At 38.3% G+C, this 273,320-nt stretch overlaps 2 protein-coding genes and 1 long non-coding RNA gene across 10 annotated transcripts; 2 read left to right on the top strand and 1 right to left on the bottom strand.

Moving 5' to 3' along the window:
* Positions 1 to 26,162: 26,162 nt before the first annotated feature.
* Positions 26,163 to 41,015, top strand: SPINK1 (serine peptidase inhibitor Kazal type 1). Of its 2 annotated transcripts, none has more exons than XM_032158280.2 (5): positions 26,163 to 26,223; positions 33,819 to 34,064; positions 35,956 to 35,987; positions 37,456 to 37,562; positions 40,891 to 41,015. In XM_032158280.2, the coding sequence occupies exons 2-5, from the start codon at positions 34,010 to 34,012 to the stop codon at positions 40,934 to 40,936; spliced, it is 240 nt and encodes a 79-aa protein (XP_032014171.1). In that variant the 5' UTR covers positions 26,163 to 26,223; positions 33,819 to 34,009; the 3' UTR covers positions 40,937 to 41,015. The 2 variants fall into 2 exon arrangements, with proteins under 2 accessions (XP_032014171.1, XP_032014170.1); XM_032158279.2 differs by having other exon boundaries at positions 33,786 to 34,064.
* Positions 41,016 to 83,000: 41,985 nt separating this feature from the next.
* On the top strand, positions 83,001 to 272,822 carry JAKMIP2 (janus kinase and microtubule interacting protein 2). 7 transcript variants are annotated; one of them, XR_009213846.1, is made up of 23 exons: positions 83,001 to 83,318; positions 185,893 to 186,169; positions 196,410 to 196,907; positions 207,324 to 207,533; positions 209,405 to 209,503; positions 212,890 to 213,036; positions 213,689 to 213,829; positions 216,124 to 216,180; positions 217,095 to 217,214; positions 218,167 to 218,295; positions 220,876 to 220,959; positions 221,638 to 221,700; positions 225,177 to 225,275; positions 226,443 to 226,541; positions 228,199 to 228,252; positions 229,114 to 229,179; positions 234,231 to 234,299; positions 237,184 to 237,261; positions 239,879 to 240,082; positions 245,583 to 245,648; positions 256,467 to 256,537; positions 266,613 to 267,486; positions 269,342 to 272,811. XR_009213846.1 is itself a non-coding variant. In XM_032158276.2 (22 exons), exons 2-21 carry the CDS (start codon positions 186,041 to 186,043, stop codon positions 256,515 to 256,517), a joined length of 2,463 nt encoding a protein of 820 aa, XP_032014167.1. In that variant the 5' UTR covers positions 83,001 to 83,318; positions 185,893 to 186,040; the 3' UTR covers positions 256,518 to 256,537; positions 266,613 to 272,811. The 7 variants fall into 7 exon arrangements, 4 of the variants coding, with proteins under 4 accessions (XP_032014167.1, XP_032014168.1, XP_032014169.1 ...); XR_004248846.2 differs by having other exon boundaries at positions 266,613 to 267,702; XR_009213845.1 differs by having other exon boundaries at positions 266,613 to 269,421; positions 272,034 to 272,811.
* Positions 256,461 to 265,961, bottom strand: LOC131383664 (uncharacterized). Its single transcript, XR_009213847.1, has 3 exons — positions 265,827 to 265,961; positions 262,740 to 262,855; positions 256,461 to 256,569 (listed from the first exon to the last, which is right to left on the bottom strand). It is a non-coding gene; the product is annotated as an uncharacterized LOC131383664 (long non-coding RNA).
* Positions 272,823 to 273,320: the final 498 nt, after the last annotated feature.

Raw genomic sequence — 273,320 nt, 5'->3', positions numbered from 1 at the left:
ATATATGAACACTAGTATGTATGTTGTGTGTACATGCAAATAATATTATACATACACACATAACCATCAAGCGCTATTGTTTTCACTCATTTGTTCAACAAATGTTTATTGAGTATCCATTGTGTGCTAGGCACTGTGTCAGCAATTAGGACTAGTGCAGAAAACCAGACAAGCAAATTCCTTGCCTTCCTGGAGCTGACAATGTAGTGAGATACACAGGCAAGAAACAGGTAAACAAACAGAAAACACTAGTGGTTAGTGCTGTGAAGAAGCAAATAGAAAGCTATGATAGACAACAAGTGGATTGGGGATATGCTCAGAATTGAAAACAGACTTGGACTTGTTCACTTCTGTGCTTCCTATGTTTTGAGCCATTGTATTAATCGTGTCTTTTAATTCTGTATTTTTGATGTATTGACCCCTTGGGGCCTTGCTGACCTTGAAAGGACTGCCCTTCCCAGGACTAGCTAATTCCTAGAGATATCACCAGGAGCATGCCTTTCATATGCAAATTAACCAATCCAGAGCCCAAAGCCCCAACGACCTCTACTGGGCTTGTGCACTGTGGGCCATTATTCCCATGCCTTAATCATCCCATGACCAACTAGGGACAGCCCCAAGACCCCAGAGCCCACCAAAATTATTCAAACTAGCCCATTTAAAACCTGCTTACCCCATCTCTCCTGTCTTCCTTCAGAAACCACAATAAAGACTCCTGCTCACATTTTCCTCCACTCCATCTGTCTCTTGAATAACCCTGGTGCTTCCCGTGTGCCTCCAGCCCCATGGTGTGTCATGGCCCCTTGTATTGGGATCTGAGCACACTAAAATCTCTTTTCAACGGCAGTCAACTCCTGATCTGTTCACAAGAAGAAGAATAGAACCTACATTTTAAACCAGCCATGTAGCCTTTTCTTATGCCTTTGTTATGGTATTGTTACTGTAACCACTCAACAGATTCACCTTGCCTGCTGCCTAGACAGAGCCAATGTATGAAGACGGGGGAATTGCAATAGAGAAAGAGTTATTCACTTAGAGCTGGCTGTGGAGGAGACTGGAGTTTTAGTATTACTGAAATCAGTCTCCTCAGGCATTCAAGGATCAGAGTTTTTAAGGATAACATGGTGGGTGAGGGGCCAGTGAGTCAGGAGTGCTGATTGGTTAGGTTGGAGATGAAACCACAGAGAGGTGAAGCTGCCCTGTTGCACTGAATCAACTCCTGGGTGGGGCTACAAGATCAGATGAGCCAGTTTATCCATCTGGGTGGTGCCAACTGATCCATCAAGTGCAGGGTCTGCAAAATATCTCAAGCACTGATCCTGCAGAGCCGTCTCTTGTGGAAAAAATACACATTCTGTAGAGAATCCTTTTCTCTTTCCAGGTCTTTTTCCTGATCCAGGAGAGAAGTCTGATAAGAAACATTTACAGTGTATTCTCTCTGAAGCCTCCTACCTGGAGACTTCATCTGCATAATAAGAACCTTGGTCTCCACAACCTATTATCTTAACCCAGACACTCCCTTCTATTGATTCCAAGTATTTAGATAAACTCTCAACCAATTGCCAGAGAAAATATTTGAATCTAAGACCTGGAAGCTCACCTCTCCCTAACCCTTGTGTTGTCCCACCTTTCCGGATCAAACCAACATATGTTTTACATGTATTCATGAATGTCTTATATCTGCTTAAATTGTATAAAACCATACCATAGACAGACCACCTTGGGCATATGTTCTTAGAATCTCCTGGGGCTGTGTCATGAGCTGTGGTCACACATATTTGGCTCAGAATAAATCTTTTTAAATATTTTACAGAATTTGATTCTTTTTATCAATGCTGCTTTCCATATTGATTGAATCCTGTTTAGTGGAAATCAGTATCATCTAATGATACTGGTTAACATTTAGCCGCTTTCTAGTTGTTGCAGGGAAATTCAAATGGAATGTAAGCCTGGGAGGATGAAACACAGAATGACAAATAAATCAAGAGAGAAACAAAGCAAAATCTAGAGAGCACTCGAAGGGGAGATAAACTATCAATGTGGGCTGGATTTTTCACTGAAGGCCTCGTGAATTCAAATGGTTCTTGAATTCAAATATTTGATAGGCAGAGAGATGAGCAATAACACTAGAATTCACAAAGGCTTATTTTAGAAAACAAACAAAGACAATAAAGTATGCCAAGAAAGCTGCATGGGACAATGTCTTTCACTTTTCTATGCCCACCACTCTTCATGCATATCATCTGCCCATGACGGTTATCAAACAATGTTTAGTTTACAATCAGACAAGCCAAGAGTGCATAAGATGAGTTAGATGGGAGGGTGTGGCTCCAAAACTCTAAACTCTGATTGACTGATGAGCTTTGTCCTTGATCTGGAATGACTTGATCACTGGGAAGAAATATGGATTCTCAGGCAGGAGTATCTGCTCATGGGGATTATAAAGCAGATTAGTGTAAGACAAGACAGGAAGATTTTTCAGTGTCTGGGAAGTCTCTGGCCCCACCCATTACTGATTCAAAACCTTTTAGCTGCAGTCTACCATTCGCTCCTCAGCAGCAGCAGTTCCCAGTGCAGTTATTGGGCCCTTTTGTTTGGGTGTGGTCTTTTCTGATGTGTGGAATATGAATGACAGGGGTTTGGCACTTTTGGTTGACTCTTTTGATATCTATCTAAGTAATAAACTGGCTAAATCTAAAGATGTCTTCTTGCATCTTTACCAGTGTAATCAGTCAGGCCTTGACCTTCGCCCTAATATCTTGTATATGTGAGCTCCACACCCGTCCAAAAAAATGCCAGACTACACATCCATCATGTGGGTGCAACTCAAAGAAGAACAAAAGTTCATGTTGTACTTTGCCAAGTTATAGGTCCAGGATTAGTGTCTTGGCTACAAATCATTTCCCCATTGCTAAATATCTACATTGTTAAAAGAAAACTTGAGACAAATTAAATTCAAAAGAGTTTAACTGAGCAAGGAAAAAAAGATTAATGAATTGGACAGCCTCCAGAATCACAGCAGATGCAGAATGACTCCAGGGATACCTCGTGATCAGAGCAAATTTATAGATTAAAAAAAAGGAAAGTGGCATAGAGAAAAAAGAAGTGAGGTTCAGAAACAGCTGGCTTGTTACAGCTTAGTGTCTGCCTTATTTGAACACAGTTTGAACAGTCAGCAGCATACGAGTGGTTGAAGTATGGCTGATGGGATGGGCTGAGACTCAGCTGTTGCTATAGAAGCATATTCCTAAGTTAGGTTTTCAATCTTATCTACCCACTAAGGTAGGATACAGTTCATCCACCAGGACTCAATTATGGAGTTACAGAGGCTTTCTCAGGCCATATTTAGTTTGATTTAACAATTCCCCATTTTTGGTCGGCCTCTCCATTTAGAGAGATTGACCAAACTTTAGGAATTGACACCATTCTCTATCACCATCATGAAAGACTTCTTCAGTCTCATTACAGAATTCACAAGTCTTCTTTAATGTCAGTATGAAATTTACAAGTCGCAGTTTTGTACCAGCTGAATGTTTCTTTATGTTGTTGCTGACACAGTTGGAGTGAGACCATTTAACTCTCAATGGATAGCCACATACAAGACATTTAGGACTTGAGAGAATACAGTGCACCAGGGGGACAATTATTAGGACTATGAAGAGGATTATACCAAAATACCAAGCCCTACTTCTTAACAGGAATTCTTGTGAAAATGAACTGAACCAAATTAATCAAGTGAAGGTTCAGACAATATAAGCAGTTCAACAGTCTTAGGGTCAAATTGGTCATAGTCCTTGTTCAGAGAGTGAGAGCGGTTAAGGATCACAGTGCTCCGTAAAGTGGCCTGATTTAAAGAGGATCTCATTTTTACTGTTACCCTGGTAATACAAGCCATAATAACTTGGAAAGCCTCTAGAAAAAATATAAAGATTAAAACCTTTGGCCTCTGATTATAAGTACTATCGTGAGAATTTTCAGGAGAAGCTATTTGAAAGGAGCAAGGAAAATTGCTTGTGCGCTTTTAGTTTTGAAAGTAAATCTCACCCTAGCCAATTTACTGGAGCAGTATTACACAGTAAAAAGTGTGTTATTATGAAAAGGCCCCAAAGTTAATTGGATGGGTTCAGATAAGAGATCCTCTTGTACTTGATTTGAAACCCCCACCACAGGAATGACCTTTTTACTCCAAGGGATTTGTTGGCTTATTGAAGTGGAGTTTATGGTAGATAGGATAGCTCTGGTATCCACCATGACTGTACATGACTCTCCATTTATTTTAACATTTGTTTCTCCATGTTTATTTAAAGGTATTATAGGGAGAAATTTACCAGAGAATTCCTTGGAGCCTCATCAATGTTGATTTTTGTCAGAAAGGCTGAGGTCTCTAGGGTTCTTTTTAGGGTGGAAGCAGTCGGCCTAAAGGGAGGCTTATTGGCATACTGAAATAAAAGCAGACAATCTCTTTTCAAGTGTCCTGATTGTCCGCAATGAAGGCAGACATCTTGGGGTAAAGAACTTCTTGTTCTAGGTCCTTTTGGCTGTGATTTAAAATAAGAATGAGAAGGTCCCTTTGGTACCTTTGCTCCCAGCCCCTGTAACTATTGTAGTTGAAGGGTCATAAGTTTGTTAGCCTTTTGAGTTTCTTCTTGCTCTAGAGTCATCTCCAAATGTTCAGTTAAGACCACCAATTCAGTCATTCCTGTAACTTCCTATTCCAGTTTATGTGTTCTAATCAAACTGTTAAGTTCAGGATGGAGTCCATGTATGAACAGAGCAGTTAACACCATTTCAGTCCCTGCAGGAAATACTCCTTGCTATTCTTTGAGCCCTACATGTTTCACAGCGTTTCTAAGTGAGTTCTGTAATCTGAAACTGGTTCATCCTTTTTTTGTTTACAAGATTGTATGATGGGCCAATCAGTTTTTTTGTGGACAAATTTTAGGAATTAAATTTAAAGGGTATTTACCAATTTTTATAGCTACTTTTTGTCCTTCTCATGAAGAACTTTTGGAGGGGTCTTTAATATCCACCTCAGGTTTGTCGCAGTCTGCTGCTGCCATCCATTCCCAAGCTTCACCAGGCCCCAACATCATGTGAATAAATTGATAAAAGTCAGGAAGTCCTGGATTGTAAGCTCCTATGAGGATTATAAATTCCTCAGTAAAGTTTTGAGGATTTTCCCTTGGATCAAGGAAGTCCTTCACAATGGCTCTAAGCTTAGTTTTGGACCATGGAGTGAAAATAGTTACAGCAGTCAGGCCCGGCTGGTCAGAAGGTCTCACTTTGTAGGGCATTTGTCTGATTTCTTTTTTTCATCATGTTCAGGGTGAAATGGTAATTTACCAAAAAAGGTTAGTGGACTCAGACTATGTAGGTAGAGATGCATAAAGAGAAGGAATCGTTGAGGTTAGTTCTGTCAGAGTACAGTCCTCTTTCATCACATTCTTGGTCTGTTGCTTAAGCTTTTCATTTGTTTTTTGCAAAGAATCTTTTAAGGAAGCAATTTTTGATTCATGTCGTCTTTTAGAGGCCTCTGCATACCAATGAAAGAATATGTCCCACTGTTTTCGTGGGGCTTTTGATCCCCCTTTTTCTAATGTGCCTCACAAATAATTTTATCAAAACTAAAACTTCCCCATTGTGGCCATTTTAATTCTAAGTTTTCTCTAGCGCGGTTAACCCATTTTTCTAAAAATGCACATGTTCTGGGTCCATAATTTTTATACATGAAATTTACACGGGGTCCCGGAAGGTGGAGTCCCAGACTCTTTGGATTCAAATGATCCCATTTTAAAAATAAGGTACCTTCCTGAGGCCTGAGACCTCTAATTGAATCCAATTCCGTTAATTATCAAATCCAGTTCAATCCTGGACTCAGTCCAACCTAACTATTGCTCAAATAAACACATAGAGCTCAAACACAAGTTGGTGGAGCTCGGAATCTGAGAGCAAACTCACCCATGACCTCCAGCTACAATCAAGAGAGCAGTGAGCACAATAGGCTCCTCAGGTACCTCGCCTGGTCACCTGGTGTTCCTGGGGGTTGCTGGAGTTTTACTTTTAATCCCACTCTGACACCAGATCTGTTAAAAGAAAACTTTAGACAAATTAAATTTAACAGAGTTTAATTGAGCAAGGGAAAAAAAAGATTAAAAAATTGGGCAGCCTCCAGAATCAAAGCAGATTCATAGTGACTCCAGGGATGCCTCATGGTCAGAACAATAAAAGGAAAGTGATATATAAAAAAACAGAGGTTAGGTACAGAAACAGATGGATTGGTTACAGCTTGGTGCATGCCTTATTTGAGCATAGTTTGAACAGTCAGCAGCGTATGAGTGGTTAAGTATAGCTTCTGGGATTGGCTGAGACTCAGCTATTGTTACAGAAGCATACTTCAATCTTGTCTACCTACTAAGGTGGTTATAGTTCATCCACAAGGACTCAAATATGGAAGTATGGAGGCTTTCTCAGGCCATATTTAGTTTGTTTTAACAACACTCACTATGATTCTTTTGGCAGTACAGGGTGGAGGAGGCCTTTTTACTGAGGTGTGTGGGCTCCTGACAAGTTTGATGTTTGCTAAACACTGTCTCCAGCTTCTCCACATCTTTCTAGGGTTGAGGCTGCTCTTTTGTGCTTTGAGTGCCCTTGTTCTTCGTTCAGTGACAAAGAGCACAGGTCCTGAAGCCAGCCTGTCTGTATTCATGGCGCAGCTTTTCCAATGGGGAAGTTATTTACCTTGCTGGGCTTCAGTTTTATCAACTATTTTATAGTTGGGCTAACAAACTTCCTTCCTTCTAAGGGTGCTATAACTAATAAGTTAACATATGCAAAATGCTTACAAAAATTAGTACCTGGGAATGAACACTCAAGACACGTTAGACTATTATTATTATTATCCCCTCTCTATCTTTACTTTTAGCTCTCCAGCTTCATAATTATAACCTCAGTCACAGCAGCCACCATCACCAAGCTCATGAACACTACTTCTCAACACTTTAATTTTGAGTGATGTTTGGGGAGTTTAATTTATAATTTCTCTGTAAAGAATTTTACCTTTCTTTAGCTTGTACACAGAATAGAAGCGGGAGAATGGATAATCACTGCATCCAGTGAACAAATTATAAGATTTTTTTTGGTATAAGATTTTAAATTTGAGGCAATTTCAAACTTACAGAAAAGATTTGAATACAGTACATAGAACTCTTTTTTTCAGAACCATTGGAGAGTAAATTGCTAGCCAATGTCCTATCACTCACAAATACTTCAGTGTGTGTTAAAGGGTTATTAATGCTGCCATATATGTTTGTGTGGATTAATTGAGATGATGTATGTGCAAACCCTTGGTTTACAGTTAAGTATTATATTAATGAAATCATGTTTGTCATTCCATCAAGTCTAGAAAAATTCAGGATTTATTTTTTGGCTGTCAGAAAAAACTGAGGAACTGGGGAAAAAGTCACAGGCTCTATTTCAATGGTCTTTCTTTTTGAGTCAACATAAGCAACAACAGCTCTGGTCTCAGAAATCATTTCAAATATCACAGGTTATGAAAACATGGCTTAAAAAATCTGTTACTATGAAAATGTGCCATCAAAATCAAATAAGAAAAAAATCTATTTTACAGGTTATTAGTCACAGTCAACACATTCTATTTAGATCTGAACTCAACCCAGTGAGATCATTTGCAACCTGGACCTCTCAGTTGTCTAATGCTATATAACAAAATACTCCAAAATTCAGTGGCTGAAAACAAGCACAGTGTACTTTTTTCATGGTTCTTTAAAAATACCATATGGTTGCTTCATCTGTTTCATTGATTGATGTTTACTGGGGCACTGGGATGGCTGGAGAGCCAGAATACTGGCATTTGTGATTGGCTTTGGCTATGAGCTCAGTGGGGGCAGTTTGCAAAGCATCTTGGTAATTCATGAGTTCCAGGAAAATGCATTCCAAGATATGAAAATTAAAACCCTAGATGTCCTAATGTTTAGCCTCAAAAGACACATGGCATCTCTTCAGCCACATTCCATTATTCAAATGAAGCCATAGGACCTGCCCAGTGCCAAGAGGAGAGAAAATAAACTCTACTTCTTGGTGGGAGGAATTGCAAAGAATGTGTGGTCATATTTAATTCACAACAAACCCATAATAAGATTATCCAGGCTTTTGAAGGATCATATGAGAGACAGTTAATAAACTTGGTGACATCAGCCTTGAGAGAAGATAAACCAAGAACCCCTTAAGAGATTGTTCAGATATTTGGAGGGCTATCATCATGAAGCAAGAATAGATTTGAATTTAGGATTGAATTTGAGAGGTGTTTGAAATGTGACTAGAAATTACAAGAAAATAAAGTTTAATGGCTCCGTATTGAATCCTACGAATAAAGGTTAGCTAATACCAAATTTACTGTGGAAAAGGCTCTTGTAATAGATAAGGATGGATGAGATTATCTTCATTATGCTTTCCAAGTCTATTAGGTTAGTGCAAAGGTAATTAATTTTGCACCATAATATCATCATATGACTCCAACAGCCTCTTTAACCTAAGATTTAATTCAAGAAGAAGATACTTAAAACTGCAACAAACAAAGCACTTTAAACCTGATTAAGCTTCTCACATATAATTTCTGGGACCCTATCACAAAAAGTATCAAATTCAATAAATGTTGATGCACACATTATTTTCGCCCATGGGTCTCAATATTTTAAGGTTTTGACTGTCAAATCTATAATAATCTAAGTCAAAAGTACAGCTACTTAAGCCTCAACACTAATTACAATATTTAAAACATTTCTTTTTTTGAAATATTTAAAATAATTCACAATGCTTCAACATTTTAAAGAGTTATGCTATCACAGGTCCTGAGATCTGGAATCTTTGGAATGACAATATGGATTAGATTATGTCTGATATGACTTCAGCTTCATTTTCTTTCTTTCAGGGTGGAATTATTAAAGTTCAAACCATGGGAAACTATGAATGTTTGTGGAATGTGATGTTGAACAAGAGTAACTTTCAAAGTGGTGCACAAATGCCCTCTTGTGGCCATTTCAGGGATTGTGCTACGGTTTACAAAACAAAAGCAACCTAACAGGCAATGTTAGTGATGGCCATCTTTGTGCCACATCCTGTGCTAGAAGAAAATAATGAATTGAAAAAGGAAAAAAATATCTATGTTTAAAGAGGAGGAAGAAATATTGTTTTTAGTTTTTGTTTTACTTCTCAGATGATAAGCCAGCTAAAAGAAATACTACCTCAAATGCTGCAGAAGGCTTAGAACGTTTTGTATTGAATTTGGGGTTATGGGGAAACTCAGAGGCTTAGAAACTTTTATATTGGATTTGGGAATATGGAGAATTTAAGAGTAAAGACAAAGCGCTGAAATTGGCTGATGTACCTTGAAGACCTGGAGGCCTCTAATCTTAGGAGATTTCATAGCATCCCCTAAATATTTAGCAGTATGGGGGGGACCTTCAGGATCCTTCTGTCATACTAGGATTTTGATAAATCAACAGACATTTTGGTCGACACAGGCTGCTATTCAGCCCTCCCTGCATTCCTTAGTCCATGAGTGCCAACTCCAGAAATTCCAACATATTATCATCAACAATTGTGGAAAGCATTTAGAAAGGACAGAACTAAGTTTATGTCCTGGACATTGTATATTTCTGAAATTTTTCATGTAATATTTCTGAACTCTAGTTGACCATGGGTAACTGAAACCGAGAAAAGCAAACTGGGGATCAAAAAGGCTACTGTACACTAGAGATTGTTCCGAGCTATTGTTAACAGGAATGTGCCAGATTTATGTAAATATATTCCATTTACTATTTAAATTCAGATTTATGTTCATATATTTGTATTCAACATTTACCTCCAACACTCTCCTTTCCCCTGTCTTCCAATTTTAAAACTTCACTCACTTTTTGGTCCTCCCACAAAGTTGCCCCTCTCGTCATTGAGGAAGTATCCATTTCTGACTTTCTGCACATGAGGGAGATCCCTCACTATTACCACCATGCCATAAACAGACAGGAGCTCTCTGAGCATCAGTTTTCTCATCTACCACAGTGTCCCATGTGGATGGCCTTTCCAAATACTATTTAATAATATTGCATCCTAATAATGTCCAACTATTTTAAACCAAATCATAAATCACACGTTTGTATTATGCTTTCTGGTTGTCCAATTACATTTATTTACTGGGTTTATTTAAGCTTCAGAAGAATATATACTGATTTTATAGCTAAAGCTGAATTAGATTAAGCTCATTTTACAGACTGGTCTCACAGTTTAGACTCAAAACTAAGCCTACAAAGTTCAATCATCTCATTGCCATCTGTGATTAAGCAACCACCCTTTCCATTTCCACAGCGGATTCTCTGACGTGGTTTTTACAAAATCCTATCATCACACCCTTCTGATTCCAAAGTACAGAATAGTGAAGGGATTAAACCGGCTCTATAATAAGCACTCCATAAATATTTAGCTGTTACTGTTGTAATTAACGTCAAGCTTTACTATGCTCATGCACTTTTAAATTGTCTTTATATTTGTTTCAAAATCTTAGACATAAATTTCATCAAAGATGAGGTCACATTTCCTAAAGTCTTAATTATCTGGACCAGTGATCACTGAACTTCAGGGCCCTGATGAATAAAAATTGTTTTTATCCAAACTCCCACCCTAAAAGAATTCTAGGCGTTTAGACAAACCTCAACATGTGCCCCCAAGTTCCTCCTTTCGATTGTATTACTTAGGTCCTCAGCACAGAGACTTCAACAGTCTGATAACTGACACAGATGCCTTCAGAGTCCTTTGGCCCCATAGATTCAAAAGCCTCCAAAATGAATTTGGCTGCTATAAAATCCCAGCAGGGAAGCAGAGCTGCAAGTTGGGCAAGGTGAGTGTATGGGGTTCCACTACTGAGAGAGGCATAGGCAGGTTTTCACAGTTGTCTGGGGGTGGCCATTTGGGGGCAGATGAAGGGTGAAAATTTGGGAAGAGATTGTGCAAGAAGAAGAAAACTTCACTTAAATAAGTAAGCATCTAAGACAAGGGAAATAACTGGTTCCTTCTGGAAAAAGGATTCTGCTTTATATAACTCTTTTGATTCTGTAATTTATACTCACAGGTATCATCTCATAGAATCTTTATCCTTTATCAGCACTATAATAAGTAAAGAAATGTTTATGGAATGTTAATATAAATCAAATGTGGTGCATGAAATAGTAATTAGGATAGTAATGATGGCATCAATAAAAAGAATGATAACCAACATGTTGGGTGTTTTTGACGTATCAGATATATTTCTAAATATTTCACCGAAAGATTTCCTTAGATTACCACAACCCTCTGGGTATGTATTAATATTATATATTGCTTTTAAAAATTAAGACTCTAAAGCTCAGAGAGGGTAAATGTCTTGCCTAAGGTATTTAGTGGTAGAAGCTGTGACTCCTGAGATAGATATCAAAGCAACCATTTCTAATATGCAGGCAAGACTGCTAGAATTAAACGGACATCTGGTGCTATGAACAACCAGAGAAAGAAGCAAGTAAGTCTACTAGGATGTGTGGGTGCAAGATTTCACCAACAGAAAATGGCGGAGGGGAAGGCGTTCTAGGTAGCGAGAATGGCACAAACAAAAGCAGGCATTAAGTAGAATGGAAGACTGGCCCCACACATTGAGGAACTTAAAAATTGAAACAGGAAAATAGGACAGAAACAGATAGCAACGCCAACAATGTGCAGCAGGCATTTCCCACAAGGAAATGAGAAAACAGTAATTCATATGGGTTAGACCATAATTCATATGGCCCCTAAATGCAGCTGATGTGACCATCTTCCCTTAAGAGAGTTTGGAGAGTCAGTTGCCAGGAGAGAGCCCACCTCCTCCAGGATGGACACCCACCTCCTGGTGTTCTTTACCCATAAAAAAGAGCATTGTAATGAGGTGAGGAAAAGATAAGATTTGGCTTCAGGAGGTTTTGATTCAAGACCCAGGTCTGTTGGTTCATAGTGCAGTGAGCTACAGCTCAAAGAAAACAGCCTTTTTGAGTCTTTGCTTTCATATATGTCAAAAATCACCTCAATATAAAACATTTGTCTTACGTAGCTAACGTGGCATTTTGGAAATTATTAAATAGTGTGAAGCACAGGAAAGCCCCTTTGTAAACTAAATTAAAAATACAAATATGAGCCCCCCTTCAGCCCATTGAAGGAGGAATATACAGTAAAAAGAAAAAAATCAGGTAAAGTATATGAATTTTTAATTAAGCAGAACTAAAGTCAAAATTCATTTCTGCTTTTTTACTGCTGAATGTTTGATTTTCAGTAATTTAGTAACCTCCCTTAACCTTGGTTTTCTCATTTGTAATAATTCCTTTCCATATGACAGATTTGTTATGGGGAATAAATTAAATGCAATATATGAACAGAACACTGGACTCCTAGTAGCTGCTTAATTCATGATATGCAATATATGGAACATAGCTAGCGTAGTGGCTGGCATAGAATAAGTGGTGAAAACTGTGGTTAATATGGATAAGAAAAGAAGAAGAAGAGGAGGAAGAGGAGCAAGAGCAGATGGGGGAGGAGGAGGAATACCACCAATGGAGAATGGCACATCCTAAAGCAGGGACATGAAAGCTATCTGCAGTCATCATAAGAAAGGAAGTGGTGATAATTTAAGCAGTTTATGTAGTTTGAAAGTTTGAGCCTAACTAAACCTTGGCTATTTTTAGGTAGCATGGAGAATATGTCTGCATTGTCACTGCTGACTGTGGAGAGTCCCACGTCCATGCTTGACTATTGTGATGACTCTTTGAAGAGGGTCAAGTCTGCTCTTGACATCTTTTCCATGATCATCTACACAGTGACTGTCTTCCTAGGCTTGGCTGGCAATGGCCTTGTCATTTCAGTAGCTGGATTCCACATGTCCTGCACGGTCAACACAGTGTGGTACCTCAACCTGCCGGTGGCTGACTTCATCATCATCATCCCACTGCCTCTCCAGCTGGTTATGGTAGCTCTACAATACCACTGGCCCTTTGGCCAGCTGCTCTGTAAGCTCAATAGCACTATGTCTATTTTTAACTTTCTGGCCAGTGTCGTCCTTCTGACCCTCATCTCCACGGACCACTGTCTTGTGATCCTGTGGCCAATCTGGTCCCGGAACAATTTGCACACCAGCAAAGGCAACTCTGGGGCCCTTGAGGGCCTGGCTTTTGGCAATTTGTTTCTGTGTTCCCTACTTGATCTTCAAGGAAACTCGTGGTGGAAAGTGTCACCTCTTGGTACAACCAGTATGACCTGCGGAATGAAACTCAAGGAAGTCACCAACTTTGGAAAGAGATTATCATTCCATGGCACCAAATGCTGGTCACAACAGCCTGCTTTTTCTTTGGCTTCTTTCTCCCTCTGGCTATCATCACTGGCTGCTACATCCTTGTAGCCTTGAAGTTAAGAGAAAGGCAGCTGGTTAGGTTCAGCTGACCCTTCCAGGTCCTTGCGACTGTAGTAATCGCCTTCTTCCTCTGCTGGTTGCCCTTGCAGGTGTCCCTGTGGCTGGACTTCACATCCTCCCAGGAGGACAGAGAGGGCCTGAACAAGGTGGCCTTACTCATAAGCCCCCTGGCCTCATCTATGGCCTTTATCAACAGCTGTCTCAATCCAGTTCTCTATGTCTTCATTGGGCATGATTTCTGGGAGCACTTGCTCCACTCCCTGCTAGCTGCCTTAGAACAGGCTCTCAGTGAGGAGCCAGACAGCGCCTGAATCCCAGCTCCCAGGCAGATGACTCCTTTATAACATGACCCAATTTCCTACTCCATTTTTCCACCACTCAATCCTCTTCCCAAACAGCTCTACTGTAATCCAACATCCAACAGAATTTAAGAGAATAAACCACAAGTTTTAAGCGAGCTCTATGTGCTGGGCCATGTTTTAGAATACAACCTTAAGTGCCTGGAAGATGGAAGCAAGAAACAAACAAGGTCTCATTCTTTAGAGGAAGACAGTTCACCAAGACTCAAACAGAAAAAAAAGATAGGTATCTTGGGACAGAACAAGTCAGAAAATAGGGTCAGGACCTGCAGCAATGACTTTATGCTAGAATCCAGAGCACTAGCAGGAAACTGCTTAAATTTTACTTAATGAAAGTCAAGTTTGGACATATGCATCAGGTAAAACCTAGCAGAGATGAGCTACCTTGATTTTAAAACTTCAAGGGATAGCTCAATGTCATCAAGATCCTTTTGATGACTTGAGGGTGATAGGGTGTTTTTGAACCAAGGAACTTGAAAAATGGGCCAACACTCTGCTTCTGTGTATGTTACATGCTAAGCACTTGGTGAATGTGTAATGAGGAAAAGGAGTGGGGGAAAAATTAGGAAGAAACCTCAGTCGTGCCCAACATCAAAATGAACCTTTATCAATGGGTATCGATGGGTACAAAGTTACAGTTAGGAGAGATAATTCTCATGCTCAGTTGTGAAGCAGTAACTGTACTCAACAATAACGTATTATAAGTTAAAATAGCTAGAATAGAGGAGTGTTGAGGTGATGGATATGGTATTTACTCTGATCTTATTGTCATTATATATATATATATACACACACACATATACATATATATAAACATCACACTGCACCCCATAAATATGTACAATGATTATGAGCTAATTAAAAACAAAATAAAACTTGTTTTTTTCAAAAAAGAACCTCTCATTGTAGTCCATGGGCATGTTTCAAAATCTCAATGCATGTTCTTGCACACACACACACACATGCACACAATTTTTAACAATCTTTATAAATATAAGGATTGTAAATCTATTCCTCCTTTTTCTGTAATAGGAGTAATTCTTTGCATTCTGGAAATGGTCCTGTTTCGAAGCCCAGAGTTACTAAGGAGGTACTCCGCAAAAGATAAATGGTAATGATGCATTTTCCTTCTAAACTCAAGGCTCCTTGACAGTTTTAACTCCCCACCTCCCAGACTTACTTGGGACACTAATGTATATTATGAAAGTGGCTGCCATCTGGCTGCCTGAAGTAGACTCAGAAGCTGGAGTCACCACCGCTTCCATCTTATAGCAGGTAGAAGAGGAGTCAGCTCCCATTCTTGTGCCAAACCCATCAATAAAGGGACAGTGATAGACTTCCCCTTCTATAGGAACCACAAAGCTGTTCATAATAGAAAAACTGGGAGTCACTAGAACAAGGATTTATAAATCAATATAGGACCAGGGTACCAGGCTCTGATCATTTTTTTGCTATTCACCAGAGTTCTGATATATTAAGTGACGGGTTTGGGGAGGGCACGAAGAGGGAAGCTTAATGAACACCAAATCTGCCAAGGCCTAAAGAAATGGGAGCCCTTCGTATACCTAATATCACAAATTCCCTTTGGGCTAGAAGTAATACATCTCCTGTGGAAGTGATAATGATTCAGCTTTTTATTTTAGCTTTTGTTAAATCAATAAAGAGAAAAAACCTAGAAGGGAGAAAATAGATCGAATACTAAAATGAAGACCTAACTCCTTAATGGATAGGAAGGAGGTAAGACAGCAGGCATTTGCCATTTCAAAGAGAGCACTGTCTTATCAAGAATGATATACGTGGGTAAGCAGCAATCTCAAGATTAGGGCCTATGCCAGGATAGATAAAACCTAAAAGGATAAACATGTGAAATACATAATTTTAGAAACTAAGGAGAAGAGTTCCTGGGCCAAATTTAATGAACTAACCAGTCATGATAGTTGTTCCTCAATTCAGACTTATTGCTAAGAAAACACTTGAAAATCTGTAAGTCAAAGTTTCAGAGACAGAACTAAATACAAAAGAAATAGAAGCTGGAAGGAGAGCACAGCCATGGTTCTGGCAAAACAATTGTGAGTGCTGGGATGGGAAGTGGGATAAGTGGCCCCAAGAGTAGGTAGATGAAGGATGCAGGCTAAGCCTGAGAAAGCCCTCAGGGAGAGTAGGAATTTTGCCCAGGCCTGGAGGGATAAGCAGAACCTAGGAATGTCTAAGTGAAGAAGCAAGAAAGGCAAAAGGAATTCCAGCTACACATTGTCTCTGTAGCTTCCATGGAAATGTTGTCAAAAGCACAACTACCAGTTGGATCTCATATTCATTTAAATTTGTACCAGAAACACCCAAGCAACTAAGATAATGGTATTTGGTAATCAGAACAACAGCAGGGCAGATACTAGGGTGAAGCAGCTAGCAAGACACCTGCCTCGGGTGCAAAATCTAAAAGGACACCCAAATCTCAAGCAACCAGGTTAAATAAAACTTCAATGTAGTCAGAATTAATACGAACATATCATGATAAACAAAATGTGACATTTTAAATAAAGACAGGATTCAACGCTGTGCTTGAACAACTCCATCTCACTTACCCCACCCTCATACCAGTTCCTAGTAATTAGCTAGTGTTTCATCCTCAAAGGAAGAGAAAAGGAAACTCATTCCATTCTATACAGTAACTTGGAACAAAGACGAATGCATTTTTTTAAGATATGTTCTCAACAAGGGTTACAGCTAAAAATATTATATGAAATAACCAACATTGAAGGCCACTTTCAATGAATGTTAGAAAACATTGTTTATGGTGACAAATAAATGCTGAGTAATAAATATTTTTTGCAAAAGAATTTTCGGTTAAAGCCAGTGCTGTGAACCAAGGAAACAAATGGATGCTTTACCTGTACTTTGGGTCAGCAGTGTCCCAGGTGCTGGAAATCAGATCTTTTGTCTTCAGTGACTCATTTTTCTGTATATGAGTGTTCAACTTCTGGAACTAACGGGGAGAGTAATAATGGGAAAGGAGCAAAAAGCTAAGAAACCAAGGAAGGTAGGACTAAATTCCATCTGGGTAGGCAAGAAAAGCTTCACAGAGCGGATGTGTCTAAGCAAGACATGAAAAATTAAATAGGAAATTGATAGGTAAAAGTGAGAGAGAGCATTGGTGTGAAAGTTAGCTTCATGAGATACTTGGGATTATGAGAGACTGAAAATTCTAAAGCTGTAGGAGTTCCAGGTTTTTGTAGGGAATGGTGAGAGAGAAAGAGGGCTAGGCAAGGTCAGATTTTATTCTGTTTTTGCAAAATTACCACATTCATTTACATGGTTTGAATAATACAAAAAAAAACTTTCTTAGCCTTTTTTATTTATCCTTGGATCATTTCTATATGTAAATAAAAGTAAATAAAAATAAATTGTTTTATTCCTCCTCTTTCATACACAAATGGTGGCATACTATATAAACATCCCAGCACCTTACTTTTTCCCGCACTTAACAATATGATCTGGAGCTCTTTCCGATTAATACACAGGGAACTTCTTCATTATCCCTGTTTCAGTTGTATATTTTTCCAGTGTACAGATACATTGCAGTTTCATTACTAAGGACACGATTTTGGATTTTAATGTCTTAATCAGAAGAACACACGTGTTCCCTAAAGGCACTAAGGAGCCATGAGAAGTTTTTGGGTGTTAAGTGGTGAGATGAGAACCATGTTCCGGGAAGCTTATTCTAGCAACTATGTGAACTACAGGGAAGCAGGGCAGGGATGAATAGTGGTGGTGGGTAGGGAAGGAGTAAGAAGAGACAAACAATAAGAAAAACATCTATAATTTCTATCTTGGTTCTTCTTTGAAAAGGAATTGAATTATGTGTTGTCAAACCATGAAGCAGCCTGCTGTTGTGGAAAGAATTTAGGACACAGGGCCATTTGTTTTTAATCCCTGTTCCGCTTAAGAGTAGCTGACTAACCTCAGGCAAAACATTTTTTCTGGGCAGGGGTTTTCAAATGAAGGGTCCCATGTTCGATAAATCATAAGCTTCCTTCTGGCTGTAACATTCTAGACATCTATAGATCCCTGACTCCCCTGACTCAACACTCAATCTTCTAAGCTTTTCCTTTGGGATCAAAAAAACTGGAGGTCTCAAAAAAAAAAAAAAAAAGTAACTGGTGTCTGACAAAGAATGTGGAGAACCACAGATGCCCTGAGACTGACAGCTGCCAATTTCTAAGCTCTTGTCAGTTTTCTTCTAGCAAATTCCCCTGATCCAAAAAATCTTCCCCAATGGGACTTGCTATTTCGTGAGCCCCAAGACAAAACTCTTGGCACATGGCTGGCATGCACACAACATTTCTAGGATAAGTTATTCTGTACTGGGCAAAAGCAGCCAGACTGTTTCCTTAGATTCTCCTAACTATCCCAAATTTACCAACTCTCAAATTTTCTTTTGGTAGCACACACACATAACATACAAGTGGCCATCTTAATCATGTTTAAGTGTACAGGTCAATGGCGTTAAGTACATTTACATTGCTATGAAACCATCATCATCATCCATTACCTGAATATTTTCATCCTGCCAAAGTAAAACTCCTGTCCAGTAAACAATAATTCCCGATTTCCCCCACCCCTTAGTAATCGACATTCTACTTTCTGTCTCTATAAATTTGACAATTCTAGTTAGCTCATATAATTGAAATAATAAAATACTTGTCTTTTGTGACTGGCTTTTTTCACTTAACATAATGTCTTCTAGATTCCTCCATATTTAGCACGTGTCAGAATTTTCTTCTTTTTTAAGGCTGGATAATATTCCATTGCATGTATGTACAATATTCCATTTATCATTTCTTCTTTTGATGGGCATTTGGGTGTTTCTACATTTGTTTATTGTGAATAATGCTACTGTGAATATGAATGTAAAAACTCTGAGTTCCTGCTTTCAATTCTTTGGGTATAGACCCAGAAGTGAAATTGCTGGGTCATATGGTAATTCTGTGTTTAATTTTTTTTGAAGAACCATCGTACTATTATTCATAGTAGCTGTCCATTTTAGATTCCAACTAGCAATGCATAAGGGTTCCATTCCTTTCCAATACTTGTTACTTTCTGATTTGTGGTAATGGCTATCCTAACATCTGAATTTCCTTTATGATCTCTAACTTTTTTCTGACATCCCTGTTTGCAGAGCGGAATGGGAATGCTCAAAGAGCAACATTATTATTCCATTATCATAACCATTATTAGGATTTAAGTTTTATACTTTACAAAGTTTATATATATATATATATTATTTAATGCAATATTCACAAAAATACATGAATGTGGTCAGCATAAATATATCCATTATGCAGACAAAGAAACAAGTTTGGTGTTTATTTGAAGTGGTCTCAATATCATACAGTGAGTTAGTAGTTGGGATTAGAATCCAGATCACTGGGATCTCAATTTATAGTTCTTCCCAATACCCATGAGACCAAACTCATCATCAGGCTATTTCCCAGTAACCTATGACCATCCTCAAATCTAAGTGACCTATACTGGTCTAGGTAATTGATTAGATCGATCACATTAAAATGCTATTTAGGGAAGCCCCTATGTCCCTGATCCAGCCTTGTAAATGACTGGGTCTATATTCTCTTCCAGGAAAAACAAAAGGTCATGAAGTCCCAAATAACAAGGAGCAACTGAAACAGAATTATATCTGCCTGTCACCTGGTTCCAGCTTACTCAGCTGCTAAAAACATTTGCATCTTACAACTGCTTATCAGTGAGAGCCTCAGATGAAGCCACTTATGTCGAACAGTGGTTCTCAGCGCATGGTCCTCAGACCAACATCAAGGTCCTCTCCTGGAAGTTTGTCAACAAATTCTTTCGCTCTCTCATAGACAAACTAAATCAGAAATTCTGGGGGTGGAGCTTAGCAATCTGTGGTTTAATAAGCCCTCCAAGTTAGTCTGATACATGCCTAATTTTGAGAAACTCTGATAGAGAAGAAATAACCCTTGTCTTAAGATGAAACAGACCGTAATTCTAGACAACTCTTGTTAACAGGGTGGCTTTGGATCAGATACTTCATATTAGTTGCTCTCTCTTTTAAAACTAAAAAGAGTAGCTACCTTACAGTGTTGGTGAGTATTAGATAAGTCATGTGTATTCAAAAGCATTTTGTACATAGAAAGCTTTCAAGATATGTGTTCTCATCACACACAAACAAAATAAGTATGTGAAGTAATGCTTATGTTAATTGGATCTATTTAGCCATTCCACAATGTATATATATTTCAAAACAAAATTTTATATGTGATAAATATATACAATTTTTATTTGTGAATTAAAATAAAAAAATTTTTAAAGGCTTTAAGCCAGTGTAAGGGATTATTGTACTGGACAGGCTGAGTCTCAGGACGCCTGAGGGAAGCTGCCCACCACCCCAACAGCCCCTATTACCAGAAGACCATGAGGCACACCACAAAACCCCACTCCAATGGCTCCAGAGCAGATGAGCTACAGACAGCCTTAGGACTGTGGCATAACCTGATATACACATGCACATGCATGCACACACAATGAGCTAGGTCAGAGTTTGTATTTTAGGACTGTGAAAGTGCTAATACAAGAAAACAAAGCAGCAGGTGGTTGAAGCTAAAAATAAAAGTCTGCCTTGAGCCAAGAGGGGACATGGCAAGGTGAAATCATAAGAAAGTAGAAACTTTAAGAAAAATAAGAGAAATCATATAGAGAGGCTGATATCTGGAAAGAAAGAGCAGAGGAGGGATAAAGCAGAGTTACCTTAAAAGACCGGCAAACTAGTGGCAGAGAAGGAAGAGGAGCTGATCCCAGAAGCAATCCCAGCTTCTGATGACTTTCCAGCACCAACTTGAAGCCCTCCTATTGAATGACTCTTTCTTATAAGTCTCTGTTTCTTTAAAGCCAAAAGTCTCAATTCAACACATTTTTATTATTATCATGTTTAGACTGCAGAAGAGAAGACTTATACTGGCAAGGACATAGGAGGATGGGTCATTGCCTGCAGTTACATGATGAGCTATCATAAAAGATAGAGAATGGGCTTTTTCCATATATCTCCAGAAGCCTAGTCCAGGAGAAAGAGATAAAGGTTATAATCCATGAGGGCTTACACAAGGAAGGCTTTCTAACAACTAAATGTAATCAACGATGATATTTGCCTCATAATACAGTGATTTCTCTGGCAATGGCAATGTTAAATTTGTTAGAAGGAAACTGTATTATAAATGCCTAAGGTCTCCTCCTAGAGTAAGATTTGATATTCTGGTGAGGAAGGGCAAAATTGGGCCCTGAAAGAATCAACAATATGGGTTTGGGTATATCTGAGAATGGCAGCAAAGAGAGTATCCATCCTCCATAATATACTGCAACTCACTAAAGATAATAATAAGATGGGGCAACTGGGGTTGAGATGGAGATAATGTGGCTAAACTGGATAAAACTGAGAGGATGGAAAAAATTGCAGAGGTCACCTGTTCATCATAACAGCCAAGAATGGAAGCAATTAGGGGACTGACTTCTTGGATTTAGGCAGCAGTTTTTTGTTATTTTGGTCTTGATTGTGAATTTGATGAATTCCTCAACATTCTACCTACAGCTTTATTCTACAGCTCCTTTTACCTCAAGTAGGAAGCAAGTGTTCTTGCTTCTTACTTGATTTCGGCTTTAGCATCCTCATCTGAAAGGTGACAGGATCAACTGGAGGACTTCTACAGTATTTTAGAGCAGCCTTAATATTGGATAAATCATTATATGACTTAATTGCTTTCTCCCACTCTTATCAAGGTTCTGGCACTGTACTAAACTCAATTCTAATTCCTCTCTCTTGAGACAGAGGTCTCCAGGCTGAGTTCACTGTTTCTGATACCTCCTATTAGCTTGTTCCCTCTCACTTTATAAGGGCTTAATTAGCCATTATAGGAGACTCTTTCCAAAGGCAGGCTTTGCAAAATGTTTAGTGCCGTGTGCCATACTTCATAAATAAAATTGCATTTAGGATAATTTTCTCATTTTTTAAAATGTTACTTTCATAATAAAAATAATATAGGAAAACATTCTTATTGCTTAAAAAAAAATCCAAACCATACTATACAGTGAAATTACTGCTTGACTCTGACCCAATTATATTCAAGTCTTCTTTAAATAACCATTTGCAATGTTTTATACATAAATGGGATCACCCTGTAACTTATTTATTTCACAATACAACATGGGGCTCTTTAACGTCAGCAGGTAAAGATCTAACTGAGAATAAGGTAATAATTTTTAAACACAATTTTACTTGGTTCAGTCTTTCACTTTTTAAGCACCTACCATGTGTTTGGCACATTATTTACTTTTTAAAGACCTATGATCTACTAGGTACTGGGAAAAGGAAGCTGTAGACTCTGCATTCCAGAGACCTCCTGGTTCACATGAAAAGCTATAATGGAAGGTATTCAGCGGTACTGGGAACACAAAGGAGAACCTGATTGATTAGGTCTCAAAGTGTCCAAGAGTTTCCAAAAATAGAACTGAGGACCCTAGAACGAATGCAGCTTATTGGGCAAACACTCTTGTTTGGGAATGATAAAGTCTTTCTCGCTGTCTAAAATCTATCTCTTCCGTAAAAGACATTTGACAAACCCTACACATTGCATTTTTCCTAGAACAGAATTTGCCCATTTTTAACCATAAGTGAACATACTATTCATTCAATAAAAATAAGCCTTTTTAAAGTACTTTGTGATAAGTACTGTGCTAGCTTCTATAGCAGCCATAAAGATATATAAAACCAAATTGCTGCCCTCAAGAAGCATTATATTTATTAGGGGGATATAAACTCGTAAACAAATACACAACTCAAAAAAAAAACAAAATCTTTGCATGCTAGGGCCTACAAAGTAGCTCCACTGCTCCACAAGGAAATACCATATAGATGTATCCTAAAACCCTTCCACTGTGAACTTTGATGGAACTTTGAAAAAGACTCAGATGTTCAGCAGATCTAATTTAAAGGGCTATATGAAAATATGTCTGGAAAAAAATTAAAGTTAACGAGGACCTCTGGCTCCTTATCAAATATAAAAGGAGACAACTGGGTGGCATATAGCCTCCAAATCATTGATCCTTAGTCGGCTTCAGAGATTCTGAGCTCTGACCACTCTATTTTCTAATTTACTTTGAAATACCCTGAAATGCCCCACTCTATCCTCCCAGTTCAGGCTCCCAATAGTTATCATCCAATTATTTCCCACCTACCAATGTTCCCTCCCAACTGTAATCCATTCAAATCCCCACCAAAACAATATCCCTAAAATATAGCTTTGACCAGGTAACTCGTAACTCTCCTGCTTAAATATCTTCACTATGTGTCCTTTACACGTTAAGTGAAGCCCAAATTTTGTTGCCTGGTATTCAAACAAGACCCTTTCCAATCTGGTTTCTAAAATGTGGTTTTCCTCCTTATTCTCTGACTGCATATGCTTCATTTAAGCAACAAAACTTGGGGAAAGGCCATATCTCATTCACTTTCACATTCTTCTCATACTCAGTAAAAACTTAAGGGATGTTAGACATATAAAAAGGTTTTCTATAAGCTTGAGGTCTTCTTTACTGCTTGTATCCACTCCTGCATGCATTCAATGTTAAGTCCACTGTTCACAACAGTAAAAGAAATAGCAAGTTTCCCTGTGTAACAGAAGCCCAAGTTGCTCACGATGTAATCAGAACAATGATGTACCCTTTTTTCTCCTTTTCCTGACTTACAATTGGTTTCCTACTCCTGCTTGCTGCCAAGTAAACTATTTGTCTTAAGCTTTGCATTGGAGAGGTGTAAGGGAGAGTTGATTCAAATTAATGTAATTTGTTTCCTTCCTCATCCCGATTTTCTAACATAATTTATACCTGTGAATTGATAATTCACATATCATTTTCAAAAACTTATTTCATTGCATCCAAACTATTAATGTCTAAAAAGCCATCACATTTGTTTCACAAATGAAGACACTGTGGTTAATTGCCATCGAGAAGATCACAATATTACTCATTCAATACAGTTTATTCAGAGTCTGCTACCATGTGGTCAGTACACTAAGGAAATACATAGAAAGGTTTCTAAACCCATGTTTTAATGGGAAGGGGCAGTTGATCAAAGAAGTCTCCTCAGAATAGCTGAAATTTAAACTGAGATGCAGATGAATTTGTTCATAAGCAAGGAGTAAATCACAAAGGACCTCTTATGCAATGCTAGGGATTTGCGTTGTATCGTAATTGCAAAAAGGAATTTTAAGTAAGGGATTTGCAGGATTAAACTGGGAATAGGGAGGCCAAAGGGTACAAAGTTATAGAGATGAAAAAGTATACATATCGGCCAGGTGCGGTGGCTCATGCCTGTAATTCCAGTACTTTGGGAGGCCGAGGCAGGTGGATCACAAGGTCAGGAGTTTAAGACCGGTCTGGCCAACATGGTGAAGCCCCATCTCTACTAAAAATACAAAAATTAGCCGGGCATTGTGGCGGGCACCTGTAATCCCAGCTACTCGGGAGGCTCAGGCAGGAGAATCTCATGAACCCGAGAGGCAGACATTGCAGCAAGCCAAGGTTGCACCACTGCACTCCAGACTGGGCGACAGAGCAAAACTCCGTCTCCAAAAAAAAAAGTCTGGATATCTAATGTACAGCATGAGGACTATAATTAATAATATTTCATTGTATACCAGAAATTTTCTAAGAGAGTAGACAGATGTTAAGCATTCTTATCATTGTTTTAAAAAAGGTAACTATGTGAGATGATGAATGTGTTAATTGGCTTGACTGTAGTAGTCATTTAACTATGTATATCAAAACATTATGTTGTACACCTTAAAATATATAACAATTTTTACATGTTTTCTTAAAACATACATATATATATATATATAGAGAGAGAGAGAGAGAGAGAGAGAGTTGAGCATCTTGTAGTGCCCAAAAATAAAATTCTCAACAAACAAAATAAACATAAAATAAAAGTATGTCAAGTGCTATAGGAGCCAGTCTGAAAGCTCACCCAATGGAATGGCCAAACCTGGAACAATTTGACCACCAAAATAAACAGTGTATTATTGAATTATAACCAAAATATTAAATACATATTCACGAGACTTTGTACTTATCTGTCTCAGTATTTATACTGATGTAAATCTTTTACTAAGTACATGAATGTATCAATAAAGAGGAAGAGACATATGTTCCTTACAGAGGAATTTGAAATGGTTTATGGAGATACTCTGTTCTCAAAGAGTTGAAGCTTAACTCATCATTCCCCAATGTGGGCTGCACTTACTGGCCTTCTTCCAAATAATGGGCTATGAAAAGGGGTCAAAACTAGTCTTATAGTTGAGAAACACCACCTGGGCCAGATGATAAAGTTTAGCATCATGGGTGATGTCATATTAATAGAATGTATCCATAATATCTGATGAGAAAGGTATATCTCTTTAATTTGGAGGTTCTTTCCCCAAATCCCTAACTCCAGTCTACTCATGAGAAAAACATTTTTAAAAAATTGAGGGATATTTGAAAAAATACCTGACTACTCCTCAAAACTTGTCCAGGTAATGAAAAACAAGGAATAACTGATTTTCCTTAATCTTTTTTAATCTGTGACAGAAGAGACTAAGGACAATAATTTATTTTTTCCCACATTTAATGGTTGTGTTTTCTTAGTCTGTTCTGTCACAGATCAGAAGAGACTAAGGAAACACAATCACTAAATGTGATGTTATATCCTAGATGAGATCCTGGAACAGGAAAAGAATACTAGTGGAAAAACTACTGAAATCACAATGAAGTATGGTGTTTAATTAATGGTAATATGCCAGTGTTTGTTTTGTAGTTTTGAAAAATGTACCCAGGTAATGTAAAATGTTAAGAATAGGCAAAACTGGGTTAGGTATATCCATACATTTTCTGTACAAACTTTACAATTTTTTGACAAATCTAAAACTATCCTAAAATACATTTATATTTTTTAAAATAGCAGGACGCAATGAACAGTTAGGCAACTTCGACAAGTTGATAATCATCTGAACGGAGGAAGAATCAGCAAAACAAATATGGAGATAGAGACAAGTAGGTTTAACCTGGTTTGATGACTGATATGATTTGGCTGTGTCCCTACCTAAGTCTCATCTTGAATTGTAGTTCCCATAATCCCTATGTGTCATGGGAGGGACCCGGTGGGGAGGTAACTGAATCATGGGTGTGGTTACCCTCATGCTGTTCTTGTGATAGTGAGTAAGTTCTCACAAGGTCTGATGGTTTTATAAAGGACTTTTCTCCCTTTTGCTCAGTACTTCTCCTTGCTGCTGCCATGTGAAGAAGGATGTGTTTGTTTCTCCTTCTGCCATGATTGTAAGTTTCCTGAGGCCTCCCCAGCCACGTGGAACTGTGAGTCAATTAAACCTCTTTCCTTTATAAAATATGCAGTCTTGGGTATGTCTTTATTAGCAGCATGAGAGCAGACTAATACAGTGACAATGTTAGGGGAAATAGGAGGCTGGTGAGGGAAAGGGGACAGGGATCACAGTGTTGGTGAGAGGCAGATCAAGTCACCAGTCCAGGTCCTCTCCCTCTTCAAGACCATGAGATGGATAGCCTATAGCAAGTAGGAGAGACCATGGGGAACCATGGGGGAATACTCTAGGCCTAGAATGATGGAAGATGAATAGAAAGATGAACGTAGATGAAAGATGAATTAGGAAAGTTGATGACGGATTAGATCAAGAGCCATGGAAAAGCAAAGAACAAGACCCAAGGAGACTCTAAACCTAAGATTTGAAATAGTGGCTATGCTCTCAAGAGAACTGGAGAAATTTGGGAAAGGAGAATTGTTAAAAAATAAAGTAATCAGATATGTTTTGATTGATATCAGGGCATTATGTGGAAGTGTTTCACAGTACAGTGAAGCCAACTGGAGTCTGGAGATATATACAATACATCTAGAAAAGTGAGAAAAAGTAAAAAAGGTCATATGAATTGACAAGAATAAATTCATTAATAAAACATAAGAGGTTTGGTTAAGAGTACGGGACCAGAAGCCAGAATCTACTGAAATTGTTTTTATGATCTTCATACACTCTCCCTCTTGCTATAGTTGTTCCACAGCCATTCTATATTTCCTTATCTGAAATGTGGTTATTCATTAATTGACCTTTTGTCCCCAGATATACGCTACTACCTTTAGCTACAGAATTCTTCTTTGATTTTCACATGTTACAAGAAACAATTGTTTTTTCTTCCAGTAAACACGTTTCTCAACTGGATGCTTCCTTGTCTTATGTTTGAACATTTAGTTAATGATTGCTATAGGGCATCAGTGCCAGATTGAGAGAAGAGCAAAGCTTCTGGAAAACGAGACTTAGAGGTCTATTAGCGAAAAGCGCTGATGGGAGGCATTCATAAAACTCTTGTGGGTCCAAGACAGGTGGCCTCCAACATGGATGGCTTGTCCCTGTAAGAAAAGTTAATGTGGCTGGGCACAGTGGCTCATGCCTGTAATCCCAGCACTTTGTGAGGCCGAGGCGGGTGGATCACCTGAGGTCAGGAGTTCGAGACCAGCCTAGCCAACATGGTAAAACCCCCTCTCCACTAAAAACACAAAAAGTAGCCAAGTGCCATGGTGCTTGCCTGTAGTCCCAGCTACTCAGGAGGCTGAGGCAGGAGAATTGCTTGAACCCGGAAGACAGAGGTTGCAGTAAGCCGAGATCATGCCACTGCACTCCAGCCCAGGCGACAGAGTGAGACTCCATCTCAAAAAAGAAAGAAAGAAAGAAAGAAAGAAAGAAAGAAAGAAAGAAAGAAAGAAAGAAAGAAAGAAAGAAAGAGAGAGAAAGGAAGGAAGAAAAGAAAGAAAGAAAGAAAAGAAAAGAGAAAAGAAAGAAAAATGTTAATGTAAGAGCAGTTTCAGAAGTTTCCTATAAATTGAACATACAATAAGGAAAGATTACACCAATATAAGGAAAGAGAAAGTGCAGGTAGTTGATCCCAGATTTGACATGAGCCACCATATGGCAGCAATAGTAGCAGTAGGCACAGGCACTTATTAACCCCTTTCGTCCTGGTCTGAGCTATGAGCCTTACGTAAAGACATTATCCTCTTTATTCCTCATAACAACTTTGTGAAGCATCTACAGGTCCACAGTCCCTAATTCATCATTTCAAACCCCACAGAGGGGTTTGTTTTGTTTTCGTTTTGTTTCAGAAGTTTTTCTTTTGTTTCATTTTGTAACTCATTTGACAGCAAAATCTGTCAAGAGATGATTTAAGGATAATTATTTTCTCTACATGATATGTTTTGCCAAAGAATTATTGGTGTATTTGATTAAAGCGTGCTGTGCCAGGCACCACTGGGCTTTCTGAACTGCATCATATAATTTTTTAAAATTTACAAAAAAAAATTGAATTTTAAAACCCATCCAGCTTGAGGGTATTTGGAGGAAAAATTGTGAAAATTGAGGGTCATAAATGTGAAGTTTAGCTTAAAGTTACACATAGGTTTGAACTGAGGTCTGTCATTCTGCAAAGATTAGACTTTCAATCATTAAATGACATGCTGGAAATGTTACTATCTTTACAGCTGGCACCAGAATTTATTTTAGGGAAAGAAGTGTCTTTTTTGGGAAAATATCCTGAAAAGAACTTGTTAGATATGGTATCTCCAGAGCCAAGGTGTCATCTGTTTCTGTTCTAGACAAGGAAAGAAACTGGTTGTTTCATTCCTGGCTGGAGAGGGTAGAAAAGAGAATGAAGAAGGAGTAACAAACATTTGTAAGTTTGGCTACTGCTTGGTGGGAAATGACCAAGAAAGACTTCCAGTTAAGAGTAGTTATAAAGTCTGACATGTTTTTAAAATATTTTGTTGCCTAGTGTGTGATGCAATTCTTTGCAATCTTATTAAAGTCTACTATGCCCACAAATGCTTATAAGGCATGGATTTCGCACATGTTATCAGGTGCCACTGGATCTAACAGTGTACTTGACTCTGTAGATAAAAGGTCATGACATCCAGGAGTTTAGTAAAGGAGACAAATAAGAAAAATGAAAAATTAGAATTTCCAGTTTAATGTGCTATAACAGAGACACGCTAAATTGCAGGGTTTACATAGATGAGGGGGCAACCGTTTTGGTGTGGCAGTATTAAATTAAGAATCCTGGCTTCTTGGAGTTTAATCCAATGTTCTAACCATGACATTAAGATTAAGTTTGTACACACACACACATACACACACACACAAATCAGTAAATACCATATCTGTTCATCTGTTACCAGGAACAAGAAACTGAAATCTCTGTGCTTCAGTTTCCTTTCTTATAAAGGAGAGATAACAATGCCATCAGGATTAAAATGATGAAAATAAAATACTACAGTGACTGATGAATAGAAGCTTTTGAAAAATATTAGTAGTGACTATAGTGATAATGATGAGGATGAGGATGTAATCAACGTAATTATTAAGTGATGGCTTTACAAACTGCTATGAGAGGCAAAGGAAAGTGAGTAAATCATTCCTAATTGCATCAAGCACCACAGACATTTTACCCAAGCTGTAGAGGATGGGTACAGCAAATAGGTACACATGCGACCTATTTGGAGAACAAGCAGTGGAACAAAAACAAGAGGTCATTTATGAAAAGCCATGAAATTCCCTAAATAATGAAAAATAAAAGTTGAAGAGTTAAGTTGCAGCTATGTCAAGGAGGTCTCCAAGTGTCAGGCTAAGTATAATAAGCTGTATATCTCTAGTTTCTGTCATTTTTTTCTTACCAGTTAAACTTTGGGCACAGAATGTGAAAATCAACAGCTGCCAGCCCAGCATCTCCATTCCAGCACGTATTATCAACATCCATTAGAGCAGTTCTCTTGAGTTTTGTCATCACTCTTTACTCAGGTGAATAATTAGTCCTTGAATCAGAGGGGAATAGGTCATAATATGTTTGCTTGAGTTCCCAAAGATAGACATGCATAAATATGTACTCAGAGCAGTAAAGAAGAAAAGGAAAAGAATGTACACAAGGTTGAGCAATGTAAACACGTTCAATATGACTAATAGTCTAGCACGGTATCAGGATTTCTCTGGTTAATGCACTCCTCATCTCCAGGGGCAAACAATATTTATTCTGTCAAGAATTGATCGTATGAGGCCTCAATATATTTTCTATTGTTCTAATTCACAGAAGGAGCGTGATATTATTACTAGCTAGCAATTATAATTCCTGGAGATGTGAGGAATAATATTTTTGCACAATATTTACTTATGGTTTCTCGGTTTATTCTCACACCACATGAACACTGTATGATGTGTCTTTTTGTAGTTGAGAAAATTATTTTACCCAGTCATGTCACAGTTGAAATGGCAGATTTATAATTGGAGACAGGCCCCTCTCTCCATGGGTTTTGTTTATCCTCTTTAACTTGTTGTCTGCAAAGGGCCATTCTCTATCACAAATTTGGGGCCCGTTTTTAACTAGAATTCATCTTAGTATTGTAGTGATTTAAAAAACAAGATTGTCTGGGGTCCATAGGACATGTTTGTGTAGCAAAATATTTTTCTAATTACAGATTAGGATTGGTGAACTGAGATGGAATAGAATACAAAAAATCTATCAAGAGTCCTCACCTATAATAAGACTATGTTTTGTTTTTTAACAACTGTGTTCGTCTGCTCCCATGTCTACATGTAATACATATACTAGGCCATAACCCAAAATTTTTACTTTAGGTTCACAGTCAAAATGTTTAAAAAGCACTGTGTGGTGAAAAGAGCCCAGGCTTTGGCATCAGGCAGGCCTACATTTAAAGTTATTACTGCTGCTATTATTATCTAATGAGTTTCTGTGACCAAATCCCAGCCAATTCCCTTCTCCCCATACTGCTTGTGAAACCCAAGAAAAAATCCTTTTCTCATATATGAACCCTCCTTAACAGTGGTTATTGGAAGTTTCTTACTGGTCACAAAACTATTTAAATGATGATTTGAGATGAAAAGAACCAATGTATTTTCATCTCAAATCAAATCAAATATGATCCAACCAATATCTATCAATGCTAAGACTAAACTCCGTGAGGGCAGACATCATATTAATTTCCCTAGCACTCAGCCAAAAATTTTTATATAGTAAGGACTTGATGAATATTTGAATATGTTAATGGTTGCCTGAATAAAAGGCCGAATGATGAACCAATGAATGGCTACTCAACCGGAGGCACTGGAGACACAGAAGTGAACAAGGCATAAACCTTGGTCTTCAGAAATATATACATTTATCACTTAATTTATGTTTTTAGCAAATATTTATTTAGTATTAACTATTTTCCAGACAATTTGTTAGGTGCTACAATAAATAAAGCAACTGTATTTGCTCCCTAAAAATAAAGAGATATTACATAATAATCATACAAATAGCTATAGAGTTGGAATTATTTTAAGTGCAATGAAGGGTTTTATGAAATCATACAATAGGAGAGATTAATCTAGATGCAGAAAGAAGTAAAGGAAGACCCAGAAAGAATGGCTTCTTGAGAAAATACCGCTTAACCTTTTAACCTTAGAAGGTGAAATCTGTTTTGTATTATTTTGTTTCGCTGGTCCTAGTAAAGGGTAACAGAGAAATGACCAATGTAGCAAGGAAATGACCAGATTCAGCAAGGAAGAATCTCTTGGGGAATAAAGACAGAAAGGAGCCAAGTCATGCAGAACCTAAATTCTTCCTGAGCATTCTGAACAATGAGAAACTGGACAGAGACATGATCAAATTTGCAGTCCACAAAGATCCCTTGACCGTTCTATGGGCAGCAGCTTTAAGGAAGAAATAACAACAAATATTGAGAAACTCTTTGCAGGAAATACAGAAACCCAGGGGGGAAATGATGGCTTTATCTTAGATATGACAGTGGAAGCTAATGAGAAGTGTCTGGGATTGAGGTTATTTTGAACACGAATCCAAGAACAGAACTTGGTAGCAAATTAAGTGTGGAAGATGATGCATAGAAAGGGGAAAGGGAAATGTCAGGGAGAACAACGAGGTTTGGGCTTGAGCGATCTACTGGAAAGAAAAGAAGCTGTAGGGAGAATAGAGACAAAAATACTGTGGTGAAAGATCAAATTAGTAGTATGGAACATATTAGATTTGAGGTAGCTGTAAAACATCAAAATAGTGATGTCAAGAACTAAACACTTCCAAAGCTTCCCTTTGATAAAAACCAAAGTCCTTACTCTAGCCTGCACTAGATCTAGACCCTCACTGCTTCCTTTATTTCATCTCCCGTTTTGCCCTCTATCCCTTTACAAAAGATTTCGGGTTTTTAAAAGCTTGGCCTTGCTTTCCTTTAACACACTGTAATTTCTCTGCAAGTGTCACTTGATGCGCCTTACACTGGCCTGTGGAAATTGGGGCTTGGGAAACCAGAACAAATTCCAACACTCTGGCTGTTGCTGTGGAATAATTAAGTCCCTTATCTCTGAGCCAGGAGTCTGTGCCTGCTGCCAGAAACCATTATAATGTGGATGTTTCTCAAACATGTCAAACCAGCGTCAGCCTCAGAGCCTTTGCACTTACTAGTCTGTCTGTCTAGAATGCACATCCTTGGAATAATTGCATAGTTCAAATCCTCATTTCCTTCATGTCTCTGTTAGATATCACCTGAAAAGCAAGACCTTCTCTGATCACGCTATGATATATATCTCCTTAACCCTCCAGCACCCTTATCCTTCCTATCCTTTTCTCCATAATATTTATCTGATATATTTTACAATCATTTATTATTTTTTGTCGCCTGCCTCCCTCAACAAAAATGCAATGGAAGCTCCATGAAGACAGAGATTGCTATTTTTATTTACTGATCTGTCTCAAGAGATAAATACAGTTCTTGTCATGACTTGGGAAGGGTTTGAGATTTTATCCTACTTAGAAGCTAAGAAGTTAGCCTGCCACATTATAATGGTTTCTGGCAGCAGGCACAGACTCCTGGCTCAGAGATAAGGGACTTAATTATTCCACAGCAACAGCCAGAGTGTTGGAATTTGTTCTGGTTTCCCAAGCCCCAATTTCCACAGGCCAGTGTAAGGCGCATCAAGTGACACTTGCAGAGAAAGTACAGTGTGTTAAAGGAAAGCAAGGCCAAGCTTTTAAAAACCCGAAATCTTTTGTAAAGGGCAATTAACATGGTCTTTGCCCTAGAAGGAGATATTAACTTTATTACACTAAACAGTAAACAAACCTGCCTTTTGATGCAGATGGAGACATTACATATTTTCTAAGGTCGTTTGTTATATAAACACCCTTAAAAAGATAGTCTGAAACAAAGGTTATCAGCACCTCTACTCATAAGACACACCGAAACGTGAGAGAGGATGGAGAATTCTCTTCTAATAACACATGGTAGATATCCGGCACATATTCTCTTTTACCCAGCACATATTCTCAAATGAAAGAGTAACCCTTTGAGTTAGGTGTTATTATTATTTTAATTTCCAGATAAATACACAGAAGCACAGCAAAAGTGGCTCCAACAAGCACCCTGTAGCTCCAGAATACACGTTTTAGGGAACTGAGTCCTCTCTCTCTCATGCGCTCTCTTTCCCTCTCATCTGCCACTCCATCAGCTACTTTAGGCTTTGTGAATGGGTGATGGAAAAATACAGAAAAGAGAAAGAAGAATAAGAAAGGAAGAGTGGAGGAAAGGAAGAAAGAGTGGAGAGGTTTTACCCTACTTGGAATAAAATTCTTTCTAGTAGCTATCCATACCTGCTCATCTATCCAGAACTACAGAGTAGAAGGGATCTCTGAGTTCACCTTACAGGTGAGAAAACAGGCTTGAGAAGGGAATGACTTTCCCACAATCATAGAGGGAATTAGGGATCAAACTAACCACCAGAACTGTTTTCCTGACAGAATCTTTGCCTTGCATGTTTCAGGCCCACCTGGCTCCTTTCACCTTTCTTACACAGGTGACATTCCGAGAACCTGAAGGCCAGGCTACGACACCGAATCAATCAATAACCAGGGAGATCTGTGATATAGCCCAGTAGGTGGGGCCTTGCTGCCATCTGCCATATGACCCTTCCAGTCCCAGGCTTCTGAAGAGATGTGGTAAGTGCAGTGCAGTTTTCAACTGACCTCTGGACGCAGAACTTCAGCCATGAAGGTAACAGGCATCTTTCTTCTCAGTGCCTTGGCCCTGTTGAGTCTATCTGGTAAGTGCTTTCGCATATTTTTCAAATTTAAATAATACCGTTTTGATCTGTTGCTTTGTGAAGCACATTATCTTCTAGACTTTTGATGTAGTCTAGTCTTCGAGAGATCTTTTGGACCTAAAGAGATGAAATAAGATCAACAGGTAAGAATTATGTTGTCAGAGGGATTTTTAACCTACTATAAGGAAAACAATTCCACTAGTAAGAACTTCCCAGAAATAAAAAAGTTTTCCTCTATTGATGTGGCTGACCCTTTGTTGGGATATGGTAGAGAAAAGGGGTAAAAATATTTTAACTTTAAGTATACTTCTAATTCTGTAAATGTGTAAGGCCAAATTACAAATTTTAAATTCTCATGGGATTGCATAAAATAGATAAAATAGCTTCCAGTTATTCAGTATAAAAGGCACAATTTGACTGATTAAAAATTTTTTTTTATTGTATAGGTTTCAGTGTACTGGAATCATGTATAGTTTGTCAGATTTATCCCTGAATAGCTAATATATGTGATAAAAGGGAATTTTTTATTTTCAATTTCTAGTATTTCTTATTAGTATCTGGAAATACAAAAATTACGTTTTGTGTATTTACATTACACATTTTGAACGTTTTGAAAGAAAGTATTCTGCTCGAAAAGATGGTGCACATATACCCCCAACTGCGTCTTGACAATGGTGACAGACAACTGTGAACCCGCAGAGCCAAGATCAGTTTCCTTTTTATCACTGGAAATGGTTAACATTTTCAACTTCACCTCTCATGTAGCAAAGGATCCTGTGGAGAGCCAAATCAGCACTTTGCTAAGAAGAGGAAGAATATTGTTTGTTGTATTTGCTGAATATTTATGGCAGCAGTCAGTGTTCCCTTTCCCCCTCCTCATGCATGTTAATTAATACAAATAGATGCCTGTGATGAGCACCTGCTCTTCAGTTTTTAGACTCAACTAGATTCTAAAAGCCAGTGGGCCCCCAACAATATCAAGTTCTGACTATCCCGGGGGAAATTCTCCAAGCTCATAGATGCCTCACTAATTTTCATTACATTTAGATACAAAGAACTACCTCTTTGCTCAGATCACCTCAAAGATTGATGATATTAAATTAATTTTCATGAATGTTTCCTTATTTGATTGCTATCATATTAGTTCCCTTTCCCTTCCATGAACTTATCCACAGTTATCATTTCCTATATGTTGTCTGCAAAACCTCTGCTATTTTCTGGGGGAATAGAGATTAGCTACTTTGACTATCTGTAAATTCAACAAATGTGAGTTGGACCCATAGTCCATATGATGCAATTGTTGGAAATAGCTCTTTGGGACCTGATAGTGATTTGGCAAAAGAACTCTATTTTTTCAACATTACTTACAAAAGGATATTTAAATATAATTGAAAAAGCTAACTTTGCACCAGAAGACCTGGTTACTGCTTATGATAACTGTTTCACAGCTAGTTATAAAAACTCTCCATACTTTCATCTGTAAACTGAGATAAAAATTATACTTCACTAATTGTGAGATTAAAGATCTAGTAACTGGTTTTGAGAATGTTTGTGAGGGTTCAAAAGATAATTTGCTCAGTGCCTGATTCATTTCCAGCAGTAAGTGCATAATTTCTATTTTCAAGGAAATAGATCAACTTCCTAAAACATCAAATCGAGATACTTTGATCATAATCAAAGTTTGACTTAATCTTTTTAAGATTTCGCCAAGGAAGGGGTACAGGAAAATCAGTCAGATACTTTTGGAAGATTATAGAAATCAGAAAGGGTGGGGAATGAAAGAGCCTAGTAAAGAAGTCACAGTCTGCAATGAAAGCAGAGAATTCTGATGAAGAATGGATCTGACTTCTCTCATTTAGGACCCAACTTACCATATCTGATTTATTTCTAGGTAACACTGGAGCTGACTCCCTGGGAAGAGAGGTAAAGAGATATTTGTAATTTCTTATTTCTCAGACTGGAACAGTTTGATCCAACAAAAATGCAGCCTTGCTGTCACCTTTCAGTTTAGCCTGAAGTTAAGAGGAGTATGAATGCTAGGGAGGGTTAATGTGAGAAATGCAAACGGTAATAGTAGTTCCAACCCACAGGCATATATTGAAGGACAATTTCACTGATGTATAAGCAAGTTCCATATAGTCCTATAGTGCTTGCTGTGAAGGGGTTTTTATATAGACTAGTGATAGCTGTAGACAAGTATTTGGGGTGGAAGCCTTCTCAAGTTCACTCCAAGTAGCCCTTCCTCCTTACAGCCAGTTTGACCATGTTGGCATGCAGCTCTCCCAATCACCAAGGTGCGGCTCTAATTTATAATGAACGACAGAAAATAATAAACTAGGTTCTCCTTCTAGAAAAATATTCTAACTCTAACCTTTTCGTATTTTTTTGTTTAATAGGTAATTTCAGTAAATTTGGAGACCAGAGGAAGAAGTGTCCCTGTTCTCAGTACATTTATATCTAGTCGGAGACAGCTGATAGACCAAAAGTTCATGAATGAATATATTATTACATTGGTGATAAGTGTTATAAAAAAGTTCTGCTGCCATTAAGAACTTGACCTAGTTAGAGAGATCAGGGAGGGTGCTCCGAAGTAAGTGAGGCATTATTTTGAGCCAAAAAAAAAATGAGTGTTAGTAAAACAAAACTGGTGCGGAGATGTAGTAGAATAAAGTAGTTAAGAGCTAAAGCTCAGGAACTCTGACTAGGTTTGAATTCAATTTAGGAATTCCTTAGCTGGGTGGCCTTGGCTAATTTTATTGCTTTGTGCCTCATTATCTTCACCTGAAGAAGAATATAATACTTAGTTCACAGGATAGTTAGGAGGTTTAAACAAAATAATATATAAAAAGCACTAGGACAATGTCTAGGACAATGACAATCATTTGATTATTATAAACTCTTACTAGAGTAGAATGCAAAGACTTCCAACACTGGACGATGCCTAGTGCCTTTAAGTGCCTAGTAGAAGACCACTGTGTGTGTGGACTACAGTGTACAAGGTAGAACATGCCCCAAGATGTGGCCAACCTGAGAGATGCTGGCACCCGCAGTAATTGCAAACTTGAACATTATTTCACCCATCCGTGTAAACCTCACAACAACATTATGAGATAGGTGGGAAATGGTAATATCATCACCGTTTTCAGATGAACTGATTGAGTTTCAGAAGGGCCATAGGACTTACTAATGTCACACAGCTTAGAAATAGCAGAGGCATGACTTAAAACAAGGTTTTCTGTCTCCAGATCTTAGGTTATTTCTCTTACAACACACAGTATCATTCTCCCAATCACAGTTATGCCCCAGAGAAATTAAAACCATTTCAGAGATTTTGCTATGAACTCAAGAATGGAGAACAATGGGAAATAATTCTGTTTAATTCCATTTTTAGGCCAAATGTTACAATGAACTTAATGGATGCACCAAGATATATGACCCTGTCTGCGGGACTGATGGAAATACTTATCCCAATGAATGTGTGCTATGTTTTGAAAATCAGTGAGTACAAACTTGAATTTCTTTTAAACTATATATTTTAAGTTAGTTATCTTCAAGTGTACTGATAATATGAATCTCACCCTGAGAAAAGCAAACTATTTACTTTTTCCAAAAACAGTTATCTCTTTCTTATTCTCCATTTTATATATTTAGCATTAAATATTATTTTTTAAAAGTCACTTGTATGATCAAAGCCTACATTTTTTACAGCAAAATAGTAGATAGCTTGGATTTTTATAAATCTTATACACACAAAATACCTTTAATTAAAAAAAATTATTAGTGGTTGCAATGATTGTGTTTTTTAAAGCCCTCAGTTACGCAAATATAAATTGCATAGCTTATATAACCAAAAATGTATTTTTACTCATGGCTATGAAAGCCAGTTTCAGTAAAGCTTCATTTTCTCAGTGTCCATAAGTAGGTGATGGGATACAGAGAAATAGATTCGACACAGATTTCCAATCTCACTCAGCAACTGAAATCTTAGCATGTGTCAAGCATTATTCTAATATTCCCTGTCTTACTTGTGCTTATGACTAAGAAAACATCATGAACACATATAGGCTGGCTTCTTATAACTTGCGGCAAATGCCAGAAGATGAGGTGTAAATAAAGTGCAACAGGAGTGAAACAGAGATACATATTTTTTATTAAAAGGGGCCAAGAAAGGATCCACGAAAAGAATAGAATGCCGGCCGGGTGCAGTGGCTCACTCCTGTAATCCCAGCACTTTGGGAGGCTGATGCTGGTGGATCACCTGAGGTCAGGAGTTCGAGACCAGCCTGGCCAACATGGTGAAACCCCGTGGTGGCGGGCGCCTGTAATCCCAGCTACTCAGAAGGCTGAGGCAGGAGAATCACTTGAACCTGGCAGGCAGAGGTTGCAGTGAGCTGAGATTGTGCCACTGCACTCCAACCTGGGTGACAAGAGTGAGACTCCATCTAAAAAAAAAAGGAAAAAAAAAAAAAGAATAGAATGACATTTAAATAGAGCTCTGAATTTTGGCAATATCAAAAGAGCATGCCAGGTTAAATAAAGGTGTGGAATGAACAAAGCAAATAAAAGGGATTCCACAAGTGACTTTAGTTTTTCTGAGATTGACTTGATATTAAAGACTTTGACTCAGGCTCAAATGACTGTGTAAATTTCCATTATATTCTACTGCATAAATTCCCTTTTCTCTAATGCAAACCTTCTTCTTGGGCTGTTTTAAACCATTTTGGAAAATTCTCAGAATTTAGCAAGTATTGTGGAAATAGGCCCCCTGGATGAGAGGTCTAATATCCTGAAGTTTTAGACCCAAAACACTAGGTATTCTACTTTGTAATGAATCCGTTTCCATAATTAAGACTTGTAAAAGGAATTTGAAGCCACCTGTTAGTTTTCTCATGACCCATGTTCTTGACATTAAGCTCAAACATCATATTTCCATCCAATGGGAGGAGAAAGCAAGAGAACAACAGCTTTGAGACTTGGGAAATTTCCAAGTGCCACTCAATATTTACAGTGAAACATTAGAAAAATATTAGTAGAGGGCTGGAACACCCTATCTGCTTAGTCTCTGAAACCTCCGAGTTTCTGCTTATTCTTTCTATTTGTTCAAAAATATGTAAATATGGGAGGCACATTTGTGTGCTAGAAAACATGACCTCTCTTCCTATATTTCTCAGATAAGAAAATTTAGGTCTAGAGACAAAATGTTGCTTCCTCAAATACAATATATTTCCTAATGTATGACATTGCCTTTTTTACTGTTGATTAAAAGTCCCAAACTTATTACCTAGTAACTAAAGCCAGACGCTGACCCTAGTTTGAGACAAGTAGATAATACCAAACAAGGGCTTGCAAATCAGTCTTTTTGGTGATCATGTGCTTGGCAAATATATTCAATAAACACTTTTTCTATTCCTTCTACGTCTTCACAGGGAATCTGTACCGGCAAATTCTTTTCCGTAAACCTGCATTTCCAATAGAACCTTCTATAATGATGGAAATGTTCTATGTTTATTTTGTCTAATACATAGCCACTAGCCACAAAACAGTAGCCTTAATGTGGCTAACACTAACTTAAATGTGGCTAGTATAACTGATAAGCTGAATATTTAATATTATCTAAACTAACTTAAATTTACATAGCTATATGTCGATGGTGAATATATGAAACTAGAGTGAACAGCATAGCAATTCTTGTTTATTCTGTTTAGGTGTGTGTGCTTATGTATGCTAACTGATTTGGAAATCAGTATTAATGAGCAGTTAATGATTGTGGGACAAGAAAGCATTAAAAAGTCTTAAAGAGTTTGGCTGGGCATGGTGGCTCATGCCTGTAATCCCAGCACTTTGGAAGACCCAGGCAGGCGGATCACTTGACGTTAGGAGTTTGAGACCAGCCTAGCCAACACGGTAAAACCCCGTCTCTACTAAAAATACAAATATTAGCCAGGCATGGTGGCATGCACCTGTAATCCCAGCTACTTGGGAGGCTGAGGCAGGAGAATCACTTGAACCTGGGAGGTGGAGGCTGCAGTGAGCCAAGATCACACCACTGCACTCCAGCCTGGGCAACAGAGTGAGACTCTGTCTTAAAAAAAAAAAAAAAGAAAAGAAAAGAAAAGAAAAAAAAAAGTATATGGAAGTCAGATGTCCTCCAGCAATAGAGAAGTAGAAGAATTTTTGTAAGCCCGTACACTCAAAGAAAAAATGGTTAGAAAAATTAAAGACCTGGAAACAGTCTTCTAGGGAACAATTACAAAATTTAGAGATATTTAGTTTAGGGAAGAGAAAACTGGTTTGGTAATGGTAGTGTGGGGCGAACAGAGAGGTTTTATCTGGAGGGGAGGATGTTTAGAACTGGCAGGAATCATGTGGAATAAATATATGATTTACTTTGTGAGATCTCACAGATATGAATCCCCAGAGCTCTAAGATGAAAGGTCAATCAATTAGAAGGTCCAACAATAGCTCAGGCATCAGCTCAGATGGAAACCTGGTGGCGAAGGCAGAGGCATCAGGAGCAAAAGATGCAACAACGGTTTTGAGTTTAATTTCGGGGGTTCACTGTAACACCCTGCGAGATCTGTAAAAACTGTAAGGACAGATATTTTTCCTTTCTGTTGTATCCTTAGTGTATTCAACAGTAAGCAATAAATATTTGATGAATTAATGACTAAGTGAATGTATAAATGAATGAAAGACAGAGAAAAGATTATAAATCTCAAACCTCTCCAACTTTAAATGTAGCTGTTATTTTTCCCCGTTTTTCTCCCATAGTCACTTTTTGATCAGTAAAGTTTAAGCTGATTTTTTGTTTTAATCTCTACTGCAGGAAGCGCCAGACTTCTATCCTCATTCAGAAATCTGGGCCTTGCTGAGAACCAAGGTTTTGAAATCCCATCAGGTCACCGTGAGGCCTGGCTGGCCTGATTGTTGAATAAATGTATCTGAATATCCCCTGTTGTTTCCATTTGCTTTTTCCTCGAAGGTATGTTTGATTATACCAGGGTCAGGGGACTTTGGCAAGACTCAGAATAGACCAAGTTTTAAAAACACCAGGAATTCTGTAATTTCAGAGAGAGTTTCCCTCACAATTCCTTTTCTTTCCTCATCTTTCTCACATCCTGAGGTCACTGCCTTAGAAAATGTGATTGCAGATAATAAATGGCAGAGCACAGATGATCATGAATACAAGTAATTCTTTGAGGACTGGACTACTATTTTAAGGAACAATTGGAAAATACCCAGTCCAGAAACATGTTACCCATCATAGTCTGCTGATTGGAATAACATCTTTAGGTTTCCTTGGGATTTGATTGAGCATCTATTGTGGCTGGCACAGGTCTACGTGCGTGGGCATAGAGATGCCTATCTGTTGGAATAGAGTTTAGTCTTTGAGATTTTCCACTTATCTCAGAATGTAGATTTTGGGTCAGACGTAATCGTCTCAAAAAGATCTGAATCATTGAGAAAACAAACAAACAAAAAAAGTACATTTTCTTAACAAGGCTGTGGAGCAGCTTCTGGACTTAGCCTTAGTTCTTCCCCAGCAGGGCCAGTTCCCCATTAGTTACTAAGGTGAATGGTGGTAAAGTAGAGCCTGTGGTTGTCCCTGATAACCCGGGGCTTGGATGGAGGACTTCCTCTTGTGCTTCCCTGGGAGATCTGCTTCACCGGGCCTGATAGGTTTGTGCTGTGCTAAACTGAGGCGGGTAGGTGGGGAGGCCTGATTCTGGATTAACTTTGGGAACGGTCTCTTCTACTATCAAACCATTCCCAAAAGATAATCTGACAAGGAAAAAAGTGACTATAGACGGGATGAACTGATCAAGAGACCTTTGTGCAGTGCACTTGAGTTTATGTGTGAGCCAGAACAACCCTATAAGATTATCCTTATCTTATGAGTAAACTTAGAACTAAGTGAAATCACCTGCCTAATATTGCAAGCAAACAAAGCGAGAGGCTTAGGTTTTTATCATAATACAGGACTGACTTCAAGTCTAATGCTTCTTCCATTAAGCCACAATCACCTCACGTGAGTTATTCATTATTGCCTATTTTTTCTATAGAAACTTTAGATAACACCTTCCTACTGAAAAGGACTATGTGTTTATATTCAGGGAAGCAAATCAGATAAAACTAAAGAAGCTCCCCAAAAGAAAAAAAAAAAGTATGTACAGCTATTAAAAGAAGGAGGAGGAGGAGGAAGAGGAGTTAGAGGAGGAGGAAGAGGAGTTAGAGGAGGAGGAGGAGAAGGAGAAGGAAAAGGAGGAGGAGGAGCAAAGAAGAAAGAAGAGGAGGAGGAGGGGGAAAGGAGAAGGAGTGGCAGGGGGAGGAGAAAGAGGGGAGTGGGAGGAAGAAGATGAAAAAGCAGCTTGAATTCCCAAACTCAAGAAGAACTAGCCTAGAATGGAAAACTGGGTAGAGAGCTAACAAAGCCTGAGATGCAGCAGGTTTTCTAATATACAGCAGGAAATAGATCACCCATTGAACCAGAAATAACCAGTCAAAAGCTATTCCACACTTGCCAAACACAGTTGCCTGACACTCTAAGGTTTAGGTTAATTTCTTGTGATATTCAGAATATACACGTCTTGAGGCTTAAATCTGACCACTAGAGGATGCTGTAGTCTGCCAAGTGCCTCAGCCAAACCCCTGTCTAACAGCTCTCATTAAATATCACGCTAACAGCAGTTATGGATGCAAGATGGCTTCCAACACCGTGTCTGTGATGCTAGAGGACACTCGAAGGACATCCCTAAAATTAAGGACCTTTGCCATGATAAACAGAATTTTTTTTTTTTTTATTATACTTTAGGGTTTTAGGGTACATGTGCACAATGTGCAGGTTTGTTACATATGTATCCATGTGCCATGTTGATTTCCTGCACCCATTAACTCGTCATTTAGCATTAGGTGTATCTCCTAATGCTGTCCCTCCCCCCTCCCCCCACCCCACAACAGTCCCCGGAGTGTGATGTTCCCCTTCAGATTTAAATAATTGAATGCTACAGATTTTCATGTCCAACTGAACCAGTCTACAAGTCTGGAGAGACAAGGCTTAGAGATTATAAGCAGAAGCAACCCATTAACCCAAATTGTCTGTCTTTAATGGTTGTGTTCTCTCTCTGACCCATCAGAAAGCATGTGGATTGCTATGTTCATGTATGGTAGTTTATTAGGCCATTCTCCCATTGCTCTGAAGAAATACCTGTGGCCAGGCATGGTGACTCATGCCCGTAATCCCAGCACTTGGAGGCCAAGGCGGGTGGATCACCTGAGCTCAGGAGTTCAAAACTAGCCTGGCCAACATGGTGAAAACCCATCTTTACTAAAAATACCAAAATTACCCAGGCATGGTGGTGGGCACCTGTAATCCCAGCTACTTGGGAGGCTGAGACAGGATAATCGCTTGAACCCAGGATGTGGAGAATGCAGTGGGCAAAGACTGCACCATTGCACTCCTGCCCGGGTGACAAGAGTGAAACTCCAACTCAAAAAAAAAAAAAAAAAAAAGAGATACCTGAGACTGGGTAGTTTATAAAGAAAAGAGGTTTAATTGGCTCATGCTTCCACAGGCTATACAGGAAGCATGATGATGCAGGCATCTGCTCAGCTTCTGGGAAGGCCTATAATCATGGTGGAAGGTGAAGGGGGAGCAATCAGGTCACACAGGCCAAACAAGAGCAAGAGAGAGGGGAGGTGCTACACACTTTCAAACAATCAGATCTCAGGAGGACTCACTCACTATTGAGACAGCCAAGTAAAAAGGGCTCCCTGGAGAACCTCCGACCAGCCTGAACTGGGAGAATGACGTGGAGCCACAGAAGTTCATGCCCTTTGCAGAGGGGAGGAGCCCGACCTCTTGAGTTCCTGTGTGGTGGGGCAGAAGCCGGATAACAGGCTTCCTTCTCGCTCTACTGAAAGTTTGAAAGTTTTTCTCTTTTTCCTTTTTTGCCCAATAAATTCCGTTTTTCTCACCCTTCTATGTGTCCACAAGCCTAATCTTTCCTGGTTGTGTGACAAGAACGCAGTTTTTAGAACTGAGGAGAAAGTCCTGTAACACTATCACAAGAACAGCACCAAAGGGATGGTGCTAAATGATTCATGAGAAATCCACCCCATGATCCAAATTACCTCCCACCAGGGCCCACTTCCAAAGCTGGGAATTTTGACATGAGATTTGGGTGAGGACACAGAGCCAAACCATATTAGGTAGTTGTGTTTTAAAAGAGATGATTTACAAACCAGAATATGTTTAGAGGAAGGAAACTACCAATATTGATAAGAATTTGAAATTTTGCTCCGTGATGAGTGGTTGGAAGAAGTAGGAAAATTTGGGCTAAGGAAAGGAAAACCCTTAGAACTTGGTGGGTCTTTTCAAAAGATTTAAGGGATTAAAATGTTAACACCATGAAAGCAGAAATTTTATCCTTTTTTTCACTGCTGTATTACAGGCTCAAAGACAATATCAAACACCTAGGAGGTACTTAATTAATATTCTTTTTGGTACATAAATGAATGGGGAAGAGGAATGAACATGATCTGGTTGGCCCCAAAGGGTAGAATTTAGACTAATTAGGTAGAGATTAAAGAGATACTAATTTTCATTCAGTGGGAAAATGTACACTATAATGCTTAAGGTCAGAGGCTCTGATTTAGAGAGGCTGAGTTTGAATCTGGCTCTGCCTCCATCAAGCCCTGTGTCCTGGGAGAAGTTGGAGAATTTCTCAAAGTCTCAGTTTCCTCATCTCCAATAGGGGTTAATAATAACAATTCCCTCATACAGCAAATAGCACAATGCCTGCCATATAGTATGTGCTCAAGAATAATTAGTTATTGTTATTATTTATCTTATAATCCTTTGGGCTCACTAAAATAGTGACCAACTGTCTCCCAGTATATAAGCATTTCTATGACAGAAACTTTACTTCCTCAGGTAATAATTTGCTGCATTATTTATTTCTTCAGGTAATAATTTGTTGCCTTATTTACTTCTTCAGGTAATAATTTGTTGCATAATTTTGTAGAAAACATTCCTCAATGGGTACAAGATTGGACTAAAATCTCTCTGCTTTTAATTGTAAAAAATTCCAGAATTATAAACTATGCCTCCAAAATAGAAATTCAAGAGTAATTGCTGAAGATGAATTTTGTGGACTAAGAAGGGTTTTGTAGCCCTGCGAGGGAATAGGGTAATAATCCCAGCTCACACTATTAGATTCCCCATCCCTGGATGAAAAAAGAACTATAATCCTCATTAAATACAGGACCACAGAACTGCAAGTAAACTCCAAGAGGGCATAGTCAAGGGGCCAATAAATTTCTGTACAGTTTCCTCTATTGGTTTCAGAACATTTGAAATATGAAGCTATCTGGTGGGAACAGTGTATCGAAAACAAACAAAAAAAATTGTCCCATTGGAGAAGAAAATGTGTTTGAAACTAAACATCTTAAAATATAATTTATACTAAGCCTCCTGAAAAATAAGAACTTGAAAAATATTGTCCTTTTATTTCCATTTCTCTGACCCAATTTATCCCTTAAAAACCTTAGTTTATTCCACCTATGTACAAATACAATTTAGTTGCATAACAAGGGAAGCTATTAAATTAAAAAACATGCAAAGCTTTTACTTTCCCAAGCCCTAGCACTACCAACAATTTTGCTTTTTTTTACTCTCACAATCCAGTGCAGAGAGATCCTTTGTTTTCTTTCATTGTTTAAACAAAAGCTAAATTTTAGCTAAAAATATGGAATATGTATATAACAAAATGAAGTTCACAAAAACGGAATAATGCAGATCTTTTCCTTTTAAACAAATCAAAAGTCACTAAAAAGCCAAGAAATAGTGAAAACAAACAAAATAGACTGACTGGAGGTCAAGTCAAAACCTTGTTACTTGGTTGGGATGCTATTTGTGGCTAGGTGCCTTTTAGATGTGTTCAAAATAAATAAATAAAAATGGAGGCTACAATTTAGATTACCCCATGGTCAACTGCTCACAGCCATGTAACCAAAATTTTAATCATCCTGATTTCCCTGAAATCTTAACCTTGAACATAAACAAAGCATAGACATTAGCATTTTGTCCTTTTCAGCATGGTTCAATGAAATTAAACCAGTAGCTACAGATAAATCAGCTTAAACAGGCTCTGTTACCTTAAAAACAAATATATGACAGCTAATCATGAAAAAGGCCAAAATACTTCCTCCTTCAGGCCCTATAAATTGTGCTGGAACTGCTGTTAAATGGAGATTTCATGCATTCTTCAGCTTGAGGCTTCCCAGTTCATGAACTATTCTTTTGTACTCACAATAAACTCTTAAAATTCTATGTGATTTCATGTTCTCATTCCTATGTAGGAGCTAAAAAGGTGGATCTCATGAAGATACAGAGTAGACTGGTAGTCATCAGAGGCCAAGAAGGGCAGGGGGAAATGAAGAGAGGTTGATTAATGGGTACAAATATACAGTTTGATAAAAGAAACAAGACCTAGTGTTTGATAGGTCAGTAGAATGCCTATAGTTTACAATAATTTACTGTGTATTTCAAAAACACTAGAATAATTCAAATGTTTCTACCATAAAGACAAATATTTAATGTGACCAATATCCCAGTTACACAGATTTGCTCCTTATAATGACATGAATGTATTAAATCACATGGACCCTCAAAATATGTACATCACTATGTATCAATCAAAAATTAAAATAAAAAACCCTAAAACTGAAAAAAAAAAATTCTATGTGATTTAACTTTGTTTTTGACAGATAATGGATAGCTCATTCAACTCATTTAATTTGTATTCATGAATAAAAGGTGTAATACAAAATAAGTAATAATTTTTTGGCTTCATATTAGTCCGTGTTAAAAGAAGAGAAGAAGAAATAAGAGAAAATTAGGAATTAGAAGTCACCAGAGGAAAAGTTGTGTTAGAAATAAAAAAAAAACTTTAAATGTGTAACTGTGGAAATTAGAGGGAAAAAGGCAGAAAGAGCCATGCATATTATTAAATTAAGCAAAATGTAGACATAAACACCTGAATAGACAACGAGAAGTAGAGAGAAAGACCGTGAAATTTTGGTAAGATTTATAGTAAATATGGTTGTGGAAGCACAGATGCACAGTAAGTTATATTTTGAATGTTTGTGCTAAATTTCAGGGTTTTTTTTAAAAAACCACTTTTTTTTACTGAAAGAATTCTATGTGCTTTTCTTGAAAGCTTACATCTACATTTTTAAAATTTTTTTATATTCTAGGGACCTTTAAAATACTTAAAAGAATGACTTAATAAAGATTAACTTTCAAATCTTAAAGATGCAAATTAGTACAAGGTGAAAGTTAATAAAGGATAATAAAAATTACAGGAGCTAACCTCCAGGTAAAATTCTATGTGCCAGACCCTGTATTAAATATTTCCCACACATCCTCACAAGGAGTCCTGGGGTGCTCATTTTAGGAATGAGAAAACTGAGGTTTTAACTCCCTCAAGGGTTGAACTACTCAAACTGCAGAGCTCCTTGGCCCTTCCATGATGTTACACTGTTTGTCAATCTCATTTACTGCTGCTGTTGCCTCTGCTTTCTGTGACAGTTTGCACTGATGACCTCGCTTTCTTTGAAAAATAATTGCTCCAAGTTCCCTGAACATGTCATGCTCTCTGGCCTCTGTCCTACTTCTCTGATTGAATCATCCTTTTTGTTTTACTTCCCCACAATACAAACACACACAGGGAAACACACGCATTCCCCCACACATACACAAGATCCATCTGTCTAACTTTTTCTTGGCTAGCAGAACACAGATATCACCTCCTCTGGGGACCCTTTATTAATTCTCTACATCTGAATCAAGTGCTTTCCACTTTTTACTCCATCTGTGTGCTTGCCAATTTCTGAGATGTCTTTTTAAGATCTCTGCTACTGCAGAAGCCCTGGACTCCCCACATTTTTCTAACTTTTTCCCTTCTCTTAGCTTTTTAAGTATCCTAAGGGTGGTATTGGGATGGCGTCAATAAATCTGCTTCTTAGCCAAATACTATAATCCCTTTCCCCACTCCATGCTCACCAGAAAATCAACCGGTATCTAGCAGATAAAAATCAAGCACCAACAAAATTTTCCATGGAAACTGGACAAGGGACTCGATTTCTAAAACACATTGTCTTTCCAATCCGATCTCTTTTCTTCATCCTCTTTAAGCCCAGTATTACTTCTGACATGGTTTAATGTAACAGACCAGGGGTTCTACCTGCCCGAGTTTACTCAGCCCATCTTCCCTCCAATACATCCTCCTACATGCCCCACTGAACAATGCCAATTCATCTCGAACCAGAGAATACTTCTAAATTACAAAATAATTACAGTAGTGCTCTGATGAAAAACCTGTCACGGCTACACACTGTCTACTAAAGAAAGTCCTAATCTCTTCTGGTGATATAGGCCCTCAATAATACTAAACCTCAAGTGTTCCAGTCTTTAGGCATTTTTCCTGCTAAATTATCTTTCTGCACTCCTTTTTCACCTATCAAAATTTTACCTACTTAATAAGTATCACATGCACAAGTGCTGTCACTTACAGTAGTGGCCCTCAAACTTCAGAATGCATAAGAATCTCCCGAAGAGCCTCTTTAAAATTTGGGTGAATAGGCTACAACCTCCAGATACTCTGGATCAGTTGACTTGAGGTGAGGCTCACTGATTTGTCACCTAACTCAGCTGTGGGGTCCTCCATGAATTTTTCTTACTTTCTCAAACTAATCTCTTCCATATTCGCATAATAATTTGATGCTTCTTCTCTAATAGTAATTGCAGTCAACCTGAAATACAAGAAAGTGTGTGCATATTTGTTTGTTTATTTTAGTTTCCCAAATAATTATCTTTGTACCCCGCATTATACAATCACAGCACATTATCAGTATACTGCCTCAATAAATAAAGTTAATTCTGAATCAAGAATACTGAAGCATTGAACATTTTTTAAGAGTTAAGTTTTACCTTTCATATTAGCTGAAAATTCCTGTTTGAAAATTGATCAGAGCAAATGTTTAAAGAATTTAACAAGATGTTTTCATTTAATGAGGTTGTAATGAAATTTTGAACAGTAGAACCCTGAAAAGGAATCAGGCCAGGCGCGGTGGCTCACGCCTGTAATCCCAGCACTTTGGGAGGCCGAGGTGGGCGGATCACGAGGTCAGGAGATCGAGACCACAGTGAAACCCCGTCTCTACTAAAAATACAAAAAATTAGCCGGGCGTAGTGGCGGGCGCCTGTAGTCCCAGCTACTCGGGAGGCTGAGGCAGGAGAATGGCGTGAACCTGGGAGGCGGAGCTTGCAGTGAGCCTAGATTGCGCCACTGTGCTCCAGCCTGGGCGACAGAGTGAGACTCTGTCTCAAAAAAAAAAAAAAAAAGGAATCAGAAGATGTTCCTGAGGGAAAAAAAGTCTTTACTAATTCAGTGTTGATTTTTTATTTTTTACTTCACTGAGTATTATGTATCTGTACTTTTATGATCTTCAAAAGCCAAATTAGATTTCTTAAAATTTCATAAATAATATCCAACATAGATTTCACCTTGCAACTACAGTTTTACTGTGCTACAATAATTAACTAACTTTGTTTTTGTTCATGTTAAATAATATTCTCTCTAGTGTCCCAAATATCAGGCATCAGAAATCTTTCTTCTTTACCTATTAGAAAAAACAAAAAGAAAAAGGAATCGGCTATATTTCATTTAGAAGGCTTTTAAAATGCTAATTAGAAGCTACTGATAGTAAGGAATATCACATCTATTCAAGATGATGAGTGCTTTGGAATTAATTCTTTTAGGTCCCAGTGCAGATAACCCAAATGTCTATAAGCCCCACTCTGCTTATGTTACCTGCTGAATTCCATGTCTGAAAACTCAAGAGACTCTAAACTAAAGGCCAGGAGAGGACTACTGTTTAGATTTATGAAGATATATCACACCCCTCTTTAAAAACAGGGTGTATAATCTGTAATGAAAACAACTTAAATTTTATTGAGGATCTGAATGGTAAGTTATAGAAATTTTCATAATGATGATAATGCAATCACCTTTTCAGCTGGAAAATATCACCATAATACATTCTTAGGAAATAATCTTTATATAAATGTTGTATACTTCTACAGTTCAGTGAGTTTTTCAAAGATATATGCTTATGAAATCTCACTGTAATTTGAAAAAATGAAATCTATCACCCCAAAAATCTCCCTTTGCTCCTTTGTAGTCAACACTGCTCCTTCCAACTCCAGACAACCACCAATCTGCTTTCTATCACTACACATTGTTTGCCTTTTCTAGAATGCTACATAGATGGGGTAAACATTATGTATTCTTTTGTGTTCACTTTCTTTTATGTATCATTTTTTGGAATTATCTGCATTGTTGTATATATCAATAGTTTCTTCTTATTTTCTTCCTCAGTAGTATTCTATTTTTGAAGATAGCACAAGTTGTTTATCCATTCATCTCTTGTTGGGTAACTGGGTTGTTTCCAACTTTTTATTTTAACATTTTTCAACTATTATGATTAAAGTTGCTATGATTATTCACATACAAATGTTTGTGTGGGCATATATTTCTATTAATCTTAGGTAAGTACATAAAAGTACAATTGCTGGAGCATAACTGTATTTTTAACTTAATAAAAAAATTCTGCCAACTGTTTTCCAAAGTGGTAGTATTATTTTGTATTCCCATAGCAATGTATGGGAGTTCTAGTTACTCCACATCCCAACCAACACTTCATGTTGTCAATCTTTTAAACTTTAGCTATTTTAGCAAGTATGTATAGTGATATTTCATTGTAGTTTTAATTTTTATTTCTCTAATGACTAATGATGTTGAGAATCATTTTGTGCATTTCTTCAGTAAAGTATTAAAATCTTTTGCCCATTTTTAAATTGGCTTATTTGTCATATAATTAAGTTGTGAGTGTTCTTTATTTTCTCCAAGTATGTCATTTTGTTTGTTATTGTGCTAGTGGTGTTTTTCAGAGAGCAAAAAATTTTAATAAAAATGAAGTTCATTTTATCAGTTGTAGTTATGTTTCATACATTTTTCCTTGTAACAAATCTGCACATGTACCCCTGAATCTAAGTTAAAAATGGAAATTTAAAAAATTGCCTACTCCAAGGTCACACAGATTTTGGTCTTTGTTTCTTATTATAACTTTATATTTTTTTTTTAATTTTTTTTTTTTTTTTTACAGAGTCTCACTCTGTCACCAGGCTGGAGTTCAGTGGCGCAATCTTGGCCCACTGCAACTTCCACCTCCTGGGTTCAATCAGTTCTGCTTCAGCCTCCTGAGTAACTGGGACTACAGGCACACGCCACCACACCCGGCTAGTTTTTGTATTATTAGTAGAGACAGGGTTTCACCATGTTGGCCAGGATGGTCTCAATCTCTCGACCTTGTGATCTGCCCACCTCAGCCTCCCAAAGTGCTGGGATTACAGGCGTGAGCACTGTGCCTGGCCTATAGTTTTATCTTTAGGTCTATGAACTGTTTTGAGTTCATTTCTATATATATAGTATACTATTCTACAATATTTGAGATCCATTTTTTCCCATGTCATCACATTTTTGTTTTCTGGCACTATTTGCTAATATCTCCATTTTAAGGTGAAAGAATAAAAGAAAAAAAATAGTGTACTTTTAATGTTCTTAGATAAAGAGGATATGGTATCAATTGCATAAGGAAGTAAGAAAAGAAAAATGAGGAACAGAAAGAGGTAGAGAAGGATAGCAGGAGAAAGGAAAGAAAAATTTTTAAAAAACGGGAAAAGCAAGGAAGAAAAAATCCAAGCATTTCTCTGAATCAATAGCCACATTTTTATGCTTTCTATTCTAATAGTTTTTAAAGTCAAGCTCTGTTTCCACGACTACAAATACAAAGAAGTTACTACCTATTGGTTCAAGAAAAATCTCCAAATAGGTAATATCTCAATCCAAAACAGATCAAGACAAAACTATAAACTATTTAGTTGAAAAAGGCTCTCAATATTTTGTGCTGAATTTTACAGATGCCATAGGATTAAAGGAGTCTGTAGCTGCAAACAGTCCATTCAAAGCAAGTGTCTATGTTGCAAGGATATACACCTCGTAGGGGAGGAAAAGATTGTTTTCTTTACCCGTTGCAAGGTTCTTCGCTGTGGCACCTATAACAAAAGACAGACTAACAGAAAAAAGCATACGAGTTTATTTAATGTAAGTTTTTGTGACAGGGGAAGTTTCATAAAGAAATGAAAACCCCGAAGAAACAGGTAAACTCGTGTTTTTTAATCTTAGGTTTGAGGAAAATGTGGTCAGTCAGTGAGAAGTATGATTGGATAATGAAGGTCTGATTTAACGGCAATAAGCTGAGGGGAATTTAGCAAGGCCTGTTTATTCAGATTCTTATCTGTGTCTGTGATTTCAGATATAAGAATGTTTGCTTTCTCTGGGTATGTAGAGGGCATCTCTCCAATGAGGGTTTAATGACCTTCTTCAGGGGAGAAGAGAGAGAGGAAGGTAAGAGAGACCTTCCTTTTTCCGTGATTTTCTCAAATGTCAATGTGCCATATTTTCTGGTAGCACGTCCTGAACTCAAATCTATACTTTAATTTGCCAGGGATAATCTGGTCATAGAGTTACTCCTTAGACATTTACAGAAGAGAAGATCAACTGGAAACTTTTTTTGGATACTTGCATGTGGAAAAGGATGTTAATTATTATAATGTCCTCATTAGGCACCAACATAATATTTTCCCCAGTTCGTTTCCTTAAATTGAATGTGGCTCAAGAAATCTAGTACTCTCCTTTCAACACCTCTCACTTGCATTAGTCTGTGATGAATAACTCACGTGTCTTTGCCTCAGCTGTTGATAGAGAAAAGAGAAGAGAGAAAAAAGACAAGAGGGTAGTATATAGAAGAAGAGATTATAGTAGTTGGTAGAATAACTCGACTTAACCTCCATAACTGTTGGTAGATGTTGATTAGAGAATGGAACTTCAAATTGAACCCATTTATTTGCCTCTTACAATGACATGAGACTTGTAATACCAATAAACCTATGAATATTTTCTATGTTCTAATTTGTTTTTTATTGAACATTTGATGTAGACTAATAAATTAGGCACTGTTTTTACATTGTCTCTCTTCCCTCATCCTTCCACTTCTGGAACTTAGAAAATAGTCCCCTCTCTTCTCATATCTCTCTTCTCATTATGCCAGAACTTGTAAGTAGGTGAAGTAGGTTTGTCTCCAGTAATGACTGGGTACCCACTGTCCTCATACTACCAACTAACTTTTTCCTGTCTCTCCATTGAACTCTCATCATCCAGGCCATTCATTCTGCATTCTCTTTCTGTGTGTGTGTGTGTGTGTATGTGTGTGTGTGTGTGAGTGTATGTATGTGTGTGTGTGCCTGCCTGCCTCTGTGTGTGTGTCTCTCTCTCTCTCTTTCTCTTTATTAGTGACTCAACCATTCACCTAGTCACCCAAACTATAACCTGAAATTTACACTTAGCTCCTTGCTTCTGATATCCCTCTTGCTCTCTATCACAAGATCATTTATATTTACTTCCTTAAAAATACATGTAAGAAAGTCTTTATTCTCATTTTGCAGATAAGGACACTGAACCTCAACAGGTTTAGTAATTGTCTACTACTGAAGACTAAGTAAACGGAAAGGCAGGATGGGAATGCCTAACTATGTGATTCTCATTGTGCCATGCTGCTTCCTCTACGTCTTAAGCAGTATCTCTGGGTGTGAATTATAATACAAGAGCTCAGTTAACCTCTACATGAACTATGCATTGTTTGTGGACAAAGGAAACTACTCCTATAAATAGGTAACAAAACTGTTCAAATATATTTGAGGGTTTGATTCATAAAAAAAATTTAAAGGCAATATTAATTTGTTCATTTAAAAAAATACTAAAGTTTTTGTCTTTGTGCACTTTCTTAACTAATGGATTATAAACATTTTAATTTTTGGCATTAGGGAGTTCCTCATATGCAAAGAAGTTGGAAACCAGTGGCCTTCAGGATGTAATGCAAACTTTTTTTTTTTTTTTTTTTTTTTTTGGAGACAGAGTCTTGCTCTGTCGCCCAGGCTGGAGTACAGTGGCATGATCTGGGCTCACTGCAACCTCTACTTCCCGAGTTTAAGTGATTCTCCTGCCTCAGCCTCCCGAATAGCTGGGACCATAGGTGTGTGCCACCATGCCCAGCTAATTTTTGTATTTTCAGTGGAGACTTGGTTTAACCATGTTGGCCAGGCTGGTCTCAAACTCCTGACAGGTGATCCACCCGCCTCGGCCTCCCAAAGTGCTAGGATTATAGGCATGAGCCACTGCGCCTGACAAAAATGTGAGCTCTTTTATAGGACATAGCTGCTGGAATTCAGCTTTTGCATAGGTGCTAATTTAAACTCCAGTTATCCCTGCTCTTTCTCTGTCACATGTTAGACTTACTACTAATTGCTTGGAACACACTGCTTTTGCTCATTTACTACATTTCTTTCCTTCTCTGTCACCATCTTCCAGCACTGATGGATGAGGTGGGCCATACACTTCCCATGGCCTTGCTGGCCCTGTGTGCACACCACTACCACAGCATGCCTCATGTTTTCATTATCCACTTGTGTAATCTTTATCCCTCATTATAATAAAATTCCTTAAATGTAGAAGATATTTCTAATCCATGCCTTTGTCTTCAGGAAGCTCAATAAGTGCCTATTGACCTACATTTTCCTGAATAACTTTGAGTTTACTACTATACTGTCCCCCAAATATATTACTATTATCCATCCACACTACTACTGTCCCCCAAAACTACAAATCCATAAATTAAAATGAAATTTTATTTTTCTGACTAATTTAAAACAAATTCCAGTTAGATGCAAAGGAGAGATAGATTCTATTATTTCCAGATATAGTGTAGTGATAAAATAGAAATTTAAAAATAATCTTAATTGAAAAAATATTTTGATATATTTTCTTTTTCTTGGTGCTGTCTTAAAATGATGTGGGGCTATTCCTAGTTGACCTTTTTCAGCTTTACATAGGACCTTCCACAGAAAGCAGGCTACAATGGGGCTTCATATGATGAGTTAATTCTCAATTATTGGAAGATAGTAAGATAATGCATAGCAAGGGCTGTCTGTGATTAATTATTCAGAATTTGAACAAGAAAATAAAGCAGCATTTTAATTTTGTTCTAAAACCTACTCAGAACACAAACAGGCCACTAAATCCTGTTCATCATTCACAGGACTTCTCACCTTTTATCTTCAGTCAGCCTGTCCATTCAGCTCCCAGAGAGTATTCAAGAGAAATAATTCCAAATCACTGTAAGTACTAGTCTTCTGTTGAACCAGGTATTCTGAATTCACGAATTCATTCATACATTAATTCACTCGACCATCATACCTTGACCATTTATCATATGCTAAGTAAGGACTGTTTGCTGCTCTAATCCCTGGAGCTTCAATACTATCCAAGTTAGAAAAGATGCCTCTTGTCATACAGCTCACACTGAAATGGAAGGAGTAGGACTCGTTACCAAAAGAAAACAAATACACAAACAAGATAACTTTAGATAATGTTAAGAACTATGAAATAAAGAAATATGAAATGGAAGGAGAAGGACTCATTATCAAAAGAAAACAAATACATAAACAAGATAACTTTAGATAATGTTAAGAACTCTGAAATAAATAAATAAGAAGATATGATAAAGACTGATGGGAAGACACAGGAAAGGAGGCAGGATAGATTCGAAATCACCAAAAATTATATGCAGCAATGCTTATCAGGATGTAGAGTCTATTTCTCACTCATTAATCTTGGCTAGCCTCATGATATACTTTGGCCAATACACTGTGGCCAAGGTGATATGGTGCAACTTTCAAGCAGTCTCAAGAGGCCTTTTAGTTTATGCTCTCATTCTCTGGAAGCCCAGGTGTTTTGTAAGAAAGGCCAAACTAGCCTGCTGGAGAGGCCATGTGGAGAAAAATCAAGGCCCTCCAGCTGATAGATTCCATCAACTTCCAGTCAGGTGAATGAGGATGTTTGAGAGCCAGCTCCAGGGCTCCTTCCAACTGACCACAAATGCATGGGTGAACCCAGATAACAGAATGTGGAGCAAAGGCAAACTATCCCAGCAGAACCCTGACCAAATAGCTGGCCCTTGAGTCATGACTAAATAAATAGTTGTTTTAAATTACAATGCTTTTGGTGAATTGTTACATGGCAATAGATAACTGAAGCTGAAACCAAGGTGGTAAAGCTACTTTAGATGGGATGGTGAGGGAGAACATGGATGAGGGGGTAGTATTTGAGCAGAAGTTTAAATAGGAAGAAGCCAGGCCTGCAGAGGTTCATGAGATATGATTCCAGGTAGAGGCAAATGCAAGTGCAAGGGACCTAAGGCAGAAAGATATGCAAGAGAAACCAAAAGAAGAACATGTGGCTGGAGTGTGATAAACAATGGGGAAAGTAGCACTGTAATAGGAGATGAGGGAACAGAGGTAAAGGAGGCCTTATCAGGTAGAGCCTTGTAGACTCTGGAACCAGGTTTTGATTTTATTCTAGACGAAATGGGAAGTTATAGCAGGTTTTCAAAAGAAAACTGGTATGACCTTTCTACATGTTTACATATTATCCTGGATACTTTGTGAAGAATGGATAATAGAAGGGTGGAACAGGAAGACCATTTGAAAGGTTGTTGAGTTAGTTTAACTGATAGATCATGGCTTTGACTAGGGTAATGACTGTGAAGATAGAGTGGATAGAATAGGTTAGAAATGTGTGTTGAACATAAAAATGATAGGACTGTTGATTTGGATGTAGTGGGTAGTTAAGAGGAAGGCAAGAATGGAGAATTATTGCTAGGTTTTTGGCTAGATCATACCAATTGAGAAATAAATTGAGTGTAGAAGAGAGGCAATGAATATTTAATTTTTATTAAAGTGTGTTATTTTGAGTGGTGATGTATAGCAGTTAATAGTAGTTAATTGGCTTTTTGCTTGAGACTCAGGGGAGAGAACACAACTAGAGATATACATTTAGGAATCTTTAGCATATAGATGGTATTTAAAGCCATGGAAGAAAATGATCTCTGCAGTGAGTTTAGGTAAAGACAAGAGCCTCAGTCCCATAGACAAGCAAAAGACATTGTACTGATGTAAAAAGAGTCACCAGTTTAATGTGAGGAAAATAAAGAGAATATGAAATTGTGAAATACTATATATATATATATATTTTTTTTTTTTTTTAAAGAGTGGGTGGTCAGTTGGGTCAACTGCTACTTAGAAGTTCAAGAATGAAATAGACATAGACCTGAGGGATGTTTCAACAAGTAAAGTATTAATGACAGAGACAAGAGCAATTTTGGAGAAATCAAACCAAAAAGCTAGAATGGCATGAGCTGAAGAGTGAATGGAAGGTGAAGGGGTAGAGACAGTGAGTAAAGATAACTATTTCAAGAAATCTACCATGATAGGGAGTGGAGAAATGGATCTGCATCTCCAGGGAAATGCGGAGTCAATGGAGGACTTTGGAACCTTCCAAAGCATGTTTTTGAACTCATGTTGGGCAAAGATGGAGAAATTGATGATGCAAGAAGGTAGGGGATAATTGTAGATGTAGTATGACCAGGTTTGATGACTGGAAAGTTTAATCTCCCTAGAAAAGGTTTCACATAATTTTTTGTTGTTGTTCATTTTTTGTTTTTTGTTTTTGTTTTTTTAAGACAGTCTCAATCTGTTGTGCAGGCTGGAGTGCAATGGCGCGATCATGGCTCAGTGTAACCTCCACCTCCCAGGTTCAAGAGATTCTCCTGCCTCGGCCTCCTGAGTAGCTGAGATTACAGGCCCTCACCACCACATCCAGCCAATTTTTGTTTTTTAGTAGAGACAGGGTTTCACCATGTTGGCCAGGCTGGTCTCAAATTCCTGACCTCAGGTGATCCACCCGCCTTGGCCTCCCAAAGTGCTGGGATTATAGGCATGAGCCACCGTGCCCAGCCTCATGTTATTTTTCTTTTTTAAGCTTTTGGAAATGATACTGTGAGCATGCGCTGAAGCAGTGGATGGTACCTGAGCGGGTGGCTGAGACTCCAACAGCACCTACTCTTGTTGCTTTGATGCTCCTCCCTCAAGCATACACCTGTAGCCTCAACTTGAAATTCTTTAATTTCAGTTGACAAAGAAAAAAATAAATGGGTTGTGATTACAAATGGCTTTGCATATTGTGCTGGCATAAGGCTAGAAATGCACAATGCAAAATTACAGCCCTGTTAAAAGCTTTTTTGTTATAAAACGAAGAAAGGAGAGCCTCCCCTTTAGAATATCTTCTAGAAGTATGCTTGTTTTTTCTAATTTTTTCTGGGTAGAGTTGGCTCAAGTTACTAATATATACTACTTCATGGGCTAGCTAGATCATCAGACACTTGGAAAGAACACAACTGAAGATTTAGTAACAAGGACATCTGGGGAGAAAGTATATCAACTTTCTCAGAATGAATATAGGATATAAGGATATTTGTGTTCCATGTGAATACTCACTCAAGAGTACCCATTGAAGAGGATGTTCTCAGTAATCACATGGAAAATGCTATGCTCTGCAGATGTCAGCCCCAAGCACTCTAGCAGTCACTCAATTTGATGAGGTTAAAAATGTTCATGGCAGTAGGGATGAAAGCTATGCATTGGCTCAACAACATGGATTTCACCAGGGCTCACCTGGCTACCACCACTGCTGAATATCCACCTGACCATAGCTGATGCTGAGTCCTTCTATTAATAGTAGCATCATTTCTCAGGGGACTAGGCAGCTACTTGGTGTTAGATTGATTTTACTAGACCCCTTTCCTAATGGTAGGATAAATAACTTATCATCACTAAAATACATAGTTATTTTGAAAATGGATTTCCCCTTTCCTGCACACAGTGCCTTCATAGATACTCTTGCAAAGGACTTATTTGGAATCTTCATATTCCACAGAACATTGATGCTTTATTAGTTTCCTATTGTTGCTACAAAAAATTACCACATGTTTAAGGGCATTAAACAATACTATTTTATTCAGTTACAGTTCTGGAGGTCAGAAGTCTAAAATTATTTCATTGAACTAAAGTCAATGTCAGCAGTACTGGTTTCTACTGGAGCTGAGGGGAGAATCTGTCACCTTGCCTATTTCAGTTTCTAGTGGCCCACCTGTCTTCTTTGGCTTGCTACCCCTGTTTCCATCTTCAAGTTCATCATTCCAGCCTCTACTTCTGTCATCATGTCACCTTCTCCTCTCCTGTAGTGGTACCTCCCTCTGACCCCCTCTTATAAGAACACTTGTGACCAGGCCCGGTGGCTCACGCCTGTAATCCCAGCACTTTGGGAGGCTAAAGCAGGCAGATTGTGTGAGCCCAGGAGTTCAAGATCAGCCTGGGCTACATGGTGAAACCCTATCTCTATGAAAAATATGAAAATTAGCCAGGCGTGGCGGCATGTGCCTGTAGTCTCAGCTACTCGGGAGACTAAGATGGGAGGATCGCTGGAGCCTAGAAGGTGGAGGCTGCAGTGAGTTGAGATAGTGCCACTGCACTCCAGCCTGGGTGACAGAGCAAGACCCTGTCTCAAAAAAATAAAAATAATAAAAATAAGAACACTTGTATCATTGGGACCACACAGACAATTTAGTATATTCTCCTCATCTCAAGATTCTTAACTGAATTGCATATGCAAAATCTCTTTTGCTATATAATATAATAGATTTACAGGTTTCAGGGATTACTAGGTAGACATATTAGGGAATCATTGTTCAGCCTACCACAGCTAGTGACCAATGAATGTATTCCATAGAAAACAAAGTGGGTCAATGGGCTAACACTCATTAAATTTACTGATCTTGCCATGTGCTCCATTATCCAGAAACACTAGGCTCTGCGGAGCATTAGAATGGCCTACTGAAGATGTAGTCATACTACTTTCTGACTGAAAACACCCCGCAACCAGCCTGGAAAACATAGTGGGGCCCCTGTCTCTACAAAAATAAAAAAACATAGTCAGGCATGGTGGTGCATGCTTGTAGCCCCAGCTACTTGGGAGGCTGGGCGAGAGGATCACTTTAACCCAGGAGGTTGAGGCTACAGTGAGCCATGTGTGTTCCACTGCACTCCAGCCTGGGTGACAGGCAAGACCCTATCTCAAAACAAACAAACAAATAAACAAATAAAAACATCCTTCAAAGATGTGATGCTGTCCCAAAGAATGTGGTATATTCTTTGAACCAGTAGTCAAAATATGATGCTATTTTTTTTAATAATTGCCAGATTTCACAGTTACGGGAATCAGAGGATAGAAGTATACTCAATGACCAGCTTGAAAAATTTCAATTTCCTGGCCCTATAAATTTAAACTCTGCTTCTTTTAAGGTCTTAAATCCAAAAGGAGAACACTTCTACCACATGACATGATGGTTTCATCGATCTAAAAGATAAGACCATCACCTGGCCTTTTGAGGAATCCTCATGTCACTGAAGCAACAGGCAAGGTGAGGTGACTGATCTCTATTAAGGGAAAATACAATGTTCTCCACAATGGGACATGGTTGACAACATATAGAACCCAAGAGATTCTCTGAAACGCCTCCAGTAATAAAAGTTAATGGGAAACTATAGCAACTTAACCAAGAGGACTACTAGGGGCTCAGACTCTTCAAGAACTCAAGTTTGAATTATACCACCAAGTAAAGAGTATCAACCTGACAAGGACCTGCTTGAGGTTAAAGGAAACATGAGGCTGGGTGCGTTGACTCATGCCTGTAATCCCAGACATTGGGAGGCCAAGGCAGGAAGATGGCTTGAACACATGAGCTCAAGACAAGCCTGGGCAACATGGCAAGACCCCTGTCTCTATAGAAATTAAAAAAAATAGCCAGGCATCACGCCTGTAATGCCAGCACTTTGGGAGGCCGAGGCAGGCGGATCACAAGGTCAGGAGATCGAGATCATCCTGGCTAACACGGTGAAACCCCGTCTCTACTAAAAATACAAAAAAATTAGCTGGACGTGGTGGTGTGTACCTGTAGTCCCAGCTGCTGGGGAGGCTGAGGCAGGAGAATGGCATGAACCTGGGAGGTGGAGGTTGCAGAGAGCCAAGATCGCGCCACTGCATTCCAGCCTGGGCGACAGAGTGAGACTCCATCTCAAAAAAAAAAAATAATAATAGCCAGGCATGGTGGTGCATGCTTGTGGTGTCAGCTACTTGGGAGACTGACGGGGGGAGGATCACTTGAACCAGTAGGTTGAGGTTACAGTGAGCTGTGTTGTTCACACCACTGCACTCTAGCCTGGGCAACAGAGTGAGACCCTATCTCAAAAAAAAAAAAAAAAAAAAAGGAAACATAGAATGAGCAGAAGACGGAATTGCAACTATCACCAGCAGCTGATGATCCGTTAACAACCAATCATAGAAATGATGAATGCAGTTACACGTGATTTATTCCTTGACTGTTATACAATATTTGTGTATGTTAATCAGCTGTTTCCTTTTTCATCTCTCCCTTTCTTATCCTATTTTATATATAAAGTGGGATGATGGCTATTGTGCAATTTAGTATTTAAATTAGAGAATATCCAGAGTGACAGCTTTTCTGTTTGTATGCAAAATCATTAATTATGTTAGGTAAAAGCACCATATTGTTGTGATTTTTGTTGAATGAAATTTAAGTAACGGTACAAGGGAGGCAAATGGACATTGTATAAGCAAGAGGTGAACTATGTTGACTATTTGTCTATTAATTGCCAGCTCTACCCCTACTCTGTGGTGCTCTTTTCTGAGTAACTGGCAGAAATGGGAGCCTGAAAACCATTTTTTCCAGGTTTCATTGACAGTGGAGGCTGAGAGAATATAGTATGAAAGAAGAGGAAAGCCATTTTATTTTCTGCTATTAATGGTGCATCAAGATGTGGCAGCAACATCAGTAGAAGCGTGATCTCCTGACTTTCTGCTCAGCTGCAGTGGTACGAATCCAACTAAAGAACTAGCAGCAATGCATTCAGCAACAGCAGCAGCAGCAGGATTATAAACTCCTGCATTTCCTGATCAGCTGCAGTGGTGGAGATTTAACTGAAGAAGTAGCAGCAATGCATTCAGCAGCAGCAGCAGGATTATAAACTCCTGCATTTCCTGCTCAGCTGCAGTGGTGTGGATCCAGCTGTAGAAGCAGCAGTCATGCATTCAGCCGCAGAAGCAGGAAGATAAACTCCTAACTTTCCTGCTCAGCTGCCTGGATGCAGTTTCAGCATCAATGGCAGCACCTCCAGCAGATAGAGGGCAAGGGTAGCTAGGCTTCAGTCCAGGTTCAATCGCAGCTTCCCATGCCTGTATAACACTCTTCTTTTTTTGTGTTCTTTCAGTGTTTCTAAGAGCACTGTAACCAATTGTCTGCATTAAATCCCTCTTTGCTTGAAATATTTAGAATGACCTCTGATTTCTGGGCTTGGCACTAACTGACATAGACATGAATCTCTCATTTATATAATGTGTAATAAAACTATTTTCCAAGGTTGTTTGCTCTTTTTAGTCACCATTTTCCACCCTAGACTGGAATATTGTTTGGGAAACTGGGTTGACCATCTCACCTAGAGAAACATTGATTCATAATGAAAAAGCAGTCATGCAATCTTAGGCAAGTTAAAATTACCCTTCAGGGTAAGTGTCCTTAAAAGTGAAATAATGAATATAAGCTTGCCCAAAGAATTAAAATAATTATGTAAACTGAAGTATGCAAATTATTTGCTTATGAAATTAAATGGTTTAAGAAAAACAGATAGAATCAATAGAAGTGAGGCTATCTGACTGCTATAAGGGATTGGATGTTTCTATCTATTCTCTTCTTTTGTCCCTCTTCTCTAACACCTCTCTCTCTCTCTCATTCACTTTCTCATTCTCCCTCCCCCACTCTCTAATGAGACCTCTATTATTCTAGAGTATTTTGCACCCTTTTTTCTACTCATTCTCCCTCCCTGTATTATGGCTCCGTTCCCAGAGAGACATAGTTCTCCCTCCCATGGTCAAGGTCACTGACAATGTAGTCCCATTATCCCAACATCTGCATCTACAACTAAAAACTTAGTTTACCAGACATTATAAGCATGATCTGTATTAGTCTGTTTTCACACTGCTGACAAAGGCATACAGAAGACTGGGAAAGAAAAAGATGTTTAATTGGATTTACAGTTCCACATGGCTGGGGAGGCCTCAGAATCGTGGCAGGAGGTGAAAGGCACTTATTACGTGGCAGTGGCAAGAGAAAATGAGGAAGAAGAAAAGTGGAAACCTCTGATAAACCCATCAGATCTTGTGAGACTTATTCACTATCATGAGAATAGCACAGGAAAGACCAGCCCCCATGATTCAATTACCTCCCCCTGAGTCCCTCCCACAACATGTGGGAATTCTGTCAGATACAATTCAATTTGGTTTTGGTGGAGACAGAGCCAAATCATATCATTATCTGTGCACATTCCCCTGCCATGGAAAGAATAGAACTTCCCAAGTCTATAGAACTGCAATTCAAATGTAATTCAATTAACTTGGAATTATCACATATCTTTTAATTATCTGGAAATTTAAGTACCAGGGATAGGTACTTAAATACAAATCTGGGAAGCTCTGAAGGGGATGGTTAGGCAAGTTATTGGTCCAAGCTGAGGGTGAGGAGTCAGAATCCTATCTGAAGATGAAGATACAGTGTTGACGGATCCTAGAAAAGGAGTACCACTCCCCTTCTTTGCTCTGCTGAATCAGAATCCTCTTAAGAAAGAAAAAAAAGGTTGAAAAAATTAAAGAATGTGGTGGAACTGTGAGATAGTACAGAGGGGATGCTAAGTCTGGAGAAGGAAGAAGAATGCCAATGATGCCTTCTCCTCATCCAGAGACTCCCTACCCCTGACTGTTACTGCTAATGGGTGGTCCTTTGTGACTTCAAAGGCATAGAGTGCCCAGATACTCAACCCTGCAGCAGCCTCCTCTATGGGACTACTGCTGATCATAAGCATAACTCAGCAAAATGTCCTGATCATAGGGAATCCCTGGATGAACTGCTCCTTATGTTCAACAGATAAAATTCTAGACACAGTAGAATGGGAGAAAGGGCCACTGCCCATTAAAAATGAAAGCACAGCCATCAACAGAGGCAAGGATATTGTACTGGGAACTGATGCCTATTGGCACCTCCTGCTTACACCATAGAATGTTGATATAACAGAGCTTCTCAAGGGCCAGAGTAGAGGAACACGTAAGGAATGGGGAAGCAAGCATAAGCATCGGGGCAAGTCATCTTTAAGGAAGATATTGTCACTGTTCTCAAAGATATCATTCATGTGGTACAGTTATCACTCGTTTCACACCTCTATTCCCAACACACTTCCAAAGCCTGCCCCAGTGTAACGTATGCAGTTACTTCTCTGCATAAGTCCTGCTTTTCCCTATCGAGTCTTACCACATAAAGCTACAGTTCTATTGCAAGAGAGGGAAGAACATCTCTACAGATTGTGTCTTTAAGAACTAACATGAGTATTTCACCCATCTGACTAGGAAGGAGGAGGCTTATCAAGTGATAGTTTAAGAAATCTAGATAGAATTTTTCTCTCAAACATTCAGAGTCAAAGGCCAGAAGTTACTTACCTGATGTAAAGTACTTTCAATTAAACATACTGGAGAGAGACTTGTATCAACGACGTTAAGTTATGAATGACAAAAGAGAAACAATTCAACCTCTTCTAAGGACATGTGTGAAATACTCCCTTGGAGCGTCACCAAGCCAGGCTAGGACAGAGAGCGAGGCCTCCAAACCCCTGGGCAGCACTTGCTTTCTTGAGATAGCATTATCTGGGGATCAGTTTCAGGTGGTAGGCAAGAAGTTAAGGAAGAGTTTGCCGCTATGGTAGAATTAGTTTAGCAGTGGGAAGGTCTATGTTGGTCTCAAGAGAGGAAATTGTGAATTTACCTAGAAAGGGTGAAGTTTTACCCAGCAGATAACTCTGCCCTTTCCTGTAAATTTACCTAGAAAGGGTGAAGTTTACCCAGCAGATAACACTGCCCTTTCCACTATGACCCATGTAACCTGGACAGCCCTGTATTGCCCAACACAAAGTTACTCTTAGAACATAGAAGACCTAGGCAGGAAGACCTGGTGGTGTTTATGATGCCCACTGTGGCCTTGACACCACCTAACCAGAATAAGAGAATTTTAGGGACCACTCCTTTTTCTTTCTTTGAAAAGGAAAACAGAAAATTGGGCATCAATAGAAACATCAGCTTTTGTCCTTCCTTACTTCTGATGTCTACCCTTTGACATCCATGAAATCCCAAGCTGTCTAATTCTCCTTGGAAATGAAAAAGTAGAGAGGGGTGTGCACTTAAGTTTCTCTGGCATGATGCCTCCACCTTATAGGAACCGGTTAAACATCCCCAGGACAATCATCAGCAATTGCCTTTGGATACATAAGGATTCCTAGGATCAATTGCTCCCCCGAACTTGGAGAGATCACTTTATGTGTAAGAGAATGAAAAGCACATATATAGGGCCATCGAGGACAACACTGGCCAGAAAATGTAAGGTAAGGGCCGCAGCAAAACAAAGAAGCATTCAAGTAGGATTTCCCGGGCTCACATCATACTCACACCAAGGTCAAGGCTATTTTTAGTGTTCCCTTCCCTTCATCTCAGCTAAGGTCTGTAATTCTCACTGCCAAGTCCCAGGTTCATTTAGGCATGCACTTGATGCCACTTCTAAATCCTTATCTTTACCTGTTTACCTTGCTGTTTTCTCAGTAGTTGTGGCTGGATGTATCTGCTGTCCCAGGCAGACCAAGTTTAACATATGTACATTGGTCTCCCAGATCAACTTAATTTAAATGGGTATGTCGTCCTGCTACACACAACAGGATTTTGAATTGATAATCCAGGAAAACTGGAGTCACTTCTCCTAGGATAGAACTCTGCATTTATTTGCTCAAAGCAACTGGTAAAGAATGATGGATGAGCCAACGTTTTCATTTCACCATATGGAATCAAAGAAGTTTGCATTCCTTGTTGCTATGTCTCTCAGTCTGTAGTCAACGGAAAATATATTTCATTAGAACAAGAGGGAGCTATTTAAGTTACCTCTTTTATGTTACTATTTATGTTAGATCATAAATCAATCTAGTCTTTGATATAAAATCTAGTATTTCTAAAGCCATTACGTAAATACAAAATTACCAATTTTCAGTGCTTAAACCAGGGATGATGCATCTATACTAAAGCATATGAGAATTTTCTTTTTATCAGAAATACTGGTTCTCAGGCCTTTGAGATTACTATAAATATCAATGGGAGACTGACTAGAAGGCTTCTTTTTAAAGATTTGCATAATATTGTCTGGATGGTATTGCAGAACCTGGATCCTGCAATCTGCCCCTACCTTTAACTTGTTCCCATCGTGTTTGCTTGCCTTGACCTACTGGTTAGTCCTGCTTTCCCTGCCATTTTCACTGGGATCTTTCTTCATATGTGCTTATTTGTAGGAAATTCTTCTCCATTTCAGACAACATATTCTAAATGCTCTTTACTGTACTATACTTGAAGAATGCTCCTTTTAGCATGGACTGGTCTAAAAATTATATCAGTGCCAATGCAGTAAGATTTATAAGAGGATGGAAAATGCAGAGCTTGGCTGTTTTTAAACTCTTTTACGTAAGTAGGCTCTACAAAACATTTGAACTATACTTTATTAATATATTGCATCAAAATTTGGTCAACAATGCAAATTGTTGCTGGACCAGGTCCAGTGCTAAGATGATACCCTAGGCATTCAAAAACGCAGCTGAGCACTCCTGTCACATATGAACCATGAAGCAGGACCTGCAGAGTCAAAGGGAGAAAACATTCATCTCATCTCCTATCTCTTCTAGTGCCTGCTTTACTTATTTACTCTTAACTGTGTGCATTTTCTTTATTCAGTCATTTATCTGTTGGCTTTATCTTCTTGGGGAAGTTAACTAATTACACAAACAAAACTCTTATCTGATTAGAATCAGATTATGCATTTTGGTAGAAATACCTCAGAAGTGATGCTGTGTCCTTTTCAGTGCATGACGTTAAGGAGACACAGGTCCGGGCATAGTGGCTCAGGCCTGTAATCCCAGCACTTTGGGAGGCTGAGGCAGGTGGAGCACCTGAGGTTGGGAGTTCAAGACGAGCCTGGCCAACATGGGGAAACCCCATCTTTACTAAAAATACAAAAATTAGCCTGGTGTGGTGGCGTGCACCTGTAGTCCCAGCTACTCAGGAGGCTAAGGCAGAAAAATCACTTATCACTTGAATCCAGGAGGCAGAGATTGCAGAGAGCCAAGTTCATGCCACTGCACTCCAGCCTGGGCGGCAGAGTTAGATTCTGTCAAAAAACAAACAAACAAACAAAAAACAAAGAGAGAGAGAGAGACAGACATAGGATGTCTGTTCATTCCACTCTTGGTGATGTTAACTTTGATCACTTGATTAGAGAGATATAGTAGCCCCCTCTATCCCCTAATCTGGGGGATGTGTTCCAACGCCCTCAGTGGATGCCTAATACTGCAGAAAGTACTGAACCCTATATATAGGCATACTTCAGAGATGTTACAGGTGTGGTCCAGACCACAATAAAGTGAGTATCAAAATAAAGCAAGTCACATGAATTTTTTTTGTTTCCCAGTGCGTATAAAAGTCATGTTTACATTATACTGCAGTCTATTAAGTGTGCAATAGCATTATGCCTTAAAAAGAACAATGTGCATACCTTAATTTAAAATATTTTGTTGCTAAAAAATGCTAATGATCATCTGAGCATTCAGGAAGTCATAATTGTTTGCTTGCCTCGATACTGATGCTGCTGACTGACCAGGGTGGGAGTTGTTGAAGGCTGAAGTGGCGTGGCAATTTTTTAAAGTAAGACAACAGTCGAGTTTGCCACAACAATTGACTCTTCCTTTTATGAAAGATTTCTTTATAGCTACCAAAGTTGTTTGAAAGCATTTTACTCACAGTGGAACTTCTTTCAAAATTGTAGCCAATCCTCTCAAACCCTGCCACTGCTTTATCAACTAAATTGATGTAATACTATAAATGCCTTGCTGCTATTTCAACAAGGTTCACAGCATCTTCACCAGGGGTAGTTTTCATTTCAAGAAACCACTTTTCTTTGGTCGTCGATAAGATGCAACTCCTCATCTGTGAAAGTTGTATCATGAGACAGCAGGAATACAGGCACATCTTCAGAGTCTACTTCTAATTCCAGTGCTCTTGCTATTTCCACCATAACTGCAGTTATTTCCTCCACTGAAGTCTTGAACCATCAAAATCATTCATAAGGGTAGAGTCAAGTTCTTCAAAACTCCGATTAATGTTGATCTTTTGACTTCCTTCCATGAACCTCGAATGATCTTCATGGCATCCAGAATAATGAATCCTTTCCAGGAGACTTTCACTTTACACAGATCCTTCCCAAGAATCACTACCTATGACAGCTATAGCCTTATGAAATGAATTAAATAATAAGACTTGAAAGTCAAAATGACTCCCTGAATCATGGGTTGAAAATGGACATTATGTTAGCAAGCATGAAAACAACATTAATCTCCTTGTACATCTTCATCAGAGCTCTTGGGTAACTAGGTACCTTATTAGTGAGTAGAAATATTTTGAAAGGGATCACTTTTTTGAGCAGTAATTCTCAATATTGGGCTTAAAATATTCAATAAACCATGCTGTAAACAGATGTGCTGTCATTCAGGCTTTGTTGTTTCATTTACAGAGCATAGGCAGAATAGATCTAGCATCATTCTTTAAGGGCTCTAGCATTTTCAGAGTGGTAAATGAACCCTGGCTTCAATTTCAGGTCACAGCTGCTGTCCCCTAACAAGAAAGTCAGTTTGTCCTCTGAAGCTCTGAAGCCAGGCACTGACTTTTCCTCCTTAGGATGTTCTAGATGGTATCTTCTTCTAATAGCAGGCTCTTTTGTCTGCAATGGAAATCTGTAGTATAATATAGCCACCTTCATCAATGATCTTAGCTAGCTAGATCTTCTGAGTGGTTTCTTGCAGCTTCTACATAAGCCCTTGCTGTTTCACTTTGCACTTTTCTGTTATGGAGATGGCTTCTTTCCTTAAACCTCATGAACTAACTTCTGCTAGGTTCCAACTTTTCTTCTGTAGCTTTCTTACCTCTTTTAGCCTTGTAGAATTGAAGACAGTTAGGGCCTTACTCTAGATTAGGCTTTGACTTAAGGGAATATTGTGCCTGGTTTTATCTTCTATCCAGATCACTCAAACTTTCTTCATAATAACATAACAGTAATAAGCCTATTTCACTTTCTTATCATTTGAATTTTCCTCAAGCACTTTTCCTTTGAATTCACAACTTGGCTAACTGTTTGACATAAGATAACTAGCTTTAAGTCTATCTTGGCTTTTGACATGCCTTGCTCACTAAGTTTAATCGCTTCAGTAGAATAAGAGTTACTTGAACACAAAGACTACAATACCGTCACAGTTGATCTAATAATTGAGAGAGCTACTAAGTTACTAGCAGGCAGGTAGTGTATACAGCGTGAACATGCTGGACAAAGGGATGATTCATGTCTCAGGTGGAACAGAGTAGGACCATGAGAGTTTTCATCATCCTACTCAGAATGGTGCATAATTTAAAACTTAGGAATTATTTATTTCTGTAATTTCTCAATTGATATTTTCAAACTGCAATTGATTGCAAGTAATAGAAACTGTGTAAAGCAAAACTAAGGATAAGGGGGAACTCCGGTACCAACTAGGTTTCTTCACTGTAAAGTTATTACTTTGCCCTTGTAAAGAATGGGAGGGGGACCTTGTAGACATATAGTCTGACACTCCATAAATATCCTCTTCCTTATCAAACATTCACCCATTAGTTTTAGCATTGATGATTCATCCTTAGAATATTACTATGATGTTTGCTAAATGCTGATTTCCCAAATGATGGATCATTCCTTTTATAGTTATTAGTTGGCATTCTGCTGTAAGAAAAAGCTTTCCTCCCTGTTTATTTCATTTTATTTATTTATAAAAGAATAGAATCATGGATTCTAATTTTATTATATGAATTACATTCCATTACTATTATTATTCTTTCTGATGCCCAAACTCTTTCAGATTTTGTGAATGCCACTCCTTTCAAGCTGGTTCCTTTGACTTTTGAAGTGTTTCCATCTTTCCTTAAGTACTTCTTTACTTTCTACAAGAGCAAAATGTTCCAGGCTCACTTTATCTTTATTACTACAGCTCTGGAATCAAACATTTTGTCCAATGAGTCCTGATTTATTTTCTTTTAATGAAGTATGACCTTTAGAATTCATGCTTTCAATATTGTTGTGTCATTGCTACCAGGCCTTCTGAGCAGACAGAGCTGGCATATATATGTCAGCAATCTCTCTCTCTCTTGCTCGCTCTCTCCCTTCCTCCTGCATCCCCCCATCTCACTACCAACTTTTGTTCACACAAGCAATCTATGAGTATCTGTTCCTCCACAACCTCATCCACAGAAGCTATTTTTATAACAATTCCCAATGATCTGTTCTAGTCATGAAGGCCCGACTCACACGGATCTGGGAAGAGGCAGCGTTCACTGTGCTGCATAAAAGTGGCAGCACAGGGTGACTAGATGTCACCAAAGGGCTCCCCTCAGTGTGGCAAGCTATGAGTGAAGTTCTGCCTGTAACTTTTAAGAGAAGGCAGGCTAAGTGTTTCTCAGTAAATTTTGTCCATCTGCCCTAATGTATATGGGAGACATAAAAAGAAAGGTCGGCGCAAATCAGAGTTCAAATTCTAAGACAGACATGAAGCCTTGTCTCAAAGACTGGTCCCTGATAATAAGCTTTGGATTATCAACACTTCTTCTAAGCATGTCTAGAGTGCTCAAAGGTGGCTCAATGAAAAAAAAAAACTCCCTTTAAAGATTGCATCTTAAAATTTTGCCACAAAGAAAATTTAGAGTGGGAATGGATCTTGGAGAGATGAGAATGTATATGATAAAAGCAAATGGTTCCATTATTCCTCTGTGGCCTGTCTTCAGTGAGATGATTCTTGGCCACAGTAAAGGTCCTAGAGGAGGCATGCTCTGAAAAGATCCTGGGCTTGATGGTTAGACTTACAAAGTTCTGGGGATAGTGTTGGGAGAGGTGAGACTCAGCATTTCATTGATGAACTTTTAATTAAACCAAAACTGGAGAAAAGAATTAAATGAGATGTCTTCTAAAGCCTTTTCACTGGGAAAGAAAGGTGCAATTCTGGTTTCCAGTTGCAGTTCTCATCCACATCCAACTGCAGTTCCCCAAAACTGAGGGTTTTACAGAAATCCTGATGACAGTCATGGAGCCACTTCTCTACTGAAGGTGTGGATGGAGGAGAGGACGGTAGGAATATCAGTGACACATTACTCACACACGTGTTAAAGGAAAAGGAGAGGAATAGCATTAGGATTCCCCTTTAAGTTTGGTCCCTCAAACTAGTCCCTGGATTAAGAAATTACTATGAATTATCTTAATAAGACATTACTAAGAATTATCATGTACTTGGAATTGTTAGTCTCAATCATCTTCATTTTCTCATCCTCTGTTTTATACATGGGTTTGTCTGATCTGAAAATAGGGTGTCAAGTGGAGGAAAGTATGAAGGTTGAGGACACTGAATGAAGCAAAGAATTAGTTTGTAATAGATTAATTAAGGCTTAGATTTTTTAAAAATGGGAAGCACAACAGATGTTAGTAGCCTAAGCCTGAAGCTGCTTTATCTTGGTCTCATACAATCTGCTTTTAAAATTTCATTTATAGCACCTTACTCAGGATAATCTGTGGGACAGAGGCTCAAAAACCAGAATTTAGTATTTATTACAACCTTTGATTCGAGAAATAGGAAACATTGTTATTATGATCTATAAAAGACCAGGCCTTTGACTTGGTCTAATTCGGTCAGAGGCCGTAATTAGGTATAAATTATTCTAAGTCTGATATCCCATACTTAGGTCTAGGACATGAAGACTTCTCCTTCAGGGAAGGTACATAAAGCAAATGTACTCTTGTCTTGGTACTTATGATCTCTGCATAAAGTCAGACCCAGGCCATTTTCCAGAAAATTCTGTGAAATTAGGGCATTGTATGATGCAAAGCACTTTTCTCTTCTGTGACTTCTCTATGCTATAATATCCCAGGGCCAAGTCAGAAATAGTTGGAAAAATGGAGAAAATATTAGATCCATTGCGTCTGATTCACACTGCTTTAATTCTAATAATTAGGTGTTTGAACCAGATAGTCATTAGACACACCATTGTATCAAAAGGAAGAATAAAAAGGTACTCCTAATTGTGAAGGCCAGCAGATCTGTAGAATTACAGTGGAATTTGCATGATTCTCAATATGCTATATCTTCTTTTGCTCTTATATTTAAAAATTGTTCCATGTTACAGAGGCAGATAACAGCTTCCGGGAATCTGGGGAAAATACTAATGAAGCCATATAACCTACTCCTCCTTTCTGGGTCTCCACTTACTCAGTGACTATACGTAAAATGAGGAAGGATTGGAAATTGAGCTGTTTGGAAATGCAGAAAGCGGTGACATTTTTCTCACTCAGTGTTAATTTGCTCCTAATGTAGTGACTTTGAAAGCCTCACCTAGAATAATATGGTAGGCTGAAAGGGGAGGGTAAATTCACTATCCATAGCATTATTACACACCAGGCCTTCCAGGAGATAAGAAGATGGTGTAATAACAGAACAGTCGACCGGACGCATTGGCTCAAGCCTGTAATCCCAGCACTTTGGGAGGCCGAGGTGGGCAGATCATGAGGTCAGGAGATTGAGATCATCCTGGCTAACACAGTGGAACCCATCTCTACTAAAAATACAACGAAAATTAGCTGGGCGTGGTGGCACGCGCCTGTAGTCCCAGCTACTCAGGAGGCTGAGGCAAGAGAATTGCTTAAACCCAGAAAGCAGAGGATGCAGTGAGCCAAGATTGTGGCACTGCACTCCAGCCTGGGCAACAGAGAGAGACAATGTCTCAAAAATAAAGAAATAAAAATAACAGGAGAGTCTGGAATTTTGCCACTGATATTCTGCTCCCGTATTGAAAGCCAAGTATTCCAAACTCTGGAAGAGGGTCTGGCCCAATTTCCTACATCATAATATAAAATCTCCATATGCATGGAGTTGGGATGATGTGACTCCAAGAGTTTCTCTGTAGTGTAAAGTCTGCTGATTCTCTGCGTTGCCCAAAAGTACAGTCATCATAACTCTGTGGAGAATAATGACTACATAGTGTTAGGCTTTGCAAGAGGAGCTTCCGCTGGAAGGGACCCTAGAGAAGCAGGGTCTACAGAGTTTACAGTTCTGTTGAACAGAGGAGAAGCATGAAGTTCTGAGCACTGAGCTGTGAAGGTCTCTGCCAGACAACTCTAGACAAATCAAGGGGAGCTTATGAAGCAAAAATTTCTCTCTTTTTCTTCCTGTTTCAAGAAATTCTCTTTTATGAAGGTAAACCATAGGAGTAACAGTAAATATAGGCATGAGCAAACTGTACAAATAAAACCGTTTGTATTTTCTGCCACTGTCCCACTGTACTCTAACATAGAGGCAATGAAGCATGCAAATTAAAATGATAGGGATGTAGCATGGCGCTGCACTGTGTTTCTACAGCACACTTGGCTTACCTGTCCGCAAGGAAGATATGAAAGATTGGATAAGGAATTTAACAAGAACTATTTGAGTGGCTCATGCCTATAATCCCAGCACTTTGGGAGGCCAAAATGGGAAGATCACTTAAGGTCAAAAGTTTGAGACCAGCCTAACCAACATAGTCAGACACCATCTCTGCAAATTATCTAAAAACTAGCCAGGCATGGTGGTGCATGCCTGTAGTCCCAGTTACTTGGGAGGCTGAGGCATGAGGATTGCTTGAATCCAGGAGTTCAAGGCTGTAGTGAGTTATGATTGTGCCACTGCATTCCAGCCTGGGTGACAGAGAATGACCCTGTCTATAAAAACAAAAAACAAAAACCCAACTATTTGCTATATAACCTCATATCTCAAACCCTGATTCATCTGGATGAATGAAGGAGCTATTCAAACTGAAAGACCACATTCTTGCTGCATATATTCCCTAACTGCCCTCCACATATTCCACTTCAATGTCTCTCTTAAAGTCCCCAAGAGGTTTATTATATGAGTTTAAGAATCAGTGCAGCAGCCTCTGGCCTCTGCATGTAAGGGCCTGCCCTTCATCAGTGCCACTAAGCATGCAGCTGCTGTTGCTTCTCAAGCACCTCACACATGGTCTGTTACCCTGCAGGAGTCCTCATCTCCTCCATGGCACAGTGGTCGGCCCATTCACTCTGGTCACCAATGTCCCCAGTCCTTGTCAGATTGAAATGCTTAACAGTCTCTTTCAAGGTAAAGAGAATTCACTCTCACCTCTACGTTATGCTCTTTTAGAGAAGGAGAAAGCTCTTTCTTCTGTATGTTAGCCTTTTTGAGTGAGGTAGGAACAATCCTCTTCACCTTCTTCTGGAAGAGTTGTCAAAGCAGGATCTCTTGGGCCCTAGTGTGTGAACGTGTTGAGTAGAAGGGATCTTTCCGTTTCCACACAGAGTACAGCATGCCTCACACGCCCAGTGTCACTGGGTCAAGACTGGCTCAGGGTCCAGTGCATAGTATACCTGAAAGCATTGTTTACATGCATTCTCCTTTTTTGCCCTCTATATTTTGGTTATTTATCTGTTTGTCATAAATGTATAGCTGTAAGATGGGAGGATATTGTGAGAGATGAAGACATTGCTGAAACAAGAACTCCAATATCTAACTTTGGCCATATTGTGATTCAGCAGATGGGTTTAAAACCCAATCTGGCAAGACCAAAGAAAGTTAGGAGACAGGGTATGAAATTGTATTTCTCCGACTTCAGGATCAGATAATAGTGTCCTTAACATCCAGTGTGAGGTTTCTCACAGATATAAGAAAAGAGATGAATATTCATCAATCTGTTGATTCAGGTGATGCAAAGGCTGGCTATCATGAACTCAAAAAGTCAACCACTGGCTTAGTTTATTCAAGGTCGTAAATTAGATCAATCATAAGTATAAAATTTTATCTCAAGCTCGAAGCACAAGTGAGTTGTACAAGTAAACTTGCTCTTGTCCTCTTATTTGTACATTTTCTCTAAAAATCTAATTTCTCAAATGTACTTTGGATCCATTTTAACACCTCATTAATTAATTAATTAAAATAATTGACATGAGTTCATTTTGCATTTGTGTAAGGATCCTGGTATTGCCATTTTGAGAATTATACTTCAGCCAGAGTTAAGAATTTAATAGATTTATTTGAGAAATGGATTGGAGTTTTATTAAGAATTGAGAAATGTATTAGAAAGAGAAATGGATGCTGAGAAACAAGAAGGAATTTGGACTTAGGGTAAAAGAGGTTTAAAAGAGTTAATATGAGGAAATCTGCTGCCCTGAAGTCTAAATCCTTCACTCTTGGCTTGGCCCTGCCTTTCTTCCAAAGCCTTAATTCAGGATTAAACTCACTAGTTTCAGGCATCTCAGGAGAAAGACCTTCAGCTTGTAGCAGTAGCTAAAGCCAAGGACATGTTAAGCAAAATGTCCCATAAGGAGGCAGTGGGGCAGCGAGCAGACACAGAGATCTCAGAGATTAGCCCACAAGGTTTTGTGTCCGTGGCAGGGAAACACACACACACACAAAACACAAAACTCAAACTCCTTCATTGTGCATTTTTTCTAACATGGAAGTGTTGGCAAGCTCCAGGCTCCCAATTTCACACTTTGGATCAACTGTAAGAAAGAAATCAAATAGTAATAACATGTAAATACAGGATATGAGTTTATGAGCCAGAAAGCTGGCTCATAAACATATGAGACAGATCATGAAATCTGTAAATGCCACATTCCGGCAACCCTTTTGTCCATCAGTGTCTCTGTACCTGGCATGTCTTTCAAAGGAAAATAAGTACATAGCTGTTTGAGGTACCTAAAAGATTATTTGGGGGTCTTCAGGTGGGAGATATTAAGAAAAATGTTCAAATACCTGGGGTCCTGAAGGAAAAGACTAAGGCCCTCAAGGCTTTCATAAGAAATATTCAGATCTGGGGAAGGGCATTATATAATAGAATAGCTGGAACTAAAGAGACCCTTCTACATGCCAGACTTATGCTCAGGTCTTTACAAACATAATTCATTTAAATCTCCACTTAATAGCAAAGGAAATTATTATCCTGGCCTCAAAGATGAGGACAATGAGGCACAGAAGATATAGTTACAAGGTCGCATGGTTAGAAGGTAACGGGATCAGGAGTGTGATCGAGGAAGAGGCCAAGCTAGCTGTGGGAGAAAATGCATTCTTAGTAGATAGAGGAAGGCCGTTTCCTATGGCAACCCACTTCTAAGGTCTTTGGGAATTTTCTGAATGAAAATCCAGGGCCTCACCTGCCCTTTTTAGCCAAGTTGCTTTCATTGCAGTAGCATAAGCTCAGTGATGGTTTGCCCGATCCACTGACAAGTTGTTCATGCCTAATTCTCAAAAGCACTAAACCTGGGGAGGGTCGAAGAGGAGTCCCACAAGTTGAGCGTTTAGAACACCCTTAAGTTTCTCCACATTTTCCCAAAGCCAGTGCCCTGAGGCCTTTACTCATTACAGAAGGTAATAACTGAAACTTGACAGTGTATCCTTCCAAATGAAAGAAGTTAGTTGTCTACTTAGAAGTAATCCTTGACACCTCCCTCTCCCTCAACCCCAACATCCAATCCCTCAGCAATCCTCAGAATTCTACCTCTAAAATGCATTTGAAACAGTCCAATTTTCTCCATGTTGACCCTAATCTAACAGGTATCATCTCTGGCTTAGATTATTGTAGCATGCTAACTGCATCCACTTTCACCCACCACCAGTTCATTCCCACAGTGCTTTAAACCAAATTTAAATTCTGCAATGGCTGTTCATTGCAATTAAGAAACTCCAATTAACTTACAGTGGGCTGCAAGTGCTGAATAATTTGACCCCTGCCCACCTTCCAAACTTCCCCTCATGCCAATTTCACCCTTGCTCACCATACTTCAGCCTTCGAAAGTATTTCTCATTCCTAACTTTCTCTTCAGAGCTCATCCATCCACATGAAACTCTCTTTTCTCAGCTCTTACATGATTGGCATAATTCAAATGTCATTTCTCAGTTTGAATGTCACTCCTCAGTGAGTCACTCACGTTTTCCCTACCCTCAGTCCTTCTTCATCCTTTCTTTCCTTGCTTCGTAGTACTTGTGAAAATTTGCTACTATTTTAGTGGTTTGATTTTTGTTCTTTGGCTTTCCCACGCATTTGACTCTAAGCTCCACAGGGGAAAAGCTATGTCTGTTTTTTCTCTCTGCAATGATGCGTTTATTGTACTCTCTGGCTCATGTTCTCTATCCCAGTGATGTAATAAGACATTTTGAGTCCTTAAGCACTGTAAAAATTATGAAAATTATGGTGCTTCCCATAAATGACTAAAAATAAAAACTAAAGTTACAATAAAACTTATACATATACTGAAATTAAACTGGTTTTTATTTGTAGAATTTCTGATTGTAAAATCTTCGAAAAGGTCATTGAAACAGAAGTTTTCTCATTTCTTTGGTGTCCCTGATTTTTTTGTAACCTAAGCCCATGTGTTATCTGCCATGGTAATATACAACTGTCCAGGACCTGAAAGGGAAAAACTGCTTCTCATTTCAGCCTCAGAGCAAAGGTTTGTATTATCATGTAAATCTTACTTAATAAATCTAATGCAGCAGTAGTTACTGTGAGCATCATACCTCTTTTTCTACTGTTAGAAGAATTAATCCTTTGGCCTGTTTTCATTCATTCTTATCTCATACAGCTTGTCAGCTCCATAGCTATTGACAAGTCCTAATCCCCTTAGTAAATTAACAGAAGAAAAATGGAAGAAAGAAGTTCTGTATTTACGTGTGCTGGGAGATGGAGAAGGCAGATTATTTTGACAAACATATAGGTGGCACATAATGGCTGCCATGTTCCGTGCTAGGTATTAGGATTAAACAACATTTGAGCAGCATGCCATGTTCTTTCACGTATCAGGACCTACATGCATATTCCAAATCACCTGCTCCCATTTCACCCCACAATCTTTCCAGTAATATCTTCCCTGAGATTCCAAACTACATTATACTTTTCTTTTATCTGCTGTCAGAGCTGCCTGATTTTCTCTATTGCAGTGCTCAACATAATTTATTTTAAGTAATTATGTAATCTCTCTTTCCTCTTAGACTATAAGCTCCATGAGGGGAGTTCTCATGTTACCTGACTCACAGCTACATCTCTGGTACCTAGTAACAGCACACAATAGAAACTAGCAATAAACATTTCTTAGATTAAGTAACATTAAATGAATGGATGAACTTTAATCTTGACCTCAAAGGCCTTGCACTAAAATAAGAGAGAAAGACAAAGAAAAGAATATTTACCATTCACCATGTAAGTGTAGTTAGGATGTGTCACAGTACAATGCTAACCCTGGTATCAGTGAAGATCCCCTGAAGGAGTTGATGGATACATTTTAAAGGTTGAAGAGTTGAGGCAACAAAGGAACCTCAAGAGGAAATAGACTGAGCAAACACGGAAGTGTCTACTTGTTATGCAGGGAGTCATCTGTAAGATCATTGGCCATAAGAGTGTAGAGTTCATAGGAGAGTTTTTCTAATATATTTGCTTACTGATACTATTGATAAAGGACATACAGTGAGGTCAGAATGAGATCCTTATTCTTAGCAAACTCAAGAAGACCCTTACTGCTTACATTTAATGTTCTCTGTAAATGTATACTATATTAATAATCTCTTATAAAGGAGGCAGGGGATAAACAACAGTCACTTATGAATGCCTTTGTTTTTGCCCCCTTTTTGGGGGAAATCAGGCTTTTGACTAAGTGTGACATAAACATCTCCAGAATTCCTCATTATCTGTTGACAGCTGGTCTGCAGCCGTAACAGCAAGCTTGTAGAATAACCCCAAGTGATCTGAGTGCTTTGGAAACATCCGGAAAATTGTGCTAGGCATAACCATAGTTAATAAAATTGTGTTTATAACAATATGGATATGATTTATCATTTATTACATGCCAGGTACTCCTTAACATTTTGCACATGTCAACTTCAAAAACGACTCAATGGGACCAAAGACTTCCAACAACCCTAGGAATGAGTTTGGACTCATTGAACTCAGTCAAGCCTTCATATGAGATGGCAACCACAGCCAACTGTTTAACTACAACCTCATGAGAGGCTTTGAGCCAGAAGCTCTGAGCTAAGCCACTCCCAGATTTCTGTCCCACAAACAATATGAGATGATAAATGATGTTTCAAGGTGCAAACAAATCCCACAGAACAATAATTCTTGGGGTAGGTACTGCTATCACGTCACACAGATAAAGAAACTGAGCCACAGAGGAATAAAGCAACTTGTCCAAGGTCACTCAGAAAAGAAATGGTAAAGCCTGGACTCAATCCAAGAAGTCTGTCTCCAAAGCCCACACTTTGCAGCTTCCTCCCATTATGCTGTGGTATCTCCTGAAATTTTAATGTCACTTTTGGATCCAAGACTCATACCTGTACTTTTTCAGACATCTCACAGAATTCATAAGTCAAAGTTGGCAAAGTCCCAGGAGAGGCAGACAGTTTGGTCACAGTTAGTACTATTGGCCAAGAAGCTCTTAGAAGAAAATCAGTGTTTCCCAAAGAACACCATGCCTACCCACTGAGGACATGTTAGATGACTTCTAACATATGTGAGCAAATGTTTTTACTTTCATAACTGTGTATTTTTAAGATCTGTGTCAGATAAACATTATGTTAATATGCATGTGTGTTAAATAAGGTAATTAGTATAATTATCTAAGTATGAGAAATAATATATCTGAACAAATGATACTATATGTATTATTATATATTTTTTATATATGTATAAATTACAGAGCCATGATTCAATGGAGAAAGTTATTCTTTTATTTATTTGCTGGTTTATTCTTCAACAAATATTTATTGAGCACCTAATATGGCCCAGACACCACTCACAAACAAACATAGAAATAAAAATCCCCACCCTCTCATAGTTTACATTCTAATAGGGAATAATACAGTATATTACTAATATATAATATAGTACACATTATAGTATAGCACACCACATTAAGCAATGTTATATTATAATATACTGCATTATATTATCATATAGTATATTATTAATATTAATTTTCTATATAGTATATAGAAAAATAGAGCATGGTAAGATAGGAGATGGTAATAGAGAGGTGTGAGTTTTAATCTTTCTTTTTAAATTAAAAATTATTATAAATAAAGTTGAAGTCTTTGTTTTACTAAAAAAATTAAGAATTTGTTTTCGTTTCCTTCCTATGGGTCCATTATCTTTACCATGTCAATTTTCATTTATGTTATGCTGAAGTCAGAGAAACATTTCATTAAAATAGAACAAATAGCAAATCAAGTAAATCATAAATAATTAAAGCAAATAAGGGAAAACTATTATTAAATATTGATAACAGTGCTGCCTGGATGTGACCAAAAACAAATGAGTAAGTTGTATTTGAATGGTTAAACTGGACACTTCTTCAAATAGGAAACACCAAACTTTTCTCTCACCAATTGACTCTTGACCAATTGTTTTATGTTGATGGGAGGAGAGGAAAAACTAGAATCACCCACCCTTAGACATTTGGCTCCTAGCGCTAAGGATGAAATGCTGTCCCAAGGACAGTGTGGAGGGTTCTGTCATCTAGTGTGTCATAACTTCTACAGCCTGCAGCTTCCTGGTCTGCTTACTTACAAGACCATCTCTACAGAGAAAGCAGAAGATAAAATACAGGAATACAAAAAGAAACGAGATGATCACATCCAATTCCTTTATGCTACACATTACACATAGGTGATGCTGACTTGGAAGTGTGTGCAGGTTGTGTGGCTGCTGAGACTTTGACAGAAGGCAGGGGACACTAGCTGCACAAAGGAGGTTGCAGGCTTTCCCACCAAGTGGATGGAAAGCCAGTGTCAAGTGCTGGGGAAGTGCTTCAACTCTTTCCTCATCACCTAGTTATCTTCAAGCCAGTTTTATTAGAAGAAGCCCCTGACATCAAGAGTGACACCATGCAGGAAAAAGTCTTCTCATGTTTTAATATTAGTTACTTACAAATGAGTAACAAGTAACAGTAGCTACATTTATTGAACATATCCTATCTGCTAAACATTGTACATTTTACACACATCATCTAGTTTAATTTTTGTAATGACTCATGAGGTTCTGTGATTATTTCTTTTTACAGATGAAACGTAGATTTGAGGAAGTTAATAAATATGTTCCAAATTATAACTATAGTAAATACTGGCACTAGAAATGGAGCCTAGATCGTCTGACTCTGGAACTTGTGTTAATCCCATTTGAACCTGTAAATAACTCTGTGGATTAAGAACAAAGATTATTTCCATTTTATGGAGGAGTGGCAGAAAAGTGTGGTGGTTAGGAGAGCAAATGTAAGTGTTAGAAGAGTCCATTTGGATTCTGGCTCTGTCGTTTATCAGTTGTGAATTTGGGAAATGTATCTAACTCCTCTGAGATTTACAATGTCCTCAAATATCAAGATGTAGAGAACACTTAATCTCTTAGGGCCTCTCTGTCTTTGCCATCATCATCATGGTTATTACGTATTTTGGGTTTTTCATCTTAATTTTTTCTCCTACCTGAAATTGCCATGTTATTCCCCTTAAACCCTTAGATTAAGAGATGGCTACAATGTACTACTATTATGCTGCTAATAGTAAATATTTATTGTACACTTACTACATGCCAAGTGCTTTTAGTGCATTATGTCATTCAATCTTTACAACCCCTGCACGAGATAAATACTGGTGTCATCTATAATTTATAGTTAGAAACAGAACTCGCCTAGAACTGGACATTGCTGATTTCGCTTCCCCTTTTCCTGCCCACCACCCTGACTGCCAACGGACTTCGGAACTCCAAAAAGCCATCCATGAAAACGACAGGAATTGCCTGCAGGAAATTGAATGCTCCAGGAGTTTGACACTAAAAAGATTGGGAACTGTCCACCAACTGGTGCTACTGAGAATAGTGGTTGTTAAAAGGAATTTCGGTCTCTATCCCAACTTACTTTTCCTCAGGGATGTGTCAATTACCGCCAAGTCCTCTTCAGAAGGGTAGCTGGAAAAACAGTGAAACCAAGTAACTCACCTGAGAACAAGCCGGGAGTAGTGCAAAGGAATCAACCAGACTCTTAATTTATTACAAAGTCCAGCCACTCCGTTTGCTTTCTAACAACCTTGTTGCCTGGTATTGAGTAAAAGATGCTATAAAGGACGAACACTTTTGGAAGTAATAATAATCTGCTGTTATGTGACATAATTTTCTCCACATTTGTTGTTATTTTTCTGGTAATAAATTTCATACATTTTATAGGAAAACCACAGAAAATGCAAAAAATAGCTAAGCTGTTAGGTATGTTTCTATCTAGATTTCAATTAAATTTTAATTATTCTCTCCCCGTGCCTAGCCCCCCTTGCCCCATTTTTTAAAAGACCTGGAATCCAGGGTAGGAGAGATCAAGAGCATCCCAGAGGGCAGCACAAATTCACTCCCCTCCAGACCCTGCAGCTTGCTTCGCCTATCTCCCCTCCCCCTTAGCTTGGTCGCTTATCATTGGTCATTGCCATGGCAACCAGCAGCTGCCGGGCCAGCAGCCTCTACCGCAGCAGGGGTGGGGCACTGGGGGGAGGGGGAGAGAGAGAGGAGGAGCCAGAGGAGGTGTCTGCTGCAAGTTCCTGGCTGCTTCCGAGCTCACCCCATCCTCTGAGAGGGAGGAGGCCCAACTGGTGATGCTGCTGCTGCTGCCGCCGCCGCCGCCGCCGCCGCCTCTATTGCTGATACTCTAGTGGGGCTGAAGGGTGGTTCCTATTCGCACCATCGCCAACCAGAGACAGAGGGGAAAAAAAAACCGGCAGCCGCTGCTGATGTTGGGTTCGGAGACTGCATCCGACTCGGTCACAAGGAAAATGGATTCAGTTTGCATCTCTCCCTCCTTTAAACAGCTTCTCCGGGTCTCAGCATGGTGAGTAGGAAACAGTAGGGCTCCCTTCTTGGTTTAGAGTGTTATTATTTGACCTGTGTATACATTTCTGGCCTGAACTTGAACAATGACTCCTGTGCCTCAGACTAGAAGGGGGAGATGTGGAGACAGAGATGGGGATGGAGGGAGAGGAAGCTTGCCAGGAAGAGAGAAGTGAGAAGACAACCGCTTGTGTTTAAAAAAAAAAAAAAAATGGTGTTCTGATTTTATCTCTAACTGGCTCAGAATGCAGACTGAGCCACTTGGTGCCTTTTTTCCTAAGCTTAGCAACAGCATCAGGGGTTGGAAAAAGAGCTAACAACAAGAAAAGGGTGTTATTGAAAGGAATCATTTCATTTGCAGCTCTCACATACAGGGTTGGGCCTTCTTCAGAAATACATTTGGTGTCTCATAAGCTTACCAGACTCATTATAAGGTGTTTTTGCTTATTTTATTGATTGCTTAGAAAAAGTGGCCCCAGATTTTGACATTTTATTTTATATTCTAATGTACTCTTGTTGAGAAATCATTTGCAAGACCCAGTTTTATTTTATACGTAGATTTGATTGTGAACTTACACATGTATATCTTATGGATATACATATCATATATACACGTTACTTAGCATTTATATTGCATTTATGAAGCATATTTATGTGTAGGTTGTGCTTTGCAACCATTTTTATGGATTACATATGTCCTTGCATGCCTGGAAGTAATTGCATGTTTTTGAAACTATGCTTCTGGTTTATATTATTATTCATTGGCTTTTTTTGGATTAATGTGAAATTTACTGTGGTTATTGTCTCTTAGTTTCATTGTGACCAATTGGAACAGATGCCTATCATTTGATCTGTGTCATAGAACTAGATGCAAATTCGTAGCCTGCCTCTTTATTTTTAATTGGGTTTGTGGGGGATGATATTGAGGACTCCGAATTTACAATGATGGGAATGGGAGGCGGCTTGTGGTATTATTTTGTGTCTAGCATCTTACCAAATCAATGTTGAAGCAAATCAGTTTTCTTGAAATGCCACCCCAACCTTTTCATGTTTGTGCCTTCTGTCCCAGGAAGCACAGCTAAGCTGGAAGGTGAAATGCATTCATTTTATTTAATAGTGCTGCTATCTGCTGTTCATTCCTTCAGTATCCAGGAACCATTTTACAGTTCTCTCAAATGTTGTATTAAGGGTCTCCTACTGTAAATAATTAAGTAGGAAAGTAGGATTGTTTTGAGAATCTAGGTATTCCCAAGCACCCTAGCCCAGCGTTTCCAAATTAGTCTGCTTATACAATGAAATGAAACCAGAGAGTGAGCAAAGCCAGCAGGAGAATGTGTGGCTTGTAGCTGAAATGGGGGGCTATTGTAATTTACAAATGCTTACTGGGATCTGCTTGACCTTTTATTATGTCAAGGCTTTAAGGCAGTTCAGGAGACTAAAGATGCCTGAGATAAGGAGATTCCATTCCCACCCAGGATAATGGATTTCATTGAATTAAAGCCAGAAAAAATTATGTAGGTAAAGTGTATTAGTAATATTACATTTACCACATGGGCTATTATAGTTTTATCCATTAGTCTCTTCTCTAACAATATCATTGTCAGTACAGACATTTTTTACAATGTAAAATAACAATTGTTTGGGGCTTTAGTCTTGCATCTGATTCTACATACTCCCCCCACATTTATAATTTTCACTTGTATTTGAATCAGGTTTATAGTTTAATTTCGCTGAGAATAATTGTTCTATTTGGTTTATACATGAGAAGGGCCCTTGGTGACTCAATTGTGCATGTGCTCATAGCATGTTATATATTATAGATCCATAGCTTTGTAAACTCATGCTACTTTGTGCCTCATTTTAACAACTATATGAAGTAGGGCAAGGAAAGAGGTACTGGGTTTGTATGTTATAACACATTGTATAACACATTGCATCCTGAATCTTTTAGTGATAACACTTGACTTCCAAAAATTAAAATGCTAGATATGCCTATAGTACACTTAAAAAATTAAGATTTGTACTAGTTGACCCCATTTCATGCAATGAGAGCAGATATCCTGGGGCTTTGTTTTTGTTTCTTTTTTTGTTGAGTTTTCGTTTGGAGGTGGTTTTATATGCAAAGTTGGTACAGTTTGAACAGAGGCAAATCCCTTAGGCCATGTGCTTAAAACTCCTTGTAAATAGCCTGTTTCAGCTATGTGTCAGCTATTACTCTGATAGAAATACAGGTCTAGCTTTTGACCCCACTGTTTAAAACAATTATATGGCCTTTGCTAAGGGGCCATAGAAAAGTGAAGTGTGTTTCAAGCACTAGAAGTTGAACTCTCTGAGGAAAGATTTTTAAAAGCTACGATCATTTCATTTAGAGAAGAGAAAAATGAAATATGACAACATTTGTTTCAGATAAGCTGAGCATGGGGCATAAGCATAGGACATTGCTTATTGCTATTTTTTGGAACCTCAAATGTCAATGGGCTTCAACTTTATGAGGAATTATGAAGATTAGAAATATAAAAATGTAGAAGTTCCTCATAGTAAGTGTGAGTAGTCAACTGGCTAATCAGATAAAGCAATGTACTCTTCTCTCATCAAAACTTCCAAAAGTATGACCTAGATATGCGTTTGTCTAGGATGGACTAGATTTCCTTCTCAAGAACTTCTCTTGCTTTTTCTAGAATGAGTCATTTATTTAAGAGAGTACATTAGTTGTTTAAGATCAGGCACTTCTAGGTTATAACAGTAAGACTCCATTTTGTAGTTGGCTTCTAAATTACAGGATCTAGGTATTTGTAAAGAAATCAGCTGATCATCTTCCTAGAGAAATTTACGTGTAATCCTGCCAGAATTCAGGAAACTGAACATTTACCTGTTCATAAGAGCCCTTCTTTCTCAGCAGCTTTATGGAGTATGATGTCAAATAACTGTATTAAAATTATTTCATATTGTATAGTTAACTTTGAAAAATGTAATGTTTTATTTAATGGGGTCTTTATAAAAAGTAATTCAAGAGCCATCAAGTTTTTTAAAAAAAAAAAAACAAATTATATGAAAGGTACATACAAATTAATGCTTAAATGTGCTGTTTAACAAACTAATCTTCCACTCAAACACTATCTTAAAAATGTCATTCATGTTAGAATATTAAAGTTAAATCTTTTGATTGGTATGTAAGTCTTTAGTAAAACTTGTTTTAATTAAGACACACACTAATTAATTTCTCACTTTGTAATAGGATGTTTCTCATTTCAAGTGACATCAGAACATATTTTGATTTTATGTGCCTGCTACAAGTCCGCTTCAGGATGACTTAGGCCATATTTGGAGAGTGAAACAGTTTTCTACATTTCTTTTTGGTTCATAAAAAGTCAGTGCTTTGTTTCTCATGGTTGGAGCTTATTGTGGAAGTTTTAACATAAATAACGCAATGATGGTCTTTTACTGAAAGAAATAAATTAGGTTTATACTTGGTTGTTACTCTGTGAAGTGTGTTACAATTCCCTCTGTTTACACATTCCACTATTATTCTATCAAGAGAAAATGTGCTTTCAAACAGGATAAATTAATCAATTGACTAACAACTATTTGTAGACCTTTTTTTTTTTTTTTTTTTGAGACGGAGTCTCGCTCTGTCGCCCAGGCTGGAGTGCAGTGGCGAATCTCGGCTCACTGCAAGCTCCGCCTCCCGGGTTCACGCCATTCTCCTGCCTCAGCCTCTCCGAGTAGCTGGGACTACAGGTGCCCGCCACCACGCCCGGCTAATTTTTTGTATTTTTAGTAGAGACGGGGTTTCACCGTGGTCTCGATCTCCTGACCTCGTGATCCGCCCGCCTCGGCCTCCCAAAGTGCTGGGATTACAAGCGTGAGCCACCGCGCCCGGCCTTGTAGACCTTTTATATGACTAGCAGCATTTGCATATGCTAGCAAGAAAGAATTTCCTTGGAGTATATAAGATATACATCCATTAAACAGTTAATGTTGAAAACAATATAGTTGTAATTAGTACCATCACTTCACCTTACATTAATACAAGTTTTTATGATTCTGTCATTTTTCCATTCTTTGTCATTTTATATTCTATCAATTTCAATTTATAGTCTATCATTTCAATTATATCATATCAGCAAAGCTAGTGTCATAATAATTATTTAAAATAAGTGGAAACAGATTCAGGGAGGTTAGACTTGTCCAAATTTGTGTATGGTAAATGGTGTAACAGGCTGGATCCCTAGTCTCATGAGCACAAACTACGATAGTAGAAAGGTAGCAAATTATCTTACCAATTTGAATTTTAATTGGTAAGATAATTTTAATTCAATTTACTAATCTGTGTTGTGTGGCTCATTTTATTTGAATATTTCAGGTATCAAAATTTGTTCTTTGGCCATATTTAATTGCTAAATACACTAACTATGTGCTTTGGGTATCAGGCAAAAAAACAAACAAAAAACAAAAACAAAGCAAAACAAAACAAAAAAAGGCTCACACACACAAAAAAAGCATTTTAGAGAAAATCTAGGCTTCTTGATATATCAGAAAAACATAGAAGCATTTGGGTGAAAATCGGAACTTTGTTGGACTGATATGCACTTATTTTATAGATAAATATTGTTTTTATTTTTAATGACATAGAGGTTGGGAGGTGACCATTTTTTTCTGAGTTTAGGATCTGATTAAAATTCCTGTAGGTCCTGAATGTTGAAAAAAGTTACGCCACCTCCTACCTATATGTCCTAAATATTTATCCACCTACACATTCTTAAAAGTAAAAATGATATTGTCATAAAATAAGTGTACATCAGTTCAACGACTTTCTGATATTTTCTTTTTTTTTAATTTTATTATTATTATACTTTAAGTTTTAGGGTACATGTGCACAACTTGCAGATTTGTAATGCTCCTACATTTTTCTAAAATATCAAAAATATTTATTTGTTTTTCAAATATTCTAATTTTCTGGTGTCTCTTTTTCTTTATTAATGCCCTAGGCACATGCTGGTATAAGTATTGGGTAATTCAGCCCTGGCCAAATAGCAAATCATGGCATCTGAACTATATTCTACATTTGGAAAAAGTGTCCCTTATAATTAATTAGCTTGCAGTAAAAATGAGACCTGTCACACTAAAAAAATTATTCTTTAAATCATTATTCATTACTACAAGTAAATTTTGTTGCTTAAAGTTTTTTTATATTTAAAAATAACACATCCTCATTATGGAAAAATGATAATACAGAAATGTGTAAAAGGAAGATGAGAACCACTCACAAGCCTACCATCAAGAAATCATTACTGTTAGCGTTTTGGAATATTTCCTTTTAGATCTTTTTGTATATGCACATAGAAACACATGCAGACACACAGTTTCATAAATGGACCATACTGAATGCATTGTTTTATATTGCTTTTGCTTTATGTATAGTGGCCATCTATCCATGTCAACAAATGTGTCTCTACTGAATTTTAAATTTCCGTGTGCATTTTTCTTGATGATTCAAGCTGTTTTTTCCCCCACTTGGGAGTCTTCACACTTTACTTTTAAATACTTCTTATGATACAGATAGATCCTGCTTGATTTAAAGCAGCCATGAGTCAGGCATTATATTCAGGAAATATGAACTCTATTACCCTGACCTGCCACTGCATCTTACAATGGGTCTTAAATTAACCTTGGTCATTCCTTGTCTGCTGATAATGAATGAGGTCTGAATCCAAGGCAGTGAAATCCCTGTTTGAGTCACTAGGGTTTTCACCAGGTGCATACATCAGCAACAATTAGAAAACAAAAACAAAAACACATCTGTTTCAGATTCATGTTAGTGTTCCCCAGTGTTGTAGTGGTATGTCCTGTAGTTTTATTTTTTAATTTATTATTATTATGATTTTTGAGATAGGGTCTCACTCTGTTGCCCAGGCTGGAATGCGGTGGCATGGTCTTGGCTCACTGCAACCTCCCCCTCCCGGATTCAAGTGATTCTTGTGCCTTAGTCTCCTGAGTAGCTGGAACTACAGGTGCTCACCACCATGCCTGGCAAATTTTTATATTTTTAGTAGAGATGGGGTTTTACCATGTTGGCCAGGCTGGTCTTAAACTGACCTCAAGTGATCTGCCTGCCTGGGCCTCCCAAAGTGCTGGGATTACAGGCGTGAGCTTCCATGCCCGGCCTGTCCTGTAGTTTTAACCTTGGTTAAGCAACTCAAATCCATTATGGGAAGATATTTAAATGACTTCTCAGAATAAACCAAGTATATTAGTCCATTCTCACACTACTATAAGGACATACCCAAGACCGGGTAATGTATAAAGGAAAGAGGTTTAATTGACTTACAGTTCTGCAGTGCTGGGGAGGCCTCAGGAAACTTACAATCACGGCAGAAGAGAAAGCAAGCATGTCCTTCTTCACATGGTGGCAGGAGGGAGAAGAATGAGAGCTGAGTGAAGGGGGAAGCCCCTTATAAAACCATCAGCTCTCGTGAGAACTTACTCACTATCACGAGAATAGAATGGGGAAAGCCACCCCCAAGGTCCAATTACCTCCCTCTGGGTCCCTCCCACGACATGTGGGGATTATGGGAACTACAATTCAGGATGAGATTTGGGTGGGGACACAGCCAAACCATATCACCAAGATGTAGTTTTGCTATTTTTTCACTATATTCATTATTTCATAATGAATTCATGTATATCATAGTTTTCAAATAAAACCCGTCATCTGACTCTTCCCCTTTTTTAAATATGAATGGTTACCTCTTCTTAAACTTTAAGTCTGAGCTTTAAACATAATACCTTTGAGAAAATTCCCTAGGTGTATATACCCTTTTACTCTCCGCAACCTGTGTGTTTCCTTCATAATACGTATCAAAAGTTGTAATTACAGAGCTATTTATTTGCTTTCCCTGCCCTTCACTAGAATGTAAGCTCCATGAGGGCAGAAAATGAAACTGTGTTGTTCACCAATTGCAATGAATGCCTTGGTACAACATGCATACTCAATAAAGACTGACTGAGTGGCTGAATGAATGAAAGAATGAGGGTCCCCTAAAGGGCTCCTGGCCTAAGATTGTAGAAGAGATTTCAACTAGTAGCTCTTTTGACTGTGATTCTCATTCTTTTAATTTGACTGTAAAAACAAAATGAATTGCATTCACATCCTGAGGATATTGTTACGATTTTGATAAGGCAAAATCAGATTCTTAAAGGTATATATCACAACACTTAACAATCCATCATTAAAGACTGCTCACTACATGCTATGATATAAGTAAGAAAGATTATGTGGATCTTTTTATTTTCTTTTAAAAATTGAATTGCAAGTCAGAAATAGTAACATCATTAACGAATACCTTTTAATTCACTGTAATTTATTAAAATAAATTAGTAATTTAATTATTATAAGCAGCAAATTATATGATACACACTCACAGCTATTGTGCTATTTTAGAAATCTACTCTACCAAATTCACTAATCATAAACAAATCATTCCATCATATCTCCATTCAAAAATTAAGTTGAATCAGAAATGCATCCCACTCCAAAGATAAATTAAGGCACCATCCTGCTTTCATGAGAGTTTTGAAATCAAATATAAAAAGAGCGACTTGAACAAGAGGGTTAGCTTGACAGACACACGGACATGCCTTTGAACCACTGAGGACAGCAATTTCTATGGGTGTCTAACCTGCTGATACGCTGTAACTTAAGTATGAGGAAAAAGCCTTTGTCGCCTTTCTTTGTTTGGCATCTAAATCAAGATCATGGCACTTACTGCAATTCTTGAATTTCTGGAGTCCAGTTTCTGTTAGAATATGCATGGAAAACTAAATCTGACAAATTTTAGCTGACACTATGTGGCCAGAAAACCACTCGATATTATTTTCAGGAAGAGAATTTTGCTGAGATTATTATGACTCTAAAAAAGCCTCTGAGCATGTGCTTAGGAGAAGAGGGTGATATTTTCATCATGCCTTCTTTTCCAAACTGGAAATGTTCCCCTGAAAAATGCTTATAACCACAGTAAAAACCAGGCAATTGTTTTTTACCTGCATTTCTTACCTGGCTCTTTCTTATGTAGCACTTTATGGAGAGAGATACATTCCAAAAATAAACTGAGCTCTTACTGTAGTCATCACTGATGTATATTTAAGGCCCTTAACCTACTCATAGGTCAAGCATACCTAATTTGAACCTATTTTCCAAATGAAATTATTAGGTCTTTTAAGTGCAAGAATACTCATGTAAACAACTCGACAATATTTTAAATAAGTACCATTCTGTAAAATCTAGGCTATTGTCTCATTATACCAATAAGCCATTAAATGAAGAGCAAAACAGTCAACAAATTTTTATATGATGAGAACCAATTTGGAGAATTTATATTAAAAAATCCATGCTGAGAATTCACGTGAGAATTCACAAGCTGCTAATTCTGCTAATTGATATTGGCAACAGAGAGAGAAGGACTTAGATGTTTTGAAGATATTATAGGCCCTCAACTTGCTTTCTAATGGATTTGCTAGGTAATTCAGGTTATGAAAATGGGTACTCTGGAATTACAGGGGTTTCTCCATCATCTTCTCAGTTCTAGTTTCCTAAACCCAAAGGAAGGAATTATTTTGACCACTGGCTCAGTCTCTGTCTCCTGTAGTCTTTTAAGGAGTAATTTAAGTTGTAGTTAATTAACTATAAAACGGGTTTTGTATTTTAGAGAATATATTATTTTTAGCTATATTATGGAAAACATTTGAATTTTGACTTCCTTTTAAAGCACTTCATTAAATAAAATCATCTATAAAATTTAGAATACAGAGTATTTTGAGCCAGATGCTTAAAACACTTAGCAATAATGAAAAATAACTCTCAGCTTTTTAAAAAATGAAGTGGCAAGGAATGCCTTCCCCCAATCAATTTCACATAGAAAGAATGCTTTACCTGTCTTGCTCTCTTCTTAGCCAGATTGTCCACATTTTTGACCTACAGGGTGCAATACCACACTCTGAAATGAGAGAAAGGAAAATATTAGCCTACGACAAGGGAAATCGATTGTTGCATCTGAGTGTGACCTTTGGGTTTTTGCTCTCTGCAGGTTTAAAGAGTCCAGTATTCAAATGCACACTTAAACATGCCTGATTCATACTAACACTCTTATGTGGGCAGATTGGACTACATATATACTGTTTAATCTCTTTTAACTACTGTATGTGACTTTATATTTTTCTCCTTTTATCCTACATACAGTTTTTGAAATCAAGCCTACACGGTTTAGTCAAGGCCCCTGAAACATAGTAAAGAGGCAAGATCAGTATTTCTAGCCAGTCACTGGTCATTTGCTTGCTGAACTTTCACTAACATATATATAGTTTGAAAACATGAACTGTCTACATTTATTTTGTATAATCCTCTTGCTTTGAAACATTGATCTTTGGCTGTGTAGTCAACTGTAATCTAAGCAGAATCGGTTAGTTCTCAGTTCACGTGATGCCATCACTAACCATATTCTTGTGGTGCTTAAGTGCTGCTTGACCAATGAAAGGATCCTTATAACAGAGAGTAGCTGATGAAGCAGTGGAAAAGCATTTCGTTCCAGACAGACTTTTGCCAAAGATGCACTTCCCCCTGGGTAAATTTGAAAATTTTTTCAGAGTCAGTGCTGACTCATCTTTACTCTTTAGAAGATGTGGAGAGACCTGTAGTTTAGAATTTTCTTTATAATTCAAGTAAAACTATTTATTCCAGTAGTTAATAGGTTAGTGCTGACCTTCCTTAAAACAAGGATATCTGATATGCTCTGAATATAGCAAGTATGAAAGGAACAAAACAGAACAACTTCCTTTTTAAAGTTATCCAGAAAATGAGAAAAAGACCTAAATTCTTTGAGCACCTATTATGCATCTAGTATGCTGAGTATTTTCATCCATGCCTGTTTTTGCAGTTCTCACAGCAGGCTGGTGAAGTAGGCATTTTTCTTCCCATTTTGCCAATAAAGATGAAGCTTTGATGGGTTAAATTTCATACCCAAAGCCATTCAATTAGTGATTTTTTGAACTGAGATGGAAATAAAGTCTGTCTGATTATGTAGCACAGTGGTTACAACTGGAGCCTTGTGGACTGGACCCAGCTCAAGAAAAGTGTTTGTAAACATGAGTAAAATGTTAGTACAAAGCAATATATGCTCCTAACACAATATTTTTTAAAACACACTTTTGTCCAAATTTTATAATTTTGACATTTCAGGAGATATTAAAATATCTCCTCCTCTTAGAAAAAAAAAAAAAGAAAATCTGGCAACACCAGGGCCACCTTTCTTCATGGCATCTGGAGTTGAACTGTGGTTATTCTGGATGGATATTGTGCTACTTCAAATCCCTAGGCTGCCCCCCACCACCCCCTCACAGTTGATATTTATTGTTCTTCAGGTACACATTAAGTTTTCATTCATATAGAAGCTGAAAGTCATGAATATAGGAAATAATACTGCAGACAAACATTCGCTAAAAATGAATTATCTGTATGAAATTTAATGCTTTAGATCTGGTTTGTGGGCAATCCCAATGACATTTCAACAGTACAATTTGCAGCTTCAAATGTTTCCCCTTATGTCCCAGCAATTATTTATGTCTTTCATAATTAGTAGACTAAGGCATTTTTTTCAGAATTTACATGTGTTTAATACTTTATTTTTCAAGTTATAAAAAAACTTTTAATACTTTACATTCTCACAAGAATAAAGATAGGGCAGATATATTATATATTATATATTAATATGTATATCCTAGGTCATTTAACTATCCTCATCAGATCTTTCCATTCACATGTAATCTGTGCCAGCAAATCTATGGTTCCTGTATGTGGAAACAGCAAAATAAACCAAGAGCTTTTTCTTTTTGGTGGTAGGGGGAGGAATATGAGTAGATAGTTCCTGCAGCAGCAGCAATACCACAAAAGCTTCACTGAAGACCCTCAAAATAGAAAATATTTATAGGCTTCCAATTGTTAGCCCTGGTCCCTGTCCAAAAGGAACTTTTGTTTTTAAAAGGATAAAGGGCCAAATATAAATGGAATGTTAATGCATGTAACAATTACAGGAGAAACATAAGTAGCACTACACTTCCCTGTCCAAGTCTTTATTTGTGTGAACTGATCACTGTGGCTTGTAACTAATGGGCCTAAACTATGAATGCATACGGTGATGAGAATGCTTTGAATCAGTATTTAATCCTTCCTTTCTTCTCAACATGCATCTTTCATTTGATGAATCAAATATAATAATGTTTATATTAGTAAATAGGAACTATTGAGATGTGTCAGTTTACTTTTTGGACTAAATCCAGGTTAGAATATGTCTAAGGGTTTCTTTTTTGGGGGGGGGTGTATCTTTTTTTTATTTATTATTATACTTTAGGTTTTAGGGTACATGTGCACAATGTGGAGGTTTGTTACATATGTATCCATGTGCCATGTTGGTTTGCTGCACCCATTAACTCGTCATTTAGCATTAGGTATATCTCCTAATGCTGTCCCTCCCCCCTCCCCCCACCCCACAACAGTCCCCGGAGTGTGATGTTCCCCTTCCTGTGTCCACGAGTTCTCATTGTCCAGTTCCCACCTATGAGTGAGAACATGCGGTGTTTGGTTTTTAAGGGTTTCTTTCAAAACATATTTGACATTAATGCTAGTTTTTGTTTTGTGTTGGTTTTTATTTTGCTTTACTACTCTTACTAGATACTAGCATTGCACTAAATTTGTTGCATACCTTATACCACCATCACACTTTGAAAAAAGTGATTCTATTCTTATTTTATTCATAATTAAACTAAGGCACATTGAGGTCAAGCAACTTAATACTTACTCTAGATCATCCAACTAATGACTGATGGAACCAGATTCTGACCTTAATTCTGTCTGACTGCAAAGTTGCTTTTAACAAATAAGCTAAACTACTTTCCTCTTTTAATGAAAACTTGATTGTGATTCTGAAAATTAAAGTAAATGAAGAAAAAGGCAAATATGTTTGAATGTTATTATTATTGTTACATATTCATCAAGACCCAATTCTTGCTAAAAAGGACAGCAACGCTCTGCTTAAATCTACATTCAAGAACAAAGCCCACATAAACACACTTTCCTCAGTGAAAAAAACAAAATAAGGGGAGAATGAATCCAAGTCCTAAAATAAACCATTCAGAGATTTTGTGTTTAAATAACCATTAAGAGATTTTGTGTGAGTTCTGCGTATTTCTACAGTATAATCCAGGATTCAGTTTTTAAAACAAAAATTTACATGGGCATTAAATATATTTTAAAAAGAAAATTATCCAGTTTTCCTTCCTACTTTTTTCAAGCAATAAATTAGAAAGACAAAAATTTTGTTCTGCATTTTTGACAGTTCTTTAAACTATAAACATTTTCTTTTCCTCTAGATCCAGAGAGCAGTTTCATAGGAATTTCACCTCTGGATAAATCCCCAACTGCATCATAGACTGAGCAGTACATATTTCAGAATTTAATACTATGAACAATATAGTTTCTGTGGTCTTATCATTTACATGGTGTGAATTCACACAACTCGTCTTTTTTGTTTAAATTTTTTGTTTACAGTAAATAGCAGGAATTATAACAAGAATAGGTTTGGATGAGAGACTGAAATTTTGATTTGGTTGTCTGTCTCTACACCCAATGGGTATTTTGTGTAGAGAGCCTGGATCCTATTGTCCTTTCTTTTCCTTTTTGCTGTGGCTCACCAGAAATTGTGTTTGTCTATCTAAACCCATTTAGAACCTCTGACCCAGGTGGAGCAAAACTTTTATTTTTCAGAAGTCCTGTGGAGTCACTGTGGATAGCCAAATATACAGATATATGGATCACATATATATGATGTTAATTGTGACCTATCCCAACTGTGCAAAACAATGAAGCCCTTTAAACAGTATGTTGTAGAAAAATGTTTAGTGATATAGAAAAAACATGCAAGATTTGTCTAAGTTTAAAAAAAGTCAAAAATCAAAAGATAGAATTTAATCCCAATTCTGTGAAAAGAAAATTGCACAAATATATATACATATGTTTTAAAGGGCCAAAATAGTGCAAATGAAAATATTAAAAGGAATTCGTTCTAGGTGGTAAGTTTATGAGAAATTTTTCTTTGAGTTCTCTGATTTCCAGATTTACTAAAATGCATTTTACTTCTTTCATAAAATGTGGTAAATATTTTTAAGGAAAGATGTTGATATCAAAATGTTTAAATCATCTACAAACCCAAATATTTGACTATTCAGTTTTGCTCCACCTGGGTCATCGGTTCCACCTGGTTTACAGAGACAAACACAATGTTTCTGGTGAGCCCTAGACAGAAGGAAAAGGTAAGGAGGATAGGATCCAGGCACTCTACACAGAATACCCATTGGTGTCCTAATATTTTGGAAAAAAAAAAAAAAGATCTAGTCTCAAAATAGTTTGAAACCCAATGATATAATTAATGCAATTGACATTCTGTGTACCTGATTTCTTTAAAAACTAAAAATTTCAATTCTCACTGGGATATTCAGCATCCTATTTTCATTAGTCTATAGTGGGTTTAGTTCATAGTAATTATTAGAATACATGGTAATAAGACAAAAATCCAAGTTTAATACTATGTGGCTCAGCCATAATCCATTTTTATTGAAAAACTCTAACCAGGATTATTACATGACAGGACAAAAATCCATACACATTCTGCAGAATTCTGAGCTTTTTCCCTTTAGGAGGTAGGCACAGTCATCCTCATCATGAAGGACCTGCTTACACTTTTGCCACCCTCTCCGTAGTTTAGATGAAATGAAATCTTTCTCTTCTTGGGCCTAATAATCATGATGATGATGAGGATGATTATGACATCTCACACTTTGAGGGTGGGTTCCAGAGGGGCACAACTCCAGGGAGGACTGTGTGAGTGGCACCTCCCTGAGTTGTACAAAGGAGGAGTACTGAATGAGCACCTGCTGTGTGCCAGGCGGAGTTCTGATCATTTGACAACCGTGATATCCTTGAGGCAGGAGCTATTGTACTCCCCTTTTAAGTTCTGTATTTGAGGAAACTAAGACAGAGAAATGTTAAGGAACATGCCCAAATTCAACCAGCTAATAAATGGTTAGCCAAATGGCTTCTTCATGCTTGTTTTCATGCTAGGTGTATGGGATAAAGATTAGGATCCTATTCTCAAAAGGCTTATGTAGGAAGACAAGTCTACAAACAAAAAAGTTAACAATAAAACATTACAAACATTGTGACAGTATGTGTCTCCCATTCAGCCACAAAAGGACCAGGCCTCAAACAAAATTTTAGTACTTAAACATTTGCCATAAAGATATAAAGTCTTATTTAAGTGAAATCATATTTGTTCTTTATTGGGGAAGTAAAAGCAGAGTGTGAATTATTTTATAGTGCCCACTTCCTGATGCTGTTTATTACACATTGTAATGCTGTCCATTAGATAGTATATTTTAATACTGTCTGACCAAACCCATGATGAATGTTAAAATAACTGTCATGACTTATTTTTATGTAAATTACTACCAAAGAGTATCTGTTTTTTAAAATGATGTCACCTAATAAACCTGTTCAATTAGGAACCAGAGACATATTTGAACATTTTGAATAGAAACAGAACTGAAAAATATATTTTAAGCTGAATGCAAACAGGTATTCGTGAAATTTGTGGTTTTGATTGTAATACAATGAAGAATTAAGTTTAAAAATAATTCTAACACCTATGATGGGTTCTTCTAAGTTAGGTGTATGTGTGGGGGAGTAAGCAGTGAGTAGGGAACCTACAAAGATGAATAAAACTCAATCCTAAAAGCACAGTAAGCTGTAAGCCTTGAGGCACTAAAATTTTGCTGAGAGACCCAGAGGCCTTTATCAGAACATAAGAACATTTACAAATTGAGTATCAAATACGTAAAAATCTCTACAAGAAAACTTAAGAACATCAATCAAGGCACATGAATGAAGAAAAACAGTAAATTCATGAAAATTGAGTTTACAAACCTGAAAGTGGTGTGTGTGTGTGTGTGTGTGTGTAGGGGTTTTATAATCTGTCTTGCCTTAAAGTTAGAAAAGAATGTTAGTTACATGGAATCAAGCCATGAATGGCCATGATTCAGGGAGTAATGCAAAAAATGGATTTTTAAAGTAAAGCAAACAAAACAACACGAATAGATCACTTTGCAGAGTGAATGGTTTGCTGTGCTCAATTTCAGCATGCTTGAAACTTCATCACTTAGGAACTATTAGAAAACAGAGTATAAGACTGAAGTAAGAAATGACTATTAAATCCTACAAGGAAAATTATGAATGGCTTTTTAAAGACTTTTTTCCAATTCGAACCGTTTCTTGCGTGTGAATCTAATGAGGGCATATGCATGATAAATACTGGAAAACACATTAGATACATTGATTTCAGTTACAGTCAAGGGACTCTTTCATTATTATTTTTTCTGTATTTAATACATAAAAATCAACCCAGAAAGTGAGAAAAATATAAACCTGGAGGGAAAAAGGTCACTGAGTACTTAATGAGAGTATTGATTCTGATTTGCCTGCCTTCACTTTGGATTTTTCTTCTTTGAGCTATGATTATCAGTACTCCAACCTTGGTATTAAATAATCTGTAAACTCTCTCTTGGTGTGTAGTCAAATGCCACTGAGGCAGAAATCTTTACAACTATTGCAAATCCCTTAAACTCTTTATTTTTCTTTAAGTGAAAAGGAAGTGTTGAGATGGATTACCTACAAGGACTCTTCCAGCTATAAGCCAGTGTGTTTATGACTCTGTGACTGTCCATCACATTTTCTGTCAGTTTTTTGTCATAGTAAATGCTTCTCAAGGTAATAAGGCAATATCACCTTTTTGTCATTTTTTCTCTTTCACCCTGTGTGTATGTGTGTGTGTGCACACCCGCATGTGCATGCACAATGTTGCCATTTGGTTTAGCCAATAGGTCATTAAATTCAAGCTATACATCAAACAGTGCATATAATGTGGTATGCTGCCAGGCTAACTCTTCAGTCCAATGCATAAAGGAATTGACTACTTTTTTCTCTGCTGCAGCCCACATACTGCATCCTTAAGGCCAATGTGCAAGCAGAAAGTGAAGGATTGATTGACAGATCTCATTGAGAGGTTTCTGGTTTATTTAAGGGCTTTTATCAGTTTATATTATGGCCACTTTCCACTCAGCATTATGAATCTGTGTTAAGTGGACCCCCAAGGTAAGAGCATTCTCTGCTCTGCAAAATATTTGCACTTGCACATTCAGGAAGCCAATGTCTAGCTTTCCCTTTTTAGAGGCCATGTTGGAAGCCAGCTTATCCATATGTGTGATATTTTAATCAAAGTATGAATATAGCTCTCCTTAGAAGGAAAAATCAAATGAAAAAATAAAAGATTATCTTTTTCCTTCTCTCCCATCTCTCAGGGCATGTACTGCTGTTGTATATGGAGTCAGAAGAATATCTCATAAACAGAGAATCCCTTGACTTGACAAGTGTTCTTTTCCCACAGTTGTTATTTTGGTACCAAGTTCACTTATCCCAGCTCTGATTTGTTTAGAGTAAAGCAATATGACACAGTGGAAAGGCACAAATTTGGGAATCAGAAATCAGAGTTTAATATTTGTTCAGCTACCAGCTGATTGTATGGCATGAGCATGCATCCTGTCCATTCTTGATTTTTGTTTTGTTAATTGTTAAAAGAGAGAGATAAAAGACATCACTTATTTTTTTCCTCCTTTCAAAAGGGAAGAAAACAAGTAAAAAAAATTCTACAGAAAAGTCTGTTAATTCCTTTGCCTTCAGATATGTAGGCATGTTTGCAAGCTGATTGAAGAAATCCTCTTCTGAATCCAAAGTCTTTTTATTTCCAGTGGTAGTGATTACAATTATTTATGGACTTCCCTTATTCTCCCATTAGCCTACAGTGTCTCTTTGAGGGAAGTGAGGCCGAGAGGGAGGAGGAGAAAAATGGGGGGAAACACAACCCTAAGGAGTAGATCATAACCCAAGGTTGGGTGAGGGAATAGCAGATGCCTCAAAAATGCATAGTCATTTAACCTCTAAGTTTTTAATATCTAGCTACAAAGAATAAAACTGCATAAAATTGCCTTGACTGGTTGGAATATAATGAAGATATAAAGAGAGCATCACAGGTTGGACATGTTATAAATGTTTAAAAAATTATCACAGATTAAAAAATGGCAATGAACTACAAAGATGCTTAGAATATATTGAATGAAAATGTAGATTTGAAAACACTATGTCTATTAAAATTTGTATGTGCATAGAAAAAAAAAACCTGAAGGAAATATAAAAGTATAAAAAGTGTTCAGGTGGTAGAATTTCAGGTGAATTTTTTTTCTTTTTGTTACTTGCATTTCCCAAGATTTTGCCAATGAACACATACTACTTGGTTAATATGAAAAGGAACAACCCAAAAAGAACTTTAAGAAATTGTCTTCACCTGAACATTAGGAAGTCCCTGATGGATATTAGTAGGAGAAAGCAGCCTCATATTTTTTCCACCTTTAAAGCGAGTGATTCCTTTGTTCCCTTGGTCTTTTTTATTTTAATGTGAGTGAATTAAAGGAATTCACTATGAAGATATGCAGGAAATGAAAACCCTAGGATTTAGACAAACCCAGTGAAGACCAGCAGGGCTGTCTTGCCGTGATTAAAACTGTAATGATACTGAAGGGAAAGCCACGGTATCACGTCAAGTGGACCAAAGTAATTACATCATCACCATCAGTTGGAAAAAAGAGCTTTCTTCATGTCCTATCTACTAATCATTATACAAATTAATACTGGGGTCATTTCTTTTTCGGAACGTGTGACCAATTGGTTTACATTCCCAGATCTTTTTCTTATTTCCAAAATGAATTGTGATAAACGATTATTTTCATCTATTAATATTTATTCAGTACATGCTCATGTTGTAATCCTTCTTGGTCATTCCAATTTTTTTTTAATGTATCTATTATGAGCATGAATTACTCTTTTCTTTCTTTCCTTCTTTCTTTCTTTCCTTCTTCTTCTCTTTCTTTTCTTTTCTTTTCTTTCTTTCCTTTTCAGACAGAGTTTTGCTCTGTCACCAGGCTGGAGTGCAGTGGCACGATCTTGGCTCACTGCAACCTCTGCCTCCCGGGTTCAAGCAATTCTCCTGCTTCAGCCTCCTGAATAGCTGAGACTACAGGTGTGTGCCACCATGCCCAGCTAATTGTTGTATTTTTAGTAGAGACGGGGTTTCACCATGTTGGCTAGGATGGTCTTGATCTCTTGACCTTGTGATCCTCTTGCCTTGGCCTCCCAAAGTGCTGGGATTACAGGGGCGTGAGCCACTGCCCCTAGCCGAATTGCTCTTTCTATAAATTCTGGATCACTTGAAAAGCTTTTTAAATCTGTTTTACTTAACTCAATATCCCTACCATTTTTTGTGTCTTTGCTCCAGCATCCCACTCCCACCCCGCCCATTTTCAATATCCTCTTTCCACAATTTGCTTCTTTAATGTTGCTTTTCCTGGAACCCCAGTATCTATGACCCAACATTTAGAAGAATCTTTCACTGGCAGAGTAGCCCAGCATATTCAGACCTCCCTTGTCTGAATTCCTGTCATACTTGCGGTCACTATGGTACTGTTCAGTGCATAATTGTTCTCCTTGTTCCACGTGTTCTCATTGGAACATCGAGATTCCACATCAAGATTGAAAGGCCCTTGAAAAATCTGCAATCCTCCTTCTGCTCCCAGAAGTGCAAGGGCACCTCTGTTTGAGGAACAAATTCTTGTGCCATGTACTACGCTAGGTGTTTTGTGTATTCTCTCATTTAAGCCTGACAATTACTCTGTTAAGTTGGTATTAACACCTTCATATGTCATGAGAGGAGAATGAAACAGAGAGATTGTGTATGTTCCTGAAGCTATGCAGCTGGTTACTCGCAGAGCTATCTGTCTCTTGGTCTCTAAGTATTTTCCATTCCTCCATGGTGTCTGGCTAGGTGATACTTAGGTGACTTTAATGTGGCAGCTCATTTACAACGTTATTTAATTTTCTACCTTTCTCTATTCTTGCTTGGTTTAACATAATTGAGGTAAAATTTTGTGGTAGCAAATATTAAATATAACCAATTCTTGATAATTTGCTTTTAAATGGCCTTCCCTGTTCATGCCAAGTTTTCATTCTTCTCTTGGTATCTTCCCGAAGATAAAACTACATTAAAGCTCAAAGTGCCTAATTCATTAAACTACTTCTCTTCCCCAGGAACTATTATTAAGCCCTCTCCATTACCTGGGTGAAAGAACCTACCTTCTCTATATTTCAGTTTCAGATTCCTCTCCACCTCTAAATTAAAATATTTACCCAATTGTGGAAGTACCAGACTCCAGAGACAAAATGCAAAGAAGAAGAAGCAATGATTCCATATTTAATTTCCTGCAGTGCATCTAGGATATTCAAAAGCCTGTAGTAATCTGACCCCAACAAGAGACAGCAGATCAGAGTTATTTATGAAAAGAATGCTGAGTAGGAAAAGGCTCTCCTTCAACAGTGTGAGCATAGCCAGAAGAAAAAGACAGCCTATAGCTGCCCTCAAATGAACCAGAACGTTCCCTGTCTTCTGTCTGTGTTTCTCTTTGTCAATGGGATGAACTGGGAGTTTTATCTTTCCATTAATGTCATGTGAAGAACTGAAAGGGAATAATTTAGAATATAGAAAACAAAGACTGTCTGAACAGTCTGAACTCATCTATCTAGGCTATTCTAACTCTTCGCCTTCCTTATCAATTTCTCCTCTACTCCCCCAAAATTCATATGGAACTCAGGACTGAACAAACTGGCTGCCTGTGGTCTGGTGTTTGGAACTGGAGTAGTCTCAGGCTATTCCCACTTTGTCATAGGCGCTCAAGAGGTGATGGTTTGACCAAAGATTTCGTTCCGGGTTACAGAATTCTACACCACATGTATATTGTTCCTTAGAATGGTTGTGTTTTCATTCTCAAACTCTTCTGGCAGAAGTTTAAAGGGAAAAAACTTTCCAGAAGATTTTTGATATGAACTTGTCAATTCATATCAAAAGCCTTAAAATGACACACCGTTTGACATAGCAATCACATCACACTGTTAGGATTATATCCATGGGAAATGGATAAAAATCACTTTATAATTTATCGTCAAATGATTTATACCAACAGAAATTGGGAAACAACCTGTTATGGACTAAATTATGTCCCTTTACCCCTAAATTCATATGTTGAAGCCCTAATCCTCAATGTGACTGCATTTGGAGATAGGCCCTTTAGGGAGCTAATTAAGGTTAAATTAGGTCGTAAGGGTTGAGTCCTAATCCAATATGACATGTGTCCTTATAACAAGAGAAAGGGACACCCAGATAGTGCACCACAAAGAAAAGGCCATTTGAGGACACAGCAAGAAGGTAGCTGCTGTCTGAAAGGTAAGGAGAAAGACATCAGGGGAATCTAAACCTTCCAACACTTTGACTTGCACTTCAAGCCCCCAGAACTGTGAGAAGATAAATTTATGTCGCTTAAGCCACCTGGTCGATGGTATTTTGTTATGGTAGCCCTGGCAAGCTAATACACAGCTCAATCATTAAACAATAGGAGAAAATTACATGAATAAGAGTACAATCTAACACTAGTATATAATGTAACTATAAAAAAATAAGGGTTTGAATCATGTTTATTGCTATAGAAAATGCTCTCAATATGCTTTTAGTTAGAAAAGAAGGTAACTAAAAATATACTAGTATGATCCTGTTTGTATACAAATATATTTATCTGTGCATGTGTGCATATGTGTGTCAAGAATTACATCCAACAAACCCTCAAATCCTTCCTAAATATAGTTTTCTTCTTTATTCTCACCTTCCCTCCTTTCCTTCCTTTCTTTTTTCACTTGTCTGTAAAGCCTATTTTTTCCCAATGAACATGAGTTATTTTTGGAAATATTCACAAGATATATGTATTTTTATCCCATGTTTTAAAAGTGCCTTTCAAATGTAATAAAACTTATTCAGATTGTAAAATTCTTGAGCTTAATAACTACCAGTGTCTTATAAATCCATGCTTATAATATCATTAAATGTTTAATTACTTTTATTATCATTATAATTTAACTATTTTCTTTCCCATGACTAAAAGGTCCATTTTTATACCATTTGTCATATTTACTTAGCATTTCTGAGTGATGAAACATGTAACATTTTTACTCTCTGCTTCTGACACTTAGTCTAGTGTTAAGTGCCAATAATACCTACTTACGGAAAGATCCAGATTTGAATATTTGCCCAGCCACTTAGCATGACCTTGAGAAAGTCACCTAACTTTTCTAAGTGCCACTTTTCTCAGCTGTTAAATATAGAATAATTACATTTTCTTGTAAGTTTGTCGTAAGATAAAGTTAGATAATAAATCCAAAACACAGTGGAGAGGTTAAGGGCAAGGAGTCTGCCATTGGAGTGCCTGGGTTTGAAGCTCAGGTAACTGACTTGCTGTATGGCTGTGGACTTAAGATACTTAACCTCTCTGTGCCCCAGACTCCGCATGTGTAAAATGGAAACAGTGATGCTCCCTACATAATCAATATTTTTTCAGTATTAAATACATTATTTATAAAATTCTTATAACAATTTTGGCACATAGGAAGACTACGTAGATATTAATTAACTATACGAAGAATTAATACAGGAGCTGGATTACCATCAGAAGAACTACATTGTCAAAATATAATAGCTCAGGTGTTTTGTATATTTTCAGTGCTTTTCTTGTACAACTGCTGGGAACACCTTGATTTAGAAGCATTTTTGAGAATCCATTACTTTAAAAAAACTCTATTTAGTATAAAAGCAGACACTAAGAGATACTGAAGAAAGAAGATTCATCCTGTGTCTTTATTTAACGTGTTTTTAGTTACTTGTTTTTCTTCCCAGTCTATCTAATACAAATATGAGGTCATAGAATTAATGTGTCTTGATATAGGAACCTCATACTTTTCCCAATGGGAGAGTGTCCCTGTGCCTTTCCAGACCAGCGAGAAACCCGGGGGCTCTGGATCCCACCCCTCTCACCTCTCAAGGTCTTTCCTCCTGCAATTATTTGCTCATTCTCCGGAATCATCCATTTCTTCCTCTCAACTGTATCACTCACATCAGCATATAAATAGGCTGTCATACCTCACATCTTAAAAGAAATTATTTGACCTTAACATCCCTTTCAATCATTATTCAATTTATATTCTACCCTTTACAGCAGTGTGTGTTGAAAAAGTCTTCTCTCAAAGGTGTCTACACCTACTCACCGCGAACTTTATCCACAGCTGCCCTAGTTGGGCTTCCATTGTCATCATTCTTTTTTTTTTTTTTTTTTGAGACGGAGTCTCGCTCTGTCGCCCGGGCTGGAGTGCAGTGGCGCAATCTCAGCTCACTGCAAGCTCCGCCTCCCGGGTTCACGCCATTCTCCTGCCTCAGCCTCTCCGAGTAGCTGGGACTACAGGCGCCCGCCACCACGCCCGGCTAATTTTTTTGTATTTTTAGTAGAGACGGGGTTTCACCGTGGTCTCGATCTCCTGACCTCGTGATCCGCCCGCCTCGGCCTCCCAAAGTGCTGGGATTACAAGCGTGAGCCACCGCGCCCGGCCCTGTCATCATTCTAATGATACTGCATCTGTCAAATCCTTAACAAACTATGTCCCTTGACGCTTAATTCTAAAGTCATTTTTTCTCTTTCTTTTTCTTACGTTGACCTCTCAGATAAGACTGTTGACCACACTTCTCTTATTAACGGCTTTCCCTTCATGGTTTTGATAACTACACACTGAATGGTGTTTTTTTTTTTTCACTGACTGCCTCTTCTTTTGTCCCTCTTCTACTTTCCATCTCTAAACATTTGGGTTTACCAAGGCTCAGTGCTTGACTTCCTTGTTTTCTAGCTACGTTCTCCCCAGGTAATCTCATGCATCTGCATCTCTAGGATAACACCAGTCTGCAGTCCTGACTTCCCCTCAGAAGTCCAGGCTCACACTCAGTTGTTGACTTAACATTTCCACTAATGTGTTTACAAGTCTTTCGATCTTCACAGGGGCAAAGTAGACTTCTTTACTCATATGCATGCTCCACCCCAGTACAAACGTGTCCTTCTTTCTCTCCATCTTAGTAAATGGCATTAGGTTTTAAAGCCAATTTGAAAAGCTGTCCTTGATTTCTTTCTTTCCTTTATAACTCTCATTCAATCTGTTAACAATCCTGTTGCTTTTACCTCAAAACATTCCCTAAATCTGTTTACTTTTCCATCTCTATTGCCACCTTTCCATGTAGGGCTGCCATCTTCCCCTGCCTGAACTACCTCAGTAACCCACCAGTGGGACTGCCTGTGTGGTAAATTCTCCTCACAGAGAACACGATGACCCTTTTAAACATTGTCAAAATTACCAAATCCTACTAATTGACTTTGCAGACTTCTCTCCTGATCTGTTCCTCGTGTCTTCCTCTTGCTGTTAATCAGACACATTTTTCTTGACTTGCACTTCTCCTTACCTTATTAGGTTAGCGGCTTCCTGTCATTCAAATTGCAGCTTAAGTGGCCTGTTTTAAGAGGCTTTCGGCCGGGCGCGGTGGCTCACGCCTGTAATCCCAGCACTTTGGGAGGCCGAGGCGGGCGGATCACAAGGTCAGGAGATCGAGACCATCCTGGCTAACACGGTGAAACCCCGTCTCTACTAAAAAATACAAAAAAAAATTAGCCGGGCGAGGTGGCGGGCGCCTGTAGTCCCAGCTACTCCGGAGGCTGAGGCAGGAGAATGGCGTGAACCCCGGGGGGCGGAGCTAGCAGTGAGCAGAAATCACGCCACTGCAAACACACAAAAAAAAAAAAAAAAAAAAGAGAGGCTCTCCCCTCCATCTAGAGGACCACCAGGTACTTCACACCTCACCATATCGTTGATTGATATTTTATTTAGTGATTGGTTTGTTTCCTGTCCACCACTAGCACTCTCTTTGTTCATTTTCATATCCCTGAAGCCTGGAACAGTGCCTGAAGAGTAGATACTCAAATTTGTGCATGAATGCTCTAGATCAGAGTTCACGTAAACATTTCTTCATGTGACTGCATGGTCCACAAAACTATCTTTAAAAAATAATAATTAGTCAAATTGATATGCCATCTCATTTTTTAGACATTCAGGTCATTTTCTTTTTTCTTTTTTCTGTCTCTCTGCTCCCTTTCTCCTTTCTCTTTTTCTTCCCTCCTTTTTTTTCTTCTCTGTTTTCCAACTTCTACCTTCCTCTGTTTATTTTCTTTTGTTTTCATTATTAGATGACACTGATAAGAACATCTCCTGGTATGGGCATGTATTTTTACTCTTCCTCTTAATTATTTTCTGGAAACAATTTACCCAGCTATGGAAATAGGATCAAAAGATAAGACATAACCCTTAAAATTTGTTGCCTCTCTTTTCACCTCTTAAAGTCTTTATCATCAAAAATAAAAGAAGGTCACAAGAGAGATTTCTAAGAGTAAGAGCAGACACTTTCCAGTAATAGAGGGACTAATGTCCCTTAGTGTATGGGTCAGTGGTAGAGGCACTAGACAGTGCACCCTAAACAATGCACTTGCACTATACATAGTTTAATAAATTACATTCTTGGGACTTTTTATTTGCTGTTTTCTGACTTAGTTTTGCATGCATATATGATATGTTTATGTATGTTCTAGTGGCGATTTCATTGCATAAAACTCTTTTAGCTAGTCATGATGATATGCACACCTGTAGTCTCAGCCACTCAGGAAGCTGAGGCAGGAAGTTCCCTGGAACCCAGGAGTTCAAGGCCACAGTGGGCAACATAGTGAAACTCCATGTCAAAAAACAAAACAAAATACTTTTATATTCAATTATGTTGAACCTTTTCTTTGTGATGTACTGTTTTTATTTTCAAGCATTTGGAATTATTGCCTCTTTAAAGATCTGATAGTCCATTTTCAGTTAATTTTGTTCTATGATTTGAAGGTCATAGTTAACTCATTAAACAGCCTGAAGCTTATTTTGTTATATGGTATAAACTACAGATTATGTAAGTTTTTCCAAATTATTTTTCTTTGTTCTCTGTAACATTAGATTTGTATTTTAAAAGAAGTTATTTTTACCTCTTCTAAAAATTAGCCTTCATTTGCATTTATCAGTTACTCACTATGCCTTTTCATTACCAACAGAAACTAAATTATTTATTTGCAACATTGCCACAGACTTTTCTGTAACTGTTTACATAAAGTTGTAAAATTTGAAACTAGTGGACAATATTCTAATTACTCTAGTATTTACATGTCCTCATTAGAGGAATTAAACCTCAGAGGCCTTCATTAACTTTTTGAATCTTTACTAAACAGTGTGTTACAACATTTGACTATTTTACCTAGAATAAAGTCCATGACGAATAAACTTTTAATAGATAAATTTATCCTTTGTAAGTTAAATAGCACGTGATACAGCTTACGTATGAGTTTTAAAAATGTCGTGGCTCATATTTTGAAGTTAAAATCAGGTTAATCAATATTAGTACTTGATACATTCCAAAGAGACAAAAAAGAAGAAACAGAACCTGTGGATTGAAGTTGATTCCAAATATGTCAAATTTTTCATCGTATTTTTCTCAAATATCATCATAATACTTTAAAAATTTTGTGGATTGATGCGGAGCCTCAGGTGCAACTGCATTATCATCTCAGGATTTAAAAAAATTGCTACCAACGTCAATTAATATGTGTTAAATTCTTACCCTGTCTGATACTGTGCTAAATGTCCACATGCATTAGCTCATTTCATTATTATCACAGCGGCTCTGAAAGTCAGTTATTCTACATATTATTATGATCACTCCTTTCAGAAATAAGGAAATTGGGGTCCAGAGATAACATAACTGGGCCCAGGTTAAAGGGCAGAGGCTGGATTCTCACCAAGGACCATTAGACTCCAGAACCAGTGGGATCCCATCCCCGACTCAGTTGATTTGAGTAACTCTCTTGTTTCATGAAAGCTATTACTTCTCAAAGGTTTTCTTATAGATATTTATAAAAATTTAAGGACCACATTTAATCCTGTGGATGGAGAGAGTAAGAAGATTTTCCCTAATGCCACATCACAGTCTCAGCTCTGCTACCAGCATCAAGAACTAAGATAGTGACTTCACCTGTGAAGAGTTCTCCCTCACCCTCAATAGTCCACTTTACTAGAAAAAAGGTTTGCAGGAAAGTTGTATTTTTGGTCCCAGTGGCTACCTCTATCCTTTAGGTTCTTTATTTTTCATAGTCATATTTCCTGCGAATGGAATGGGTCCTATCTGGGTGTAATCACTGTATGGACCATGTAAACAGACCATGACTCCACACCATGCCTCTCTTTCCCTTTATGCCTCCATGCATGCATACATTCATTTATTTCATGATCAGCAACATTAATTCACAGGGACTCTCTTCCTTTTCTCTACCAAAAAAAAAAAAAAAAAGTTTCCTTTAATCAAATAGCATAAATTGTGTGAAGGGGAAGAAAATAAGCATTTATTGAGCACCTACTATAAAAATATGACAGCATCTAGCACAGTTTACAGAACACAGACAATACTTTGTAATTGTTGATTTTTCATGTCCTCTCTTCTCTGTCTCCCTACTCTGCACTTCTGCTGTTTTGTTCTCTGTTGTGCACCTGTGTTAACAGATGGTAAATCTGGAAACAGCAGCTACCACATGGGAAGGGTAGAGCATGGGCTGTTTATATTGACAGGCCCTGTAGGAGGATAAATGTCAGTAGCCCTGCACCTCCTTGGTGACTTTAGATATCTGCAGCTACCCATCCACCCTCCTTTTCTTCTCTCAGTGTCTGTTCTCCCTTTACCTGTCCCAGTCTGCATTGAGTGGGAAAGAATTCCCATGAGCAACTGTCTTAAAGAGATTTACTGGATGTTGTTTGTAAAGCTTTTTGAATTCCTCAAACAAAAAGAAATATAAATACAACACATTATGCCGAGCAAGGTCTTTCCTGTTTAATGTTTTATAACCATGAGAACTTTTCATGAACAAAGGCTTTTTGAATAGCTCAGAAGGTAATGTCTGCAATAATTCTAAGGCTGGGTGGTTAGAATGCTCTAATTTGTGTGTGTACCAGAGTAAGGGGTGAGGGCAGGCGCCTCCCTGTCATATTTTTAAAACTGACCTTTACTGACTTAAATGGTTTCTCCTGTAGAGACAACACAAATACAAGTTGTCTTTGATAGAATTCTTCTCTCTGATGCTTCAGTCACGACATGAATCTATAAGGTGCTTTGAAAGGAATAATAATTCTTTCAAATAATTGTACTTCCATTTAATTCATTATAGTCAAACTATTAGTAATCAAAGAAAATATTCCTTTTTGAAAAGAATGTAAATATTCCTATTGGTCCCTTCCCTTTGCACTGATATGCTCATTTATTTCTCATACTTCCACATGGATATTTGCAAGTAACCTGTGTTTCTTTTTGTTAGATCAATACAGGATATACATATATATGCAGAATAAATTAAATGATCTCAATTTTCATTGTGGCTCTTCAAAGGGAATGTATTTAATTGACTTATATCCTAGTATCATGGAATGCTCAGAAACCCCTAGTCATTCATTATTTGTGTATGGACTAGTTACTTTCAAAAAAGAGCCAGAGTCATTGGCATGGACCAATAGTCCCAACTACGCCGGTGGCTGAGGTGGGAGGATTGCTTGAGGTCAGGAGTTCACTATGAAATGCACTATGATTGCTCCTGTGAGTAGCAACTGCACTCCAGCCTAGGCAACATAGCGAGATCCTATCTCTAAAAAAATTTAAAAATAAAAGTTAATCTGCCTTGGTTAGTTTCAACCAATTAACAAAAACAAATTACAGAAGTACTCAGAAGAATGGTGCCTAACATCAAATTTAACGTTATTGTTAACATCCATGTATCACTATTGTGGGTGTTGCTATTGTGTCTAAACCCAAACGTATCTGAGACGGGCATCAATCAATTTAGAAAGTTTATTTTGCTGAGGTTAAGGATGAGCCCGTGACACAGCCTCAGGAGGTCCTGATGAAGTGCCCCCAAAGTAGTTGGGGTACGGCTTGGTTTTGTGCATTTTAGGGAGACATGAGACATCATTTTATACATTTTATACATTTTAGGGAGACATGAGACATCAATCAATATGTATAAGCTATACATTGGTTCAGTCCCAAAAGGGGGGACATCCTAATCTTCTTTGTCCTCACTGCCAGTATCCTTATTTAAGACTGTTGTCTTTTGTCTGGATTGTTTCAATAACCTCCTAGGAGTTTTGCCAGCATTTAATTTCTCCAAATCTTTGTTCAAAATTCTTGAGTTCATTCTTGATCTTGTTATTCTGATTCTTACAAGCATCCCAAAAGTCCTTGCTACCTATGGAATAACGCTCCAACTCGATAGTCATAAAATCTGCACCCAGTTTACTTTGCAAGACTTACACTGAAATATTCACAGCTGCTCCTCATGTGCACAGCTACCCCCAACGCTCCTTGATGCAAGCTGTCTTCCACTTATAATGGCCTAATCTGTAGTCCTCAAACCACAATATTTTATGTCCACATGTTGCTTACCCTACCTTGTGATAGAGTTTACTGTTTAAAAGCCCAGGCTTTCAAGTTATATAGACTTGGAATAGAATATAAGTTTTCACAATTATTAGCTATGAGGCCCTTGATAAATTACTTCACCTTTCTGGGCCTTACTTTCTTAATATGAAAAGTGGAGACTGAAAACCCAATCTTAATTGGGTTGTTGTGAGGAATAATAATACCTCACTTGCGGTAAACTTTTAGTAGCTGTTTGCTTATATCACCCAAAATGCAACGCTTATAACTTGAATTCTGAAACTCTAGTCATCCTTAAAGTGAGAACTGAGTTGTAGCCTTTCCTCTGTAGCTTTCCTTAAGCTAGACTTCTCTCAGCTCTGCCACCATGTCCTCATTGTTAATCATCCTTTTATCTTAGTTCCCAGGGTATTTTGTAATCCTTCTATTATAGCATGTGTCTCGATGTATTATTTTTATGGGTCTTCCTCCTCCACTGGAAAGATAGTGCTCCTGGGTGGAGGCAATGGCTTATTTGTTTTGTATCCTGGGGCCCAGCACACATCCTGGCATATAATAGTCATTCATTAATTGTTCACCAGATTGAGTTTGTTGGACACTTCAAACATCTTCTTGCTTTAAATGTTTCTCCTTGTTACAAATTAGAGATTGTTGTGCTGAAAATTGAAAAGATAAGCCAATGATAGCATTTTAATCTCCCTTTTATGAAATTATTTTAAGTTGGAACCATCAATAGAGTAACCTGTTTCTCCATAAACCAAAGGTAGTAACAAGAATTGAATCTTTAAAAAGGGGGAGGAGAAGCGTTTAATGTCTTTAATTCTAAAATCGCATGGTTTGTTGGCACAGTGATGTCAGTGATATCAGTGTAGTTGCATCATTGCATTAGGAGGACTACAGGAATTCATTAGCCACTCAGACAATATGATTTAGAGTTTCACTCTGGTCGTCATCTGAAAATGGCTACAGTGTTCCAGACACAAAAAGTAAGTGCCTAGTGGAATCTTTAGCTATTATAAGAAACATCTTTAGCAAAAAAAAAAAAAAATACATTCTGCTGAGCACATAGGCACAATGTGTTACACCAGACTCACCAGTAATATTTACTAAGGGGTAGATTAGCTTTTCTACCACAAGGAAGATGGTTAGTACACTGAGGAATGTGTGAGAGGTAGTTGCTAAGAACGAATTCTTTAATGCCTGCTCTAGAACAATGAGCAGGCATTAAAGAGTTTATTTTATGTTTAATTGAGAAACTTCATATTTATAAAATAAACTGGATTTTCAATTTCTCTTGAAAAATCAGACTTGACAATATCATGTGATTGCATTTGCACAGAGCAATGCTCGGTGGCAGCTGAGGAGCCATTGCTCACTTAAGGAAGGTCGTTGCCTTGCCAGTTGCCATTATTCAGTACACGGTACCCTTCACACATTCATATTTCCTGACTCAACCCTGTAGGAAAGGCATCTGTGCTGTTCATCTTTTCCTCTAAGCCTCAGTTTCTAAATCTGTATGTAGAATTAATATAGCAGCAACTAGCTTGAGGAACTCTTGAAAAGATTAAGTAATGTAACTTGTATTAAGTGCCTTACTCAGTTCCTGATGCCATTGTAAGTTCTCAGTAAATGGTTACTATTTCTTCACTTCAAAACCAATAGTTATTGAGCTTCTACTATGAGTCAGGTGCTGGGGTAGAGATGGAAATCTAATTTTGAGCAATTAGAGGCATGGTCCCTGCCTTGAGATAGTTTGTGGTTTAGCATCCAAGGAAGTGCCAGCTATAATGCCATTGGTCACATGGCTTTTGTTTGTGTTATAGAACGAGGAGGAGATAGAAGTCATTGGGTTGCTTTGCAATTTCTTGTGCTGGACTGAGAAAATAACAACAGAGAGGCCCTATAAAAAGGCATTTCAAACTGAACGTTCTCCAACAGTCCTTCGTTTTCACTCTTCCCACAAAGCTGCCCCTCCCCTAGAACTCCCCATCTCAGCAGATGGCCTTCTTATCCACTCAGTTGTTCTAGCCAAAAAGCTGGAAATATTTTGAGTCCTCTCAATCCTCTCCTCCATCTCCCTTGATGTTTAATTCACCAGCAAATTTAGTTGGCTCTTGTTGCAAATCATGTCCTGGATCTCTCTATCTCCCCATATCTATAGTGCCACCCTGCACCATGGTCCAAGCCATCATCACCACCATCACCTCCACCAGGGATAACTGCACAGCCTCCTGCTGCCATGCAACCAACTTTTCCTCCAAAGGGCCAGTAGTAAATATTTTAGGTTTTGTGGGCCTTAAGGTAGGTCTCTGTCACAACCACTCAACTCTCCCTTTGTAGCACAAAAGCAGCTATAGACAATATTTAAATGACTGGACATGGCTGTGTCCCAGTCAAACTATTTACAAAAGTAGGCTGCAGGCTGGATTTGGCCTGTGGGTCATTGTATTATAGTCAGGGTGATCCTTGTTAAAATGAAATATGGTCATGTCACTCACTTAACTCTAACCCCTGCAATGATTTCTCAGGCGCTAAGTTTACAGTACTCAGTTTGGTCTGCATGGCCTTGTTGATCCAGCACCCCTTTTGGCCCCAGCCACTCCATACTTCATCCAGATTTTTAAACAAAACAAGGTAATTCCCTTGACGGGGCCTCTGTACTAATTGCCTGGAATTCGCCTTCCCCATCTCAGCATGACTGATTCCTCCTTATGTATCAGATGTCATCCCTGAGAGAAGCCTTCCTGATCCCAGTGCAGACTCACTCCAGATGACAACTTAGAGTCATCCATTCCTCCATTTTATGTTCTTTTCTGTAGTACTCCCCATCATCAGAAAGTCTCTTATTTATTAATTTGGTTGCTTTTATATGGTAGTCTGTATTTTCATACTAGTTTATAAGCTGACGGCAGACTTTGGCTATTGTTTGACTGCTCTAACCCAGATCCTCAAAAATACTGTTTGGAAGGGAGAATAAATAGATGAGTACTCTCTATCAGTGTAAGCCACAGCACCACTTAAGCCTGCAGTCCTACAGAACCTCATCCATCAGGGCAGGCCACAGCTTTATGCCACCCTCCTTGCCCAAATGTGCCAAGTGTGGCTGGCCTAAGGAGATGGAATTGTAAAAACTTTTTCAACCAGAAAGAATTTCAGAAGGAAAAAGAGTAAAATTCCTCTAACAAAGAGCCTGTGTTATTGCTAAGCACACACTGCTTTTGGCTGTGTGGCTGGTCTTTGTCTCCCTGTGGCCCTGTGCCCTTTCTTAATGTCTGGAGGGAGGTACTTACGGTAGAGACTCCTAATAAAGACACTTTACAAAACAAGGGATATGTGAAGGGGGTGGGGGGAGGAGGAGTAATTAATTTTTCTTTTTGTTTAAAGTAGGAAAGCCAAACTACATCTCCCAAGCACACCACTTGACTTGAAAGAGATAGAAAAGTCCTTTCTCTTAAAAGTCATCCTGGCCGGGCACGGTGGCTCACGCCTGAAATCCCAGCACGCTGGGAGGCAGAGGAGGGCAGATCACGAGGTCAGGAGATGGAGACTATCCTGGTTAACATGGTGAAACCCCATCTCCACTAAAAATACAACAACAAGAAAACTTAGCGGGGCCTGGCGGCAAGAGCCTGTAATCCCAGCTACTTGGGAGGCTGAGGTAGGAGAATCTCTTGAATCCAGTAGGCGGAGCTTGTAGTGAGCGGAGATCATGCCACTGCACTCCAGCCTGGGGGACAGGGTGAGACTCCGTCTCAAAAAAAAAAAAAAAAAAAAAAGTCATTCTGACTCTTAACAGGGAAAATATAACCATCACTTGTATAGGTGGATGGGAAAGAATTTAATACAAATGTTAGTGGATAATCCTACTTGGGCTACCGCAATAGAAAACCACAGACTGGGTAACTTAAATAGCAGAATTTTTTTCTCAACAGTTCTGTAGATTGGAAGTCCGATGTCAAGGTAATGACAGAGTTAGTTTCTGGTGAGGCCTTCTTGCTGGCTTGCCAATGGCCTCCTCTCTGTGCACTAGGAGAGAGATCTCTGGTGTTTCTTCCTCTCTTGATAAGGATACCAATATTATCAGACTAGAATCCCACTCTCAAGACCTTCCTTAACCTTCATTACCTTCTTATCTCCAAATACAGCCACATTGGGATCGGGGTTAAGGCTTCAACGTATAAATTTTGGGACAACACAATGTAGTTCATAATAGAAACCTTCAAATGCTGCAATTTCATGTAATATACGTTTATTTTGTGTGTGTGTGTGTGTGTGTGTGTGTGTGTGTGTGTGTGTGTATTTTCTGGCACCAAGAGTGACATCTTCCTTGGGAAATGGGTGTGCTGACTCATTTTTTCTTATTGGCTCTCAGACTTTACTTCAGTCTTAATCTTGCAGCTCTTAACAAATTAGAGATGAGAGTCTCTAAATAAGTGAGTATAACATGTGATCTCTCCATGAGACTGGAGAACAAAGGAAAACCCTCCCCATGGGTCCTTCATCACACATCTTAACGACACAAAGGTGTCATATGGGGATTGTGTCCCTTGGGTTAAGAACGCAGCTGTTTACAACAAAATGGCCTTCCTGCCATTTCTCACACTCTTGGCCCTTTCAGGGCACCTTTCCCAAGTGAGTGTTTTAGTTTCTCTTCCCTCATCTTCACTTAAGTTTATTTCACAATGGTTGTGATCTTTCCTGAGGAAGATATTAGATCTAGAACAGTAATTCCTGGGATGATAAGGAGCTATTCTGTAATTATTTGACTTTTTAAAAATAAGTTTTTATTTATGAAGCAAACTTTGCTGAGTGCTTACCATGTATGAGTCATGATCCCAAGTAGTTTTCATGAATATTCTTTTAATCCTATCAACAAACCTAAAAGGGAAATATTATTCTTATCTTCTATTTATAGATGGGAAACTGGTTTGGAATGGATAAGTCAAACCAACAAACAAAAACATGTATAAGTATGGGGCAAGATAACCAGCTCAATCCAATTTCAGGGCTGAGCTTCTTAACTATTGCAACAGTTTTTTTCTCATTCATTATTCATCCATAAAGGAACTGGACTCAAGCCTCTTGCCATTATAATTTAAAGTGTTAGCATATATGTTAAATATTTTTATGCACCATTTGATTCTTTATAATCCAACTTCCAATGTGACATTAAATTCAGTCCAACATTTATTAGGCATCCACTACTTGGGAGACATTTCTAGGTAGGCGATGGTGTACAGGGCAGGGTCCTACTCTTCAGGCCACTGGCAGGTTGGCAGGAGTGTGTGGTATATGCACAACTCACAGAGTATCAAGTGACATAGAAGTAGCTACCACTAAGAGAACTGGAAGAAAAGAAGAGTAAGGGAATAGCTTCCACTAGGCAGGATGTTGTTTTAGGTAAGAGCCAGGGTTTGACTTCTAGCTCTGTTACATGTAAGCTGTGTGACTGAACAAGTTTCTCTAAAGCAAAGTTTCTTCCTCTATAAAATAAGGATTAAAATGGTTTCCTTTTCTTAATCTGCTGTAAGAATCAAGTAGGATAATGCATGAATAGTGTTGAGTACTATGCCTGGCACATAGTAAATATTCAATAAATGTTAGTGAATAGGTTTTTTTTTTTTTTTTTTTTTGCTGTTATTGTTTAGCCCTAAGGAAAATTCCTAGATCAAAAACAGACAACCAGTTTGTCTGTATTGCAGAAAATAGGATAAGAGGCTTCAAATTGACAAATTTATGTGTGTTCTAGATGTCACATATCAGCCATGTAACTTTGGACATGTTTTCAACCTTTTTGAGCTTCAATTTTCTCATCTCTTAAGTGGGAATGAAGTGGCATCATTCAACTGAGGTAATATCCAAGGTTCGTTGTCTCATGCCAAGGAAACCAAGGATGCAGACACACGAAGAGTGAGGTTAAGAGTGGAGGTTTAATAGGCAAAAGAAAGAGAAAAGCTCTGTCTTGCAGAGAGAGGGGTCCCAAGCAGGTCTTCTGGTTCACAGTGAAATGCAAGGGGTTTTATGGATGAGCTTGGGGAGGTGGTGTCTGATTTAGATAGGGCACAAAAGATTGGTCGGACCAAGTGTGCTATTTGCATAAGGTATGAAAAACTGGTTAGGGCTAGGTGTGCCATTTGTATGGCTACCCCCACCCTAATCTTTTATTTTGCAGGTGGGTTCTCTACCTCGCCAGTGCCATGTTGCCTGTTCCTTTACTGTACATGTGACAAAGAAAAGGAAAGACAGCGTCTCCATGTTGAACATACCTGGCCCCTGGGTAGCCCTTTTCTATTGGCACAGCTGCCGGTATTCATCTGTGCAAGCTTCCAGCTTGCATATCTATGTCTGCAGCTCAATTTTTCAAGCTGCCCTTTGTTAGAAAAGAAATGATTTGGGGCTGCTTTTTGTTAAAAGGGAAATTCTGCCGAGGATTCTTTTACCCTCACTATTTGCCTAAATAATTTCTTTCTACCTCCTGTATCAGGAATAATGATGACATCTACCTTGTAGCATATTGTGAGGTACTATAATAACAGCATCAGGTATTTATAATTACAATTGGCCAGAAGCTGTTCTGTGGGATTTATATATATTATTTCACATAATCCTCGTAATAACTCTATTTGGTATTAGCTGTATTATCATTATCCACATTTCACACATGAAGACACAGAATGTAAATAAACTCTCAAACTCATACAGCCAATAAGAAGTAGAGCCAGGATTTGAACGCTGGCATTCTGTACTCTACAATATTACATTATACTTTTCTCATTTTGTGAGATAAGTCTATGAAACCTTTAGCAGAGTGCTTGGAATAGTCTCGGCATTCAGTCATTCAGTCAATGTTCCCAATTATTGTTATCAATAATAAAGTATGGGAAAATGGCCCCTCAGAACAGGCAGCAGATGAGATGCACCTTGAAGAATATATGCCAGCAAGTAAATAGTTAAGCAAACCAAAATTTTGAGAGGATTTTTGTGTTTACACATTCTAGACAAAGTAGATAGCTTATGCAAAGATACAAAGGCAGGAAAACACAGGGCATATAGGAGAGAACAGTGGGAGTTCAACTTGGCTAGAACATAGCATGAAGGAAGTAGTGTGGGACAATAAGCCTAAAAAAGGTAGGCTGAGGTTAAATGCTGGGGTGGTTTAAATAAAATGTAAGGAATCTGGTGATTCCTTACATTCTTACTGATTCTGAGTGGAGAGTCTCTCAGGTATTAGTTTTGATGGCAGCTGGAAGGTGGTCTGCGGGACACAAGAGCCTGGGAAGGAGAAGACTAGTAGCAGGCTATGGAATTTGTTTGTATGACTTATAATGGGGTCCTGAGGTAGACCAAGTGGCCCTGAGACTGCATCAGATCAGAGTCAGCTTCTTTCTGTTTAGCTGTATCTTTGACAATTACCAATTGTTATTGTTTGAATCCTCATGTTTTCAGGCCCAGCTGTGCCCAGTGTTGTAATTTTTAATCTTTAACCGGTTTAATTTACCCTCAGAACAGACACTCTTGCTGGCTAGGTAGAAGTGACATTTTAAGCATTTTTTCTTGTAGGGCTGTTTGTATGTGTGATGATTTCCATCTTTATCCGCCACTGAGAAATGAAGAGCAGATCATTTCTGTGGGTTGATTACCTGGCCAAGCTCAGTGGAATGGCTTAGTACTGGTCAGCCTTCTCCGGTTGCACCATGGCACTGCCAAAGTTTAAAGGAATCTTGGTTTTTCAGAAAAGCTCATCATGACTCACTGGGTTAAAAATAAAAATAATAATAATAAAGCACTATGGTATGTGGGAGAGTGGGGGAAAGACATTCGAGCTTACCTGATCATCAGTAAGCACTGGACATACAAACAGCTTTCTCTGCAGGGAGGGTTGGTCCCAGAATTTAAGAGAAAAATTCACTCTCCTGCCTTAAAGCACTAACTTATGGGCACTGGCTCATTTGGTGACTTCATTTTTTAATTAGCGGAATAAATAGCTTATCAATGTTCAAAGATATAGGAATCATTAAACAAACCGTGTTAAAGGAAACCAGTGGACTACTAGGTCACCAATTATAAAGTTAAATATGTGAAGAGTAGTAATGTTTCCACTGTTACGTATGTGAGAATTTCTGAGTAATAACCATTTTTAGAAAAATGAAAGTGTGCATTTTAATACTAATGAATGAATGAAGATACTGTATAAAAATAGAGGAAAACACAGAGCTGTATAATTGATTGATGTTTTGGTGAGTATTTAATTCTGCAGTAATGGGACGAGCTATGTTTATGGAGTACTTTCCATGTTTCAGACTCCATGATAAATGATATATAAATAGAAAATTTTATAAATTATGTATTTTATTTTACATATTTGCTATTTATGTTTTGTATATTATATTTACATATATTCATTTGTTTGTATATAAACTCTAGTTTATAATGCATAAGGGAACCTAAAGTCCCAGAAGGGCAATTGGCCACAGAAAATTGTTCTGAAGTTCTATCTTTGTGTTAACTCTATTCCCGTCTTTCGTCCATGAGTACAACCCAGGTCATCGAGCTTTTTCTAGGAGAGAATTTGATGAGGGAATACCTCTACTTGGCATGTCTGAATGAAAGGCCATTAAGCATTTCTGGAAGTATGGTAAAGCCCTGCTGTGCCAGGATAGCAGGGATGCTCAAAAGAATCTTAAGTATACCTGTTTCCTCTGGCTGAGTCTGATGCATGCAAAAGTCCGGTTCTTTCTAACTGCATATTTACTTTTGGATTTTTCCAACTTGGATCCTATTCTCTCAAAATTACAAACTTTGATCTCTTCTTCCCAGAATTCAGCTGTCTGGAAACTTCTATCTTCAACACCACTAATAATCAGTAACAATAATAATTGTAAACACTTGTGTATATCAGTTAAGTGTAATTATATATAATATTGTACTCCTATTAAACCATGACATCTATTCTATTACATTATATAAATACACTGATCTTCACCAAAATTCTGTGTATAATTTTATGGATGAATAGTCTGAGGCTTAGAGAGTCTCTGACAAAGTAAAAGTACAAAAATAAATTAACTAAATAACGTACAAACATTGAAGTTAATGCCATGTATCATGTATTCATAATAACATTGTCCTAAAGATGTCTGTGTCTTTTTCTAAGACACAGCCAACAAAGTTAGTTCTTTAATCTTTAATCTCCCAAGAAATAAGAAAGTACAGAGCAGATGAGAGTCTATTCTTTGCAGGCTCAGTGGCAGATGTGATAAATATAATTGCTGACAACAAAGGAGGAGAGTACAAAAGGCCATAAAAATCAAACATCAGAGCTAAAACCTCCATGGTGGTCTGGAGTGATTAGGGCAGAATGGGTATCTTTGTCCTCCTGGATGAATCCTAAGACAAGCCCAGGTAAGTGAAACCAAATACAATCACTAGTTCTTACAGTGATGATACAGAGATAGCAAGTCAAGATTTTGTTGCTGTTGGCATTCCCTGTTAATAAAGCAAGGAGTGGTTAATCAAGCAGAATCCAACAAAACTCAAAGGTTTGGAAACCTAAAATAATAGATCTTGAGTTCTCCAAATTATTTGAAGACAGCTTAGTCTTAAAATAAGATTTTCTTGCACTGGTTAATATTTTGCTGACATGCTGTTCTCAGATCATTGGTAAAGTGTTTGTTAGTGTAGATCTAAGTTGCATCCGCCAAGATTGGTTTGTTTATGTTTTCCCTTAGGATCTAGTGTTCAAGAAGTACTCAATGGCATCTTACAGAATCTATAATAGGTGCTAAGGCCAGACCTTATTCCTTTTTTTTTTTTTTTTTTTTTTGAGACAGAGTCTAGCTCTGTTGCTGGGTTGGAGTGCAGTGGCATGATCTCTGCTCACTGCAACCTCTGCCTCCCAGGTTCAAGTGATTCTCCTGCCTCATTCTCTCGAGTAGCTGAGACTACAGGTACGCACTACCATGCCCAGCTAATTTTTGTATTTTTAGTAGAGAAGGGGTTTCACCATGGTGGCCAGGATGATCTCAATCTCTTGACCTCATGATCTGCCCACCTTGGCCTCCCAAAGTGCTGGGATTACAGGCATAAGCCACTGTGCCTGGCTTTAACTTTTATACTGTATCCACATAAGGATCTGGGTACACTCACAGAGATACTGTAACAGGACTGAATGACATTCATCATCCATTTTAAATCTTTATATTTTTGTATCAATCTTTAAATTTTGTACCATTAAACAGCTTATAGTAAACTATGATTAATTTTATATAATAAAGACTGTAATTATTTCTGTAAGGAGCACACTGATATTGCTCTGCATCTTTGCTTTAAAACAGTATTAATGGGTTTAATAGGTTTAAAATATGTAACAACTTTCAGAGAATTCTTTTGGATTTTTATTTATTTTTAATGCAACTGGAGGCTCCAAAATAGAAGTGGCCTAGGGCTTACTTGGCCTTGGAGAATCTTTGGCAATTTATTTATTAACCTCAAAGAAGTCCAATGAACTTTTAAGAATCTGGATGTGATCTTAATGATGTCACATAAATGGTCATGTGGAAGCTGGTGGCTTCTTATAGACATATTGCCCCCTGTCATCATGAAATATTACACAGCTGGCCAGAGAAGACTTGTTTACTTTTGGTAAGCACAGCTGGAAAAGTAATTCAAGAGCCATCCTGGGTCCTCTCCTCAATATCTCTAGCTGCCCTTTGGAAACAGGACAATTTGCTGTGTTGGTTCATTTATTTGATATTTTTCACTCTAAGAAACAAATGAAACAACTTGCTTTAATGAGAGAGAAAAATATAGGAAGGAAAGGAAGGAAAGGAAGGAAGGAAGGAAAGGAAGGAAGGAAGGAAGAAAGGAAGGAAGGAAAGAAGGAAGGAAGGAAAGGAAAGGAGGGAGGGAGGGAGGGGAAAGAAAGCTGGCTAGCTAGCTGAGTGCTGCAGGAGAGGGTTACTGGATTCAGGCTTCTGATTAGCCTTGGAAAAATGCCAGCCTCCACAGAGGAACATATTTTTCAATTCTGTTTTTCAAGGCTGAGCCTTTTGGAGAAGAACATCATTAAGAGGTTAAGGGCTTCAAGGGCCTTCTGGTAGCTCCGGAGAATTCACAAGGAAACCAGAGCCAACTCAAAACATAATACCCTAGACCAAAAACAAGAGGAGGAAGACAAATCTCTTTGGCAGAATCCTTACACTCATTAGGATATTCAGTACTGTGGAGCATTCACCAATAAAAACTCAAAGTAGCATTGAACTGTCCAGTCAAGTAGCCTGTCTGTGAATTATTTTCTGGATAATGGAGAGACAATAAGGATAAATTACTAATCCAGGTTTCTGCTGTGTCAAACCTCAACCTAATCCCATTAGTGAACAGTAGATATTTTAAAAATAACAGGGCTATAAGTTTCCTTTGAGATCAAAGTCTAATGCCTGCATTTTATTGTGAGGGATGCACAGATTCTAATTAAAAGATTTCTCCTCCACAATCACCCACTCAAATACTGCTATTCAAGTACCATCAGCAATTTTTGTATCTTTAGCAGGTTAACCAGCCTTCTACAAAAAAGTCACTTCAAATTAAGTGGATAATATAAGTTTTATTTAGATAATGTGTGTGAGAGTGATCATTGGTTTGTCTCAGGTCAGGCAGCCTTGGCTTGGAGCCTGTCGCACCTCCTGCAATCCAAAAAAAGAAAAAAGGATCCACATGAGTACTTCCCTCCGTGTCAGTTTAAAGATTCATAAGATGATGACTTAAAGAACTGACATGGAACAAACTCATTTATTTCTCATAATAAGTACTCAAGTAAAGTTGATTATGATTACAGGTACTATTTGGAAGGTTTCTCACAGGGAAAAAGCCAAACATTGCAGATTAGGAAAGTGTGTGGAATTCTGAGGTGAGTCAAAACTCAGTTCTATTTCAGGTTTCCAATGCTGTAAATCAAGGAGCCTTGTAAAATACCTACTATGTGCCAAGAATTGTGCCAGACTTTTTTTTAGTCATTAGTACTTACATTTCAGTAATTTCTTCAATTCTAACACCAAAATAGTGTAGGAATGATTAACAACTCAGTAAGTTAAAAAACAAATGCCTGGAGGAGGGGCTAGCATCATTTCTTGAAGGACCAACTGACATTACAAACGTAGGATTATGAACAGCTGTTCATTCACATACATAATAAGCATTTATTGAGCACCAACAACCTACTTTCTTCATCATACCACATAAACTAATCCCCATCTCTCTATTCCCTTATCTTGCTGGACTTTTTCTTTTTAGCACTTGTCACCTGCTAGGCTTCAAATGTATTTAATTTATTTTTTGTCGTTATTGCTTGTCTTCCCTCACAAGATTGCAAACTTCATGGGAGCTAGACTTCGTTAGTTGTTTCCCATAGACCTGGCACGTAGTAAATGCTTAACAAATATTTCTTGAATGATTATGTAGGAAGGTAGGAATGAGAGCAACTTGCTCCTTGCCACAGAAGAGCCCAACAATGAGTTGATTTATAAAGAGAGCAGAATGTTAGCGTAATCCTGAAAGGCAAGCATTGAGAGGAGGCTGTCTTGCACTTTAGTTGCATTGAATAAACAAGCATCAGCGATTTTGTAACAGCTCAGGAGTCTCTCATTATCTTAAGGAGCATATTGCAACTCAGCCAAAGTCCCACAAAAAATCCACTGAAAGATACAATACAATAGTAAAAACATATATATATATATGATCCACAGGGCTAACGGGGAACACAGAAAGAAGGTCACAGATAAAGCAGTATCAAAGTAGCAAATCATAGTACACTATTATATATAAAGTATATAAATAAGAGTACACTAGTTAGTAGAGTGGTTTTATAGTGGCAAAGCTTTTGTCTTTTAATATAGTGTTCGTGTGTGTGTGTGTGTGTGTGTGTGTGTGTGTTTAAATAAAATCTTAAGCTGGACCTTCTATTTGTCCAGCATTATTGTCCCCTTTATTGTTAAGGTTGGGACATAGAGCAGCAAATGGAGTTCATCTTGAGTTCTGTTTTTTTCCAGCAGTTTTGCTGATGCTTGTCCCCATACTTTATGAAGGCTCAAGTATTGATTATACTGACCATTGATTCTAAACTAGTAGTATTAATTCACTACTTAATTATAGTTTACAGGCTTTCCCTAGAGCTAGAAAGAAAACACTTTCTTGTGCTTTGCTAAAGGAAAATTTTTCCCTTAGTTAAAACCTGGAATGAATATTGCCCATTTTTACCAGTTTTCTGTATAATTATTTTCTTTCATTGAGTAACAAATGTATTACCAAGCTCAATGGATAAATCAGAGTAAAACAAAGATTTCTTAATATTCTGGTGAATTTTAAAAGTGAGTCAAATTTCTTGCTTCTAGGAAAGGATATATACTTATACCTTTTACCTTCTTATATATTAAACAAGTTATATATATTCATTTTAGAAAAAAAGTAATGCAACTCAAAGGAATAGACATATAAATAAATACCACACAATTGTACTCTCTCAAAGAAAGAGCATTTTGATATATCACATTCTGAAGTTGGAAAATTTATTTTTTTGGAAAGTATATATCTGATTTTTTTTTTGCAATGCAGTTATCATTGGAGTTACTTTAAATGTACTCTGTGCAACTATTAATTTATATTTGAAGAAATACTGAAATTATTTTATTTAGGTAAAAGGTAAAACATTTTTTTCATCAAGTGGTATCCTAACGCCTAATTTAGCTTAGTGAGCTTATATTTTAGTTGATCAGGGTTTTGCAGCAGGATATGTCTGTAATACACTTCCAGACCTGAAGGGACAGGAATGATCTCTGTACTGATCAGCTTCATCCCAAGAAGCTGGGCCTATATGATATGAGGCATTAGTGGTCTAGGATACTGTGAAGGGCTGAAATATATTATCTTATCGGGCCTTCCAACTCTAGCGATCGATGATCATATTAAAATGCCTCCTCATGTAAAAGAAAGCCACAGCTCATTTTGAAGACAATTTTCCTCTTCACCAACCCTTTGTGTGAGGTTTGCCCTTCAAGATAGCTTGCAGTAATGATAATAAGACCCTTTCCCCGACCCACGCTGTCATTTATCAAGCACATACTAAGTGCCAATCACTATGCTAAGCTCTGGTTATGAAGACAAAGCCTGACACTGGAGCTTCAAGTTTAGTTTTCATTATGCCAGGGGATTCCAGGAAGATGAGACAAGAGCATTCAAGACAAAGATGACAGGCTTGCTAAGACCCCTCCACACTGCTTCTAAGTTGTCCAAAAGTTTATGGAAATTCAAGTGTGCTGAGCAGCAATGGGGAAGGCCCTTGGGTTGTAGGGTAGGTTCATCAGCACAACTACCAGGTTCCAGCCTGGGCAAGGCTCTCAATCAACTGTTGAAAGAAATTTCATGAAATCAGGTTGTCCTTTAGAAACAAGGCTATAACCAGTCCTTTTGTCACAGCTCCCTAACCTCCAGCAATGTGCAGTCTGGCTTCACAGTGTGCTGATAATCAATAGATTTTTGTTAGGTATGTAATGGCAATCAGTTCCCAATTTCTTCTTTATATCTGTGATTAGTGTATGTCTTGCATTCTGATTCTATAATTAGACATTACATCTTATTGCTGCCTACATTCCCAATTTACATATTGTTTGGCCTTATATAACGTTGGGCTGGGGATGTCTAACAAGCACTCCTGGTGGCATCTGGCTAAAGCCAGGATGGCAGGTTAGAAGTGTGACTCAAAAAAAAAAAACCATTTGCTTGTACAAATAAGGGACTTGTGTCCAGCAAGTGAGGTTCCAGTTGATTTAAAAAGGAGAGAGAGCTGTTTATACCAATAATCAGTTGTACTTTGAACAAATTCAGCTCACGGAACATGAACCAAAACCCTTTATTTTCATTTTCTATTGCTGTCTTTAAAATGTGCGTACTAGACATAGTCTTTCTATGACCCTAGGTGGAAAATGGGCAGGGGCTGTGACTTCTCTGGTCAGTCTACGAAGTCCTGCAATCTCTTTAAATCACAGTCTAACTTCAGAAATTAGGCCGTCTAGTCCCAGAGGATGATCAGAGCTCATAACTTGATTTAAGCGGGAAGGGATGTCTTCTTGTCTTTTTTCTCACCCTCTATCTCCCTCACTGAAGTTGGAGCACTGGAAAGGGAAGGGGCACAGTGGGCCGAGAAGGTATTCCTTGAACTGATGCTGCTTCAAGAGGGCTTCAAGCTCTCTTCTGTGAAGCTTCTGTTGCCCACTGAAAAATAAGTTCAAAGCTGACTCTTTCACCTTATGGACATTTTTGTGGGCCTCTGTTCGTCTCATGCACCAGTCAACGTCACTGTTTGGCCAGCCCCTCCTTGCTCTGCCGCTGGTTGTCTGGGAGAACTCTCCACATAGATTCTTATGGATAAAGTCCCATTGCCTCTTCCAGGTGGTACTTCTGGGCATAAGTTAAAACACCCCTAGGCAGGCGTTTCTCCTCCTGTGGCATAAATGTGTGGGGAACCTCACATATTCTTTGACCCGCTAGAGAAATGAGAGAGAATGCAGTTATCCTGCAGATGCCGCAGCACCTCGCCTCCACCGTCCCAAGAAAGCCGCTCGTGCATTTCTCTGCCGCCCTCCATCTTTCTTGGTGAGAGTCTGACTCAAGTCTGTTGCCTCTAAAGTTCTGGGAGACCCATATTAAGCTTTCCCCAGCAGTCTCATTCAAGCCCCTCACCAGGCTGCTGTGAGCAGAGCCCCTTCCCCTTGGTGAGGCTTAAGGAGCAGGTGTGACCTACCATCCTCCAAACCCTCTTTCCCCAAATCACTTAAACAAAACCCTCCTCCATTTCACCTGCAAAAATTTTATATCCTACATCTTGTTTAAAGATCCTTGGATGAAGAGCCCAAGGGTTATGAAACTGATTCTTAAAGCATTTTAATCCAGTTTCTTTCTTTGATTTACAGCCTCTGTTATATCTTGGGTCTTAGTAAAGACTGTGATTATCTCGTGATCTCATTAAATCCTAGTGACAATCATGGGAGGTAGCTGCCACTCTTATCACTCTTTTTCTTATGGGAAGATAAAAACTTAGTAGATAGATGGGCCAAAAGTTTGACTAAACTTCACCTTTTTATAGTTTCACTTTTTAAGTTATATTTAGAATATATTGATAGATTATAAATTGATTGTGAAACTTCTGAATTTTTTGGCATGCTTACTCAGTTACATGAGTATAAGGGTATTTTCAGTCTTGTTATCTTCAATTGCAGTCTTTAAAAAAACCCGCCCTATTGTTTTACTTGTTATATGTCTATTCATACAGTAAATTCATTTCAAGGTTTATGCCAGTGGGTATTATTGCTACTTTTTGAAGTTGAGGTGAACTATCCAGGAAGGTCTTGTTAATGTTATGTTCATCTATAATGGCATAGGGGGAATACATATAATTTTAATATTGTAAACATTTGTACTGAATAACCTTTCCCTCCCCCATGCCACAAGCAAAACTGGTTGAACAGCAGATGAAGATATGGAATTCAAAGCTCTCATGGACATTTTTGAAGAGAAGTTGTGGCTTATGTGGAGTTTATATGGGCCTCTGATGGAAGAAAGCTAATATGTTTAGTATTTGTACATTTTACTAAAATGGCAGCTTAAAGTTGTGTGTCTGCTATTGTGATTCCAGTGCCGGTGTTTTAAGTGGGAAAAAAAAATGACCTCTTTGTGCTGTGTACACAAGATTTCTGGAAAAGTAAATAAAAACCCTTTTTATAGCTCATACAGCTTAAGAGTAGCTGCCTCTCAAATGTGTGCTCACAGTTGAGCTGCTTTTGTTTTATTCTAAATAAATTGTTTCTTTTGAGGAAAAAAGAACTTGTAAAAGTAACTGGTTCAAGCTCACACACCTGTTAAATGGGAGGACTAGGATCTGATTCTGGGCTTTTACCACTCCAAAGCCCAAGCTCTTAATCATCAACTTCATATTTACTAAGACACTTACCATCTTAAATCTAACGTTCTGTAAAGGAAGTTCTAAGGTAGTGTTCAGAACTAAATTTCCTGAACTATACATTAAATTTCCATGCTTTGAATTTTCTTATAAAGCACACATCTCAAATTTCTTTTGTCTGCAAGGTATTGATACTTAAACCCATTATAACATTTTGAAAAAGAAGTATATCGATGTATTGCACTCAATAAGACACTTGTAACTCAGACACTTCAACCAACCAACTTAATCAATCTAGAATTCTGACCACCTTTAGTGAGAATGTTATTTTCCAATAATATTATTTTAAATAGCTAAACCTGGAGGTCTATCACAGCTTGATTGCTTTCATTGTCAGAAAGTATACCTTAACGATTACAAAAGTAGGAGAGTTTTGGGAAGATCCCACTCAGTGTAACATTTCCAACCTTTGAGGACTTCAATTCTAAATTTATATCATCACCATTTCGGTTGAGGAAAATAAAAATCTCAGTGCTATTTATTAATAAGTGCTTTCTTCATTTCTGTCTATAGGAAAAAGTACTTGAATATCTTGGTCTAAAACTGAAAAAATAAAAAGTTACATCTTTATAGTCTTGATTTATAACACTGCAAGAGCAGAGTTATAACAAGACTAGAACAGGGCACAAAAAATTTTGTGATAATCATATGCTTCTGCTGTATAATTAGTTTTATTAAGAGATATTTTGACATTAAAGTGGGAAGTATTTTCATTCTGCCACAACAGGCAATACATAAGCCTCAGGAATTAAAATAGTACAGCATTCAAAATTTCTATTACAATAAATATTTCTGGAAATATTCTGGCTTTTTTCTCTAAATTTGTGTTCTTGAATGGAGATTGCTGGGCCTGACATCAGATAGTCAGCCCTACAGTAAGAAGCATATGTGAACCCTTGTGATCTTATAAATCATATATCTCATGCATGACTAGTAACTAAGCACAACTCAAATCTTACCCTATCAGGCACAATGTCTATTGTAGAAAACCTCTCTCTTCTTCCCTAATTTGGGAACTCAGTTGGGAAATAGTAATACTTAGCAAATATATGTGAAGATTCACCCTAAATTCCATACATTGCCATAAGTTACCTGAATATCTTCAATATTGAAACAATACAGGGTTCACTTAAAATTTGTGTAAAAGATACATATAAATATCCAACCTCATAAAAGTACAGGGTTTTGATTAAATAAACTCTATGATACCCCCTAAATAGATAATGTTCTTTAAATGATATGGATTAATCTTCCTAAAATGCTTCTGGCAATGATTGAAACAAAAGTTTAATTTTTAAATTTTTAATTATTTATTTATTTTTTGAGATAGAGTCTTGCTCTGTCACCCAGGCTGGAGTGCAGTGGTGCAATCTTGGCTCACTGCAACTTCCACCCCCCAGGTTCAAGTGATTCTACCGCAGCCTCGCAGGTAGCTGGGACTACAGATGTGCGCCCCCACATGCAACTAATTTTTTTGTATTTTTAGTAGAGACGGGGTTTCACTATGTTGGCCAGGCTGGTCTTGGCCTCCTGACCTCAAGTGATCTACCTGCCACGGCCTCCCAAAGTGCTGAGATTACAGGTGTGAGCCACCGTGCCCAGCCCCCAAATTTTTCATCTTAATTAATCAGGAAATAGATAAACTAGAAAGCCCCAACTCTTGAGAATTATAGGTGAAAAACAGTTCACTGTATTTTTTTAAGCTGGTTGAGAAATGAAGGGTAGGAAAGAGTGTTGATTTATGGGCATTGCCTTATTTAAACTGTCCTGAGGTTCAGAGAGGAGAATGACTTGCTCAGAGTGGTAACAAGTGGAATGACTTTCTCAGAGTGGTAACAAGTTGCACTCCAACCTGAGACCAGAACTATCAAACTACTCACTTCAAACCAGCATTCATTCTAGTCCACTGTGCTGACTTTATTTCCTAAAAATAGAACTTACACTGAACTACCAATAGCAGTGTTTGTTAGAAAGTACAACAGCTAATAAACATTAAATACTATGCCTAATAAATAGAACTTTGAGCTGGCCAATTATGAAAGAAGGCTAATCATTAACAATAAATCATTTATCATTCAATTGGTGGAAACTTTTGAAAGTTGATGCCTCTAGTAATAATAAATGATATGGTTTGGCTGTGTCCCCACCCAAATCTCACCTTGACTTGTAATAATCCCCATGTGTCAAGGGTGGGGCCAGGTGGAGATAATTGAATCATGGGGGCAGTTTCCTTTAGTGTTCTTATAGTAGTGAATAAGAATTATGACAGCTGATGATTTTATAAACCAGAGTTCCCCTGCACAAGCTCTCTTGCCTGCCACCATTTAAGACATGACTTTGCTCCTCATTTACCTTCCACCTTGATTGTGAGGCCTCCCCAGCCATGTGGAACTGTGAGTCAATTAAACCTCTTTCCTTTATAAATTACCCAGTCTCAGTTATGTCTTTATTAGCAGCGTGAGAACAGACTAATACAATAAGCAACATTTGAAGTGCGCTTTACCATTTGACAATCACTTTCATATTCTGTAAGTTGTCTCACTTGAATTTCACACAACGCACTTTCTTTAAATGAGGGAACTAAGACAGTTTAAGTAATTTGGCCAAGGTCTTATTGTTGGCAAAGCTGGCACTCAAACTGAAGTCTGGCAGGAGAGAAACAAATAGAAATAGAGACACCTCAATAGCAGAGATCTGACCCAGCATATGCAGATCGCAGGAATACCATTTTCTTTTTTTTTTGAGACAGAGTCTTGCTCTGTCACTCAGGCTGGAGTGCAGTGGCGCGATCTCGGCTCACTGCAAGCTCCGCCTCCTGGGTTCACGCCATTCTTCTGCCTCAGCCTCTCCAAGTAGCTGGGACTACAGGCACCCGCCACCACGCCTGGCTAATTTTTTTTTTTTTATATTTTTAGTAGAGACGGGGTTTCACCATGGTCTCGATCTCCTGACCTCGTGATCCGCCTGCCTCGGCCTCCCAAAGTGCTGGGATTACAAGCGTGAGCCACCGCGCCCGGCCTAGGAATACCATTTTCAGGTGTTTCCTGTCTGACCCTCTGTTTGCATTCTTGCAAAACTACTGAAAGAAGGATGTTTACTCTGCTTCCTGCAGTAGTAGAGCATTTCACTCTTAAATAGGTGTCTACAAGGGCCTCGGGGTACCCCCTCCATCAGTCCACTTTACACAGAGAATAAATCAGACTTTGTTTACAACCCACTAGAACAGAAGGCAATTTATTAGCAGTTTGTTATGATCTACATGTAGTTTGTAAATCTTACCCCAAAATCAATTCCTGTTGTCCTTCTTGAAAAGCAGTCAGTTTTGTCAATAACCTTACATGCAAAAGTGCTGAAACTGCAATGGTAAATCAAAGGATGGAAAGTTTATCACACATAAATAAGAAAACAAAAAGGCGTTCCTATTTTTTTTTTTTGTATTATAGTATAAGTTCTGGGATACATGGGAAGAATGTGCAGGCTTGTTACATAGGTATACATGTGCCATGGTGCTTTGCTGCACCCATCAACCCGTCATCTACATTAGGCATTTCTCCTAATGCTGTCCCTCCCCTAGCACCCTACCCTCCAACAGGCCCCGTTGTGTGATGTTCCCCGCCTCTGTCCATATGTTCTCATTGTTCAACTCCCACTTATGAGTGAGAACATGTGGTGTTTGGTCTTATGTTCCTGTATTAGTTTGCTGAGAATGATGGTTTCCAGCTTCATCCATGTCCCTGGAAAGGACGTGAACTCATCCTTTTTTATGGCTGCATAGTATTCCATGGTGTATATTTGCCACATCCTATTTCTCCACATCCTCTCCAACATCTGTTGTTTCCTGACTTTTTAATGATCGCCATTCTAACTGGCATGAGATGGTATCTCATTGTGGTTTTGATTTGCATTTCTCTAATGACCAGTGATAATGAACTTTTTTTCATATGTTTGTTGGCCACATAAATGTCTTATTTTGAGAAGTGTTTGTTCATATCCTTCACCCACTCTTGGTGGGAGGGTAATTTAGTTCAACCATTGTGGAAGACAGTGTGGCAATTCCTCAAGGTTCTAGAGCCAGATATACCATTTGACCCAGCAATCCCGTTACTGAGTATATACCCAAAGGATTATATATCATTCTTACTATAAAGACACCTGCACACATATGTTTACTGCAGCACTGTTCACAATAGCAAAGACCTGGAACCAGCCCAAGTGCCCATCAATGATAGACTGGATAAAGAAAATGTGGCACATATACACCATGGAATACTATGCAGCCATAAAAAAGGATGAGTTTGTGTCCTTTGCAGGGACATGGATGAAGCTGGAAACCATCATTCTCAGCAAACTGACACAGGAACAGAAAACCAAACACTGCATGTTCTCACTCATAAGTGGGAGTCCAACAGTGAGAACACATGGACACAGGGAGGGGAACATCACACACCAGGGCCTGTCAGCAGGTGGGAGAGTAGGGGAGGGATAGCATTAGGAGAAATACCTAATGTAAATGACGGGTTGATGGGTGCAGCAAACCATCATGGTACGTGTATACCTGTGTAACAAACCTGCACGTTCTACACATGTATCCCAGAACTTAAAGTATAATAGAAAAAGATAAATATTTTTAAAAATTGCTTTCTCCAAAGGGTGAGTGAAGTGCCTGACCAGAAGGCATAGGGAGCAAAATGCAAAGTGCCAGCACAAAAGGATAATAATTAGGAAAGGCAAGAATGAGGCAGTTCAGTAACAGCATAAACATTATAAAGACATTCTTTGTTCATTCCATCCCTTGTTGAGCACAGCTCAGCATGGACTGAAGTTGTCCATTTCAGCTTTTGTATCTGAGTTGCTCTCACATCTAAAGTGAATTATAGTATCATGAGTAATGTTTTTGTCTATTTTTTGTCCGCATTTACTCAATAAGCATTCCTGACGACAACTACCTGTCAACTATTGTGCTCATCAATGAGGATGAAATGATTGATACCATCTCTCTCCTTAAGAATTTAAGAGTTTAATGGATTGAAAAAATCCTCACCTAAACCATGAGTTAATTATAAGTTGTTTTGCACAGCCAATTTCTATCAGTTTAAAATTCTGTAAGCATTATAAGGATCCTAATTTTGGATATTTCTTTGAAGGTGCCAGGAAGACAGAAGAATTCTAACACAGTGCTTTGAGCTGAAATGGCAGAATGGTGTCAGATATGTCAGAACATAATACCGTAAAAGATAAACATCACAGCATGAAATTAAGAATAAAATCAAATACCGGAAAGACCTGGGTTTAAATCGTGTGATCCCAGCTGTGAGACACTGGGCAAGCTAGTTAACCTTTCTAAGGCTTAGTTTCTTACTGAAATAATATAGTGATAGCACTTACATCGTGGGGTTTTGTGAGGATTAATGACATCATGCAAATGAAGTTCTTTGCACCTAGTAAATGTTCAATATACAATTGCTATTATTATTTTAATAGTAGTATTACCTCATTATTACTATCTGAATACAATAAGCCTTATGTTTTCTCCTATCTCTACCATTGAGGCAGACAAGGAGAAATAGCTGTATTTAAATTCTAACATAGTCTTTTACAAGAGATGGAGCCATCTCTGTTTTCTGTGTTGATAATTAGCAGCTGTGAATAGAACGCTGGCAGCTCCACAAACGCATGGTGAAAGAGAAGAACATTAAGAATCTATCCAGCAAGATGGGGGAAGGGCACAAAAGTGGCAATTATTGTAAATGAAGCCACTAAACATTTTTATAGTTATTTTGGGCATTATAAGAAATACATGGATTCACATGGGCTGCTTTCTTAGATGCCATTTAATCAAAGCTTTATACAGAGTCTATTAAGCGTGCTGAGAAGAATTAACTAAACATAGACTGGAAACCTAAAGGGGTAAATTTTGGAAGTGCAAATCGGGAGTCTGTATTTACCACCTTTCTTAGAGGAAAACTCAGGGATGGAAAAGAGATCACCCATGCAGATTAGAATTTACCTTGCAACTACTTGGCAACATTTAGTTTTAAAAACCCACGTAATAATACAACATGTTCCAAGATTTTCTGTAGTGATGTTTTGTATGCACAACACACTGATTCTAATTGAAATGCTGAGTGGTTTTCTTCTCCAAGGCTCAAATTCTTGATACATCGTCTGAATATCAAATACCCAGAACAATGCTGCAACACTGGGAGTTGTGCAAATAAATGTGTTGTGTCGGGTTTCTGCCATGATACCAAGAACAGCTAATCATCCTCAGCCCCAGATGGCTGGAAACAAAATAGTTTTGAAATCTAGGTGACCTATTTTTCAAAACTTTTGCTGCAGTTGTCTTAGAAGAAAATAATCTGGATAAAAGGAAGAAGGAGGCATTGCTGTGCTTGTGGAGACTCTCAACCCAAAGGTCTTCCTGGGTAAACATGACCATTAATTTAAGGGAAAATAATCTAGATAAAAAGAATAAGGCATTGCTGTACTTGCTGGGACTCTAAATCCAAAGGTCTTCTTCCTAGAAAAACATGACCATTAATTTAAGAGATCATGAACTTAAGTATGTTATTTGAGAAACTGCTACTTTCACAACTTCTGCAAAAGCCTCATTGAGGATCCCTCCAAACAGTCCTGTTTTATTCTCAAGGCTTCAGAAGTAAGAGTATTATGTATAATTTATTGTCCAGACCTGGGCACTTTTAGAACACTGCCAATAGTCATACCAGGACAGCAGGTGTAAAGTTAGTCTTTCCTGGGCTACTTGAAATATTACCATTGCTTTACCCAGAAGTCTAAATTACCTCACACCCCCAAAGGATTTATTTCATCTTTAATGATTTCTTTTTCTAAAAATTCCAAGCAGCGCCTTTTATGAGCAAACCAGATCGTCGTGGTCTCATTGAAATCTCTCCCCTTGTCCATCCAAAATAGAACTGACATGACCCTTGCTTCTGCATCGCATTGCCTCTATGAATCTGGCCTAGGACACTCACTTTCATTTCCTGCCCATTCATTTTGTTCCAATCTAACAACTTTGCCTCAATTCTTCTTTTAAAGAAAAAATTATTCAATGTTATTTGTTAAAGCATGGTTAAAAAAAAAAAAGCCTTTATTCAGGACCATCATGATAAGTATAGGGACCACTGTGACAGTCTTGCAGTGGGGGAGAGAGATTGAGCTCACCTCCTAATACAGCATGAGCAAGTGGGAATGTATAGCCAAGAAGCAGAGTGGGGGTCAGTGGAAGGAAAATTACCAACAGCAGACATCAGCGGTAAGGGAAATTCTGAGTAAACTGAACTAATAGGATTCTGGCTTAAGATAGGGCAGGATGGGCTGGGTGTGGTGGCTCACACCTGTAATCCCAGCACTTTGGGAGGCCGAGGCAGGTGGATCACGAGGTCAGGAGTTCAAGACCAGCCTGGCCAACACAGTGAAACCTTATCTTTACTAAAAACACAAAAATTAGCCAGACATGGTGGCGTGTGCCTGTAGTCACAGCTACTGGGGAGGCTGAGGCAGGAGAATCACTCGAACCTGGGAGGTGGAGGTTGCAGTGAGCCAAGATCGCGCCACTGCACTCCAGCCTGGCAACAGAGCAAGACTCCACCTCAAAAAAAAAAAAAAAAAAAAAAAAATAGGGCAAGATGATCCAATATCACATGGGAGGCAGTGGAGGATGAGGAACCTAATCATATATTGAGGGTGATCAGACATTGAGGGTGGAGGCTTTTTGCCAGACTGACTTAGCAGCTTCTTTGCTAAAACTGAATTTTACAAGGACATACACAGATGGACTTAGGACCCTGATGAAAGTTTGGCCAGGCAAAGAATCTTTGTCAGTTTCTAAAACCTTGAATCTGCTTACATTCTTTATCAACCTTCTAACTGGCCTGAAATGATTCAGGCTTCACCCACGGTTAAACAAATGTAAGTGTATTGGTAGGAAATCACCGAGTGTGCCAGACTCTGCAGAGACCATTTATTGAGCATTTTCTATGTGCCAGGAACAATGCCAAGCTCTTTGCTTACATTATTTTTATTTAATAATTGGAATCATCTTGTCAGATGGCTGTTCTTCCTGTTTTACAGATAGGAAAGTGAGGTTTAGAAAGGTTAAACAACTTCTATGGTCTTGTAGATAATGAATTGCAAACTTATTTCAAACCAGGCTGAGCTGACTTCAGTGTCTGCTTCCTTAACCATAGCACTCAGCTGCATCTTCTTTGACTCTTGTGTTTCCTCTGCTTTGTTCAGAAAGTTTTGCAGGGAATAAAAATTTCACAGAACAAAGCTTTTTTTTTTTTTTCAGGTGGAGTCTCGCTCTGTTTCCCAGGCTGGAGTGCAGTGGCGCAATCTCGGCTCACTGCAAGTTCTGCCTCCCGGGTTCACGCCATTCTCCTGCCTCAGCCTCCCGAGTAGCTTAGAACTATAGGCACCCGCCACCAGGCCTGACTAATTTTTTTTGTATTTTTAATAGAGATGGGGTTTCACCATGTTAGCCAGGATGGTCTCAAACTCCTGACCTCGTGATCCGCCAGTCTCAGCCTCCCAATCTGCTGGGATTACAGGCGTGAGCCACCGCGCCCGGCCAGAACAAACTTTCTATGTGACAACATCTAACCCTGCTTTAACCTTTTGAAATTATAACGGTTTAGAGACATAAGGCTTAGTGATTTTTCTGCCCTCCCCTGCCCCACACCCAGGTTTTACTGATGACACCTAAGCATCATCTTTTAGTTTTCAAAGGGCTGTCTCGAGCATCCTCTGATTTTATTCTCAAGAAGTGAGGAGGTGACCTAGGCAAGGCTGGGATTATGACTTTATAAATGAGAAAACAGTCACGGAAGGGCTAAATTCTTAGCCAAGGTCATGCATCTGTGACAAAAACTGATGTCAGCCAACTCTTAATTCAGGGACATCCTAATACTATGTGAGAGAGGAATTCCTCCCTCTTTTCCCTCTTTCCTGCCTTCTCTCCTCTTCCTTCCCTTCTCCCTTACACACCTTGCATGTAAAACTGTTTCTTCAGTAGTCTCAATTACATGTTACAATGTTAACTCTTAGCAACTTTTATTTTTGGTGAAAAACTTGTAAGCAAGTGATTCTAATTATGTACCAGGTGTGGCACCCAGGACACCAGACAGAAGTGCAGATAAGGTCTGATGCTTTCCAGCATTGCTAGAGGGAATGGCTAATTCCACATGTCCCCAGACCGTATCTAGGATCTAATGGCTCTAAAGCAGGTAAGCGGAACAATTTTCGAAAGTCAGAGAAGCAGTTTATGACCTTAAAGCATTTAGCAAACCAAATATCTGACCTGGCTAATTTAGACCAAATGTCCAAATTTTACCAATAATCTTTAAAATTGTCTTTATTTCCCAAAGATTATTTAAGTCATATGAACGAAAAGGCATTAGTTTTTGTTTTTCTGACAATATTTGATTTAAGCATTTATTATTTTTCAGCCAATTAATCAGAGCTCTTTCATATACAAACATCACACACATAACACATATAAATACACAGACAGAAATAGTTTCAGTACTTGTACGATTTTTTTCATTTGCCAGTTTTTAATGTTTCTCTTTAAAACACAGAGTTTCTAGGACCTAATAATTTGGCACAGCTGGAAGGCAAAGCAGATCCCCCAAAATTAAGGATCCCATTTTTATATTACATCTTGAACCCCAAAAGGACACTACAGAACAAGACAGTGCAAAGATTTTACCATGCATTTTATTGCAAGGCAACCCAAAACCAATCAACTCATTCTGTGATTAGCCCACCCTGATGGGAGCCTTATCTCTCAGTGGAGGGGTGGAGACTTTTCCTTACCTGCCAGATGGCCAAGAGCATGCTTCTCCCATCCAAATGTGCAAAGATCCAAGTATCCTCTCATAACTGCCATTAGCCACCCCTAAAAGTACATTTCCTACCTAGTTATTATAAATCAAAATTCTCACATACTGCAAAGTAATTTCTGATACCCCTAAAAAGTCAAAAAACGTCAGATAAGGCAAAGCAAAACAGAGCAGAGCCTAAGATTTTAAGAGGGATCTGTCTGCTTTTAATTCCTGGGGTTTCATGAGGAGAATAGATGTTTTTTCCCACATCTATAACATTTAAAAAAATCAACTGATTGGTGGGTTTGGGCCAGCTTCTTTACCACAATCTGTTTTATCAGCAAGGTCTTTGTGACCTGTGTCTTGTGCTGACCTCCTATTTCATCTTGTGACTTAAAATGCCTAACCTCCTGGGAATGCAGTCCAGTAGGTCTCGGCCTTATTTTACCCAGCTCCTGTTCAAGATGGAGTTGTTCTGGTTTGAATGCCTCTGACACCTTCCTTCCTTCCTTGTTTTTTATCTATCAAGACAGTGATTAAAAAGGAAAAGAAAACATCAATCTCCTGATCTAACTCTTTTAAAACCAGTTCAAGCGTACCCAATTTAGGAAGACTTTGTGAAGGAAGATAGGGTGGGTACAGTAAGATCTTCCTTCTATATCACCATTGTATTTAACAGACCTGAATTTGAGTTTGAGCTTGAGCTGAGCCTCCTATTAGCCTGGTTAACTCAAGGGATTTAATGAGTCACTTTGAACCAGAATTTCTTCTCATTACATTAAAATGATAATTGTTTTTATTTGATAAATATTTAGAGGATTTTAGGGACAATACCTATAAGGCACTTAGCCCAATGCTGGGTACAATAAGTACATAACACATTACAATTTGTCTCTTTATTGTTACTGTGTTATTGAAGAAGAACAAGAAAGATGTAAGAAGATACTTCTGTATAACACCTTGCCATATTCTATCAAGCTGCAGGTGAGATCAATGAATAAGAGGAAGACAACAAAAATAATGGTGGTAGAAAATGTATGTTTGGAATGTTTACAGAGGGCATCATTTGTAAGCATATGGCACCTTAGATGGGAGAAGAAAACTACCTTGCATTATAAGTACTCTAGAATAAAAACAAATTTAAGGTCTGGTGCCTTGTATCCACAGGACCTAACTCAGTGCTTGACAAATAGTAAATATTAAAAAATGTAGATTTATGAATAAAAGAATTACATAATTTGCTTCTTACCTTTGTAGCCCTATCCTCTTTCAGTGGCACAAAATAAGTCCTCACTGAAGTGTCTGGTTAAGTGAATTACTCTTTATAATAAATAGCATCTTCTGAAGATTGAATTTGATTGTATTAAAGCCCCTCTGGAGATGTAAGAATACTTTCCCACGGGTAGTGAAAAATTATTAGGTCATTTCACCACAGTATTTTCAGATATGTTATACATCTGTCTTTGGGGGTTTTAGACCATTCATTATATTTTGTAAAGCATTAATGTGTCTGAGGTTACTCTCCCTAGGCTACTGTAAAGAGACAGCCATGGCTGGTGGATAAGACAGAACGAGTACTTTTTGAGCCATGTGGCTTTCTTTCCTGTAATGTCTAATGATGGTTATACAGACTGCATAGTAAATGAGACAAAAGGCAGAGTTGTAATTGCTAGAAATAACTATGTCAAAACACACAGAAGAGTAACAGTCATCTTGTGAATATTAAAGAGGAATATCAACTTTTTACTACATTTGACCAATGATAACCAGTTCTAAAAATACTGCCTTTGATTAGACACTCAGTTTTGAGAGAAAATAAGTGGTTTCTTTGAAAAGTAACCAATCTTCCCCTCATAGTATTGCACAAACTTCATGTTAATAGCCCAAACAAAAAATTGTAATAGAACATACCATCGAGAATGTACAAAGTCATTGTGTTAAACTTTCCCCCTATTCTCTTTGAAAAATGTCTTTCATCATACAAATGTTTCTTATTTTTGGAAGAGTTATTTGGCATGATCTTTACATGTTAGTTTCAAAAGTATTCCATTTAACATATGTGAGAGGGCTAAGATACTAAATGCCAGGTAAATCAACCTATTTACAAAAATATATGTATATCTAGATTGTTTGTATCTGACAATGTAGGATATATGGTATTCTCTCTAATCTTATATTAAAATAAGATGAACAAGACATAAAGGCCAAGTAGCTTAGGAAGGCCAACCCTACTAGTGAAATGCAAAATATATACAGTATTCTAAATTTTCCACTATTTCCTTTAGTTGCAATACAGTGTTAATGATGCGTAGTTAAATTTTTTGAAATTCAAAATGTAATTAATAACATAATATTCTTATTTTTCATCCCCCAAAAATGCTTTGCTGATGTTGTGTAACTATACTAGTTTTGTAAAAGCAATGTATTCTCTCCTGCAATAACCACGTGAAATGGGGATGCAGAGGGATAAAAAAAAAAAAAGAGGATGGAATGGAAATGAACTTTCTTTTCTATCTCTAATTTTTTTAAGTTAGATAACTTTTTAAGAACATTAATTACCTTGGCATCAAGAGAACAGTAAATGATAGGTAGTCTTTTTTCATTGAACAAAATACCAAACTTGTCATCTTCAGTATCAGATGATTTAGTTTCTTCTTCATTTCATTTCTAATAATACCAAAATATTATCACCTTCCTTCTATGACTGTCATTGTCCCATGCAACTCTCTTATTAGCTACACTTTGCTGGGGCTAGTCATGCATTTTAAAACCACAGGTCGCCGAGGGCTGTGGCTCACGCCTGTAATCCCAGCACTTTGGAAGGCCGAGGCGGGCGGATCACGAGGTCAGGAGATCGCGACCTCGGTGAAACCCCGTCTCTACTAAAAATACAAGAAATTAGCCGGGCGTGGTTGCGGGCGCCTGTAGTCCCAGCTACTCGGAGAGGCTGAGGCAGGAGAATGGCGGGAACCCGGGAGGCGGAGCTTGCAGTGAGCCGAGATCGCGCCACTGCACTCCAGCCTGGGTGACAGAGCAAGACTCCGTCTCAAAAAACAAAAAACAAACAAACAAAACAAAACAACAAAAAAAAAACCACAGGTCAAATACTCTTCACTCAATGAGACAAAATACAAATAAATTATAGCCTGTGACATTTTGGAACTCATTGGTGCAAATCCTCCAGGATTTAGAGATTTGGGAAATCGTGAAGAGGAATTTTCAGGAAAAAGCTGCTACTTACACAAGGAACCTCCCACGTGCAAAGCAGGTAATCAGAAACGAAGAAAAAAAGTGGGGAAGGGGAGTTAAGAGGAGAAAAGATGGGGAGAGGAATAACTAAAAAGAGCAAGAGACAAACCTGAATCCTGTGATAGCAAGTTATAACAGCATCCTTAAATGATTGCACAGATATTTATAAAATCATCAAGGTGAGAATTGCAACAAGAAGGCAAATACTAAGATTAGTCGTTTGCAGCAAAGTCAGGGAGAGATTACAAACAGCAATCAGTTGATTTTTTTAAATGTTATAGATGTGGAGGAGCCTTTAGGAATCATTCTGTTCCTTGTCTTTAAAATGTCACACCACCAAATACTTTTGTATTGTAAATTATTTATGAAAACTCAGAGTAAATAGGAGGGACACCTTTTGACAGGAAGTAGGTATTTCATAATTATTCTGAAATAGTCTAAGGAGACTGCTTCCTAAGAGGTCCCAGCCATGGGAAATCATCAGGAAGGTGATACCCATATTTCCTCCCACACTTTAGTATGAAAGAAATATAATTTTAAAACAATATCATTAGATATGATATGATGTATATTATGTCTTGCAGGGATATGTTTTACTCAGAGGTGAATGTTTTAGAAAAAACCTCCTACTATGACTATGGACTTGTCTGTTTCTCTTTATAATTTGGTCAATTTTTCCTTTAAGTTTTTTGAAGCTGTATTAATATATACATACAAATTTAGAATTGGCATGTCTTCCGAGGAGAAATGGAGTTTTATCATTATGAATTATCCTATTTGTTCTAGTAAAATCTTTTTTTTCTAGTATTAATACAGCCACCACAGGCTGCTTTAAATTTTGTTTTTATGTTATATATAATATAGTAACATGAATACATAATACATATGTATTTAATTATTTTATATGTGTATATTAATAGAAAGGCTCTTTAGAGAACATATAATTTTGGCTTTCTGTTTGCTTATTTTTTCCCAGTATGCCAATTTCTATCTTTTAATTGGTATATTTCATTTATCTAAATTTAATACAATTACTGATATTTAGATTTAAATCTACTACCTCATTATGTTTTTTGTCTGCCCAAATGGCTCTATATTAATTTCCTCCTCCTTCCTTTATTGATTTATTTTGAATCTACAGGAAATTTTTTAATCATTCAATTTCTTCTATTAACTTAGAAGTTATAGACTAATCTTTGTGTTAATTCTAGTAATTATAACATTCTTCTCTTATCAAAGAATAATTGTAATACATACATTTATGTTTCTTCTAGCCCTTAAAACCATATCTGCTGTTCTTGAATTACAGAATTAGATGCTATCACTCTATGATTATAATTATATATATTTTCATATTTTTAATAATCAATGTTCTTTTACATTTGCCCAGATATCACTTTTACTCCTTATTTTTTTCTGTATCATTTCCCTTCTGTATAAGTAACATCCTTTAGATTTTTCTTTAGTGTGCATCTAAAACATCTTTGTTTTGCCTTCATTCTTGAAGGACATTTTCAGTGGGTATGGAATTCAAATTTGGGTAGTTACCTCCTTTCAACCTATTAAAAATGTTCCACTGTCTCCTGCTTCTTATGTTGCTGTTGAGAAGTCAGCTCTAAGTTTAACTGTTCTCTTTTTATAGGCCAGTCATCTATTTTTCTTGGATAGCATTTAAGATTTCCTCATTGTCTGTGATTCTTGCTGGTATTCACTGGGTTTCTTGACTCCATGGATAGATATGTTTCATCAGTTCTAAAAAACATTTAGCCTTTAGCTCTTCCAACATTCCCTCAGCCCCATTCTGTCTCTTGGATTCTTTTAAGGCTCTACTGAATATATGACAGACTCCCATGCTGTGTTTTCTATGTCTTTTACTTTCTTTTGTTTCTTGCATCATTTCCATCTTTTGGTCTCTCCATGCTTTCGATCCGTTTTTCATTCCCTGATTCTCTCTTCTGTTACACCTGAATTCCAATGAACTCATCAATTGATTTCTTAATTTTGGTTGTTATATTTTTCTGTTTATAACTTCTATTTTGTTCTTTCCCAAATTTCCTACATAATATCACTTTTTATATTTTCAGGTTGCCTTTCAAATTTTTCATGCCTAACTTTTATCCCCTGAAGTAAGCATGGCTGTTTTACAGAACCTTTGTAATGGCTACAGTATTTGAAGTCTTTGTGTGTTTCTGTTGTCTTTTGGTTCTGCTGGTTCTTACTCATGCTGTCCCATCTCCTCATGTGTTTGGTTACCTTTTATTGTGTGTGAAGTATGGTGTTTCAGTTATTGCTAGTAGAAGTTATTTGAGTGTCCCAAGTCAGTTGTCTTTTGCTTTTTCCAGGCTTGTAGGCAATAGCAATCTGGAATTACTTTAATCTAAATAGAAGGTCTCAGATTGTCTAGGTCACCCAGATGACTTACAGTCGGGTTGCAGTCGTTATGAGTACTCATTTACTTTTGCTTCGCCTTTGCTGTTAGAATGTGGCACTCTGAAGTCCCAGCCCAGAAACAAGAATAATGATCAAGCTTACCTAGACACCAGCTTTTTCCATCTAGCCCCCATTAGTCTATCAAAACCTCCATTCAGCCTCTTAGCCATCTCTCCTGGATCAGCAAATATCACCAGAGCAAAAGTCCCTGAGTGCTCTATGTTCTTGGCTGTGGTCTCTTATTTACCCTCAGATCTCAGCCTGATAATTCTTTATAATCTCATGTGTTCTTAAATGCTTTTTAAAATTTGCAGTTTTTCTCCTAGCCTTTTAAATTGTCTTTATTGGTTGGCGATTGTCCAGAATTACCCAGTCTGCCATTAATTAAGTAGAATTTCGTATGTACTTAAAATTGTATCATTTCCTATAGTTTTATTACTCATTGAAAAGGGGATTACCTGTTTCATTATGCTGTTTTAAGTAAACTGATCCATTTAAAGCTCCAAGAATAGTACCTGGTATATAGTGAATGTTCAATAAAGTTTAGCTTTTATTGTTTTTTCTAATATTGTCACTTTTTGTTAAAAAATGTCTCACGTAAAAAAATGGAACCTTGATGTTAGTGAAAGGCTCACACTTACAAAAAAGTCTTCCTAGTTTATAAACTGTCAAAGAAATTAAACAAATGTTAAGCAATTTTGTATTCATATAATTAAGGTATACTAATTCTATGATCCTTGAAGTTAAAAAAAAAATCTGGTCTAGCTCCATTGTATCATTGCTGGCTGTAGATATCTGAAACGTAAAATGTATCTAATGAATTTTATACAATGTATTATTAATATTCAGGATGTGGCTTATTTATGGAGGTTGCTGGTTTTAACAGTTCCTTTTACTCTTGCTTCTCTCCCTTTTCCTTAACATATTTTTAAATCGTTATCCATATTCCTTAAAGGAACCCTGACTTACTAGAATTACTTGGATTTATGAACTCAACAAAGAATTTATTTCAATTCTTAGCATTCTCTAAAAGGTGACTACTTAGGCTTTTACTTGAGAAAGAGGAAGAAAAGCATCTGTGTTTGCAGTAAAATGTATGCTCTTCCATTTTTGCTTTTAAACATTCATAGGCATAGCTACTCTTTCCATCAGAGTGGAACGGGTGGGTGCTGGGTGCTGTGTGGTTATGATGTCAAAATTAAGATGGATGAGGAGCAACCAAGTGAAACATCCAATTCCTAGTTTTAAAATATCCCCTCCCCCACCTCCACTAAGTGATATTGGCAAAGCAATTTTATAATGTGTGAAAGCCACACAAGAGATGAGAATGCAGCCCTCTGTAATATTGTTAGTGGAAGGACTCTAAAATTTGTTCCCTGGACTATTTGCTCCTATTTTTTCAATGGGTTTCATATGATTTTAGAAGAGTCTTGTATGTAAAATGTCATCATTTTCACACCAAAATAAATTTTACAAAAATAGAAACAGGAATTTATAAAACAATGGATTTTAAAAAGGCACTATCACATTAAATCCTGTCGTTTAATGAATGCAGAAACTGAGACTTAGGAGGGTGAATTGCTTAGTTACAAAAAAGAAAATTGGCTGAATCCTTTCCCTGGGCTGAAGAACTCCCATGGGAACCTTGATCAGGTGGCCTTTGCAGTTATTTTCTGGAGTGGCTGGAAAACACGACTTCTGTGAGTGAATGTGGGTTGTAGACAAGAAGGGTAGGCCAGAACAGAAGACAGGCGGCACAGCCAAGGTGAGAATGTGAGAGATTTGGATCTGAAAACAGAGTTCAAAGTACAACATGGCATAAATATTCAGATTCTAAGACATGAATAAAGCAGGATTCCTTGTAGAATGTTCTAACATCGCATTAAGGCTATTTAACTGGTTTAAAGTTGTATAATTGATAAAGATATCTTTATCAACACCATAAAGTCTACATTTCTTAGAAATTTACTATGGGCTGGGCACAGTGTCCAAGGCGGGTGGATCATCTGAGGTCAGGAATTCAAGATCAGCCTGGCCAACATGGCAAAACCCTGTCTTTACCAAAAATACAAAAATTAGCCGGATGTGGTGGTGTGTGCCTATAATCCTTGCTACTGGAGAGGCTGAGGCCAGAGAATCGCTTGAACCCAGGAGGCGAGGTTGCAGCGAGCCAAGATAGCCCCACTGTACTCCAGCTGAGGCAACAAGAGCGAGATTCCGTCTCAAACAACAACAACAATTACTATGGGTTACACACTATGATTTACACTCATTGCTTCATTTAATCTTCTCAAAGACCCATGAGATCAGTGATGACACTATTCTGTTTTTATCGATGAGGAAACTGAGGCTCAATAAAACTAGGTTGCCCCCAAATCCCATAAGTGCCTCTCTCTTTAGGCTGTCTATACTCTTAACCAATATGCCCCCTTTGCCTTCCTTTTCTTTAATATTTGTTTTCTCTGCCTGATTGAAAAGTCTGGCAAGAAAATAAACCTATCCTTGTAATTCGCTACTGAGGTCTCACTTCCAAGCAAAGTACCCAATGCAAAATAAATACTTGTTGAATGAACTAATAAATGAATAAATTAATAGAGTAAGGCATTTTACCATCACTCCTGTGGGCTTGCCAACTACCTCATTATGACTCTAAGAAGCCACAACGACCTCATTATGACTTTAAGGCTCTGGGTTAGATGAATGTTTCCCCTTATACTAGACACAAGCATCTGTTTCTTGGCAGTAATTGTCATATTTGCTTTTGCCATTAAGTCCTTGTTCTCAAAGTTTTCATGAGAGTAAAAATTAAAAAGTTAATTTTTAAAGTAGATCTATTCATATCTCTACTATTGCAGACTACTGTCACTTAACATGTTATCTGTTCAACAATAGTAAATAATGTTTAGAAAGATTTAAAAGCCTAAGACTTTTGGCTTAAATAAGAAATAGTAGAAAGATTTTTATTCCTGTCTGTTGAGAAACATTCATTTGTTACCTAGACACTTTACTACTTGGAATGCATCCCTATAACTGATTCAGAAATCTGCATCAAGATATAAAATAATATTGCCTCACATTTGCATAATGTAATTAAGATTTCAGAACTGTTTCCCATCTCATCTATCATTTTATGTTTTTCTTTAGCAGAGCCTTGGTGAATTTTGAATTCATTCTGCCATAACAATATATAGTTTAATGCCATTAAAACATTGGTATTGAGGGGTAAAACTACAACCTTCCTTTAGACAGCACTATATAAACTGCTTTCACATATATTATCTTAATGGACCTCACAACAACCCTGAGAAGGAGATAAAGCAAGTATTATAATCTTTATTTTACAGACCAGGAAATGGAGCCTAAGAAGTTAATTGACTTACTTTTGAAGGTCACTCAGCTAGTAAGTTGTAAAGCCCAGACTAGATTCTAGGACTACTGATTTTAAGCCTGTTCTCCTTAAATCTTTTTCTTCTCCCTGACATTTTGCTGTATATAAAATTTATACCTCTTGATTTTAGTCTTTTTAACTTTCTTTTTTTGATAGCTAATATATTTGATGGAAGCAGTGATAAAATTGTATGTTTCAGCAGAATCCATATATCACAATAATGTTATAAAGCATTTATAATATGAAAAAAATTTAATATGTGAAACAAAAAATCTGTATGATACCTTGAAGAGTAACTAAACCCACCCTGTAATTGTAAGGATAACTAAACTGGATTCCAAGTAAATTAATGATTTTCCCATGTTCAAGAAGGTAATTAGTAAAAGAACTCATAGTGTTCCTATTTCCTGACTCATTTGTTCATCAATACTCCTTCGGATTTTAAGCCTCTATTACAGGCTGATCATTCTATTAGGCATTGAAGAATTCAAAGACAAGTAGAACATCATTGCCTTTGTATAATTTCCAGCCTAATAGAGACATGAGGCATGCACATTGATAAATAAAATGAAATAGAGAGGACAATGGCACCTTAAAGAAAAACTACGATTAGGAGAACAAAATAAGAAAGACTAGGATGATTGTTTTTTTGTTTGTTTTTTTGAGATGGAATCTTGCCCTGTTGCCCAGGCTGGAGTGCCAGTGTCACAATCTTGGCTCACTTTAACATCCGCCTCCCTGATTTAGGCAGTTCTTTGCCACAGCCTCCTGAGTAGCTGGGATTACAGATGCATGCCTCCACTCCAGGCTCAATTTTTGTATTTTTAGTAGAGACGGGGTTTCACCATCTTGGCCAAGCTGGTCTTGAACTCCTGACCTTGTGATCCACCTGCCTCGGCCTCCCAAAGTGCTGGGATTACAGGTGTGAGCCACCCCACCTGGCCTAGAATGATATTTTTACCTCTTGCTTTCTTTATACTGACTTCAGAGTAAGTCATCGATATACAAAATACTTAATTCCATTTTTTAAATATCTTAAAACATATACTATATACATTGGTATATATACATGTACATATTTATATAGGTGCTTTTATAGATCCTTGTTATTATACATGGAAATATTTTTATATGTAATTGTTGGCATGTATGTATGTAAGTATAGATGTGCACATAAATATTTTTAAGTGTGTCTGGATTTACATACACAAATGCATGCAAGTATGTATAAGAGTCTCATAACACAAACTAGTAACATTCTCATTGGATACTGAGATAGTCTCAATTCTGCTAATGTAATTTAATTTTTCATAATACAGTTATAAAATATCACTTAAACACTGGACAGCTCCATAAATCTATTTATGTCATTTATTTAATAAATATGTGAACAAAGCAAGTAAAATTTATTACCAAAGTTCAACTCCTTGATTTATTAAAAATACTTCCTTTTAGGTTAAACTATCATGCTTAAACATTTTCACTTCCATCACCAGCACTAACAATTGGATGCACGGAGAGGATGATTTCAACAAGGAAACAAAATGTGCTGTTGAGGTGGTAGTGGTTGTTTAGGAGAGTCACTGCCTCTACGTGTTTAGTGGGAGAGTTCTGTAAGAGAAAGAGGTGGCATTTGTGACTAAGTGGAGTGTTCAGATTTAGAAGTCAGTGCCATTGGCAGTTGAAACTGTGAGCACCCTGAGATTAGGGACCCTGTTTTTCTGTTTACACCTATTCTCAGTGCCTAATATGGCAATGGGCACATAATCAACACTCAATAAACGTTTGCCATGAGGCAAGTATAATAATTTAATAATAAAAAAAAAAGAGTAAGGCCAACTTGCCATGGTGTGTAATGGCCTGTGTTCACACCCAGGAGGTAAACTCAGCTGCATACTGGCTTCAGAGTCCTCACAAATTGAACCCAGGAACCCACAATATTACAAACGGCTTCATGTTGTGAAACTTTGAGGTCTCTCGTAACTGCTGAATTTCTTCGATTAAGACATAATTCATTGCATTTTGCAACATTGATTTGCTACTATCTTTTCAGGAAAAAACGTACATCAATTTTAAAAAGCACCTCGATTTCAGGAACATTGAAATGTGGTAGGGGGAGCAGAAAGTTAATATTAGAATTGAATAAACAGAAGTTAAAACTGCGAATGAAAAATAACAAGGTTACAGAACTATTTATTCTGTAGATTATTAAACTAATCATAATTAACATGTAAGTGTTGGTAATTATAATTCCAACCTATTTCTCCTCCTACGTGACTAGCTGTTAATTAAGTCAGTGTTTTGGAATGTGGTGTGCATCAGAATGACCTGGGAGCCTCCTAAAAGTGAAGATGCCTAGTCCTCACCTCAGAGCTTCTAGTTCAGATTTATATGGGTAGAACCTAACTGCTGCGTGGTTCACAAACTCCTCAGGTGATATGGGTTATCTTCAAGTTTTGAGAGTTAATGTCTGAAACTCAATGCTGAGGGAAATATGAATCTTTCTTCGGTCCACATTTCTTTACATTTTATTTTGTTTTTCATTTTTTGTTAGCTTTATTGTTTTGAAGTCAACACTATTTTTCCATTGTCACTTAAATCTTAGTCTTGTGGAGTTTCACCATATGTATTTAAATGTGTAAAATAATTTCATACTCTTTGACTCAATAGTTGCACATTTCCCAGAACATCTCCTAAGGATATCTTTTAGAAAATAGGCAAATATTTATCGCAAAATATAAAATACCAATTTAAATTGCCCTCTTCTGTCACTTACAATCTTTGGGGAAAATGCTGAGACATCACATCCAGCTTAAGATCTTTTCTAACTAACTTTGTTCAGACAAGCTGATGTAGCCCGCCTCAAAACACCTATATTCTGTCCTGTGGAAGCATTTGGTTCAAATCATGACTCCTCCCTAATCTCTTACTTCAACTCATTTTGCTAAGAAGACTCTGTGCTTACTATTGCTGATCTGATTTGCATATCAGTCATTGACTCACCATAAATTTAGTATCAAAACCCACTGTTGTGCATTACATCTACAGTCAGTCAAAGTTTAGGAAGGGTGGTGCATGATGGAAAATGAATATATCTATCAATTTTGGAGCAGGATATGTTACCAGGGAGAGTGTACCAATGCTAGGGAAACACTGGTAGCTACATATTTCAGTTCTGGGAGCAACAACATCATAAAAGTTAAGAAAAGAACATCTCATGGGGCCTAGGAGGGGGCTGTGTCACTCTGAGATAATGTGGTATTTATCTAGTATTTCCCAGAGTGTGGTGTTGATGGCATATGAATGGATTTTCCCCATAGTAATATACTTATTGTAGCATGTACTAGAAAATATTACTGACATACCACAACTTTGAACAGATATGGTACTTAGGCTGAGGCTAAAATAGCTGGACTTTGAGGAAAAGAAATGAGTTAATTTACATAGAAATGAATTAAGTAACGTTAAGTTGGCATGTGGATATGATGAAGATTGCGAGGATGCTACAAAAATGCCTAAGGTTTAGTTGAGCATCCCTAATCCAAAAAATCCAAAATCCGAAATGCTCCGAAGAGCATGTCCTTTGAGTGTCATTTCAGATTTTGGATTTTAAAATTAGGAATACTCAATCTGTAATATTTGGGTAGATCATAATTTTTAGGATAAATGGTAGAATATACAGAGATTTCTAGTGATACTGCATAGTAGGTACTCAATACTACAATATTATTGTTATTATTTGCTTTCTTTTTTAAAGAGATGTCTGTTAAACCAGATGACCATAAAAAGTGTTAAGAAAAGAATTTGTAGCTGGGCACAGTGGCATGTACCTATAGTCTCAGCTGTTTGGGAGGCTGGGGCAGAAGGATTGCTTGAGTCCAGGAGTTTGAATATCTCAATATTTCAGCCAGAATCCCCATGCCTCTTCCTTGCCAGCCTTGACTGAAAAGCATTGCTGGTCAACACTTTGTTAGAATGCAGTTGCTGGTTCTCCAGTCTTGGGGAAGATGGAAAAAACCAGTATCCCTTCTGATCCTCTCTTGAATCAGTGAACCAAGGGAATTCACTTCTGTAAGAGTCTTTCCTTATTAATATAGTTTAAAGTTTTCCTGTCAGATCTAAATTTTATTTTCCAATATCTGCATGATATTCCACTGTAGAGCTATGCCATTATAGATACTAATATTTAGGTTATTTCCAGCGTTTCACTACCTGAAGCAATACTATATTTGCATAATGCCATATACAAAAGTCATTTCACACATGTTCAAGTATACCTATAACATAAATTCCTAGCAGAGTGTCTAAATCAAAGGCTATTTACATTTTCAATTGTTAAATATGTTGCCAGATTACTCTGCAGAAAGCTTGTGCTACTTTATACTCCCACTATAACACAGGAGTGTTTCCCCACATCCACATCCAAACAGTCCATTTAAAACACATTATTCATCTTATACATAAAAAATAGAACTATAGTTGTAAATGGCAAGTCCTTAATTATGCATAATGTGAAGGCTTTGCTTTCTTTCAATGCTTTATGACAAACTGCATAACCAGTCTGCCAGCCATACACTTTATCCTGTGGATAGAAGGTCAGAGCACTTCTGCCCTGGAAGTAACCTTATATTTCACTTGCTTTGCATATCGGAAAGGTGACGCCCAAGGTAGAGACGATGGGGTGTTGCCAAAAGTCACACAGGACCTCAGACTTTTTTTTTTTTTTTTTTGAGACAGGTCTCACTCTGTCACCCAGGCTGGAGTGCAGTGGTGCAGTCTTGGCTCACTGCAACCACTGCTTCTCGGGCTCAAATGATTCTTGTGGCTCAAATGATTCTCGGCTAATTTTTGTAGTTTTAGTAGAGAGGGGTTTCTCCATGTTGCACAGGCTGGTCTCAAACTCCTAGGCTCAAGCAATCCATCCACCTCGACCTCCCAAGGTGTTAGGATTACAGGCATAAGCCACCATACCCAGCCTTACTGTTTACTTAACAACTGACCATTCACTGTCTCTGAGTGAAGGGGTTCCTGGAATTCCCTTCCTGGCTCCAATAATCCACTGCTTATGATGCAGAAGATAAGTGACTTTGTTAGAATTTGAGGGCTCAAACTCAGCTTGATCAACACAAGTTTTTCACACATTTATAATGGGTTTAACTGATGTAAAAGGCATTTTAAGAAACCAGAGGAAATTTATTCTTAAAAGCAAAGAACATTCTGTTTTGCAACAACGAACGTATTCCAAAGAGATTTCACTCATGTATCCTGAATGTGGCATCTGATGAGATAAAATTATCCTGGCTGATTTGTGTGCAGTTGTTTGCTTGTACCTTGTAATTCATACTCTGCTACATTATTAGTGCTATTTTCTCTTCCTATAAAATGCTGCATCCTTCAGAAAACAGCTCCAGTGGGCCTATGACTACCTACCTTCAAACACAGTCAAATAAAGTGCTTCTTTGGAGAAGCTTCTTCCTCACTCCACCATAGAGCCTTTCTGCAAAATCAGAATAACCACAGTATCAAGTAGAAATGATTATTGACAGCCAAAGATATTTAAAAGTTAAGGAAGTGAAACCTCTGCTTGACTTTACTTTTGAGTAATGACTGGGGCAATTGATTACCAGAGGGAATCCAGTTGGCTTTCCATGAAGAAGCTGACTAATAATGGATAATTTAATCTTCTGGGAGAGTGAATCATTCCTCACTCCCTGGTTGTCTTTCCTCTTACCTTGCTCTGCCTCTAATGTTGGAGCCTCCTCCTCTCTTCCCTAACACCAAACTTCCCAGTAAAAGGAGGCCAGGAGAGAAACAGAACATACAGCCATGTCCCACACGATGATGTTTCTGTATGATGTTTCTGTCAAAGATGGACCACATCTACCATGGTGGTCCATCCCATAAGATTATAATGGAGCTGAAAAGTTCCTTTTGCTTAGTGACATTGTAGCAGTCATAACATTGTAGCACATTGTAGCAGTCATAACATTGTAGCACATTGTAGCAGTTTTAATGTTGTAGCACAATGCATTACTCACGTGTTTGTGGTATTACTGCTGTAAACAAATCTACAGCATTGCCAGTCTATAAAAGTATGTCACATATAATGTTGCACAGTATATATTTGATAATGATAATAAATCATTATCATTATCAAATGATATTTTGCTTATTTGATATCATTATCAAATACATATGTTGCTTATGTATTTGCTATACTATACTTCCTTGTTATTTTAGAGTATACTCCTTCTACTTATATATAAAAGTTAACTGTAAGACAGCCTCAGGAGGTATTCCAAAAGGCATTGTTAATATAGGAGATGACAGTTCCATGCATGTTTTTGCGCCTGAAGACCTTCTAGGGGGACAGGCTGTGGAGATGGAAGACAGATACTAGTGATCCTGACCCCTGACCCTGTGCAGGCCTAAGGTAATGTGTGGTTGGTGTTTGTGTCTTAGTTTTTAACAAAACATTTAAGAAGTTAAAAACAAACATTTAATAGAAAAAGCATACAGAATAAGATATAAAAAAGAAAATGTATAGCAGTACAAAAATATTAGTGTTTTAAGCTGTTGTTACAAAAGAGTCAGAAGTTTAAAAATTAAAAAGTTTATGAAGTAAAAAAGTTGAAGTAAAAAAGTGTATGAAGTAAACAAGTTACAGTAAAGGCCAAGTACAGTGGCTCATGCTTGTAATCCCAGCACTTTGAGGCTGAGGTAGGAGGATTGTTTGAGTTCAGGAGCACGAGACCAGGCTGGGAAACATAGTGAGATCTTGTCACTACAAAAAAAAAAAAAAAAAAATTAGCTGGGCATGGTTGCTTGCACCTGTGGTCCCACCTACTCAGAAAGCTAAGATGGGAGGATCACTTGACTCTCAGAGGTAAAGGCTGCAGTGAGCCATGACTGCACTACTGCACTCCAGTCTGGGCAACAGAGCAAGACTCTGTCTCAAAAAAAAATAAAAAAAAGTTACAGTAAGCTAAGGTTAACTTCTTATTGAAGAAATAAAACTGTTACGTAAATTTAGTGTAGCCTAAGTGTTTATAAAGTCTACAGTAATGTACAGTGATGACTAGGTCTTCACATTCACTCACCACTCACTTATTCGCTCACCCAGAACAACTTCCAGTCCAGCAAGCTGCACTCACAGTAAGTGCTCCATACAGGTGTACCATTTATTTTTATATTGTATTTTTATTGTACCTTTTCTATGTTTAAGTATGTTTAGATACATAAATACTTATGACTTAACAGTTGCCTACAGTATGAGTACAGTTGCGTGCTGTACCCATTTGTAGCCTAGGATCAATAGGCTATAACATATAGCCTGGGTGTATAGTGGGCTCTACCATATAGGTTTGTATAAGTACATTCTATGATGTTCACAGGATGACAAAATCGCCAAAAGATACATTCCTCAGAATATATCTGTCTTATTAAATTACACATGACTGTATATCATTATCTCTTCTTGAGAGAAGAAAAGTATAGGAGACCTGGATTTTAGCACTAGATCCACCGCTCACTCACTATGGGACATGAGGCAAGTCAAAACATTTCCCTGGGTATCTTCTTTATCTCTGAGGTTCTTTACTTCTTTGAAATTCTAGGATTTTTAATGTCTTATTAAACTCCTATTGGAAACAAATCCCATTTATTGCAGAGTTTCCCAAGTACATTTGTGAGGAGTCTTTCTTTTGCAGTTTGCCAAAACACAACTCAAATTGACATAAGCAGGAAAGATAATTTATCTCATATAAATGGAAAGTATAGAAATAGAGCCATACTCAACCATGTTTGGATCATCAGCTTCTGTCTTGCTGCCTCTCAGTCTCCTTCCCCCTTGGCTTCTGCTCTTTTCTTTTCTTTCTTTCTTTCCTTTTCTTTCTCTCTCTCTCTTGCTCTCTCTCTCTCCCTTCCTTCCTTCCTGTCTTCCTTTTCTTCCTTTCCTTTCCTCTTTTCTCTTCCTTCCCTCCTTCCCTCCCTCCCTCCCTTCCTTCCTTCCTTCCTCTTTCTTTCTTTGTACATAAGTTCTTTAGTGGTGATTTCTGAGATGTTGGTGCACCCATCACCCAGGCAATGTACATTGTACTCAATGTGTAGTCTTTTATCCCTCAACCCCCTTCCACTCTTTCCCCCTAGTACTCAAAGTCCATTGTATCATTCTTATGCCTTTGCATCCTCGTAGCTTAGCTGTTTCTTCTGTGTTGGTTCTTCCCTTGTATTAGCAAGGTAGCCACTAGCAGGTTCAGATTAATATTCCATCAACTCCAGTAAAATAGTTCCATCAAAAGTTCTAGAATTGGGTTGCACTAGACAAAATTGTGTTTGCTGTAAGCAGTTGCTCTGGATCATGTTTCGACTTTTGTGTCAGGCAATTAGGAAAGAGGCAGAAGGGAAAATGCAGCTGACTCTACTAAAATCATATGGACTCAGAATGAGAAGGGTTGTTTCCCCAAAGGCAGTTCTGTTATCAGAAGAATGGAGAGATAATGTGCAAGTAAAATGAGTAGTCAGTAGTGTCTTAGTCCATTCTGGCTGCTATAACAAAATACCTTACACTGGGTAATTTATAAATGACGGAATTTATTGCTCACAGTTCTGAGGCTGATAAGTCCAGGATCAAGGCACCAACACATTTGGTGTCTTGTGAGGGCTCATTCCTCATAAATGGCACCTACTTGCTGCATCCTTACATGGCAGAAGGGGCAAACAAGCCTCCTTGGGCCTCTTTCATAATGGCACTAGTTGCATTGCCTATTCAAACTTGGTGCTGAGTGAAGGAGAAAATTATTTTCTGGCATGGAGCCACAAGTCATCCTTCATGGTGGTGTGTGACCTAAATGTATGCTATCTATGTTAGTTGAAAACGTATTAGCTGAAAGGCCAGTGCTCCCAATGATCAAAAATTGATGAGGGTCAAGCCTTTGTGACCTACTCACCTCCCAAAGGACCCTCCTCTTAATACTGTCACTGTAGGGGTTAGATTTCAACATATGAATTTTAGGAGGATAAAAGCATTCAGATCATAGCAAGTAACTTTTGCTCACAAGAAGATTCCTTCCTTCCTTTCCAAGTAGAGGCTGCTTTTCATCTTACTTGCTCTAACTATAAGGGTAAGGAAAAGGAACCAGCACTCTTTTTATCTTTAAAATATTCTGTCTCCACTAATCAACCACAAACCAGTATCTGATCACAAAGTAATTTAACTTCTTTCACTGCCTCTGGATCCATCCTTCTTGAGTCTAATCCCAGGATACCCTCTTGCCTTTCCAGAATCATATTCCTTTTATTTATCTTGTTTCTCTCCTTTGAGACTTTTTCCTTTATGGCATTGGTCTTCAGCATATTTTGACCTTATAGCTTTTTTACAAAACAAATTCGTACCATAGCCTACAGGACTCTACCTAATCTCACTCCCAGCTACCATACTTTTCTTTTATTATACCTTCCTCCAACCACATAAATATGCCAACCAAATGAATATGCTCAAATATCAAAGACACCACCCTTAGTTTCCACTTTCTGCTAGAATGAAGTAGCCCATGACAGCTCCATGCTTCCACTGAAAACAATTTAAAAAGCCAGATATGTTACAAAAATTATATATTAAAGTCATCTGAGAGCTGCAAAAGAAAGCAAGATTAGGGGGACTAAAATTCCAGAAAGGCAAGAAACTTCCAGAGGTGATCTGAAGATCAGCAGTTGCTTTTTCCCTCAGAGATTTGCTAATTCCTGGCTATGGCTAGGGGCTGAGAATCTGGACTTGGTTTTGATCAAAGCTTTTAGTAGTGACAAAATGGGGAAACAAAGACACAGCTGAATTTCCCCCATGAGACACTTAAAGACAGCTAAATTCTAAAGCTGCTGTTATATCTCCTCAAATATTAATATACTTGTCCTAAGTTTGCCTTTTTTCTCCTCCTAGAAATTGCATGAGATATATATTAGCCTTTGTCACTCTGATTTCCATTTGTCTTAACCATGTATATATATTTTAAATATCTGTCTTTTTGTTCCTACTATTGAATAATTTCTTTAGATCTACTTGCTAGTTCACTAAGTGTCTCTTTATCTGTATCTAACCTAATGTTTACCATCCATTTAATTTTCAATTGTAATTACTTTTTCTCCTTCCTAAAGGTTTGGTTTATTTTTATAGTCACTAGTTCTTTGTTTATGTCCCTTATTTTACTTTTAATATTTTTTATATTTTTAACTATTTTTAGTATCATTTGTACTCTATGACTAATAATTTCAATATTTGAATCTCTAATGGTCTGATTTTATTTCTGTTTCCCTCCACTCCATGAACTTTTCTACTTGAGAACTTTATCTGGGGAAATGTTTTGAGGTCTGTGTTAAAAGGGTATTTCTCCAAAGAGGTTTTGAATTTGCTTCTCTTTGATCATTGGGAGCACTGGCCTTTCAGCCAATATGTTTTCAGCCAACATAGATAGCGTACATTTAGGTCACACACCATCATGAAGGATGACCTGTGGCTCCATGCCAGAGAATAATTTTCTGCTTCACACAGCACCAAGTTTGAATAGACAATTTTCCTTGGTGTTCTTCAGGAAGGGCAGGTTGATTTTAGTTCTCTTTGGAAACCCAATTTTATGCAAGCTCCTTGATACAAAGAAAGTCCTACTCTTGAAACACTAGCATTTGTTGCCTATCCCCAGTGTACAATAGGCATCACATTTTAGCTGATGCTGTAAGGATAGAGCCATCTGTGGTGTTTGTATTTCTAGAATTCTATTTTTGTTCTGTGACTGGCTTTTGCTATTGTTGTTAATCCAGAAATTTTAGGTTTTTTTTTTTTTTTATGAGTAAGATGTTCAAGAAAACTAGTTCATTTATGGCTGGGGTAAAAAATGTTTCTTAATTCCTCTCTATTCCTCAAGCCACTCAGCCCTCATCCCACCTCACTTGCCTCTCTGCCTACCCTCTTTTCTTGTGGTCTTGCTGTTATTTAAAGAGTCCCTCTCTAATTGTTTTTTTTTTTTTTTTTTTTTTTTACCAATGTAAACAACTTCCCTAGATCTTTCAATTACTTTCTCTTACCCTGGAATTCTCTCTACATCTGTTCTTCACCATTTCCACCCAGGATAGAGCCTGATTCTGTCTTATCTAACAATTGTACAAGTTTTCTTAGCATAACCCATCTTGACTTACTTGAACACAACTCTGCTCATATCAACACCTACTCAAGCCAGCAGCAATTCTTTCAGCCTACCAAATCAGAACTTTAACTGCCATTATTTTCTTTAAATTTTCTTTACCCTACAGTTCAAATGTGATATGCTTTAGTGTTTTTCCTACCATATGTAATAACAGATGGGTGTATATTTTCTCTTTTATTGATTAGGTTCATAGCATGAGCAAAGGCCTGGGGGATAGAAGAACATAGACCAATTACAGGAAAAGGTAGGCAGTGAATAGATCTTATATAGCCAAATCTTAGATAACTTAGATTGTGATAAATGAGGTTCAAGCCAGACTGTGAAGAGCTTTCAGAGCTGAGGAGGTGGCATTATTCTATGGCCCACATAGTACTAGTGAAATTCCAGATTATTTTTGTACAACCACTTTCCACTTTAAGCAACTCTAGGAAGCCATATTAGTCCATTCTCATGCTACAATGAAGAAATACCTGAGACTGGGTAATTTATGAAGGAAAGAGGTTTAATTGACTCATGGTTCCACATGGTTGGGAGGCCTCAGGAAACATGTGATCGTGGCAGATGGGAAAGCAAACACATCCTTCCTCACAAGGCAGCAGGAGAGAGAAGTGTTGAGTGAAGGGAGAAGCCCTAATAAGACCATCAGATCTTGTGAGAACTCACTCACTATCATGAGAACAGCATGAGGTAAACCACCTTCATCATCCAATCACTTCCCACTGGGTCCGTCCCACAACACTTGGGCATTATGGGAACTACAATTCAAGATGAGATTTTGGTGGGGACATAGCCAAACCATATCATTCTACCCCCATCCCCCCAAATCTTGTGTCCTCACATTTCAAAACATAATCATGCCTTTCCAACAGTACCCCAAAGTCTTAACTAATTCCAGCATTAACCCAAAAGTCCAAGTCCAAAGTCTCATCTGAGACAAGGCAAGTCTCTTCTGCCTATGATCCTATAAAATCAAAAGTAAGTTAGTTCCTAGATACAATGAGGTGCAGGCATTGGGTAAATACACCTGTACCCAATGGGACAAATTGGCCAGAACAAAGAGGCTATGGGCTCATGCAAGTCCAAAATCCAGTAGAGCAGTCATTAAGCCCTAAAGTTTCCAAATGATCTCTTTGGACTCCATATCTCACATTCAGGTCACACTAATGCAAGAGGTGGGCTCATGGCCTTGGGAAGCTCCGCTCCTGTGACTTTGCAGGATACAGCCCCCCTCCCAGCTGCTTTCACAGCTGCCATTGAGTGTCTGTGGCTTTTCCAAGCACACAGTGCAAGCTGTTGGTGGCTCTACCATTCTGGGGTCTGGAGGACAGTGGTCCTCTTCTCACAGCTCCACTAGGCAGTGCCCCAGTGGCGACTCTATGTCAGGTCTCCAACCCCACATTTCCCTTCTGCACTGCCCTAGCAAAGGTTCTCCATAAGGACTCCGCCCCTGCAGCAAATTTCTGCCTGGACATCCAGGCATTTTCATACATCCTCTGAAATCTAGGCAGAGGTTCCCAAACCTCAATTACTGACTTTTGTGCACCAGCAGGCTCAACACTATGTGGAAGCTGCCAAGGTTTAGGATTTGCATCCTCAGAAGCCATGGCCTGAGCTGTACCTTGGCCTCTTTTAGACACAGCTGGAGCAGCTTGGATGCAGGGCACAAAGTCCCCAGGCTGCACATGGCAGGGTGGCACTAGACCCGACCTATGTAACCATTTTTTCCTTCTAGGCCTCTGGGCCTGTGACGGGAGATGCTGCTATGAAGGTCTCTGTCATGCCCTGGAGACATATTCTCCATTGTCTTGGTGATTAACATTTGGCTTTTGTATGATTTGGCTGTGTCCCCATTCAAATCTCAACTTCAATTGTATCTCCCAGAATTCCCACGTGTTGTGGGAGGGACCCATGGGGAGATAACTGAATCATGGGGGCTAGTCTTTCCCATGCTGTTCTCATGATAGTGAATAAGTCTCATGAGATCTGCTGAGTTTATCAGGGGTTTCCACTTTTGCTTCTTCCTCATTTTTCTCTTGCTGCTACCATGTAAGAAGTGCCTTTCACCTCCTGCCATGATTCTGAAGCCTCTTCAGTCATGTGAAACTGTAAGTCCAATTAAGCCTCTTTTTCTTCCCAGTCTCAGGTATGTTTTTATTAGCAGTGTGAAAACGAGCTAATATGGGCTCCTTGTTACTTATGCAAATTTCTACAGCAGGCTTGGATTTCTCCCCCAGAAAATGGGTTTTTCTTTTCTGTTGCATCATCAGCCTTCAAATTTTCCAAAGTTTTATGCTCTGCTTCCTCTTGAACACTTTGCTGCTTAGAAATTTCTTCTGCCAGATACCCTAAATCATCTCTCCCAAGTTCAAAGTTCCTCACATCTCTAGGGCTGGGGCAAAATGTTGCCAGTCTCTTTGCTAAAGCATAGCAAGAATCACCTTTATTCCAGTTCCCTACAAGTTCCTCATCTCCATCTGAGACCACCTTAGCCTGGACTTCATTGTCCACATCACTATCAGCATTTTGGTCAAAGCCATTCAGCAAGTCTCTAGGAAGGTCCAAACTTTCCCATATTTTCCTGTCTTGTCTGAGCCCTCCAAACTGTTCCAACTTCTGTCTGTTACCCAGTTACAAAGTTGCTTCCACATTTTCAGGTATCCTTATACCAGCACGGCACTCTCTGTAGTACCAATTTACTGTATTAGTCTGTTCTCATGCTGCTATAAAGAAATACCCAAGACTGGGTAATTTATAAAGGAAAGAGATTTAATTGACTCACAGTTCTGCATGGCTGAGGAGGCCTCAGGAATCTTACAACTATGACAGAAGGGAAAGCAAACACATCCTTCTTTGCATGGTGGCACAGAGAGAAATGCCGAGCAAACGGGGAAGCCCCTTATAAAACCATCAGATCTTGTGAGAACTCACACACTATCATGAGAACAGCATGAGGGAAACCGTCCCCATGATCCAATCACTTCTCACTGGGACCCTCCCATGACACATGGGGATTATGGGAACTACAATTCAAGATGAGTTTTGGGTGGGGACACAGCCAAACCATATCAGAAGTATACATGAATGGCATCTCCTGAAGTTTGCAACATGTCGGTCTCAGTAAACCTTATATAGAGCAATATCTTAAATATGGTTGGCGCTCAGTATATGTTTACTAAATTTTGTCCAACCTCCATAAGGGATATGACTTCCTAACCTTTATTGAGATAAGGAAAGTTAAGGCTGGTAGAAGCCTGTAATTGGAAAGATGTCCATAAAATATTGTTGTATTTTTGTCTCTCCTTTAAAATGAAAGCAAATATTATAATATTATGTTCAGACTTTAAACACTTCATCTTTTTGGGCTTTAAAATATATAATATAATAGAACTATGTGTTATTCTATATAATTTTGCCAGAAAAAAAGTTTCTATTATATATAACTTAGGTCTCAGTCTAAGTCAAGCAGTTACATCAAGAGTTAAATCTCAATTTCTATCAATCAGTATATAAAAATTAGTATAAATGAGGGGGAAACTTTCTGAATTTGCTCACTTGTTCTCTCTGTCTCTGTCTCTGTCTCTCTCTCTCACACACACACACACACACACACACACACCTTTCACTTCCGTAACAATAGAGGAAGAAATGAGAAATGCAAACTTTACTTGCTGGTCAGAAGCTATGGAAGAAGATATAATAAATATCTGGGCCTGATGCCCATGCTAGGGATGCTACTATTGGAGAAGTGCCATTGCCATTCAATAATGCCCTAAGGAGGAATCCTATTCATCTGGCTCTCTTGAGACAGGATATGTGGGAACTGATACAGCCAAGCTGCAAACTAACAGAAGCCATTAATCCAGTGTCCATCATAAACCTCATCTATCTGGAGTCTATGAAAAGGAAATCTGGATCCTTGAGAGTCTTCTACCTTAGAGGTAGATGTGGAAGGAAACTGGGCAATTGATGCCATTTTGCTTTTCTTTTTTAGCCTCTCAACTACTAAATAGGCTTTTCTTTATTTAAGCATGTATTCAGCAGCACTTAATTTAGTTGGATCATTGGCAACTGTCTATAAACTGCCAAACTTAGTACAAAAAAAAAGTCATTCCATAAGAGTCCTGGGTGTTGATATTTAATGCATTGTTAGTTTGTTTTGAGTCTAGCTTGATCATAAATACTCATGCCTAGCAGAAATTTGAGAATGAAGGGAGAAAATCCTTCTGATCCTGCATCCGAAATGGTTACGTATAAAACAAATTGGCTCGCTTGCATATGCTTTTATTATCCTGTGCCTCCAAGTTACTCAGCCTCCAGTGTAGAACCTTAAACAAACACAAAATTTGTCAGAATTTGATAAGCTCTGAGCCCATATGTGCATACTTTCATCAAAAGTGCAACAGACTTAAACTTTAATTTCTATGCCTGACAAAACAGTTTAGTTCTCTGTGTTTTCTTTTCTTCATTTGAGAGTTGTTTTTATTTTCACAGTAAATTTTTCAAAGATGAATTCTGGCTATTCAACAGCAAAGAAGAGTGAATCTGAACAATACCAAGAGATAAGTTTGAGAAAGATGCAGTCTCAAAAGTAGAAGTGACACGAAGGCACATTCAGGGAGACATGAGAGGCCAAATTACACATCAAATTGTAAAAGCTGCAGATGGAAATTGCCAGTCACCAGGAGGGAGGGAGAGACAGGAAGGAAGAATGCCAAACAGCAGCTTTGACAAGCATAGCCTATCAACTTCACTAGACAATTATAGGATCTGTAGGAATCTTGTTGGCTTGTTCATTTTCCTGTATACCCTCTTTATTTCTCAGGAAGTCCTGACCCAGGGTAATGACTGCTTGTGGTGTAGAAGCCAATCAAGGAGTCCTGTTCCTATTTTAGTTGCCCATAATATGACTGTGACTCCACAATTAACCACAAAGACAAGATGAGAGACACCCAAAAAGAGCACAAGCTGCTGGCATCTCCCTGGAAAATCAACTTTATCCTCTCTAGCCAAAATGGATCATTAAAGGAGTTTTTTAAAAAAAATCTTGGTATTTTCCCAGTATAGGCAGTAGTGATTTCCAGCAGACAGGTCAACATTAAAGCTGAGGTTGAATGAGAGTGATCATATTTGACACCAGGAGAAGAGCTAGGTTCTAGCCTGGCTATTCTAATACCAATTTAAAAATATTAATTGGCTCTCTTGGGAGAGGAGATGTGGGAATTGGTGTAGCCGAGCTGCAGATGAAGAGAAGCTATTAATCCAGTGTCCATCGTAAACTTCACCTATCTGGAACTTCAACAACCAAGTTCTTGAAAATGTTGTTAGTAGAAAGGATTTATTTGAGAAGGGGCCACCACAGCAGATATGCTTAATTACTTTGATTTTGTGAAATTCTATTTATTTGATCAGAAGTATAACCCCCAAATTGATTGTAATTCTAAGGATTTAAACCATTCAGTTAACCTAAGATTTTAACAGTCGTTTGAAATTTTGACTTGACAAGACTGAAACGAAAGTGCAAAAACTTGCACTTAAAAATCCACCATAAAATAAATTAATGCTTTCAAAAGAATGAAAGCAGGGAGTTTTAATTCCAATTTGTTTTTTTTTTTATTTTGCCACAAATTAAAACATTATGTTTTCAGCCCCTTTTTTTATTAAAAAATGTGTTTGTGATATCTTTTGCCACCCTTAATCATACACATCACTCACCTATATTGTTCATTGCTTTCTAATTCTTAAAGATGAAAAGGGAAAATGATTTGTAATGTGTAGTTCTGATGTAAGTAGGTGAGAAGAGCTGAATAACTACTCACCATGATCTCATCAAATGTCACATGTCTGATAATATTAATGGTGAAAATGTTGCCACAAATTAAAACATTATGTTTTCAGCCCCTTTTTTTTATTAAAAAATGTGTTTGTGATATCTTTTGCCACCTTAATCATACACATCACTCACCTATATTGTTCATTGCTTTCTAATTCTTAAAGATGAAAAGGGAAAATGATTTGTAATGTGTAGTTCTGATGTAAGTAGGTGAGAAGAGCTGAATAACTACTCACCATGATCTCATCAAATGTCACATGTCTGATAATATTAATGGTGAAAATGTATGGAGGTTTACAACGTGCCGATTACTTTGGTATGTATTTACACGAACAGTATTAGTTTATTAGATACATCCAAACAACTACTCTATGAGGCAGAAATTAAAAGCTGGGCAGAGAGACGTTAAGTAACATGCCCAAGGTCACACAGTTCATAAGAGATAAGAGCTGGCCTTTAAGCCTAGGGTCTGACTCCAGAGTTCTTGTCCTTAAGCGTAAAGCAACATCATTCTTCCAATAATTTTTATGATATGTGAACATCATATTATATTTATAAATAGCTAACTTTAAAGATAGGAAAAATGTATAATTTTACTGTTTCCCTCAAATAAAAGTTGTTTACAATTTTAGATCATATACAAAACTGGTGGCACACATAATTATGATTGTGCTGTTTGATAATAAGATATAAGATAAAAAGCATTCATTTTCTGTAACAGAAATGATTTGTTTTCATTTTTCACAGTTTTGCAGTAATTATCATCAGTGTTAGTGTTGACAGTTTTCCCTGATATTATGAACTGTTTTGTCAGTCTTACCCATATTACCCATAGACTTTTAAAAAGACCATTGTTCAAATCTAGATGGAGAGAGGGTGAGCTTTATTATGCTTTCAAATGGACTATTTCCGCATGTCCCCAGGCCAAAATTACAAGTGCTGTACTCTCTTCTTGTCATTCATCAATCCATTCATTCATTTACTCTTCTTTCATTTAAAAAATCTTTATCATACTGTTTTTATATTAGTCATATGAGCAAACACTCTCCCTACTTTCACAAGTCTTTCATTTTAGTGGGAGAGATAAATATTGATTTAAAAAATCAAATATATAACCACAAGCTCTGATACATGTTATTTAGAAAAACAGCTGATATTGTGAAAACATGCACTAGAAGAACCTGGCCTGATCTGAAAATCTCAGGAAGATCTGTATTTATTTTTCTAGAGCTGCTGTAACAAATTACCACAAACTGGTGGCTTAAAACAACAGAAATGTGTCCTTTCACAGTTCTGGAGGCCAGAAGTCTGAAACTGGGTGTCAGCAAGCTTGGTTCTTTCCGGAGCTCTGAGAAGACTATTCTATCCTCTCTTCTAGCTTCTGGTAGTCACTGGCATTCCTTAATGTTTTTAGATTTGTAGACACAATGCCCCAATCTCTGCCTTCATTTTTACATGACATTCTCCCCTGGATATATCTGTATGTTTCTGTCTAAATTTTCCTTTTTAAAAGGACATCAGTTATCTTGATTACATTTGCAGGGACTCTATTTCCAAGTAAGGTGACATTCCTTGGTACTGGGAGTTAGGACTTAAACATATCTTTTGAGGGGACATGACTCAACCAACAACAGTTTCATTGAGTCAATGACACTGGAGCTGAGATGATTAGAATCTATGGAAGACAGGACTTTGCAAAGGGAATGGGACATGTAAAGGCCCCAAAACAGGAAGGAGCATCCTGTTTAAAGACTTGAGAGAAGGACACAGAGACAAACACATGCACAGGGAAATACAGGAGCAAAAAGTCTCAAGGAGTCAACCACGGTGCTGCTTATCCACTCCCATGCACAGACTCGCCTCCCATGAGGCGAGGACATCACAAACCTAATCGCCTTTGCTCCAGGTCTACCTCCACTGACCAGCCAGCACCCTCATGTGCCCTTGAGTCAAAAGAGAAGCAAACACTCCTCTCTCTACGCTAGACTTTAAGAGAGAAAGTCTATGTGGTAAAGAATCCTTCAGGGCCAAAGCTTGGGTTGTGCTACATGAACACAAGATTCAGGAGAAGGCTTGGGTTAAATCCCAGCTTTGTGCAGCCTTGGGTAAGTGCATGATTCTGAGCCCCAGTTATTTCGTATAAAAGATGAGGTGACTATAGCGTCTGCATCACATTCAAGTACTTTGTAAATTTCAACAATAAGGAGAAAGAATGCTACTTGGAATAGGGAAGATGAAAAATCCTTGGCCTTTTAAGCCTAGCATAGTTCATCCAAATTACTTCACAGTAACAGAAGGAGCTGGGTGGCGGATGGAGGGAAACTATTAATAGCATTCCCCAATCTGTGTACCATGGAGGAGGTGAGAAGGTTAATAGTAACAATAACATTTCATCTGTGCACAATGGAGAGGGTGGGAGAGCAAATATTAATCATTTTAATAATGGAATATGTTTACAGTGATTTATGGGTAACAGTGTTTTCTCATATACAATCTTATGCAATGCTTGTGTCTCCTATCCCACTTTTAAAATAAAACTCATGTATCTGGGGGATGAGAGAGTTTTAAAATACCAACCTCCCTATCTGCTAGCACTTTGACTGGAGTAGTTCACCACATTAACCAATCTTGAGAAGGCTGAATGAGTGGGTGAGATGATAACCCATGAGGAAAAGGATACCAGAATAGAGCTTCAGGCACCTACCCCCAGGAAGATGTTGGAAACAGGGGAGAGAGGAGAAATCCCATTTTCTCCCAGGACCCATCCTGTGTACTCAAAGGGTCTCAGCATTTCCAGCAACAGATCCAGGTATATAATTTGTCAGAGTTGTGGTCAAGGTTAGCTTTATCTTGCAGAGGGCCACACAGTGTGCATCATGCACTGGCCACGAAGCACTGGAGAAGGAGCTACACACTCACCTGAGACGCATTCCCCAGAGGGTTTGCAATGAACCATGTGAGGCATCCAGGAAGACTTTTTGATCCCTCAATGAGATGGACCCTGTTACCTCATATATCTTTCCAAAATGTTTTTATGCACGTATGTACATATAGGTCCACATAGATGTGTGTGCATATGTGTGCATATATATATATAAATATAATCTCTTTAGTTTTTTTACATGAATGACATTATACTTTGGACTTCATTCGTCATCTTGCTCTTTAAATATTTTGAGCTGCAACTAGCCTCATTGGTTCATGTAGATCTTCCTATGTGTTTTTAAACTATTGCATAGTAATTTATAGACTGGACATACCACTTTAATATGCTGGTCCCTTTTTTATTTTTGTTTTTTAAGTTTCTTTTTTAGGGACAAGATCTCACTCTGTCACCAGGCTGGAATGCAGTGGTGCCATAATAGCTCACTGCACCCTCAACCTTCTGGGCTCAAGTGATCCTCCCACCTCAGCCTCCCAAATACCATGCCTAACAATTTTTGTTTGTTTGTTTGTTTGTGGAAACAGGGTTTCATAATGTTGCCTAGGCTGGTCTCAACCTTCTGGTCTCAAGCGATCCCCTCGCCTCAGCCGCCAAAAGTGCTGAGATTACAGGTGTGAGCCACTGCATCTGGCCCAAGCTGTTCCCCTTTACATGGACAGTGCATTGTTTCTAATTTTTCACTATGACAGTGTTGCACAGGTGTGGGCTAGATCGTCATGAAGTCTCTCATTGTTACCTTTTGACATACTATATGACTTACATAGTTATCTTGTGGATTTTTGTTTCACTCTGCTAGAGTATAAACTCCAGGAAAGCAAGAATGTTTGTTTATTCTATCCTCAGCTCTATCTCCAGTCCCTAAAACTGTGTATGCAGTGAATATTCATTGAACAAATGTGCTATAGCCGTATTCTGCAGCCACATATAGTTATGGTGTAACTATTATTCTTTTAATAGGAGGACAGCTCTCTGAGGGCATGGACATCCTCAGAGTGTTTTAGCTGCAGTGCCTGGCACAGTGCCCTGCTTAGAGTGGGAGCTTTATACATTTTAGGAAGAACCGGTAACGTGTACAGTTTAATACATCATCAGATCAATGTGGCTCTGCATCTCAGCTCAACTTACTGATCCCATGATTCTGATGAAACATCCACCCAAAAAGGATTACCATCAACTTGCATCTAGTCCTATCACCACCTCCCTTGCTTCCACTCTGGTCTAAGCCGCTACTGTCTCCAAGCTGGATTTTTGCAGTGACCTCCAAACCAGTCTGCTTAATTCCACCCATATGCTCAGTCTTCTCCTTTTACTAGAGCAGTCAGAGTAAAATGTTAAAAGCTAAGTCAGATCAGGGTACTGCCCCTCTCAACTCCTCCTGTGGCTTCCTACCCACTCTGAGTAAAAGCTTAAATCAATGCAAAATGGCCTAAAAAGCACAGCATGGTCTGCACACACCGCCCTCCCATTAATGTCTGCCCTCTAGTTGGCTGCTGTCCTAGCTCACTCATTCCTCCAGCCTCCCCAGCTCCCTGAAGTTCCTGGAACTTGGACGTCTGTGCTCACTGTGGAGCTCTTGTACTATTTCCTCACTACCCTGGCACGCTTTCCCCCCCCAGGCATCAGCCTTTAATCAAATAGCAACTACTTAGGCTTTCTCGGATCTAAAATCACAATCCCACCTGGATCCTTCCTGTCGACCTCTGTTCTGTATTATTTTTTCCCATAACACATTATTATTATAATCTAGCACAGTATATTTACTTAACATGCTTATTGTGTGGGTCTCCAACTAACATAGTAGCTCCATGAGCCAACAATGTATGTCTGTTTTATTTATTCACTGCTGTATCTTCCATACCAAGTACAGTGCTTGGCAGCTATGCAGCGTTCAATACATATTTGTTGAAGAAGCTGATTTTAGAACAGAGCACTTATTTGGCACATACCATGCGAAACGCTTTACCAGCCTTATTCCATGTATCCTTCGCCACCAACCTTTAAGGGTGGGACTATAGTGATACAGTTAAGAGAATGGGCCCTAGAGTCTAACAGCTGAGATTAAATCCTATCTCCATTGCTTACCAACACTGAGCAGAAGGTCAATCATTTATCTTCACTAAGTCTTTGTTATGTGAATGATTAAAAGTGAAATATTAATGATTATTATTTATTATTATTAGTTGCATTTAATCAGACTCTGAAGCAACCAGTGCAACATCATAAGAAGTTTTTCAACCACAACCCTAGATTTAGGCACTAAATCCCCTCTTATTTAATTATCTATCTCATGTGATCATTTTACGATGTAATAGCTATGTTGTGCATACGGTTTTGCAGGATTAAAGCACTCCCTTGCCTGAACCCTATTTCACATAGGAAAAATATTAACTGCTAGTTTATAACCACCCTAAGAAATGGGATTTCTAAGTGAAAAGCCCTAAGCGATTAATTCAATCAGTGTTCAGAACATTATGACAATGAATGATACATAGCCTTGTGTTAAATCTTCATAATGCTCTGGACAGCAAATGTGTTTACTGGCCTTAGACTTTGACTTCTATAAAACAGGACTTATTTGTAAGTCATCTGAGAGTTCTAAAGGCAATAATAGGTGTGAAAAAAGTGTTGTGTTTCTGGTCCTAAGGGAAAGACAAGGACCATGCAGCAGTTAAAACAAATGTTTTGGAATCAGGCTGAACTGATTTTAAATTTTGTCAGACACATCACAGGCGCTCAAAGAACATTAATTGAGTCAACGAATGGCTCCTACGCATACAAGTTCCATGACATTGGGCAAATTTAAAAGTTTTCATTTTCTCTGTTATGTAACTGAAAAATGATACCTACCTCATGAATTTGCTTTAATGAGTTAATACATGTACAGTGTTAAATACTGTGCTTAGCATGTAGAAAGATTGTAATAGAGTTATTATTAAATAGCTTCTTTCCATTCTACAGTTCAGAAAATAGAATTTTCTTCTCCTAAATTAAATGTTTTATCTGTCGTGTGAGGTGTAAGAATAGACCAGTTTTAATATCAGATATAAAAACGAGCCCTTTCTAAATTCTCTCCTCCTTCTGCATGTTACCTGCAACTCCAAGCTAATCAATAGTCTTGATACATCCATAATTCTTACCAAATTTTCTTACATAATATTTACTCAATTCTTCTTTATTGCCAGGACCACAGGGCAAATCCTCTCTCATCTTTCAAGACTCAGTTTAGCCATCCCTTCTGTTAGACACACTCTCTGTCCTCCCCAGGGAGTTGGAGCTCCTCCTCTGAGCACCAGTAGTGCCTGGTTTGCTTCTCTGTTGCAGCACTCATTACATCTTCAGGCCTGCAGTTCATTATTTACATGTTGGTCTCTCTCAGTGGGGAAGAGTTGTAGAGAGGATTCATAAATCATACGTTCAGGGCTGGAAGATGACTTTTAACACTCACTTCAGAGCATTAAAAAGATAATGCATGTAAATAGATTTGCACAGTGACCAGCAGTAGTAAATGGTCAATAATGATAATTATGATGATGATTAGCAGTAGTAGTAGTAGTATTCATCTGTCACAGTAGGAGATGAGTAAGTGGATGAAGAACAGTAATTATCTTTACAAGTGCTATGATGATCTAGAATATTATAAGCCAGGACTCCAGGGCTTTGGAATATCAAAGATTGCTTACTATACAAAAAGAAAACAATGGTTCCCAGAATCTTCTGAGATTTTAAGATATGTAAGAAAAAATTATGAGCCCTGGAGATTTGTTTTTCCTAACAAGTTGTCTATAGAAATAGCTTAAAACTTAAAATGAGAAATTGTAATTCCTAGTTTCATGTGCCAGGTAATAAAGAAAATGCTAGGAGGAAAATGTGTTTCTCAAATATAAATTTCTTACATTTGGAAATATATTGCTCAATTTTTAAGTATATAAATACAATTAATATACTACAGAGTTTAATGTGGATAAAACAACATTTGGTTTACTCAATGGTAAGTGACACTTCACGCTGTAGTCATCTGTGCTTTGGAAGAACAACATTCAAATTTTGTGGGTTTGAGGAATTCTTTACTTTTGCCAATGATAATTTCGTTTTGGCTCCATTCAGGTACCCCTTCAGCAAACATTTTAGAGTTCCTGCTATGAGGCACTGTGCTAACTACTGCGGATACAGTTGTGAACAGGCCCAGGGAAATCCCTGCTTCTATAGAGCAGATATGTGATAGAGACATTGAAGGGAAAAAAGTGAATATTATAGGGTATCCAATTTATTTCCTTGAGTGATTTGTACCCGTGAGTTTGGTAAGATATGCGTGAGAGAGGCTGGCTTCCCCGAGAAAGGTAGATTTGATGGAAAACAGTGCACCCCCCAACACTGATTTCCAAAAAAACAATTTATTCAAGTTCCAATCTAACTGACTGCACAGTCCCTCCGTGAAAAGAGGCTGGCATACATTCAGAAGTTTGTTCTGGCCTTGTTGATTCCAATTAAGTCAGGTTTTGCAGAGTGGACAATTGTGCTGTGACTCGCTATGACTAATGGCTGGTTCTCTGTTCAATGAAGAGGAGAGGCACTTTAGAGCCCAAAGCATTTCAGATTAGGAACAAGGTCCCTATGTTTGCATTAATTCCAGCTTTTCATGATGTTATGTCAAAAGCATGGCCATTGTGTTCCAGCCTCACTCCTAGCTTCGGCTGGTTGTCTACCTTATTTTCCCTTTGCTCCACTTTCCTCACTGGATTCTTCTGTGTTTTGCTTCCCACCGTACCCGCCACCCTGCACTATGCCAGAAACATTATTTTATTCTGATTATAGAAGCTATACAACAATCATAGAAATCCTAAGGAAAAAAAAAGCCTCAATTATTTTAAATTAAGATCTCTGATCATCTGCCATTCAAAAAAAACTACTGCTATTTGAACACCTATCTTTATATATATAAACACATACGCTATCTACTTCTTTTTAAATGCCTTACGTCACAATATGTTGAAGTTTATTTCTATAAAGTGCTTAGAAATTGTTTTCAAATAAGTTGTGGAATAAATTTTTTAAAGTAGGTAAATCAATGAATAGTAAGAAGATGGTACTGCTTTCCCTCAAATATGATTTCTGTAAAAACAAACTGAAGTATTTCTATCTAGTACAGTGTTTCTAGTACAGTTGGGCTTACAGGCTCCGGAGTAAGGCTAGCCATGTTATTATGTACTGCCTTTGCTATTTACCACCTACAATTTTGCACAATCTATATTTCTTCTTTGAGCTTCTTTTTCCTTAATATAGTAGTTAATATAGATCATTTACTGTAGTGCCTAGCTTATATTAAGCCCCCGAAAATATTAGCTTTTCTTATTTTGAAACACGTGGGTGACTCCTTTGATCTTACTGAGTTCATTGATGTTACCTACATTCTTCCAATGTCCCTTACTGAGAGTTGGGTATCATCTTCAACCTTTCCTTCTCTCTTTGACTATTGCCCAGTAATAAGCACATTATATAGACTTTTTCTACATTACATACTAGCTTGAGAGAAGCACTAAGAAGCTTCAGGCTCAAACACATCCTAGTTATGTCATTTTGCTAGCACTGTGACTTTGCGTAAGGGATTGACCTCCTATTAACTCAAGTATCCCATCTATAAATGGGAAATAATAACTCCATGTATCTCATAATCTTGTTTTAAGTATGAAATGGAAGGATGCACATAAATTGCTACATTGTACAGTGGTCAGCACACACTAAGTGCTCTCTAAAGAGAAGATGTGGAAAGATGAAGAAAATGATAATGGTGAGATGAGTAAGTTCCTTTAGCTTAGGAAAGAGAAAAGCTCTTCTACTCCTCCATCATAATCCATGCTTCACTTTTTATCTCTGAACATTTGCAATAGATTTCTATCAGGACCTACAGCCTCTAATTTCTTTCTTTTCCCTTCTGCTCTGCATATAACTTCAAGATTAGCCCTTCTTAGAGAAAAAAGAGCGTGCCTCTTCTCTTAAAAACATTTATCACATTCCCAGTAATTATTAAACCAAGTACAAATTCACTACCTAGGCAGGCAAGACATACATAGTTTGCCTTCAGTTTATTTTTCTAACTGCACATCTATTGGTTTCTCAGATTAAACTTTCCATACCAAACATAGTGATCTGCAATTTATTCCTCACACTTACCTCCACTTGTCCTACCTTTTTGACTTTTCTCAATCCCTCCTATTCACCCTTCATTTCCCAGCCTTAACCATAAAATCTTCGGTTTTGGTGAAGTCAACTATTTATTCAGAAGTATTTTTTCAGAACTTACCTGTGCCCAATACTATATTAGACACTGGGATTTAACAGGGAGCCAGATATAGTCGTGGCCTCATGATACAATTCCTCTTGTTCTCAATGTGTGTGTGTGTGTGTGTTCTTTGGCACTTAGAATATGCAGGCCTTTTTGGTAGATACATATTGTATTATCTTTAACTCTACCACAATGCCTTGCACATAATTATGGTCTAAAAGATAGCTGATGATCTGATTCCTGAAGTGATTTTCCTGTGGAATTTGGCCTATGTGGATACGTTGACTACCTTCCATTAGTCAACCTGACAGTCTTGCTTTTAAGATCCCATAAAATGGACAGAAAATGTAGGTGAGCACTGACCCCTGGGACAAAACTCAAAAAAGAATCCTCAATGTTAAAAACAGATCTGTGTTGCTCTGTAATTTATTCCTATATTATAGATACCATAGTATAACATAGAGAAAATACTAATAGTTTGTCTTATGTAAAGTATGGAAAATTAAATGCAGTTCTTTATAATAGAACTATATAGTATATCCAAAAGCTATTTTATCCAGCCTTCATGTACTTTTACTTAAGTAATATTAATCTGTATACATCTTTATATTGAAATTGTTCTGCCTTTTTTAAGTAGCAGGCACATATTATTCTCCTATATATAGACATTTCTGCTCATGTCTGACACCTTGAAAAGGTGGCTTTATGATAGCTTTTTAAAAAAATTCAAGGCCTTTGAAAACAGTCACCAAGGAAACAACAGAATAGGTTATATATGTTTCACTTATGCCTAAAATAGAAAATCTTGCTGTCAGTTATAAATATGTTCTATGAAAGCCACTCCCTCCAAAAATTTGGGCATTTTCTTTAACTTTACATGCTAGGGATTTTTGTTGTTGTTGTTGTTTGGTTTTGCTTTTTTTTTAAGACAGAGTCTTGCTCTGTTTCCTAGGCTGGAGTGCAGTGGCATGATCTCGGCTCACTGCAGCCTCTGCCTCCCGGGTTCAAGTGATTCTCGTGCCTCAACCTTCCGAGTAGCTGAGATTACAGGCATATGCCACCAAGCCCTGCTAATTTTTGTATTTTTAGTAGAGATGGGGTTTCACTATGTTGGCCAGGCTGGTCTCAAAGTGATCTGACCCCAAGTGATCTGCCTGCCTTGGCCTCCCAAAGTGCTGGGATTACAGGCATGAGCCATCACACCTGGTCACCAGATTGTTTTTAGTAACTGTGCACATATACAGCAATTACCTGCTTTAGGTGGGGGCTCTGATGCATATTTCTTGCTCTGCGTGACCTTGAATACATAATTGCTTCCCGCTCTGTTTGAGATTTCTCCTTCATGTCCAATGAAGTTGACACTGCTTACTCTGCAACAGCTGTAAAACACTTTGAATCCAGAGAAAAAATACAATAAAATAAGACTATATGACACTTAAAGACTTACTTTGTTAAATTCATCCTAGCAAAAGCCTTCTAAATCCAGACAAAAGAGTACAATACAAGATGACTTATCCAGTGCTGAGGAGTGAAATTAAGCTTGATACTATGATGTTTGGAGGCAAGGATTAAGAAATGTCAGCAAGTGGCTTAAAGAAAAAGACATTTAATTTTATTGTTTATTCCAGTATTACATCAAGCTTTAACTTTTGTCTGAAATAGCCATTCAAGGGCTCCTGCAAAATAAAAGAAATTTCCCATAATAAAACTTATTATAAATGGTCTCTGTAGAAATTACGAAATATATCATTCAATCTCAGTGTTTTCCTTGGATCTGGATCAATGTTAATTAGATTGAACTTCATGGTAGTCATTGTTGACAGGTACAATGAGCACAAAGATGAATAACACACAGTTTTACTCTTAACTGGGACTCAGTCACCTGAATAATAACTATTGAATAGTTATCATTCTGTATATATACTGGATTATGGCCACATTCTCCTAACTGTTCTTTGTATAGCTCTGTTCACCTTCTTAGTTCGTTCTACCTTCTACTGCCAGAGGAATATTACTAAAACCAACATTTCATCAAGTCACTCCCCTACATGAAATCCTCCAGTGACTACACATTGATTTGTGGATGAAGTCCATATCTTTGACATAGTTTAGACTACCCTCTACCATCTGCCACTGCTTACCACTCCAAGCTCACCTCTTGCCATTTTTCTATTCACTCACAAAACTCTTGCCAGTATTTCTCTACAGAGCATCATTCTTATTATCTTTTACCTCTAGACCTTCATGTTCAGCATTCCTTCTGCCTAGAATATTCTTCTTTCCCACCATAACCCTTTGCTTGCTGGTTCCTTCCTTCTTATTTTACAGATCTTAGTTATATATATCACTTTTCTTTTTCTTTCTTTTTTGAAACAGAGGTTCGTTCTGTCACCCAGGCTGGAGTGTAGTGGCACGACCTCAGCTCACTTCAACCTTGACCTCCCAGGTTCAAGTGATCTCACCTCAGCCTCCCAAGTAGCTGAGACTACAGGCATTTGCCACCACACCCGGCTAATTTTTTTGCATTTTTTGTAGAGATGAGATTTCTCCATGTTGCCCAGGCTGGTCTGGAACTCCTGGACTCAAGCAATCCACCTGCCTCGGCCTCCCAAAGTGCTGGGATTACAGGTGTGAGCCACCACACCTGGCCAGTATGTCACTTTTCCTAAGGAATCTTTCCTGACTCACCGAGACTCCTATGATGCCCATCTCCTGTCCTCTGTGTGATTATCACGCTGTATTAAATTGCCGATTCCTCCTCTAGGGTGGGCAAGTATGCTGTCTCTCACGCTTAGCACACACATGTCCTCTACCAGGCACTTCATGAATTTTTAGTATTTTATTTGTATTATAAAATTTGTATTTTAGTGAGTTAATAAATTGAAGAATCAGTGATGAATGTCATAGAAATATCTTCAAAGTGAAAATGAAAACCCGGATGAAGGAATAATTTATTCCACCCGGGGTATGATGAAGAGGTATGAAGAAGCGTGATACAACATGACATTTGATCTGGCCCTAAAAGATGAGTAAGATGGAGTTCACCAGTGAGTTGAGGGAGGAAAAGGGAAATCAAACGAAGAATTACATGAGCAAAGTCAAGAGTTTGCTTAGTGGATCAGTTCTGGATGACTGCTACTTGCTTTGGATCTCAACTTAGACATTACTTCTACCAAGCCTTCCTGACAGTCCCCCTTAAAGAGGCTGGATGTCTCTTGTATGTGTGCTGAGTGCTTTCTCTCCATACTTTATGAAGCATATTTCAAATATGAAGTTTTAAACCTGAGACCCAAATTATTTATCATGAGTAATAACTTTTTGGTTATAGTTATATAGCATTCTTTTCATGTGAAACAGTGTATTGACTTTAAATAATTTGTAACAATAACTACTATTATGATGATGTGATAAAGAGAGCGATTTCATACACTAGGAGAGAGAAAACAAACAAAAAGTCATATAAACCTGGAAATGTACAATCCAAAAGATGCAAAATTGCTACTATGCTGAATGTGAATATTTCACATTCATTTTCCTCTAACTGACATGTAATGGATTAAAACTTTTTGACCCTATAGCCATGCCAGCACATTTCCTTTATTAAGAGAAGGTAGAACTTCAAGGTTGGACTGGCTTAAATAGCAGCCCTCTCTCCTCTATATTAAATTTTTGGGTCAAATTTATGAATACACAGTGTGACATTTTTCCTGAATGGAGAAGAGTTTAACAAGTAACAAGATGTCACTGCAGGTGACCAGGAAAAAAGTATGCAAGTTTACTTCATTCATTTTAAACACTAATAGCATCTCATTGAAAAGCATCATCTTTGGAAAAGAAGGGAGGCTTAGAGGAACTAAGAAGGCTTTGTTAGAATTGACATATCCAAATATTAATTATAGAGAAGGGTTGAAGCATTTAGCTTCACACATGTGAACGCTAGCTATTTTATATAACAGTTGCTTTCACATCACAATGCAGTGGCAACAGCCATATTGGAAACGTTGAGATTAATAATGACTTTATTCAGCTTATAGCTTGGGGCAGAACCAGCTACAAAGCCAAGACCCCTGGGAATTCTGACCCTGTCAATGTAGGTCTCATTTCCCCAGAAGCAGAAGCATGAATTTCTTTAGTCTCTTCAGGGATCTCTGTGCTTTCTTGGCCCTGTCCTTTTAACACAAAGAGGTGATAAATCAGTTTCCTATTCCCTCTAAATTTAAGATGATGTTTAGTGGATAGTTAGGTCATAAAAAAGGAAATATAACAATGATAATAATAATTTGCTAGTCATTTTACATACTTGAACTCATTTATTCCTTGAAACGGCTCAGTGAGGTAAATACAGCACTTTTCCCATTTTACATTGAGGAAACAGAAGCTTTGAGAGTTTAAGCAACTTCTCAAGAATATACAGCTAGGAAATTTTATTCAAAACCAGTTGCTGATTTCAAATTCCAAACTCTTAACTGTTACTAATCACCATTCTATTTTGTAACCCCTGCTGACACCTTTGCCACCTCTGTAGCCTATTGGCAACCAGAGCTGAATCCTGCCCTCTCTTTAGGAAAGTGTTATTATAGCTAAGCTGCTTTGGAGACTGACATGTGTATTTGAGTTGCAGCTCTGCCATTTCTTAACTGTGTAATTTTTTGCAAGTTAACTAACCTCTTTGAGCCTCAATTTCCCTATCTAAAAAATAATAAAAGTAAATGTCTGCAAAGTTTAATTGGAATAGTTCAATAAGTTAATGCCATTGCCTGGCACAGAGTAGGAGCTCCATTAAGGTAGGTAATATCATTCAGGCTCAGCTCAATGCCATCCTTTTTATGAAGTCTTCATGCTTTGTCACTCCACTCTTAGCTACATTCATAGCATTTACTATTCCCTGCTTTCTAGAATTATTTTCTTTTTGCAGATGTTTGTCTCCTCTTTAGGTTGGAAGCCACCTAAGGGTAGGAATGATACACTTTTTAACATCTACTGAAAGCCAAGAAGAGTACTCAGTAAATAGTGGCCATATTTTCTTGACCACATGTGGCTACATTTCTGACAAAGATTTGTGTGGTATTTTATGATGTGAGAGTCAGTAGAAAATGTAGTTCGAGGCTGGGCGTGGTGGCTCACGCCTGTAATTCCAGCACTTTGGGAGGCCAAGGTGGGCAGATCTCTTGAGAACAGGAGTTCAAAACCAGCCTGGACAACATAGAGAAACCCCATCTCTACTAAAAATACAAAAATTAGCCGGGCATGGCCGGGCACGGAGGCTCACGCTTGTAATCCCAGCACTTTGGGAGGCCGAGGCGGGCGGATCACGAGGTCAGGAGATCGAGACCACGGTGAAACCCTGTCTCTACTAAAAATACAAAAAATTAGCCGGGCGTGGTGGCGGGCACCTGTAGTCCCAGCTACTTGGAGAGGCTGAGGCAGGAGAATGGCGTGAACCCGGGAGGTGGAGCTTGCAGTGAGCCGAGATCGTGCCACTGCACTCCAGCCTGGGCGACAGAGCGAGACTCCATCTCAAAAAAAAAAAAAAAAAAAAAGAAAAAAAACATTAGCCGGGCATGGTGGTGCATGCCTGTGATGCCAACTACTTGGGAGGCTGAGGCGCGAGAATTACTTGAACCTGGGAGGCAGAGGTTGCAGTGATCCAAGATGGTGCCACTGCACTCCAGCCTGGGCAACAGAGCAAGACTCCGTCTCAAACAAACGAACAAAAAAAAGGTGAGGAGCAGGTGGGGAGGGAAGAATAGAGAGATGTTGGTCAAAAGATACAAAATTTCAGTGAGTTAGGAGGAGTAAGTCTGGATGGAGATCTGTTGTATAACGTGAGTATAGTTAATAACAATGTGTTGCATACTTAAAAGCTGCTAGGAAAGTAGATTTTAAGTGTTCTCACCACAAAAAAATAAGTATGTGAGTTAACGCATATGATAATTTGCTTGATTTAGACATTCCACAATTATACATATTTCAAAACATCATATTGTACACCATAAATACATGCTTTTTGTCAATTAAAAAAGAAGAATGCTGAATGGGAATTTTTAGACCTGAAAATTTGTTTATCAAGAATGGATTTGGAAGCTGCCTAAACACTGAAAGATGTAAAAGGACTATATTGGGAGTAGATGATTCAAGATAATTTCAGATGGGGCATCCCACTCCTGGTCTCCAGAAGTACCCTGTCAGGAGGAACCTTGGTGAGGAGGGACAGAGGCTGCATTTGCCTCTGCTGATGTCACTCCTCTTCTCTCAGTGGCTTCTCTCCCTCAAGAGTTTTGTGCCAGTTCCTAAATAAAGGGCTCTTTTAATATATAAAGTCTTCTGTAAGTGTAGAACTTGAGTTATCAATAATTTTACACATCCCCTCTCATTCTTACTCAATTTAAGCATCTTGAAGACAGCGCTTATAGGCTATTTTATTTCCTCCACTGTGGCTAACAGTAGAGATAGAAAGCACTCAATAAATGGTCAGTTCTTGCATCGTGAGCTGTGCAAGAGCATCACTTACATCCGTTTGTTTAATTGCCAAGCAATCCAGTGTCATAGGTACTACATATCCCCGTCCCTCCAAACCCCATTTGAAAGATGAGGAATATTGAGGCCTAGAGAATTACGTGATTTAAGATCACACAGCTACTAAAGGCAGAGGTGGGATTTAAACAGGTTTGTCTGACTCCATAGCCCATACTTTTAATCAAAAGTTCTCAAAGATGCCTATGTATCAGAATCATGTGCCAATTACTACATCAGAATCTTCAGAAGTGGAGCTTCTTATCACTAGAGCTCTCAAGTAGATTTTGATGTAACCAGACCAAAGATTCAGGAAGCCCTCCTCTAAAATACTACACTATATTTCCTTCTCAATAAATGTCTGTTAAATGAATGAATGATGCCTGTAATTCTTTCACTAATAATCCATTCCTCCATAAAGGTGTGGTCTTAATCAATCATCTTCAAAATGCAAAACTTTCTAAGAGGCTGTCTCTAACTTCTCTAATATCTTTATCAGAGATAGAAATCATTACAGAGAAACTCCACCTCAGTGGCTGTAGAAGGTACCTGATTAGGGATAGTGGAAGGCCTGAAGAGTAAGCTAAAATTCACATATTTGATGCCTCACAATGTTGCCTGGGGCTACTGCTGCCTGACCATGCAGCTAGGAGCTAGAAATCCAGGGCTCATTTAAAGTTCCTTCAAGTTTTTTATGTTGTAAAGCTCCTGCAGAGATTGGCCCTTAGTGGAACAAGGCTCGTACCCTTCCTCCGGATAATCTGCTGGGTCAGACATCATCAGTGGCAAGGACTCTTGGGGTGTCCGGAAACATTCCACCTGTGTGCAGTGATACCTTCAGGCACTCTTTTTTTTTTTGAGACGGAGTCTCGCTCTGTCGCCCAGGCTGGAGTGCAGTGGCGTGATCTCGGCTCACTGCAAGCTCCGCCTCCCGGGTTCACGCCATTCTCCTGCCTCAGCCTCCCCAGCAGCTGGGACTACAGGCGCCCGTTGCCAGGTCCGGCTAATTTTTTTGTATTTTTATAGTAGAGACGGGGTTTCACCGCGTTAGCCAGCATGGTCTTGATCTCCTGACCTAGTGATCCGCCCGCCTCAACCTCCCAAAGTGCTGGGATTACAGGCTTGAGCCACTGCGCCCGGCCCAGGCACTCTCTTTTTTGCACTCCTTCAAGAGTGATGTCCCTTGTCATGGCTGGCAGCTTCTGTAGAAGCTTGACCTTAAGCCACTTACACAAAGGCAGCAAGAGGATCCATTAGGCAATGAATGAATAAATAAGATGTAGTTTATCCCTACAATAGAATATTATTCAGCAATAGAAATGAAGTATCAATCCATGCTACAACATGGATGAACCTGGAAAACATTATGCTAAAGTGGAAGAAGCCAGTCACACACACACACAAAAAAACCATGTCATAGGATTCCACTTATACAAAATGTCCAGAACAGACAAATCCATAGAGACAAAACTAAGTAGAGACAAAACACTAAATAGACTTAGTGGTTGCCTAGGGCTGAGAGAGCTGGGTGGGGAATAGTGAATGACGGCTAACAAGTGTAGAGTTTCTTTTGGGGGTGATGAAAATGCTCTAAAATTGATTGTGATGCTGTTTATGCAACCTTGTGAATATACTAAAAACCACTGAATTGTACATTTTAAAAGTGTGAATGTTACGGTATGTGACTTATATCTCAAAGAAGCTATGAAAAGAAAAAAAAAAGCAGCACAAGGAGACAAAAGAGATGCAGTAAAATTAGAGTATGAGAATCATGAGATTGCCAGGCACCCATTACAACTGCAGAAGAGTTTGGAAAGCTCTCCTCCACCAGAGGGGTGTATAGGACCATGGTTATGAAGTTGCTCACCTTAAGGCACCCATAGGCTGATGCTATCAATAACTTCCTGTGATGATTTTTCTCTTCTGAATGTGCATCTATTTTTTTTCACCTTTTCCTTTTCCTCACCCTTTGCGGGACTAAGTTCACAATACTTCCCAGGCTAAAAATATATAAAGTCCAGCACGTAATATTATATTTTTAAGTAGAATTATAAATTAAGATGTAAAATGCATCTATTATATCTGTCCCTTTGCACATTTTTGCTACAAGCAATTCTGTAGAACTCGTAGTCATTATTTACAATGGGAGAGAAGAATGTTCAAAACAATAGTAATGTTTAAAAATTGGGCATGATTCCATCAATGACTCCATGTGTCAAAGTTGCCACTTTCTTTTTATCTGTTGAGGGCTGTATTACCCCTCACATAGACCATTAAAGCAGCCTAACTGACTTTCTTCCACCATCTTCCATAATACTGATGGTTACCTTCCTAAAATGCAAATACAAGGCAGTGCAGTCCAGAGAATAAGAGCTTGGTTCTCAGTCTCAGATTGCTTAGATTTGAATCTGAGCATCACCACCAATCAACTTGGTCAATTTAGGCAAGTTACATAATCTTTCAGTTCATCGTATCTCCCTTAACTCTGTGAGAATTAAGTAAGAACAGTATGTTAAGCCCTTAGTCCAATGATGGGCTCATTGTGAGCAGTCAGTCACTAGCAGCTCTTATTATTATTACACTTATGTTCAAATGCTGCCATGTTTCCTCATGCCTGTAAAATCCACTCCAAACTCCCTAGCCTATCATGCAACAACCTTCGAAATCTCACCTCGTCTCTGTTCTTCCATTTCACAACCTTTTCTAAATACACCAGGCAAATTTGTGGCTTCAGGTTTTTGCTCAAGCTCTTTCCTCTACCATTTCATATCTGCATTTAGAAAAGCCTATTCTTCATTCAAGAAGACAACAATGAAGGGGGACTATGAAGCTATTCCCAAGCTCCTTTTTTTCTCTGTATTCCAGCAGCACTTTAGGGGTTTGAGGGAAATTGGCCAAAGAGGGTCAGATTTTACAGACAAAGCAAGCAGAACTTTTTAGTGAACTGAATAAGAGAAACAAGGAATAAAATAGAAGAAAATATAATTTTTAAGTTTATATCTGGGACAACTAGACATGTGGTTTTGCCATTTAATGATCTAGGAAAACCTGGGAAGAATAAGGTTTGGGGGGACTAATGTAACAAAGACATCCGTATTAGTTATGCTAGTTTTGAGATGCCAATCAGATATTCAAGTGGATTTGATAAGTAAAGTGTTGTATGTATATACAAGTCTAGTGTTTGCATAATGGAGTGTTGTATGTATATACAAGCCTAGTGTTTGCATAATGGTCGGGGCTGTGGATATAGAACTGTGGGTCATAACTATATAGGAGGCTAGTGGAGGTCATCTGGAAAAGCCCAGAACAACAACAACATTTAGAAATCAAATACATAGAGAGAAACCTGTTAGATAGATATATATATGTGAATTGACTCACTCACTACCTACTTGAGTTTAAGTACTATCGTATTTATCCTTTTGCCTATTGGTGCTGGTCACACAAATGTTCAATATGTGCTTGCTGAATTCATTCCAAGACTAAAAGCAAAAGAAGATGGCCTCTCAGAGACCTCGCAGCCCTGCACTTTAATAATTTGGCCAGATTTGCAAAGGAAGCATGAAGGACAACTCCAGCATCTAGCACAGGATGGAATGTGGTGGACAGTTCCATGACTGCTGCCCACAGTCTCATCCTTCCTATCTCCTAACCTCTCCCTGCCCCCTTCCCCCAGGGACACACTCCAAAGAGCATAGCTTCAGGGCTCATGAGCAGATGGCACAAAGCCCAGGATCCCAGCATGCTTGTCAGTGCTAGATACAAGGGTCTTAAGAGAGCAGCAGCTGCCAGAACATATGGGTGGTCAGCAGGAGTTCCCCTTCACTCTGGACTGAAGCTCCTCAACATACACAATGCCCAGTTTTCTGAAAGGTTGCAAGAGAAGCTTTCTCTAGGATCTTGTCATGTTTTTCCCATTGACTTTAATGATTTAGTATTCCTATTTTTCTGGGCCCCTTCTTCCTATGAAGTATTCAAGAATTTGTAAATCAAGACACATCTGCCTTCCCCCACCCCTTTTCTCTCCTCTTGCCACAATTCTGATTAGGCTTTCATCATTCTTTACCTGGACAAATTCAGTTGCATTCTATGTGGTCTTCTTGCATTCATTCTCTCTCCATTCTGCCACCAGAATAACCACACCAAAGTACTGCTCTGTTAGGCACACACGTGCCAAGAACTTCAATAGCTTCCCCATTGCTTACTGAAAAAAGGTTCCAACATTCTAAGCTTGGAATTCTAGGCCTCCCCGCCATCTATCCTTTCCAGGAAACCTTTCCAATATTAGTGCCCATCAACCACATTTAGAGGTATAATTAATCAGGCCCTATTTCTTCCCACAAATAGTCACTGTGATTTCTCTCTGTTGTGTCTCAGCACCTGCTTTTTTCTTTGCCCAGGATGCTTCACCTGTTTCTCCATCTGTTATCATCTTACCCACTCCTCAAGTTCCAAGCCAATGGTGTCTTCTTCAGTGAGCCTTTCTTATTCAACCCACGTGGAAAGAGAGGTCGCTGTTTATACTTCTGAAACAATTCATGCCTATTTTTTAAAAAATACTTTTCAGATTATGGATGGTGATATAGATAGATAGATGATTGATAGATAGATAGATAGTTAGATAGATAGATAGATAGATAAATTTTTTCCCATTGGAATGCTGACTTATTTTTCTATTTCAAAATTCTATACCTAGCACAGCATATGGAAAGAGCTCTAACAATATTGACTGATTGAATGAATGAATGAATATGTGAGTGACTCAGTTAATCCAGTGATTCATTTATAGTTATTCCCCACTTCTCACAGTTTAGCTATTACATGTAATCCTGTCTCTATACATTGGCTTTTCTTAAAGTTGGGTCTCTCTGCCTTTTGAGGTCATCACATAGGTGACTTCCTTTAATGACCAATGTTTGGAGTATCAGTGAGTGACATGGAGGAGATAAGGATAGAAGAGTGAGCAGTTTCCGGTAAAAAGAACACTCCAAGACATGAAAGAGATATGCTTACAGGTGAAGGATTTTAAGCAAGATATTGAGAGGATTAAATGAGTTATTTGAAAAAAAAATCACTCTAAACTCACGTACAAGTGGACAGGAGATACTGAGGATAGGAGAGCCTCAGGAGGAGGCTCTTACAGGTAACTCAGGCTGAGAGTAGACTGACTGGCACTTAGACCAGGCCTTTGCCAAAACAATAACTACTATCTCTGCCTCTTCTCAGGGCTTCCAGGGCAGCGATTGAGGAGACCTTACCAAGGAGCACCACACAGTAGATGCTGAGACATCGTACTCCAGGATAAGAAACAGTAACATGGCAGCACCTGCTTGAAAGAAATTAAAAACCAACAGACTCCATTTAGAAAGGAACAATGTCCAAGAAAGGGCGAAATAAGGGCGAGAAGCCCGAGGCACTCATTGTTGCCCTTCAAGCTGCCAATGAAGACCTCAGGACCAAGCTCACAGACATTCAGATAGAGCTGCATCAAGAGAAGTCCAAGGTGAGAGAGGGCTACCTGAGGTCGTGGCCTTAAGAGCAGCTCTGGCTGTGTCCACATGCAGCGAGCACAGCTCTGCCTGCTGGCCCACCCCAGTGGACTCCTGCCCTTTGCCAGAGAGGGAAACATCCCCTGTACACATGGAGAGCTTATTGCATGTGGCAGGAGGGAACTGAGCACAAGACACACAGAAAGTGAGAATAGCATGCTCACTAGACAGATCTTAGCCTCCTCTGGAAGCCCGGTTCAGGAAGCCAGATATGAAAATTCAGACAGTGTCCCCCTACCACCGCCAAACACTTAATAGTTGCATGACCCTGGGCAAGTTCCACTCTTGCCCTCTATAGGTTATTAACTCCCAGAGCATTCAGAGCAGTCCTTCTGAAATGTACCACATCATGTTACTCCACTGCCCAATACCTTCCAAGGGCTTCCTATCTCTCTTAGACTCAAAGGACTTTCTCTACCACTGCAGGATATTAGCTCCATCCCCCTCTTTGACTAGTCTCCCACTTCTCTCTCTCTTGATCACTCTGTTTGCTATTTTTGCTGGATCAAGAAAGAGACCCCGATCACATTTAGGGCCTTTGCACTTGTTCTTCCTGGACAGCTCCATGCTCCTTCACTCACCTCTTTCAGATGTCTGCTCAACCATCAAGCATCTGACCACAGTCTCTAAAACAGAACAGTTCCCCATTGTCAGGTACTCCCCATAGCCTATTCTTGGCTTATTTGATAGTAATTTATAGATTTCCTTTTTACTTGTTTAGTGCTGTCATTCCTCAATCTCTACAAAAGCAGGAATTCAGTTTACTTAGTGTTCCTAGAGCCTAAATAATGTCCAGAACTTAAAATCTCAATATGTATTTGTTGAATTAATAGAGGAATAATTTAAAGATGATGCATTCCTTATACCTCAGTTTCTTCATCACATCACAGCTGTACGGAGGTATGAATTAGACAAGTATATTATGTGCTTATGAGGATTGAACAAAAAAATTTACATCAAGTGCTCAGAGGGCTGCCTGATACATAATAAATTTGCAAAAAATTGCAGTATTAGTATTCTTTTTAATATTCTATAGATTTAAGTCAGTTGCTAACTAGACTTAGAAATCTCTTTACTTCTCTCAATCCCATCGCCTAAATGGACAAGCAAACACACATCTCACCAAGGTGGTGTGAATATCAAATAGGGTCATGTCTAGGAAAGCATTTTGAAATCTCCAGCATTCATGAGATGTTTTTGCTCCCTGCAAACCAGAGACCACCATGACAGCATAAAGTTGCCTTATTTAGATAATCATACAGTAAGAAAACATTCTTGATCAATAAGCAGTAGTCATAAGCCAACAAATATATTTATTCCATTTTTGTCTACCTCTTCTTCCTTGACATCATTATTAAATTTTAATTTGTTATTTCTCCCAAAATCTATTTCTCCTCATTTTAACAATAATAAGTGGCCTTTGGATCTGCCAAAGCCTCTTGCTCCCTGCCTTAGCTAAGCCTTGACCTTAGATAAAGAGACTGTAATGTAAAGTTTGTGAAGGAAATTTTTTAATTTCCTTGAAGCCAAAGGGAACGTGATGTCATTTTAGAACAGCATTTGTTTGAGAGTCAGAAGACATGGGGCATTATTTGTCTGTATCTCTCCTTGGAGATGAATTTAAATGTCTCAGTGTCTCTATCTGTAATTCAGATGACTGAATCTGCTTCTCCATATCTGTGCTTGTCAAGCATCACTGTGCAATGATATAACCTGGGAGAACCTGATTAAATATTGAGATTCCTGGGCCCACAATCCAAGAATTCTGATAAAGTAGTCAGGTGAGAACCAGGACTTGTAATTTGGTAAAGCGGCCCAGGCAATTCCGATGCGCTACACATGCAGATGCCTTCCAGCCTTCGTGTTGACAACCACTCTGCTGTAAGATTCCATCCAGGTCTGACAATCTCCGAACATTTCATTGGCCTTAACTCTCCCTGCAGCAACATCACACTTCAAGGGAGGCAGACTCTTTTAATTGTAGTTATGACAGGATGACAATCTACATTCCTAGGAAGAAGCTTGTCAATCTTGAGACTGGGAACCCTAAACTGCTGCTGCTTTCCAGAGAACAAACTGATGAGATTCTCAGAAACAGAGGCTCTGAGGACTTCAACATTGCCAGTACTCCACATATTCAAGCCTTTTAAAATGGATAACTCTCAAGTTTGAACCAGGCTGCCTGTTTATCTTGGGCCTGGCACCCTTGTCTAAGCCCGCAGGCCAAGCTTAATCTCCCCTTCCCCTGAAGATTGACTGGCAGCCAGCTTCTTAAATGAGCGCACACAGCCTCGTCCTTTTCTCTGCTGGCTGCCCCTGCCTGGCTCCCTCTCCTTGGCAGTTAATTACGGTCCCAGCCCAGGAGCTAAAGGAAAGTCTCATCCCCTGTCAGTATCCTTCCCCAAAGAGCAAAGGGAATTTAGAGGGCAAACAAGTCATAAAGCACTTTTATTATAAATAGATATGATTGGGTTTTCAAAGGGCCAGGCTTTAAAAGAGAGAATATGAACAATGCCAAGATGTGAATTTATACTCTCAGGTTGGCTCTGAGGCTCTGATGACAAAATGACAGTTCAACTACTAGGGAATGGATAAGTTAAAAAGTGGAAACCTTTGGGGCGATGGGGCAATATTCATTTGTCCAGCAAGACAAATAATCCCACTGATATTTACAGAATAGCCATTGCGTATAGAGCCAAATCTTAAGACCTTTGGGCTAATAATATAAATAGCTACAACTTATTGAATGTTTACTATCTGTCATGGGCTGATAAGCGCATTTCATCCTGCCAGAGTCGCAGCTGCTTCACTAACACCTGACTGGCCCAGAGAAGGTTATAAAACCCCTCTGCGTTTTTCCTTCTTCATCTGTCAAATGGGACAATAATAGTATCTGCCTCACAAGGGTATATGTGTGAGTGCTAATTTTTGAGCAATTAGTTTGTGTCAAGCATATTAAGTGCTTTCATGCCATTATCTCATTCCATCCTTATTTCCACCTGCTGAGGTGGGCATTGTTATCCCTACTTTACAGATGAGGAAACTTCCTGGCCTGCAGGAGGTGCTCAAAATTACTTGTGGAATGAAATTACATGATTCTTTTTAACAGCTTTCCCCCAAACCCTGTGGCATAAGTACCATTACAGTACTCACTTAGGTGAGAACTCCAGGCTTGGGTAGAGAAAGGATTTCCACCCAGATCTGTCTGCTTCTTGGAGCAGCACCCTGAGCCACTAAGTTGTGATATTTGCCCCGTTTATCTCTTCTGTGGAAACCATGAGTGCATGATCCAATGGTTAGTGTGTATGAACAAGCCAGGGGCTGCCCCAGGGCTTCTTACTCTCCCTCAGAGATAAACTATGGTTGCGTGAACAGCATGAGCACAGTGACAGAGGGAATGAATGCACAGGAGCAGAGAACAGGGTTCTCAGGGCAGAGGCAGCAGGGCAACAGGCCTGGGTTGCAAGACTGAGAAGAATCAGCTCCTGACAGGAGCTGTCCCATTGGCACAGCCCTTCAAACTGCAAAGCATTTTCACATCGGGCTTCACAACCATGAGAGCAAGCCTGTGACAAAGACAGGGTGCAATTACTATCCTGCCCTCACTGAGGAAGAAAATGAGATTCAAACTGTTTAACTCATTTACTCCGAGAGACACAGCTAGTGGAGGAGCCGCAATGGGAATTCCTGTCTTCTGTAAGATGGTGGTGATCAAGGTAATGCTCACTGTCTGATTCAAGGCCCTCTATTGCCTCTAGGGCATTCTCAGAAAATCAGCCAACATTCTCTATCCTTGAGTGACTGTCCCCACAGCCTCCAGATACAGGTACCAAATTTGGGATGGGGTATATTTTCCTATCTACTCCTTTAGTTCTGTTTTCAGGAAGCATTAAGTAGCTGAAAACAAGAAATTTTAAAAATAGGATCCTTTGCACTGGATTGTGTAAGGTTGTATAGGACCTTCCTTGTAAACAATCTTCCTAGAGCGACTCCTTCACACCTCCTCTCTGAGAGTTACTTTGTGCCTATGAAAATCCCTGCCAGTTTACTGCCTTCCTCCGGGAACATCCAATGCAGATAATCCAGGCCAAAGTTTATGTTAGCTTAGCTTGCCTTGATAACCTCTCAACCTTTTCCTTACCTTTGACTGAACTGTCCAATTCATAATCCTAGATTTCTAAGATCACTTTTAAAGCTCAGATCATCACTATCTTTCTCTTGGCAGAATTTACATTGGCATTTTGCAAAGGCTAGACCAGAAGTAGTACAGAACAGAAAAATACAACATGAGGTCTGTGTAAGATAGTCATAAATTCTTTTTTCTCTGTCATAGTATAACCTTTCCTTGGTAGGATTAAACTTGCCTAATGATTTTTTTTTTCCCATAGAACCTCTAGGGTAGAAGGGATTTGGAAACCCATCATTCAAAGCCCCACCGAGTGCTCTCCCCTTCACCCTGCCCCACCCCGCACCACTGTTTAGGCCCACACACACCCCAGGTGTCTTCCATGTCAAGATTAGGTGCTGCCAATGCCAGAGAACACAATACATACTAAAGAAACTCAGCTTTATCTTTGAACATCTCTTTCTGTTGGAAAAACAGTTACCGTCTTAATAATGTAATATAGTAATGTTACTCTTATCAGGATAATATGGGTACTTTTATATTTATGTTGTTGGTATTAATGTAACAGTGCATAATGTAATATTAATATATACACAGTATTAAAATTAATATTACAATATCCACATGTATTAATAGTTATTAATCTCTAATGTGTTTCAGCTTTTCCAAAGGGCTTTTGATCCTTTGCCTATGTCAATCATCACAATAGCCATATGAGAATGATATCAACAACCACGGTTTACAGATGAGAAAATTTAGGCTGACAGAGGTGAAGCAAGGTTTCAGGTGCAAACACCAGGTGTCCAAGGTTTCAGAGCAAACAAGGAGGTGTAGGATCTGATCTGGAGCTGGCTTCTGGCCCACAATGTACTTTAGTGAGTCTTCTTTACATTGTTCTTATGTAAAGACTGTTTCTCACTTTTCTTATCACAAATTGTGATGAAATAAAGACTTCCTACATCATAGAGCTGCCCAGGAGGTTAAATGCACTGATGTGTGTAAAGCCTATTTAGAAAGGTGCCTAACTCATATTAAACCCTCAATAAATGCTAGCTATTATATGGTTGAGCTGAAATTTTTCTCCATGAAACATCTCCATGTATCAAAACTGGTTTCTTTCTTCTACTAAATAATTTCTTCATTTCAAAGTATTATCATCTTTATATTTTCATTGTTACTCAGGAATAGTTTATCATTTTGTATATTCATTTAAGATTTATATTAAGATATTTAAATCTATATCCTTAGTGGTGCCATCTGCACTGCAAATAATTTTCAGAAAATTTTTATTGGCCTTTATCCCCCAAAATTTCAGTCACATTGTTTGGCTTTTCTTCAGAATAAAACACCTCTTCCAGACTTAAAAAGAAGCCATAACTAAAATCCTGCAAAAAAACGTCAGTTTTCATGACAACCAAAATAAGTAAACATAAAAACATGCCAAATGTTACTCAATTCCTTTGAATTTTCTCTAGTTTTCGTGGATTATTTTAAGGGATAGACTGTGTTTGTTTTTGTTTTCGTCTTCAGGCTGGAATATATGTTTGATGTACCTGTATTTTTACTTTTTTAAAAATAATTTCTTTCATCTCCCCTTCAGTTCTCATGCAAAAGCTTTGAGTTGATAATTTGGGGTAAATGACAGAATCACAGGAAGATACAATATGGTGCACCTTCAGAGAATTTGACATAAATAATTTTAGATCAAGGAGTATCTCCTATTATATCCAGTAATAATATTATCTTACACTTCATAGTGCTTTACAGTTCAAGGTACTTTTCCACACACAATCTAGTTTAACCCTAAAAATAACCACGTTACAGACATTTTTAAGTGTAATCAAAAATCCTCAGAAGGATAAAGCAACTTTCTTAGAGATAGCAAATGGTGAAACAGGAATACAAACCCAGGATTTCTTACCCTTTGTCCATTTTTACTACAGTTTTTCACTGTTCTTGGAAGAATGGCTAAAAGTTTCCCTTGTTACCCACCAGCCATTGCAGTCATGATACTGTTCCAGATGCCTAGTGTAAATGCATCCTGCAGAAATTGAAGATGACTAAATTCCTATCACTTGAGCTAAAGTAACTTTCCCAAGGTCTTATATGGAAGGTAAATTGTCATAGTTTCTAAATCAATAGAAGACAAGGCTTTTACTTTCAAAAAAAATGCATTATCTAGAATAAGAATCAGCAAACTCTTTCTGTGAAGGGCAAGATAGTGACTATTTTAGGCTTTGTGGGCTAGACAGTCTCTGTGAAACTACTCAGCTCTATTGTAGCATGAAAGCAGCCTTAAGCAATATGTAAATGAATGGGCATGGCTGTGTCCCAATAAACTTTATTCATAAAAACAGGAGCAGGATGGATTTGGCTCATGGGCGGTAGTTTGCCCACCCCTGATCTAGAAGATGCCCACTTCCATTCACTCTAGAAAGATGGAGAGTAAGATCTAGATTGTCCTTATTGAAGCACCAAGAGAAACACCTAGCAGAGAGAAGTGAATTCTTATATGTTAGGGTTTTGTTTTGTTGTCATTTTATACTGGGAAGGGGTTGAGGAGGGGCTGATCTGGTAACCCTGCAAGCCTGTATTCTCTAAGCTGTATGACAGAAAATACTATTTTGCCTCTGGCTAGGGGCCTAGCCAGAGAGATATAACAGCATACATCCTTTAATTCCACACATGCCACCTGGTTTCTTCTATATTGTTCTGGGAGCCACTGGGTACACAGAGATGAGGATGGCTCATTGGCAACTTTCTAAAAGTTACCAGCCTGGGGTAGGGGTAGAAGACGTGATGAGGACAGACAAGTGGGCACAAAAATGCAAAGATAACTGTGAAAACCACTACTAAGGAGGTGTTTCAAAAGTATACTGAGAAGACAAAGGTAGGAGAAATGAGCTTTGTCCTGGATGAGTAGGCTGGCATGACAGGAGAGGATGACCTCTAGCTAGGCCATGAGGAATGTGAGGATCCCAAAAGGAGCTGATAGAAGAATAAATCAGGAAGAAGAAACTGTGGCATCTGGGTACGAGATGCAGGCATGTGCAGAAAACAGCATAATCCTCCCCACCTAGAGCACAAGACAGGTGAGGAGACAGAGAGGCAGAAGTAAGAGCTGGAAATCCAACCAAACCTTCCTGAGAGCCTAAAAGGTGAAGCTGGGCTATTGAGATTTTATTCCACAACATAAAAGAGACTGAGTGGTTTTGAGCAGACACATAAGTAAAAGCAGAACTGAGCTTTACTAAGAGAATATCACCAGGAGTGTGGGGAAAGCTACCTTCACCAAATGAACCTTTAAGAACTCCAGAGCAACACTGTCCAAGAGAAATGTAATGTGAACCACAAATGCAAGCCATATCTGTGAATTTAAAATTTCTTGTTAGCTGCAATTTTAAACAGTAAAAAGAAACGGAATCATTGTAATAATATCATTTAGTATAATTTATCCAAAACATTATAGTTTCAATGTGTAATCAATATAAAAATGATAAAGGAGATATTTTACATTCTTTACCTCATACTAAGTCTTCAAAATCCAGAGTATATTTTACATGGAGAGAAAATCTCAGTTCAAATTTGCAGTATGGTAACTACTGGGCACCACATAGGACAGCACAAGTCTAGAGCCTAAGAGAGAAGAGGCCTCCAGGAAGGGACTGTAGGTGTAAGCTGGAGGTGAGATCAGAGGATGGTTGTTTGAGGATGCCTGGCTGCTTATTTCACCAAATCCCCTTGTGCCCCAAGCTCTTTTAGAATAAACATCATGGGAATAATTGCTGTGCCTTTAAAAGTAAACTGTTCATGAAATACTATGCAAACTTAGAAAATACTGTTCTAGCTAAAGGTAGGTAAACTATTAATGTGAGTAAAATCTCAGACACTGTATATTAGTGAGGGTTCTCTAGAGGGGCAGAGCTAATAGGATAGATGTATCTATAAAAGGAGGTGTATTAACGAGTATTGACTCACACAATCATAAGGTCCCACAATAGGCTGTCTGCAAGCTGAGGAGCAAGGAAGCCAGTTCAAGTCCCAAAGCTGAAGAACTTGGAGTCTGATATCTGAGGGCAGGAGGCATCCAGCACAAGAGAAAGATGTAGGCTGAGAGGCTAAGCGAGTCTAGTGTTTTCACCTTCTTCTCCCTGCCTTTATTCTGGCTGCCCTGGCAGCTGATTAGAATGTGCACACCCAGACTGATGATGGGTCTGCCTTTCCCAGTCCACTGACTCAAATGTTAATCTCCTTTAGCAACATCCTCACAAACACACTCAGAAACAATACTTTTCATCTTTCAATCCAATCAAGTTGACACTCAGTATTAGCCATCACAGACACTTTATATTACAATGGTTCCAATATGGAGTCTCAATCTTAAGATTTTTCACTGGAAAGGCTCTTAACTATTATTTTGTAAAACCTTCCAATTTTACAGATGGTGGAGACTCAATATCACTCAACTAGCTATTACTCCTGAGACTCCCCAGTTTTCTTCCCTTTCTCTTCTTTTTTTTTTTTTTGAGATGGAATCTCACTCTGTTTCCCAGGCTGGAGTGCAATGGCGCGATCTTGGCTCACTGCAACCTCTGCCTCCTGGGTTCAAGTGATTCTTCTGCCTCAGCCTTCCCAAGTGTCTGGGACTACAGGTGCCTGCCACCACGCCAAGCCAATTTTTGTATTTTTAGTAGAGATGGGGTTTCACCATGTTAGCCAGGCTAGTCCCGAACTCCTGACCTCAGATGATCCACCCACCTCGGCCTCCCAAAGTGCTGGGATTACAGACGTGAGTCACTGCACCCAGCCCCCTTTTTCTAGGTTACTCTGTGTATGTGTCTGTGTGCATGTGGGGGTTGTGTGTATGACAGAGAGAGACAGAGAGAGAAGACAGAGACAGAAACAAGCAGGAGAGATGAAGTGGGGGAGGAAGACAGCATAACAGGATCACGGAGAGGCTTTTTCAAGACACAAATGTCTGGGCCCCACCTGATCTACTGAATCAGAGACTCACAGCCAGATTAGATCAACAGGTAGTGCCACTGCTAATCAACAAGGAGGCCTATATTATCACAGGAAATTTAGCAAAACAGAATAGCTTTAAACCAGAATTCCTGAGAGGTAAAAAGCTTATTCAAAATATTTTATCAAACTACTTGGAGTGTTGGCTTGCGGGGCAGGAAGGGAAGAGGAGGAGTGAGAGTGAAAAAGGACTCAAAGAGACATTCATGGCACATTCAGAAATAACAATGGTCACTAAAGTCCTTCATCAGAGAGAGGACCCAATGATCTGCAGTTTTGTTGGTAGTGGTTTTCTGTGTGTGTGTGTGTGTGTGTGTGTGTGTGTGTGTGTAAAATTTGGGGATGAAACTACCCTGCCATACTAAGAAAGGTAAGGTTGAGGCTATTATCAACTGTCTTCATTCTTCACCTCTTTGGCAGCAGCAGCATCTCTTCAAAAAAAAGAAAGAAAGAAAAGAGGGAGGGGGATGATCAATAATATCACTTGAGGCACTAATTTATTAGCCTGATCACAATATCAAACTGTGAGCTATTCTAAGACACACATTTATCAGTTTGGATCTAGCTAGGGTTGCGTAGTCTAAAAGGCTCTCCAGGCGATCTGCTTTGCAGCCTTCCCCGTAAAGGGAAAAACCATGATAGCGATACTTTCTAATTTTAATGCGTATACCAAATCGCATGGGGATTTGTTAAAATGCAAATTCTGAGTCATAGATCTGGGGCTAAGCCAGGGATTCTGTGCTTCTAACGTGCTTCCTGGGTGATACCGAGGCTGCTTGTCTGCAGACCACACATTGCATAGTAAGGCCCCAGAACATCAAATATTCATCTGAACAAAGTAATATAAATATCCTCAGGTATTTCCTCCTTTTACACACTGTATTCCCAGCTTCAAGGCCTGTAGTTCTTTTTTCTCAGAGGGCCTGGAATTGGAAAAGAGATGAGGAATTAAGAGATCACAGCGGCCTGAGCTGCAAATCTTGCCTAGGAGCACACCCGTCCTTTGAGGCTCATTTCTCTTCATCCTTTCGCCTCTCTGTTTTTAGGTATCAAAGCTTGAAAGAGAGAAGACTCAAGAAGCGAAGAGGATTCGTGAGCTGGAGCAGCGCAAGCACACGGTGCTGGTGACAGAACTCAAAGCCAAGCTCCATGAAGAGAAGATGAAGGAGCTGCAGGCTGTGAGGGAGAACCTTATCAAACAACACGAGCAGGAAATGTCAAGGACAGTGAAGGTACGTGACGGAGAGATCCAGAGGCTCAAGTCTGCTCTCTGTGCTCTCCGCGACGGCAGCAGTGACAAAGTAAGGACAGCTCTCACCATTGAGGCCCGGGAGGAGGCCCGGAAACTGTTTGACACAGAGCGCCTTAAGCTCTTACAGGAAATTGCGGACCTGAAAACGGCCAAGAAGCAGGTGGACGAGGCTCTGAGCAATATGATCCAAGCAGATAAAATCAAGGCTGGGGACCTTCGGAGTGAGCATCAGTCCCACCAAGAAGCCATCTCGAAGATCAAGTGGGAGTCGGAGCGGGATATTCGGAGGCTGGTTAGTACAGTAATCCCATCAGACCCATGTAGAACCCATCTCTTCCAGGTTTCAGAGTGCTCTGGGATTTGCTTCTTCATGTGTTTTCTTGTCAGTGGATTGTAAACAGTGCCTACCTTTTGTCCAGTGTTCTATCCAGGATAGATCAGTATGTAGGTAGGTAGATCAATCGAGAGATATGCTCAGGCCAAAATCGAAATTGTAAAGTGTAAGAGATTTTGGAAATCACCTTTCTCATAAAAACTGGATTCTCCAAGGACTATATATATGGAAAGTATCTCCAAGGAACATATATATGGAAAGGACTCCTGTTTTCTTAGATATTTATAAAAATATTCCAAATCATGGATTCTTCTAAAGTCAGCATGTTTTTGTGGGCTTTTCCTTTGTAGAGTTTTACTGTTTGTTTGTTTTTATAGAGGGTAGGAGAAGACTTTCATGATGTCTGAAAACGGCAGCTACTGAGAACATCTTGAGTCTTTTCTTCCAGAAACCATGACTGAAAAAAGATACAAAACGATAAAATCCCTAGTCATTTTAAAGATAGATATTTTTCCCAAAGTATACAGGAGTCATTTAAAACAGGAGCCATTATAATTTTTAAATTGGATGTCATCCCTAAGTAGGTTGTTTGCTATTTATAGTTTCCAAGACTTACCTCAGCCCCTGCAGAGTTGGTCTTTCCTTCTAACATGTCTTTCCTTCTAACAGATAAGCCTCTCACTATGCTTAAATATAATACAAATATAATTATCATCTGAAAATTACAATGTCCTAGGTTGACCTTGTTTAATTATTTTAGGCCAAAAGATTTTATGTTCATCTGCATTCGGATGTTCAGCATCTGTTACATCTGTTACATCTTACTTTAATGTTATCACATCAACTATCACCTGTTAGAATGTACTGTATCCTTCTCTGGAAATAAGGTTTTTTTTAGGAAAAACTATACTTTTCCTTTTTTGTCTTCCAGTTCTAAGCAATTACTTTCGGAGAATTCTAATTATGTTCCTTGGGTGATATCTCTAGGCTTTTAATTTTAAGTTCAAGGTGGTTACCATAGAGCATTTTTAAAAGTTAATGTTTAATTTTCTTTGTACTGCAATAGAGTGTAACTGTAAAATATTGCCTTTGCCACATTTTCTGAATTCTTTGTGTCAACTCATTCTATTGCACTGTTTGATGATAAAGACCAAACACGGTGCAGAAATATTGGTCTCTGCCCTGCCTTTGGTTTTTGAAACGACAGTGGCTGATGAAGAAAGAATTAGGACTTCGAACTCTGGAGTTGGCAGGTAAGTGTCCAATGAAAAGGCAGCTTTGCATTAAATATTTTCATTTGTTGATGGTTTTCAATATAAAATCTGTAAGTATATCCACTTGATCTGCTAATTTTTTCCACGACTTCCTTTCACCGGCGTATTGCTGAAGTAGGCATGAAATCCCTCATAATAACAACATGAAGGGGAGAGGCCAAGATGGCCGAATGGAAACAGCTCAGGTCTGCAGCTCCCAGCGAGACCAATGCAGAAGGCAGGTGATTTCTGCTTTTCCAATCGAAGTAACCAGTTCATCTCACGGGGACTGGTTTGGCAGTGGGTGCGACCCACAGAGAACCAGCAGAAGCAGGTTGAGGCGTCACTTCATGTGGGAAGTGCACACAGCAGGGGGACCTCCTTCCTCCAGCAAAGGGAAGCAGTGAGAGACTGTGCTACCTGCCCAAGGTACTACGCTTTTCCCATGGACGCTTGCAATCCAGGGATCAGCACATTCCCTCATGAGCCTACAGCACCAGGGCCCTGGGTTTCAAGCACAAATCTGGGCAGCTGTTTGAACAGGCACTGAGCTGCAGGATTTTTATTTTTTTTCCATACTCCAGCGATGCCTGGAACTCCAATGAGTCAGGACCACTGTCCAATCTTCTGGAAAGGGGGCTGAAGCCAGGGAGCCAAGCAGTCTCACAAGCGGGTCCCAGTCCCACCCCCATGCTCCCATGGAACCCAGCAAGATAAGAACCACTGGCTTGAAATTCTCACTGCCAGCACAGCAGTCTAGAGTCGGCCTGAGATGATTGAGTTTGGTGGGGGAAGGAGTGACCGTCATTACTGAGGCTTCAGTTGGTGGTTTTCCCCTGACTGTGCTAAGGAGATTGGGAGATTTTTGGACTAGGTGGAATTCACCACAGCACAGCAAAGCGGCTGTGGCCAGACTGCTTCTCTAGAGTCCTCCTCACTAGGCAAGGTCTCTCTGCAGGAAATCCAGCGGCTCCATTCAGGGGCTTACAGACAGAACTCTCATCTCCCTGGGACACAGCATTTGAGGGGAGGGGCGGCTGTGGTAGCAGCTTCAGTGGATTTAATCTTTCCTGCCTGCTGGCTCTGAAGATACTGGCTGATCCTGACAAGGGAGATTCTCCCAGCACAGCGCACCAGCTCTGCTAAGGGACACACTGCCTCCTCAAGCAGGTTCCTGACCCCTGTGCCTCCTGACTGGGAGAGACCTCCCAGCAGGGGCCAACAGACACCTCATACAGGAGAGCTCTGGCTGGCATCAGGCCAGTGCGCCTCTAAGGTGAAGTTTCCAGAGGAAGGAGCAGGCAGCAATCTTTGCTGTTCCACAGTCTCCACTGGTGATACCTAGGCAATAAGGGCCTGGAATGGACCTCCAGGAAACTCCAGCAGACCTGCAGAGGAAAGGCCTGACTGTTTGAAGAAAAACTAGCAAACAATAACAAACAAAACTAAAAAAGCAACAACAACATCAACAAAAAGACCCTCTCACAAAAACCCCATCCAAAGGTCATCAGCCTCAAAGATCAAAGGTAGAGAGATCCACAAAGATGAGGAAAAAACACTGAAAATCCCAAAAGCCAGAATGCCTCTTCTCCTCCAAACGTTCACAACAACTGTCCAGCAAGGGCACAGAACTGGATGGAGGATGAGATGGACAAGTTGACAGAAGTAGGCTTCAGAAGGTCAGTAAATAACAAACATCTGTGAGCCAAAGGAGCCTGTTCTAACCCAATGCAAGGAAGCTAAGAACCTTGATAAAAGGTTATAGGAACTGCTAACTAGAATAACCAGTTTAGAGAGGAACATAAATGACCTGATGGAGGTGAAGAACACAGCACGAGAACTTCGTGAAGCATACACAAGTATCGATAGCCAAATCGACCAAGCAGAAGAAAGGATATCAGAATTTGAAAACCATCTTGCTGAAATAAGGCATGCAGACAAGATTAGAGAAAAAAGAATGAAAAGGAATGAACAGAGCCTCCAAGAAATATGGGACTATGTTAAAGACCGAACCTACAATTGACTGGAATACCTGAAAGAGATGGGGAGAATGGAGTCAAGTTGGAAAATACACTTGAGGATATTACGCAGGAGAACTTCTCCAAACTAGCAAGACAGGCCAACATTCAAATCCAGGAAATACAGAGAACACCACTAAGATACTCCATGAGAAGATCAACCCCAAGACACATAATCATTAGATTTTCCAAGGTCAAAATGAAAGAAAAAATATTAAGGGCAACCAGAGAGAAAGGCCAGGTCACCTACAAAGGGAAGCCCATCAGACTACCAGTGGATCTCTCAGCAGAAACCCTACAAGCCAGAAGAGAGTAGGGGCCAATAGTCAACATTCTTTTTGTTTGTTTGTTTGTCTGTTTTTCTTTGAGACGGAGTCTCTCTCTGTCGCCCAGGCTGGGGTGCAGTGGCACGATCTCAGCTCACTGCAAGCTCCGCCTCCCAGGTTCACGCCATTCTCCTGCCTCAGCCTCCCGAGTAGCTAGGACTACAAGCACCCACCACCACGCCCGGCCAATTTTTTTGTATTTTTAATAGAGACGGGGTTTCACCATGTTAGCCAGGATGGTCTCGATCTCCTGACCTTGTGATCCACCCACCCCAGCCTCCCAAAGTGCTGGGATTACAGGCATGAGCCACCGCACCCAGCCATCAACATTCTTAAAGAAAATAATTTTCAACCCAGAATTTCATATCCAGCCAAACTAAGCTTCATAAGTGAAGGAGAAATGAAATCCTTTCCAGACAAGCAAATATTTTATCACCACCAGGCTGCTTTGCAAGAGCTCCTGAAGGAAGCACTAAATATGGAAAGAAAAAAACAGTACTTGCCACTGCAAAAACACACCAAAGTATAAAGACCAATGACACTATGAAGAAACTGCATCAACTAGTGCACAAAATAACCAGCTAGCATCATGATGACAGGATCAAATTCACATATTACAATATTAACCTTAAATGTAAATGGGCTAAATGCCCCAATTAAAAGACACAGGCTAGCAAATTGGATAAAAAGTGAAGACCCATCAGTGTGCTGTATTCAGGAGACCCATCTCACATGCAAAGACACATGTAAGCTCAAAATAAAGGGACAGAGGAAAATTTGCCAAGAAATGGAAAGCAAAAAAAAGCAGGGGTTGCAATCCTAGTCTCTGATAAAACAGACTTCAAACCAACAAAGATCAAAAAGACAAAGAAGGGCATTACATAATGGTAAAGGGATCAATTCAACAAGAAGAGCTAACTAACCTAAAAATATATGCACCCAAGACAGGAGCACCCAGATTCATAAAACAAGTTCTTAGAGACCTACAAAGAGACTTAGACTCCTACACAATAATAGTGGGAGACTTTAACACCCCACTGTCAGTATTAGACAGATCAATGCGATAGAAAAATAACAAGGGTATTCAGGATTTGAACTCAGCTCTGGATCAAGTGTACCTAATAGAACAGAACTCTCTATTCCAGATCAACATAATACGCATTATTCTCATGCCACATGGCACTTATTCTAAAATCAACCACATAATTGGAAGTAAAACACTCCTCAGCAAATGCAAAAGAACTGAAATCACAACACACAGTCTCTCAGACCACAGTGCAATGAAATTAGAACTCAGGATTAAGAAACTTATTCAAAACCACACAACTATGTGGAAATCAAACAACCTGCTCCTGAATGACTACTGGGTAAATAACAAAATTAAGGCAGAAATCAAGAAGTTCTTTGAAAACAATGAGAACAAAGAGACAATGTACCAGAATCTCTGGGATACAGCTAAAGCAATGTTTAGAGGGAAATTTATAGCACTAAATGCCCACATCAGAAAGATGGAAAGATCTAAAATCAACATCCTAACATCACAATTAAAAGAACTGAGAAGAAAGACCAAACAAATCCAAAAGCTAGCAGAAGACAAGAAATAACTAAGATCAGAGCAGAATTGAAGCAGATAAAGACACAAAAAACCCTTCAAAAAATCAATGAATCCAAGAGCTGGATTTTTGAAAAAATTAACAAAACAGACCACTAACTAGACTAATAAAGAAGAAAAGAGTGCACCAAATAGACACAATAAAAAATGATAAAGAGCTATCACCACTAACTCCATAGAAGTACAAACTACCACCAGAGAATACTATAAATGCCTCTACACAAATCAACTAGAAAATCTAGAAGAAATGGATAAATTCCTGGACACATACACCCTCCCAAGACTAAACCAGGAAGAAGTCAAATCCCTGAATAGACTGATAACAAGTTCTGAAACAGAGGCAGTAATTAATAGCCTACCAGCAAAAAAAGCCCAGGACCAGACAGATTCATAGCTGAATTCTACCAGAGGTACAAAGAGGAGCTGGTACCATTCCTTCTGAAACTATTCCAAACAATTTAAAAGGAGGGACTCTTCCTTAACTCATTTTATGGGGCCAGCATCATCCTGATACCAAAGCCTAGCAGAGACAACAAAAAAAGAAAACTTCAGGCCAATATCCCTGATGAACATCGATGTGAAAATTCTCAATAAAATACTGACAAACCAAATCCAGCAGCACATCAAAAAGCTTATCCACCATGATCAAGTCAGCTTCATCCCTGGGATGCAAGGCTGGTTCAATGTATGCAAATCAATAAATGTAATCCATCACATAAACAGAACCAATGACCAAAACCACATGATTATCTCAATAGATACAGAAAAGGCCTTCGATAAAATTCAACATCCCTTCATGTTAAAAATTCTCAGTAAACTATGTATTGGTAGAACAAACCTCAAAATAATAAGAGCTATTTATGACAAACCCATAGCCAATATCATACTGAATGGAAAAAGCTGGAAGCATTCCCTTTGAAAACCAGCACAAGACAAGGATGCCCTCTCTCACCACTCCTAGTCAACATAGCATTGGAAGCTCTGGCCAGGGTAATGAGGCAAAAGAAAGAAATCAAGCGTATTCATATAGGAAGAAAGGAAGTCAAATTATCTCTGTTTGCAGATGACGTGATTCTATATTTAGAAATCCCCATCATCTCAGCCCAAAACTCCTTAAGCTGATAAGCAACTTCAGCAAAGTCTCAGGATACAAAATCAATGTGCAAAAATAACAAACATTCCTATACACCAACAATAGACAAGCAGAGAGCCAAATCATGAATAAACTCCTATTCACAATTGCTAAAAAGAGAATAAAATACCTAGGAATATAGCTTACAAGGGACATGAAGGACCTCTTCAAGGGGAGCTACAAACCACTGCTCAAGGAAATAAGAGAGGACATAAACAAGTGGAAAAACATTCCATCCTCATGGATAGGAAGAATCATCATTATGAAAATGTCCATACTGCTGAAAGTAATTTATAAGTCAACACTATTCCCATCAAACTACCATTGACATTCTTCACAGGATTAAAAAAAAACTACTTTAAATTTCATATGGAACCAAAAAGAGCCCATATAGCCAAGACAATCCTAAGCAAAAAGAACAGAGCTGGTGGCATCACACTACCTGACTTCAAACTCTACTACAAGGCTACAGTAACCAAGATAGCATAGTACTGGTACCAAAACAGATATATCGACCAATGGAACAGAACAGAGGCCTCAGAAATAACGCCACACGTCTACAACCACCTGATCTTCGACAAACCTGACAAAAACAAGCTATGAGGAAAGGATTCCCTACTTAATACATGGTGCTGGGAAAACTGGCTAGACACATGCAGAAAACTGAAACTGGATCCTTTCCTTACACCTTATACAAAAATTAACTCAGGATGGATTAAAGAATTAAATGTAAAACCCAAAACCATACAAACCTTAAAAGTAAACCTAGGCAGTACCATTCAGGACATAGGCATGGGCAAAGACTTCATGATGAAAACACCAAAAGTAATTGCAACAATTGCCAAAATTGACAAATGGGATCTAATTAAACTAAAGAGCTTCTGCACAGCAAAAGAAACTCGCATCAGAGTGAAAAGACAACTTACAGAATGGGAGAAAATTTTGCAATCTACCCTTCTGACAAAGGTCTAATATCCAGAATCTGTAAGGAACTTAAACAAATTTACAAGAAAAAGCAAACAACCTTACCAAAAAGTGGGCAAGGTATATGAACAGACACTTCTCAAAAGAAGACATTTATGTGGCCAACAAACATGAAAAAAAAAAAAGCTCATCATCTCTGATTATTTGAGAAATGCAAATCAAATCCACAATTAGATACCATCCCACACCAGTCAGAATGGCAATTATTAAAAAGTCAAGAAACAGTAGATGCTGGTGAGGCTGTGGAGAAATAGGAACACTTTTTGCACTGTTGGTGGGAATGTAGATTGGTTCAACCATTGTTGAGGACAGGGTTGTTATTCCTCAGGGATCTAGAACCAGAAATACCTTTTGACCTAGCAATCCCGTTACTGGGTATACATCCAAAGGAATATAAATCATTCTACTAAAAGACACATTCACACATATGTTTATTGCAGCATTATTTACAATAGCAAAGCCATGGAACCAACCCAAATGTCCATCAATGATATAGACTGAATAAAGAAAATGTGGTACATATACACCATGGAATACTATGCAGCCATAAAAAAGAATGAGTTCGTGTCCTTTGTAGGGCCATGAACGAAGCTGGAAGCCATCATCCTCAGCAAACTAACACAGGAACAGAAAACCAAACACTGCATGTTCTCGCTCATAAGTGGGAGTTGAACAATGAGAACACATGGACAAGGGAGGGGAACATCACACACTGGGGCCTGTCAGGTGGTGGGGGGCAAAGGGAGGGAGAGCATTAAGACAAACACCTAATGCATGCGGGGCTTAAAGCCTAGAGGACTGGTTGATAGGTACAGCAAGCCACGATGGCACATGTGTACCTATGTAACAAACCTGCACATTCTGTACATGTATCCCAGAACTTAAAGTAAAATAAACATTAAAATTTAAAAAAGTAAAATCTGAGCCACCTCATGAGTAGTTCACAAACTGCATGAACACAGAATAACATAGGAAACTTTTTCAATAGCACAGATGGACTCATCTTCATTTTTTCCTTCTTTTTACTCTGTGCCTACCCGTACCCCAAGCTCCATTTTTGGAACTGGAAAGGAGAGAAATGGGAGTTGTTCTGTCTAGAAAATTTCCCCAGAGAATTCTGGTTTATACCCTTTTCCATCTAAGTAGGGCTTTGGTTGATTTTCAGTATTTTGAGATCAGAGTCCATGCTCATAACTGCTATGCAATAAAGCTTTCTCAATGCTAATTACTATATATCCCACAGGAAACCACTTTGGGAAATGCTTAAACTATATGAATAATCTTAAAGCCAGTATAGCATAGTACCTAACAGAATGGGCTCTATAGTTAGAAGATTCCATTAAAAATAAGGCTTCACAACTTACTAGACATACGACTATGACCAAGTTTTTAAGCTTTCAGGTCCTCAGTCATCACCTGTAAAATGATGACGACTGAAACTACTAAATAGGATTGTTATAAAATAAGGTATATTAAGCTCTGAGTATAGTGCCCTGAATATAGTGAAAGATCAATAAATTTCAGCTATGATGATGATGATAATGAGGCTGAATGTGGGCAGTAATAGAATGATTTTTCAACAAGTTTAACAAGGTGAGTACATAAAAAACAACTAGGGCTATGTCAACTCATAAAAAGTAACTAGAGCTATGTTAACCTGCAAATAAAAGTAATGCTCCAGATGACAAGTCTGACAAATGAACATACTGCTCAGTTAAGAAAAACACAGGTCTCAAGTCTTCTACAAGGAGACTGAAACCAAAGACAACGCTATTGTTCCCAATTAACGGGACAATATTGAATTCTTACCAAGTTATCAGATGATATTACAAGATCATGCAGAATTTAGCCCAAAGCTCTCTCAGAATTGACCTAAAATTTAAGCATGTGACTCAAAGGCAGTAGCTCACAGGTACTTATATATGGAAAATACGTGACTATGTAACACCATTTCTGTTAAAAATATTTTTTTCTGGTCTAAGAGCACACAGCAAAGAAAAATTTATACAAAAGTATTTGTTTTGTATAAGGAGACACTTTTAGAAAAAGCAGAACAGCATAATGTTGTTTGTATTAAATGTCTTTTCCTTATCTCCATTTTGAATGTACACATAGAATATAGTGAAATGAGAAGAAAGGTTTCACCCAATGGCTATGCTGTCTTTAAAAATTGTTTATAGACATTCACTTCATTAGCTCTCATCCTAGGATGGCAAAAAGGTTTCATTCCAAGGGAACTCAAATCAATTGATATTGAATGCCTGTGGCCTTTAGTTGAGAAATTCTTCTGAGGCCATCCCCAGGCTTAGCAGAAATGCATATTTGGGTCAATAAATATATCTCACACATGTAGGAGGGAAAATAGTGGTTAATATTGCCAGATATTTCCTATTCCTGTTAATCCCAACCATGATTTTCTTACAGTAATGATAAAATGGTTGCTAAGAACTGGCTGCTTTGAAACACAAGTGAGAACAGAAAGAGATATAATACATGAACCGTGGAAGGACCTCCCTCCAAATCCATCACCTGAATGCAAGCATGTTAGTCTTGGAAAATGACTAGGCCACTGGGAAGTCTGAAGTTTCTTCAGTTACAAATGACCAGCTACTAACAGGAGCAACAGCTATTTTGATTGAATCTGAATACCCATTTGCCTAAAGAAGAAGTGACATCAAAAAATGTCCTAGGAAACATTAGCGTGGAATATTTAATGTTCATCTTTATTAAAATTAATGGCTATTTTAAAGTTAGACTTTCCTTTGCATATCTAATCAACCCAGACTATTTGAAACAATATATTGAGTCAAAACATCTTCACAGGATATACTAGAGAGAAAAAACATTACTCTCCTTGACACCTAGTTAACCCAGGATACTTCTTCATTACACAATGTTGCCTCATCTTACTCATGAAACCAGTACACTTATCATATCCGTGATTTTTTTCTGTATCAATCAGATAAAAGAAGTTAAACTTACACCATTGTAAAAATGTATTTCTTTACAGCATTGTTAAATAAAATGTCCTGGGTCTCATTTAATTCAGATGGATGAAATCAAAGCCAAGGACAGGATCATCTTTTCCCTGGAAAAGGAACTGGAGACCCAGACAGGCTATGTACAGAAACTCCAACTTCAGAAGGAGGCTTTGGATGAACAACTCTTTCTGGTCAAGGAGGCTGAGTGCAACATGAGCAGCCCCAAACGAGAAATTCCAGGAAGGGCAGGTGATGGTTCTGAACACTGCAGCAGTCCTGTAAGTCCATTCTAGTTGAAGTTAAGAACACACAAGTCGTCTTTTATTTAGCTCCCAAGTTTTACCTTTTACTTAAGCTCTTTTCTTGTTTACTACATAGAAATCAATCTACCTCCTACTATAAAATCAGCTTGTATCTTGAGAACAGGGTTTTCTAAACTCATAGACGACTAAGAGGTCTGCACTGCATTAGCAGATCACATGAGATAGATTTCTTTAAATCCTTCCCAGAACTTTTCTAGCCAGGCAATACCCATCCAAACTTAAGTCTATTATGAGAAACATAAATTAGATGAAAATATTTTGCCTCTTGCCTATACTGGTAATTTTCCCTTTTGTTAACAATTGGGTTGGAAATTGTTAAAGATGGTTGTCATCTACAGGGGTCAAAATGTATAACTGCATAAAAGACAAAACCATTTTTAATCTTCATCTGAAGATGTATTGTCTGATTGAACTTACCACTTATTTCCATGAATTTTCATCATTTTATATGAGAAACTATTTTCAGAAGTGCAGCAATAGAAATGGGCTTATATGCAGTTGGCTATAACTCTTATACCTTTCCAATTATTTAGCTGCTGTAATGATGGAAATGTATTATTTAGGAACAGAGATGGGTTCCAAAGTACTACTTAGAACTAAGTAATGAATAGTTTATGAATTAATATTCAGAATAAATATATATATACATATATATGTATATAATCTTAGTAGGTGGTGGAAAGAGTACTTCTCTAGGATTTAGCAGTTTCTGTAAGTTTTAGTTCTGATACTGACAGGTACCTGCAATATAGCATAGTTGTCAAGAGAATGGGCTCTAGAGTCAGACTCTTTGGTTCAAATCTCAAATCTGCCATTTACTGTGTGTCCTTAGGCAAACCACTTCACCATTCAGTTTCCTCATCTGTAAAACAGAAGCTGTAGTAGTACCTCATAAGGCTGGTCTAAAGATTAGAAGAGATAATATGTAAAATGTTGAGCATGGTTTCTGGCACATAGCATTTAATACGTATTAGGTACTTATCTTTTGACACTAGCCAGAAGACCTTAAAGGAGTTATTACCTACCTGAATTTTTCCTGTTCTACTGAATCCTTTAGGATATTGTGAATGTTGGGATATAATGTGTTTGAAACTACTTTGTCAAACAGTACAGCATTATCAAAATGTAAGATGATAATATAATTGTTAGCATATGATAATAACAGTCCTATATAACTCTACAACATGAAATTAAGCCATGAATGCCCTGTGTAAGGTGATTCACAGCCATTCTGCCAGTGAAGAAGCCAGCTGCATTGGGCAGAATATACTAGTGAGGCCTATCCTATAAACTACTGCCCTTTATACCTGAAGGTAATACATCAACATTTTCTCACTTTGACCTTTTTCTTCAGAAGTATGAAGGAATTGACAATATTCATCCCTACCTCCTACTCTCTCCCCTCTGTGGCTAATGGTAATACCAGGACAACTGTCTAAGCTGTGGGAAGCAATGTGTAGCCATGACACAAGGGATACCCTTTGAACCTTATGTAATCACAGTATGACCTTGGTCTCTCAGCACACAGCTCTGATAAGTTGATCCAACCCTCTGCACTCTCCCTGCCCTGAGTCCTGGTTCCAGGGAGTATCCGCCACATGGAATTCATTTGCAATTACAACCTGGCGTGGTCTTCAACCCAAGTGGCAAATACTGAGAATTATAGAAGGGTAGATATTTACTCTTTGGATAAGAGAATATTTTATTCTCACTTCAGGAGCCAGATAAGAGAACTGAGCCTATTACTTTTATGAATAATAACTGATATTCCCAAACTTCGTGAAAAGTGTTGTTGAAGAAATACCCATTTTAATTTTTCTTTGTAGGATTTGCGAAGAAATCAAAAGAGAATAGCTGAATTGAATGCCACTATAAGAAAATTAGAAGACAGGAATACCTTGCTTGGAGATGAACGAAATGAACTGGTGAGATACACTAAAAATTTTTGTTGTTGTTGTTGTTAAGCATTATGTTACAGGATTACATACTATGTTATAGATATGTACCATAATAGAGAAAAGTGTACGAATAATAAAGATACCATTCAGTAGATATTCACAAAATGGCACACTCAAAAAACCAAAACCACCATCCAGATGAATAAACGGAAGATTACCAGCATCTCACACCCCCGCTTCTTGTGACCCCTCCCAATTAGCATCCTATTAAACTTAACCACTATTCTGACTTCAACCGCCATGATGTCTATCACCATTTAACATTTTTTTGTAAATGAAATCATACAATGTTTTCTCTTTTTTTGTCTGACTTCTTCTGCTTCTTTTACTCAGCCTTGTTTGTGAGATTTATCCATTGTGTTGCATGCAGAATTCATTCATTTTCATTTCTCTATAATATTCAAATAATATATCGCAATATACTTATCCATGTTATTGTTAATGGACATTTATGTTGTTTCTTAAAACTTCTGAGCTGTTTTGAGAAGAACAGTGCTTCTACATGTCATTTCTGAAAAAATGTGCCCATTTCTGCTGGAATATACAGAGGAGTAGAATTACTGGATGTTAGAGTATGGATGTAGTCAGCATCAATAGTTATTACCAAACAGTAAGTTGTCACAATTCCCACCAACAATGAATGAAAGTGGTAGTTTCTCCATATCTTTTCCAACATAAAAAGATGATTGTTAGTCATGTTGGTGGATGTAGGGCATACTCTTACGCCTTACATTATGGTTTTAATTTTCCTCATTATTAAGAAGGTAGGGTAACTTTTCAAATATTTACTAGCCTTTCAGATATAATTTGCCCTTAGCCTTTTGCCCATTTTCTGTTATGCTGCCTTTACTGTTTTAGTTACTATTAGGATTTTTTGTCATCACTTGTAGTACATTTGCATTTAAAATATCTTGCTCTATGGCTTACATTTTTGTTTTTAATAGAGCTATTCATATAAGAGTTATTTTCAGCCTTTCCTTTTTTCAAATATATGCATTTCAGGCTGTAATTGACCCTCTAAGCCTTGCTTTAGTTTAATATATTGTTATTTCATTCAAAAATTTTTCTAAAGTCATGTAATTTTTCCTTTGATATATGAGTCACTTAGAAGTATATGGCTTAATTTCAAAACATTTAGAGATTTTTTAGTTATCTTTTTGGTATCAATTTCTACCTTAATTCTACTATAGTCAGAGAATGTACTTTGTATATTTCATTCCTTCAAAATTTATTGAGATTTGCTTTATGACCTCAGCATACAGTCAATTTTATAAATGTTACATGTTTACATGAAAATGAGGCATACTCTGTAATTATTAGTTGCAGTTTGATTGAAGTTTGTTAATAATCGTGTTTAAAATTTTTCAATTCTTACTGATATTTTTGTCTGCTTGTTCTCCCAATAGATTTGTCTATATCCTTCTTAGTTCTTTAAATTTTACTTTATATAGAGAACAATAATATATATTTATAATATATACTATATTAGAAATTATGTTACTAGATGAATATAAATTAATATTTGTTATATTTTTTGTGTGTATTGACCCTTTAATCATTATGTGTTTTTTTTTCCTCTGGTAATACTTCTTGGCTTAAAGTCGTTGTTATTAGTTGAACTGTATCAGATTTTTGTTTTAGTGTTAGCGTGAATATACATGTGTATGTGTATATATGTATGTATTTATAACTATATAGACATACATATATACATACATCTTTACACATATGTATATACACACGCAAACACACACTTTTTTTCAACCTTTCTGTGCTTTATTTAAGGTGTATCTTAAAAGGAACATTTTGTTGGGTATTGTGGGCTATGGTTATTGATGTATGATGTGATAGAATTATAGATATTTTCTTTGTGCATATCTGCATTTTCTATGAATTGTATTAATAAGTAAATTTAAATATTTAAAACTCACATCATTGACCTTCAGAAGAGACAGATTAAAAAATAAGAATAACTTATTGTCCTTATATGTATACAATATTTAATATTAATGCTTCAGGCACTAAGGACTAAGGCATTAATGCTTCAGGACTAAGTCAGTTTATTTATAAAAATAAACCCAGTTTTGGCCTTTAATATGAAATGGAGTTCTTTCTGTAATATGAAATTGAGATTGAGAGGGATTTGTGGAAGTGCTGTTTAAGAATCGTAAGATGAGATTTTACAAATAATTCATAATTAGCTAAGTCTTCCACCTCAGCACTTCCCAAAATCTTAGAATCTCAAGAACAGTAGTGCGTACTTTAAAATGTCTTCTCAAATATTTCTAACACACCCCTCCTTTTTCCTTGCCCTTCTCCCAATACATATTTACATTCAGAATCATTAGTAAGAAAAGAATAAGCTAATCATGAGAAGCTGAAAATGAAAATCTATTATGCATAGGATGATCATGAAATATACAAAAAGGAGAGTTTTAAAAGTAAAGGGGAGGACTATTAACAATCCCCTCAAGACAATTTTCATAAACTTAGACCGGTGGTTCCCAACTACAGGCGATTTTGGCAATATCTGATGTTTTTGATGGTCACAATTAGCAGAGTGTTACTGGCATCTAGCAAGCGGAGGCCAGGGATGCTGCTAAACATCCTCCACTGCACAGGACACCTCACATCAAAAAAATATCTGGCTCAAAATGTCACAGATGCCGAGACTGAGAAACCCTGCTTTAGACTAACCAAGCAAATGAGAGTATGCTCACTCTTAAGTATGGGTGGATAACAATACAATCATACTTTACTAAGCTTGGGGAGAATTTGATATCCTTACACAAACATCCATAGAGTTTCAAACTTACAACTTAAGTGTGGTTTTTTTTCCCTCAATAAAATTTCTTTTAAAATAACAACTGTAGTGTGAGTCAGGAGATTTCCACAAGATCTCTGAAAGAATGACCTTTGGAGATAACCAGGCTTGGATTCAGCTCCTGGTCTCATTACTTAGTGACCGTGTGGTCTGGGTGAGCTCCTTTATCTCTGAGTTAATGGAGGTCATTCAAGGTGCAGGGTTTGCAGCTGAGCACGGTGGAGTAACAGGTGGGGGAAGGGAAAGAAAGCAAGGAGAGCGGGTCCTCCGGAGCGTTTCCAAAACCAGTCTCTGTAGTTCTTTCCTTAAGACAATGGATTGATATAAGGCTATGAAAGTTGTGATGAAAAACCATTAGAGAAAACTGAAAAGAAAACAAACAGTCTGTTAAATGAAGGAAGGTCAGTCCTGAGCCACATAGCGAAGCAGACAAGGCTGGCTCCAGAGGTGCTTTCACTCCCACCACTTTACTCCCCTGCCCGCATGTCCCCCAAACACAAGACACAAATCTTCACTTATTTCTTCCCAGTTAAAACGTGTGCGGGAAACCGAAAAGCAATGTAAACCTCTCCTGGAAAGGAACAAGTGCCTCGCCAAGAGAAACGATGAACTGATGGTGTCCTTGCAGCGCATGGAAGAAAAACTAAAAGCCATTACCAAGGAAAATTCAGAAATGGTGTGTATCACAGATTCTGCAAAACTGCAGCTTCCTTAATTATATTACCCTAATGACCTGACTTATTGCCATTTCTCAGCTTGTTTTAAAAATACAATGCTATTTGGATTTTTCCTTATGTAAGCAAGAAAGCCTTAACGAAGAAAGCAAGAGAAGGTTGCTGGCTCTGAATTTTATGAGGTTTCTATATTTGCAAAACCGTAGGAGTGCTTCCAGGAATTTGCACGCTTTCCAAAAGCTTGGAAATGGAGAAGGAAAGCTTTGACATAACTTAGCCACAGAAACCTTCCATGACTTCACTAACATGCTATTTACAGACCTATACCCCAGGCACACCTTGTTTTCTAAGATCATGCATGATAGTTGGGAAATAGATACCATTACTTGTGTTATATATGGACAAGTGAAATGCTAATGTACTCCTTAATAGACTTTCAATACATCTATAGAGATCTTCGACAATCCCCAATAATATTGACTTATTATGGCAGATAAAATGTGCTTGAGGATTTAGTTGGTGTATGTGTATTCAGGCTGGGCAATTTCCAAATTTAACAGGAGCCTCATAAACTTTCTACAGATATTTTATGTTAACAACCAAAGTTTGAGGTTTTTAAAGTCTCCACCTGTACTTTCTGCTTTTCCAATCCAGAGAGAAAAAATAACATCCCATCCACCCCTGAAGAAATTAAAATCTCTGAACGACCTCGACCAAGCTAATGAAGAACAAGAAACAGAGTTTCTAAAACTTCAGGTCATTGAGCAACAGAACATTATTGATGAGCTCACAAGGGTAGGTGACAATCAATCTGTAAACCCTAAGTTGTTCCCAAGGACAAGTAGCCAACAAAATGTACACTGAAAGCAGTTAATTTTAGTTTAACTCCAGAGGCCCAAGTTCATATGTTAAATATGTAATTTTGTTCTAGAGACTGTATTCCAATATTTTATATTGTTCAACTGCTTTACACCTTTTAAATTATAATCCTTTGTTAACTAATTTGGTAGCACAAATAGTAACAGCAAAGCACATTAAAAGAACTTTTAAATGCCTTGTTGTATAAGTTTGTAGGTAGGTTGGGTGTGTCTTGTAACTGCCTTCCAGTAGCAGGATCCTGAGGCTCAGGGATTTAATATGTTGTCTATGCTAACAACATCACATATATATCTTGTTTCCCGGGTCTCAATTCAGTATCTAGCACATAGTTACAGTTAATAAGTATTTATTGGATGAACAGCAACAATATAATTACATAACAGAGCTAAAATTTCAGCCCAGATTTTCTGATCATTACTTCAGTACCTGCTGAGTGGGTAGAGCAGTTATTACTTCCGTCAGAGTTTGGCTGAGGTTTGTGTTACCGGTAAGGATGCACTAAGACCTCTAGGTGCCTTTGGGTTTTCTTCTTTGCCTCTCCATCTGTGTTCTGTGAATGACATCGTTGGTTGCTCTCACTTCAGGACCAAGTCAAGGCCTAAAGACTTGAATTGCAAGGAAGGAGTTAGGCAATAGTCTCCAGAGTGAGGTGAGAAAAGTGATTCACTGCCACTGAGAGAAAGAAAGGTTATAGCTTCTGTTTATGATTACCTATGATTCATCCTTTTTAAAATTTCTATGTTGACTATATGTTATAATGAATACACTAGATTAGGAAGGTAATTTAAATATATAATGTATTAGGGCTCTCTAGAGGGACAGAAGTAATAGGATAGATGTATATATAATGCGCAGTTTATTAAGGAGTATTGGTACACATGATCGCAAGGTGAGATACCACCATAGGTCATCTGCAAGCTGAAGAGCAAGGAAGCCAGTCCAAGTCCCAAAGCTGAAGAACTTGGAGTCTGATGTTCCAGGGCAGGAAGAATCAGGAGAAAGATTTAGGCTGGGAGACTAAACCAGTCTAGTCTTTTCACGTGCTTCTGCCTGCTTTTATTCTGGCTGTGATGGTGGCTGATTAGATTGTGCTCACCCAGATTGAGGGTGAGTCTACCTTTCCCAGTCCACTGACTCAAATGTTAACCTCCTTTGGCAACACCCACGTAGACACACCCAGGAACAATACTTTGTATCCTTCAATCCAATCAAATTGACACTGAATATTAACCATCACAATAATTTGTAAATTGTAAAAGTCTCATATATAGAGGCTGCATTTTTACTTATAAAGGTGAAAAAAAAGCCCAAACACCACTGGCTTAAACCAGGTTACTTATTAAATGTGGTCTCCCTGTTTTCCTCATTTCATTTTCACATCCTAATAACTCATACATTTTACAGATTCATGAGCCCAGGAATTTGCCTGGCTTTGAGTATCCTGAGATTAAGCTGTAAATTTTTTATAGAATTTTGGGCCATTTAGGCATACTCATCAGACTTTTCAAAAGACATTCTATCTAGTTTAAATTTTTACAGTAAATACATGGAGTGCTTAGGGAATAAACCCCAAATTCCCACGGTATCTCTATTCACAGCAACAATAAATCATGAAATTGATCAATATTTTTAGGCATTCTTTGAGATTCCCAGAAAATTTTTTAAAAACTGAAGACAAAACAGAAACATTAAATGGCTCCAACCCACTAGCTACTCTGTTCCCTGTCCTATTTTCAGGGACTGCAGGTGAGAACAAGGATGCAAAAATAGGCCAAAGACAGCTTTCTATGCATTTCAAATGACTAAATGAAAAGAATACGCTTTTACTTTATTGTGAAATTATATTTTTAACACAAATTTAAGTAATTTTGGATCTAGGAGAACTAAAGTACTGTGCTTTGGGGTAATATAAGTAACTATTTTCATAGCTACTTGATGTTCAAGTATAAAACAGGATTCTGATTAGGAACACAGTACACTTTCTGATCATGAGGCACCTTGATCCACATAAATCATCAGGAATAGTTGTAGAAGATTCTTATCTTGAATATATTTAAGTATCAATCCCAAAAGTTGCCAAAATTTAAAAAACAAAGTCTTATTCTATTCCAAATAGAATGCTTTATGGGAAAAAACATTCTGTCTTTGCAAAAAACTATAAGGAAATATCTACCAATTCTGGATCTGAAAATCTGTCATCTGTTTTCCAGGACCGAGAAAAGCTCATCCGTAGAAGAAAGCATAGAAGAAGTTCTAAGCCAATTAAGGTAATAAGAAATCGAAGTTATCAGGCATTTGCCACAAACAGCCAGAGAGATGAGGCTTGGCATGGAATCTTCCTAGAAAGATGTGATGAATCAGGTGTTCCAGAACTGTCACAGCAAACCATGGGCTTTATTTGCTAGAAGAAAACCTTTTCTGTTGACATTTCTTCGAAGTCTAAAAATGATTCTGTTGTAAATTTTAACCTGAAAGGGGTTTGCTTTAATATAACTTTCTCTAAATGGAGATGCCCCTAGGTTTGATGTAGAAAGGATTACCTGACAAGTTGGAGAGTCATATTCAAGAAATGCACATGATTTGATGTCTCCCACTGAACAGTATTAGAGTCTGATGTCCAGTTTATGACAATTAATACATTTTTATTATTCATTCAGACAGTATTATTGATAACAATGCTCCCAAGCCATCAATATCTGCATAGCGTCTTATAATCCACAAAGTTTTGTTATTCAGTTTGTCTATTTGATTTTTATTTTGTTTTTACCAAGTATACCATTTGTTTTTAATGTGGACTTGGATGTCAAGGCTTAAGATTTGATCATCTCCATCACATAGATACCTGAGTTTTCAAAGTCCTTTGGTCATAATTTAAATACAGGAAAGAGTAAACCACATTAGCTCAGCATGATATAAAATGTAATATGAAAGACGCTTCAGTGTTTCTATGAAAAAAGCTACATATTATGACTTTTTCTTAAGATGTCAGAAGTAAAATAATATGGGAGAAACACTTAATGGAATTATTATGCTCATGCGTAATGTTTTTATTTCAACAAAGAAGCATAGAGGATCCATGTCTTCTATATTCACTTACATGTATGCCAGTTGACAGTATTTTAACATTCAACTTTCCCTACTGTTAGCCGTGTCAGTAAATAGGTACTTTCCCTCCATTTAGAGGCCTGTTTTGGACCCGTTTATTGGCTATGATGAGGACTCTATGGATTCAGAGACATCATCCATGGCCTCATTTAGAACAGACAGAACACCAGCTACTCCTGATGATGACTTGGATGAAGTAAGATTTTCTACTTCTCTAGCCTAGGGCGATATTGCCACCAAATCTTTGATTTAATGGGGAAGAAAAAGGATTTCACATTTCATCTCCTTTATATAAACAACAGCACAAAGTGATCTCATAATAGTAACCAATTTTGAGGCTGCACTTTATTATCTCTTGAAAAATAGCTTCACTTATAGCAGGTAAACCTTTTAGAAATTTCTCTCCAGTTCAGCTCTCTAATTTGAAGACTTCTTTCAAAATAAAAGTTACTTTCCAATATTCTTTATCTAGGGAGGGTAGGAACCCAAGAGGCCTTAGCAGGCTTTTGGATGTGGTCTGAGACACAGTTGAGTGAAGTGTGTTCTGTGGACCACCCTCATCAGAATGATCTAGAGGGCTCAGTTACAATGAAAATTCCTGGACCCTACCATGCAACTCCTGACTCAGGATCTTAGGAGTGAAACACCCCAGTCTGCATTGTTTCCCAAAATTCCCTGCTGATTATGTTATGTCCTGAAGTTTAAGATGTAATGCAATAAAACAGTTTTTATGATTTATCTGGGTGAAAAAAACAAATTGCTGGAGATGAACATATTGAAAAGAAATAAGAATAAAATTCTAGGGTATCATTTCCTCAAATTTAGGTCCAAAATCTGGATATGACTTTTTCTTATTTGGATCCAAAATTGACTACATTCTAAGCCCAAATGATTAACAATGAGAAACATATCAAATGCTAAATGCTTCTTTTACTAAAATAAATATTTATGTATTTCTGCAGAATCCATCTTGAAAGTATTACAGTATTTGTGCCCACGTATACACTTCAGAGCTAAAAATAAAATCAAATAGACTGTTAAACAACCTTTTACTTCCTGTAAAAAGTGGGCAAATGTTAATATTTCACACTGAAAACAGGACCTGAACATAATACAATTGTTTTGGGGCTTTTTTTCTTAACCTCAAGAGTTTAGCAGCTGAAGAATCTGAACTAAGATTTCGACAATTAACAAAAGAATATCAGGCCCTCCAAAGAGCATATGCCCTCCTACAGGAGCAGACGGGAGGCATCATCGACGCTGAACGAGAAGCCAAGGTTAGTGTGTATCTGTGAGAGTGCTCTGAATTAGCATGCAGCAGTCACAGCGTAAAAGCACTGTGGACATAAAAATATCAATAAGACAGCTTTCCCTGTATTTTCTCTCCTCTGCAGCTTTTGAATTGTTATAGCTTTTATGTCAACAAACCTTGAATCTAGAAACATTAGAACCAGCTTAGAGCAATGCTTTTGTTCTTTTAAAGATAATTGAGTACATAGTTCTTGTTCTTGCTGTTTGAAAACATACATTTTCAAAGATAGGCAATATTGGATTTTGTTAAGCCATTTTTTAGTTTCTTGCTTAGAAAAAGAACTTTTTTGTCTTTCAAAAGCAATAGTGAGCCAGTGTCTTCTCTTCGTTAATAAGTGTCCAGCATTTACATTTGACAGCTTACCAGAATTTTCACAGACAATATCTCATTTAACCCTTGGGACAGTCCCCTAAGGCAGATACTTTATGAAAGAGAAATTTGACACTCAGAGAGGTTAATTGAATTGCCCAAAATCGCACAAATAATAAATGGCAAAGCTGATATTACAACTTAAGTCTTACTGGGTCAAATGTTCTTTCCTTTATATCATAACTGCCTCTCATGAGCCTATTTCAACAAAAAGAAAAGAAAAGATAGACATGTACTCTACTAATTCTTAATATTTATTGAGTGCTTGCTGTGTTCCAGGCATTGTGTTGAACACTTTACACACATTATCTATATAATCCTAAAACAACCCTAGGAGCTAGATATGATTATTATCTTCTTTCTATAGAAGAGGAAATAATAGCTTAGTAGAAGTTAAATGTAGTTTAGTGAAGTTAAATTATTTACCTAGGTTTACCTAGGTTTCCTACCCTTGTGACTTCACAGTCATAATCACCAGGCTATAATTGCCTCCTAGGTAAATTTACATGAGCCAAAAGGGAGCATGACCACCGAGACCACCTAGTGATTTCATCCTACTGTCTTTCTGGAGGGTCTACAATGCACTGAGGTGTTTTGTAGAACTACTATTGTTCAGTGGGAAAGGGTGGATGTAACAGTTATACATTTTTCAACAGTAGCATGCATACACACATATATAAGTAAATAAGCAGGTTTTTAAAAAACACCGATTTAGAACAGGCAAGCAATCATTACAAAGGAATGTGCCTATAGGCTGTCATTATATGCCCCACTGCTATAATATTTGTGGTTAAGTGTTCTTACCAATATGGATTGGGGAATTAAAATAATAGCATATTATTTTATTTTTATTTTTTGGAGATTCCTCCAAAAAAAGGAGACTTCGCCTTTTATTTTTTGGAGATTCCTCCCTCCTTCATTTAATTCTTCTATCTAAATAAAGGTTTCGCGTTATCCCTGGCCATTAAAGTCAGGAAAACTTACCATTCTTAGAAAAATAATCTAAAAGAAATAAAGATGTTAGAAAAAGAACAACAGAGTAAATTTAAAGAGACTAGAAATTAAAAAATAATACAGATGAAAGCATCATTGAAAACAAAAGATAAAATTAGGTACAAGGAAAAATAGGTTACAGTCAACATCAATTCACAGTTAAAATAAATCTTAGCAAAATTAATTATTTTTTGGACCTGATAAAGGTAAATGTAATATTTAACAATCAAAAGAATTATTCTCCTCACAATGAATATCTATCATCGCTGTTTTTATTCAACTTTGTACTAAAAAACCTATCCAGATTGTAAAACAACAACAAAAAAATGGGTTTACAGGCAGGAAACAAATTACTAGGCTAAATCACATAGGACAACAAAGTTGCTCCATACAAGATTAGTATTCAAAACTACTTACACACACAGACACACAAAATAAGATATATAAAGAGAAAGACAGAGAGAAATTGATTTGAAATTTAGGCACAAAGTTTGCTCTGAAAGAATGGAAAGGCCAGGTGCACTTTGGGAGGCAGAGACGGGTGGATCATCTGAGGTCAGGCGTTCGAGACCAGCCAGGCCAACACAGTGAAACCCTATCTCTACTAAAAATACAAAAATTAGCTGGGCGTGGTGGCAGGTGCCTGTAATCCCAGCTACTTGGGAGGCTGAGGCAGGAGAATTGCTTGAACCCAGCAGATGGAGGTTGCAGTAAGCCGAGATCCTGCCACTGCATTCCAGCCTGGGCAACAGAGTGAGACTCTGTCTCAAAAAAAAAAAAAAAAAAAAAATCGAAAGAATTTGGGGAGGCAAAATGGAACAAGGCTTTCGTGAAAGAAAAATCATTCAAATAAAGAGAAGAGTGGAGAGTTACAAGGCATATTTAGGAAACAAGAATTATGCCAGCAGGTAAGGGTTTGACTCTAGGCTGATGAGTAGTAGGAAAAGATCGGAAATATAATGGGAGTTCCTGAATGCCAAGCTAAAGAGTTTGAATACTAACCTGAAAATAAAGAATGCTACAGGGAATTTTAAACAAGAATTTAGATCAGAAAGATTCTTTTGTCATAGAAAATTCTTCTTTTTTTCCTCTCTTTCTCTCTCTCTTACTTGTTGAGTTCTAGTCAAGAAAGATATTGAATAACCATTTTACTTGCTGAGTTCTGGAATTTTGGTTTCACCAGGCTCAAGAACAGCTCCAAGCAGAGGTGCTAAGGTATAAAGCCAAAATTGAAGACCTGGAAGCGACTCTGGCTCAGAAAGGGCAGGTAGGCATTTGGTTGCTAGCTCTTCTGCAGATGCAGACAATTCAATCTGACCTTCCTCTAGCTCACCTGTGCATGGGCCACACCCAGGACACAGCTTGGCTCTCAACAGTGATCTTTCTCAAACTGCGTTAGAATGTTCAACTCTGTACTTCTGTCCCTGGTGTTTTTCTGGCCAGAGTATGAACCCAGCCACAACAGTGAATGAGGTTGGGCAAGAGAGAGAATGCCAGAGGAAGAGGAACCCTGTACAAATAGCCTAGAGTTGTCATAAGCTGCTAAGACCAAGACCCACCCCTCCAGCTGCGTTCTTTGCCTCTATGCTACATTTATGGTTCTGCATTTAATGTTTTCCATCCATATGTATCTAGCCTGTGTGCATTCTGACCCTTTTCACTTTTTGCCTGTGTGGTCACTTCTGAGTCCCCAGAAGGCTGGTCCTGGATTATTCAAACTGGAAAAGGTAGAAATAGGGAGTGATGATGAAAACGGGGTTAAATTTTCCCGGCAACTTTGGCCCCAATGTCTTTGAAGGAGCTGGCAGAGGTGGGTGCTACTTACCAGTCTTTGGCAGGCAAACAAACGGGTGGGGAGAAGGCAGCTCTGGCAAAGTGGTTTGACGACACAGGCTCTTTCGTGCCACTCTGAAATGCTGACTGCGCGATATTCTTTGTCAAACAGGATTCACACTGGGTAGAAGATAAACAACTTTTCATTAAGAGAAACCAGGAGCTTTTAGAAAAGGTATGTTGGGCACAACACCCTAGCGGGGCAGAGGAGAAAATCATGAGAGATCCAGGAGCAGCAGGGGGTGCTCTCAGGAGTGGCACAGGGGCCAGGGGAAGGGGAGGCTTTTCCGGCGCTGCTCTGTCCTCGGCTGCGTGCTCAACCGCATCCCTGTCACCGCCATCACCATCAGTGAAGTGGCACGAGTGCATGGCTCTGCGCTGGGCATTGTGCAGACTTGAAAGGATATGATCCCTGAAACCTGCTGATTTGCTAACCATATATACATATATACTGTATATATTCTGTACATATATATATATATACATACACACACACACACGTGCACATCCTATGTAGTTGTTTATCTACAACAAAACCTCTGTGAGGGCCAGACACAGTGGCTCAAGCCTGTAATCTCAGTAATTTGGCAGGCCGAGGTGGGTGGATCACCTGAGGTCAGGAGTTTGAGACCAGCCTGGCCAACATGGTGAAACCCTGACTCTGCTAAATACAAGAAATTAGCCAGATGTGGTGGCACATGCCTGTAATCCCAGATACTTGGGAGGCTGAGACAGGAGAATCGTTTGAACCCAAGAAGCAGAGGTTGCAGGGAGCCGAGATTGCTCCATTGCACTCCAGCTCGGGCAACAAGAGCAAAACCCCATCTCCAAAAAAACAAAAAAACCAAACCAAACAAAACAAACAAACAAACAAACAAAGAAACCTCTATGAATAGAACTTGTTATTTTGTGAGAAGAAGTGACAGAGTATGACTCCAAGACCATGCTGAAACCTAGCATAGGCTTAGATTCTCACTTTTAGTCTTTTTATTAAGCTTGAGTCTTTCTTTTTTTTAATAAAAGATTTTTTTTTAGATGAATACTGTTTTTAAAACATAAAACAGTATTCCTGGAAATTACTCAACAAATTAAGAAACAAAAACATGGCTTAGGCTTGAATAGATATAATTAATTTTGGTTATCTGAACATAGAGGCAATTAAACAACACATTTTCAGTTCAAAGGTGGCTTTTCCTTTGATATTTACCTTCTACAAATCTAGTGAAAGATTTCAAAATAATTTTTTTTTTGAGACGGAGTTTTATTCTTGTTGCCCAGGCTGGAGTGCAATGGCACAATCTCGGCTCATGGCAACCTCTGCCTCCCAGGTTGAAGCGATTCTCCTGCCTCAGCCTCCCAAGTAGCTGGGATTACAGGCATGTGGCACCACATCCGGCTAATTTAAATTACAAAATAATCTCATATTATGCTTGACAAAAACAGAATTTGAAAGCCCAATTGTGTAGGGGAAACAATTGTGTAGGTCAATCCAAAGTTATGCAGAAATTATTTTAGAATTGTTTCTATGAATATTTCTTATCCTTGACAAGTAATAAAAATTAACCACAACATCCTGGCTGGTAAGCATGAGAAGGAGGAAAAAGATGCTTGTCCTACCTCCCCTCTAGTCTGGCAAAGTGAAGACATTCTATCTCATGCTTTGCATGCTGTGAGACAGAGCTGATGTGTTCGTCACATAGATGTACAGATGATGTATACATCATATACAGAGTGGGCAGGTATTCAAAAATCAAGAACTGGTGTTTTCAGGAAGGTTAAGGGACCCTATAAAGAAACTTTGTTGGCATTGAATGAATTACAATCTGTGAACCACTGATCTAATTGTTTCATTAACCACTAGAACCAGCAATCTCTCTAAATACTCCACCATTGATTCAGTAGAAGATTCTAGGAAGTAGAATCTCCTTTATAATGTTAAGTTAATTTCTACAAACTTTTGAAAGTTTACTAGGCCACAAATATCTAGGGTAGAAAACTTGACTACATTATTAATGTACATAATTTCTCACTATTTCCCTGTATTTCTTTTCCTATTAGTTTCAGAGATGCTCAGTAATGAGTGTTATTATATTTTTTTTATCATCAAAAAAGAATCCCATTATGTCTTCTATCTGATTTCCATTAGTCTTAATCTCTTTGGGCTAAAGGAGGAATTTTTATGCTCAGGCTTCTAAGAATAAAATAAATGAAATAAAAGGATGGCAGAAGTGACAATGAACCTAAATATGTAACTTCAAATGTATATACTTGGGAAAGTAAGATTCGTCCTATGTTAAAAAGGCCCTGGTTTGTACTTCTAAATTCAAGATTTTAAATAGTTACTGTATGTAATGCCCACCCATACAGCTAATATCAAGGGAAGCTCAAGATCCATTGTACTTCATAAAGATTTTCTGATCCCTTAAAAGCCAAAGATGATGGCTGGGCACAGTGGCTCACGCCTGTAATCCCAGCACTTTGGGAGGCCGAGGCGGGCGGATCACCTGAGGTCAGGAGTTCAAGACCAGCCTGGCCAATGTGGTGAAACCCTGTCTCTACTAAAAATACAAAAATTAGCCAGGCCTGGTGGCAGGCACCTGTAGTCCCAGCTACTAGAGAGGCTGAGGCAGGGGAATTGCTTGAACCCGGGAGGCAGAGGTTGCAGTGAACTGAGACCATGCCATTGCACTCCAACCTCGGGGACAAGAGCAAGACTTCATCTCAAAAAAAAAAAAAAAATCCAAAAATAACTCAGACATGAACCCTGTCTACAGGGGAAGGTGCATTTGTACACAGCTAACTGAAATCCATGCTTCCTTAAGTTATAATAAAGGTCCTATAAGAAAGTCTAGAGGAAAACAAAAGGAGAGGTGTCACTTCTGAATGGATTGACTAGGGAAGGCTCTTATGGACATTAGAGCTTATTTAAGTGCTAATGTTTAAGAGCTTAGCTTTAAGGTGTCTAAAGAAGTGTAGAATTTTCTCACATAGCAAAGGAGATAAAGTGAGCCATTTTCAGGCAGAGCTGAGTAGCTACAGAGTTCCTGGAGTAGTCAGTTCATTGGGTAGGCCACAGTTTCTAGATTCTAGTGTTTGCATGATCACGTGTGGGTGTGTTTGTACAGAGATGATAGTGATAATATTTAAAACTGGAAAGCTAGGTGGTAATCAGATTATTAAGGTTTTTGAATTCAGTGTTAAAGAGCTGGCTTTCTTCTGTAGTAATTGAAATTCAGCAAAGTTTTGTGTATGATGAGAGCTGTTAAAAAAAATTCTGTAACAAATATAACTCGAGAAATGAGAAGTATCAGTCCCTCTTATGTATACCATTAAATTTCGCTCTAGTAGACTGCCTCTGACCCATCACAAGGGCAAAGTGAGTATTCTCAGATTCACTGTTCACAGAATTCCTAGATTTTAATTCCAAGGAACAGAGACGTCTTCTGGCATTTTTCTCTGTGACTCAAAAAACTCAACCGAAGGATAACTAGAAGGAAAGCCAAAGACTTATTTTATTCATATCTACTTGGGGATTTTTTCATGGTCTGGAAGACTTATTCACTGAGGAAACTGAACACTATTCCTGCTTGCTTTGCAAAGTTGTAGGTGCTTTTCTCAATGCTTACCTAACTTCAGGATTTACTTTATTAGATAGAAAAACAGGAGGCAGAAAATCACCGGTTACAACAGGAACTACAGGACGCCAGAGACCAGAATGAGCTGCTGGAGTTTCGAAACCTAGAGCTAGAAGTAAGGAAATGATGATGATAATAATAAAAATAATCGTAACGATTAACATGCACAGAGCACATCGAGGAGCTAGGCGCTGTATTAAGCATTTCAGATTCATACTCTCATTTGGACCTCACAATCACCCTCAAAATTATATAGCGGAGGCAACTGAGATTAACTAACTTGCCTAAGTCCTGTGACTAGTAAATGGTAAAGCTTTGATGCAACTCAAAACTGTCTACTTAGATACTTTGCTTTTCAACACTACTATCTTTTATAAGCAAGACTAATAAATAATTTTAAATAAGTTAAATAATAGATTTCAACCATCCTCAACATTTCATTGTTTTTAAATACTCATGTCCATCCTTAATTAAATTTTGACTCATTAAAACATGTTACTGCAATAATTATATTTCAAAATGTGCTATATAAAAAATATTTTGTAGGTAAATGTGAATTTATAAGTAAACATTTTAGTCCCTAATGCATTTATGAAAAAAAGGCTAAGAAGCAAGGTAACTTGTCTCAGAAAATACCTTGATTAATCTGACCAAATTTCAGGTGTTTGTTTTTATTTTGCAAGTAAAACATAGAAACATCAGATTTTGATTGTATCCTGCAGAATCTGACTTAGGATCTAGTTCGGTGTATGTTGATATATAAAAGTATAAGAAAAATTCCCATTTGATTTCTGTTATTTTGCCAGTTATTTCTTCTTTAGGCTATTTCGAATTAGGTCTGGATAAAAAGTTAGGTGTTAGTAGGCTTCAGTGAAGAAGAGTCATTCTTTTGTAGCCCACATATCTTACTCATAAAGCTTGAATAGATTGAATATGCAAAAGGCTGTTAGCGGCCATAAAACTTCATGGCAAGACCACGCTGAGATATTTGAAAGCTCTAAATATTCATACAGTTTAAACTGGATGTCCACTTCCTGCATTTCCCTGATCAAAAAATTTCCAAGAATGGATGACACCATCTATAAATTCTTCTTCTCAATCTCTTAGTTGACTAGTCAGTTTTTTCCATCACATTTAATTATGAACATCTTGAGATTGAATTTTTTTCCTTTTGCCAAATGACAGTAATAAACTGCTGAAAAAGCATAAAGAGACCACTGGTTTAGTGTTTAATTAATCAGTTTTGTTTTTAATTTCCATATATTCTTCACTGTATTTCAAGGAGAGAGAGAGACGATCCCCTCCATTTAATCTCCAAATTCACCCATTCTCAGATGGTGTGAGTGCTCTACAGATCTACTGTATGAAAGAAGGTGTTAAGGTAGGCAGATATTTAATTTTTTATGTTTGTAGAAATTAGAAAAACTGGGAATTGGAAAAGGGGAGGTTACTGATGACTATTTGGTCTTTCAGTCACTGGATGTCATCATTTTGATACAAACTATGTAGGAATTGAAAATAGAAGATTAATAGAATGTTTTTTAATGTGTGACAGATATACAAATGGTAACAGAAAAAACACAGGCATCCATGATTATTTAGAACAGAGTCATATGAAGAAAGACGCAGCATCAAAATTAGCCTTAATTACCTGGGAGAAATGTGAAATCAATTTAATACTTAAAAAAATATATTTCAAGTCTGCCAGATAGAAAAGTTTGAGTCCCTTTGTTGAGCCATTCCAGGTGCTATGGAATTCATAATCATGGAATTGCAGAGTCAGAAGAGGTTTGAAGTCATCTAGTCCATCATCTCTTTTGATGTGTTTAATTTAGGGAGGATTCCTCTCTTGGAAGGGCTTACGGTTTATAACAGGTTGCATATTAAATAGAATATAATTATCTTTTTAGTGCTACTGGATATATTTTAAGTATTAGAGTTGAATTGAGGTAGCTCTTCCCCCAGGGAAATATATTGTCCTTCAGTGTAGTGAAATCACATTGTGAATATCTGTTCCTGGGGTAAAGCTGGGATGCTGCCTGCTATTCCTGGTCTCTCCTTACCTTCCGCATGGCCCTTCCTGCTCCCACTCTGAGCTGCCAAGTATACTTGCTTCAGTTGCCTTCTCTGTACTTATGAGATTGAGCTAGACTTTCCCTTTCCTGGTGGTGGGGCTCTACTGTACCTGCTGTTTGAACATGAGTAAGAGGAGAACATAGTACTAATACGGTAAAAAGTAGAGAAAACTTTGGTAGTAATATTGTGCTTCCTTGCCTTCCATCTTCAACCATCGTCCTGGTGTTTAAACTTCTGGCCTTCCTGGGCGGCGTGGTAATTTGTCAACCAAAGCAATTTTTGGATTTCACTGTAATTAAATGAAAACAATTTACTTTGCCTTTTCCTTCGATGCTTTTTTTCTCAGATAAATCACAAACAAACTAATCCAATGAACTCTTTCAAATGGAGTTCAGCTGCTTCAAACTGACTCAAGGAACAGGGTAAAAATAAGATAGATGAAATTAATGCTAGCCACCTTAAAAAAAATGGTACTGCACTATAGTTGTCTACATGGCAGTCAAAATTCAATCAGGTCAGAATTTTGCTAATTAGAATGAAATTGGTTGATTCTTTATATTTATTACCTATTAATTTTTTATACCGAAAGTCTATCACAATTGAAAAAAAAAGGTTTGGCAGTCATGAGAAGAAAGTTAATGAGAATATTACAAGTCTTTTACTGCATGCTAGACTCTTTCATACACAGTCTGTTTATCCTGAAGATCAGCTCAGCCTATGAAGTAGGAATTTATTATCTCCATTTTGCAACTAGCAAAATTAAGAATGATCTGTTAAGTACCTGATCCAAGTTCACACAGCATGTAAGAAGCAAAATTGAAACTTAAAACTAGGTGTGCCAGATTGAAAACGTCCCAAGGAAGTTCAGGCCCTAAAATGTCTTCCTTTAACTTCATGTTCAGGCACTGATGGAATAGTAGGCCACATTTGTCTTTGACATGAGTTTCTGCTTGATTTTGCAGGATGTGAACATCCCTGATCTCATAAAGCAGCTTGATATCTTGGGTGATAATGGGGTAAGTAAAGAATTGATTTAGTATAGATATGAATTTGCCTAAACAGAGGCAAGAGATACTTAACAATGCATCATGTGTAAAGTAAGAGCAAGTGAGATGCCATTTCACTTAAGGATGTTGCTCCTTGGGAAGAATATACAATTTATCAAACAACTTGGCTAAAGGGTTGTAAGGATCTCTGGAAGGTAGTAGCAGATATGAGACCTGGTAAAGTGCTTTTTGTGGGCAGGTTTTAGGTTTGAATGCCGACCACATCTCCAATAAGCAAAGCAATTATTGTCTGACTCTGGCTCAAAGGCATCCAGTGTGAAATTAATCAGTCACGCATTTGCAAAGGCTGCTAAATACTAGGGTTGTTGGCAGTGCCATAAAAATGGACCAGGAGGCTATAATCCATTTTCTTTCCAAAAACATCTTCCAGACAGGATCAAGGCACGTTAATTCAGTGGGAGGACCATTTATTGTGATACTAGGTGAATGGTGCTTGTAGGTTGAAGGAATCACCATTTTTCCCTTGAAAAATTATCAAAGGAGAGAACAGAAATTACATCAAAACTTCTATGAGGAGACTTCTTTATTCCATTTTGGTTTCTCTTTTTCTCATAACATGACAATAAAGTATGCCTCCAGTGACACAAAATCAAATCAGTGTTAAGGAGATATTTAAAAAATCACGTTTAATATACTTCTTCCAGGTTTTGATTAACTCTCTGTTCAGAATTATTACTAACCAGAATAGGAATTTGTTAAGGTTCTATACAGGCTTATACAGAATGCTCTGTAGCAGTCAGTCAGACAGTATTTTCTTTGGGGTAAATAATATCAGTATGTTCAGCTTATGGCCTTTCTTATTTTTTACAGAATTTAAGAAATGAAGAACAAGTGGCCATAATTCAGGCCAGCACTGTGCTGTCCCTGGCAGAGAAGGTAATGAGCCGTAGAAACATTTCAAATCATCTCGGTGTCTGGCTTAATACTGAACGAGCAGGCTAGGGTGTGAAGGACATTCCCTCTGCACATGACTGTGTGTGAATACCTAATACACATTTTATTTTTAAGGGTGGTACAACCCAGATAGAATGAGAACACCCAAAAGAAAAGTCTATACACTGATTTGGGATGGGTGGATAATTTTTGCTTTGAAGTTCCTTAAAAATACATATAATTATTTAAAAACAGAAAACCTTCTGGATTACATTATTTACACAATCCCTACCAAGCTGGGAAACCACAAAGAAGAGTTTTGTGGGGCGGTGATAAACTGGAGCATTGCTCTTGTCATAGACTTATCCTGGGGTGTGTACATACCATTGCTCCCAACTGATCCTGTGGCTTAGTAGTGGCTCATTGCCGTCTCATTCAGAAAGCCCGACATAGAGATTGTCAGGAGAAAATCAACACTGACTGTGCTCTGGCTCCATCTTGTGTCTAAACCTGGTAAATGGCCAGATAAATTGGTGTATTCAGAGTACCTCATGAATCAATGCATAAAGCCTGGCTGGGTGGTATGTACCTACAGTCCTAGCTACTTTGGAGGCTGAGGGAGGAGGCTCGCTTGAGCCCAAGAGTTTGGGGCTGTAGTGTACTATGATCATGCCTGTGAGTAACCACTGTACTTCAGCCTAGGCAACATAGTGAGACTCCGTCTCCTTTAAAAAAAAAAAAAAGTACCAGTAAATACTTGAGAGTCACGTGCACATGGTTGGATAAAATGAGAGCAAGCAATCAGCTGTCTCCAATCTGAAATGAGGGAATTCTATGGGTCAAATGATAGTTAAGTTACTCAAACAAAAGAACGAAATAAAAAACAGGGAGAACAAAGAAGAAGTATAGCTATGAAATAAAAAGACACTTAACCAGGTGTTTTTTAAAAAAGGACATTTTGTTGACAACTGGAGAAATTTAATGTGGACTGGGTATCAGATGACAAAAGTAATTAATGTTAATTTTGTGAAGTGTACCAATAACCTTGTGGGGTTGTTTTTTTTTCTCACAGAAAGGCCTTATCTGTTAGAAATACACATTGAAGTATTCACATGTGAAATAAAATGAAAGCTGGAATTTTTTCTTTTAAAAAAACTTACTTCCTACATAGTTTGATTACAGACCTAATCACTTTCTCTGATCCCTCCCCAGCAAATGCCGCATTATCTCTAACAGAAGGTCCAAATTTAGAATTTGGCATACAGACCCTCTGGGATTTGAGTCTTATCTACCTATTTCTCTAGTGTCTCCTCTCCCTTCTCTCCCTCCATTCTCTCTCTCTTTCTCTCTCCATTCTCCACTCTTGGTCCTGTACACTGATCTTTTTACCTGGAAGGTAGTCCCATCTTGTCTTTCTACCTCTGCCTGGCTAAATCTTGATCATCAGACCTCCCCATACATGAGGAAGCCTGCCTGTTCACCCAAGCCCCCTTAGGTGTTCCTGCTCTATGTTCCCACAGTGGCCTGTGCTACTGCTCCCATGGCTTTTGACAATTGCATTGCACTATCCATTTGCATTTGTCATATGGTCCCATCTAACTACCGCTAGACTCTAACGCCCATGAGGACAAATAGTTGTGTCTCTCCACTCCCCACCCCCTGTTTTTTGCCCTAGCTTTTCACACCAGTCCAGCACATGTAGTAAGTGATGAATAAATGTTAACTGAAGGAGCAAAGGTGTGAATTTGTGAATGCTCACAAGACACCATTTCAGTGACAACACAAAAATGAAAAAAACACAGTCTGTGCCTCCAGTGCTGCTATCATCTGGCAATGATAGTGAGAGAGCCTTATTCAACTGGAATCATGAAGGGCTGCAATTCTTTATTGCAAGAAAAAATCGCCTTGGTTTGGGCTACAAACAAAACATGGGCTGATTCTATGGAAGATGAGGACTGAGGAGGTGAAAGAAAGGAAATACAGCCTTGTGTGCCTCACATTTACTGAGATTGATGGGAGAAATATCTTCTGCTCCCTGCCCTGCGTGGGTGCAGTACAACTGTACTTATCAGAACCAACAACTCTTCTTATCAGAACCAAGACTTGCGCAGTGCTCCTTTTGAGATAGGCACTTTCTAACTGCTGGAGACTAGGTACTATTGTGACCTTTATTTCACAAAAGGAATCTGAAGCACAAAAAAGGTAGATAACTGCCTAAGGTCACACAGCCTGAAGTTGATGGAGTCAGGATTCACACCCAAGGAGTCTGGTTCTAAAGCCCATGATCTTATGTCTTGCACTAAACTCCTCCTCCTGCAGGAAATAGGCTTTGCAGACCCCATGGGAGCTGGGCTGTCAGAGCTGAGGCAAATTAGCCCATGCCTCTGCTTACCTTTTTTTGCAAGAAAGGTATAGGGACCAGATGAACAAATACAGGGTGATGACTCTGTGCTTAGCACTGTGGTAGAAAGCTAGGAACCAGATGAACAAGACACAAGCCTTCCCTAAAGTGCTCACGGTCTGTTCGGCTGCCTTTTGTGCAGACTTTTGCAGTGCACAGATTAAACTTACCTCTTGTCTGTGGGATTCACAGATAAAAGTTTCTACATCCAAGTAACTCTAAACATCAACAACGAATGTCTTGAGACTACCAATTTGAATAGCACTCTATTATATGGGAGTATGATCTTTAGCCAGAGTTTGAGCCCAGACAAAATTCCAACAAGCAAACCCAATTGTCACTTTGTATTAAAAATAATGGCAGTGACCTTGAATGAGAACATATTAGGGGCTGGATACTGCACTCAATGCCATAAGTACATTATCCCACTGTTCCTTACAACCATTCTACAGCTGCCATTATTTTTTAATTTGTATAAATTTACAGAGTACAGGCGTACTTTTATTACATGGATACACGGTGTAGTGGTGAAGTCTTGGCTGTTAGTGTATCCACCACCCAAATAATATACATTGGGGTACCATTGTTTTTACTTTATACATGAGGAAACTGAGGCTTGGGATATTCAGTAACTTGTCCTGGATTACACAAGTAGGAAGGAACAGCAACCAACACACAAATCTATATCTAACGCTCATGATATAATGACTTTAGTTCACGGTACTCTTAAAAACATGATTTTAAAAAATATATTTCTTGATAACAAATGGACAGCAAGCAAGATGAAGGATTTTAGGTTTTGGATGGGTACAATTGCAATATGAGTCTATTTACACAAAAGCCATGATTGACTGAAATTTGTTTCAAGGGGAAACCATGTGTATGTACAAAGAACTGAGAGATTAGCACCTCTCCAGTCTCGGCATGCCTCTTTTCTTTCACCATGTTCCCCACAACCAAGAAGTGGTTGAACATGGTATCCCCTTGTAAGTAGCAAGGCTGTCGTGTATAGAAATGCTCGCTGTGCTGCGTAATTTATCACAGGTAACCTAGAAAGAACTATCTGCGAAAGGGCGCAGTGGCTCACGCCTGTAATCCTAGCACTTTGGGAGGTCAAGGCGGCCGGATTGCCTGAGCTCAGGAGTTCAAGACTAGCCTGGGGAACACGGTGAAACCCCGTCTCCACTAAAAATACAAAAAATTAGCCAGGCATGGCGGCGTGCACCTATAATCCCAGCTACTTGGGAGGCTGAGGCTGGAGAATCGCTTGAACCTGGAGGTGGAGGTTGCAGTGAGCCAAGATCGTGCCATTGCACTCCAGCCTGGGTGACAGAGCGAGACTCTGTCTCAAAAAATAATAATAAATAAATAAATAAATAAATAAATAGTACCTTGTAGTGAGATACCACTAGTACATGCAATACACAATGGATATTGCCTCATGTTTTTTACTTCCTTAATCTTTACTTATTATTAATCCCATTTGACAGACAAGAAACTTGAGACTTAGAGAAATCAGGTAACCTTTCACCCACCCATGAAAAGCTGGAAATGAAATTACGGCCAAGGTAGTCTGTCTTCAGAACCTGCTTAATTATTATGCCCAATTGCTTCCCTAAAATATAAGCTGACATTTAACTTGCTAGAGATTCATTATAATAATTTGTTCTATAAAAACCTGTGTATGGTAGGGTCACATATTATTCAAAGTCTGCATTCAGAGTGTTTATCAATGCTAACAAAAATATCATATATTCTGAGTACTGGGAAAGATAAGTTTTTATGTGATTTAGAACACCTCCACTTCACAAAAATAATTCTTCCCCACTTTGCTGTAATCAGTTTTATAAACTGAAAAATTACCGTTGTCCCAATTCTCCAGTGTACCTGGCCTTCTTTCTCTCATCCTGCTTCCTCCAACAATAGAACTATTGGACATGATGTCCCTTCCACTTGGAACTTCCTCTTCATTTTTTCCCAGTCATCTCTCACCCATTCTTTGGACCCCAGTGCAATTATCACTTACAAGAAAGCCTCCCATGGTGTTCTCCAGTAAGGGCAGGAGTCTTGTTGATCTGGTTCACCACTGCAGCCCTAGGACCTGGTACAGCACCTGACACTTGCTAGTCATCCATAAATGCATTTGTTGAATGGGTGAATGAATGAATACAAGGAAGACTGTAGTCTTGTTTCTGAACTATGAGATAAAAATGTGGGTCGGGCATGGTGGCTCGCACCTGTAATCACAGCACATTGGGAGGCCGAGGCAGTTGGATCATGAGGTCAAGAGTTCAAGACTGGCCTGGCCAAGATGGTGAAACCCTGTCTCTACTAAAAATACAAAAATTAGCCAGGCGTGGTGGCAGGTGCCTGTAATCCCAGCTACTCGGTAGGCTGAGGCAGAGAATTGCTTGAAAGTGGGAGGCAGAGGTTGCAGGAGCCGAGATCACATCACTGCACTCCAGCCTGGGCAACGGAGCGAGACTCCGTCTCAAAAACAAAACAAACAAACAAAAAATGTGTTGTTTTTGCTTCAGTTCTCAGTCTGCTTCCTGAGATATAAGGGGAGGAGACTGAGCACCTCATGGGGGCACACAGATATACACCATATCAAGCAGCCATGTCAAACACTTTTGTCTTGTTAACCCCTTAGTGGATCCAGCAGATTGAAGGAGCAGAGGCTGCCCTACACCAGAAAATGATGGAATTGGAAAGTGACATGGTAAGTACAAGATGAGATATTGTAAAAATTAAGAAAAATTTACAAGGCAAATGGAAAATTAAAGTTGCCTCTACCAGTTTTATCTGGCACTGATGAAAGTTTGTCATCTTTCCATTATTATTTTATGTACAGAAGATGGAAAAAAATTACCAAAAGTACCAAACAATTTCAGGCTATATTCTCCCCCAAAAATGTTAGTTTTTGGAAAATATCCAAAACTAATGCCAAAGAAAATTGAGTTTTCTTATGTTTTCTTTCTTAGGCTAAATAATTTTTCCACTGTATTTAATTAACAAGTAAAAGTTACAGAAATGGAAGGTGTAACTCTGATTTTAAAAATCCCTAAGCCACCTTACATCCATTAGAACAGCTCTTATCAAAAAAAAAAAAAAAAGTAGAACAAAAGACCTAGTGCAGTGGCTCACACCTGTCCCAGCAATTTGGGAGGTTAAGGCAGGAAGAGTGCTTGAGTCCAAGAGTTTGAGACCAGCCTTGGCAACATAGTGAGAGCCCATCTCTACAAAAAAAAAATTAGCGGGCATAGTGGTATGTGCCTGTGGTCCCAGCTACTCAGGGGGCTGAGGCAAGAGGATCATTTGAGCCCAGCAGGTGGAGACTACAATGAGCTATTTTTGTATCACTGCATTCCAGCGTGGGCAACAGATCAAGACCCTGTGTTCCCACAACCAAAAAGATGAAACAAGTGTTGGCAAAGATAAGGGGAAATTGAAACCCTTCTTCACTATTGATGGGAATGTAAAACTGGTACAGCCACTATGAAAAAAAGTATGGTGGTTGCTCAAAAAAAATCAAAATAGAATTACTATATAATTCAGCAATACCACTTCTGGGTGTGTATTCAAAAGAATTGAAACCAGAGTCTGGAAGAGATACTTATACACCCATGTTCATAGCAGCATTATTCACAATAGCCAAAAGGTAGAAGTAACCCAAATGCCCATCAATGGATGAACAGATAAACAAAAGGTGGTGTATACATATCATGGAATATTATTTAGCCTTCAAAACGAAGGAAGTTCTGATACAAGTTACAATATGGATGTACTTTCAGGACACTACGTTAAGTGAAATAAGCTATTCATAGAATTATAAATACTATATGAATCCACTCATGTGAAGTGCTAGATTAATCAAACTTAGAAACAGACAGCAGACTGTGGTTGCCAGAAGCTGAGAAGGAGAAACATAGAGCTGTTGTGTAATGGGTCTAGTTTCAGTTTTGTAGCATGAAAAATTCTGTACATTAGTTACATGACAATATGAATATACTTTGTACTACTGAACTGTACGCTTAAAAATGAGTTAAAGATGAGTAAGGTTGTAAATGTTATGTGCATTTTGCCACAGTTTTAAAAGTTTCTTTTTACTCCCCAAGTCTAAAAATTGGTTATTATTAACTTACAGCAATGCACAGAAATTTATAACAAGATTCGTCTGGGCACAGTGGCTCATGCCTATAATCCCAGCACTTTGGGAGGCCGAGGCGGGCAGATCACCTGAGGTCAGGAGTTCGAGACCAGCCTGACTAACATGGAGAAACCCTGTCTCTACTAAAACTACAAAATTAGCCGGGCGTGGTGGTACACACCTGTAATCCCATCTACTCGGGAGGCTGAGGCAGGAGAATCACTTGAACCCGGGAGGTGGAGTTTGCAGTGAGCCAAGATCACGCCATTGCACTCCAGCCTGGACAACAAGAGCAAAGCTCTGTCTCAAAAAAAAAAAAAAGAAATTTATAACAAGATTATGATTAATGTTATCATTATAACTAGAAAACATGTAGTGGATTCCTACTGGATCAGGGAATCCTATAAAAACAACTTGCATTTGTGTAGCACATTATAGCTTATAGATTATTTGCTTATATTTTATACAGTGCTCACATTTTACTAAGAGGTTCGGCTCCAATGTCAAGGCATATAAAAAGAACAGTTTGTTATTTTATTTTATTTTTATATTTGGCCAAGAAAGCTTTCCAAATAAACAATTTCTCTTCAAAATTACCCTTGAAAACTCTTTAAAAGCGCAAATATTAATTAAGCAATTAGCTTGTATTAGGCACTGTTCTAGGTGCTGGAATTCAGCAGTCACCAGCAAAGTCAACAGCAAAATTACTCCATACAGATATATGATCTCTCAAAAGTCAGCACCATTGAGTTTTTCTTCAGAGTTGGAAGAAGTCTTTGTTCCTTCAGTTAAGCACCCAAAGAAACAATTGACTTGTGCTTGGGACTATGTCGTACCCAAAATATAGTTTTAAGTGCTAATGGCAAGATGCTCGTAATATGAGAAGCACACAGAAACTGAGAACAAGAGAGGGAACATCAGATTGATTTTTCCCAGCTCACACTGTCTTTGTGGCAAAAGCAGACACCCACTCATTAAGCAGCAGTGTGGGTGGAATCCCTCCCACTCTTTAAGTTGCTATTTTTGTCCTTATGTTTGCTAGTTGTACACAGATGAATTTGAATCAGTTAAACTTGTTGATTATGCAACCCAGCTATGTTACATTTTATCACATTCTTACAAAAGTATATTATCATAATATATTTATATAGATAGGCTTATTATTATTAAACACTACTCAAAATCTATACTTAATCACGTGCTCTCAGATTAAAAATCTTTTAGAGCATTCTATGTGGATTTTTCATTATATCTTTTATGCTGCTTTCCATTGATTTTCACATTCCTGTGTGAGACTATGAGAGTTGAACTATTTCCCTAACAGACAAAATTTATGACTCTACAAATATTAGTGATTTGTCTTATGGTAGAATTAGAGGAAACATTAGTCAATACCATTTGTATGTCACTTTCTAGTTAACTAAGCTGACTCTATCAATGTGGCCCTTTGTTATAGGAACAGTTCTGCAAAATCAAAGGCTATCTGGAGGAAGAACTAGACTACAGAAAACAAGCTCTTGACCAAGCATATATGGTAGGTACAACAAGCAATAGAGACACCCAAAGTATTTACAGTTATGTACTGTGGAATAAAGTATCCTAATTAATTTTCCATGCTATGTACTTGAATAGATCACGACATGCAGTTCATTCATTTACTGGTTTTCAGATCTGATTTTAGAACAAATACATTCCTAGTTCTTTACTTATTCTAAGATTCTTATAAGATATTCTTATAATATCTAATAAATATTTAATTATACTTCATTTTTTAATGATTAAAAGGCCAGACGTGGTGCCTCATGCATGTAATCCCAGCACTTTTGGGAAACCAAGGTGGGCAGATCCCTTGAGCCCAGGAATTCCTGACCAGTGTGAGCAGCATGAAAACTTGTATCTCCAAAAAATAAAAATAAAAATACAAAATACAAAAATTAGCCAATCATGGTGACATGCACCTTGTAGTACTAGCCACTAAGGAGGCTGAGGAGGGAGGATTCATTGAGCCTGGGAGGTCAAGGCTTCAGTGAGCTGTGATCGTGCCACTGTACTCCAGCCTGGGCAACAGATCAAGATCCTGTCTCAAAACAAAACAAAACAAAAACAATTAAATATATGTTGTTGGATAATATTAAGTGAAGAACAGATTGGATGGCAATGTGGATTAAAGAGAAATTTTATTAAACCAAATCCAATCATTTGGGAGTCTGATCTAGTGGTGGAATAATGTGTTTAATGTTTGTTATGGGTATTTTTAATTCATTTATCTCTTACAAGAACCTTGTGAGGTATAGGTAAGATTATTATTCATATCTTACATATGAGGATAGTAAGATTTAGAGAATATAAGAACTTTGCCCAAGTTGATAAATAAGTAGTGTGTAGATCTGACTCCAGGTCCTGTGGCCTGCCATAATCCAGCCACAGCAACTGAGGCTTCCATGGTAAATAGGCTGTGCCTTTTTGTCTCCCACAGAAGATTATGCTGATTAAGGAGCACATGTGATCCATTCCCCTCTACCAAATTCCTATTACACACTTCTTCATACTGAACTACAGCCCACATTTCTTCTCTCCTTATGCTCCACCCTCCATTAATTCACAGTTATGAATCAAAAGAAAAAGAGCAAATTAAAGGAACATTTCAAAGAATTCCTAGAAGAGGTTTTTATAATGCTTTCCTGGAAGCAGCTTGAGTCACTTTTGGGGAAAGAGTGAAGCACTTAGTCCCTGCTCGTTACAAAGATGAACTTGTCTTTGCATTCCAAAATGAGTAAGAGATTCTGAGCTTGTTTGATGGGGAAAGAAGAGAATGGGCATTTGTTGCTAATTAGAGACAGAGAAGGAAGTGAGTTTTGCTTCACTTCTACCTTTCACCCTTGCCTCTTCTACCTGTACGAAATTAAGTTGTGTGTTTATGTGGGTCCTGAGACTACTGAGTACTCATTCAGAAAACCATATTTATCCTTAAAAAGATGAGATCTGCTTAGCCCAGGACAAGAGCTAGGAAAATATTTCTCACCAAAGCATGTCTGGTCACTTCTGTCAAACTTAGAAGGGATAAGATTGTAGATTTTAGCAACCGTTATCTGAAGCATATCAAAAAAGAAAGAAAAAGGAACAGATATAAGAGGCAGCGCATACTTCATCTACAAAAGAAAGACTCAGAGAAATATTATAATGAGAGCAGCCATAAACCTCAGAGAACTTAAAAACAGACCAATTCCAAAACTTCAGGTCATTTTTGGATTTTATTTTTCAATTTTATTTCAAGAAAAAATATGGAGACCATAAAGCCATCTTCAAGTACCAGAGGTTTGTCATGTATTAATAAAACGGGGGTGGTATTTTGTGCATAAAATATATCTCCAATTTTAAGTATTTTGTTCTAACTTAGACTATTTATTTCTAGAAGTATGGCCACCATGATAGATGTCTTTAAATATATGAAGAACTGTCTTGTTGGTTTTTGTTTGTTTGTTTTTTGTTGCTGTTGTTTTGAGATGGAGTTTCACTCTTATTGCACAGACCAGAGTGCAATATGTGATCTCGGCTCACTGCAGCTTCTGCCTCTCAGGTTCCAGCGATTCTTCTGTCTCAGCCTCCTGAGTAGCTGGGATTACAGCTGCGCACCACCACACTCGGCTAATTTTTTATATTTTTGGTAGAAATGGGGTTTCATCATGTTGGCCAGGCTGGTCTCGAACTCCTGACCTCAGATGATCTGCCTGCCTCGGGCTCCCAAAGTGCTGGGATTATAGGTGTGAGCCACCGCGCCTGGCCAGAGCTGTCAAGTAGAAGTGAGAACACACTTATTCTCAGCTACACTTTAGGATAGGAAGTACAGTTATTATAACAAAGCGAGGGCTTTCTAAAAAGGAAAAGTATATAAAAGGGACAGGGTCCCAAGAAAGAACAAATGTTCCCTCACTAGAGAAGTTCATGAATTGGCTAGATAACCCTTATGGAATCTCATAAAAGGAGATTTTCAGAAGTGTAATTAGGCTAGAGAAGCTTTGAAATTATTTTCTTGCTAAGATCCTATAAGCCTAAAATTGACAGCCATACACATATACATACATAGCGTACACTCCCACACCAGATATCAATGGCAAGTTCCGAAGTTAGACTTTTCTAATTCTATTTGCCAGAGAATCCAGGAACTAGAAGCTACTTTGTACAATGCTCTACAGCAAGAAACTGTTATCAAGTTTGGTGAATTATTAAGTGAAAAACAGCAAGAGGAGCTGAGGACGGCAGTAGAAAAGTTACGGCGGCAAATGCTGAGGAAGAGCAGAGAGTATGACTGTCAGATTCTTCAGGAGAGAATGGAGCTCTTACAGCAAGCCCATCAGGTGAGGACTGAGTCACTACCTCTGCGTAGGGTTAGTACTAGCAAATGGAACTTAGTACTAGGTACATGGTATTGAGTATGGGTACGGAGAAGCCCAGGAGATACAAGTTATTTTCAGAGAGTAAAATAAATAACCATTGTTTTCTACCTTCATGCACATACAAAAATGACAGTTTTATAATAATTCAATCTTGAGAAAATTGGCGTTTCAGAAGGACTGAATACTGTTACTATTTTTAGAACTACGTTTTCACGAAATACCGTTTGAATTTCATGGACTCTGATTATCTGCCTTATGCAGGGATGCAGGACACTCTCCAGGGCAAAAATAGTGCTTCCCATGTACTGCTCACTCCAGTCCATAAACAAGCCTGATAATAATCCGAATAGTGTAAAATAGATCAAGGACCGTTCACATTACAAACATCACCACCAACAAAGCCCGGCAGCTGCTGTTTACTTACTGACATTTGCTTTATGTCAGTAACTAAGCTAAGGGCTCTACTTACATCATTTCATCTTCATAATAACCCTATGAGGTAAGTATTTTTATTATCTCAATTTTGGAGATAACAATACTGAAGATAAGAATGCTTAAGTGATTTGCCCAAGATGACACAGATGGTAAGCAACAGTCAGGATGACAGCCTAGGTCTGCTGAACTCCAAGGTCAATGTGTCTAACCACTGTATTGTACCATCATCCATGACTTATGTGATTCATCAGCAAGGTCCAAAATAGGCACCCAATACTAATTTCCAGCCAAAATTTTTAATTGCAACTCTTTATTCATGCCATAGCCTGACAGTTGAGGGCTGAGGTCCTGGTCAAAATACAGATTCAATAAGGATTCCAGCATTGAAAGTGTCAGGTTATAGTATTCAATCCTCAGAAGCTATAAGAAGCAACCGGTACAAAATTCAGATGGTATGAATAGGCGGTAAAAATCGTGTGGTCATCAGTGATCAAGGTAAGTGGAAAAGAAGTAGGGGTTCTTTTATGAGGCAAATAAAAACAATCCATGGAGGACATGACACAGCACACTTCAGATGCAAGCAGGAGCTTTGTGGATTTTATAGGCTAACAGATTACCCAAGTAGGTGGAGAATTCTGAAGCCACGTGTCCCAGAAATGATAAATACATACATGTTCCTATTAATGCCCCTTCAGATTCCATCACAAAAGTTTGAGTTTTGACCCATGGAAAGACTTCTTAAAGTCTTTAATAATAGACTTTATGGCATCATCGCATTGCTTCATGCATTCTTTTCTTCTAGCAGGGGATAAAAATGTATTCTGCACAAATTTCTTGTGCTGCAATAGCATGTAATTACTTTCAACAAATTGGGAGTTATGTCATGGAAACACAGAAGTGTTTACTTTTAAGATGGACTCATAGTTATCTAAATTTATTTATCATAAAAACTTTATTCCATTTGAGTATTTCTTTAACCATTTAGCTGAGATACTTCTCTCCTGAAAGAGTTGGTTTTAAGTTATCCAGTAGCTCTGATAGTACACTACATTTCTGAACCTCAGAGAGTTTCACTGACATTTTCCATCCATCTTCTAAACAAATGTTCATTAGAATATGCCTTTGCCAGTTATTTCTTACTCTTCTTCTTCCCTTTTAACTAATAGCTGAGTTTCATAGAATTATTCCAGAAGATATTGGCCAGGATTTTTTACATGTAACTATGTAATACACTCTAACTTCTCAAGTATATCACTAACCATGTATTACACAGTTCTGCTTGAATGTTTAAGAGTGAACTGATGTGTTCTTATCCTTACTTCTCTTCTCTCTCCCCATCTGCCTGTCTTAGTCAGTAGAATTACCATATCTCAACACTCTGGCTAAAAACACTGGTGTCTTCTCTATTCTTTCCCTGTAAGCATTAATACAGCACCACATCCAACTGGCATTTCCCCTGAAATGTTTTTGATACTGGTCCATTTCGTTCATTTTTGTCACCCCAGGCATGTGCAGGACCTTTCATTGTTCCACCAGCTTCCAGGTACTGCCAGATGTTCTCTTTGTGAATCTGACTCCATCACCTATGCATTTATTCAGTCAAACTTTTAAATGTGTTTCCTAGGTGCTAAGTACTGTGCTAGACAGAGAATTCACCGTGGACCCTGCCTACACAAAACGTAGGACCCATAGATGGTTATAAAATGATTAACACAAAGAAAAATAATTATGATATATCATAATAAATAGCATTTTTAAAAGTACATGCAGCTGCCATGGGGACCTAGTTCTAGCTCTCCTCTTTTCAATCCACTGCACATCTCATCACAGATTCTTCTCATTTTTCCTCATGGTACATTCTTGCCCCAAAGTCTCCATGGTCCAATTTCCAGTTGAGTAGAGTCTTACGCAGGTCTCTTCAGGTCCTTCAGTAGCTGACTGCCCCTCCCTCCAAAACCAGATTTGACCCAACCCCAGAGCATACTTCCCTCTCCACTCATGCAAAACATCCTGGTCCCACTTGTGCTGTGATTTTCCACCTCTAAAGTGTCCATTCGTTTCCATTAAATTGATCCAAGTGTTCTCGTTTTTCCAGTCCCAGTTTAAGATCCAACCCATTCAGGATCCTCTCCCTCATGAAAATTTTAAAAATGAACCACATACTGCTCAAGATATCTACATTCTATATGCTGTTATGCACTCATTCACAACCATTTAATGAGGCCCTGCTGTGTACCAGGTGCTGGGAGTATAATGGTAAGCAAAGACATACAGATCACTACTCTCATCTATCTCACAGAGGGACAGGGACAGAGCCACAGCACAAATGAACAATGACTGAGGCAATTTCTGAGAGTGGCAATAAGTGCTATGCAGAAATGTATACAATGTGTATGTGAGTTTGGGAGTAGGATTGGCCACTTTAGGCTGGCTGGTCAGTGGAGGCCTCTCTGAAGTTACCTAAGATCCAAGAAATGAGCCACACAAAGATCTTGGCCAAATGTCCCAGAAGACAGGGACAACAAGGGCTAAGTCCCTATCATGGGAATAAGTTTGGAATAGTCAAGGAACAGAGCAAAGGCTAGAATGTCAGGAGCACACAGAGCCAGAGTGAGGTTGATAGGAGGAGACGTTGCAGAGCTAAGAAAGGGCCACATCACACAGGGCTTTGCAGGAGTTTGAGTTTTATTCTGAGTATAACTCAACTAACTCTTCCTTCTTTTCTTCCCCACTCGCTTAAACTCAGGGGACCATGGAGATCATTTTTACATTCTGAGAGTTCACAATGGCTGCTATAGATGGAGTAAGATGGTCAAAATAAAAGGCAGGAAGAGCAGGTAGAAGCTGCCATACCAGCCCTGACAAGGGAAGACAATGACTTGGTGAACTTGGTATCAGTAGAGATAAAAAGAAGTGGGTAGAAAAGGAATGTTTTGGATCCAACAAGGTTTTCTGTTGGGTGGATGGCAAAGGGATGGGAAGCAAAAAGAAATCAAGTATACATCATATGATGTAGTGTAACACATTTATTTGACAAAAAAATATGTGTGGACACCTTCTCCATGCTAAACACTGCACTAGGAATTGGAAATGGGTGATAAAGTTATTCAGTTTTTTTTCATTGTTTACCTTTTCTATTTAATTTTGTTATTCCATCTGGATCTGATAGTTCTTTGAAAAGGGAACTAACTGGTGCCTGATCTGTATTGTCCATTACATTCAGCACAGTCATGAGCATGTAAGGAGGTGCCCAACAAGCATAGATGTGATGGCTGAATGGATACTGCAGTAATTTTACATATTCATGATTTTGTCCATATAGTACTTGCCTCCATATCCAGCAGACATGCCAAGGAATTACTTGAACACTCAAGGTGGAAATATCTAGCAAATTTATTCTTTTACTGTGTAGCTATGGAGCACTGACAGCACTATGGAAATATACACCAGCACACACATCATACATGTATACACACACCATCAACATTCCAGTCCCATCCCTTTCTCCAGCATTCATTATGGTATAATTTCAAGGTTAGCCTTTATGGTCTCACTCTGACCAAAACACACCATCTCTTGTTGCACAAACCTTAGCCCCCTTACTTTAAAGAAGAGTTTCTCAATCTCAGCATTACTGAAATTTTGAAGCAGATAATTCTTTATTCTTTTTTAGGGGGAGGGGTGGCTGTTTTGTGCCTTATCGGATGCTTAGTAGCATTCCTGGCTTCTACTCGGTAGATGCTAGATGCACATACTCCCAGTTGTGACAGTACAAAAATGTCAAGACATTTAGATAGTGGTGATGGTTGCACAACTTTGTGAATATACTAAAACCACTGAATTACACAACTTAAAATAAATAAACATATTAACTAACTTTAAAAAATGTGCAGAACTGCCAAATGTCCCCAGCTGGGGCAGGGAGAGACAAACAGTTGAGATCTACTCTTTTAAAGAGAGGGAGATATGCTTTCCAAGTTCAAGAACCCCTTGTTCTAGCTTCCCTTTTTTTCTCCTACCATTGCATTATAAAAACCTCTCTTTCTATATTATCATTCCATTTTGCTTCTAGTGTTTTCTCCATAGACTCCATTTCTCTATTTTCTAATTATTCCCAGCAGAGGTATTAAATAAGAGCCTGCATTATATAACCATGTACATGAACACAAAAACCTTTAGATTGACAGATATAAATGTGAAGACTTTATTTTACTTGTAAATAATTGTTATGTAATGTTGATTTCAAATATTTGGTGTTTAAATTAGTGGAATTTCGTTACATAATTGAGAGGTAAGTTCAAAGACCGTCTTGGAACTTTTCATCTTTAGGATTACTTGTGTTATGCTTGTTATGTTCTGGTGTTTTCCTAATTTACCAGTTCCCTCCTGGGAATGTTTGTTGATGTGTAATCTCTACTTTGTTTTATGAGAATTTACCAATTCTGTTTTGTGAGAAAATTCTATCCTGAAACAGTGTTGAAATGGGGTTAAGAGAAAAAGGTTAAGAAAGAACAATTGGATTGTTTACATCTATATGAGTCAGCCTCAACCATCTTTAATGTGGTAACAAACAATCAAAATCTCAATCCAAATGGTTCATAACAAAGCTTGTTTCTTGCTCTCTAGTTCTGAGACACACTACACCCTCTACAAGGATTTGATATTCCCAAATCGTATTCCAACTCGCATTACACTGGCCAAAACAAGTCTCTTTGCCAAACTCAATGTCAGTGGTGTAGAATCTACACCTCACTAGGAAGGGGTCTACAGGGATAGGCTCAGTAGAAATGGTGGCAAATATTTTTTGAAAAGATAATCAGTAACAATGATTTTCTACCACAAACATAGATAATTTCTGAAACATGCAACATGTTTTTGGGTGGGGAAAACATACATGCGATGTTTCCAGCTGCTTATACAAATATTCAGGTTTGTATAGGAAGTTTCGTGTTTTCATTTGGTAAATTATTTTTCCGCACAACTTACCACCTACTGATGCTTTCTTTCTTTTCTTTTCTTTCTTCAGAGAATTCGTGACTTAGAAGATAAAACAGACATCCAGAAAAGACAAATAAAGGACTTAGAAGAAAAGGTATGTGTCAAATTCAATAACTATCTTATTATTTGTTTAATCAGAAAGCAATATTGATTTTGCTCACTGTATTTTCTTCCTGGCTTCTCAGTTATTGTGTGTCTTGCAGAGGCAGGCGTAGTTACAGTAAACCTAGCTTTCACCTTCAGTCAGACAGAATGCCAGCAAAGCATCTGCCATCAGTAACCTAGCCTTCACATGTTTGTCTTTTGTGTTGCTTTCCTATTTTTTCTGTGTTTTCTTTCCTTAGTTTCCCCTTCCTTATCTTCATTTCCTTTCTGAAAGTTTCTTCTGAGTTTTGTTACCCTACTTTGCTCTTTTTTTAAAAAAATCTTTTAGCACCTTTGTTTTACCTTTCCCATTATCATTCATAAGAAGACCTTTCATCCTTGTGCTGCAGTTTCACCTTAACAATAAGTTCAGAAACTTGGGTTGATATGTGATAATCATGTTGTCCTTTCACTTACCCAGTGATCTCAAAGAGTGGCTGCTTCTTCCAAGTCAGCTAGTGTTTTTGAGGGATATAACAACATGGCTCTTAGAGAGGGCACTTGGAAATGCGTGTGGGGTGGGAGAACAGACAGAGCTCAGGGTGGGATGCTGAACAAGCTGCAGTGAGCTACACAGGCTTGCACAACAAAAAAAGCCAAAGCCTGGAATTCCCAAGCAAGATGGCCGAATAGGAACAGCTCCGGTCTGCAGCTCCCAGCCAGACCAACACAGAAGGCAGGTGATTTCTGCATTTCTAACTGAGGTACCTGGTTTATCTCATTAGGACTGGTTAGACTCTGTGCAGCCCACAGAGGGCAAGCCAAAGCAGGGTGGGGTGTTGCCTCACCCAAGAAGCAGAAGTGCAAGGGGTCAGGGAAGTACCTCCCCTAGCCAAGGGAAGCCATGAGGGACTGCGCTGTGAGGGATGGTGCACTCCAGCCCAGATACTACACTTTTCTCACGGTCTTCGCAACCCACAGACCAGAAGATTCCCTCAGGTGCCTACACCACAAGGGCCCTGGGTTTCAAGCACAAAACTAGGAGGCCGTTTGGGCAGACACTGAGCTAGCTGCAGGAGTTTTTATTTCCTACCCCAGTGGCACCTGGAATGTCATCAAGACAGAACCGTTCACTCCCCTGGAAAGGGGCCTGAAGCCAGAGAGCCAAGTGGTCTTGCTCAGCGGATCCCACCCCCATGGATCCAGCAAGCTAAGACCCACTGGGTTGAAATTCTGGCTGCCAGCACCGTAGTCTGAAATCAACCTGGGAGGCTCGATCTTGGTGGGGGGAGGGGCGTTTGCCATTACTGAGGCTTGAATAGGCTGTTTTCCACTTACAGTGTAAACAAAGCCATGGGGAAGTTCAGACTAGGTGGAGCTCACCACAGGGCCACAAAGCTGCTGTAGCCAGACTGCCTCTCTAGATTCCTTCTCTCTGGGCAGAGCATCTCTGAAGGAAAGGCAGCAGCCCCACTCGGGGGCTTATGGATAAAACTCCCATCTCCCTGGGACACAGCATCTAGGGGAAGGGGTGGCTGTGGGTGCAGCTTTAGCAGACTTAAACGTTCCTGCCTGCTGGCTCTGAAGAGAGCAGTGGATCTCCCAGCATAGCACTTGAGCTCTGTGAAGGGACAGACTGCCTCCTCAAGTGGGTCCCTGATCCCGTGCCTCCTGACTGGGAGATACCTCCCAGCAGGGGTCGACAGACACCTCCTACAGGAGAACTCTGGCTGGCATCTGACATGTGCCCTTCTGGGACAAAGCTTCCATAGGAAGGAGCAGGCAGCAATCTTTGCTATTCTGCAGCTTCTGCTGGTGATAACCAGGCAAACAGAGTCTGGAGTGGACCCCCAGCAAACTCCAGCAGACTTGCAGCAGAGGGGCCTGACTGTTAGAAGGAAAACTAACAAGCAGAAAGCAATAGCATCAACATCAATGAAAAGGACAACCATGCAAAAACTCTATCCGAAGGTCACCAACAGCAAAGGCCAAAGGTGGATAAATCCATGAAGATGAGGAAAAACCAGCACAAAAAGCTGAAAATTCCAAAAACCAGAATGCCTGTTCTCCTCCAAAGGATCAAAACTCCTCGCAAGCAAGGGAACAAAACTGGATGGAGAATGAGTTTGATGAATTGACAGAAGTAGGCTTCAGAAGGTGGGTAATAACAAACTCATCTGAGCTAAAAGAGCATGTTATAACCCAATGTAAGGAAGCTAAGAACCTTAAAAAAAGGTTAGAGGAATTACTAACTAGAATAACCAGTTTAGAGAAGAATGTAAATGACCTGATGGAGCTGAAAAACACAGCACAAGAACTTCTTGAAGCATGCAGTATCCATAGCTGGATCAATCAAGTGGAAGAAAGGATATCAGAGATTGAAGATCAACTTAATGAAATAAAGTGTAAAGACAAGATTAGAGAAAAAAAGATGAAAAGAAATGAACAAAGCTTCTAAGAAATATGAGACTATGTGTAAAGACCAAACCTACGTTTGATTGGTGTACCTGAAAGTGATGGAGAGAATGGAACTAAGTTCGAAAACACACTTCAGGAAATTATCCAGGAGAACTTTCCCAATCTAGCAAGACAGGCCAACATTCAAATTCAGGAAATACAGAGGACACCACAAAGATACTCCTCAAGAAGAGCAGCCCTGAGACACATAATCATCAGATTCAGCAAGGTTGAAATGAAGGAAAAAATGTTAAGCACAACCAGAGAGAAAGGGCGGGTTACCCACAAAGGGAAGCCCATCAGACTAACAGTGGATCTCTCACCAGAAACCCTACAAGCCCAGAAGAGAGTAGGGGCCAATATTCAACATTCTTAAAGAAAATAATTTTCAACCCAGAATTTCATATCCAGCCAAACTAAGCTTCATAAGTGAAGGAGAAATAAAATCCTTTACAGACAAGCAAATGCTAAGGGATTTTGTCACCACCAGGCCTGCCTTATAAGAGTTCCTGAAGGAAGCACTAAATATGGAAAGGAAAAACTGGTACCAGCCACTGCAAAAACAACCCAAAATGTAAAGACCATCAACACTATAAAGAAACTGCATCAACTAATGGTCAAAATAACCAGCTAGCATCATAATGACAGGATCAAATTCACACATAACAATATTAGCCTTAAATGTAAACGGGCTAGATGCCCCAATTAAAAGGCACAAACTGGCAAATTGGATAAAAAGTCAAAACCCATTAGTGTATTGTATTCAGGAGACCCATCTCATGTGCAAAGACACACATAGACCCAAAATAAAGGAATGGAGGAAGATTTACCAAGCAAATGGAAAGCAAAAAAAAAGCTGGGGTTGCAATTCTAGTCTCTGATAAAACAGACTTTAAACCAACAAAAATCAAAAAAGGCAAAGCAGGGCATTACATAATGGTAAAGAGATCGATGCAACAAGAAGAGCAAACTATCCTAAATATATATGCATCCAATACAGGAGCACCCAGATTCATAAAGCAAGTTCTTAGAGACCTACAAAGAGACTTAGACTCACACACATTAATAGTGGGAAACTTTAACACCCCACTGTCAATAGTAGACAAATCAACAAGACAGAAAATTAATAAGGAAATTCAGGACTTGAACTCAGCTCTGGACCAAGCAGACCTAATAGACATCTACAGAACTCTCCACCCCAAATCAACAGAACATACATTCTGCTCAGCACCACATAGTTCTTATTCTAAAATCAACCATGTAATTGAAAGTAAAACACTCCTCAGCAAATGCAAAAGAACAGAAATCATAACAAACAGTCTCTCAGACCACAGTGCAATCAAATTAGAACTCAGGATTAAGAAACTCACTTAAAACCACACAACTACATGGAAACTGAACAACCTGTTCCTGAATGACTAACGGGTAAATAACGAAATTAAGGCAGAAATAAATAAGCTATTTGAAACCAATGAGAACAAAGACACAACATACCAGAATCTCTGGGACACAGCTAAAACAGTGTTTAGAGGGAAATTTATAGCACTAAATCCCCACAGGAGCAAGTGGGAAAGATCTAAAATCACCACCCTAACATCACAATGTAAAGAACTGGAGAATCAAGAGCAAACAAATTCAACAGCTAGCAGAAGACAAGAAATAACTAAGATCAGAGCAAAACTGAAGGAGATAGAGACACAAAAAAACCTTCTAAAAATCAATGAATCCAGGCTGGTTTTTTGAAAAGATTAGCAGAATACATAGACCGCTAGCCAGACTAATAAAGAAGAAAAGAGAGAAGAATCAAGTAGACACAATAAAAAATGATAAAGGGGAGATCACCACTGATTCCACAGAAATACAAACTACGATCAGAGAATACTATAAACACCTCTATGCAAATAAATAGAAAATCTAGAAGAAATTGATAAATTCCTGGACACATACACCCTCCCAAGACTAAACCAGGAAGAAGTCAAATCCCTGAATAGATCAATAACAAGTTCTGAAATAGAGGCAGTAATTAATTGCCTACTAACCAAAAAAAGCCCAGGACCAGACGGATTCACAGCTGAATTCTACCAGAGGTACAAAGAGGAGTTGGTACCATTCATTCTGAAGATATTCCAAACAATAGATAAAAAGGGACTTCTCCCGAACTCATTTTATGAGGCCACCATCATTCTGATACAAAACCTGGCAGAGACACAACAACAAAAACAAAATTCCAGGCCAGTATCCCTGGTGAACATCGTTGTGAAAATCCTCAATAAAATACTGGCAAACCAAATCCAGCAGCACATTAAAAACCTTATCCACCATGATCGTGTCGGCTTCATCCCTGGGATACAAGGCTGGTTCATCATACATAAATCAATAAATGTAATCCATCACATAAACAGAACCAATAACAAAAACCACATGATTATCTCAATAGATGCAGAAAAGGCCTTTGATAAAATTCAACACCCCTTCATGCTAAAAACACTCAATAAACTAGGTATTGATGGAACATATCTCAAAATAATAAGAGCTATTTATGACAAACCCACAGCCAATATCATACTGAAGGGGCAAAAGCTGGAAGCATTCCCTTTGAAAACCGGCACAAAACAAGGATGCTGTCTCTAACCACTCCTATTCAACATAGTATTGGAAGTTCTGGCCAGGACAATCAGACAAGAGAAAGAAATAAAGCCTATTCAAATAGGAAGAGAGGAAGTCAAATTGTCTCTGTCTGCAGATGACATGATTATATATTTAGAAAACCCCATTGTCTCAGCCCAAAAACTCCTTAAGCTGATAAGCAACTTCAGCAAACTCTCAAGATACAAAATCAATGGGCAAAAATCACAAGCATTCCTATACACCAGTAATAGACAGAGAGCAAAATCATGAGTGAACTCCCATTCACAATTGCTACAAGGAGAATAAAATACCTAGGAATACAACTTACATGGGAAGGACCACTTCAAGAAGAACTAAAATCCACTACTCAAGGCAATAAGAGAGAACACAAACAAATGGAAAAATATTCCATGCTCATGGATAGAAAGAATCAGTATCATCAAAATGGCCATACTGCCCAAAGTAATTTATAGATTCAATGCTATTTCCAACAAGCTACCATTTACTTTCTTCACAGAATTAGAAAAAACTATTTTAAATTTCATATGGAACCAAAGAAGAGCCCATATAGCCAAGACAATGCTAGGCAAAAAGAACAAAGCTGGAGGCATCATACTACCTGACTTCAAACTATACTACAAGGCTACAGTAACCAAAACAGCATAGTACTGGTAACAAAACAGATATATAGACCAATGAAACAGAACAGAGGCCTCAGAAATAACACCACACATCTACAACCATTGGATCTTTGACAAACCTGCCAAAAACAAGCAATGGGGAAAGGATTCCCTATTTAATAAATGGTGTTCAGAAAACCAGCTGGACCATACTCAGAAAACTGAAACTGGACCCCCTTCCTTACACCTTATACAAAAATTAACTCAAGATGGATTAAAGATTTAAACATAAGACCTAAAACCATAAAAACCTTAGAAGAAAATCTAGGCAATACCATTCAGGACATAAGCATGGGCAAAGACTTCATGACTAAAACACCAAAAGCAATGGCAACAAATTCCAAAATTGACAAATGGAATCTAATTAAGCTAAAGAGCTTCTGCACAGCAAAAAAAAAAAACTATCATCAGAGTGAACAGATAACCTACAGAATGGGAGGGAATTTTTGCAATCTATCCATCTGAGAAAGGACTATTATCCAGAATCTACAGGGAACTTAAACAAATTTACAAGAAAAAAAACAGACAACCCCATCAGAAAGTGGGCAAAGGATATGAACAGACACTTTTCAAAATGAGACATAATGCAGCCAACAAACATGAAAAAAAGCTCATCATCACTGCATTAGAGAAATGCAAATTAAAACCACAATGAGATACAATCTCACGCCAGTTAGAATGGCTATCATTAAAAAGTCAGGAAACAACAGATGCTGTAGAGGATGTGGAGAAATAGGAATGATTTTACATGGTTGGTGGGAGTGTAAATTAGTTCAACCATTGTGGAAGACAGTGTGGTGATTCCTCAAGGATCTAGAACTAGAAATACCATTTGACCCAGCAATCCCATTACTGGATTTATAACCCAAAGGATTATAAATTATAAGCCCATTACTGGATGTATAACCCAAAGGATTATGAATCATTCTACTATAAAGACCCATGCACACGTATGTTTATTGCAGCACTATTCACAATAACAAAGACTTGGAACCAACCCAAATGCCCATCATTGTTAGACAGGAAAAAGAAAATGTGGCAGAGGGCCAGGCACGGTGGCTCACACCTGTAATCCCAGCACTTTGGGAGGCCGAGGTGGGCAGATCACCAGGTCAGGAGATCGAGACCATCCTGGCTAACATGGTGAAACCCTGTCTCTACTAAAAATACAAAAAATTAGCCGGGTGAGGTGGTGGGAGCCTGTAGTCCCAGCTACCCAGGAGGCTGAGGCAGGAGAATGGCATGGACCCAGGAGGCGGAGCTTGCAGTGAGCCGAGATCGCACCGCTGCACTCCAGCCTGGGCGACAGAGCAAGACTCTCTCTCCAAAAAAAAAAAAAAAAAAAATGTGGCACATATACACCATGGAATACTATGCAACCATAAAAAATGATGAATTCATATCCTTTGCAGGGACATGGATGAAGTTGGAAACTATCATTCTCAGCAAACTAACAGAGGAAAAGAAAACCAAACACCGCATGTTCTCACTCATAAGTGGGAGTTGAACAATGAGAACATACGGGCACAGGTTGGGGAACATCACACACACACCTGTTGGGGGGTGGGGAGCAAGGGGAGGGATAGCATTAGGAGAAATACCTAATGTAGATGACGGGTTGATGGGTGCAGCAAACCACCATGGCACATGTATACCTAGGTAACAAACCTGCACGTTCTGCGCATGTATCCCAGAACTTAAAGTGTAATAGTAATAATAATAATAATAATAATAATAATAAGAAGAAGTCTGGCCCAAGACACCAGGAACATTCTGCTGAGGGAAACAGCAAGGATGCCAAAGAGGTTTTTCTCTGGAATTCCAGTCAGATTGACTGAAAGTAGCTACCTGAATCCCTGTATGGTAAAACAATATGGCTGTTTTATAGTAGCTTCCATAGGCACGCAAGAAGAAAATAGCAAACTATCTGCCCTTCCTGCAACAATGGTTAGAATTTAGTTCATCCCAGATTGCTTCTATAATTATCCGTATATGTGAGGTTAAAGGGAGTTGGTGGGCTCAAGTAGCCAGACCATCAGGCATCCAGATTTTTATATAGGGTGGGTCTTCAGGTACTCATTTGACCTTAGGTAAATAACTTCACCTCTTCTGTCCAAGCCATATCTCTAAAACAGGGATGATAACACTTGCCCCTTCTTCCTCCCATGGGTTCCATGAGGAACGAAGGAGGTCACTTATGTGAAAAAGGAAACACTAAAAAAGTGTAAGCCAAATTCTAAAAGTGTAATTTTTAAAATTTCTGACCCAAAGTATACATTCTCTGCAAAATTTTAAATTTGAATTTCTCTCATTTCAGAAGGGGCTATTTAGTTCTGCAGGATTGAATGAGGCAATGATAACATATAATAAATTTCCCAGTGATTGGCAGGAAGCCCCACAGAAGGCAGGGATTGCTTTCAGCTTCCCTGTTTGTCAAAGACCACACTTAATATCTTCCATTTTCCACACTTGTGAATGGCCAGCTCTTAGCTCTCTCTCTGCTAATTCATAAGCTACCTAGGGCTGGCTCAAGGAAGAAGTCAAAGTTAAGGCTATTCTTCCCCCAAAACTTGACGATACCCATTCAGTCCTCATCCAGCTGAGGTTTAAAAAAAAAACAACAAGGGGAGAAATCAAAATATATCAACGTCATTACCCTCGCCATTCTCTAAATAAAACCCTCAAAAATTTTGGAAGAAGGGAGATTAAGATCATGTTCATTGTTGGAATTCAATGTAAACTTTTTCACAATTCTTTTTTTTTTTTTTTTTTTTTTTTGAGACGGAGTCTGTCTCTGTCGCCCAGGCTGGAGTGCAGTGGCGCAGTCTCGGCTTACTGCAAGGTCCGCCTCCCGGATTCACGCCATTCTCCTGCCTCAGCCTCTCGGAGTAGCTGGGACTACAGGCACCCGCCACCACGCCCGGCTAATTTTTTTTTGTATTTTTAGTAGAGACGGGGTTTCACCGTGGTCTTGATCTCCTGACCTCGTGATCCGCCCGCCTCGGCCTCCCAAAGTGCTGGGATTACAAGCGTGAGCCACCGCGCCCGGCCTTCACAATTCTTTTGCTCAGTACACTTTACAGGTCTGAACTTCCTAAACTTTTGTGATAATGGGGTAATAATCTTACTCCAAAGACATTAAGGATCTAATTATCAACATTGCATATTTCACAGATGGTAGCAAATTCAACCACTTCAAAAATAATCCAGTTGACTTCTGATTAGATATTTGACTAGAGATGAGGTTTATGATTCACCTTCTACTCACTGGACTTCAGTTCTCCTCACCCTTAAGTCTAGTAAGGAGGCTAAAGATCCTTTATGCCAGAGATACTCTTCATTCTTCCCTTGTGGTACTTGAACACCCACTCAGGGTACATGTAATATCCCTTCTTTATTGCTTATTTCAATGCACACAGTTAGTATGAATCAGGTGGTAACAACAAACCTAGCAAAATTGCTTCAGCTGTGTGCAGCACTTATCTAGAGCATAATATCTGTATGCACCATATCTAGAGCACTTCCACTGCCATCATTTCATCTGATTCTCATAATTACTCTATGAGACAGACACTACAGATGTTATGATCCCCTTTTATACAGATAATAAAACAGTGGCTCAAAGAAATTAAACAACTTGCCCAAAATTATATAACCAATTTATGGCAAGTCAAAACCAGAGGTCAGGGTGTCTGACTCCAAATGGCATGATCTGCCCACCACACTGCCGGGATTAAGACTCTCATTACAGATTAAGTCATGGGCATCTCCTCATGGCCACAGAGGTAGCTCTGATGTCTGATCTTCTCATAGAAATAGCGGGAACTGGAATTCGTCCATTACTCTTTCTCGAAATTCTCCTGCTATAAGTTTACCTTCAAGGAATGAAGAAAAGCAACAGTTTTTGCTTTTCAGAATAATAGACTAGCCACCAATACATGCCTCTTAGAGCCATACTCATAGCTTGTTTATAGAATTTGGCCATAGTGAAGCAAGAACCTTATAAGCAGTAGCATTAAAGGAAATATGCTAATAACATTCACAATATGAGAATGCCAGACATAACCCTTATTCACAGATGTGTCCAACGGTGTGTTCCTGGAGTGTGATAATCAAGTAAAAGGCTTACTCTGTAAAATAAAGGCACCAAGGAAATCAATTATTTTTTTAAAACTGACCTTACCCATGACTTTTTATAGTTAGTATACAGTTAGTTATATACCTGTGCTACTCAAGCACTGTTTGTCCATCCAATTATCTGTTTCTCAAGTGAAAATTTTTGGTGAAGAGAAACAAATCAGATTCCATTTAACTTCATGAGTCAAATAGGAAGAAGTCTATCTCAGAGGCATAACAGCTGGAACAACATCACGCATTTATTATGTGACATGCCCATTGATGCAGAAACAGGTTTTATACCAATAGCATGAACAGATGTCCCCACTTGCCTAGGATAGACCCAGTTTTTACCCATCAACCCAATGTAATTATTAACAGTGTCCATTTCTTTCTCTGAAATGTTCCACTGTGAGTAATTAAGTATATATTTAGCCTACAGATTAATATTCTCCCAGCTGTGCCTTAATCCTAAAACCTATCATATTAACCAAAAAAAGATAGTACTGCATGATTAAGTGTATGTTCTGATCATATTTTGTGTTTTTGAAATACCCTCTCGTGCATGAAAGATAGAGATAGTGATATATAATAAAGTAGGATTCAGGCTAGCTAAGCTTTAGCCCTCACTGTGCCATAAAATTGTATGAAATTAAACTATTGATTTACTGCTCTGTGCTTATTTTTCTTATCTGTAAAATTAGGAGCTTAGACCAATTGTAAGACCATCTCATGATTCTAAAATGTATGAATCAATGTTAGTTGAACACTGATACTCTCTGTCAGTAGCTACATAAAAGGTGTGGATTTTTTTAAACAAAAAGGTGCTTGATGTTCATGTGTGAAGTGATTAGACTTGAGCAATGTGGAAAAGCTGAGGTTTTGTACTACCTGAATGGCACTACAGAAATTCAGATTTACATAATCTTCTTCTTTTTCTTCTGCAGTTTCTGTTTCTATTCTTGTTCTTCTCTCTTGCCTTTATTCTATGGCCTTGATGTCAAGGTGCCTCTTAAAGGTAAGATTCCATTTAATTCTCAAAATGTGGTTCTAAGAGGTAATTGATAAAAAGGATGTTACCTATAGTTACTATGCCTTTCTTTAGTTTTTTGTTTTGTTTTGTTTTGTTTTTTGAGACAGAGTCTTGTTCTGTCACCCAGGCTGGAATGCAGTGGCACAATCAGATCATTCACTGGCAGCCTCAATCTTCCAGGCTCAGAGATCCTTCAACCTCAGCCTCCTGAGTAGCTGGGACTACAGGCATGTGTCACCATGCTCAGCTAATTTTTTTATTTTTATTTTTAGTAGAGACAAGGTCTCACTTTGTTGCCCAGGGTAGTCTTGAACTTCAGAGCTCAAGCAATCCTCCTGCCTTAGCCTCCCAAAGTGTTGACCAAGCCATCAGGCCTGGTCTATATTTTTTAACTATGCTATGTTTATAAAAAACAAACACACTTGCTTTGGTTAGCATAAATGCCATAGATTGAGAAACAGATCCAGTCTATTTGGGTGATTATTAGAAAAGTGAAGAAGCTGAATATTCTCGGAATCAAGAATTTGTTCCAGTTAACTATTACTTCGGGAAGTCACAATGTCTGCGGATGTTAGTATTCTCATCATAATCTCCCATTATGCGGAAAGTTACATCTGTATCTGCAAAGTGAAATAAATAACGACATTATCTTTAGTGTTGTGTTCAGCTTGACAATTCTGATTCTGCTAATCTAACAAGCTAGTAATGACTGCTGTTTTTTCACCCCTTTTCCCCAGTAGAGACTAGGGAGTTCATTAAAACTCAAGAAAGCAGGCTAAGTGGATCTTGTTTTCAAATAAGTTACTTCTCAATGTCAATATAGAAAACAAAAAGGAGAGTCTTATAACTACTATTATCAAGTCCATGTCTCATGAATACATGCATAAATAATCTTAGTGATTCCCGGTGCTTAAAAATACAGATTTTTAAGCCCCACCTCAGACTTGCTGAGTCAGATCACTAGAGATAGAGGTGAGATAGAGAGAGGGTGGGAGAGGTGAGAGCAAGGATTGGTCTGTATTTAACAAGCACGATATGTGATTCTGATGGCCAGCCAAACAGGGAAACCACAAATCTCAATACCATTGTTAAAAAAGAAGAAGGGCCAGTGGCTATTCAAAATCCATTTATCATGGTTCATGTCAATTCTGATTATCCTATTAAATTATATTAGCCTGAGATCTTTCCTGGACCTCAGGTGATTTAACATTTTCTACAGCAAGTTGCAAAACAGAATAAAGGCACTTTCTCCCTCCACAGGTATGAGATCTGTTACCTGGATATGGAACAGACAAGTAAAAGTGCTTTAGAATAACCTGATACAAGCAAAGAGTTAAGCAGATATGCTCAGAAAATGTATGAACTCATAACTCACTCTCTGGCTATATTCTTTCTTCCAAAATATTTTCTTTTCAGACTGACCATTATCCTTTGTCTGTCAAGAAAGGTGATAGCCTTGTAGGATGCAAAGAAGAGGATTGAGTCTCTTAAATTGAATGGTAATATCCAAATTGAAGTGGAGGGAGATTCACTAGTAAAGGATCAAAATGACCAGAGTATCAGAAAACAAACAGCCTCCCCCCACCAAAAAAAAAAAACAGTAAATAAATTTTAAAAGTAGGGAAAATAAATTTTAGTAAGAGACAAGTAATACACGGTGGTTTAGAGAAGAAATATCAAACATCGTAAGTACTAGGTAGAAAATGGATAGGCTTCAGCATTAACATCAATGCTGGCCAAAGCTGATTATGTCCTGGGAGCTGTCTAAGTAATAGATACATTTAATCCTCATGAAATCCCCTGTGGGATACGTATTGCTTTCATCCCTAATTTGTAGTTGGAGAAACTACCGCATGTGACTTTCCCAAGACCATCCAGCTACCAATTTGTACCCAGGCAGCCTGAGCCCAGAATCCACTTTTAACCACTAAACTGCCTCACAAATAAAAAAGGGCCTTTCTCCCGTATTTTAAGCAACATTGGTGTTCATATGTATCTTCATCAGAAGTATCATCTATTTGTGTAGTACTACTTAGCTATTGGCTTTTGAAATTACAGTGTGCTCGTCTCTGTACCTTTTCCCATTTTGTGTAACTCCTTGAGGGATGTACAAGATTTGATGTTTTTCCTCCAAAGTAGCACATAAATGACACTTAGTAATTGTCTGTTAAGTGAATGACTATAATGATAATTAATAATATAGCAGATGAATGTGACAGTGAATCTGGGTAGTGTAATATAATGCATACGCAATAAAATGGCTGAGGGGTTAGAGTGCACAGCTTACAAGTCAGATATACTTTTAAGCTTGAGTCCTGCCATTTACTAGTTGTGTGATGATAGGCGGTTTATTTAATCCACCCAAGATTAGGTTTCCTATTCCACAAAATGGTTATACTCATGTTACCTACAGCAGGATGTTGTGTTGAGAGAATGAAATGAGGTTATGCATGTCAAAGGCATAACAGTGCCTGGAAAATCATTAATCAGTAACTCTTAGCTATTATTAGATTTAAAAATTAACTACCACATTTACTGAATTCAAAATTACACTAAATTATTCTAGTATTCTAGTATACAAAATTATACTAAATTCAAAACTATAACCTCTGGTACTGCCAAGTAGTTTACAGCCTAAACCCAAACAAATAGTTGCTTTTTCATCTCCTCTCTTCAGGGAATAATCTGGATTTAAATAATATTAGGGAATAAAACATCACTGAAAACTGATTAATGCTACTTATGCCTCCAAAGTTGGCAAGAGAGAAATAGGAATAAGTAAGGGAAAAAGTGCTTTTTTATTGGTAGGTAGTGAAAGCTTACTGCAAATTACCATAAATTTTTTTCCATACTAAATTAGTGATTTGTATTCTGTTCATAAACCCAAGACTAGCTTAAATTACAAAGTCCTCCTTAAAATGGAGTGACTCCTACTTCTTTTCTTTTAGTAATTGCTTAAGTCATTATTGTCAGTAATGATATAGAAGCCATTGAACGCTCCCTAGAAGGCACCCTTACTGGACTCAGTGCTGGCAGACTAAATAACTGCATGGATTATATTAGGACTTTTACTTTAAACAAGGGGACTCCAGGTAGTTCCAGAAGATATTATCTGGCTATGCATTCTGGTTTTCCAAACGAATAGCATATCAATGTATTAGTCAGGGTTCTACAGAGAGGTAACAAATAGCATAGATAGATAGATAGATAGACAGACAGATAGATGAAAATGAGAGGGGCTTTATTAGGAGAATTCGCTCACCTGGTTATGGGGGTGGAGAAGTCCCATGGTAAGCCATCTGCACGCTGGAGAACCAGAGAAGTAACATGGCTCTGTTCAGTTCAGAAACCCAAGAACCACTGGTGACTCACACCTGTAATCCCAGCACTTTGGGAGGCTGAGGCTGGCAGATCACAAGGTCAGGAGTTCAAAACCAGCCTGGCCTATATGGTGAAACCCTGTCTCTCCTAAAAATACAACAATTAGCCAGGCATGGTGGTGGGTGCCTGTAGTACCAGCTACTTGGGAGGCTGAGGCAGGAGAATAGCTTGAACCTGGGAGGTGGAGGTTGCAGTGAGCTGAGATCGCACCATTGTGTTGCAGCCTGGGCGACAGAATGAGACTCCATCTCAAAAAATAAATAAAAAAAAAGGAATAAGAAGACCCAGAAGACCCAAGAACCAAGGAGGCCAGAGGTGTAACTCTCAGTCAAAGGCCAAAGGCTTGAGAGCCCCAGGAGGCTGCTGGTGCAAGTCCCAGAGTCCAAAGGCTGAAGGACATGGAGTTATTAGGCATTCACTCCACCTTCATGGCCTCTCATCAGGTTCCAGCTCCCAACACTGTTGGATTAGGGATTAAGTTTCTAACACACGCTTTGTGGGAGACACATTTAAGCCATAGCAACCATTTATTGTGTCACATAACATGGTTACACAGGGAGACAAAGCAAAGAAAAAAATGAGAGGAATACAACAATAGCTATCACCAGATTAACTGCTATACCCAGGTTGCAATGACCCATTGAAAATCCTCCTCTTCTGAGCAGGGATGAATTAATGAAGAACATGACAGCACCAGTTTTGCTCATTATGAAGTTGGGAGGACCACAGAACAGGTGATCATGATTCTTTATCCACATACACTGGTCTAGCTCATTTTTACTGTCCCCCATTGGACAAATTTTACGTGCATTTGGATATATATATATATAATTTTTAATGATATTTCTCCAGTGTTAACCATAAATTTTTGAACTTGACAGCCCAATATTTTTACTTCCTGTCTAGTAACATAAAAAATGTTAAAAGGCACATAATACTGTGTTATTGTTCTAATAAAAAAACTTAAGAAAAATTAAATACTGTATTATTTGTTAAAATGTGCAAATATTGACTCAGGTAGCCTGGGGAAAACAAATGGCCACATGACCAGTCTCTATTATATTCGTCATTTAGAGTATTAGTAGGATCAGCCAGGCACAGTGGCTCACTCCTGTAATCCCAGCACTTTGGGAGGCTGAGGCAGGCGGATCACCTGAGGTCGAGAGTTCGAGACCAGCCTTGCCAACATGATGAAACCCCATCTCTACTAAAAAAAAAAAAAAAAAAATACAAAAATTAGCCAGGCGTGGTGGCCTGTGCCTGTAATCCCAGCTACTCAGGAGGCTAAGGCAGGAGAATCACTTAGAACCAGGGAGGCAGAGGCTGCAGTGAGCCGAGATTGTACCACTACACTCCAGCCTGGGTGACAGAGTAAGACTCCATCCCCCCAAAAAATAAATAAACAAATAAAGTATTAGTAGGAAAATTTTACTCCTTAGTTTTTATATGGATAAGGAAAGTCTATAAGATGAATCATTGTATGCCAGTTAGTAATTCCTTTTTATGTAAATGTATCCATTAGCTTTATCCAGTCATATATAAATTGTTTCCCTATTTGTCTCACAAATTGTACTAATAAAGCATAGGGTAGGAGTTATGTTTTATTCATCTTTGTATCTTTAGTGTCTATAACAGTGCCTTATCTGTCCTAGGTGCAGAATAAATTTCAGATTGACAGATGAACTGAGAGGCAGATGGATGAATGAATAGCTGGGAAAATGAATATGAAAGCAGATTTGGGATATGTTAGATCAGAGCCATGAATAGAGTTGTCATATCTTTCAAAGATAACTCATATTCGATTTTTTTTATATACCATTTGAAGACTACCTTAAAGAATGCATTGACAAAGGAAAGAGGACATAAACAAATATATTATCCCCTCCTCCATAGCTGAAGTAGCCCACTAACTGGGTTCAGTGCTTCCACTGTAGACATTCTTGTAACTCATTCACCACACAGCAGTTAGAGTGAGCTTTTAGAAAGGCAAACCTTACCTTGACCCCCTCCTAGGAAAACATCACTATTAGGATCAAGTTCCTTCAACCAATCTATTGATAACAAGTTAAAAAGAAAAATATCAAATCTGAATTTTTTTAACTTGGCCAACAAAGCCCTGCATGGTCTAACCACACGGGCAATCTCTCGGGCTTCCTCTTGCTCCAGTTTCCCTTAATGAACCACATGCCTTCCTGCCTTCCACAGGGTTTGCCCAAGCTGTCTTGGTGCACAGAGTGCTTCCCTTCTGCTCTAAGTAGTAAACACCTACTGCTCACCTATCCTTCAGATCTCAATTCAGTTGTGATTCCCACAAGGACATCTTTCTCGACTTCCTTTCTGAACAAATTTTACATACATTGGGGAAATATATATATATATATTTAATGTTTAATATTTAATATAATATTTAATAAATATTTAATATATATAAATATTTAATATAATATTTAATATATATATTTTAATGTCTCTCTTTCTCATTGTAAATATGCTTGATGCGGATAATGACCATATAATTTTGTTTGGCCTTGTATACCAAATACCTAGCACAGAATCAACAGTGTCTAGCATGTAGTCAATAATCAATAAATACTTTTAAAATAATATTAATGATATTTCTATAAGGAAGGAGAGGACAACTTGCTTAACAGTTCAAAAGGTACATTTATATTTATTATTTTATGTAATACTTACAACAATCCTGCATAATAGAGACGTTATAACTCTCTGTCTTAGTCCATTTGTGCTATTGTAACAAAAAACCTGAGACTAGGTAATTTATAAGTAATAGTAATGTATTGCTCACCACTCTGGAGGCTGGAAGTTGAAGATCGAGGCACCAGCAGGTTTGATGTCTGGTGAGGGCCAGGTCTCTACTTCCAAGATGGCACCTTGTTGTTGCATCCCCTGGAGGGGGCAAAGCTGTGTCACAGGACAGAAGGGACGGAGGGGCAAAAGAGCCTAAGTTAGTTCTCTCCAGCTCTTTCATAAGGCACTAATCCCTCATCCATTCTGCACTCATGGTCTAATAACCTCCCAAAAGCCTCACCTGTTAATACTCTTGCACTGGGGATTAAGTTTCAACATGAATTTTGGAGGGGACACAAACATTGAAAATATAGCACCCTCTAAACATTAATTTCCTAATATAAAAAATTAGCAAGTAATAGCACCTACTATTTTTCTGAGGATTGAGTAATATTATACAGGTAAAGCAACTAGTTTAGTAGTTGGCACATAGAAAGGCTCATTAAAGGTCAAGTTTGTAGACATACTAAGCATTCTGTCTTGAATCATGCCTTTCAAGATGTGCTTTCATCTTCCTGGACCACATTTCCCACATCACCATTAAATGGTTGATACCCATTCATCCTTCCCATCTCAGTAGAAAATCAGGGAAGCTTTCCCTGATCCTCCAGTTTCAGTTACATTTCATACAGTATTATTATGTCTTCCCCACCAGGATTTTTACGGACCAATTATTTAATAATCTTCAGTCTCATTGTCCTCATCTGTATTGTGGAGGTAATAATAATAGTTACCATTTATTGAATACTTTATGATAAATTGCATATATAGGGTGAGGAGTGGAAGGTGTCAGAGATGGCCCTTGTGTTCCTGGATGGTGTAACTGATTAAACGGTGGTGCCCTTACAGATGCTACAACCATAAGTCAGAAGTCACATCACCATACTCAAGACTTGGAGTTTGTGGCATTAGCTGGGCACAGTGGCTCTCTAATCACAGCACTTTGAGAGGCTGAGGCAGGTGGATCACTTGAGCCCAGGAGTTTAAGACCAGCCTGGGAAACATGGTGAAACCCCATCTCTACAAAAATACAAAAACTAGCTGGGTATGGGGGCACATGCCTGTAGTACCAGCTACTTGGGAGGCTGAAGTGCAAGGATGGCTTAAGCCCCAGAGGTCGATGCTGCAGTGAGACAAGATTGCACCACTGTACTCCAGCCTGAGCAACAAAGCAAGACCCTGTATCAAAAAGAAAAAAAAAAAGAATTTGTAGCATGCAGTAAAGTCTCAGAAATGATAGTGGCAATTGCTGTTTTCCACAGATGAAGAAACTAAAGTGCAGCACTGTTAAGCAACCTGTTAAAAAGAACTCCTGTTACCCACTGGGTAACTGCAATAATTCAGAATGCTAATTTGAATAAATCTGGCTTCACTATAGAAATAATAGTTCCTTTTACAAGTACTTCTCAATTCAAAGAAACTTAACATTCCAGGAAACTGCCTGGACTGCCTGTAAGTCCACTGGTTTTTAAAACCAACATGTGTTTACTCAAATGAGAGGTTGTACTTCAGTTGTGATAGGTGGAAATGATGCATACATGCTTTGACACAATATATAGGATCTAATCTTTGATACGCTATACATTGAAAGTTTGCAAGTAAAAGACTTTTTGTGTTTGTATATTTATTCTATATTTAAAAACACACAAACAAAAATACATCCCTGAAGAATTTTTTATATATATTCAGATCAACTCTCTTCTTTACCATGGAATAGGAGAATGTTATATTTGTAACTGGTTATTTGGGGCTCTGATCCCAGTGGAATGTAAATATGAACTCAATCTATTTTCTCAAATCATAGCTTTCTTCACTCAGGCTGTCTTATTTCCCTCTCTCATCTTTTAATTAAATATTAGGTTGGTCCCCCAACCTAAAGTGAACTTCTCAGTCACTTTCAATCCTCAAAAGTCTTAACCCAGTTTAAAAGTTCAATTTCAGACTCTGTTTTATTCTCATTTCTTCCCTTATCCTACCTTAGGCATGAGCCAAGTACCCCCATGGAGCTGTAGTTCGGGGTCTGACTCCAAGAGAACTCTTCCTCTCCTCTTCTTCTTCAAGGCTCAGCCATTCTGGAGAGCAGGCAGGAAGAAGAGGGAAAAGGATTCTCCCTCTCACCTCCTTTGACAGTGATTGCAGATGTTTCTCTGGCTACTATTGACCAACACTTGATATCTTTTCTATGAGAGGTGACCAAAGGCTGGCCATTCTGGGCAAAATATGTGTGAATTCTTCAGAAGGCTGTGCAGAGGATGCCCACTGCACTATTCCCAGTCTGGCCAAGGCCCAGCCTCTTCCACTGCCTCACTGGCTCCCATCGTTGGTGGTACAACCCACAGCTTTTTGCTGAGGAGGTAGCTTTTTGATGAAGTATGGGGCAAGGAGACAACTACACTGTGGCGCCTGTCTCTGCTCTCTCTTCCCTGTCATCACTCTTCAGTTCTCTGCTCACATATAAGCAAGGAAAGATGAGAAAGTCTATGTCTGAGCAATAGGAAGCAAGTGTGCCTCTGTGAATCCACCATCAATCTCTTTATGCCTCTTTGTACCTCCTCCTCATTCCCTCAGTGTGATCTCTCCCCAGCCACTGTACTTCCTTCCCACAGGCTCTCCTCTGTGACTCTGTCACTCTTTCATCCCAGTCTAACCTTGTCTTGGGAGCAAAATGGCTCTGCAAATATGCCTTTGGATCTTTAAGTTGCCTCTGGTTGGTAGACTAGAACTATCCTTGGGGTACTAAATGCCTCCTTTTCCTCCATTTTGGATTGTGGTTTTAACATTTATCTTTGGATTTAACATTTCTGCAATAATAGTAAAGTCTTCCTACAGAATCAGTGTCCTTATTTTATAGATGAGGAGATTGAGGCTTAGAGAAGTTAAATAACTTATCTTTGGGCATACAGCAAGAAAATAGAAATCCCATTTTCTCTATCCATGTTGTTCAGACCCTAAAGGCCATTCCCTTAAGTAGCACATGATAGCACATCCTCATAGCAAATCTTCTGTGCTATTTCTGGCTTTCATTGGAAGACAGCATTATGACCTAGACTTCTACACAAATGAAAACTCAGATATATGGACTTACAGAGGAACAGGGCTAGGAGTCCTGACTGGCACATCCCCAGGGTAGCACCTTTTCAGGGACATCTCTGGGCCAACCAAGAAACCTGTGTGGCAGAATTCCCAGGGAGTTCTTCAATCAGGACTTCGGGTGGAGACAACTCGCCAATGGTTACAATTTTCTGGGGGAGGAAATGTGACATAGAATTAAGTCACTGAAGGGAATACACAGGTCTGCTATTAAAATAGCATCTTGCAGAAACAGTAGATACTGGAGACTCCAAAATTGGAGAGGTAGAGAAGTGTCAGGGTTTGATAAATTACCTATTGGGTGCTATGTTCACTTTTGTGTGATGGGTTCAACAGAAGCCCAGACTTCTGCATCATGAAATATATCCATGTAACCAACCTGCACATTTACCTTCTGAATCTAAAATAAGTTTCAAAAATAAAATAACATCTTAAATGGATATGTTGGGGCATGATTATTCAATTTAACTTCTTAGCTATCACCTTGGAAGGCCTCAGAGGAAAAGGCAGTAATGATAATAATATTTCAGGCAGCTTACTTTGAGACAAGAACCATTAATTGTTTTATATGCATTGTGTTGCAACAACCTTTGAAATACAGACTTCTATTTTCTCACTTAAAATTAAAGTAACTAAGCTTAGAGATGTAACTTGCATAAGATCATACACATCAAAGCAGTGGTAAAGAATAAAAAATTTGTGTCTTTTTTTAAAGTTTGTTTTTTATGATTCAGCTATTAATAAAATTGATATATAAATAATTTTTTCCTCTGTTTTACAGAGTAACCGAAAACATGGATAAGATCCCAGAAAGACAAATGCTTCTGAACCTTCAAAGATGGCAAAATTGTTTACACCAGTGAGAGGGAGATCAAAAGCTAAGAACTACCCTGTAGCCAGGACTACAACTGTGTATTTTAAAGCCATTATTCAAGGTTTCTTACTTGACAGTTCCTACACAACCCTGTTGAAAATCTACAATATATGCTGCATTTAATGAAACATGTATATGTCAAATCAGAAGAGAAGAACTATAAACATATATTGTGTAAAGAAAAAGTTCAGCAATGGAACTAGTTTCTGCAGATCAAGCAAAGATGTGTCTTGGGCATGGAACCAAAGTTACAATGAAACATTCAACCCCTGCTGTGCAGGGGGGTCATTTTAATGTAACACCACACCCCATGGAAACACTAGTCCTGATAATAAACATCATTTTAAAAGATCAAAAGAAAACAAACAAAAAAACAAGGGTGGGTGGGGAGTGAAGCACGAGGAATACCTATGAAGAGCTATTTACAATAAAATGTTTCGTTTGAAAAGTCTGGTTTCTTACTACAGGGATTTGCTTTTCTGTCTTTATGATTGTTTTAAACTCAGGAACAGAGACATCCGCATCGTGAATGGGAAGAAAAACACTCTCTCCTTTGTTTTTCTGCAAAAGGTGGAGCTTGTGGAATTCATTCCACAGACGACAGATGAGAAGTGGATCGCAGTGAACATAACAAAACTGGTAACCAAGTCAAAGGACCCGGGCGAATGTGACATGTGAAATAAAAGCAGATTCGATGCTTCCTTGTCCTACTCTCACATCTGCATCCCTCCGTCAACAATGGACTGATCTCATTCATATTGAAAGCTAAGAAGATGATACTGTAAATCACATGCTCCCTGACTTAGTTCTATTTAGAACGCCAACATCTATAGGGAACATGGGCCAGAGAGCATCTCTGAATCTTTCATTTCCAAAATACTGGTTTTCAAATGGCTGCTTAAAATTGCCTGCAAATGAATATGCTATATGATTTGGGCAAAAACACAATAGAATCAATGAGTAAATTTCTACCAAGAGTCGGGTTTGCCACAGAGATGTGAATATTAAACTAAACTATTATTTTTTAAAGAATCCTCATATGCCTAGAGCATTCTGACCTCTTCTTGTTTAGAGTGATAACATTTTTTCCCAGACAGATGACAGCAACAAGATAGCTCTACTTTTTTATATAGAAATAACATTATGTTACTGACAAGGTCGTTTTCTACCAGAGACAATTAGAGGACTGGTACTTTTCTTAAGTTGTGTATTACTGAGTCTTGGAGTCATCTGTGAGAGCAAATATATGTTCCTGAAAAGCTAATTTTACACCTCATTTACTGTAGATAACAGAACAACCTCAATTTTTCAAATTTTTGAAGTTTTATTTATGGGGCTAGAATTCCCATGCATAGAGAATATGTGTAGGGAGCCAGAAACTCTTTCTATGAAATGCTATACAAATCTTTCCGTATGTGGGTTCACTATCATCCTTCAGTTTTAGCGCTGGCATTTGCAAAGCCAGAACAGTAGCTGAAGAATGTACAATAAAAACTAGAACGCTGGGGTCCCACTTTTTGTTCTTACATTTACTGCTGACCCAGGTATCTTTGGCCCAGTCACTTAACCTCTGTGTGCCTCAGTTTCCTCATCTGCAAAATGGGGTTAAAATGCTTTTTCATAAAGTTTTATTTGCAATTTTAGAACAAGAGGTGCTTAAAGTAGCACAATGTGCTTTGTAATTATTATAAATGCTGTATTATTTGACTTTCTTATGTTGTTGACAAAAGGATTCCCTCATGTAATAAAATAGTGCTTCAGTTTGGTTAAATTTAAGCACTATAGCACTGAAGCTTGCTTATCAAGCTACTTGGGACATTATTAGCAATAAAAACTGAGAGATTCAAAACCAGGATCTTTAATAATCTATAGCAAATAGATCATCTCATGCTATTGAACAAGATAGAAGAGTGTGTCATTTCTATGATAAGCATCTCCCAGCTCTCTTGATTGCATATGCATGCCATCATACAGAACCCCACTTTTATCATGGGAGAGCCAATCATTAAACAAAGGCTTGGAGCAAACTGACAGTATCACAAAATTAGCTTGATTATCTTTTATTCTGGAGGAAAGTCAGGTGATATGTCCTACTGGGAAGATACAAAACAGACTATCCTGCTGTATTCTTTTTTTTTTTTTTTTTTTTTTTTTGAGATGGAGTCTTGCTCTGTCGCCCATGCTGGAGTGCATTGGCACAATCTTGGCTCACGGCAAGCTCTGCCTCCCAGATTCAAGTGATTCTCCTGCCTCAACCTCCCTAGTAGCTGGGATTACAGGGGCACACCACCACACCTGGCTAATTTTTGTATTTTTAGTAGAGACAGGGTTTCACTATGCTGGTCAGGCTGGTCTCTAACTCCTGACCTCAAGAGATCTGCCTGCCTCAGCCTCCCAAAGTGCTAGGATTACAGGCACAAGCCACTGTGCCCGGCCTCCTGCTGGATTCTTTATTGAATTAGGTAGGTTCCAGATTAAATATGAGCCATATGCTCATTAGGCAAGAAATGTGAAAGAGGGTGCCTCTGCAGTGTTGGTGACCCAACACTAGCAAACTTGAGTCAGAAAATATGGAAGAGGATAAATTACTCTCACATATCTAAGATGTTTCCATTTTTCTTCACTTTCTGTTGCAGGGCCCATATGAGTATATTCCATCTGCTCCAACACACACCTTCCTTCTCTTAATTTTGCTTTCCCACCCACCAAGAAATTTGTAAGTCAAAATTTATTTCCATAAACAAGCTATTTCTAAATGATTGGAAATTTTTGCAAAAGTGGTATGGTTTATATACCTAATCGTCTTAACTGCTATAAATCATGTGAGAACAACAGCTAGGATAATTGTCCAAGCAGCTTTAGATGTGTTTAGGGCCAGGCAAAAGGTTTGCTTGTTTTTTCTTTCTGCTTAAGATCCGGGAGATTAGCAAATTTCTCAAGACTATAGGCTGAACTGTAATTTTTACCAAATCTTGCTCATGAGCCTCAAAATTAATATATCCTTGAATAAAGTATAAATATTTCAGTAGATACATCTCTCTATTATCCATTTTCACAATTATAAAAGCATCAGCAAAATTGTGGATATATGTTCCAGTCACTCATGGATCCATGGAAATGGACTGTGTTTAAATGAATGCTTCCTTTGGATAGGATGTTCAGCAATAGCAAAAAAAAAAAAAAAAAGTTATCAATAACAATGAGATTTCCTGTGGCTCCACTTCTGCATCTGTACTACCTAGATGCATTTGGCTAATGAGTTTGTAGCAGTCAGAACAGCATTTTTCAGGGTTCATTAACTTAATTTTTCTTAATAAAATATTCATACCCTGGAAAATAAACATAACTGACTACTAAAGATAATTTGAGATAAACAAAAGCCCCAATTTAAATAGTTATTCAGGATAGAAAAATTTCACGAAAGGGGAAAAACATAGGGAGACTATCTTTGACTATCGTACTTAAAAACCATCTATTACTAAATTGAATGTCAAACTTTTCTTTAATGCCACCCTACTTTTAGGAAATAGAATTTGCTGAAAAAAATTACAACCCTTCTGACTTATGCTATATAAATTAAATTATTACAAACAGGTTTTAGGGGTGGAAGAATAGATCTTGCTTTAATTTTCTTTTTTTGGCCCACAAATAACTGCTCATACAGATTGTATGTGTCTTCCCAAGTCAATAAGGTAGAGCTGATATAGAAGGCCTGGGTTATCACTTAGGTAGCAAGCAAACGTGTTCTCCGCTAGTAACAGGAGAAATAAAGTTTGCCAAATAATTTTTGCTACAGTATTTTGTTTCAACTTTGCTTTCAATTTTAAATAAACCTCTGGCAAACTTGTTCCTTTTTGCCCATTGACTGTCAAATTTTCCTGTAAACCCATTGTGTAATTCTTATGTTTGCTTTAACATAATTCACAAGTTCATCGTTTCAAAATGAAGCACGTCTTTTTAACCTGCCTAGGTTTTTGTAGAAACTGTAAAAAGAATATTCATTGGTTTTGTGTTGATATTTAAATAATTGGATCATCTGTGTTATATTACATCAAGATAGACGGACAGCATAGGCATTTTATTTTTAAAATATTTAATTGCATTGTTTCAATCTGTCAAAGAGTGGCACAGAATACACACACACACACACACAAACACACAGCAATAGAAATTTGCTCTGTAATTTGGGAGTTGCATTGCTCGTTGCCTTTTGTGAAATTTTCATAACAGTGTTTTGGTAATTAATGACAGCTTTTGGCAGTTTAATTCTATCATTTTACTAATTTAGATTTATCTATTATATTGAAGAAGTTCAATATAACTTTTGAATGATAAGCATTCAAAGTAAATCTTAGATGACTGTTTATGTCATGAGTTTATGCTTCCACTATGGACCCAAGCCCCTCTTTAAGCAGACTTCTAGGTCTTAAGTGAGGAAAGATGTCATTGTGTTCTACTGCCTTGTCATTTCTATATAATGTACTGTCTTGAGAGTTAATTTCAGGCATATTGGCAAGAAGATACAGACATAATGGAAGGTTGGAGTTAATCCCTGTAAGGCCTCTTCAAGTGCCAAATTCTATGATTCCATTTCAGAACGGGGCAGGGCAGATTCACAATCCTTTGCTGTCTTTAGTTTGGTGGTTTAGTTCTTCGTAAATAAATCTCTTGCTGAGAGTCCAAGTCCAATGTTTAATCAAAATTCCTAAAGATAGCTACTCAGAAGGCTAAGGTGGCAGGATAGCTTGGGCCCAGGAGTTTGATAACGGCCTGGGCAACATGGTAAGACCTCATCTCAAAAAAAAAAAAAAGAGAGAGAGGAAAAAAACTACTAAAGATATAGCTATAGGTGCAATGTAGCAAAAATAGGATTATAATTTGCTATATTCAAACTAATGTGTCAGAGGTACACGTGGTTGATTTGGTGAGGGTTCCTGTTTTTGTTTTTTTCTGCATTACGGTCTTTGTACCCATGCTTATATTTTCATCCTTGTTACATGCAAAGTTCTGAAGGGTGAGAATGGTAAAGTTAAACAACTTTGAGCCCAATTTTGCCTACAATCAATATCCCATGAACTTACTAAAGAATGGATGATGCAATTTTCCAACTAAAAGCAGATCCCCAGCATCTGTTAGTAACAACACTTCTATTTGACTGACATCTCACAGACTGTGCCTATACCAACCATTAACCATAGCAACTTCCCACAATGAGGCAGATCAAAATCCAAACATTTTTATAAATATGTGATGTAAATATATGCACAGATATATTCTGTACATAGTATGATGGTGTGAGCGCTTACTAAACGTGTACTTCTGTTCTAGGATGCAGGACTTCAAGAAAGGTTTTTTCTGCTGCTGCTGCTGCTGCTGCTGCTGCTGGGAACTCATGTTTTTGTTGAGCATTTAGTGTTTGAACTCTTCCTGTCCTTGACTACCTCTTCTCTCCCTTACCCCACCTTCTGTTCACTACTATTATTTCTGATTGTTGACTGAGGCAGAGACTACTCAGTTTTTCAATTATCCAGGCCCATAAACCAGCAAATAGGTTTTTTTTATTTGTTTGGTTAGTTGGTTGATGTTTTTATTTGAAAGAGCACCAGAAAGTTCAGCACAATCTACAGTATTAAAATTAGCCAAAAGTCCCATATCTTTATTAGCTAAAAATTCCATCTCAACAGGGTTCATGCATGTTTTAACCTTCAAGATCCAATACTCTGGGGACTCAAGTATAGAGCTAATGTGTTTGAATACATAATTCCCCAGGTGTTTACTGCGTTAATGTAGCCAAGGGTCCAATTTCACAGAGCTTTCATTCAATCAACTGCCTCAATTGGGGTTCTTTCTTTCCATCTCATTAGCATGACTCCATATATCACTTCAGTGCTTGTTTATTAATGAAAGAAAAATAAAAATTGACTGAGTTTCACCAGAATGATCCTCTGAAGTACACTGAATATGTACATGTACTGTATGTATTACCGTAGAGATTGGAATCAACTTACTGTATGTAAAGTTTTATGAATGGTTATTTTATAATTTATGTATTTAATATAGGAATCAATGAACTCTGGTGTTTTAGTTTATATAAAAATAAAACAAGCTGCATTTTTTTAAAACTTTATCTTTCATTGTTTATAGCTGTTTGTTTAATGAACTCTTCCACTTTTTTTTTTCTGAGACAGTCTTGGTCTGTTGCACAGGCTGGAGTGCAGTGGTGCGATCTTGGCTCACTGGCTCACTGCAACCTCCACCTCCCAGGTTCAAGTGATTCTTCTGCCTCAGCCTCCCAAGTAGCTGGGACTACAGGTGTGCACCACCACACCCGGCTAATTTCTTTGTATTTTTAGTAGAGATGGGGTTTCGTCACATTGGTCAGGCTGGTCTCAAACTCCTGAGCTCAAGCAATCCACCAGCCTGGGCTTCCCAAAATGCTGGGGATTACAGGCATGAGTGACCGCACCCTTCCTCTAATCTACTTTTGAAAAACAGGGTGAGGCAAATCAGGGCTATCAGTGCAATGTAAGGAAATAAACTCTATATCCAGGACAGTAAATAGATTTATTCTCATCTTCCCACTCTGCATTTGTTACTGTGTGCGCCATGGGCACT

The sequence above is a fragment of the Hylobates moloch genome, unplaced genomic scaffold (assembly GCF_009828535.3).
Source record: "Hylobates moloch isolate HMO894 unplaced genomic scaffold, HMol_V3 SCAFFOLD_6, whole genome shotgun sequence".
Lineage (NCBI taxonomy): Eukaryota > Metazoa > Chordata > Mammalia > Primates > Hylobatidae > Hylobates > Hylobates moloch.
This window is presented reverse-complemented; position numbering and strand designations above follow the sequence as displayed.

Coding starts and splice junctions, on each gene's coding strand:
- SPINK1 (XM_032158280.2), top strand. CDS start 34,010: ATGAAGGTAACAGGCATCTTTCTTCTCAGTGCCTTGGCCCTGTTGAGT. Junction 34,065..35,955: donor GGCCCTGTTGAGTCTATCTG/GTAAGTGCTTTC, acceptor ATTTATTTCTAG/GTAACACTGGAGCTGACTCC. Junction 35,988..37,455: donor CTGACTCCCTGGGAAGAGAG/GTAAAGAGATAT, acceptor TTCCATTTTTAG/GCCAAATGTTACAATGAACT.
- JAKMIP2 (XM_032158276.2), top strand. CDS start 186,041: ATGTCCAAGAAAGGGCGAAATAAGGGCGAGAAGCCCGAGGCACTCATT. Junction 217,215..218,166: donor CTGATGATGACTTGGATGAA/GTAAGATTTTCT, acceptor CTTAACCTCAAG/AGTTTAGCAGCTGAAGAATC. Junction 218,296..220,875: donor ACGCTGAACGAGAAGCCAAG/GTTAGTGTGTAT, acceptor TGGTTTCACCAG/GCTCAAGAACAGCTCCAAGC.